This window comes from Polistes fuscatus, unplaced genomic scaffold (genome assembly GCF_010416935.1).
Source record: "Polistes fuscatus isolate 324 unplaced genomic scaffold, CU_Pfus_HIC Scaffold1, whole genome shotgun sequence".
Taxonomy (NCBI): domain Eukaryota; kingdom Metazoa; phylum Arthropoda; class Insecta; order Hymenoptera; family Vespidae; genus Polistes; species Polistes fuscatus.
The window spans coordinates 19,122,169-19,401,669 of record NW_025112997.1 but is presented as its reverse complement, the minus strand read 5'-3'; the positions used below and the strand labels follow the sequence as shown (position 1 = coordinate 19,401,669).

The 279,501-nt window shown below is 28.9% G+C and overlaps 40 protein-coding genes and 1 long non-coding RNA gene across 88 annotated transcripts in view; 21 read left to right on the top strand and 20 right to left on the bottom strand.

Moving 5' to 3' along the window:
- The window catches only part of LOC122517175 (high mobility group protein DSP1-like), a 21,010-nt gene extending 9,700 nt beyond the window's left edge, over positions 1-11,310 (top strand). Inside the window, exons 2-5 of the mRNA XM_043635595.1 lie at positions 1,732-1,953; positions 8,755-8,915; positions 9,019-9,193; positions 9,355-11,310. Of these exons, the coding sequence (XP_043491530.1) occupies positions 1,732-1,953; positions 8,755-8,915; positions 9,019-9,193; positions 9,355-9,471 (675 nt within the window). The 3' untranslated portion in view covers positions 9,472-11,310. The remainder of the gene's footprint in view (positions 1-1,731; positions 1,954-8,754; positions 8,916-9,018; positions 9,194-9,354) is intronic.
- Positions 11,311-12,576: 1,266 nt separating this feature from the next.
- LOC122517923 (tetraspanin-2A) lies at positions 12,577-13,983 on the bottom strand. Its single transcript, XM_043636548.1, has 5 exons — positions 13,897-13,983; positions 13,426-13,623; positions 13,123-13,299; positions 12,846-13,031; positions 12,577-12,689 (listed from the first exon to the last, which is right to left on the bottom strand). Exons 1-5 carry the CDS (start codon positions 13,981-13,983, stop codon positions 12,612-12,614), a joined length of 726 nt encoding a protein of 241 aa, XP_043492483.1. The 3' UTR covers positions 12,577-12,611.
- A 549-nt stretch (positions 13,984-14,532) lies between these two features.
- On the bottom strand, positions 14,533-18,392 carry LOC122515556 (double-strand break repair protein MRE11). Of its 4 annotated transcripts, none has more exons than XM_043632970.1 (13): positions 18,308-18,392; positions 17,796-17,891; positions 17,490-17,661; positions 17,185-17,321; positions 16,926-17,116; positions 16,656-16,860; positions 16,150-16,416; positions 15,978-16,059; positions 15,761-15,905; positions 15,519-15,682; positions 15,276-15,402; positions 14,833-15,174; positions 14,533-14,642 (listed from the first exon to the last, which is right to left on the bottom strand). In XM_043632970.1, exons 2-13 carry the CDS (start codon positions 17,878-17,880, stop codon positions 14,550-14,552), a joined length of 2,010 nt encoding a protein of 669 aa, XP_043488905.1. In that variant the 5' UTR covers positions 17,881-17,891; positions 18,308-18,392; the 3' UTR covers positions 14,533-14,549. The 4 variants fall into 4 exon arrangements, with proteins under 4 accessions (XP_043488905.1, XP_043488911.1, XP_043488895.1 ...); XM_043632976.1 differs by having other exon boundaries at positions 17,796-17,837; positions 18,331-18,387; XM_043632960.1 differs by lacking the exon at positions 18,308-18,392 and adding an exon at positions 18,099-18,232 and having other exon boundaries at positions 17,796-17,837.
- A 7-nt stretch (positions 18,393-18,399) lies between these two features.
- LOC122515542 (zinc finger protein 2 homolog) lies at positions 18,400-23,026 on the top strand. 2 transcript variants are annotated; one of them, XM_043632942.1, is made up of 11 exons: positions 18,400-18,662; positions 19,632-19,864; positions 19,943-20,134; positions 20,226-20,408; positions 20,495-20,823; positions 20,917-21,339; positions 21,417-21,654; positions 21,743-21,883; positions 21,982-22,101; positions 22,192-22,350; positions 22,438-23,026. In XM_043632942.1, exons 2-11 carry the CDS (start codon positions 19,643-19,645, stop codon positions 22,669-22,671), a joined length of 2,241 nt encoding a protein of 746 aa, XP_043488877.1. In that variant the 5' UTR covers positions 18,400-18,662; positions 19,632-19,642; the 3' UTR covers positions 22,672-23,026. The 2 variants fall into 2 exon arrangements, with proteins under 2 accessions (XP_043488877.1, XP_043488886.1); XM_043632951.1 differs by lacking the exon at positions 18,400-18,662 and adding an exon at positions 19,090-19,259.
- A 480-nt stretch (positions 23,027-23,506) lies between these two features.
- LOC122515472 (myotubularin-related protein 10-B) lies at positions 23,507-28,027 on the bottom strand. Its single transcript, XM_043632844.1, has 10 exons — positions 27,624-28,027; positions 27,104-27,298; positions 26,867-27,022; positions 25,988-26,112; positions 25,767-25,919; positions 25,386-25,690; positions 25,136-25,282; positions 24,842-25,014; positions 24,572-24,742; positions 23,507-24,282 (listed from the first exon to the last, which is right to left on the bottom strand). The coding sequence occupies exons 1-10, from the start codon at positions 27,693-27,695 to the stop codon at positions 23,812-23,814; spliced, it is 1,968 nt and encodes a 655-aa protein (XP_043488779.1). The 5' UTR covers positions 27,696-28,027; the 3' UTR covers positions 23,507-23,811.
- Positions 28,028-28,153: 126 nt separating this feature from the next.
- LOC122515461 (DNA repair protein complementing XP-C cells homolog) lies at positions 28,154-31,984 on the bottom strand. Its single transcript, XM_043632838.1, has 5 exons — positions 29,988-31,984; positions 29,703-29,908; positions 29,358-29,622; positions 29,109-29,277; positions 28,154-29,007 (listed from the first exon to the last, which is right to left on the bottom strand). Exons 1-5 carry the CDS (start codon positions 31,776-31,778, stop codon positions 28,628-28,630), a joined length of 2,811 nt encoding a protein of 936 aa, XP_043488773.1. The 5' UTR covers positions 31,779-31,984; the 3' UTR covers positions 28,154-28,627.
- A 2,753-nt stretch (positions 31,985-34,737) lies between these two features.
- LOC122523641 (formin-J) lies at positions 34,738-46,336 on the top strand. The gene is made up of 9 exons (XM_043645542.1): positions 34,738-34,980; positions 41,995-42,078; positions 42,459-42,614; positions 42,682-42,911; positions 43,000-43,164; positions 43,285-43,663; positions 43,805-43,955; positions 44,101-44,734; positions 44,826-46,336. The coding sequence occupies exons 2-9, from the start codon at positions 42,039-42,041 to the stop codon at positions 45,960-45,962; spliced, it is 2,892 nt and encodes a 963-aa protein (XP_043501477.1). The 5' UTR covers positions 34,738-34,980; positions 41,995-42,038; the 3' UTR covers positions 45,963-46,336.
- A 1,171-nt stretch (positions 46,337-47,507) lies between these two features.
- Positions 47,508-49,723, top strand: LOC122523632 (histone chaperone asf1). The gene is made up of 3 exons (XM_043645528.1): positions 47,508-47,668; positions 47,973-48,088; positions 48,161-49,723. The coding sequence occupies exons 1-3, from the start codon at positions 47,560-47,562 to the stop codon at positions 48,530-48,532; spliced, it is 597 nt and encodes a 198-aa protein (XP_043501463.1). The 5' UTR covers positions 47,508-47,559; the 3' UTR covers positions 48,533-49,723.
- Positions 49,724-50,312: 589 nt separating this feature from the next.
- Positions 50,313-60,771, top strand: LOC122523622 (syntaxin-6). 3 transcript variants are annotated; one of them, XM_043645517.1, is made up of 7 exons: positions 50,316-50,697; positions 51,408-51,607; positions 52,002-52,096; positions 52,195-52,254; positions 53,320-53,552; positions 53,650-53,744; positions 60,575-60,771. In XM_043645517.1, the coding sequence occupies exons 1-7, from the start codon at positions 50,663-50,665 to the stop codon at positions 60,616-60,618; spliced, it is 762 nt and encodes a 253-aa protein (XP_043501452.1). In that variant the 5' UTR covers positions 50,316-50,662; the 3' UTR covers positions 60,619-60,771. The 3 variants fall into 3 exon arrangements, with proteins under 3 accessions (XP_043501434.1, XP_043501452.1, XP_043501443.1); XM_043645508.1 differs by lacking the exon at positions 60,575-60,771 and adding an exon at positions 56,576-56,730 and having other exon boundaries at positions 50,319-50,697; XM_043645499.1 differs by lacking the exon at positions 60,575-60,771 and having other exon boundaries at positions 50,313-50,697; positions 53,650-54,024.
- On the bottom strand, positions 58,156-71,152 carry LOC122523612 (laminin subunit gamma-1). Of its 2 annotated transcripts, none has more exons than XM_043645486.1 (26): positions 71,024-71,152; positions 67,752-68,153; positions 65,715-65,973; positions 64,904-65,205; positions 64,597-64,802; positions 64,409-64,512; positions 63,582-63,770; positions 63,218-63,443; positions 62,847-63,103; positions 62,593-62,765; positions 62,373-62,505; positions 62,075-62,299; positions 61,802-61,990; positions 61,522-61,707; positions 61,227-61,429; positions 60,928-61,143; positions 60,569-60,839; positions 60,318-60,496; positions 60,105-60,235; positions 59,895-60,005; positions 59,599-59,797; positions 59,285-59,522; positions 59,002-59,177; positions 58,730-58,912; positions 58,522-58,639; positions 58,156-58,432 (listed from the first exon to the last, which is right to left on the bottom strand). In XM_043645486.1, the coding sequence occupies exons 2-26, from the start codon at positions 67,908-67,910 to the stop codon at positions 58,197-58,199; spliced, it is 4,869 nt and encodes a 1,622-aa protein (XP_043501421.1). In that variant the 5' UTR covers positions 67,911-68,153; positions 71,024-71,152; the 3' UTR covers positions 58,156-58,196. The 2 variants fall into 2 exon arrangements, with proteins under 2 accessions (XP_043501421.1, XP_043501412.1); XM_043645477.1 differs by lacking the exon at positions 71,024-71,152 and adding an exon at positions 69,460-69,920.
- A 13,236-nt stretch (positions 71,153-84,388) lies between these two features.
- Positions 84,389-89,480, bottom strand: LOC122513268 (short-chain dehydrogenase/reductase family 16C member 6-like). The gene is made up of 8 exons (XM_043629543.1): positions 89,292-89,480; positions 86,663-86,822; positions 86,445-86,599; positions 86,181-86,358; positions 85,971-86,100; positions 85,754-85,877; positions 85,254-85,379; positions 84,389-85,170 (listed from the first exon to the last, which is right to left on the bottom strand). The coding sequence occupies exons 2-8, from the start codon at positions 86,801-86,803 to the stop codon at positions 85,104-85,106; spliced, it is 921 nt and encodes a 306-aa protein (XP_043485478.1). The 5' UTR covers positions 86,804-86,822; positions 89,292-89,480; the 3' UTR covers positions 84,389-85,103.
- Positions 89,481-93,879: 4,399 nt separating this feature from the next.
- On the top strand, positions 93,880-97,742 carry LOC122513547 (PMS1 protein homolog 1-like). Of its 3 annotated transcripts, none has more exons than XM_043629959.1 (12): positions 93,880-94,188; positions 94,366-94,486; positions 94,586-94,750; positions 94,823-95,097; positions 95,216-95,335; positions 95,516-95,662; positions 95,748-96,214; positions 96,301-96,589; positions 96,689-96,803; positions 96,910-97,225; positions 97,352-97,493; positions 97,605-97,742. In XM_043629959.1, the coding sequence occupies exons 1-12, from the start codon at positions 94,051-94,053 to the stop codon at positions 97,695-97,697; spliced, it is 2,388 nt and encodes a 795-aa protein (XP_043485894.1). In that variant the 5' UTR covers positions 93,880-94,050; the 3' UTR covers positions 97,698-97,742. The 3 variants fall into 3 exon arrangements, with proteins under 3 accessions (XP_043485894.1, XP_043485887.1, XP_043485902.1); XM_043629952.1 differs by having other exon boundaries at positions 96,298-96,589; XM_043629967.1 differs by lacking the exon at positions 97,605-97,742 and having other exon boundaries at positions 96,298-96,589; positions 97,384-97,471.
- Positions 97,743-98,094: 352 nt separating this feature from the next.
- LOC122526559 (leucine-zipper-like transcriptional regulator 1) lies at positions 98,095-101,249 on the top strand. 3 transcript variants are annotated; one of them, XM_043650065.1, is made up of 10 exons: positions 98,095-98,340; positions 98,444-98,752; positions 98,834-98,948; positions 99,014-99,180; positions 99,262-99,463; positions 99,538-99,897; positions 99,988-100,438; positions 100,507-100,685; positions 100,754-101,033; positions 101,125-101,249. In XM_043650065.1, the coding sequence occupies exons 1-10, from the start codon at positions 98,234-98,236 to the stop codon at positions 101,157-101,159; spliced, it is 2,205 nt and encodes a 734-aa protein (XP_043506000.1). In that variant the 5' UTR covers positions 98,095-98,233; the 3' UTR covers positions 101,160-101,249. The 3 variants fall into 3 exon arrangements, with proteins under 3 accessions (XP_043506000.1, XP_043505994.1, XP_043506008.1); XM_043650059.1 differs by having other exon boundaries at positions 98,096-98,340; positions 100,754-101,038; XM_043650073.1 differs by lacking the exon at positions 98,095-98,340 and having other exon boundaries at positions 98,541-98,632; positions 98,727-98,752; positions 98,989-99,180; positions 100,754-101,038.
- Positions 101,250-101,852: 603 nt separating this feature from the next.
- On the bottom strand, positions 101,853-103,676 carry LOC122526578 (ketohexokinase-like). 2 transcript variants are annotated; one of them, XM_043650094.1, is made up of 5 exons: positions 103,172-103,676; positions 102,972-103,069; positions 102,745-102,899; positions 102,406-102,677; positions 101,853-102,329 (listed from the first exon to the last, which is right to left on the bottom strand). In XM_043650094.1, exons 1-5 carry the CDS (start codon positions 103,279-103,281, stop codon positions 101,990-101,992), a joined length of 975 nt encoding a protein of 324 aa, XP_043506029.1. In that variant the 5' UTR covers positions 103,282-103,676; the 3' UTR covers positions 101,853-101,989. The 2 variants fall into 2 exon arrangements, with proteins under 2 accessions (XP_043506029.1, XP_043506021.1); XM_043650086.1 differs by having other exon boundaries at positions 102,745-103,069; positions 103,172-103,675.
- A 161-nt stretch (positions 103,677-103,837) lies between these two features.
- Positions 103,838-105,269, top strand: LOC122526589 (calcium load-activated calcium channel). Its single transcript, XM_043650104.1, has 4 exons — positions 103,838-104,466; positions 104,591-104,668; positions 104,746-105,065; positions 105,134-105,269. Exons 1-4 carry the CDS (start codon positions 104,406-104,408, stop codon positions 105,224-105,226), a joined length of 552 nt encoding a protein of 183 aa, XP_043506039.1. The 5' UTR covers positions 103,838-104,405; the 3' UTR covers positions 105,227-105,269.
- A 687-nt stretch (positions 105,270-105,956) lies between these two features.
- Positions 105,957-111,706, top strand: LOC122526554 (symplekin). Its single transcript, XM_043650045.1, has 16 exons — positions 105,957-106,291; positions 106,419-106,615; positions 106,750-106,983; positions 107,069-107,355; positions 107,427-107,656; positions 107,737-107,922; positions 108,013-108,458; positions 108,548-108,820; positions 108,919-109,102; positions 109,243-109,484; positions 109,564-109,742; positions 109,834-109,994; positions 110,084-110,219; positions 110,307-110,671; positions 110,756-110,833; positions 110,917-111,706. The coding sequence occupies exons 1-16, from the start codon at positions 106,238-106,240 to the stop codon at positions 111,001-111,003; spliced, it is 3,339 nt and encodes a 1,112-aa protein (XP_043505980.1). The 5' UTR covers positions 105,957-106,237; the 3' UTR covers positions 111,004-111,706.
- Positions 111,707-112,373: 667 nt separating this feature from the next.
- On the bottom strand, positions 112,374-114,749 carry LOC122526525 (17-beta-hydroxysteroid dehydrogenase 13-like). 4 transcript variants are annotated; one of them, XM_043649986.1, is made up of 9 exons: positions 114,625-114,749; positions 114,300-114,422; positions 113,997-114,172; positions 113,729-113,905; positions 113,504-113,653; positions 113,314-113,395; positions 113,063-113,249; positions 112,845-112,970; positions 112,374-112,745 (listed from the first exon to the last, which is right to left on the bottom strand). In XM_043649986.1, the coding sequence occupies exons 3-9, from the start codon at positions 114,138-114,140 to the stop codon at positions 112,679-112,681; spliced, it is 933 nt and encodes a 310-aa protein (XP_043505921.1). In that variant the 5' UTR covers positions 114,141-114,172; positions 114,300-114,422; positions 114,625-114,749; the 3' UTR covers positions 112,374-112,678. The 4 variants fall into 4 exon arrangements, with proteins under 4 accessions (XP_043505921.1, XP_043505941.1, XP_043505947.1 ...); XM_043650006.1 differs by having other exon boundaries at positions 113,063-113,246; XM_043650012.1 differs by having other exon boundaries at positions 113,063-113,228.
- LOC122526544 (enkurin) lies at positions 114,614-116,503 on the top strand. 2 transcript variants are annotated; one of them, XM_043650034.1, is made up of 6 exons: positions 114,614-114,695; positions 114,910-114,968; positions 115,147-115,230; positions 115,403-115,814; positions 115,900-116,046; positions 116,119-116,503. In XM_043650034.1, exons 3-6 carry the CDS (start codon positions 115,148-115,150, stop codon positions 116,302-116,304), a joined length of 828 nt encoding a protein of 275 aa, XP_043505969.1. In that variant the 5' UTR covers positions 114,614-114,695; positions 114,910-114,968; position 115,147; the 3' UTR covers positions 116,305-116,503. The 2 variants fall into 2 exon arrangements, with proteins under 2 accessions (XP_043505969.1, XP_043505960.1); XM_043650025.1 differs by having other exon boundaries at positions 114,910-114,987.
- Positions 116,503-119,335, bottom strand: LOC122526509. The gene is made up of 3 exons (XM_043649952.1): positions 119,081-119,335; positions 117,923-118,862; positions 116,503-117,833 (listed from the first exon to the last, which is right to left on the bottom strand). Exons 1-3 carry the CDS (start codon positions 119,234-119,236, stop codon positions 116,671-116,673), a joined length of 2,259 nt encoding a protein of 752 aa, XP_043505887.1. The 5' UTR covers positions 119,237-119,335; the 3' UTR covers positions 116,503-116,670.
- A 171-nt stretch (positions 119,336-119,506) lies between these two features.
- LOC122526515 (UNC93-like protein MFSD11) lies at positions 119,507-126,160 on the top strand. 2 transcript variants are annotated; one of them, XM_043649974.1, is made up of 3 exons: positions 119,670-119,758; positions 124,286-124,386; positions 124,467-126,160. In XM_043649974.1, the coding sequence occupies exons 2-3, from the start codon at positions 124,314-124,316 to the stop codon at positions 125,576-125,578; spliced, it is 1,185 nt and encodes a 394-aa protein (XP_043505909.1). In that variant the 5' UTR covers positions 119,670-119,758; positions 124,286-124,313; the 3' UTR covers positions 125,579-126,160. The 2 variants fall into 2 exon arrangements, with proteins under 2 accessions (XP_043505900.1, XP_043505909.1); XM_043649965.1 differs by having other exon boundaries at positions 119,507-119,758; positions 124,286-126,160.
- Positions 126,161-126,747: 587 nt separating this feature from the next.
- Positions 126,748-140,431, bottom strand: LOC122517831 (dynein axonemal heavy chain 3). Its single transcript, XM_043636422.1, has 12 exons — positions 139,612-140,431; positions 139,269-139,498; positions 138,892-139,161; positions 138,450-138,812; positions 138,171-138,381; positions 137,864-138,091; positions 133,970-137,794; positions 133,584-133,889; positions 128,449-133,491; positions 128,218-128,375; positions 127,347-128,115; positions 126,748-127,268 (listed from the first exon to the last, which is right to left on the bottom strand). Exons 1-12 carry the CDS (start codon positions 140,152-140,154, stop codon positions 126,972-126,974), a joined length of 12,243 nt encoding a protein of 4,080 aa, XP_043492357.1. The 5' UTR covers positions 140,155-140,431; the 3' UTR covers positions 126,748-126,971.
- A 207-nt stretch (positions 140,432-140,638) lies between these two features.
- On the bottom strand, positions 140,639-143,836 carry LOC122513538 (transmembrane channel-like protein 1). Its single transcript, XM_043629947.1, has 10 exons — positions 143,630-143,836; positions 143,400-143,540; positions 142,978-143,303; positions 142,739-142,890; positions 142,571-142,655; positions 142,336-142,484; positions 141,844-142,231; positions 141,059-141,744; positions 140,866-140,990; positions 140,639-140,791 (listed from the first exon to the last, which is right to left on the bottom strand). Exons 1-10 carry the CDS (start codon positions 143,754-143,756, stop codon positions 140,700-140,702), a joined length of 2,271 nt encoding a protein of 756 aa, XP_043485882.1. The 5' UTR covers positions 143,757-143,836; the 3' UTR covers positions 140,639-140,699.
- Positions 143,837-144,814: 978 nt separating this feature from the next.
- LOC122514242 (leptin receptor gene-related protein) lies at positions 144,815-146,315 on the bottom strand. 3 transcript variants are annotated; one of them, XM_043630953.1, is made up of 5 exons: positions 146,213-146,315; positions 145,411-145,485; positions 145,128-145,326; positions 144,910-145,053; positions 144,815-144,840 (listed from the first exon to the last, which is right to left on the bottom strand). In XM_043630953.1, exons 2-4 carry the CDS (start codon positions 145,449-145,451, stop codon positions 144,940-144,942), a joined length of 354 nt encoding a protein of 117 aa, XP_043486888.1. In that variant the 5' UTR covers positions 145,452-145,485; positions 146,213-146,315; the 3' UTR covers positions 144,815-144,840; positions 144,910-144,939. The 3 variants fall into 3 exon arrangements, with proteins under 3 accessions (XP_043486888.1, XP_043486878.1, XP_043486897.1); XM_043630943.1 differs by having other exon boundaries at positions 145,903-146,291; XM_043630962.1 differs by lacking the exon at positions 146,213-146,315 and adding an exon at positions 145,560-145,659.
- Positions 146,316-146,910: 595 nt separating this feature from the next.
- LOC122514234 (transitional endoplasmic reticulum ATPase TER94) lies at positions 146,911-151,879 on the top strand. Its single transcript, XM_043630929.1, has 13 exons — positions 146,911-147,060; positions 147,848-148,204; positions 148,309-148,501; positions 148,578-148,812; positions 148,913-149,046; positions 149,125-149,373; positions 149,486-149,650; positions 149,725-149,847; positions 149,947-150,159; positions 150,235-150,543; positions 150,625-150,786; positions 150,876-151,030; positions 151,446-151,879. The coding sequence occupies exons 1-13, from the start codon at positions 147,044-147,046 to the stop codon at positions 151,534-151,536; spliced, it is 2,403 nt and encodes an 800-aa protein (XP_043486864.1). The 5' UTR covers positions 146,911-147,043; the 3' UTR covers positions 151,537-151,879.
- Positions 151,880-153,609: 1,730 nt separating this feature from the next.
- On the bottom strand, positions 153,610-163,011 carry LOC122514214 (WD repeat domain phosphoinositide-interacting protein 2). Of its 4 annotated transcripts, none has more exons than XM_043630898.1 (11): positions 162,556-163,010; positions 161,892-161,974; positions 161,569-161,735; positions 161,187-161,381; positions 160,987-161,103; positions 160,739-160,893; positions 160,457-160,633; positions 160,284-160,391; positions 160,098-160,210; positions 158,317-158,373; positions 153,610-155,731 (listed from the first exon to the last, which is right to left on the bottom strand). In XM_043630898.1, the coding sequence occupies exons 1-11, from the start codon at positions 162,690-162,692 to the stop codon at positions 155,631-155,633; spliced, it is 1,410 nt and encodes a 469-aa protein (XP_043486833.1). In that variant the 5' UTR covers positions 162,693-163,010; the 3' UTR covers positions 153,610-155,630. The 4 variants fall into 4 exon arrangements, with proteins under 4 accessions (XP_043486833.1, XP_043486839.1, XP_043486848.1 ...); XM_043630913.1 differs by having other exon boundaries at positions 155,564-155,731; positions 158,310-158,373; positions 162,556-163,011; XM_043630904.1 differs by lacking the exon at positions 158,317-158,373 and having other exon boundaries at positions 162,556-163,006.
- Positions 163,012-164,643: 1,632 nt separating this feature from the next.
- LOC122516425 (monocyte to macrophage differentiation factor 2) lies at positions 164,644-169,208 on the top strand. Of its 5 annotated transcripts, none has more exons than XM_043634234.1 (5): positions 164,644-164,776; positions 165,685-165,809; positions 167,210-167,455; positions 167,545-167,797; positions 167,950-169,208. In XM_043634234.1, the coding sequence occupies exons 2-5, from the start codon at positions 165,736-165,738 to the stop codon at positions 168,199-168,201; spliced, it is 825 nt and encodes a 274-aa protein (XP_043490169.1). In that variant the 5' UTR covers positions 164,644-164,776; positions 165,685-165,735; the 3' UTR covers positions 168,202-169,208. The 5 variants fall into 5 exon arrangements, with proteins under 5 accessions (XP_043490169.1, XP_043490161.1, XP_043490152.1 ...); XM_043634226.1 differs by lacking the exon at positions 164,644-164,776 and adding an exon at positions 165,518-165,603; XM_043634217.1 differs by lacking the exon at positions 164,644-164,776 and adding an exon at positions 165,518-165,619.
- Positions 169,209-169,914: 706 nt separating this feature from the next.
- Positions 169,915-174,574, top strand: LOC122517657 (katanin-interacting protein-like). The gene is made up of 16 exons (XM_043636207.1): positions 169,915-170,009; positions 170,119-170,256; positions 170,338-170,810; positions 170,962-171,222; positions 171,483-171,631; positions 171,728-171,922; positions 171,984-172,121; positions 172,198-172,338; positions 172,418-172,562; positions 172,628-172,893; positions 172,980-173,166; positions 173,383-173,550; positions 173,625-173,764; positions 173,842-173,943; positions 174,036-174,151; positions 174,257-174,574. Exons 1-16 carry the CDS (start codon positions 169,915-169,917, stop codon positions 174,378-174,380), a joined length of 2,838 nt encoding a protein of 945 aa, XP_043492142.1. The 3' UTR covers positions 174,381-174,574.
- Positions 174,575-174,988: 414 nt separating this feature from the next.
- LOC122522927 (cyclin-Q) lies at positions 174,989-177,750 on the top strand. Of its 2 annotated transcripts, XM_043644351.1 has the most exons (7): positions 174,989-175,404; positions 175,862-176,094; positions 176,256-176,389; positions 176,457-176,554; positions 176,716-176,934; positions 177,232-177,462; positions 177,541-177,750. In XM_043644351.1, the coding sequence occupies exons 3-7, from the start codon at positions 176,263-176,265 to the stop codon at positions 177,634-177,636; spliced, it is 771 nt and encodes a 256-aa protein (XP_043500286.1). In that variant the 5' UTR covers positions 174,989-175,404; positions 175,862-176,094; positions 176,256-176,262; the 3' UTR covers positions 177,637-177,750. The 2 variants fall into 2 exon arrangements, with proteins under 2 accessions (XP_043500286.1, XP_043500280.1); XM_043644345.1 differs by lacking the exon at positions 175,862-176,094.
- Positions 177,751-181,260: 3,510 nt separating this feature from the next.
- LOC122522896 (nucleosome-remodeling factor subunit NURF301) lies at positions 181,261-195,934 on the bottom strand. Of its 5 annotated transcripts, none has more exons than XM_043644263.1 (28): positions 195,662-195,934; positions 192,553-193,604; positions 191,852-192,134; positions 191,554-191,762; positions 191,014-191,385; positions 189,714-190,904; positions 189,391-189,581; positions 188,669-189,289; positions 188,338-188,522; positions 187,922-188,252; positions 187,490-187,799; positions 187,270-187,405; positions 186,672-186,943; positions 186,460-186,600; positions 186,257-186,367; positions 185,962-186,170; positions 185,641-185,874; positions 185,269-185,488; positions 184,886-185,185; positions 184,609-184,791; positions 184,309-184,530; positions 183,526-183,805; positions 183,195-183,396; positions 182,850-183,112; positions 182,230-182,397; positions 181,915-182,110; positions 181,714-181,798; positions 181,261-181,612 (listed from the first exon to the last, which is right to left on the bottom strand). In XM_043644263.1, the coding sequence occupies exons 2-28, from the start codon at positions 193,589-193,591 to the stop codon at positions 181,410-181,412; spliced, it is 8,157 nt and encodes a 2,718-aa protein (XP_043500198.1). In that variant the 5' UTR covers positions 193,592-193,604; positions 195,662-195,934; the 3' UTR covers positions 181,261-181,409. The 5 variants fall into 5 exon arrangements, with proteins under 5 accessions (XP_043500198.1, XP_043500208.1, XP_043500233.1 ...); XM_043644273.1 differs by lacking the exon at positions 195,662-195,934 and adding an exon at positions 194,273-194,289; XM_043644298.1 differs by lacking the exon at positions 195,662-195,934 and having other exon boundaries at positions 184,387-184,530; positions 192,553-194,263.
- On the top strand, positions 195,260-197,365 carry LOC122522919 (aminoacyl tRNA synthase complex-interacting multifunctional protein 2). 3 transcript variants are annotated; one of them, XM_043644320.1, is made up of 4 exons: positions 195,260-195,578; positions 196,401-196,547; positions 196,647-196,893; positions 196,979-197,365. In XM_043644320.1, exons 1-4 carry the CDS (start codon positions 195,399-195,401, stop codon positions 197,344-197,346), a joined length of 942 nt encoding a protein of 313 aa, XP_043500255.1. In that variant the 5' UTR covers positions 195,260-195,398; the 3' UTR covers positions 197,347-197,365. The 3 variants fall into 3 exon arrangements, with proteins under 3 accessions (XP_043500255.1, XP_043500245.1, XP_043500265.1); XM_043644310.1 differs by having other exon boundaries at positions 195,260-195,596; XM_043644330.1 differs by lacking the exon at positions 195,260-195,578 and adding an exon at positions 196,103-196,212.
- Positions 197,366-200,772: 3,407 nt separating this feature from the next.
- On the bottom strand, positions 200,773-227,945 carry LOC122514054 (protein sidekick). 4 transcript variants are annotated; one of them, XM_043630697.1, is made up of 34 exons: positions 226,420-227,945; positions 211,623-211,718; positions 211,303-211,482; positions 210,993-211,206; positions 210,750-210,923; positions 210,452-210,660; positions 210,200-210,350; positions 209,986-210,113; positions 209,788-209,898; positions 208,946-209,065; positions 208,714-208,869; positions 208,494-208,620; positions 208,102-208,403; positions 207,846-208,031; positions 207,465-207,770; positions 207,048-207,374; positions 206,759-206,955; positions 206,464-206,673; positions 206,133-206,387; positions 205,814-206,042; positions 205,405-205,707; positions 205,150-205,330; positions 204,853-205,068; positions 204,568-204,764; positions 204,289-204,485; positions 203,978-204,217; positions 203,696-203,893; positions 203,452-203,593; positions 203,087-203,365; positions 202,816-202,836; positions 202,133-202,290; positions 201,570-201,732; positions 201,156-201,484; positions 200,773-201,060 (listed from the first exon to the last, which is right to left on the bottom strand). In XM_043630697.1, exons 1-34 carry the CDS (start codon positions 226,547-226,549, stop codon positions 200,818-200,820), a joined length of 6,675 nt encoding a protein of 2,224 aa, XP_043486632.1. In that variant the 5' UTR covers positions 226,550-227,945; the 3' UTR covers positions 200,773-200,817. The 4 variants fall into 4 exon arrangements, with proteins under 4 accessions (XP_043486632.1, XP_043486641.1, XP_043486645.1 ...); XM_043630706.1 differs by lacking the exon at positions 202,816-202,836; XM_043630710.1 differs by lacking the exon at positions 209,788-209,898.
- LOC122514083 lies at positions 215,318-215,774 on the top strand. The gene is made up of 2 exons (XR_006302934.1): positions 215,318-215,517; positions 215,704-215,774. It is a non-coding gene; the product is annotated as an uncharacterized LOC122514083 (long non-coding RNA).
- A 1,148-nt stretch (positions 227,946-229,093) lies between the features above and the next one.
- LOC122516808 (superoxide dismutase [Cu-Zn]) lies at positions 229,094-230,044 on the top strand. The gene has a single exon (XM_043634961.1). It carries the CDS (start codon positions 229,315-229,317, stop codon positions 229,780-229,782), a length of 468 nt encoding a protein of 155 aa, XP_043490896.1. The 5' UTR covers positions 229,094-229,314; the 3' UTR covers positions 229,783-230,044.
- On the bottom strand, positions 229,992-231,418 carry LOC122516813 (40S ribosomal protein S15Aa). The gene is made up of 4 exons (XM_043634975.1): positions 231,316-231,418; positions 230,736-230,870; positions 230,230-230,395; positions 229,992-230,126 (listed from the first exon to the last, which is right to left on the bottom strand). The coding sequence occupies exons 2-4, from the start codon at positions 230,866-230,868 to the stop codon at positions 230,033-230,035; spliced, it is 393 nt and encodes a 130-aa protein (XP_043490910.1). The 5' UTR covers positions 230,869-230,870; positions 231,316-231,418; the 3' UTR covers positions 229,992-230,032.
- A 324-nt stretch (positions 231,419-231,742) lies between these two features.
- On the top strand, positions 231,743-250,543 carry LOC122516763 (E3 ubiquitin-protein ligase Ubr3). Of its 3 annotated transcripts, none has more exons than XM_043634859.1 (29): positions 231,743-232,708; positions 233,919-234,132; positions 234,291-234,419; positions 234,493-234,776; positions 234,871-235,115; positions 235,201-235,318; positions 235,399-235,578; positions 235,714-235,940; positions 236,264-236,419; positions 243,529-243,710; positions 243,791-243,930; positions 244,005-244,147; positions 244,226-244,392; positions 244,474-244,717; positions 244,809-244,986; positions 245,064-245,249; positions 245,775-245,927; positions 246,398-246,579; positions 246,672-247,092; positions 247,221-247,366; positions 247,470-247,616; positions 247,705-248,013; positions 248,098-248,326; positions 248,439-248,648; positions 248,710-248,987; positions 249,067-249,414; positions 249,506-249,637; positions 249,718-249,857; positions 250,027-250,543. In XM_043634859.1, the coding sequence occupies exons 1-29, from the start codon at positions 232,468-232,470 to the stop codon at positions 250,142-250,144; spliced, it is 5,847 nt and encodes a 1,948-aa protein (XP_043490794.1). In that variant the 5' UTR covers positions 231,743-232,467; the 3' UTR covers positions 250,145-250,543. The 3 variants fall into 3 exon arrangements, with proteins under 3 accessions (XP_043490794.1, XP_043490813.1, XP_043490803.1); XM_043634868.1 differs by having other exon boundaries at positions 231,744-232,708; positions 244,809-244,968; XM_043634878.1 differs by lacking the exon at positions 245,775-245,927.
- On the bottom strand, positions 236,488-243,264 carry LOC122516776. Of its 5 annotated transcripts, none has more exons than XM_043634898.1 (9): positions 240,830-241,094; positions 239,044-239,889; positions 238,725-238,866; positions 238,506-238,646; positions 238,193-238,410; positions 237,903-238,120; positions 237,587-237,819; positions 237,356-237,485; positions 236,488-237,283 (listed from the first exon to the last, which is right to left on the bottom strand). In XM_043634898.1, exons 2-9 carry the CDS (start codon positions 239,554-239,556, stop codon positions 236,950-236,952), a joined length of 1,929 nt encoding a protein of 642 aa, XP_043490833.1. In that variant the 5' UTR covers positions 239,557-239,889; positions 240,830-241,094; the 3' UTR covers positions 236,488-236,949. The 5 variants fall into 5 exon arrangements, with proteins under 5 accessions (XP_043490833.1, XP_043490842.1, XP_043490849.1 ...); XM_043634907.1 differs by having other exon boundaries at positions 239,044-239,640; positions 240,830-241,092; XM_043634914.1 differs by lacking the exon at positions 240,830-241,094 and having other exon boundaries at positions 239,044-239,668; positions 239,760-239,987.
- A 1,377-nt stretch (positions 250,544-251,920) lies between the features above and the next one.
- On the bottom strand, positions 251,921-256,233 carry LOC122516799 (peptidyl-prolyl cis-trans isomerase cyp11). Of its 2 annotated transcripts, none has more exons than XM_043634937.1 (9): positions 255,945-256,233; positions 255,417-255,718; positions 254,995-255,082; positions 254,074-254,103; positions 253,849-253,994; positions 253,638-253,725; positions 253,294-253,546; positions 252,901-252,996; positions 251,921-252,832 (listed from the first exon to the last, which is right to left on the bottom strand). In XM_043634937.1, exons 2-9 carry the CDS (start codon positions 255,697-255,699, stop codon positions 252,134-252,136), a joined length of 1,683 nt encoding a protein of 560 aa, XP_043490872.1. In that variant the 5' UTR covers positions 255,700-255,718; positions 255,945-256,233; the 3' UTR covers positions 251,921-252,133. The 2 variants fall into 2 exon arrangements, with proteins under 2 accessions (XP_043490872.1, XP_043490882.1); XM_043634947.1 differs by having other exon boundaries at positions 255,959-256,233.
- Positions 256,234-257,396: 1,163 nt separating this feature from the next.
- Positions 257,397-259,826, top strand: LOC122516745 (transmembrane and ubiquitin-like domain-containing protein 2). 4 transcript variants are annotated; one of them, XM_043634828.1, is made up of 4 exons: positions 257,397-257,498; positions 258,249-258,572; positions 258,649-258,943; positions 259,031-259,826. In XM_043634828.1, exons 2-4 carry the CDS (start codon positions 258,275-258,277, stop codon positions 259,479-259,481), a joined length of 1,044 nt encoding a protein of 347 aa, XP_043490763.1. In that variant the 5' UTR covers positions 257,397-257,498; positions 258,249-258,274; the 3' UTR covers positions 259,482-259,826. The 4 variants fall into 4 exon arrangements, with proteins under 4 accessions (XP_043490763.1, XP_043490781.1, XP_043490773.1 ...); XM_043634846.1 differs by lacking the exon at positions 257,397-257,498 and adding an exon at positions 257,559-257,744; XM_043634838.1 differs by lacking the exon at positions 257,397-257,498 and adding an exon at positions 257,752-257,848.
- A 1,388-nt stretch (positions 259,827-261,214) lies between these two features.
- On the bottom strand, positions 261,215-265,224 carry LOC122516729 (isoleucine--tRNA ligase, cytoplasmic). Its single transcript, XM_043634786.1, has one exon. It carries the CDS (start codon positions 264,995-264,997, stop codon positions 261,221-261,223), a length of 3,777 nt encoding a protein of 1,258 aa, XP_043490721.1. The 5' UTR covers positions 264,998-265,224; the 3' UTR covers positions 261,215-261,220.
- Positions 265,225-265,517: 293 nt separating this feature from the next.
- LOC122516735 (KH domain-containing, RNA-binding, signal transduction-associated protein 3-like) lies at positions 265,518-271,115 on the top strand. 2 transcript variants are annotated; one of them, XM_043634800.1, is made up of 10 exons: positions 265,518-265,875; positions 265,974-266,095; positions 266,184-266,300; positions 266,425-266,740; positions 266,844-266,964; positions 267,037-267,153; positions 267,990-268,090; positions 268,509-268,605; positions 270,651-270,758; positions 271,018-271,115. In XM_043634800.1, the coding sequence occupies exons 1-9, from the start codon at positions 265,671-265,673 to the stop codon at positions 270,721-270,723; spliced, it is 1,269 nt and encodes a 422-aa protein (XP_043490735.1). In that variant the 5' UTR covers positions 265,518-265,670; the 3' UTR covers positions 270,724-270,758; positions 271,018-271,115. The 2 variants fall into 2 exon arrangements, with proteins under 2 accessions (XP_043490735.1, XP_043490743.1); XM_043634808.1 differs by lacking the exons at positions 268,509-268,605; positions 271,018-271,115 and having other exon boundaries at positions 265,520-265,875; positions 270,651-270,759.
- A 4,918-nt stretch (positions 271,116-276,033) lies between these two features.
- LOC122517578 (transcription factor AP-2-alpha-like) overlaps positions 276,034-279,501 on the bottom strand; it is a 103,440-nt gene continuing 99,972 nt past the window's right edge. Inside the window, exons 6-8 of the mRNA XM_043636088.1 lie at positions 277,485-277,626; positions 277,213-277,384; positions 276,034-276,525 (exon numbers count right to left, since the gene is read on the bottom strand). Coding sequence (XP_043492023.1) covers positions 276,388-276,525; positions 277,213-277,384; positions 277,485-277,626 — 452 coding nt within the window. The 3' untranslated portion in view covers positions 276,034-276,387. The remainder of the gene's footprint in view (positions 276,526-277,212; positions 277,385-277,484; positions 277,627-279,501) is intronic.

The following is a 279,501-nucleotide window of genomic DNA, read 5'->3' as shown; positions in this document are numbered from 1 at the left end:
TCAACTTGAGAATTTTATTTTTCTAGATAAAAAAAAAAAGATATTCTAAAAAAACGTCGTCCATCTTTATTTTTTTAAATTATTTTCTTTATGGTATTTGAAGAGTGGGAGAGGAAATAAACTCTTGAAAATAAATAGGAACCTTTTATATTCTGTTTATATATGACACTGTTAATTAAGTAAAGCATTTTTATTCTAAACAAAATCATTTTCAACGTCAATTTTAATTTTGTTTTAATTTTGAAAAAAAACACTGATGGAGATGAAGATATACGGCACGATATTTCCCGTTATTTCCTATTATTTTTGTTTTCCTTTTTTTGCCATTTACTTTATAAACGGATACATACATATATACACATATATATATATATTTATTTATATTCCTATATGTATTTATTATCAGATGGGAGAAAACTCGTCAGTAAATTATTGCCCGACACATGTATTTTCATCCAAAACATTTTGTTAGTTTCTCACGATGGAAAAGTTATACATATACACACGTCTATTAAACTAAATTCACATATGTATATTTATATATATATATACACACACATATGTGTATGTGTGTATATATATGTATATATAGTACATACGTATATACTATGAACTAAGGAAAAGTTTGAAAGCCTGTTATCATCTCTACCGGCAGCCGTAACACGGAATGAAAACAAATTCCGATGAGATTTACTTTGTTAGGAAAAGAGAGCAAGCAAAAGCAGCAGCAGAGCAGCAGTAGCAGTAGCAGTAGCAGTAGCAGCATCCCTAGGAAGAAAAAGAAGAATACACGCTACGCATACGTTTCTCTTACATATTTCTTCCATTTTCATAGAACCGTTCGTGGAATGCCAAGAAGACAATAATTCATGTCAGTTTTATATTCGAAGAAATATGTTCCAATAATTTCTTACGATTTTGGTAATATATTTATCTTAAATATACGCGTATATGTATGGTATCAATGTGTATGTGTGTGCGTGGATAGAATGTAATTCCCTTTTCGAAATGAGATTTCGTTGTATCATAATTTTCATTTTTGTTCATTTCTTTTTTTTTTTTAGGTCGATTTAGTTTTTCATTCTCTTTATTCTCTCATTCGCTCAACGAAGCACAAAATGTCGCAAACGATTTTTTTTCTTGCCATGAAAAGTTAACTAGTTCGATAAAACGTTTTCATGTTTTCTTATTGCACATTGTAAACATATCTTATATGCATATGTTGCGATTAACTAAGATAACGTAGTACATGTAAGCAACATGAGGTAATCTTGGGTGAGACTACATTCAAACATAACGTATATGCTTATATGTATATAATATTTATATATTTACATTATGTAAAGTGTAAAACCGTTCGATGTTGCTAATGGTTTTCCTCTCTTTATTTTCTTTTCTTTTTTTTTTTTTTTTTTTAATTTGAATTATAATTACATAACAGGTATTAGAAAAAATACCAGTTTCATCGATATGCTAATGTTGTTTCTTTTTTTTCTTTTTCATCTTTCTCTCTTTCTTTTATGTTTTTTTCTTATTATATGAAAACTCGTTACGTAACTTTATTTTTTTTTTCTTTTTTTTTTTTCCTTTCACAAACGATCCTTACGTTCTTCACGTAGTTAATAAGAAAATCGTAAATAAAATATAAATTTAGATATATGGCTGTGTATAAAAGACGTGTAAGTAAAACAATTAAATTAATATAATATTTCATTGATTTGACTTTTGCAGCATCAAATACAGCAGTTACCGCAGCAGAATAATTTGCAACAAAATAACGCTCAAGGTCTGCAACGGGACAACATGCCTAGGGGAAAGGACTCCAAGCCAAGGGGACGAATGACCGCATACGCGTTCTTCGTGCAGACATGTCGACAGGAACACAAGAAGAAACATCCCGAAGAAAAAATCATATTTCGCGAATTTTCAAAGAGATGCGCGAATAGGTGGAAGGTAAGGGGAAAACTTTTTGATTTATATTCTTCTTCATTACTTCATCCCCCCTTTTTTTCAAAAGAGAAACATTAGTAGCAGAAAGCCGTCTATTTTCTTTTTTTTTAATCGTAAAAATTTCTGCTTCCCCTTCCCCCGGAAACTCTGTCACATCATCCCCCTCCCCGCAACCCTAAATCTTCGTTCGTTCCTTTTTCTCTTTATTTTTTCTTTGGATTTAGAGAGAGAGAAAAAACAAATTCACGTAATTTTTCTTTGCATATTATCATCTGGGAGGAGAATTGCTACGTTTTCTGGTCTTGCCCAACGCTATTCAGCAAGAAACCAGTTTTAAATAGATATAAATATGGGATCTCGACCGTGGAGGAATGTTACTCTGGAATTCTTGTTCTCAGCTCCGAGATAGCATTGAGCATTATAGCCGGAATGAGAGAAGTTCAACTTTTAGCATGTTTAAAATACCCCACTAGAGAGATATTGAATTAAACAACATACAGAGTGAAGGACTTTTTTCAACTGATCACCCATGTGTAGTTTTATTCGAGTATATGTATATCGTAATTCGTATGAAACTTTTTTCGAAACGCGTGAATTTTGATATCTCTTTTTTGTTCTCTCTCTCTCTCTCTCTCTTGCTCCCCCCCACCCTATTGTCTTTTGAAATTCCGACGAATGCGTGTACGACCTGGCATTTACAAATTTATTTCTATAGTTACTGGGAAAATTTATACGGTAGCTTTCTTCTTCTTGCACCTTTGTCCATAGTTTTTTTTTTCTTATTTGTTTGTTTCTTTTTTTTTCATAACCCTGGTTTAGTCAAAAGTTCCTAGATGATTTTACAAATCGCTTACATATCCCTCTTTATATATATATATATATATATGTATATAAAATTTAATTTGCTAGACTAATTGCAAGCTTAAACAAATCTCAAAATAAAATAATGAATTTTTTAAATCGTCTAGTAACTTTCTGCTGTCCGACTAGGGACTTTTTATATCTTATTATATTATATTCACGTATTTATTTCATCAATTTACGAACGAGCAATTTGGAATTGGAGATAACGATGATAAATATTTGAAAGGGTTTCTCTTTTAAATTTTTCACGAAGTCACGATAACGAACAAGTTTTTGCTCGTTGAAGAAGAAATTGCTTTCTCTGGTTGGCGTGGCCAAACGCATAACACGCAGGACACACACCACACCCTTTCTTCACCAATTTTTCATGTCGATCCCTTTTTCTTCTTCTTCTTCTTATTATTATTATTCTTTTTCTTTTTCTTTTTCTTTTTCTTCGTACCTGTATTACTGTAACAACCGTTTATTTTCCTGAGAATATTTTTATTGGCTCGGTTAGTTATTACGAAAAGAAAAAAAAGGGTGTACCGTTAGAAAAGTTTTCAACCAAAACCGGAAAATTGCATCAGTTATTGTAAAAACTATTTCTATGTACTATAATTAATAACAATAATGAATGGAATATATTTCGATCGAAAGAACACTTAGGAACAAAGTGTGTCAGCCATTTTGAAAAATTCAATTGTCGTTTGATTAAAGTCATATTTTTGTTCTCAATTCACGTCAGAATTTTTATATAAAAGCAAAAAAGGAAAAAAAAAAGAGAAAATAATCGAACATATCCTGTAGTTAATAAAATTCTTGCATTTAATAAAAGTCAAAACGCATGCGCGCGAATGTAAGCCGTTGAGTTGTGTTGGTGGACGCTTCTTTTTTTTTTCTCTCTTTTTCTTTTTACGGAGAATGTTCTACCTCTCTCTGTCGTTTAGCAATGTAATAAAAAGAAAAAGAAGAAAAAAAAATACGAGCAGGTGAATTTAAACGTGGTCGTACCAGCTTGGTTGATGATGAGCGTAAAGGGACAGCCAACAATTGCGACCACCACCATCGATAACATCGACAAAATTCATCGAATGATACACGAATGAAACGAGGTTAAAGAGAGAAATGGCAAAAACTTCAGCATATATAGAAGGAAAACGCGTTCATCATATTTTATATATGAAGAATAATCGAACTTTACTGTTTTTATTTCATTTTACAAATTTCGAGCCATGAAATATATTCATAGTTGATAAATTGGCAGTGGTAGTAGTAGTAACTCTCTCTCATTTCCTTTTCAATCGAATTTGTGAAGAAGTCGGTTCTATGGAATATTACGCGTGTTCGTTGAATTACAATATATCGAAAATTCGTATTCGTGAGAATAAAATACGCGTATTTAGATTGTTCAAAAGTTTCGTACTTCGATAATTGAAAAATTATACACAATTGTTGTTTTCTTTTTTTCAAGTATAAGTTTCTTTCTCGGATTGTTAAATTGGTATACTTTAAGAAATTTTTTTTTTTTACAAAATTAATCTTTATAAGAATTTCAAAAATTATCCTAGGGACTTTTATAGAACTTTTGTTGGTATATCCTTTATGAAGTTTATATGCATAAAACATGATATATATTGTTACGTTTCACATTTACTTTTATATCTACGTCTGGCACTCACTTAGGTATTTACTGTTGTACATATTTTATCGATTATATGTGTCTTTCGTGAGAATAACTCGAAACATAACTAGTGTTTTACCTTTAAAAATGATTAACCTTGATAGTACTAGGTACTAGTAGTACTATACGTGATGACATTGGTAGCTTCTTTTTTTTCTTTTTCAACTTACTTTTATTAATCTTGACAAAACATTCTTTCAGTTTGCTGGTGTGATGATGTCCGTTTTTTGGATGTTCAAGTATCTTTCATCTTCTTTTTCTTTTCTTTTCTTTTTCCACTTCTACTTCTACTTCTACTTCTTGCAATCAGAAACTTTCTCGTAGAATTCAATAGATATCGAGTATATTCAACAGGTCCCGCTCTACTTAACGCGAAGTTTAAAGAAGTCTTGTAATCGAGATGAGAATTTCTGATAATTCACCTGGAATTTAGTCCTTTATCCAGAATAATAATACTAAAAGAATTTCAGCTTGTCTTCTATCTTATTATTTTTATTTCATTTAATTTTTTTTTTCTTTCCCCTCCTCTCTACAAAAGTATTTTCAAGATAATAGTCTAGTTATATATATCTTATACGACGATTTAAAAACATAGAAAATATTTCTATCCTTTAATCAAATAAATAAATTAACAATATATATATATATATAAATATCGAGAAAATTATTTGATTCGTTGTAATATTTTTAAATATAGGAATCCATCTTGTTTTATTTTTCTTCTTCTTTTCTTAGAAATTATTTTCAAGATAATAGTCAAGTCATAGATTATGTGTTATAAAAAGATTAAAAAATATTATTTTGATGATTGGATTATTTATTTATATATATATATTATAAAAAATGTAATTATTATTTGTATAGTATTTTTAATATGGAAACAAACTTATATCGGATTTCCTTCTTATTGGCCTCTCTTTTTCTTGATTTTCTTTTTTTTTTATTTTTTTCTTCTTTTTTATCCCTCTTTTGGTGCTATCACAACGATGAGGAGATATTTTTATCGGATAAGGGTTGTGCGCTTCGAAAATCGATACACTCGAGCGTGTTCATGAGAGAAGTTGAAGAATCCGAACGATTTTTTTTTTAAATCGGATCATCCCACCATCATCATTTGTATCTTCTTTGTAGATAAATACGTTCGTTATTCTTTCTCTATCTCTTCCGTTATCTTTTTGTTTTCTTTTTTCTTTTTTAAAACATTATTCAGAGATTTTATTGATAGGTGCAAAGGTCATTTAATTATCGAACAGTATTTAAGAGCACACTTCTTCATTCATTCGATTATAAAAATAAAAAGGAAAAGAGAAGAATAAATTAAAAAAAAGATAAAAAAAAATAGAAACATACGAATGTTATTTAGTTAGTTCAATTTTAAAGAGATAACACAATTATTGACTTACAAATTCTAAAGTCGTTAATATTTTATCTTTTTAACGATACTTTAAACGATAACCCAAAAGTTCCTAGGTGATATTAACAATTAATTATTCTTTTATAAGATTTTTTTTTTAAAGAACACTTTAATTGAACTCTTTCTTAGTATCTGAGAAGTATCTTTTTTTATCTGAGAAAATGCCTACAAAATTGTAGAATAAAAATGAATTAATTGTTTTCTTTCTTTTTAAATTACATGTAGAAACTTTTTCCATGTGATATTTTAAGCTTGAAATTTTAGAATTCGAAAAGTATTCCAATAATTAAGAAAAATAAGTAAAATTGATTGTTCAAATTAACGTTTCAAAAAAAAAATACTTTTTTTTGAGAGTACATCAAATTGGATGTACAATCAAATTGATACACGTGATTAAATTATAAAATACTACATTTATATCTTTTTAAATATAGATTTTTTTATCTTGAAAAAAAAACATAGGATTATCTTTCACCGAGTCATTTCATTGAACTATTTATTGAACAAACGATTTTAATAAACGTATAGAGAAAAGAAGATTCAATCTATAAAACATGTCAATGATATCATTGTTAGTATTAGTTGCGATACACACTCGCACTCATACATTTAACAATAATAACATTTATATGTATGTGTAAACCAAATATAACGTTTTAACTGAGTTGTTAAATATTCATAGAAATAATGTTTTTTTTTTTATTCTTATCGAGGAGAGAAGAAACGTAGTTGGTTTAGTGTCATCATTTTTTATATATTTATTTATTTATTTTATTTTCTTTTCTTTTTTTTTTTTTTTTAAATTTATGAGCTTGACGAATGATTTACATTTACATTTATGCTTATAATATAAATGCAAATACGTATGCATGCGTATGTGTATGTGTTGTATACGTGATGATACCATTCAAATCAAAATTCAGATTAGATTTAAAAAAAAGAAAAAGAAAAAAAATTGTATTACGCGCTTTAGTTGATAACGTAAATATAATTTAAGTGCGTTGTACGATTTATATATATATATGAATATTAATAAATATTCGTCTTGGGAGAGTTTCTTAAGAATTAGAATCTCACGAAATGTTCAAAGTTCGAAACGATTGTATGATTTTGAAATCGAGTATTTAACGTTTAGCAATATTCGTATTATCGGATGATTATTATTTGAAAAGAGTTCAGAGAACGTCGTACTACGTAGCCAGAGCGTGTGCTTTTCCTTCGAGGCCTTGCACCCGCAGCGCAGCAGCTGGTGCATCGGTCAGCGCACCCTCGTCGTCGTCTTGGCTTTGCAGATAAAAGTCATCAGGCCTGGCTCACGATGCGCCGATGCCCCGTATCAAATAAAATTTACTATTATTTCTTTATATAGTTTTTACTCGGTATAATATATTAGTCTCAACAATTATTATCTTTTTAAAAATAATAATCCTTTTCTTTTTTCGAATCATTTCTAGAAATTATTCTAATAAGATTATTTTCAATACTTTGAATAAAAAAATTACTTCTATAATTTTAAGACCACTTCTCAATACTCTTATTATTTTTTCTAATGAAATTAACGTGGGTTTTTTTTTTTAAGTAAATGGTAAAAGTATGCGCACAAATTTAACGTGAAAGAAAAGAAATTTATATATGTAGACAAAAAACCCCGAGATAAATTTTCGTCAACAACTTCTTACTCCTTTACAATATCGTGCGCGACAGAAAAGAATTTTTCATCCAAGTTTCGATTATTTTTCGAAAAAAAAAAAGAAAAAAAAATATAGAAAAAAGGTAATAAGATTGAAGAGAGAGAGGAGGAGTGTACGCTGAGAAGAGTTTATAATCGTTTTTGTTCGCCATCTTTTTCTTCCTATCCGAGAAGTACATATATATGCATATATGCATATACGCGTACTTCGTTTTAATGGCCGACGCTTTAATGGCCGCCGTAAAGTACTACGCTAATGAATTAAATTCTATATGATATCTTCTACGATATGTGAATAAATATTGAGAAGAAAAAAAAAATAATAGGTAAAAAAAAACAATTTTTTTTCCTACTTAAAATTTATAACTAATTAAAGAGAGAGAAGGAGAGAGAGAGAAAGAGAATACTGTCTTGTTCTTGTCACGCGCTACGTAATAACATATTTAGTTTCTTTAGTAAAAAGAAGCGGACAAAAAAATACAAAAAAAAAATTAAAAAAAAAAAATAAAAATAAATAAAGTAAAGAAAAGAAAAGTCGGTTCTATATTCTCTTGTGCTTTTTATTTTAAATAATGTAAAAGAGCTCGGCCAGTCGAAAGACCCTTTGGACCGTGGCACGTACCCTACGCTATTCTATCGACCAGCCCTAACGTGTGCCACCTCTTCCGTTTTTTTCCTGCTTCCCTCTCTCCCCCTCTCTCTCTCTCTCTCTTTCTCGTCTCCACCCCTTCTTCGCGTTCTCTTTCTCTTTTACCCTCTCCCACTTTCCCTACTCCTCCCTCGTTCCTCTTACCCCTTCTATATACTTTTCTTTAGCTGAGAACGTTTACTCCCTTTCTTCTTTCATCCCCTACCCTTCAATTCCCCTCTCTTCTACCTCGACAAACGGCTAGTTTTCCTATTTAGCATACACGTATGTATTTCATAATAGAAGGCAAAATTAAATTGGCTTGATTTAATCATAGAAAAAACAACATATTTCTTTCAACTAATGTAGAATTACAATTTTGGATGTATTAGAATCAATTGTATCGACTTAGAGTTTGTCTAAAGAAAAGAAAATGATGATATTGGGGAAATAATAAATGTATTGACACACACAATTTAGATTATTTTTATTTTTTAAGAAACTTGTATGATTTTAGAAAACATGTGTTTACCTATCTTTTACAGACAATGTCAGACAAAGAAAAGAAACGTTTTCACGAAATGGCAGAAAAAGACAAGAAAAGATACGATACGGAGATGCAAAATTATACGCCACCTAAAGGAGAAAAGGGCAGAGGAAGGAAACGTAAACATATTAAAGATCACAATGCACCTAAACGATCACTGTGAGTATTTAAAATCTTATTCATTGCGGGGGGAAGTTGGGGGATTCTCTCAAAGATTGCAACATAAGATTTGATATATCATTCTCTTTCTTGTTCTTTTTAGGTCTGCCTTCTTTTTGTTCTGCAACGATGAACGTGGTAAAGTGAAAATGTTGAATCCTGAATATGGTGTAGGAGATATTGCTAAGGAATTAGGTAAAAAATGGTCGGACGTAGATCCCGAAACCAAATCTAAATATGAGGCTATGGCAGAAGAGGATAAAGCTCGATATGAAAGAGTACGTAAACATATATAGTAGTTACAAGTAAATATGTCCTAGTTTGAAAGAATAATAATTAAAATACGATTGAAGGAAGAAAGGAAGGAGGGCGGGCGTTAGCGTGTGGTGTGACGATGTTAATTTAGAAGTTACTAATTTAAAAAAAATGTTTTTAACAGGAAATGACAGCATACAAAAAGAAAATGAAAGATGGCGTACCAGTGGTTGTAGAAGCACCACCTGCAAATACTGTAAAAAGCGACAGTGAAGAAGAATGGAAGGAAGACGATGAATAGCGGCTGCATGATAAAATGTCATCTATCACCCCGTGTCCTTGATCCTAAAAGCATACCTCACCTACTGTACGTACCATTGACCTTAGCGTGAGTGTACTTACACCACTAGGAGAACAAATAACTAACCATGAGTCCCCAATTATTTACATAATAATTGAAAATACACGCGTTTATAATAATTATTTTAAAACTTGTGTGTATGCGCTATGTGAAAGGAGATCGTATGAATGACATTTGTATTTTAACATATTGATTAGCAACATGTAAAGTGTCATAGCATAGAGAAGTGAAAAAAGATGGTGCCCACTTTCTGTGTGAGATGGAAGGCGCAGGGGCTCAATCATTGTTGACTTTGTCTCCACATCATGTTAAAAGCTAATTTAGTTAGTAACGACAAGAAAAAAAAAAAAATTAAGATTCACTAGCCTCGTTGTTGACAAAAAATCTCTAATGATTTTGTGAAATTTATCAGTTCAGTTCATTTGCTGCCAGAATATAAGAGACTAATATTGTATATCCTTGTACAGAACGTTTCTTTAAATCAAATTTCTCTCAGGTAGGGCATGGGGCTGCTTTGTATGAGTGTAATTGATTTTTATATATGTCAAGAATAGCTGTAAGTAATTAGAATAAGTATACTTAAACACAACGTCGATATCGTACATTCACATCAACGTGTGATAGTTTTCACTAATGGTGGATACTAAAGCCACGTGATTGAGCCTTGTAGTTTATAAGCAATTTGAATCGAGATAAAAACATGTAGTTCACAGCTTTTACAAATCAAAATTAGGACAGTATACTCCGACAGTCGTCCTATAACTTACAGAGAGGGTGCTGCTCGTTGTTGTATGCACAAAAAGTCGAAATTTTATTTGCGTGACCGTGCTGCAACCACCAACACCGCGATTTACCGAGAAGGATTACACAACACAACACAGGATAGAGAAAAAAAATGCCCTAATTTTACTTTGTATAGTGACTTTGATTATATTGTTTTACTATAAAACAAGAAATATGTAAAGATGATTTATGTTTTTTATTCATTTTGATGAGAACTTCGTAAATGGCAGTTGTTTAAGTAGACAAATATTGTAATTTTTATTTTATTTTATTATTATTATTATTCTTTTTTTCCTAACGCGTAGAAGTGGTCCCCCTGCCCTTACCATCGTCATCCTCCCTCTCATATTCATTATGTCAATAAAGGAAATACTTAAATCCTATCCAAACCATTTGAATTCCTTTAATTGTTCGAGAAAGCAAAGTAGGAGGGCGTGTTTTGTACTGCCTTGAGTCATCTGGTGTACTGCAGGCTGTATTATAATAAATTATTGTGGTTTCTTGTAATGTTGAACATTCCTAGAACTTAGTATGTACAGATCCTTATCATTGAAATTAGTGCAAACTATGAAGTGGCACGCAGATGAAATAGGTCTGGTCACTTGTTTTGTGAATTTGTTAACCAGATCAAATAAGCGAAGTGAATATATAAAAAAAAAATACAACTTTAAGAAAAAGAAAGGCTTTCCTACAGTCAGACTGACTTGCACCTTGATTTGGCTCAGCAGTTAGCCATCATTTTTCTCAACATAAAAAAAAAAAAGCTCTTCATCTTCCCCCCTGATACATTGTCATGTAATGAATAATTGTATGATTATATGAACAAAAACCTGTTTTAGAGGGAGCTAGAGGATGAATACTGTAAAATATAAAATTGTAATATTTTAATACTGATTTGCAGATGTGCATAATTTTAACATAGCTGGTTAAAGTGAATTGTACTGATTCAGAGGTATCCATTTGATGGAAATTAATAAAAACAAATATTGAAAATCATGACAGAATTTCTTGTCTTATTACAAAAGAATGATATAATTATAAACAAAAAAAAAAACTAAACTAAACTAAACTAAACTTAAACTGAACTAAAACTATAAACTAAAAAAAAAAAAACAAACAAAAAAAATACACAAAACAAACAAAAAATATGTTTCTTTTGTATATCTCTTAGGGATAAATAAACTTTGCAAAAAAAAGAAAAAAAAACATTGAATCGCTTTTGGTACTGACGCTTAATAACCTAATTATAGTCTATGTAAATCGTTGTACGTGTAAATCATTTATTAAAACTGCGTTTAATGATTACCTAAACGTTTTATGCAAATATAATAAGCGTATAAATCCATTATAGGCGAAAGAAGAAAAAAAGAAAGAAAGAAAGAAAGAAAAACAGTCCGTGTTAAGAAAACTTATTTAAACATATATATTGTATTATAAAGCGAGTAAACCGTCTTTACTCAAAAGCATCGTACATAATTAACGGTATTATTTGGCCATAAAATAATGAATATATATAATAATACTTAATGATACAGTCAATCAAAAAATAAAAAGAAAAAACAAAGAAAAACTTATGAAATAAATAATGCATGAACAGTCTAACGAAATGACGGGCCTTTTTACTTTTCTTATTATACGCTGCTGGATCCACGCTTGAAATAACACATCTTGCATGTGCACTTTTATTTATCAATAATTGGACCAACTGCATTATATAAATACTATGTTTATGAAACATTTATAAAATTATGAACTTCTTTCGTATGGAGAGTAAAGAAACATGACAAAATTCAAATTTTAATTTAATAAACTTTTGAAAATGCTTCTTCGTCCGACTATTGAGAGAGAAAAAAAAATATATATATATATATATTATTTATATAATATTAATTAAAATATATTTCAGATAAAAAAAAAATATATAACTCTATAATATATAAGATACATATATTAACGCAATGAAAAATGGAATACTTTGAAAATTTTTTCTCTCGTTCTTTTTTTGTTCTTTCTCATCATTTTCGCGCGCATTAATAATTATTATTGTATCTGTATCCAAATTTTATATAAGAAACTAACATCAGTGGAAAGTACACGCTATCCTTCTATCGACTGTTTCTCGACTATTGAAAAATATAATAACAAAAAATAAAACTAAAAATATAATTTCGCTTGTATAAATTATATTTACCAGAAAAAAAATTAAAGAAAAAAAAAAAAAACAAGAAAATTGTAAGTTTAACGCTCGCGTAATATTTAATAATTAGCACATACAATTTAATTAATTAATTTATTTATTAATGTTTGAATGTGACAGATTCCTCTTCTTTTTTAATAGCACGAATAAGTGTTAAAGTGAGTACCGCCAATATTACCTGTAACAACGAAATATTCGTGTGTAAATTGTAATTACAAAAAAGAAAAAATGCCACTGCTATTTTGTGAAGAAAAATATTTACGATTTATTCTTTTTTAAAATATTATTTTATGTATCATTTGAGATATGTCATTTAATATTCATCAATACTCACATGCAACATGCACAAAGAGAGGGCCAAACCAGCAAGCCACCCTGATCTTGCTTCTAAAAACCAAGAGATTTCTTCAACGCAACCGTGAAAGAAGGCATTTCCGGTAACAGTGTCACGACATTCGTTTGGCAAAGGTTTTAACATTCTCACGTAATCCATCGGACCGTCAGCACCACAGCAACCGACCTATATTAATCCACAAATTTAACATGATCCAAACATTTTATTGTCACGACTAAAAGAAATTTTACACACATTTATCCGAAATTTAACTTACGTTTTCTTGAATCATTTTAAGAATATCAGCTGCCCTGTCATGTTGAGAATTACTGATAAGATGAATCATTGATCTGTATATAATAGGCTGAATTTGGCTATCGTAAGTTGAATAATCAAGAACAACACCAGCACCTGCCAAGCCGCATATGAAGCAAAATAGTTGAAGGCCCACGTGCTGAAAGAAATAAATTTATAAAACAAAGGGGGGAACAAAAATTAGGAAGTATTTAAAATTTAATTTACTACAGAAAGAGATAACAAGAAGAGATGAATAATTGTTTTTTAATAAATTTTAACTTACAGCGAAGAGACCCAGAATGTGTTCCATCAAAGCTGCGCCACAGCCTATGAAAGCAATGATTATTACGAATACGGACGTTGCCATTAATACGTAAATGCCAATGTAAAATTCGTACATGTCCAAGAACGTTATCCAATCTTGAAACACTGGCTCAAACCTTAGCCATAAACATAAGCCGAACATCGCACTTCCAAAAATCTACAGATAACAAAAAATTTCATTAATATCATCTTACATGCTTTTAATTTGTAATACTCGATCAATCTCTTGTTAGAATATTAACAAATATCTTTTTACTATATCATATTTTAATTAATGTTTTAATGTGACTCTACTCTAACAGTATGTATAATATTATTTACATACTACAATACATTTTCCAATGAAAGTTATATTAATTAATATGATATTTCTTATATTAAATATTGCACGACGTTATATCAAAATCTCGTGTTTCATAATGTTACCTACCCACATAACGGTGTTCAAGCAAAATATCGTAAACTTAATACATTGAATTTGCTGTTCCAGCTGAGGGGTAGAATTTTTCACCACCATTTTGTACAATTTGTTATTACAATTATTGATATCACGCGTAAACAATACACCGTGCACTATTGTTAGAAAATCTAGAAGACTTCGTGAGAGATATCAGATGAAATCAACTGAAACTTGCATAGCTTCTCAATGACATACGTGAGACATCTTTATCGCTAACAAATATAAGATAAGTGGATAAGCACGTCCTAGATAAAACGCCCAAGTTACGTTACGAATCTGATATGATTCACTCCCTTCATGAAAAAAAGAAATATAAATAAAAGATGATATACATCGTAAAATGGAAAAACTGATAATCTATATTTCCTAAAAGAAAATAATCGTAAAACCTTACTCGTGAAAAATATATCTATTTAAAAATAAGTTGTAAATATATTTCATTATCTTACAATAGTTAAAAAAATACGCAACAATTTTTGTTATCAAAAATTTCATTGATAATAAATTAATACATAAAACAATTATTATTTTAATCGACTGATAATAATTAAAAATTAGAAAAACATAAATATCATTACTGCATAACACAGTGACGAAATACAGGTACACATATAAATGGCTTTTTAATCTGAATCATCTAGAAATACATTTGTCACATTCAATCGACTATATTGACTTGAGGATGCAGTATTTTGTCGACTTCTTGTTGACTGCATCTGTATGAGAACAAAAAAAATCATATAATAAAACCTTATTCGCAATGCAAGTATTCATACAGTAGAAGCATACTTGTAAACGAAATAACCACATTAGAAGCGTTAATTGTATTAATTTTTCTACATGCATTTAATTGAAATCTCGTTACAAAAAAAAGGTTTCAATATTTATGAATATATTAGACCTGACCTGTTCTGATTGTTTCCGTTTGTTAGGTACAATGTCAGAATTCTTCGAAGTAAAGAATTCTTTTACACTTTTGTTCATCGAATTAGTTTTTGAACCTCTAGAACTTCTTCCAGTAGTACCTCGGCTACTCGCTCTTCCTCTTGCACTAGTAGTTTTTTTTCCTTTAGCTTTACTTGCAACACTCTTGCTTCTTTCATTGTCATGCATTTCATCATTGCTATCATTGATAACGATCTCATCAATATCATCATTGTCATCATTACTATCATTACTATCATTATTATCAGCTTGCGTTCTTTTTTGAGTTCTTTTAGATGATCTGCTTTGCAGGAAATTAATTACCTGTACGAATAAAGTTCATTAAAAAATAAAAAAAAAAGAGACGAAAATTTACAATAATATTTGCTTATTGCAAATATTAATAATAAATAATATCGACTAACATCTTGACATTCTTCGTTTTCCTTTTGGTTTCTCTCATCTCTATATTCCTTTAATTTACCTATAATTTCTTCAGGAGTTTTTAAATTGCATTTCTTCAAGTAGTCTTTATTCTTACTTATTTGGTTTCTAAAATGTGTCAATGAGTGAGTGTGTGTGTGTGTGTGTGTGCATTAAGAAATTTGGATTATTTTTTGTATCAAAAAAAATAAATAAAATCGATCATGTTATATTAAATATCTTACTGTATCACATCTTGTATAGCATCTTCATCAGCTTTTATAATATACTGACTTAACGTTTCATTCAATCCGCCAACAGATAAGACTGTTAACAAATTTCTGTTTTCCTCTGAATTAAAGTACTCTTTAATAGTTCCTTGAACACTTTGTGTCCAACCAGTTTCTTCCTATTAAGAAAATAACAACAAATATTAAAAGACATTAAATATGTCATATTTTTATTAAGTCACATATTTTTGTATTACGTCTTCAAACTGAAATTTCTCCGCTACATCATCCAGCGAAGAATTAAGAAATTCATCTCTGCTTGACTTAGAGTTATCGGAAATCTTACGAAATAAAATCATACTCATTGGATTGAGTACTTCATCGCAATACTTTTGGCCGAGTCTACAAAATATTTCTTTAGTACCTGGGATCTCATAATTATTTAAATATTATTATAATTTATTAAAAATATACCCAGTGGTTTCGAATAAATCATTTTCGTCTTTATAAAATATTCGTAAACGAACTAAGGGTTCTTTCGGTTGCTTAGGATGACCTGCAATGATATAATATTCAATATAAGATTATTAATATTACAATATTTTTCTATAACAAACATTTGTAATATATATTTGAAAAAAATTACCTGTATATTGTGTTAACACCTTAGGTAAAATTTTATGTTCTATATATTCATCTACATAGGTAATAATAATATTTGGATTTGCACAGTCTGCATTTCTCCTTTCTTCTATTTCCGGATTTTTATATAAATTTATAGTATCTAATACAAAAGGTCTTACAGTATTTAGTTTTAGTTTTTTTATTTTGAAACGTAACTTATTTATAGATAATAGTCCGACATGTTTTGGTACTGTTTCATTCTGACATAATGATGTTGCTATAGAACTACCTGTATAATTATTATCAATGTTAAATAATATAGAAGTGTAAAAAAGCATAGTCATTTAAATAATTTATCTTAAAATATTAACTGTTACATCAACCACCTGTACTATGATTTAATGTACAGAGCTGTATGAAATATTCGGTGCTGCAGTTTCTTATGTTTCGGTCATTAAGTGTATCACGAGTCTCATACATTGTTATAGTACAAGAGATTATGTAAATAGCATTAAATAAATGTTATACCTGGCTGAGATATCAAATATGGAACACCTGCAACCGATTCTGGTTCGATACGACACTCGTGCTCATGTCCCCATATAATTAAATTAAGAAACCGTGGTAATTTATTTTCAGGGACAAAATCATTTAATGAATGCTGTACACGATTTTGATGTAAAACAAGAATATTGAAACATTCTGGAATTTCTTCTACTTCCTTCAATACAAGCTGTAAATATTAATACAATATTAATTAATAATAAATTATATATTTTAGAAATAAGGTAAACATACCTTATTATTTTTTATAAGTCTATGCAATCTTTGATCGTTGACAAAACCCATACCATACAAACTAATGTGTGTACTACCTTTTTTTAATACTATAGGTTCGATAGTTAATTTGTCAACACTCATCCATTTTCCAAAATAATTAACAAGCCCTGTTACCGATAATATATCCATAGAACCAACGCTACTAAAATCTGGAAAATTTATTGTAAAATTATTTTTTATTCAATTTCAATTGGATCTTTTTTTTTTTATTTCTTACTTGGATCATCGTGGTTGCCATGAATTGTGAATATTGGCATGTTAACATTCATGTTTGGGTCTTCATAATTAACGCTTTTATAACGACAATGTTCAAAAACTTTACTGGGATCTGTTAAAAATTCCATTTTGACGTCTCTGTTAAATTATAAAAAATATATTTACTTTAATTCAGAATTTTAAAAGCTCTTGTTTGTATAACATTTTCTTCTTATTTTGATTTATAGAATACGATGGTAAAATTTTTTGAAAAGTAACTGGGGCATCCTGTTTATAATTTAATTTATTTTAATATTGTATACAAACCCTGATCCGTAACAATATTTTCTTAATAAATCCATACATTCAACCATAGCTGTTTGGGAGGGTTTAGTGTCATGGAAAAGATCTCCTCCAAGGAGTATAAAATCAACTTGATATTTTTTACCATATTGAAGTATTTCTTCAAATGTTGTAAAACTATCGTTTAGTGGTTGACCTGTGTAACCAAATACACATAAATATATTTTTAAAAAGTCACACAATTTAATAAAAAAGAAAAATTAATATAATTCTTTTTACACAAATATATTTCTTTGTTAATAAATAAAAACAATATACTTTAAGACGCACCTTTATTTCTTTCATGTTGATAGCCAAGATGAATGTCAGTAGCTATCAAAATACGAAATGTATCATCAGGGTTAGCTTTTGTCATTTTAAATACACCTGGGATGTCAAGATTATTGTAAGTAATCAATTTCTAACAAATTATTCAATTGTTAACGAATATCAACAGAGTCAGCTAAGATCAAAGAAATTCGTATATTCTAAGAAACGACATCTGACGCGAGCGAAGGTATTTAACTAATCGTGATCTTCATTAATTATCTATATCCATACATAGTATAAATTTCCACAATTAAATTTTCTTACTTATAATTGTAATAAAATATGAATTCGGTGTTGTGACGACAAATTTAAAAAACGATAGGTATTCTGGGTAATTTAACCGCCAATAAGAAAATTGTATTAAACGCATATATAAGTGTATATGATTTGTACGTATTATTTAATACACATTCAAATACATATAGTAATACACAAAGAAAATATCTATATAAATATATCTTATATAAAAATACCTAAAGATTACTTGAGTGTGCACCTTGCATTTAACCAATGTCGTGTTATAGAAACTCGCCTTAAATCGCTTCAGTTTCTTAGGACAATATGGCGGTTATGCTTCTTATGGTCAGTGTAGAAGGCATTTGACGTAGTATCGTCGAATTTCTAGATTCATAATTATTGCAGGACGCTTCGCAATAAGAAAAATCCATTAGAATATTAAAAAAGTGTTTAAAAATAACGTTAGGATTTCAATATGGATCTTCTTCGCACCCTGACCACCATGAAGAAGATATAAATGGTGTTGGCATTAAAAACTCTGCGTTATTGTGTTCGCTACCAATCGTTTGGAACGAGAAACGAAAATTTCAAGTCAGTGCTGGCAACTTTTTACTTCATTTTCTCTCCATTAACAAGAAATTCATGAAACAAATTTTGTTTTGTAGTCTGTAATAATATTGTTAGGGTTATTGGGTCTTACCAGTTACTTATAAATGTGCGCAATGCGGTACGATTGTTGATCACATGTCGAAGGCATCGATTAACGATTCAAAGCATTGTTCATTAATAAATTAATAGTAATTAATAATATCATGATAACGAGAAATAATAAGCGATATTTTAAAATGTATTTTTATTTCTTAATATCGTTCATCGCTTATAATTATAATGGAAAAAAAAATGTTGCTTTGCTTCAACGATATTTATCGTATTTTTATAATATTAAGATTGTAGATAGATAATAATTTTCTAGAAATTTACGAGATATTCCATATGTGTAGTTCAATAGACTACAACATCATTAATATTTTTTTTAAATATACTTATATTTCTTACATTCCAATGAAGATAAATCTATCTGATTCACATGTACTTGGCTACAATTTTCAAATATGTATTTTAATAATACTTTTCACACATAAAATTTGAAAGATATAAGAAATAAAATATCTGCAGAATATGTATCATGTAAGAACAAATGGATACTTGCAGTTTTTGCTTAACCCCTTGAGTGCTATAGACACAACTATACGTTTATCGACATAAATGCAAGGAATGCGATTTCAGTTTGCATATCGATAATTGTTTTGAGTCTTTTCGCACCAAAATTATGTTCAAAAGAAACTTTCTTTTTTTATTTTATATAGGAAAATAATTTATTGTTAGCTATGCCTAGTATAACCGATCAACAGAACTTATACTAGAAATAAAGTATTTCATTCTTCGATTCGATTCACTTCGATTAAGAATATTCAGTATTCAAAGGGTTAAAGAATAGATATTATTTCATTGATTTTTTATTTTTATATTAACAACCCGATGCAATTGATCTTTTTTTAGTTATAAGAAAGATGACGGCTGATTATGAGAAGGATATTACCCATTGCTTAATATGCAATAATAAAGTTGGAGTTTCAACTAGAAGCAGTATACGCATATTTAATGATACTTCCGTTACTGCTTCCGATAAGCCTCTTGTCGATACTATTTGTACAGTTTTAGAAGTAAATATTAATGAAGAAACAGCGCATTCATTGGTTATATGTAAAAAATGTTATAAATTATTTAATGAGGTAAATATTTTAATTTCTTTCTATTAGTAATTTATGAATTTTAATACAATATATTACAACTATCAATTGTGCTTTCAGATCGATGAATTAGAAAATAGACTATTGGAGATAAAGCATGAATTATTTAATAATTATCAAAAAACTATTACTAAAATAACAGACTTACCAAAAAATGATGAGGAATATAACGATCATGATTATATAAATAATCTAGAAGGTGAAACTATGGAAGTTGAATTAAAAGACGATGAGATTTCTAATCAATTAAATGTATACATGTTATTTTCTATTAAGAATATCTTTTACGATAAATAATTATTCGAACGATCATAATATATATTAACGAATGATTTGTTTTTAGTACAAAGAAAATGAAAGGGATTTTGAAGTAGTCGAAGAGATAATGGAAGAAAGTAATGAAATGGAAGAATCTGAAAACATATTTGTTGGCGTAGAAGCCATACTTGATACGACCAATGAACAAGAACAGAAAAGCTTAAAAAAATCTAAATCTAATGAAAAAGACGAAACTTCTCAGGAGCAGGTATTTTATATCGTATAGATGCAAATTTTCTCTCTCATAAATAATAATTATCGTCTAATAATAAATATATAAAATATTATTTTCAGTTAGTCATTAGAGAAGGGGTTCTTTATACTTGTTTACTATGTTCAGACGAGGATGAAAAAGTAGTTGCTGATTCAAAAACTATTGTAATGCATATGAGAAATATCCATGAAACACGTTTATATATTTGCGATGTATGCGGAGATGACTTTAGAAAAAGAAATCTACTATCCCTTCACCTAGATGAACACGTTGCAAAGGAGGAAGGTGATTTTCAATGTGAAGTATGTAACAGAATCTTTGGTAATTTACGATTATTTAGAATCCACAAGAGAATTCATTATCCGCAAGTAAAATCGTGGTCTTGCGAAACTTGTGGTAAAAAATACAGGTATGTTATATCATTTGAAACAATTTGCTAATATTTATATTTCTTTATAATTTTATGAATAAAAATAAGTATCAGAGTATGTGTGATTCGTAGTTCCAGAAATCTTTTGGAAGAGCATATGAATACACATACTGGAGCACGCCCACATGTTTGTGAGACTTGTAACAAAAATTTTGCATCCAAGTATACGTACAAAGCTCACGTTAAAACACATCAGATAAGACCACGGCCATATAGGTGCTCGCAATGTAATAAAACATTTTTGAGCCAACAAAATTTGAATCAACACGAAAGAACTCACAATGGTGTTAAAGAGCATGTTTGTGTTCAATGTGGTAAGGCATTTGGTTCGCCGCATAACTTAGAAGTACATAATATTGTTCATACCGGATATAAACCATATATATGCAGAGAATGTGGGAAGGCATTTGCTAGGAAAGCAGAAATAAGAGATCATGAACGCACTCATACAGGAGAGAAGCCTTATCAGTGTGAATTTTGTGGAGCTACTTTTAGGTAAGAATATTATTGTGTCGTTCGTCATTTATATTTTATATATAAAATCAAAAATCTAAATAAACAATATTTTTTAGTCAAAGATCCAATCTGCAATCTCATAAACGTGCTACGCATTACAATGACAAAAGATACAAATGCATCGATTGCGATAAAGGATTTAAGAGAAGAAGACTTCTTGATTATCACATAAAAGCAGCCCATACAGGTGAAAGACCATATAAATGCGATGTATGCACAGCAACTTTTGTTTATCCTGAACATTTCAAAAAACATATGCGCATTCATACTGGCGAAAAACCATATTTATGTGAAGTACGTTATTATTGATTTTATTATTATTATTATATTCAAAGTAATTATCTTATATATTATTTTTGAGAAAATTTACATTGTTTTTTAGGTATGTGGAAAAGCATTCAATAGTAGAGATAATAGAAACGCACATAGATTCATACATAGTGACAAAAAGCCTTATGAATGTTTAGTTTGCGGTACAGGCTTTATGAGAAAGCCTTTGTTGTATGCTCATATGCAAGCTCAGGTATACAGTCTGATTATTTATTAATAAAGAAAAATGAAATATTGCTAAATTTATATTTTTAACATTTACAATTTAACTAATATATTATTATATAATAGGGACACTTAAACGATACAATTGTTGTTAATCAACCACGCTTAACCACGGAAGATGATCAAATAATAACAATTCCAGAAAATAATGCAGAATTGTTAATGGACGACTGCCCAAATAATCAGGTAATTATTTATTCTCTCTATTTTTATACTTATTTTTATTTATTTTATAAGTCATGTAATTATTAATAAATAACTTGAAATAATATTTAGCTGGAAGAGACTGCGTTATATGTCACTGAATTAAAAGACCACGTTATCATACAACATCAGGATGATAATCAAATATACAATGAAGAAAGTGTTTTAAATATACCTGTCGAAGAGAATGTTGTAGGAGAAGTAGTTGATCAAATAACGGTAGATGAACAGGTAATATTATATTATATTACAATAATGCATACGTTATGTATATTTTATGACATAAATTTGAAATGTCTGTTTCTTTTTTTTTAATAGATTCACTTCACTGAAGGAGATTCTATAGAAGATAAGAACGAAGAAACAAATCAAGTTGAAGAAGTATACACTTACAACGACAGTGAAGAAGGAGAAACAATTGTTCCCCATCCTGCTGAATATAAAGAAATTGTGGAAGAGAAAAAACATTCTGTAAGATTGGTTCAGATAAAATTTCCATCGTCAGTATCCGAAGAAGGTAGAAGTTGGCTGAGCTTAGTACAAAATACATAAAAAATTAATTTAATTATTGCTTAGCATAATAATTAACTGATCAGCATTAAATATGTACTTCTAGGATTATATTGAATCCGTACATAATTGATGTACTTTTATCAGATAAATGAATATCTTTTATTTTATACTTAAATATAATAATATTAAATAGGTTATCTCACTTATAAACATGATCTACTTCGCTAATAATAATGTATGGTAATAATGTATTTATAGAAATGCGTCTAATCAAAGACAATTTCAATTAGATTGTAAGTGCATGGAATGTGTTATTTGTTCAATCATTGATGATTTTGTAACACCAAGTAATAATTGTATAAGTGATAAGAAATATACAATATAAGTAAAACTACTTTTAGCATGTTCAAACTTATATCATAAACTTATGAAAAACAAAAAGGTATATAAAATATTTGTGCTTTTTTTACGGCTCTATGTTTTTTGGTCGTATATCTTTCACAAAATTATATCATGTATATAATAACAAAAGATACTAAATTTATATCAAATAAAGTAAGTCGTCTAACTATAATTAAATATTTTCTATTACATTTTCTGATACGAAGTTTTGGAAAGCCTGTCATTTTTTGGTAACGATAATATTTATTTTACGTTAGACGTTTTATTTGATATATAATATAATAGAGACTATTTACCGCAAATATCAGTTCCACTTATCTTGGATTCGAATGTAAAATTCCTTTTAATCCTTGTTTCATAAGTTTATATTTTCAAATTTTGTAATTGTTATAATTAACTCTATTATTCTTCAATAAAGAAAAATTCAAGAAAAAACAAAACAAAAATGATAGAAATTAATAAATATTCAATATATTATCTTTCGTTCAAATTTTAATTTTTATATTACTAACAAACAAATTTGATACTCTTACGATCGTTCCAATAAAAACAGCTACACAATGTTGTTGTTGTTGTTGTTGGTGTTGTTGTTATTATGTACATAAAAATTATAATTAATATTTTCAAGACACTTATTTCTAAATCTTTATAATATATTTAATAACATATTTTTTAACAAGACACTGTACAATTGACTATAAAAGGTACGGTATAAATCTGTAAAACTAATTTATACCTAAGTTAAGGTAAATATATATATATATACATTGCAAACAGTCAATCAGGTACAGTTATCAGGGATTGAGCATCCAATAAACTTTCAGTTGCAAGTATTGTACTATTTATGATAGGGGTACTAACGGTATTCCCAGAACTTTTACTACTAAATGGATAAAAGCTGTCGATATTCATTTGAAGTAAATAACTACTTAACTTATCAATTGGCGATTCACAACTCCTATCTAATCTTAATCTTAATTGATTTATATCGTTTTGAAGTAATCTAGTATAAAGATCTATGTGACTTCTACCACCATTGTGAATAACAAGCGGGGGTATCCAACGGAAATAACATTGGCTCCAAAGTTCTAAATTCGAGATACAGTACAATGGTTTAACGGTCATCCTTTCCGTCAATGTTTTTTCATAAGCGTTAAATAAAGGATTAGAAAATAATAAGATATCTTGATCATTAAATTGTTCTCTCCAATCCCAAACACTACGTAATATAAGCGGTGTATTTGGATCCTAAAAGTACGTCATTAAAATATTATTACATACATTCAATTTTAATAATAATCTAAGAAGAATCTAATTTAATATACTGATTTGCTAAACTATAACTCTAACTATATTATTAGTTATAGTGGGTGTCCTGTAACCTGGTGATACAAACAAGCAAGGGATAATTCTACACGAAAAACTAAATTGAAAATATAAAATACAATTTGTTCATATAAGGCTTCATTTTGGAGAAAAATAAATTTGTATTGCTAGTTGCAGAACACCCTGTGTATTTTAAATATTAAAGTATTACCGTAGCTGCCGTCATACGATCTTTTTCACAATTAAAAATAAAAGTATCAAATATAGATACGTGAGCTGCATCCCACAACGTTGTCAAATATGTTTCAGTAAATTCGAATTCTGCTGGGAATTGTTGACAAAGTTGCCAAACGCAGTCAAGAAAAAGTAGAAATAATGGAGACTATAAATATCAAACAAATCGATTAGATTAAAAAGTAATTGTAGATAAACACGAATATATAATTGTTATGTATAATATGTTAAATAAATATTTCTATACCTTTTCAGTGTTTGGTTTCATCATATGTCCTAAACGATCACAAAAAGGATGTCCACTGGCGACCCATTCTTTTTGTATCAGAGATTGAAATCCAACGATCGTTTGAAAATATGGATCAAATAATAATTGTATTAAACTTGATACAACACAACATAAATCTCTAGCTTCTCCTTCTAAAAATATATAATAATATTTTACTTCTTAACAAAACAACTTAGAATGACATTGTTTTGGTAATGAAACTTATGATAAATGCAAATAGCAAGTAACATTGATCTCTCATTTCATATATACCTTGTAAAACTACCGAAAATCCTGACTTAAGACTTGTACAAGCTAAAATTGTTTTTTCTAGACAGTATGATACATACTTAAGCCATTTTGTACTTTCCAATAACGAATAGAAATTATTATCTTGTATCCAAAGTTGTCTAATATTTTCTGAAAGTAAATAAATCAATTATGAATATTGTTCAATTAAAGTCATATTTCTTTAAAAAATCATTATAAAAAATTGTGTTGCGAATAATGCAGTAATGCTAACCTGGAGAACACAAACTGGAAAATTTGGAGAAACTTACAGCTATTGATTTAACACTAATATCTTTACTTAGATCGATTAAAAGGGGTGGCATTTTACAAGGATGACTTTTCCTAACATTTTCTAACATTATGTTTTCCTGTATCCTTTCGTTAATTGTTGGTAATAATTCAGGCATTTTGACTAATGCTGCGCCATGTTGATTGGACCATGCCCAAACTGGTAATCGATTGCCTTGAAAGTATTTTGCAGCGTCTGTTAGCTGACTATTTGTTAAAGACGCTGGTACAATGATATACTGTGGTAAACTGCGTAAACAATTATACTCAATAAGATGAATATATATATGAATTTTAAATTATTATTTAATTAATATTAACCAACCTGGAACACAACTGATATTTTTTATTAACCGTTGATAATCTCCATCCTTTGCTTGCTTTTTCGCTAATTAATATACGTTCAAATTCATTCTGCCAATCGGATATATTACTAAATAATCTTATACCTTTATCAAGACTACTGTAGTATGGTTCGCTAAAATTAAACAATACTTTTCATATAAATTGTATAAATAAAAGTTGACGATAAAAAGTAATACTAACGTGTAATCGTATGCAAATAACAAATGATGTCTGCTAGGAAATGCATGATGTAATAAGGCATTTAAAATATTTTTTCCATCCCCGAGAGGTGAAAATTTAAAGGAAAATGACCATGTCCTCAAATTCTGAAAAGAACACAATAAATATTTCTAATGTATTATATTTAACGATATAAAAAACATTAATTAAGATTAAAAAAACTTGTATCAAATTAGTCTATATAGTGTATTAAAATTATTATTATTATTATAAAATTTAATTTTTGTTTGTATCTAAATGTTTTTTAAAAATAAATTTGCGGCATACCGGCCATATGCGTTCTACTTGAAAACTTCATGTGTCATACACGAGGAAATTATCACGCAACCAGATACTTTAAAGGTATCCAAATTAAAGTTATTTTAGTTAAATATCCCTGTTTGCTATGACAGTAAGCTAATGACAGTAGAAGTCACATAATTATTTTAAAAATATATAGGCCAATGATGAGTAAGAATAGACAGGAGTTGTTAATTGCCATGACTTTTAACAATATTCTAACATAAAGTGCAAATTGGAATAGATATGGCTAGTATGCCCAAGTTTTTTAACACATTGAATACCAAACCTTGCATTGTTTGTCTACAATAAAACAGATACTAACCCTCTAAATAAATTTTTAACAGAGTCACTATTGATCTGATTTTTTGCAAATTTTTGTCTATGTTTTATTAGAAATTAAACAAATACAGAAATAAATAAACAATGACAGATATAACATATCATGTATACTTGTATGACATGTTTACTTGGAATAAAAAATCAATCTTGCAATAATGCAGGGTCGATGTTCAATGTGTTAACTCTTTCAAAAGATATTATATTGACAAAAACGTTTACCTTACAAGTAATAAATATCGCTTTTACTTTGGACGGTACTATACTTCCTGGAAGAAGTTTTTTCTTTTTATCACCAGCTATTAAGTAAATTTCGTCGATATTTGTCAGGCATGTATCCGTATACCCATACAAATGATTTTGTTGATGATAGTTATCCTATTAATTACAAAATTATTTATACATTAAAAATATAATCATTTGAACTTAATAAGCGAGATAATATATAATAGAGATTACCTCTCCATTAGGATCATCGCTTGTAATAAAAGAGAGCTTGAAATTAGTAATAGAAAGTACACCGGAAGTTCCTTGTTTTAAATCACCAACCGGTGAAAACATTAAAACGTTTTGCGCTTTAGCAACAAGAGCTTCTCCTCGTAAAAGTTTTAAATTATTTTCAATTAATGAATTACGCTGACTAGATTCTATTTGCTATATGGATAAAAAAATAAATGATCAATTTTTTTTTATATTACTCTCATCATATTAAATAAGTTTAATTAATGTGTAATAACTTTAAACAACTTTTTACACAATTCATCTATATTTAAATTATATATTGTAGATAACCAAAATTAAAAAGTAAACATACAAATCTGCATTGGTATGTACACAAATATAATTTTTATGTATGACAGATTTTATAATTAAAAAATGTATACACACAAAAATATTGCTAAATTATAAATTGAATCATATTAATTTTTCATATAATATTTTGTATTGCATAAGTAAAAAAACAAACGAAAAATAATACCTGCATTTCAAGTTCTTCGAATCCCACATAACTTACAAAATTGTTACAACTTTTACTTTCCATGATTGACATTTAAAAATGATGTCGATTTAGAAAAGGAAGGTCAGTTTTGGAAACACGAATTTCTAAGTGTTTCTATTAATCCTTTATTTCATTCTTCTCAATTTTAATAGCGTTCCATTGTATATATTTCATGTGTTTATTTATTGTGAACCACAATTATGTATTTCGATTTTAGATGCAAAAAACAACATGAGACAACACAAACATAATGTATATATCATAATATATGCTAAGTTTCTAAAGTTTTATAGCATAGATCAAATATATTTTAGATAAATCATTGATAAAATAATATTTATTAGTACGTGTTACCACTAGATGGCAGAATTGTCGACTGTTGACAAAAAATTCCACCAGAGGGAAATATTTTTTTAAATATACAAAATTAAAGTTTTAGTTTTATTCAAATTTATAAATCAATTAAAATTAAGGTTAAGTTATATTATTTATGAATGAAACAAATCATATATGCCTAATCATATATAGTCTTTATAACATATTGCTTACACTTGTTGATTACAATATCTTGGAAATTTTCTTCTTAATATAAATCGTATGTACGTAATGGTTTTTTTAAAATACTGTTTTCATAATCGAATTGTGATAAACGTGCTGATGAACAATCCTTTATATATGGTTTATTTACATTATAGTTTTAACTAACGTATGATATATGAAATAGAAAATTCTTTTTATAATGAGATATTGTAAATGAGATATTGTTTGATTCATTGAATATATTATTTTACATATAAGTATGCTTTCAATTATGCATGTATAAAAATATAAATACGGAATTTTTTATATTGTACACAATTCTTTAACAAACAAGAAAATGTAAGAAGAAAGAAGAAATAATATGATCGAACAAAATTTGAAAATATATTCACGGTATAATATTATTGATAAACAAGCTATTTATCATAATTACGAAAAAAATCTTACACAATTTTTCGACGTTTCGCATCGGTTGTTTTTTGTTTCGTACGTTTATTCGTGATCGTTGTCGTAGTCATAGTTGTAGTTAAAGGTTTCGTTTCTTTTTGAAATTCATATTTTTCAGCTAATTTTTGTTTAATGCGCATACCGTCAATCAATCTTTTCCAGTTGCCATAAATTCTTTTGAAATGTTTCTCGCGAGCACGTTTCCTTGCCTCGATTTGTTCTGATTCCCATGCTTCTCTTAAAGTATCCTCGTATTCTGTACAAACAACGAAACCTTCGAACGCTGGCAAAGCTCCCATAGTTCCAAATTTAAAACCGATAACTGCAGGCGCACAATCAATATTCAATTTTCGTGCAATTCGATTTAATCCTGGAACTTTATAGAAATTTATTTATTATTTTAATAAATAAATCTTTAATAATAATCTTATGATTATTTATAATATATTATTTTAATAATGATAATATATCACTTACGATCAATGTATACGGTTCCTTTTGGAAGCATAGATTTTTGAAACAAATCTACATTTCCATATTCATTTCTAGGAACAATCCCGTCCTTAGCTTCTGGTGGAACATACTCAGTAGTCTGCCATTCGCCAAATAATTCTAAGAGTCTATCTGCTAATTTTGCTCCTGAAAGCTGTATACATAATTATTATAACATTTAATCGGTTCATATTTTGTTTTAATTTATAATTTGTTTATCTTTAATTAATATACCTTGTCATATTTTGGAAGAGCTTTAACAACTTTATAAGCTTCTTGCTTCGGTTTAACAACTCGTGCTTTTCTTAACCATGTTTCTCTAGAAGAAAGTACATGTACACAATGACGAGAATAGATTGCTTCGCCGTTGGGTAAATAACCTAATGGCACGCAATCAGAAGGATACAATGCTTCGTATTTAAGTAAATGTCTAGTTAGTACATAATGTGGATGATTTTTACAATCGCTAATTGTCTTAGGTAAAGGTTGTTCTAATTCCCTGTAATAGAAAAGAATCAAATAATTTATTTAATTTTTAAGTATATTATTAATATACTTAAAATAAAAAAATATACATACATTCGCTCTAATAATTTATCTTCTGCTTCTGATATAGCTGACTTTTTTTCTTTCCAAGGATGTAACGTATCGCTGAACCAATTTTCATCAATACGTTGTTTACGTGTAACGGTAAGCCAATGAGGACAGTAACGTCTTGTAACATCTCTCATGGTTCCATTGATGTTCCAAGCGATAACATATAATACAGGTTTGGAAGCTGCTTTCTTAATTAAAAAATAATTCATCATTATTTATTTTGTAATATTGATTGTAAAGTATAGGTGTATTTATATATTTACTTACATATAATTCATCCACGCAGTGTACTTTTTCATCTATTATATTTACACTAATCCAATTTTCTTCCGACTCCAAATATACTTCAAGCCAGAAATTTCTATAATTCTTGGTACTGTTAACATCATTTACTTCATCATCTGATGACAATAGCTTACTTTCTTTTTTTATAGATGATCTTTTTACATCGTTTTTAGTTTTAGAAATAGTCTGTTTTTTTGGACGAGCAAATTCTTCTTCAGAATCATCATCTTTGGAAGAACTTTCATCCATTTCTTCAAAAGAATCTTCTTCTACAGCTTTGCTCTTTTGTTTGCTTCTTGTAGAGCGCATAGTAGTAATCTTCTCTTTCTTTGTCGATTTAGAATCTACAGGATTATCCTCATTTGATAATTTCATTTGTTTTCGAGATCTTAATTGTCTGGATATAGTATTGCTTATTGTTTTATCAGAATCCATTAATTTTTCAGTTTCATTTTGTTTAGCATTAGATTTTTTTGTTTGTTCAACATTACTTTTATTATTTATAGTTTCGTTACTACTATGAGTACTTGTACTCATTTTATTCTTAATACTTTTGCTTCGTGTTGTTCTTTCGCTTAGAACTTCAGCAGCCCTTTTCCTTGCTTCCAATTGAGCATTTTTCCTGGCAGTCTCGCTATTCTCTGGGATTATTTTATTTTCCGTGGATGTTTCCTTTTCTGTCTTTTTACCTCTCTTCGTTTTAGTATTTTTTTCCGTCTTAATTTTCTCTTCCTTTTTGATAGGTTTACCAGAATCCTTGTTATCTATGTCTTTTTTTTCTTTTGGTTTAGAAGTAAACAATTGACTTCGTTGTAATTTTAATGGTGGCGGTTGAAGAGATATAATCAAACGACAATTTAATCCTATTGCCCTGAGCATTGCTATACATAAGAATATTAATTCTTTATAATTAAAAACTTCTTTCTCCTTTAATCTTTTCAACAACATATCTTTCGTTATACTTTCATCTTTTCCTTCTTTTCCCTTGAATACAAATTTCCTTTTAAACCATATGACAAATTTTTCTATATATTTCAAATCAGACCTATTTTTAGGTAAATTTTCAGTTGGAATAAGGGACAACGATGCAGACATTATTTCTGCATCGTTAATCACTTTATTCACATGGAACCCATGCGCAAACCAACAAAGTATTCCTACTTTGTGTATCAATACTTGATTAGCCCTTAACCGCTGATTAATCCGATTTTCAATAATTGTATTTAAATCTGGACCATTCCTCTTTTTTTTTAATATTACAGCAGTACCAGGTAACGTTATATTTACTCCTTCTTTTGGAGTAGTATAATTAGTAGAACCAGCTACATCATTTAATTTTTCATCTTCGCTGTTATCTTCGTTACCATCCGATTCAAATGTTTTACCTTCTCCTTCAAACAAAAGGTCATGCACGTGTTGAGAGAGATGATTTTTCTCATCCTCAGAGCGTATAACTTTCGTTTTCTTTTGCTTTGTTGATACATCAATGGTAGTTTCATTTTTGTCAGAATTTTGTTCACTTTGCGAACAAATAGCTTGGGTGTTTTCCAAATTTTTTAATACCTGGCTAAATAGTTCAACAGAATTGGTATCATTGACGTTGCTAAATTCATCGCTATCGTCGGAATTTTCACAATTGCCGGCTTTGCGTAATGTTACGTTAGCCTTTTTCCCTTTCTTATTAAAAAAACCCGAATCCAAATCAATTTCCTTCGGAGATACAAAAAACTCACTTTCACTTTCCGAACTATTATCGTCTGTTTGATTACTCATCTTGGATAAAGTAAATTGTAAATATCAACATATCATCCTACTTAAATACTAAAAACACGACAAAGAAAATATACATAAACAACACATGAGTTTTCGATTGATTCTAGACGAGCATACACGATCTCTCTAACTATAGTTCTTCACGAAAGATAAAGGAATTTAGGAACAATATAATTACGATGATATAAATGTGTATTACGTATACTTTTTATTTTTATTTTTATCTTATAAACATAGATTATTAAACTCTTATATAAGTACAAACAAATTTATTAAATAGTATTAATGAATAAAATTTAAATTAGACGCCATTTCTTAGCTTTGATACACTTGATGTTCATTGGTCGATCACACTTTTAGTGTCAGCGTCATCTATGTTGAATTTTGCGCGAAATTTGAAAGTTTTATCAATTTTCTTGGAAATTCAATAATCAAAATGGCGAGATCGAATAAGGATAATAATTGTTTTTATAACAATTATATAAAATTTATATAAATATTTAATTAAGTTTCAGATTAAATTTAGAAATACTACGAATATTTATGAAAAATATATACATCAAAACGATTAACATTAAATATAATATAAAAAGATACAAAAATAGATTTTTATGTTTTTTAAAGTTAAACAAACACTGATTAATTACCACGCGTATTTATTTATATATTTCTTTTAATTTCTGTTACACATTATTAATCTATATTATAATTAATAATCATTGATATCTGTATATTTAGAAATCTTAGAAATATCTCAGATATTTAAGATAGAGATGAGGTAATCGGGAGAATCGATAAAAAAATTTCTTTCAATTTATAATTCTTTTTTAAGTATGACATTCGAAAATATTATATAATTATACATTTATATGTGTGTATATACATATACACATTCATACGCATATTCGTCAGGAATGAAGTCATTGTTTGATTTATATATTTCTAATCGCGTAGAGAAATGGAAGATTTTTGTAAAAGGTCGTTTGATAAAACGGATATTAATTTGTGTGCGAATATTTGTTATTCGGTTAAAAGATATAATCAATTTTTTACATTGCAGAAAAAAAGTAATGTCGGCCTATAAAGTATGAAAGTCAGTGAAAACATTATTGGGAATAATGACATATAAAATCGATAGTAATCAACAATGGTATCGTAAAGGAAAATATTGATAAAAAAATTCATGGCTCATGCATTAAATCGATTTTTTATTTAACAATTATTTATATATACAATTTCTAGTTGGATTAAAAAGTTTGATACCTAGAAGAAACAATTTTCTTTCGCTTTTAAGTTTACTTTTATTTAAAAAAAAAAAATAAAATAATTTTGTTTGTCAATGCTCAAATAAGGAGTTCGTATATATGGTGTCTTGTATATGAACAAATTTGATTCTACGTTTTCGACTTATTGTTAGTTTTTCACGTTGAATTGTCCCTTACTCGTTTGTACCACCAATTACAGGACACCTTGTATATTATGTAAAAAAAACCTATCATATATATACATGAAAGTTAGCGGTAAGAATTGTCAGTATGAATGTACAATGTAGTTGTATTCAAGGATTTATACGTTTCAAGAAGAAGACAAGTTAGGACTTACGAAATAATAGTACTTTCAGGAACAAAGCACAACAGGAGGAAGATCGTGCTAGATAAAATCTCATCTTTTTCCACTAACAATCATGCCTAGATATGGTAAACCAATTTGTGCGTTGGAGAAACAATTGATATGAGAGAAGAGAAGCTAATTACTGTCATGGTCGCAATATGATACTTTGAACATAAGCATGGATGGATAGTATAGTATACACCTACATATATACACGTACATACATAACATAAATCAATGATTATGGATAATAGATAAAATAAAAAAAAATAAAAAGAAAAACCGATTAATTCAAGAGAAATCCTTGACCAATTAGAATATCATTCATATTAATTCATATATTCTTAAGATTCCGTATTCTTATATTCCATTTCGGTATCCCTGTTTCCTCCGATCTCGTTTAACTCTCTCTTAGACGTTTTCTTTCTCCACACACTTTCCGCTAACTCTTGTCGCTCCTTGTATTTTCACTTTTACCAGAGCTCCTTCGAGCCTCCTTATTCAGCGCAATAGATTGATTAAATGGGAACTAGTAAAAGTTAAATTACGAAATGTGATAAAGACACGAACGGTGGTTCCCTTCCGATTTTATTTTAACGAGATTACTTTAATTAACCTTCTAGTCGTTAAAACAACAACAACAAAAAATTTACACTTTTAATGATTTTAATTGTAACATTTAAAAAAAAATAATAGATATGAAATTTCATCCGAATAATTACTTAACCTTGGACAAAGATGGGAGTGTTTAATATTTCATAACAATAAGTTATTAAACGAGTCAACCATTGGTACAAATTCTACGATTATACGATGTGCTTTCTCTCTGTTCAATTTTTTCCCGAGTTACAAGTTGAGAAAGTCATGCGACGGAAGAGTTATAATTATCCATCCCCGGAGAAAAATATGCCGATTTAGCCAATCCCATGATGCGCATCTATGGTATTGGCAAATCTAACATAAGATCTATCAATTTCTCGTGTATCTTTTTAAAAACGATTACCTACATCTTTCTAACGATCACCTTGTTTCGCATTAAAGAAAAACGCATGATTATCTGATAATCATACAGGAACAAAACTGTGGGAACAATGCAACCCTTTCGAAGAAGAACATGTAAATGTGAATAAACAATTCGTATAGAAATATTTTCTTTCGAAAAATCAAAGTAAATAGATTATATTTTGCTACGACAGATAGAGAAATAGAGGAATAATTTTATAGGTGAAACAAGCTGTATATGTTTATCCGTTTCTCGTTGGAAATACTGGACCAATACGGGAGACGCTGTAAAACCGTTGTCGTCGTAGTCGTACGATCACCGTTCGCCGTTTCTGTTAGGCTGCATGAAGTGAAAGCCCATGATCGGGGCTGGAGTAGAATGTAAAGAAGCCGGCGGGGTTAGCGAAGAGAGGGAAACCGCTTTACCATCCAGTCACTCCAAGGCGAGCTCTAAAGAATGTCGAGTGTTGTGAATCGCGACAACATCGAATTATAGTTGTGAGTTTACTCAGACTCGAATTCGTCTCACGCTACTACCACTACTACAACCACCACCCTGAGAGATAGATCCTACGCCAACAAACGTTGGGTATGTAACTGCACATAACATTAGATTTGATCTTTATTTATCATTAACATATTAATCATTTTTCACATTTATTAACCCGCCAAAAATGTATTCGAATTTTATATTTTTTATTACAGAGTCATTGATCGTTTATTTTATTTCTTTGATATCGATGTGATTGATATATGATACAAAAAATATTTAATTAACAAAAATAATTTACCTTTTTTTAATTTTTCTTCTTTTTCTTTCCTTTTTTTTTTAATCATCGTCATAAATATTTGCATATTTTTTCTAATTCTTTTACAGATACATACGCGCACAGATATACATACACACATATATGTGCAATTCGTGCAAAGTATCCGAATTTTTGACGGTTTATAATAACGATGACGAATGATGTATCTCTATACATATACGATATCATCACATTTGTTCATACAAGGATTTGACTTTATGTCCTTTAATTAGAAATTCAGTTGACGAAAAAAAAACAAAAACCCACCGCAATGTGTCTTACAATGGTAAAGAATTAAACTCATTGGTATTCGGCGAAAAAATCTTGACATGCGTTTAGAATATTTAATCGTGATTACGCTTTGTTTCGAGTCTTGCGTTACTTCAGAATCATCCGACTAACGATAATAAATAACAAATATTTAATAAAAAAAAAAACAACACTTTCGCGCTTGGTCCAGACCCATCGTAATTTGTTTTTTCTCGGGGCCCTATTTTCGTCCCACTGACCCCGTTTTCTTATTTTTCTTTCTCTTTTGACCAAAAAAAAAAAACTAAAAATTTATCATACACACGCGATGATCCATGATCTCTCACAAACTTTCGATTCGTGCTTGTTACAAAACAATAATAGTAAAAAAAAAAAAATAAGACATGAAATATTTCAAGCACGTAGAAAACGTAGAAAAGAAACCTCTCTCTCTCTCTTTCTCTTTCTCTTCATTACATTTCATATTCAATGACGTATGTACGTACATTTTTTCTCGGCTATTTTGAAAGAAACGGGGTTGGTGGTAGTGTTGTACCTTACAAAGTGACACACCTAACTCACGTCTTTTAAATAGTGATCGGTTATGCACGTGACCATTGAGAATAACGTGCGAACGAAAGGATCTTATGAAAGTGACGTTTTCTTGCAATCATATTATATTCGATCGTTCGATTTAGTTAAATCTTTTTCTTTTCTTTTTTATTTTTTTTTTTTCGAAAACGCAACGAAAGAATCTTTAGAATGATCTTTAATCCCATTGAAATAGTTTTGAGTTGTTCGAAAGTTAGCTCTTTGAATTAGCATTTTTATTAGTATGAAAGTAGTAAGGTATGATATAGAAATAATATTAAAAAAATTCAGAATACGGATCTTCGAGTATAGAAATATGTCTGTCTGTTGTATTATTCATTATCGATTTTTCACGATTGATAAATTTACACGGACAAAAAGATTACGATAAACTAAAGATTAGATAGGACTCAAAAATTGATTTTCAACGATTTTGTCTTCTCCAATATTATCGGGTTCAATGGACATATAATAAAAGCACGTTGCATGGGACCGGTCACGTATTCGGAATATGCGGAAATTTTCCGATAAAGGAGTATCAAACGATGCACATTACTTTCACACTCGAAAAGTTGTCGACCCTGAGGGATAGGAGTGTGTTAGTCTCCATGAATAATAATAATAATAATAATAATAATAAAAAAAAGAAAAGATAAAAAACCTTACAAAGTTTCATTATCGACCTATCGTTCTTATTTTTCTCTCCTTTTTTCTTACCTTCGAGGATATCAAGTTTGAATACTCGTAGTGTGTGATCCTTAAAAACTCGAAAGGATCCTTTAAAGTTTAGTTTGTCTTTTTGAAATACTTTCGTTTCGTTTCTTTTCAATTTATTTTTATCTCCCCTTTGAAATGTTTGAATATAACATTGTCTTTGTTATATTTGAATTTATTCAAATCAAATCTAGAAAGTAAATAAAATTATACAAATATAATTTCGTTATTCCCTTTTTTTTTTATTGTTGTTACTTAAGGTGTGCAATTTCATTCCTCTAACTGTATCGGAGAAAGTGAATCATCCGCATTTACCGTACCGAGAGTTTGACTCTCTATAATCTTAAGTATCATCTGAAACCGGATATAATACTTCGATATCTATTCAATTATTTTAATAGGATCATTGCTAATTCTGTAAATGGGTTAATAATTTATGCAGGTATACTAAATAGACACGTTAGGAATAGTAGTTTATCCTATTAAAATATAAGTTAAGAAGAATGTATTCTTATCTATGAGAATTATTATTCATTCCAATTTGAATATCGTGAACATTAGAATAACTAATTCGGTTATTGGTCCGTTTTCATTGGTATTATATCACATAAATATACTTACACGCATACATAACCTAGATAATTAGTTGTATCTTCTATCACGTTACAGGGAATCATCATCATCATCATCATCACCCATCTTCTTGCCAATTGTATTCTTCATTCACACAGCTTTCTATTCTCATAGTCTCTTCTTAATACTTAAAATATATCACGGAGAAAAATATTTACAGTAAGTTCTTATATAAGAATTTATTTTCTCATTAGTATCCACTAAATTCTGACTGAGCCAATTTGACTCACATTACAAAAATTTCTTTACCGTATATATATATATATATATAACTTAAATATTATTCTTTAAAAACATATATGTTGGTTTTTAGTTAATTAAATATACGTAAATATTAATTCCTCCCCTTTACTCAATCCTCCATAAAAACAATGTTTCTAAGTCATTAGAAAAATAATGAACAAAATATCCGTAAATCTAGCGTTAATTGTCTAGCATTGAGATCTATCCAATTTGTTAAGAATTTTTGATAGAAAAGTATTTCATTAATTCGCGTTGTTTAAAACCTATTTTATCTAATATTCGTTAATGTTTCACAACGAAGCTTAACTTAATATACTTCCGACTATCTAATTCTACTAGGAAGTAAACGTACATTTTCAATCACCGTTGAATTTGAAGTTGAGATTAGGATCTCACATCCGCGTAGCAGAACGGCCGATAAAATCCAAGGGAAAGTGCATCTCCTTGTATCGACGCCTATGTGTTCATACATACATACATATATATATATGTATGTGCGTGTGTACGTGTGTATTTATATATAAATAAGAGACTTACAATATACACACCCGTTATACACTTATTCAATAATCTTAGATTGTTCATCGTTACGATTAAACCATCGACTTAACCCATTTTACATTACACACTCGATGAGCCCGTTAAAAACTACGCAACTAGGAGAAACCGAGCATTTTTCTACGTAAATGAAGTCAGTATTACGAAACTAACGGTTGCCCCAAAAAATTATTTCTTTTTCTAGATATCCGTTCACTTTCATAAAATTAATTAATCCTTTTTTTTTTTCTTATTTCAATTACCTTTTTATATACTTATATATATATATATATCACAAGATAATTAAATTCTCTCATAATTCGATTAAGTTCAAAAGTTGAGTCATCAAGTTCAAAATGATAAATTCAAGAAAAATGTTACCTATTAGGATGGTAAGATATTTATTCGATAGAATAACATTCGTCTTATAACGTGTCACAGTTTGATTTCCTGTTAAAGTAAAGGAAGGAATAGAAGAAAATATATACAGGGAAAAAAAGGTTTAATTATATTCGTTTCTTTCTGCACCAACGAGTTTTCCATTGCTGTTTTTTCAGCTTCCAATACTTACATTAGAGCAAGTCCATTTGGTGGTGGTCTATAACTATCGCTATTGCTAAATCAACATTCCTCGACATGAACGTTCATTCGTTCTCTTCTAGCACACTGTTAAAAGTTCCTCACGTGCGAGCATTCGCATCCAACAACGTTCGCGTTCTTAGCCGGTAAATAAAGTAAGGAAACCGGCAAACAAGATACCCGATTCCATCATGGCAATCCCGTTTTACAGAGAGATATCGTGCGTTAGACCGTGCGAAGTTACGTTCACTATAATCCTATACTACTGCAATACTCTTATATATCCACCTGTGATCGTAGAAAAGTATTTAGTGCACTTTTGCGTGTATTGTATGTGTGTGTGTGTGTGTGTGTTTCTTTATCTCTCTTTCTCTTTCTTTTTTTTTTATAACACATTGAAACTTTTCTATAATACATTATTGAACGACTGACTCTAAACCTCGCTTTCGAGGAATGTGATCCTAACCTGATAACATGTTAGTACATTACCTTTTTAAGTTACGCTTCAATGAATTTGAAATCATTGCAATGATAATATTTAGATGTATTTATATATGTGTGTGTGTGTGTGTGTATATATAATTATATGTATAGGTTTCTTATGCAGATGGTTCATCCTGTTTAGCAGGTTTACCAAACAACATTTCTTCAAAGTTATCCGAGTTATCCTGATATCAAGGACACCTTTGGTACTTGATTCTTTCATTTTCTCTTCAAATATATAGATCATGATTGTTATATATCATCAGATAAAGTGATTTCATACGTGAAGATGTTTTTTAATATCTTTGTTAATTTGAAGCTCAAATTAATATGAATTTATTTAGGTATTACTTCTTAAAATGTTTCTTTTTCTTTAAATGATTATCTTTTATGATATTTTATTGATTGTTAGTTGTGAATATAGGTGTCTGAAAGAAAAGCCTATGTTACATATATCAAAATTGTTTGCCCTTTTTTTCAGGTACTCATTCTTACATACAATGCATTTTGTTTTTTGTTTGCATGTAAAAATTATTTATTAGTAAGAACGAGTAAGAAAAACTTGTAGAAAGAATTAATAATAATGGTATTTGAAATCATTAGATTTTTTTGTCCTTTCTCAATTGATTGATCTTGATTGATCTTGATTGATAGATTTTACATAAATGAATGATCTTGTTGTATAGTTAAGGATTGAGAATGCATATATATATATGCAGAAATTCTTTTAACTCTTGTGTTTCTAATGTTTCTTCTTCCATCGTAAATACTTACATATGTAAGTATTATCGTGATTTTTCTCACGAGTAGTCTTGCCTTTCGTGGGATACATGTATATATTTATATATACATATATATTGTGTATTTTATATACCTACCAATGCAATCTCAGTATTGCGAGACGATGCTTGCGCGATGGTATTTGCGCGATGATAATTGTACGATGATAATTGTGTTATGGGATTCACACGACCCGGTAATATGCGTGGATGAAAACTTTTGATATTCGTTATTTTTATTTTTTTGTGTTTTTATTTAATTTACATCTTATCCACACGATCTTTCTTATATTCCCTGACTCGATAAACGCTTTGATCTTATATTACACTAGTATTACTATTGTTATGTTATGGTTCGGTAATTTTACGTGATTACGTTACAATATATGTTATTATAGTTAGATAAATTAGTTGCGAGATTGCTATTATTATTATAGGATTTATTTTAAATCGTAAAATTGACTTTTTAATGTATATATGATTTTTTTTTTAAATAATATTTGAGAAATAAAATTAAATATATTATGGTAGTATTGAGAGTATAAATTCAAGCAGAAACACGTTATCATTATTTGGTTTAACACTGATACGTTGTTTTGTAATTGACTTTCTAATATTATATATATTATATGTGTGATTTTTTATTTGTTAAATGTTATACTTAGGAAATACGAATATTATATTAGTATTAAATATATATTTAAATAGAAAATTAATGACCATAGTTTGTGGTATTTATTTTAATTTACTTTTAAATAGTACGTAACACTTTTTAATATTTCTTTTTTTAATTTCTTTTTTTTAGAAATACTTAAGAAACAGATATCATCATAGTTTAGTTTAATGTTAATATTTTGTAACTTTTTGATTAGATGTATTCCAAGATTAACAACTTATTTACATTTTAAAGTAATTACAAATAATATTGCATACATATATATAATCGTTGAAAAACATTAATATAGTATATATAATAATAAATAATTAGACAAAATATTGCAAATATCTCTTATTATACAATTTAAAATGGATATAAAAATAATTATATTATCATTATGATTATTATTATTATTATTATTTAACCTAGAAAGAAACTGGTATCGAACGTTAATTTTCTCAACTGTCTACTTTTCTTTCCTAACATAAAAATCTGAATATATATCTCTCGCTACTTTTCACTTTACCTTGCGGTTCTCCTCGTGCACGCGACAAATCCTACCTGCACGTGACTTCAACTCAAAACTCGAACAGCCGGAATGAATGAAGCAATACTTCTGTATAATTATGGATTATGGGCTTTAAGTTCAGGGTTTCTCTAGTATTTCGATATTTAATCGTGGAATCTTCGAAATTTATTCATTCCTCGATGTCAATGAACTTAAACTCGTAGATATATTTTTAGTATACATCGGAATTTCCAAGAATTTTAGATTTACGATGATACAACTATTTTTTTCGATCGCAAATTCATGATTTTTCCAATTATTTTTATAAAACCTGTAACGATTCGAAAAAATCAACGAGGAAATAACTTTGTATTTTTTTAAATTACTTCGATGAACAAAATAATTTCTTTCAAATCTACGAATATTATCATAATTAAATTTATATTAGATAGAATTATTCATAGACTTTTATTTTTCTTTTTTTTTTTAAGATTATTGATTTAATAACAACCAACGTAATTCGCATCCCGTTACGCGTTAGATCGTGCTTGAATATTAATTATAGGCTTTTGTTAGAAGGTGAGCTATCACAGACTCGTGGATAAATTTAAATAGCAATGAGAAACGAGAAAATTCCATTCTCACCGTTATACGATCATTTTCGTCGACTTTCAAGGTTAAAAAAAAGTTTTACTAAACGGAAAGAAGTTTTTTCCTTTCTTATCGGATTTCAATGATGAATTTCGTAAGAACGGAAATAGAACAAGTTTCAATGACTCTGTGATGATTTAAACGAGCATAATAAATCCTTGTGTTTCAGATTTGCCGATTAACATATTTAGACGGATGACGTAAACCAAAACAATGAAGCTGAGACACCTGATATCCATAATATTCACTTACGGTAAGTATAATTAATTGTTTTTCTTTTTTCTTATTCTTACAAAAACATATTTTAATTGATCATTAGTTTAACCCTGACCGAGATGTAATTTCAAATCGAATAGAAAAATTTTATTTCCTGAATAGTTCTGTTAGTGAGATGTTATTGTTTAAATTAACATAAATTATCGTCAAAGAAATCAAAGAAAAACTTCAACGGGATGAAAGTTTATCATTTTGAGATATTTTTTATTAAGAGATCAGATTTGTTTTTTGTGTGTTTTGGGATTAATTTATATTAAATATATAATTTCAAATCATTTTTATATTAATTTATATAATTATTATTTAAATTATGGACAAATATTTTAATACAAGTTTTCTTTATTCGTTCGCATCCAGTTGTTGTCTATTCGGGACAAATTTATAGCGTTAATTCGGCGGATCCTGCGGTTGGAAAGGTTGATTTTACGACACAGACGGTTTACGGATTCTTGGATTTTACTACAACGATCGGAAATACAGTTATGGTGTTCAGTCCTCAAAGTTCACCACCAGGTTAATATAATACGATAGATATATTAATATTGACTTTATTTTATTATAATTATTGATTGTTTTATAGAAGGAGAAAAACCAAAAAGTAGTAGTGGGCCTGCGATACAAACGAAACCTATCGAGAAAAAACCCATTCCAGATATTCAACCGAGTAAAACCCATAAACCAAGCAATCAAGGAGGAGAAACAAAAAAGCAGGGACAGAAAAATTCGAAAGTCGTAGTGAATTCAGTGGTAGAGCAAAACGTTATCAATCCAACCGAAGATAAACAGAAACAAGTGGTTAAAAGCCAAGTGGTAATTAACAATTTTCAAACGAAATTTCAACGTATAAAATATCCACGAGAGAATCCCCTCCAAAAAGAAATATAATATTAAATTATAGACCTCGCATTCTTCTGTGAAAGCCACTACGGTGAATCCCGTAACTTCTTCTATCGTTCAAGTCAAGTCAAAGGAAGAATTTCCAGGTGTAAAAAATAATCTTGCTGAACCTGAATACGATTACTTATCGAAACAGCCAACTGAAGTCATCGATGAAACGTACAAGGTATATAACTTATCTTTATTAACATATTTCTATGATTTGCCAATCCTTGACAATTAATCCTACGAGCTGTTATTACACACACACACACACACACACGTATATAATATCCATGCATTTCAGTTGATCAATCTGAAACCTACGAGTAAAATTGCATCGAAACCAAGATCAGCGACGCGAAGGGAAAAAGAGAATCCAACTGGTTTGGTAACAAAACTCGGTGGTACAATTGTTAAAGACGGATTGACGACGGTTCACGAAACTAGCGTAATTGGCACGTACATAAATGGAAAGTACGCTCAAGTTTTACAAAGTTCTTCGCGCATTATCGTCGGGACATCCTCGAATTTGGAGGGCAAAATACGACCGTCGAATACTCTCAGAATATTAAAGACGATCGGTCCGCAACACGGAAAGTTAAAGCCGCAGTTGGAGCCTACGCCGACAAGTCAGCAAGAAGAATCGTCCTTGCCATTGGAAATTCTATTCAGCGCACCGGCAGGTTGTTTATCTCCTTTACGAGCATATAAATTAATGTTGGAAGCGTTCGCTTGACTGGGGACTAGTTAAAAAAGAAAAAAAAAGAAAAAAGAAAAAAAAAAGAAATAATAAAATAAAATTTTTGTTGTTTTTCTCATATCAGGTTCTTCCGTACGAACAACACGAAGACATTCGACCGCAAATACTAACCGTCCGAAATATCGTAGTAAAACTTTGGAAGATTATGATAATGCTGAGGTCCAAGCTAGGGCATCTACGAAACAACGTCCTACCACCCCTCGGCCAAATTACAAGTATATAAATAAATTATACGCGACGACACTGATCGTTAGAGAATAGTTAAATTTCTTTTGTAAATGTCACGTTACGTAGATCATCCCAATCATTGGGAAACTCTTGAAACCTTTCTCTTCAATTCACGTTTATTTCATATTATAGAAATCGTGTCCAGAATGAAGGGAAGTCATCAACCACGACACAAGAACCACAAACGACTCGTCGTCGTACCAGCTTCAGACCAAGTAATCAGTCAAATTCTTCCTCGAGGCAAACTAATAAACAGAAGAATCAACAATCACAGCAGCAACAGTTACAGCAGCAGCAACAACAACAACAACAACAGCAGACTACATCAACGAGTTCTTTGCCTAAATTAAAACTTCCAAGAACTCAGGGTCGATGGTCTTATAAAACTACTCCTAAACCAAGAATCGCGATTCGCAAACAAGTAGACGATGATGATCAACGTGTATCAACCGAAACGGTTATATCTGAACAGGGATTAACATCGGGCGATGATAAAGCAACAACTACTTCCGTTGGAGTTGTTACAACAACAACGACTACAGCTACAACGTCTAATGGCCAAAGAAAAATTCCAGAAAATTCATTATCCAACGAGGAACTCGATCCAAGCGAATCGGAAGATGTGCCTAACGTTAGCGTTCACGATCAAATACACGCGGATCAAACTTTACCGATAGAAACTCTTAACGTTGAGATTTCAACAGCCGCCAATCTCAACGACGTTTATTTTGAAATAGCTACGATTAAATCTCCTTACACGTTCCAGGTAAGCTTGATTTAATTAAAAGTAAATGATGATTTAATTATATGACACAATATACAAAAATTATCGTTCAAATCATCCTCTTTTATTCTAGGTGGGAACTTTACGAAACACGCGTTACATAACAGTTACGTCTACAATGAAGAAGTCGTTTGCAGTTCCTGAACCTACGAGTACTTTACCAATGACGGAACCTCTGACTGAGAACATCTTGGCAAACACAGGAGCTGCTTACGAAACTACTCTACCACTTGATTCCTCCGTAGCTACTCTTCCAGCGATATCCTTAGATCCTGGTCAAGTAACACCACCTTTAGAAACGCTTACGGAAACATTTTCGACGACTCAGACTCTCCTAAAAACTCATTTGTTACCGGTGATACACGATGGAAATACCACGAAATTGACTCTCGTTCAAACCTACAACATAGCTCGATCGGTTACCGCTATCAAAACTCTACCACCGATGGAAATTTATCAATTTATTCCTAGCAAGACATTGAACGAATTTAACTCGAAATTGGAGGAGGCTGGAAGCGAGCTTCACTTGGAATTAGATTTCGGTGACGAAGACAGGGACGACGAAGATATTCCTAAAAGAATCGTAGCACCTAGCAGCGACGTATACTCCGAATTAGATCTCTTCAGATCGGCAACACCAACAAAGGTAAAATCCGACTCACATAGTACGAATTCCGTCGAGCCACAACTTTCTTTCGAACAAGCTCAGCAACTTGCTTTGCTCAAATATTTCGGTCAACCACAGCAACAAGTAATCACGACTTCGAGACCTGTCGTAGTGTTAGAAACCGTTTACGAATCTCACGTAATACCGATAGTTAATAATGGCAACACGCATTACTCGACTTTATCCAGACCAGTAGCTACCGTACCAAGGACATCCTACGAATACTCGACATCTACCATTCCACCTGTTCTTCCACCTCCAATACCTCAAGTACCTCTCTTCCCACAACAGCAACAACCCCAATTTACAGTGACAAGTGCGCCACTCGTCACGCAAACTTTAGTGACAGTGTCCGACTCAAGAGTGCTCAAACTAATGTTCGGAGCAAAAACGGCGTACACAACATTATTTTCCACTAAAGTAGTACCGACAGAACTTACAACCTACGTGACGAGTACCATACCCTTACAGCCAACTATTCCAGCTTTCCCTGGATATTATCCTCCACCAGTTGGCTATCCTCCTTTCCCTTATGTGGGTTAATAATCTTTTGATTTATTCTATGGAATTGCTAAGAGGAAGCTTAAGTTACACTTTGGTTGCGTAGATGTATGCTAAAATTAACTTTTATAGTACCCATCTACATGACTTTTTTCAAACAGCATACATCTACTACCTCAGACAAAGGTGCTATTAAATATCAGCTTCCTACAAAAATTATACGAGTCACAAACGAGTTACAATTGCTCTAGATCCAACATCTCATATTTAATACAAAAAAGATCGCTTCATTGTTCGCTCAAATTGTTTAATGAAAAACAATCCATGTTCATATCGTCAATTTAATTATCCATCAAACGTAACTATGACATATCGAATATTTTTATTTATATATTCGATCAAAAAAAATTGAATCATAATTGGAAAAAAAAGAGTAAGAGAGAGTTGATCCTGAGGAAAAAATTAACCAGATCATAGATAAATATCTTGTAAATCAGTACAAAAACGAAGATATGACTTAATGGACATATTCTTCTTACGATATCAGGTATTAAGAAAAATCATATGTACAATTATAATAATTTAATTGTACACATTCTTATATACAATTAAACACGCGTATATAATTTTGTATGTCCCGTTGATACAAAAAGAAATTTGTGTAAATAAGTTATTTTAAATATATTTTATCTCTCCGTGTATTATTATTATTATTATTATTATTATTATTATTATTATTATTTTATGTATGTACGTATTACGAATTTTGTAAATAAAGTATAAAAATCACTTACGATTTTTCTTTTGATGTTATTTCGTTTTTAATGAAAACTTCCATTAATAATATTTTCCAATAATTGAAATGATCACGTGAAAGAAGTTTGTAATAAAAATGTTAGGGGAAATTTAAGATCGTTCCTTCAAATGATATTTCAACAGCCAATGTAAATCTTCGACGCTCTACTACGTACGACAAAAATGATCCAGGATTGGTCGGCATCTACGGCATTCTATAATATTCAATATAAGACATATTCTTTCACTAAAAGATATTTTTGAAGAAAATAAAACAACGATGACATTTTGTAATACATAAAAAAAATCAAAATTTCACATATAATTCATGGAATAAATATATATTTGTTAAGATATATTATTTCTTCTTTACTTTTTATAATTACGTTTTACATGCATTGTATTTATCTTGTGCTTGCAAGATAAAGATACAGGAAAGATAAAAACAGTTATTCACAGGGGGATCATATTGACGAATCAAGAAGAATTTGAAAAAAGATCAACGATCGGCCAAGAAACTTCGAAAAAAAAAATTGTTTCTCATTTATTTCTATTTTTCTTTTTATTATCGCAGGAAGACAAAATTATATTATATCATTAATTCCAAGTGTTATTTAATTACCGGAAGTTTTCTTCGTTTTATTTCCCGCCAAAGTCCACCAAAGGCTATGTGTGAATATTGTTTATAGTTTCATGTGCGGTTTTACTATTTCATTAGAAACTAAGGTGAAATTAATTGCGTTGTTGAGAAGGAGAGATTCGACGATATTATTAATTGTTGATCAAACGAACATAATCGATAAGATAAACTTTGCTTTGTTAATATTTTTACGAAAATTTTACGATGGCAAAGGTACAGCTTGCAAATGTTGCGGTTCTCGACAATCCTTCACCGTTTCTAAATCCTTTTCAATTCGAAGTAACCTTTGAATGTATCGAAGATTTGAAAGAAGGTATTATTTATATTATATTTAACTTATTTACATCTTCTATATCATCTATGATAATCGATTATTTTACGTAAATACGTCTTAAATCTATGCATTTTTGTAAACGATAGGTTAGCTTCTTCATTTTGGTAATATTTTTCTCAATAATAATATTCAATTCTATATTTAACATTCAAGTAAATACAATGTTTCATTCGATTATTGTATCAATATCTTATCGCTTAATATTTTTGTTTTTACAATCTATGAATTTTAATTTAATATTTGACATTTGGAAATAAATTTGATATGAATAATATCATTGTAGATTTGGAATGGAAAATGATCTACGTTGGCAGCGCAGAGTCAGAGGAGTTCGATCAAGTTTTAGATACCATATACGTTGGACCAATTCCAGAAGGACGACATATGTTTGTCTTTCAAGTAAATATCTTATGTCGATGTTGTATTATTTCTACTATTATTCTACTAATTATTAATTTATTTTTTCTTCAGGCTGATCCTCCTGATGTCAGTAGAATTCCTGTGAATGATGCATTAGGTGTTACCGTAGTACTCTTAACATGCTCTTACAGAGGCCATGAATTTGTGCGTGTTGGTTATTTCATAAACAACGAGTATATGGATCCTGAACTGAGAGAAAATCCTCCTCCGCAACCACAGTTTGACAAAGTGCAAAGAAATATCTTGGGTGATAAGCCGCGTGTTACAAGATTTAAAATTAATTGGGATGACGGTGCTAGTTCTACAGAAAATAGTGTGCCAGAAGGTATGGAAGCACCTAACCTGGAAGAAACCTCCCAAGATGCCCCAACATCTACAATGGGTTTCACAGAAAATCCACAAAATAGCATGGAAGTGATGTAATCATATTTTTATCTACTAATAAGAAAGATAATTCAATTGTCGCTCCGACTTACTTAAATATCTGAGTGCTACCTGAGAAAAAAGAAAAAAAAAACAGAAAAAAAAAGAAAACAATAACAACAAAGCTCTTTCACATATTTAAATAATTTAAGGAAACAAGCAAAATACTTTTTTTGAAACACCAGTTAATATCAAAAGCATACTTATGAGATGCTAGATGATATTATGTAAAAAAATGCAGTAGTATCTTAAATCATTGATAGTATATGCTTGTATCTCATTCAATTGTTAAATAATTGCTCAATTCAAGGTTTGGTTTTCATAGATCTGTCTAATCTTTTGTGCAAAATTAGATATTAATGATTTGTTCAAAATAATTTTATTTTAATCTATATAGTATTTTGTGAAATTAGAAAAATAGATTTAATCTCACTTAATTTTAACAAGTCGATTAAACGTTCGAAAATTTAAATGAGGAGAGAAAAAGAAAAACAATGGTGTATATTATAAGATAGAAGTTATTTTCCAAATAAAAGGGTAAAAAATGAAAAAAAAAAAATAGTTTGTTAGAATGTATGATGTAACATCGGATATCTAAGAATCAATGTAATATTTATTTAAAACACAAATTTATTATCTTCAATAGTACGCTTTAGCAAATCATTGTTTTTCATGAATGTACTTCTATGCGATGTACTGTTAATGCGTTGACTGCCATACAAGTCTATGTTTTACCATAGACACATCACAATTCTAAGATAAGATATAAACAATATGGTAACACTAGTTGCAGATGTGATCCTCGTGGGCTCATTGATGCAACAAATCCTGGTCACAGGTGACTGATATAGTCAATGTGTTAATATTAATAACATAGAAGTTCATAGTACTTCATCATTTGATTTTAATATAAAACAGAATGCGAGATTTTCAACAAAACATTGAAATCTTTATAGAAAATGTAAACTGCTAACATTTATTAAATAATAATATAAAGTTTGTATAAAAAATTGCACAAATTTTTAGATTTAGCTGATGTATCGTTGGAAATATTTGCAGCTTTATTTACATCATATTAACTGTGAAATCCGATGCTACGCTAGCTTGATAGGATATTAAAACTTCTATTTTACTAGTGTATATATTATGAAAAGTTGATGAAAAAAATACATAAAAAGTTTTCTACTTGAACAATGCCGTTCATTCTATTTACCTACAATTATAAACGTTGTTGAAAATAATTTGTCATACGAAATAAAATTTGTAAATCAATCTTAGTCTATATCACGTATAAAATATATTTTTGTAATAGACAAATGGTCGGCAAGTTTGATTTGAGTGAAAACGATTAGACCTAGATGCTACGCATCTGCGCAGTTTAGGGTCTTAGATCACATCAAAGGTTCTAAGAACTAGCAAGAAGAATTAGAATTTGTATAGTTTAACATCAAAATTATTTTAATTTAGAGAATTAATATTTAAATAAATTGTAATGTTTACACAATGACCTTAGTGAAAAATTAGAAAAAATTAATTTTATGATCTACTTTTGATACCGATTACTTATATTAAAAGAACAAAATCGTAAGATGAATATTTGTTAATGCTTTTACTTGTGTATTGTCATAATTACCGGTACTTCTTTATAACAATAGTATTGCTCTTAAAATCTTGGAGTGTAGATCGTATTAGTTTAGTGTTTCGTCGCGTGGTGTCGCATGGTCGATCGTGTACATAAATGTGAATCGTGCGTTATATGTTGCAATACGAAATCAATATTAAACCGAGTTTTAGAGAGAGAGACGTGAGAGTTGCGCACGACATTAAAATCGAATAAATAGTCGTCTGCAGTAGCAGCCGAAGTGGACGTCTGCTGCAGACGTGATAACAGACGAGTATAATATCAGAAAGTGTCCCGACGATCGACGTCGTCGTCGTCGTTGTCATACATTTTTTTTTGCTTCTCCCTCCTTTTAATTCCACCCCTTATCGTAACGTCGTTCGAGTTTACGTGTAAAGTTGGCTCGGAAGTTTTAGAATTTCCACCGATGATCGTCAAATCACGGACGGGGATTTCTGAAGGAGCCGTGTGGCGGCGAACAAAGCCGCCCTTACAAATTTAAAGAAGGAATGACGCTGGAGAATCCTTTTTTTGTCGTCAAAGAGTAAGTTTCATTTACAATTAAATGTCGTTGTTCGATATTTACGATTAAAAAAAAAAAAAAAGAAAAAGAAAACATTAGCAAAGTATGGCGCTCAGATTTGACAGCTACATGCAAATATAGAATATACCCCGTTCTTTTGTTTTAAGAAGAAACAATCGGATTATTTGAATATTCATTTTTCAAGATTAATCTCTTATCTCCGTTAAAAATAATTATTTTATCGGTATATATATATATATATTAATATACAGTTTCAAATAGCATGCAAATTTTAGATATTCTTGTTAACGTTTGCAAGAAAATGTGATGTTGTTTCTCGGTAAATAGCTGCGATGTTTCACGGACCGTGACCACACGCTTAATGATTATGTACAATCGTGTTATTTGGAAACGTTGCTTTCAATACGATGTCAACAATCGATGACATCGATTACATACAAGTGTTTTTATGTTTGATTTATACTCAATAAAGAAAAAAATTAGTATTTACAACTAAGAAACGATAATTCATAAAACATTGATCAATTTTTCGAATAAATTCAAATCGATTCGTAAGAGAATCGAATTATCGTTGTTAACAAAATTCGATAAAGTAATGAAAGATGAAATATTTCAGTTTTACGTTACGAAAGATTAATAATCTAAAGATAATTTTTGTATTATCGATTCATATAAAACAAAAAAAGAATCCACGGTTTAATTTATTTCAGCGAGGTTTGCAAGGCTCTAAATAAGAATCGAGGTTTATACGGCCGCTGGACGGAATTACAAAATGTCGTTACCAGTCCTACAATAAACGCTGGAGGGGGAATCCCGATTTCGCGCGAAGAATTGGATTGGACGACGACAGAGTTGCGAAAAGCTCTACGCTCAATTGAGTGGGATCTCGATGATCTAGAAGACACTATTTATATCCTTTAATTACTAACACAAACACGCGCAATCGACATTATTTATATTGTTATTTTTCTTTATTTATTTTAAAAGTTAGCAAAAGCAAATTCTAAAAATTGATTTAATACAAAAAAGTAATTACTATTATTTATTTAAGTATTAATATTATTTACTTTTTTTACAAGAAAGATTTTAAAAAGAAATGTTTTTATTAACAAAAACTTAATTAAAATGTTTTATTTATATGAGAAGATATATATTTTTAATATTAAAATCTATGTTTTTCATTTGACTCGTGCATTCGAAGATTATATTTAAATTTTCTTTATCGGTATGATCGATAAGACTGGGTATAAGTTTTGAATTACAATACAAGATTTTTATGATCTTTAACATATATAAATTTATACGTATAGTAGAGAAAAATCCAACGAAATTTAAGATCGATAATAAGGAATTAAGCGTTCAACGAAGTTTTATCGAACAAACGCGTGAAGAAGTGAAGGTAAAATTAAAAAATAACAAAATAAAGTTACTCTCTTCGAAATCTCTACACAAGTATGATGAAAGATGAAACACATTTGCCTTTTCTTTTTGTTATAGATTATGAAAGATAAGATGAATTTAAGTAGGGGCAGAGACCGTGATAGTACGGCCAGACAGGTACGTGTAATAATTCTTCAATCTATTGGATTTTAAAATCACAGTTATTTTCTTTCTTTTTTTCGATAAAACATAATTGAGAATTATATTTTCATTAGTTTCATAAATATAGCTGTTTTGATTAGATATCCTATCAACGACGAAAAGATTATCAGCTTATCTTTATTGGAAAATGCAATTTTATAAATCGCGACTTAATATTGATGAAAATTATTTTTTATTCTTTGTATACATATTTTTAAATATTTTTTATATTTTATCATAAAAATAACAAAAACAACGTATTATATCGGGCTATTCAAAAAGTAGCATTAAAAATTTTCAATAAAAAATACTAGTATTTTTATTTATTATTAATTACTAAATTAGATAATTTTTGTTATTTCTTCCATTCGTAAATTTAAATATAATTTAGGTTATATAATTTATTTATAATTATTTTATAACAGAAAAGTGAAAGAAAAGTAAAATTAAATTTCCATATCATTTTGAATAAATTCTATTATTTGAAATGCACCAATCAGTGATTAGATCATACCGCGTATTTTGTTCGAACTTCCTATGAAATATAGTTAGATTATAATTGTTGTGATTGGTTCCACGATGTTCCTATATGTTACTATTTCACTATTACCTGAATCAGCTGTGATCAATACAAATAACTGTGCATGAAACGATGACATGTGTCAATTTTATAAATTTATCGTTTTGTATTAAGATTAAGAACTAATCGTTAGGAAATATGATGAGTTTATGCGTATAATAAATAATTAATAATAAATAATTAATAATAAGTAATTAATAATAAAAAACAACAAAATTAAATCCATTTACATATTTTTTTAAGAATTAAATAAGAATAGTGTTATATTGTTATAAAACTTAATTAATTTTAATATCAATCGGGTAAAATAATTTGAAGTATATGTATTATGAGTTACGATAACGAAAAAATGGTTTACACGGTAAATGATATTTCATATTTGTATAAAAGTGTATATTTTTTGTTTCTGATTTTAAAACAATAAATACACAACAATAATAATATTTTCATTAATCTTTCAGCCCCTTTTGGATAACAGTCCCGCTCGTGTTCCCGTCAATCATGCTTCGACTAAATATAGTAAGCTTGAAAATGAGACTGATAGTCCGAACAGACAATTTCTTGGGGATACGCTACAGCAACAAAATGACACGATGAGACAACAAGATGAACAATTAGAAATAATTGGTGAAAGTATTGGTACGCTCAAAACGGTGTCCAAACAAATCAATTCGGAATTAGATGAACAAGCGATGTAAGCTTACAAATATAATTTTATATAATTGTTATACAATTATTTAGTTTTAATGACTCTATTATTAATGTTAATAAATGGTTTATATGAATTACAGTATGCTGGATGAATTTGGTAATGAATTAGAAACAACAGGCTTTAAGTTAGATGCGACAATGAAGAAAATGGCTAAAGTTCTCCACATGACTAACGGTAATTATAATAATTACATACCTGCCCCTACCACAGCCACATCTACTGTATCCGATCTTACCTCTAAACCTTCTTCTTTATCTTCTTTATCAACTACAATAACCAACTGCTTCTTATGTGCTGGAGATTAGATGTTTATCATTATTATTATTATTATTATTATTATTATAATACCATAATTATTCAGTAGAAAAATGGAAATATTTTTTTTCCATGAGTAACAATTATTTCAATCAGAAATCATAGCTGAAAGTATTCAAAAGTAAATGCTGAAAAATTATGGAATTTTTCTTATCGAATAGAACTGACCAATGATGATGTTATGATTTTTTACAACATTCTGATATCTCTATTGCATATTATTATTATTATTATTATTATTATTATTATTATTAATCATAAAATAAGAAAACACCATTTTGATATTATTTTAAACAAAGTGAAATATTTATCTATTTTTGCACTCTCTTTTTAAGATTTATCTGGTTTAATATTTGCATTAGTAAGCAAGCAAGCTTTTATTAATTTCAACATTATTCTTTTTTAATTTGATATTATTTTCAATGTATAGTATTGTATGCTCAATATCCTCTGTTTGGTGTTAAATAGTAACTATATCGTGATTGTTATATTATACATACAAGATACAGGATATTAATATACCTATAATACTCATATTAATATGATTTTTAAAAAATAAGTCAATAATGTAGAGAAAATGACTTGAGGCGGTTAATTTATATTGCAATTTCTCGGATATAATGAATTTTCTTTTATATTATATTATTGTTGTTAAAAAATATGAAACGTAGAGTTAGATATTCGTATTAGGGAAGAGTATCTATTTTTTTTCTTTGAATTTATTAAGTTCCTATATAAAAATAAATAAATATATATATATACACACAGAGTGTTTCGAAATATTCAGGTATAATTTTAGGGATAGTTTCAGTACACTAAAATAAGAAAAAAGTTCATATAATTATATACTCGAGTGTATAAATTTTTGATTCTTATTTTAGTGTATCGAAAGCATTCCTGAAATTATCCTCATATATTTAGAAATGACAAATAATGTTAAAAAGAAGATGAAAACCAAATGATATGTATTTATGAAGTCTTATAATTGCAACAATTTATTTTTGCAAAGTAAATGTACTAAATGACTATTAAATACAGTCATCAAGTATTTGAAGCTAATGATAATGTAAGAAAACAAGATAAAGAGAAGGTATAATAAATTAGCGTGTAATTTGCTTAATTGTCCAGGTGAATACACACAGGTTTTAGAGAGGTTTAATATTATTTAACCGTTTTGTAATACTTGGCCAAATTTATAGTTTTACATTTTAAAAAAGGACCACTTATATGTACTTGGAAATGATACTTTTTCTGTAGATATAGATTAAAAAGAAATATACATAACTATACATATGAGAAAACTAAAGTAATAGTTATATATATATATATTAAAGTGCAATAAAGCATTACACGATGTGTGTTAAAAAAAAAAACTATAAGCAGTAACAATAAATCTAAATATCGTTGACGTAATATTTAATAAGAAGAATAATATATGTAGGTAAATTTAAAAAAAAAAAAAAGGATATAGTTGATATTTTGTTGAATTAAAGATGAATAAAAACAATACCAATTGCCAAAAATATAAAAGCATATATTGTCGAGCAGAAGTTAAAAATAGAAACGGGGGTAAGCGGAAATGCTTACGTACCTGATAAAAAGATTTAATACAAGAAACAAAATGACGCATAGCAATTAGATAAATTTTCTATAATATTTCGATATTGGAAATACCTCAGACACTTGTACTTCCAATCTACACAATGTGATATCAGTGTGCTAAGTGATTTAAAGTTCAAGTCTATTTAAAGGAAGGTTTCGGTGGGTATTAAAATATTGAATGTGTTTGTCTCTCTCTATCTTAGCATAAAATAAAATGAAATATGTACATACATACATTTCTAATCTGTTCAATGAAATTATACTTAGAAAATAGAATGAAATATTTGCATGTATGTATGATGATTGAGATTGATTGTTTCTTTAAAATACAATACATTGTTAACGAGTGTCGGAAATTTTAAAAATTAACAAAATATTTGTCCCTTTAGGACAAAATTAAAGATACGATATGTGTATAGATCATTTTAGGAAAGAACAACAAAATAATAGAAATATTATAATCTTATGAGACTTCATATCAAAATAAAATAGTATTTCAGTATGTAAAACTAGTTAAAAATAATAGACTTATGAAAGGGGAAAAAAAAACAAAAAAAAAAAAAATAAAATTTAGAAATATACTTAAATATATTATTTAATATATACATTGATGTTAAAATACCATCAATATTTTTCCTTATCCACGAATATATATATACACGTTCAAGTATAATATTGAACTTGTATCCAAACAATTGATTATTCGATTTTTCTTGTTGAAAGATTTCATTGATTCGAAGTATTAATATTTTATTTAAATAATGACACTTATTATTATTCCTAATATTAAATATTTCAAATATTTATTAAAGTGAAATCTTTCAATAAAACATTTTCTTTATTATCTTTCTTTTCCATTTGTCTCGAAATTAATATACTGAAATCAATATTTTTAAAATTAGTTTTGATGCATGTGTGAAAATTAAATGTTTATGTACACAATGTATTTGAAGAAGGGCCAAATATAAAATTAAATTTTGCTTTTACTCGTATTCGAGATTTTTATTGCCACTGCTATTTAAAAAAAAAATCATGTTTAGATGTATTCATATAAGTGACGCATGTGATGTTACTTTCGTTTGTTTTAGATCGGAGACAATGGCTGGCCATTGCAGTGTTGAGCGCTATATTGGTATTAATAATCTTTTTGTTCATAATAACATGAATTTCTTAGTTTTATATTTCCTGTACAAACGATTGGTTCTTCTTCATAGGATTCAATATAGATTAGAATTAAAAAGAATTTCATTTTTTTTATTTTCTTGTTTTCTTTTTGTTTCTCCTTTTTGTTGCATATATTTTTAACAAGTATATTTTATGATGATATATACATATATATATATATATATTACATATATATAAAAAATAAAAGCATACTTACATTAGAGACATACACAACAATTTTTCAAAGTTTCCTTCCCTCAGAATTTTAATGGTGAATTTGTTTTTAATTTTTTAATTTTTTTCTTTTTTTTTTATTATTATCGAAATGCAATAACAAACGGATATAATTGATAAATTAAAATGTTCTTTATTCAGATTTTAGATTTTCATTGTTACGTTAATTAATATTATATATATTTATGTACTAATTGGCAATTATATAAAATTTCTTTTACTATATACTACTTTTTTTTTTATATATTGAAAAAATAAGTTGTATATAGTTATGATATGTATATTCAATTTTGAAAATTATATATTATTATATCGATGGTGTGCTTTTGTTTAAAAATAAAATAAAATAAAACGTAATGCCAAATTCATAACAAAAAGAAAATTAATATAAGAAAATATTCGATAACGATAGATTAAACTCAGTATAAATTTCGATTTAACATCTTAGCATTTAATTTTCCTAATAATTTGAGATAAATTTTATAATGTAAGACTACGAATAGATTATACTTTGTATATAAAATTGATAACGATTTATGTTAATGTATATAATGAAGTTATATAAAATTAAAAAAGATTTGAAGATCCTAGTTGGACATATTGTATAAACTATAAAGAAATCTTTGGTGTAATGTTTATTATTGCAATCATTTGCTTGCTTTTAGCGATAGCAAATATGTATTAAAAAATAATAATAAAAAGAAGTAATGAAAAAGCTTTGTCTTAAAAAAAAAAAATAATCGCATATTAAATAAAATGATATACAACTTTAATAGCTTGTAGATATCATAAGTGTGCAATATATTAAAAGTATTATGCGTTGTCACATAATATTATATGACATTTCACATTGAACCTATTTTTTTATTCATTATGCTACACTTATGTGAATTTAATTAAGGCACCTTTTTGACGTATATGAAAGCTTGAAAGTTGTTCGCTTAGAGAACATCTAAACAATACGATAACTCCTTATCGTATATATTCCTCAGAACAGGATTTCTCAAAGTGTAGGTTTGTGACTCTGTACGGGGGGTTTGCGCAACAAAATTTGAAAGTTGTAGAAATTTGAGCAGAATTAAAAAATTACTTCCCTCAGAATTGCAATTATTAAAAATTAATTCAAAACCATTTTGGCAATACTAAATACATAGTATGTCTGTGAGTTTATGATAGTATAGAATATTTATTCAGCTAAAAAAGGTCGTCGTCAAGTGGAAAAGTTTGAGAAATCCTGTTGTAGAATAATAAAATTCAGGAATTGTTTGTATACTCAAATAGTGCCTCTTCGAGTATATATTACATACTTACTTATGGCTCTAAACGTACACGTTTGTAACAATTTGTAGGCAAAGCTTTTCTTATGTCATCAATATTTTCAACTTCTATTCTTAATCTACTGACTTCGTCTTCATAATTTTTAACCCATTGGGTTTGTGTAATCTTTGCGTCAGTTAATAACTTAATTCTCTGATCTAAATTAGCAGCTTTTATTTCTTTCTCCGCCGCTGCTAAACGTTCTTCCAAATTATTTAAACTATTATCATCTGTGTAAGAAAGTTTTTTTTATTAATTATTAAAGTTCGTATATTATAAAAAGGATATATTTAAAAAATTATAACTTATGCACACTGACCTATTTCAGGAAGATCTTGAAGCTCTTTCATGATTTCGGCTATGTCTGACAATGCTTTGTCGACGTACGTTGAAGTTAAACCTACTTTGTTTTTGGCTTGTCCAACTTTGTGATTAGCCTAAACAAAATAATTTTATATTTATTTATATATAATATTATTTATTTACTATTCAATTTATATAATATATATAATTATTTTAATTGTTACCTCTGTAGTAATATTCGAATCTTTTCCAATTTGAATTTCATAATTTTTCATTAGAGAATCTGTAGTATTAACTCTGAGATGTAATGTTTCTGCTTCTTTGCCTAAACGCAATGCATCTAATTTAATTGCATTTGCTTGTGTTCTAATATTGTCAGCATTTTCGCTTGCTTTTTCTGCATACGTCTAAGATAAAACGACATAAACCAAAGAAATAAATTTCATTTTCCCATTTGTTGTGGGAATATCATAAAAATGATTAATTCTAAGTTTACCTGTGCATTTTGTGCTTTTTGGTGCGCTTTTATCGCATTATTTTCAGACCCTTTTAATACATCCTCAAGTTGGTTTATTTTTTCTATCGCAACTTTAATCATTTTCTCAATTTCTTCAGTGCTCTTCAATGCATCTTGAGCTTTTATACGTTCGCGTTGCACCTCGTCGTCAAATTCTAAATAAAATAGTTAGTTTTTATAATTGATTTAATGTTTTATGATATAATGTTTTATATTTAACCCTATTTGATGTAAAATATAATCAAGAGTTATGATATTTTACCTCCTAATTTTTTTAAAGTCTCTTGCGCTTCTTTTAACGTTTGATCACCACGTTCAACAGCGTCATTTGCCTTTTCGTTAGCACCGTCCAATTCTGCTAGTAATTCTGCGGTAGCTGCTTGTTGATCTTGTGCTTTATCTAACAATTGTTCGCTCTTTCGTACTTTGTCAGTCATTTCTTTAATATAATCTTCATTTTGTTGTAATATTAATTGCGCTTCTTCTTTTAACCGTAATCCCTGTTAAAAAATAAGACAATAAAATTGATATGCAAATTTTAATACAACGAATAAATAAATAAAGGAAAATACTTACTTCTTTGTTAACATTATCAACTTGTTGTTGAAGCGAATCAACGTCAACGGAAGGAATAGAAGAATATAACACAGATAAATCTAATGCTTCCGAAGAAACTGCGGATGCTTTATCCCTTGCAACTGCTGTAAGATTCTTTACTTCGTTCATACGATCTTCCAACATATCTAATTTGTTTTCTAATTCTCTTAAAACATCCCTGATATATAATAGAAAATTAGAATTTCGTATTACTTTCATCATTCAACGTTTTGTATTTATGAAATATAAAAAGAAATTTAAGAAACAATACATACGTCATGTTGGAATTTTTAGCTATCGCTTTTTTGGCAAGATTATAAGCTTCCAAGGATGTATTTCGAGCTTGCTCGGCCAGCATATGAATTTTCTTAGCTTCGTTGGTATTACTGTATAAAAATTAATATCACTAATATTATTAATCATCTATATTATGCATAGATTGTTCTTTTTACATAGATATGAAATGAAAGAAATGTTCTACATACAAATCGGCTAGCATACGTGCTTCGTGTGCAATGTCTGTCATTTGTTGATTTTGTTGACCAACTTGATCGGCACGTAATTTAGCTTCTGTTAACGCCGTTGCTCCGTCTGTAGCTAAATAATCTTCTGCTTCCTATTATTATTATTAATATATATATATATGTTTAATACAAATTTATTTATAATATTGAAGTAAGAATATTTCTTTAACTTACAGTTAACTGATCATGTATTTTATCTAATACTATCTCCGCTGTATTAACATTTGTCGATCCTTCAATAGCAGTCTTATACGTTTCAGCAACTGTTAAATTAACTGCTTGCGAAATAAGACCTATTTCAGTCAATTGGCTATGCAATTCATCTAGTTGCTCGGAGAGTGTTTTATTTCCACCTTAAATATCAAAATTTAAGTATTGTTGCGAGAAGATAATATATTTATATAGATTTATAAATTGCTATTTACTTCCAGATTCTTGTTTGGCGATATTCAACAAATTCTTCACTTTGTTCTGAACATTTTTCAATTCATTTTCAAATTCTGAATCTTTTATGACGGTCGGGCTACTATTAATCTTTTTAAGGGTATTCTCTAATTCCGATAAACGTTGTCTATGTCTATCGACAGCAGATTTAACTAGATTATAACAATCAGGACAATCGATGCAACCATTTTGTCTGTTGTATTTATTTTCCTTACACCGATCGCAACGTCTTCCTTCTACGTTTGTAAGGCACTGTGATAAAAATAAAAAATATACATATGATTAATTAAAATAAAAAAGGATTGTTATAAATAAAATTTATATATAATTGTAAACTTACGGGACATTGTCCACTGGCATCACATTGAAGATCTTGTGATCCAATTCTGTCGCAATCGCAAGGTTTACAGCCTTCCCTGCTAAAACCAAACTGATATGGTAAACAAGTATCGCAACGTTGGCCAGTTATTCCAGGTCTACATTGGCATTGACCACTAACAGCATTACAAGTCCGATTATAAGATCCCTCTGAATCGCAATTGCAAGGTGTACATCCCTAAAATATTTATATGAACATGACCTAAACTATTTCATAATTTTATGCATGTCGTTTATCATTTTATTTAATTATGCATTTACCTCGCCACTCAATATATGATAATATCCGTCCTCGCATTTATCACAATTACGTCCCATTACATGAGGCTTACAGAGACAATGACCCACAAGTTGATCGCAAGGAGCAACTCTTCCATCTTCGAGTTCAACTGTACCTGGTGGATAACACTGACACAATTTGCATCCATCTTCTCTATTATCAGACAAAGCATCTCCATAATAACCTGATGGAATGATTTATTAATGCTCATGAAAAAGGTCATAATTAATTATCAAAATATTGTAAAATTTGTTACAAATTATTTTGTTAATATACCCGAAAGACATTCTTCGCAATGGAAGCCAGCAGTGTTATTGACACACTTCAAACATTCTCCAGTTTCATGATTACAATTTCTTACTGCATTTAAATCAATGTTATTATTACATTCACAAGGTCGACAAGCTATTCCTTTCTCGGGATTACCAAAGTAACCATCTGAACAAGTTTCACATCTTGGCCCTAAAAATAAAATTCAAAATAACATCTCGTAACTTTGATATACGAAGTAAATGTGCGCGTGTGATAATATAATAACAGAAAAATATTTCTTCACCTGTTCTTCCTATTGGACATTCAGAACAAATCGGATCGGGATTATTACCAAGAAGAATGCAAGGACCGTTATCAGGACACGGGCATGGCTTGCAATCGTTGGGAGTGCCTTTTAAGGGATACCCATAATATCCACGACTACACAACTCACAATTACTTCCAGCAGTATTATGTGTACAAATACATTCACCTGTTATATATTAAACCAAAAGATATATAAATAATTTGATAGATATACACCAAGTTCAATTCATATTACACAATATCTACTAACCCGTTTCGGCTTCGCAAATATCTGCATGCCCGTTACAATTACATGGAACGCAAAGAGCGAATGGACCACCGTTTGGTGGGTCATGATGAAAACCGGGTGCGCAAGATTCGCAAAATTGACCTACGTAACCGTGAGGACAATTACAGTGTTCAACCCAATCAGCAGATTCGCCGGCAGCACCGCGAAGTGCGGTTTCCAACTTAACGTCGTCGAGGAAACCTCTACCTAATACACGATAAATATGATTTAAAAATAATTCTTTGAAAGATATTTCTTATTACCGAAAACAAAACTTTACCTTGATGCGTGTAAGTTCCACGTATCTTTATAGCGGTCAAGTTGGAGAGAATTGACATGAACGCTTTGGCAGATAATCTTGGTTGCCAGCCATACTCGCTGTGCTCGTGTAATCTAAATCTATATTCTTGTGCCTATACAAAATATTAATTACATTAAATCCATTAAATCCTTATTCGTAAGAATACGAATTAATTTAAAACATTGTCAGTTTTCTTTACCGTAACTGTTGGCATACGATTTTTTTGACCGAATATCGGTTGCGTTATTTGTTCACCATTTCCACCTTCTAATATTACGTCGTGTGCAGTTGGGGCAGGGCCTGCCTCTCCTATCCTTAAAGAGAACGATAAATCTTGATTGTACGACGCTCTTTGATCTCCGAGAAATCTGTCTGTAAATGATAACAAAATAAATCAATAATCCTTATCTTCTATTTCAAAAAGACTCCATTGAAAATAGATAGACAAATTACCAGGTGCAATGAAGTAAACATTGTCACGATCTAACGCAGTTGCGTAAATCGTTTGTGTTAAAGGATCATAATGAACGGGTATTGGGTTTCCTGCTACGATAGCTGACCAACGTTCGTTTCCTCTGACAAACATACTCTCAATAACGACTTTCGAGTAACCAGCAGCAGGCATACATATGGACGAATGACCATAACAGAAACACGGAGTACAACCAAATTCATTTTCCAGAGCTAGATTAAAGAAACCTGGTCGACACCTGTTTAACAACGTACAATCAATAATTTTAACGAATGAGATACATCTATCAAAGATATCATCATAATAAAAATGAAACAGTAATAAATAATTTTTTTTAAACAATAATACTAACTCTCGACAACGTTTTCCTTCGACATTTTCTTTGCATATGCAAACTCCAGTAGATGGATCACAGTTAGGTGTATTTGCTTGCGAACCTGGTACATTACATTCGCAAGATGTACAACCAAGGGATCCAAAATTGTAAAAATTGACGGCACAACGATCGCACTTATCGCCTGTTACACCTGGCTTGCATTGACATTTACCTTCGCTGTTGCATTGTAAACTTCTCGAACCTAAATCAATTGCAATTTTATTTTTAATTTGATTTACCGTTATATAATCATTGTTACTGTTTACAACACACATTTTGTTTTTAATTTTATATATTGAAATTTTTATTTATTTAAAAATAATTATATCAATTTTTTTACCGATTTCGTTGCAGTTGCAAGCTATGCAGTAATTATCTTCCGGACGTTGATAAAAATTTTCCCGACATCTTTCGCAGTTAGCACCGTCTCGGTTAGCTCTGCAGTCTAAACAATGACCGCCGTGACCTGTTGCCTTATACAACTCTTTGTCGAAATAACACCTCTCGGAATATTGGTTACAGTTGCAAGCTAAAATCAACACACGTAAAATGAAGTCAGGTTATTTGAATCTTTTATAAATTTAATTAAGAATCTTACTGTACACCGGGTACCACGAAAATATTCCATCCCAACGTGATGCCATACACACCGTTAAAGTGTTTATTATCAATACCACCGATACTATAATCACCTTCATCGTTAATATAATTTTTGAATGTATTTATTTTCAAACCATTTGTTCTTCCAGTTTGTTCATTTTTATAGAATGAAATGTTAACGATAAAAAACAATTAAATAAAACAAAGAAATGCAAGAAAGCAAATATCTTTCAGTGAATATTACGACGTATCGTATAATACTGAATCTTAACTGAACAGGAAGAAACTACATTATATGCTCTTACACTGTGCACAATATCCCCCACTTGAATGCACCTAACAGACGTAAAAGGTAAAGTCAGTTGTGTAATGTCAAGCCGATCGTGAAGGTATATACGTTGTTCTTTCTCTCGAGAATTCAACTAGAAGAAACATACGATCTTCTTTTCACCTTTCTATTATTTTCATTAAACTCATGCTCGTTTATCTCTACACGATAATAAATTATAAAATAAATTATAAATGTATATATATATATTAAAAAATAGTAATATCAAAAATGCTTACGTTTACATTCGTGAGCATCAGTGGTCGTGGCACGACCCCAAGGTGCATCGTTATAAAATGGTAAACATTCGTTACAATCTGGACCAGCGGTGTAATGCTCGCATCTAGAAATATAATGATATTTAACAAAACGTTCGTTTGAAAGTAATTCGAATGAAATTTGAAGATCTATTTATAATTGGCATTACCTACAAACTCTTCGCGTTCTACCATCAACGCTTGTACTGTTAACACATTGTCCAGCATGACCATTGCAAGCACAACGTGCACCAACTGCAACATCGGCAATCGCATAATAATAAGATTTTAAAACTTGATCATCACCAAACATCTCATCACCGAACGTGTTTAATCTATCCAAGATGATTCTTATATCAGTTGCTTGTACCCATTCCTAATAAAATGAACATTTTCAAAATTATTTTGCATTTCTTCTTTTTTTTTTGTTAATTTATACATGAATATTTATCTACTGTAAATTTAATATTGTTCTACCTGTAATGCTGGATTGGTTTCAAAATAATATGCCGAGGGACGTCCTTCCAAAGTAGAAAAAGCTACTGTCCCTTTCGATAAGGGCGAAATGTCCGAATACTCGGACGTACAAAGTACTCTCGTGTCGTCACCGCGTACAGTTTCTTTAGAATCTGGAAGTTCGTAAGTGTCTCTGCAGGTAGCCGAATAATACTGATATGGCTGCCAAGGTGAGTTTTCGTTTTTCCTTTTATGTATACCCCAACTTTCTGGACGTGGTGATTCAAACAGTACTCTAACGTATGTTATATCGAACGTTTTACCTTCAAATTCAAAAATGAGAATCATTATTTATATTATAATATAAGGCTCCATTTAAAACAAATAAAATAATACATATAAATACATAAATAATATTTATAATAATCGTACGGACAATTTTAATTTTTTTTTTTATAAAGTCTTATATATTAAAAATGCAATTAAAAAAAAAAAGAAATAAACAAATGTAAAAATAGTAATTGTTTGAAAAATTAAATGGACAATTTAAATATTTGTTATAATTTTTAATATCATATGTGTGCAATTCAATACTAAGAGAATCGAAATGTAGAACCCTACAAAATACTTCATACAACATCCGTTATTTTACAGATTCCACCCACGCAAAAGAGACGCTATTTCCTTGTACGATCAACTCTTCCATACCTCTAAAGTATTTTCTAACAACGTTTAAAAATTGTAATGATTTATTATATTATAAATGCTTTCATTGAGAGGAAACTTTGAATCAAATAAAATGATGTATAAAATAATGAAATAATAATGATACCTAATGGTAGAGTCAAGACAACTTGATTGGGATATTCGATGCCCTCGAACATGGTCTCCGATTGCCACCAAGTTGCATTATCGTTATTATCGTGATCGGTAAGAAAAGAAGCTGGATGATCACCGTATCGACAAATCTCGCAATAGTGCCTTTGAATTCCAGTTTGCTTGCAAAATTCAGTTGGTGTTTCCTCTCCGCACGTGTTCGTTACATCCATTTGCACGTTAAATGCAGCGTTTTCGAAGGGTGGTATACATCTCTATAAAAACATAAACAAAACAAAACAAAAAAAATAAATTTAAACAAAAGGAATACAAAAATTCGATAACAATTTTCCTTACCAACAAAAATATTCATCAGAAAAATGTTCCAAATAATAATTTCATTCGATGGTTTTTTTTTTTTTTTTTTTTTTTTTTCATTGAGATTGATTAAAAAGAAGAAGAAAAACAAAAATGGTCGCCGTAGTGCGAGTTTCAAAATTGTTAATCGTTATAAGTGACATAAAAATATTCTAAATGAAGAATAAAATAATTAATTAGCTTTCAAGACACTTACAAAAATAAAAATTGGACATAATTTGTTTTTGATTTTTCGTAAGAATTAATGAAACAATAAAAGAAAAAAAACCTAAAATAGTCGGACGTAGAAGTTTCAAAAAGATTGTATTAACCATCGCACGAAACATAAAATATCTTTCGTAATTTTTGTAGAAATAGATAAAAATGATAAAAAAATAAAAATATTTTTCATTCAAATATAGCATTTGTACAGCATAGAGAGTTTTATGATTTTCATTCATGTTTCTCTTATCTTAACATTATCAATTAGAGAAATTCGCATGAACCGATTGATCTCTCGTTGAAGAGGGAAGATTGAAAAATCATATATGATTATTTATCTCGTTTCTTTTTTTTCCTTCTTAAATATTTGCTCATCAAATTTATTATATATTCAACAAACAAACAAACAAAAAGAAAGAAGAATGAAATAAAGAGTATGGTTGAAAGTCACGTATCTATCGCACATTATCATTCTTTTATGTTATCTCAAAAAGTTCGTTTAACTTCGGACCTTTCTATGATAACCCGTCGTTCCAATTCCCTTTTAGGAAGAAGCGTTACATGTAATCTTAATAATCACGAATAACTAGCAACTATTTTTTCATCCTTCAACCGAATTAATTTTAATATTAATATATTTCATTCCTTATATACGATAATACGAAGATCAAGATCGCATTAGAGTCATTGACCACGAATAAATATATACTTCGAAACGAGATTAGAACAAGTTACTCTAATATTATTAGATATTTTTCTATTAAATTTTTAATTTAAAAAAGAACAAAAATGATAATAAAAATCAATACACGCGCAAACAATAAAAGAGATGATAATAATAAATGAAAAGAGTCAATTCGAATCATTTTTTTTCTCGTGAAATACACACACATACACATACCATAAAAATATGATCTTGTAACCGTATGTGAAACACATGGCTTTTACCATGTGTTCACCCTGTGACCCGACGCAACAGAGATTCGAAGAAATGAAGAGAGCTCGGATTTAGGTTTTCACAAACGTCTTCTTGTTTGTTCATTTTCTCTTCTTATTTGTTCATTTTTATTTTTTTTTTCTGTATATATATATATATATATATATATATATATATACACTATATAATTGATAATAAATAGCTTAAACGTGAATGCAAATAATGTAGAAAAATAAAAAGAGTGTCCCAAAAGTTGCCTTACAAAATGGAAAAATTAGAAATATTAATTTGCAAATATTTAAAATTGCAGTATTACAGATCCATAATTTTTGTTAGCAATTCTAACTAAAAATGTATATCACGAAAAATAAAAAAAAAAAAGAAAGATATTATAATTTTATTAATAGGCCATAATCACATATTGGCTTGATTTTATCTGTGATTTTTCCTTCCTCTCGTTCGGTGAAGCGATTTTTGTAACACCCTGCGTAAATATAAAAGAAACAAAAAAAAATTTAATGGTCTCATTAAACTAACCTGTGGTTTCCCTTCAGGATCATAACATTTATCTTCGTCACGATTGGTCGGTGGCCACCGGGTATACAATTCGTCGGATGGATCAGGATCAGCCAATACCACGAAGCACGTGGTGCCAATGAATAAAACAAAATTCAAAAAACTTCCGTACATTTTCATTCCCTTTTTTTCAAATCTTCAAAATATTCCTTCAGTCCTTTTTGTTTTTTTTTAATTCGTCTGTAGTCGATCACAGGATAGCACAGATGCACCAAAATACGAATCGCGATGTTTTACGCACCATTAAAACTGTTGATCATTATTTCGATTCACTTCAAAATTAATTTTTTCTTTATTTTCGAAGATTAGAGTAGTTGAATGATGTCACCGATCGGATCCATGAGGATCGATGATTTCTTTTTCCTATTTACAAAAAAGAATAAGAAAAAGAAAAACAAAATGAATGATCGTTTGTCAAATTTCTAATTTGAAAAAAAGCGCGCGAAAGTAGATTATTTTTTGAATTATATTTCTATCTATGAACAAACGGATAATCGATCGAATACAATTTAAATGTTATTTTCTATTTATCATTATGTATATTAATTTTTACGAACTTTTGATCTACGATAATATAAATATATTGAAATATTTTCCTTGTTTTTAATTTTAAATGAAAATACACGAATGCGAGAAAATCTCTAAAGGGGAAAGCACGCGCGAATGTAAAACAACTCGAGATAACGAATGCTAGCTATTCAAGCAGAAATCTGAAGAACGTCTGAAGTTTTATGTTAGTTACTAAACTAACGTCAACCAGGTATTATCAAGTAATTGTAACAAATATTAGAATACAACTGAACGTCTGAAAATAAGACGAAAATAAAACTATCTCACCATTAGTACAATCTCAATAAAATCATTTGAATGAAGATACGTAAAGAATTATAAAACATTTCTACGATCTTGTAAAAAAAAAGGTCCCCTTTGTTTCGTCGTAACTTGAATGCAATCGAAAAGAAGAAACAAAAAGGGGAAAAGAAAATATAAAATAAAATAGAAATAGAAAACTGGTCCGTTATCTCTCTTACGACTATTCTTACAAAAAGTTTTCATAGGATCTGTCCACGCCTACGAGAGGGAAACATATCTTCACCGAGCTTGGTTGAAAATAAAAATAACAAAAGTTTCGTATATGAATTTATCTTGTAAAGAAACGAGTCGGTATATATCTACAAGAAAAAAAAGAAAAAACAAATAAATAAAATTAAAAATAAGAAAAAAAGTAAAAAAAAAAAAAAAAGAAGTGTCAAATCAACTCTGAGTAGATCACGATCGTATGTTACGTAGGGGAGGGGGGGGTTATTTGTTAGTGCATCTTGAAACTACAAGGAGTACAGTGATCCTGAAAGTGCAATGGTAAGAAAGGAGATTAAGAAGAAGAAAGATAGAAAGAGTAAGAGAGAGAAAGAGAGAAAGAGAGAGAGAGAGACAGACAGACAGACAGAGAGAGAGAGAGACAGAATACGAATAGGACTCTTAACAGCACCGTGTTATGTTAAGTGAAAGGAAAGAGAAAGAGAGAAAGAGATACATATACATATAGGGAAAAAGAGACAGAGATATAAAGACAGAGAGGTTTTTTCAAAATATCATATAACACTAGTAGAAACGATTGGTAATATCTACGTTCCAAAATTAAGAAAAGAAACGAATCGTCTTTTCTAACCTCTTCGTACTAACGAAGTCCCAAAAATGTAGAAGTAGAACGTTGTCCCTTTCTTCACTGTACAAGTCTGCGAACAAAACTGAAATGTAGAAGAAACAAGAAGTGTAACTGCCGCGTCCGATGCTGGAGCCGCACTGTCGAACATCGTTGCTCTCTTTCTCTTTCCCCTTTTTCTATCTCTCTTTCTCTTTCCCTCTTTCTTTCTTTCTTTCTCTCTCTCTCTTTCTTTCTTTGGTTCTAGTAGTAGCGCATGCGCTCTTTCATATGGTAATAAAAAAAAACCATATAAACCTTCTGGATAGATTCTATAGCAAGCAATGTTTTATAATACAGAATATTTCTATTATTTTAATTAAAGAAAAAAAAGAAATATTTTCTTTTTATGTACAAACTGGCCGTCAATAGTCGCCTTATCGATACTACGAGATTATTAATTTTTCTTTTTTGTCAGATATTCGGAGTACCGGCATCGCCGGTCCATTCTTTTTTTTACACTGTACAATGATAAATCAAATATTGTAATTTTATTAGCAAAGCAATGTAAGATTTGTATTTTATTCTTTTCTCTATAAAGAGATTTTTATGACACCCTGTATATATAATCCATGACATCATATGCAATCTTTTTTTTTCAAGAGTAGAAATATTTTATAAATAATTGAGCAACGTTCGAGTAAAAAATTGTTGTGTATTTAATGCAAGTGCAAAAGTTATCAAATTGATTTAATATAAACTAATATATGATTTAGTAATTAATTTTGCGAATACATATTCTCCACATTTATTTGTACATATGATTTCTGAATATGCTTACACACGGTAATAATAATCGTTATCTAACGCGAACGGAAATACGAAGAAGATTAAACAGAGAATGATGACTTCTTCTCACGTATTTTCCACTATTTCAAATGAGTTCTAATTGTCTCTCTTTCTCTCTTAATATTTTTCTTTTAAATATTTTGATAAATAACTAAGTTTTTATATATAGCGTGCTATTTGAATAATGTAAAATAATGTTCGTTTATTTGTATCATTATTTATGTATTAGTAAATCAGATTTTATATATGAATGTTACTATTTTTATAAAAAAAATAATTATCATGGATGTTGAAAGTCGGATGTTTCAGCAGATATATTTTTACCCGGAAATGTTAAATGATACCATAATTCCAATCTATAATATTTTTCATATCATGTATTTAAAAATGTATCATGTATTAATAAAATTATAGTACTTATATATACATACACATATTAATATAACTTAATCAATTTTTCTATTTTACAAAACTATGAAGTTATCAAAATTATTAAAATCAAGCAACGTTTAATTAATAATAAATGCACAATTTATTTTTCTTTTTAGTATTCCATAAAACAAAATAATTTCATTATAAAAATAATTAATGAAAACCTAATAGAATTATATAGTAATTTAAAAGAAAAATAATGTTTCATTATTTTCATTTGAAAACCTAACCTAAGAAAAATTTGGAAAATTTCATATCAGAATTTAACTTTTATCCCATTCGAAAGCTTTGATTTTGTTTATGATTATACTTTTCGGATAATTCTGCTTTCACGAAAAAATATTGAATTGTGTTTTAATATTACTGCACATCAATTAACAATCAAACATCAACGCTCCAGATTTATATGCACATCAATTGAAAGGCCACAATGAGTACACTGTTGGTTATAAGCAATTTTGATTGGTCAAATCTGGAACGTGTTTCATTGGCCAAGATGAACATGCGATTCCTTCTCTCGTTGACAAACAGCTGTAAAGTAAGGTCCATGATGCAAACTAATAAAAAATACTTTTATAAGCAGGTATTTAAAAAATTGTTTAAACACTATCTCTACGCTCGAACTTTTATCTTTAAAATAAAATTTTATTCGTAAAAATCGGTCAAGAATTACGGTTGGATTCATTATTCGCAGAAAACATAATTTTCGATATTTATTTGTTAAAAGTCGGTTTTGTATGGTGGCGCCCTTTGCGGTGAAGAGAAGAGGTTCTTAGCCCGTCATCATTTAAATTAAAAAATTTCAAATATATTTCCATTTGCATTACATTGCATTAATATAATCTAAATAAAATAAAATATATAAGCGTGTATATGTGTACGTATGTGTACACAAGCTATCCATACTGTATGCACACATATAAAGTAATTATAATGAATCGAAATATTATATACATTATTTTAATAAAAAACAAATACTCGGTAAAAAAATTCTCTGTGCAAAAATAACTTGAAATAAAAATTTAAATATCGTTACAACTTTATATTTCTTATTCCTATTTAAAATTAAGCGGTCTTTAGCTGGATTTCACTTGCCATGGAATGTATAGCATATAAAATATGTTAAACATTACATGGAAAGTAAAATACCATTGCCCGGGTCTAACCACGAGGAGGTAACCGCTTCTGAAGACCCACGAGGGATGTGCATCCTGAAGATGTCCCCATCCGAATTAAATTGAAACCAAAGAAAATGATCACCCCGAGAACGTTTTTTAATGAGCCCCACTCTTAGGCCCCACCCTAAGAATTACACCTAAGAAACTTTACAATGATTATCGATAAAGAAGAGAAAAGTGTGAATACAGAACGACGAAATGAAAACGAGGAGTGCATTTAAATAGAATTTAAGTAACATCGATGATTTTACTGAAAAGAATACATTTTAATATAATTTCAATATATGCATATACGGAGATTACAAGTTACGAATATTTTATATTCAATAATTTTCAATCTACCTAAAATATAGTAAAATAAAAATAAATAAACATAATTTATGGTGCATACCTATAAAATAAAGAAAAGAAAGTGCATTAAAAACAATTATCATACATGTACAATGCTAAGGGGAAAAAAATAAACGGATTAAAACACTTCAGTTACTTTTAAAAATAATTATTTGATATTACCGTCTACCATAACTTAATCCTGCAACGAAACATTAAAAAGAATTAGAATGAAGGGGAAAGATTAGATTTGTAAGGTGGCACTTTTCTATTTTGGACTTATCTATGGTACCTGTAAAAATAATAACAGTACATGAACAATAATTTTCTCACGTGTGCGATGCAATACGAAGGTAATTAACATATTAAAATACTATCGTTTATCATAACTCGGTCCTCTTTTGGTCCATTTCCCTCTTTTCTTGGACAACATTTTGCATCATAGTTCATCCTGCCAACAAAATAATAATAAAAATATAGAAGAAGGAAAAAAGTTAGACTTCCACTATTACGAAGAACCTAGAAGAAGTACAAAAAGAAAGAAATAGGGAAGGGGTGATTGTTGGTGGGTGAAATTTTAGGCAAGAACATAATTTCTCCCAATCATTGGAGGTAGAAGAACCTGAAAAAGAAAAAGAAAAGATTATTTTAGGTCTGTTAAGATGCAATGAATGCATCGAAGGCATGTTCCTTTTTTAGATCAAAATCCAATACTTACAAATGCATTAGAATTAATCATATCCTGAAACAAATTAAAATGAAAATTAATTAAATATATAATATAATAATTGAATAAATCTTAATACCTAAAACAATAAAAGAGACATTAAAAAACATTATAAGATAATTAGTTTCTACGAATGAAATGAAGAATGAAAAGTGGGGAAATTGTGTGTGTAATAGGAAATTAGAAAATGATATGATATTGGAGCGGGAATTCGGGAATGGTATTGTACTCTATCATGATTTTAAAGTATTTTCTATCTTTTAAATGAAATATCATTTATAAAATCAAATTTTCTTAATACTCGATTTATTTTAAGGAAAAATTATGTTTGGTTTTGGTGGGTGGCATGGCAAATCCAACGATGGTCACCTGTAACAAAAAGAAAACTATTTTAATTATTACCATTCTTAATAACCATTATAAATTATTGACGAGCAAAACAAAAAATAAAACAATAAAAATATCAAATGACCAACGAGCTATTTTCAAAAATTCAACCATGCTGTTGAATTTGAAAATAACTCATTAAGTCTGTAGTTGCCCTCTTGAGCCACAATTAAGTGGGGGCCTCTTCGGCTTTTAGCCTCTTCTTTCTTCAAGCCTACTGTCGGACATTCCCTACGTGCGAGCATGAAAAGAATCTTTGACCAAAAACGTCAATCGTTCCAAAAAGTATTCGCATAATTTGGCATATTACAACGATTAATGATATAGAATTAGAATCGTCCCTGATTCTATATAATAAAAAAACCTAACCGACCCTAACACAACCCTGAAAAAAAATGTGATTAGTAAAACATCCTGAGCTTTTTACATTGAAAATAATTATTACCTTTTGGTCGAGAGATATCTCATCGCCGAAAGGAATATTATTAACTATGTAAAGTATCGATTCTATTCTAATACCAAACCGTTATAATATGCCAAATTATGGTCGTACAATTTAGAAACGACTTAAGACATTTTCACCCAATTACTCTCAACTGCTTATAACACTAATATAAATGAAATACATTTCACATTACAATATATATGAAATAATTCCATTTATTTTCTTTCATACATCTTTGCAAATAATTCCGATGTTCGTTAGGGGGTGACTCTATTTATTAATTATTACAAAATGCATTCGCGTTTCCCGTTAGCTATCCTAGCTCGTGGACAATCAACGAACTTAAAAGTTCATCGACTGTGCACATATTACACGAGCACATTTAATCGAATGTCCGAGCAGTTAATTATGCTAATCGATGACCTAATAACACTTCGCACTTTTACTATCGAGTAATATAATCGAATTGAAATAAAAATAATACTAAAAATGCAATGCATTTCTTTGCAATATTTTTATTTAATTTATTCTTTATATTGAATTATATGAAACATTTCAAAGACTAAATCGCGATAGTGCGAAGTGCTAGTTATAATACTTAAAACTAAGTATCAATTCATCAAAGGTTTTGCGGATTTGATTTCGACTCTATCTCGTTCGAGATAGAATCGAAATAGAAATGAATTTCTTAAATGGTTGCAAATCCCTTTGAATCATGATACATACATATTACAGAATTGTCACAAAAAAGATTTACAAGTCAAGCAAGATAGAATAAAAAGATAGAATTTTGTGACAATTCCGTATAAAACCCGGAGGTGGGGACTCGCACTGAAAAGTGCAAGTATGCCACGTGCCATTCCGGGGTCCTACCTACTTATAATTAAAGTTTCACATTCGCTCAAAAAAATACACATGCATACCCACCCACACACTCCACGGTTCTCACACATACCACCAGGGTGCAAAAGCCTAAACTAGAGAGCATGCCCCGGGGCACCTCCGACACCCTAGTTCAAACGCGTTTTCTAAATTTATGGGAGTACGTACCAATTGCTGTAATCGTCTGTCAAGGCTAGTGATTATTGCATAAATGACTAATGCAAAAATACAAGTATAAACTAGTATATATTGCATACTAGTTATATACGAGTATATCATAGTTTCCGCAAATAAATGCGGTAACTCTACTATGCAAAACGATTGTTAAAAAAAAAAATTTCGTATCGTACGCGTGACTCTACAAGTTATTTTTATTCAATAACTTTAAAAAATAATAAGCGCGGTATTACGTATCGCGAAACGATGTACAATGCACATTCCTAACCGCAACACATGTGCAATGTACACCGTGCAATCACTAGCACAATGACAGACGCCAAATGGGGGGGAAAAACTTAAAACTAAACCCATACTAACCGTTTCTCACCCATACGTGTAACACCTGGGCACACGCATAATGAGAACGCAGAAAGTATAGGGGGGAGAAACGGGGATTAGTAATTAATTGCTGAAAATCCTAATCTAAGATTTGATTATTATATAAAAATGTTCTCTCATTAATCTAAGCGGGCTATGACTCTACAAGTCATTTATAATGACTTTTAAAAAGATTTTAAGAATTTAAAAAAAATAATAAAAATCTCGGACGACTCTTTCGTTAAATGGCTGTTCTAATGAAAGAACTGGGCTTTGAGCCACCATATAACAGCCAGAGTCTATCCGTCGCGAATGGGTTTGTCTTCTTGCTCATTTTTTGATTATATCGAAAAATAAAATCGCGATTAAATAAACTAAGTACGAAGCAATGCATGTAAGACATTTATTACATGCTTTATTGGACGAAATCGAGTAAATTAATACTCGATTTCACCACTACTAAACGCGAACGAAACACGTAATAAAAAAGAAAAGTGCATTAATTAATTGCACTGTTAATTAAATGAATTTAACCGATGAGACAAGAAGACCTATCCTGAACTAATAATATAACATACAATAAAATATACAATTTTCATGAGCAATTTCAAAGAAGGATTAATCCTTTTTTGGAATCACTCATGTGCTCGTCAATAATTTTTTGGAATAATTACAACCAGTAACTCGTGCCGATTGGGACCTTTCATCCTCGGCATGATTGAGCACCGGAGGGACTTTAAATTTTAACTCACGACCTGCTAAATGTTATATTACATATATGTGACATTTTAAAATAAAATGACGCATGTATGCAATATGAACAATTAGCATTAGAAGTTCTGCGGTGGCTCCAAAACACTCCTACTTCGTAGCAAATGGTCCAGCTGCATCCCTCGTCCATCAGATCCATCGGAGAATTCCTTGATGCACTTTTCCTCGCACTCCCGTGACTCTAATATCGCGGTAAACGAATATAAGAAACTATAAAAGAGTTTCTTATCGCGAAACCGAAATTTTTCTTATGCGGCGTACAACACTGACTCTACATACGCGTTTGATTAGAATTTAATTTACGCCCGGTCACTGACTCTACTTCGCGATTAAAATGTTACTTTAATTATTCGTACAAACACTGACTCTACAATCTAATTCAAAGACTGCATTGCACGCAGTCAATGCAAGCACAAAAATTTCACTCCCGATACACGGTCACTTCACTGATGCACTTCACTGACTCTACTTCGCGAACAGTCTGTACGACTGTTTTAAAAGTAAAAAACTGTAACTTTTTACGAACAAATTCTAATGCAATTAACTGCATTGCTCGCAGTTAATTGAATATATAAATCTCAAAAATTACGCGAACGCGAACGTGAACACGAACGCGAAACGCGACCGAATTTATTATTAACGAGCGAACGTGCTTCTAATCCGTGATTTTAATTATATTAAAACGATCAAACACTCCCGTTACATTGCTTCGCGCACGAATTGCAATGATGTTCTGAAACAGAAAATAAAAAAGAACGATTAATATCGTCATCGTAATGAAAAACTATTGAAAATTTATCATAGAAAATGTTTCATAGAAAAATATACTTACTTCTAATCTTCATTGATGAATGCACGATGGGTCTCCTACCCTTAGGGTGATGATGACCGAATGCACTGACTCTACTCCGCGATCAAAATTGTATTTTAATTATTCGAACAAACACTGACTCTAATTTTTTGCAACTGCATTGCGCGCAGTTCAAAAATAAAACACCAACACTTGCTTACCTTTCTGTAAAGAGAGAAAATAAGAAAACTATTAGTATCATTGTTACCATTTAAAAATTACAAGTAATTATTAAAGAAATGTTTAATAGAAAAATGAATTTACCTTCTATCTTGATTGATGAATGCCCGATGGGTGTCCTACCCTTAAGATGACGATGCCGTAGACGGTTCCAACGAAAATCAGAAACTTACGTGTTTCTTATCGCGACCACGACACTGATTCTAATTTTTACAACTGCATTGCACGCAGTTCAAACACTAACACAAACACTTAGCCTTCTGGAAAAAGAAAAAGAAAAAACAAAACGATTAGAATCATTGTTATCGTTTAAAAATCACAAGTAATTATTAAAGAAATATTTAATAGAAAAATTAATTTACCTTTTATCTTCAATGATGAATGCCTGATGGGTCTCCTACCCTTAGGATGACGATGGCACACGTATAAACCGAATAAAAGAAACTATCGGAGTTTCTTTACCCGAAAAATTTCCGATTTTTGTTTAACGATGCAAACACTCGAGTACCTCATTGCCTACGCGCTCGATTGCAATGATGTTCTGAAACAGAAAATGAAAAAGAACGATTAATATCTTCGTCGTAATCGAAAACTATTGAAAATTTATCATAGAAAATGTTTCATAGAAAAATTATACTTACTTTTAATCTTCAGTGATGAATGCCCGATGGGTCTCCTACCCTTAGGATGACGATGGGTAGACGGTAACGAAAATAAAAAACTATAAAAAAGTTTTTTATCGCGAACGCGACCGAGACGTGCTTTACCGACCGCACTGCACGTCAAAAACGTCTGAAAGAATGCACAAGATTAGTGTTCCTAGAAAATAAATCGAGTATTTTAATGTGGGATATAATATGAAGGTAGTATTAAAGGGAAAACAATGTAATGAATTGTAATATGATATTAATTAGGAAAATGAAAGAAACTAATTATCATTATAATGTTAATGGTAAGCGGTCTTTAGCTGGATTTTACTTGCAATGGAATGTTTAACATATAAAATATGTTAAACATTATACTGAAAGTAAAATACCATTGCCCAGGTCTAACCACGAGGAGGTAACCGCTTCTGAAGACCCGGGATGTGCATCCTGAAGATGTCCTCATCCGAATTGAATTGAAACCAAAGAAAATGATTACCCCGAGAATGTTTTTTAATGAGCCTCATTCTTAGGCCCCACCCTAAGAGTTTTATTCGGAAAATCCTTACAATAATTATCGAAAATGAAGAGAAAAGTTTGAAAACTGAATAAGAAGATGAAAACGAGGAGTGCATCTGAATAAAATTCAAGTAACATCAATGATTTTATTAAAAATCAATACAGTTTAGTATAATTTCAATATATGCACATACGGAAATTACAAGCTACGAATATTTTATATTTAATAATTTTCAATCTAAAATATAGTATAATAAAAATAAATGTATATAATTTTTGATTGATCCATGGCATCTGTAAAATAAAGAAAATATATTAAAAATAACTATTATACATGTGCAATGCTACAAGAAAAACAATAAATGGATTAAAATACTTCACTTACTTGAGAAATAATTATTTTATAATACCGTTTACCATTACTCTGTCCGCTTCCGATCATCTTCTAATCCACTTTCCCCTCCTCTTGGACGGAATGGTTATATGAAACAATAAACTGATTAAAAACATTCATTTACTTATAGAAATAATTATTTTTACTACCATTTACCATAACTTAGTCCATTTTTGGTCATCTTCTAATCCTGTTCCCCTTCCTCTTGGACGGAATGGTTATCTGAAACAATAAACGAATTAAAAAAGTTCATTTATTTATAAAAATAATTATATTCTATTACCATTTACCATAACTGAGTCCTCCTAAGGTTCGTTTCCTTCTTCTCTTGGACGGAATTTGGCATCATAGTTCATCCTGCAAAGAAAATATTAAAAGGAATAGGAAAAGGATAGGGAAAAGTAGAACTTTTAAGGTGGAACTTTCACGATTTTTGTTTTAAGTGGTTTCCCCCCGATCGGACTAGTCCACTGACTCTAATTTTTTTACGAGAAACCTAGGCTTCACGCGACGATCGACCATTACTCTAACAGCAGACGGTTGAGGCCTGACTAACGGATAGTGACCGAATCGCCAACGCGTGTCGCTTCGGTCCCTATGCTAAATGCATACTTTATGCATATCAAATCGCGAATAAAAAAACAACGCATCTTAATATTATATATTACGAGGGACCTAGGCTTCACAAGTCGACCGACCATAGTGCCAACGGCAGGACCGGTGAGGCCTGACTAACGGATAGCGACCGAATCGACTAAGTGTCGCTTCGGTCCCCATGCTAAATGCATATTTTATGCATATCAAATCGCGAATAAAAAACAAATCTAAAAGTTGTTCCACCTCAAAAGTTAAGTAAACTCACTTGAATGCATGCTAATTCACGTGAACATACTTAATATGAAGGAAAAGAAAGAAAGTGAAAGAAATAGGGAAGGTATGATGGTTGGTGGGGGAAATAGAAGGTAAGGACTACCTGTAAAAATGTAAGAATTATTAAAGAAACATTATAAAGTAATTAGTTTCTGTATATTAAATGGATAGGAGGAACTAAGGAAAGGGGTAAAAGAATATGGTATTAATTGGGAAGTTAAAAGAAACTAATTACAATTATAATGTTTAAAGTAAGCGGTCTTTGGCTAGATTTTACTTGCAATGGAATGCATAACATATAAAATATGTTAAACATTATACTGAAAGTAAAATACCATTGCCCAGGTCTAACCACGAGGAGGTAACCGCTTCTGAAGACCCGGGATGTGCATCCTGAAGATGTCCTCATCCGAATTAAATTGAAACCAAAGAAAATGAAATGAAAATGATCACCCCGTGAATGATTTTAAATGAGTCCAACTCTTATGCCCCACCCTAAGAGTTTTATTCGGAAAATCTTTACTATTACTATCGATAATGAAGAGAAAAATGGAAAACCAAATAAAAAAATGATAAAAGAGAAGTAAAACATGAATGGAATCGAAGTAACATGGAACCTGTGAATAAATAAAATACATTAAATATAAATGTTACACGCGTATAATGTGCTAAGGGGAGAAGAATAAATAGATTAAAATTATACATGTAATTATACATTTAATTATAATTTAATTATACAAATAATTATCTTACACTATCCTTTATTATAACTAAGTCTTCGTGCTGTCCTGGTTTGGTCCTCGTGCTGTCCTGGTATGGTCCTCGTGCTGTCCTGGTGTGGTCTTCCTCCTATGTAACCTGCAACAAAAAAAGCAAAGGGATGGGAAGAAGTTGAAAAGTATGCTTTTTAAAGTGAAACTTTTTACGTTTTTTTTTTAAGTGGTATCCCACCGGTTGGACTAATCCACTGACTCTAATCTATATTACGAGGAACTTACGCTGCACGTACAGTTTGCCCACCGGTACTATATTTACTGCAAGCTTGAGGAACTGAATCCCTGGGCCCGTCTTACTAATAGCGCTGGTAGACATCCCTTCTAATGCAGTTTCAGTTCCTATGCTACGTGCACATCTATGCTTGCAAAGTCGCGAGTTAAAAAAAGCAAAGTAAAATAAAAAAAAAATAAAAAAAAAAAAGGATTGGGAGTTTCACTTTAAAAAGCTGAGGGAAGGACATGATTCTATCCTTGGGAGAAAGATAGAATCAAGGCTCGCGTGGGCAGGGTCGCATCCCTGAAGTAAATTCCTTCTTAACAAATGGCGCCCTTTGCGAAGAAGAAATCCACCCGCTACCCATTCAATTGTTTCTAAAAAAATAATAAAATTTTAATAAACGTTTGATATTAAATTTTATGTAACAATGATTGAAAAACAATCTAAGTATTAGGAGAAGTTTATAATTATGTTATAATGCAAGAACGCAACCAAGCTGAAGATACAGTCATCTAAAATCATAAAAATAAATTCGTATTAAAATTATTTTTTATTCAAAATACGGTAATGGGAGAGTATGTAATATTTAAAATAATGTATTAGTGTAATTACAAATTAATTCTAATAAATAGAAATAAAAATTATATAAAGTTCTGATTTTAACATTATTTCAATTTTTATGTAATTATTTAAACAATGTACATTTGTTGTAATTTTCTTGCACAGTGATGACTTCGGAGGGGAGGGGTAAAATTTTCATCTATTAAAACATAAAATCGAAATTAATTAATATTCAAAGTACGTCAAAAGTTAGGTAATGTTTAAATAAATATATATGCGTTTAAACAATCTTAATTATAATAAATATTCATTAAAATATTAAGATAATTGTTAATTAATCGATGCAAGCGTCTATTGTTGTCTAAAAGCTCGGAGTATATGTTCTGTGATCCCTCCTCCTCGAAATCCACCGTTGATCTGAGTCATTATCCTTTGTTAAAGTTCTTTTGGTGAAAGTTGTTTACAAGACCTTCCGAACGTTGAGCATGTGTATAAAAAGAGTAATAAACCTATTTAATAAAATTTAAGATTAAATCGTTATGATTTTCTTATTTTTATCTATTTTATGTAATTATTTTAATGCTTCTGCGCACTGATGACTTCGAGGGTAAAATTCTGCTGTAACATAAAGAGAGTGCATTAGTGCATTATAATAATTGTTAATTAATCGATGCAAGCGTCTATTGTTGTCTAAAATCTCGAAGTATATGTTCTGCGATCCCTCCTCCTCGAAATCCACCGTTGATCCGAGTCATTATCCTTTGTTAAAGTTCTTTTGGTGAAAGTTGTTTACAAGACCTTTCGAACATTGAGCATGTGTAAAAAGAGTAATAAACCTATTTAATAAAATTTAAGATTAAATCGTTATGATTTTCTTATTTTTATCTATTTTATGTAATTATTTTAATGCTTCTGCGCACTGATGACTTCGAGGGTAAAATTCTGCTGTAACATAAAGAGAGTGCATTAGTGCATTATAATAATTGTTAATTAATCGATGCAAGCGTCTATTGTTGATTAAATACTCGTAGTATATGTTCTGTGATCCCTCCTCCTCGAAATCCACCGTTGATCTGAGTCATTATCCTCTGTTAAAGTTTTTTTGGTGAAAGTTGTTTATGTGACTTTCCGAAAGTTGCGCATGTGTATAAAAGAAAATCAATAAAATTAATCAATAAAATTTAATATTATAAAGCTCTCATTTTAATATTCTTTTATTTTTTGTATAATTGTTTAAACTAATGTACATTTGTTATTACGTTCTTGCGCAGTGATGACTTCGAGGAGGTGGGGTAAAATTTTCATCTATTAAAACATAAAATCGAAATTAATTGATACTTAAAGAACGTCAAAAGTTAGGTAATATTAAAATAAATATATATGCGTTTAAACAATCTTAATTATAATAAGAATTCATTAAAATATTAAAATAATTGTTAATTAATCGATGCAAGCGTCTATTGTTGCTTAAAAACTCGGAGTATATGTTCTGTGATCCCTCCTCCTCGAAATCCGTCGTTAAACTGAGTAGTTGTCATCTATAAAATTTGTTTTATTAAATTTTATTTATATGACTTTCCTAACGTTGCGCATGTGTTTAAAGAAATTATTTCATCTAATGAAGAGTATTTAAGATTGTAACGCTCTTATTTTAGCATTTTTAAATTTTTTTATTATTGTTTTAACAAAGGTATATTTATTTTAATGTTCCTGCGCATTGATGACTTCGAGGAGATGAGGTAAAATTTGCATCTAATAAAATGTCAGATTGAAATTATTTAATATTTAAAGTATGTTAATAATTATTTAATATGTATACAAATGTATATACTACTAAACCATCTAAAATAAAAGAAAAGTTCATTAGAGTATTAAAATAATTGTTTATTAATCGATAGAAGTGTCTATTGTTGCTTAAAAGCCCGGACTATAAGATCTATGTACCGTCCTCTTTGAAATTCTCCTTCTGACTGGCACGTTGTTGTCTATAAAAGTACTTTTATTGAATGTTGTTTATATGACTTTCCAAATAAGGTAATTCTATTTGTTACGAATATTATTTTCGTTATAGATATAAAGACTTCGGAAAAGAATATAAACAACATTAGATAAAAAAGCTTTCATAACTGACTACTTGTCAGCTTAACGGAAGATTTTGAAGTGGATAATAAATAATCGGATTATCGGATATATTATATAATAAATAAATTTATTATATAAATATTTTTTATATGATTTTATATAAATATTTATTATATAAATAAATTTATTATATAATATATAAATCGGATTTCTCCTCTAGACTAGAATAAACATTTATTTTAATTAATTAACTATTATTTTAATAATATAATACACTCTATTTATATTTCAGATTGTTTAAAAGTATATACATTTGCATAAACATTACATAGTTATCCATATACTTTGAATATTAAACAATTTCGATTTCTTATTTTGTTATATGAAAATTTTAGCCTCGAAGTCATCACTGCGCAAAAGTGTTAAAAGAATTACATAAAAATGAAAAAAATACTAAAATCAGATCGTTTTAATCTTAAAGTTTATTGATAAGATGAATTATTCCTTTTATACACATGCGCAACATTCGAAAAGTCATATAAACAATATTTAATAAAAGTATTTTCACAGAATGCAATGATCCATTTCAACGATAAATTTCGAAGAGGATGGTACATAGATCTTATACTCCGAGCTTTTAGACAACAATAGACACTTCTATCGATTAATTAACAATTATTTTAATATTCCAATACACTCTACTTATATTACAGGAAAATTTTACCCTCGGAATCATCACTGCGCAGGAACTTCAAAATAATTACATAAAAATGAAGATATTTTAAATTCATTTCTGTAGGCACACACATGTTTTTGTACACTATAAATTAAAAATAATTATTCAATATTCTATTAACATATAACTATACTATATATAATATTAACAAATATATCATATACTATCATATACTATATATATATATATCAAAGAATACTGATTTTTTTTTTATATAATTGTACCGCCATCTTGTTAAGTGCCTACTATCGCCCTCTTGTGGTCCTAGTGGTAACTATGATGAATCTGGTGGATAAAAAAAAGAGGATTTGTGAGCTTCTATTATTTATACTTCTGTATTCTTTTGTAAGGAGATCGGACGTATTTTGAATATTGCCAATATTCACGTTTATATATGAAATCTAGAAATAAATTGTGATCTTTTATTTTACTTTTATTTATTATTTTTTTTACATTTATTATTTTATCGATTGATTTATTTATTCCAAATGTTTCTATTTATTGTAATTATAACTAATTTCTTAATTAACAAATCTTTTATCATATAATACATAATATATAATTGTAAAAATTTCATAAAAATTAATTATAGCAAATAAAATAGTGCACAGCGTTTATTTTGTTTTATTCATTAGCAAATATTAAATACGTATTAAACACATATATCAAGATAGTCATAATTCGAAAACAATTTCACCCTGGCACGTCATAAATTTACTATTAATAAATAATGGTTATATCTAACTTACGTTAAGAGTATAAAACTCTCTGTTATTTAAAATATTAAAATTACAAATAATTATAATACGTAGACTTTCGTTCATAACAATTACATCGTTCAAAATCATTCAATTGATAGATTCATGTCTCATATAAAGAAATTACAGGTAACTCCCGAAAAACAAGGTACTTAAGAAACACGAGTTTCAAAAAACACGGATACCTTTTCCCGAATTACACAGTTTCAAACTACACAATTTTCGAGTCATTCTTTTGAAAAAAAAACATAAAATATAAATTAATATAAATTTAAGATAAAACACACATTTTTTCCAAACCAATTAAAAAATTAATTTGAATTATGTAATACAAGATTTTTTAGAAGTATTTACCAATATTAATTCAAACAATAGAAATGTTTAGTTTTATATGTAATAAAATAAAATTTAACACGAACCCATTAATCGTGTTGTTCGGGGGTTACCTGTATACATATATAGTTATATACAACAAATATTACATCGAATTTATGTATATAACTTAATAACATATGAAAAATAATTATTATAATTATTAACAACTCATTACATTGCTTCTACACCAGTATCAAAAAAGTCTTTTACATAGCTTGATGATTTTTCAGGAAAAAGTCTATAATAAAAAAGAAAATAATAATGATTTAAATAATTCTTCAGATTTGTGCATTTTTATTAGATATTTACGATATTATTTACCTAACTATTGCGTTCATTCCGAGCAAGTATCTAGGAATGGATATGTTTAACCAGTTCATTCTTTGTGCTCTGACTATTAGATCAGCAACCTTTTTCGGTGAAAGCATCGCCAAGAAGTTCTTGAACCTGCAAAATTGAATAATTAATAAAATACATATAAAATCTAAAGTATCCAAAAAAACAATGAAATTCATTAAACGATTATTTATGCAGGATATCCTGTAACTAGTGGACCTTTTTACAAAATAACTTTTTATAATTATTTAATATATATTATTTAATATATTTTATATAATTATTTTATAATTATTTACTATTCAAAATTAAATAATAACATTTATCGCATATATAGGATTATTATAACATACCACCTTGAGTCCAACAATCCAATCTGCGTGCGAATATAACAAGACGTAAATTTGACAATTTAATGTAAATATTATAATATGATATATAATTTTTTTTTTGTTAAATAATTATTATTTATTAAAGTTTCTTACTTTATCTTTGGCTTCTTACACAGACCAGTGTCCACTATGTATGGATAAATAGTTGTAAAGTTTATATTAGAGGTTTTTCCTTTGGAATGTTCACGAAGTTCTTCGCTAAGAGCTTCCATAAAACCTAAATGAAATAAAAAAATTAAAAAAAAAAATAATTAATTGCTATATGAATAATTCATTACATTTAAATATGTCCAGTTTATCTGATTGTTACCTCTAACTGCAAATTTGGATGCGCAATAGGGTACCAAATTAGACAATCCGACCATTCCAGCCATCGAAGAAAGTGCGACTATGTGACCGTGATTGTTTTCTATCATGCTAGGCAAGAAAGCCTGCAATACCTGATGAAATAAATTCATTAATATAATTTACGTACATTTCGAATAAATGTTTCAGATCGATCGATAAATCAATAACGTACCCAAAAGTGAGCCAATACATTGACGTCAAATACATTTCGAATTTCTTCCGGCGTGTAATCCAAAAACGAGTGGCATGGCATTATACCAGCATTGTTAATTAATATCGTAACATTTCCAACTTCTTCTTTGACCTTTTCGGCGACTTTTAATACTTCCTCTCTCTTCGTGACATCGCATCTGCAGAAACGAGCAACAAAAAAACAAAATATGTGTGTGTGTGATTTATTTAATAATTCTATTTGAATTAAAAACAAATAACATACTTATAACCATAAGCAGATGTACCGCCTATTTTTTTAATTTCCGTCACAGTCTCTTCGTTAAATTCTTGATTTAAATCCCAGCATACCACCGTAGCACCTAAAGAAGCATATTTTAAAGCAAGTTCTTTTCCAATTCCGTGACCAGCACCAGTAACCTATTAAAAAACAAAATATTTGTCTATTATGTTAATTTAATGTTCTAAATTTATTATACTTACCAAAACAATTTCACCTTTAACATCTTTTTCTTTCATAGGTACGAGCAATTTATATATAGCTTCACCAATACAATAAAACATTTTTAAAAATGTCCAAAGTAAATTAACGACTACTATTGAACCTGTGTATACTTGATCCATATCTGCTTGTAATAACGATCTAAAAATGAACAAATAATTTATCAAATAATGTGATTTTAATAATATTAGAAATACATTTAATTTATAATATGCACACACCAATAGTAATTTTATATTGTCTTTGACAATTGTGTAATCGTAATTATACAATTAATTATATACAATTAAACATATCAAAACAACCAAGTAAAATAAAAATCAAAGATTCTTGATAAATAAATTACATTTTGATAAAACTGATTTTATCGCAAATCTTGTTTATATAATTGATCTTTGATGAATGTTGATTAACCAAAAGATTAATTTTATTGAATTTTATATACGATACGAAATATATATCTTGATCTTTGGTAAATCTAATAAAAATCAAATCAAATAGAAGAATAAAATAAATAAATAATTCATGTTATGATTATTATGAATCATTTCTCTTGTAAATTATTATATAATATTTTATTTTTTTATTTTCCAAGAATATGATTTAAGGAAATATATGAAAATATATGAAAATATATGAAAATATATTCTGATATTTCAGAAAAAATATATGAGATCAGATGGCGGTATTGTTAATCATTACGACTAAGAAAAAATGACTAAGGAAATACATTAAATTGATGTAAGAATATTTTAAAAACTATTTTTTTCTTTATAATTATCAAGGTGTACTAGGAGAGGAATTATTTAAATTACTAGTTTACGAGGAGGAAATACATTGAAGGAAATACATTGAAAGAAATACATTGAAATTACACTAAGGAAATACATTGAATTGATGTAAGAATATTTAAAAAAAAATTTTTTTTTTGTAATTATCAAGGTGTACTAGGAGAGGAATTATTTTAATTACTTGTTTGCAACCTACATTCATTCTTCTTACTACAATATTAACAAAAAAGATAGAATCGCTAATGTGAGATTGATTTCCATATTTCATATAACTCAGTTTATTTTCTATCACACTGAAAACTTGGTCTTTGTACACATTGGATTAAAAAGGAATAAAATTACACCTTGAAAGTATACGTACAATTTCACTTTTTGCGAAATACTACAAGTATTTATTTTACTTATTCTCTTATTTCGTATGTACGACATATTATGGGAAAACGAACAATTCGATTCGCGAGTACGTAAACTTTTAATAATATTATAATTTATTATTTTATATATTATATTTTTTTTATATATTATATTTTTTTTTATATATTATATTTTTATATTTATTAATATTATAATTTATAATATTATAATTATTTAATAATATTTTAATTTGTTCACATTATAGATTTTTTATTGTTACTAATTTGAATGGTAACGAATTATTTTCTTAAATACATATCTTTTTCTCACACAAGTGACAGTAATGATTAGTAACGAGACAAAAGTAAAGATTAATAGAAAAGATAATGAAGAAAATAAGTAATGTAACATAAATAATTGCGCAATTTAATAATGTCCTTGGTTCATTAGTCTATAATCTAACGTAATGTATAAACAGTGTAAAATAACATGTATGATCTAACTAATTAAAGCATTGATACACTATTATTGTTTGAAATGTAAATTAAAAGCACAAATAATAGGCGTGTAATTAATATCATTAAACACGATTGTTCATTATTTTTTTCTTCGAAGTACTAACGATCGAAACCAAAAATTACATAAAAAAATTTACAACGAAAGAATCGATCGATATAAAGAAAAAAATCAAAACAAAAAAAGTGCGATAAAAAAGCTAAAATATTCTTATCGAAGGAATCGCAATTTTGTATCTGTGTTAATATTGATAATATTAGTTGATTTACGTAACATTATCTACGTTTATCTACGTTTATCTACGTTAAATTGATAAATAAAAATTATACTTTACCATATTATATTTAATTCAATGCAGAATAATTAGAAAACTATGAAGAACTTGCTCGTTATATGTTTGATATTTCTCTTTCTAACGTATTTCTAAATGATACAAATTACAAAAAAAAAGAAAAAAGTACACAGATCAAATCGAATTAAATCGAAAGAAAAAAGAAAGGATAACAGAGTTTCGTTAAAAAATTGAATACAAATAATATCAAAATTGAATACAATTAAAATCATCTTATACATAAATCTCTTAAAGATGCTTATTATTACTCGTGTTATTTAAACTTTGATTATCGTTAAAGATTAACAAACAAAATAAAGATTAAAATAATTTGGATTTCCGTTCGAATAATAATCGAAAATTTCTAATTAACAAAAGTTTTATTTTGTTTACACTCAGTACGCGCGCGTGTGCGTGCGTGCGTGCGAGTGTGTGCGTGCGTGCGTGTGTGTGCGTGTGTGTGCGTGCGTGTGCGTGCGTGTGCGTGTGTGTGCGTGTGGTAGTACTCGATGATGTCTCCAACCGTAAAAAACACAATAAAAAAAGAAAAAAAGAATGCGTATGAGAAAAGCCTCCCTCAAAAAAGAAAAAAAAAAATCAATCCTATTTCGAACTCACCTGATTATTTGAAATTTTTCTAATACGCTGGGAACGTTGTTGTTGATCAATAAATCGTCGAGGAAAGAAAGAGAAACGATACGGAAAAGTTTTGAAGAAATCGTTAAACCGATGCCGTTCACGTTCAAACCGCTACTAAACTGACTGCGTCTGGCTATACTACTTCTTCGATCACTATGAAAGCTACGATCTCATATTTTAAGGCTTTTATCAAGAATACTTCTCTCTCTCTCTGTCTCTCTCTCTCCCTTTCTCTCTCTCTTCTCCCTTCTACTTCTATTTCCCTCTTTTTCTTTCTCTTCTTTATACAATAGTATACTGTAGCAAGTAGAAACACGTACTATATATACATTTAAGAACATAAATATATCATATATCATGGGGGATTTATTCTTCGTTTGTTCTCTCAAATGTTTTTTTCTATCCGTATCCGTATCTTTATAATATATTTTTGAATTTTATTCAAATTATCATACGTATATATTATATATAAATTATATTTATATTATTATATTATTATATTATATATAATATATATATATTATATAATAAAATAGAAACGTGTTATTAATATTTAATCTTATTTTATCTAAAAAATATATTCATTATATATTCATATATTCATTATATCTAAAAACGTGTTCATTCGTTTTATATATGCGTGCATGCATATGTATAATATTAAATAATGTATATTTATCAGGTATTTAACAATTGACTTTCGTTTTTAACGGAATAACAAATTAGTACGATTAATTCGTATGAATATATTAAAACCTTTTGTTAGGAATAATTATTTTGAGAGAACATTTAATTTTTTTTTTTCTTTTTTGTTTTGAAAGAAATAGATTTATAGCCGTATATTTATATATATATATATATATATATATACACCATTCGTATTCTTTTACTGTAATGTCGAGTATATAACCCTTTCCATCATACACCGATAACCCATGTCTAACATGTAATTTATATTAAATTATAGATGCTCATTGTTATCACTTCCGTGTATGAATATTCTTGTATCTTGAGAACAAAAATTGTCTTGTTTTTTGGAACGATGATAATAATAATAATTTAAATCCCGTTAATTTGAATATCTCCAAATCATAGGAAAAGAATGAATATAAAATTAGAAAAAAAAGAAAAAAAATGTATCTTATTAGATTGAATTAATAAATTTCGTGGTATGCATAACGCAATAATGCATTCGCAAACGCAATTGAAAAATAAGCAGATTTGGATTACACGTGAGACGGACAATGGCGTAACAATATGATATTTTTAAATTGACTAACTTAGTCAGGAAAAAAGATAGAAAAAGAAAAACGATTATCTAAGTTCAAAGACCGGGTCAAAGAAGAAAATATTCATTTGTACAAATTTATGTTCTAATCAGTATTCTGATTTTAGATAATATTGTATGTGTATATTTAATGTATTAGATGGATATTGTATGGTTCATCTTACCTCGAAAATTTTCTATTCAAAAGCAAAAATAGCGAAATTATTTTAATAAGAATACCTGAAAGAGAGAAAACTCTGATAGTATTATCGATATTGTAATAATAGAAATGAATTTTTGTTATCTGACTAGATTTTAATCTACTAACAAAAAATATCTACTAAATATATCTTCAAAATAAAATTGACTAATATTATCGGCTACAAAATAATAAAAATTAAATATTTAATCACGTTTTACATAGAAATAAAAATAAACATGATATATCTGTAATATCATTACAAAATGGATTTAAAATATAATTACACTTTTACATATTTCAAATGTATTTAACGACGAAAGTAAAAAAGTGATAAATGGTTAACATAAGATATAAAAAATATTGCAAAAACAATGTAATTGAAAAGATCGTTGCTATGATAAAGCAGATATTGTTTCCAAAAAATAATTAATTACGAATTTTGCTCTTCATAAGAAAAAATAAGAGAATTTTGGTTTTACGGATTTTTACACACACGCGCGCACACACACACAGACACATATTACACGTAAATATACGATGCTTACGATGCACAATACATATACGTATAATATTTCTTCTTTCATAAGGTGCGTGACAGAAAAAGTTATACAATTCACACATACACATGCATACTTCATTACGTATGTATAAAGATTACACAATCACTTTCGTTCGAAACGTGCGATTAGATGCAGGATTCCTCTCTTCCTGCACCCACTGCAAAATGTTCTTTTCTCCGTTGCATACGGGATGCATCTCGTTTCGTTATTCAACTCTCGTAACTTCATTTCGGAACTAGCTCACGCCTCGACTGTGATTGTTGACTCGCGATCATTCGCTTAATCAAAAGAAAGTGGTCGTTTCTTTTGCTTCTTTCATTCTTTCTTTCTTTCTTTCTTTTTTTTTTTTTTTATCAACATTAAAAATATATTTTTATCATCACACATTATTTATTATTTCTACCTTATATAAATAACACGTTTCACTCTGCGTGACTAAAAAAATAAATCATTTTTCAAATGCCAATTCGAATTGGATAAAAAATCCGTGGAAAAAAAACGACAAAATTATCTTGGCAGGATTATAACGCGATATTATTCAAAATATAATTATTATTTTTGATCATTTTTTTCATTTGAATCTGTTAATCAAAGATTATTGACGTATTCGTTTGTCACGAACGTTCTATATACGTAATTCAGGGTTAAATTGGATAATACAATTAAATTATCTTATTTTATTTTTCTTTGTACTTTAAAAACAAATTTTATTAACTTATTGAATATGATCTATCAATTAAATTTTAATTTTTTTACTTTAACTATTCATCGTTTGTAAATTAATATATTATTTATTTGAAGTATGTGTAATTCCGCTTTTTCTTATATTTAAAAATTTCAGGATTTAACTAATTATTTCACAAAATAAAATATAACATTATTGACAAATACGACGTACTTCGAGTTTTAACTTTACCATTTTTCAATTTATAAATGTGAAATTAATTAAATAGATAAAATTATTATCGTAAAAACAAATTGTAAATTAATACGAGGAAAAATATATAATATATATTAGAAATATTGAAAATAAATTTCAAATGATTGTATCTGTATATTAACACGAATACTTGTATAGCATATAAAATCATTATTTAATAGTAGCAATTAGCATAATTATTTAGCAGGAGTAATCAGCATAATTAAAGAATATATCATAGAGAAAAAAATAAGAATAAAAAAAGGGAACATTAATAAAAACAATGTATATGTATAAACTTCTAATCATAAAAACAACTTATATAACATACCGACAAAACGAATCTAATTTTTGTTGATCTTTTTTAAATATATCCGGTTACTGGATTAGTGAACGAGTAGAATCAAACCTGATTCAAGACAGGATGTATTTATACTTGCAATGTACATGTCTACATATACTTCGTAAAAATGTTTTATGATAGTGATAAAATATATGAATAAGAAAGATAAAACCATTTGAATATCAATTATTTGAACATTTTTTTTATCTCATTGTAGAAACTATCAAATTCGTTTGAATTTCAAATTATTTATCTGCTTAAATGAGATATCTAATTGAATTGATACCAATCGCATAACAAAGAATTTGTGACGTTATTGTATGAACTATGATGATCCATAAGTACAATACAATTTATTTATAAAAAGGTCGATAACACTCGATATATACGCGGACAATATGCACATTGTAAAACTCACATGAGTATAGCAATGCATTGGATTTACTGTCACTTTGATTTTTGATTTTTGATCAAAAAAATTATTGATTTATTTTATACGTGATTCTATTCTTACATACGTTTAATACTTACTAATTTATCTTTTTTTTTTTATTTTGTTATAATACTTTCATAGAATTTCTTCTATAAATTTAACAATCCAAAAACGAAATTATTCTAAATACATTAAAATAAAGTTTCTGTAAAAGTATTCATATATCGTATATAAGAAAGAAATTTAACAATAAGATAAATTATAAATGGGGAGAGAAATAAAAAAAAGATAAGAAAAGTTATAACTAGTAATAACTATTCCATTGACCATTTCCAAGTGGTTTCTAAAAATAATAAAATCGATATTCAGATACGTAGGGTTCACGAACCCTCGTCTATAGCGATAACAGAAACTTCGACCTTTTGAACCTTTAATTCTCTACAAATGAAAAAACTTTACTTTGAAATAAAATATAACTATCTTAATTATTTGTAGTGAAATTTGCTAGTGAATTTTTGTATCCGAAATTTGTCCGTATAATTTTGACATCACGTGTATATTACTGTAAAAATTATATATATTGCATATAAATATGTTTTTTTCTTTTTTCATTCTTAATAATATTTCAAATTATAAATGACTAGTCTGTCCTCCCGCCAAAATGTTTGAAATCTCGTCATTGCCATCCATAACGATCTAAAATCCCCAAAAATTCATGAAATATTTCAATACGGTCATTGTTATCCAATTTTGTAGAGAAATAGGTTAAACGATGAACAAAAAAGTCTTATTTATTGTTTTTGTTTTTCATATTCAAAAATGAATATTTTATATTAATATTAAAGGATTATTTTAATTAATTATTTTAAAAACTATTTATTTGTATACTTTGAAAAAAATATCCGAATACTCATCCTCAACTTTATTTTGGATATAACTTTCATCTTTGTTTATTCCATTGGATTCCATGACAACATTTTAAATTAATAAAGCGGGAAAATAGGCCGACCAAAAATGTCAATTACAAGTTTGGATGAAAATACAATAAGACTTGTAACAACTACACAAGTTATAACATCTGTATACAGCGTTGTTAAAGAATTAGTAGAGAATGCGTTTGATGCAAATGCAAAAAACATTGAAATTAATCTCGTAAGTATTTAAAATTCACTTATATACTGTTTTTCTTGTTATATATACATATACACTTTATGTTATTTTTCATTTATATAATAGTGGATTGAAAAGTTTTGTGTAAATTCATTCAAACAAATCAGTTTGAATATATTTATTTCAATTACATGTTATAATATTTGTGATTGTTATTAGATTGATAATGGTACATCGATGATAGAAGTTAAAGATGATGGTGATGGGATTTCAAATGTAAATGCTTCATTTATGGCTTTACCATCCAGTACTTCAAAGATATCGTGTTTTGAAGATTTGGGTAATACTTGTTATTATTATATTAAAGCTTAATTGTTATTTTATATGATTTACATTATTAATATATAATAACATCACATTTGTTATCTTATTTATATAGGTATGTTAAAAACTTATGGATTTCGAGGTGAAGCACTAAACGCATTATGTAAAATGAGCGATGTTGTAATTATGACAAAAACAGAAAATGATGAGGTAGGCAGATTGTATAATATGGATAACGATGGAAATATTATAGCAACTGAATTATATCCAAGGCCCAAAGGTACACAAGGTTAATAATATAATAAGCAAGTAAATCATTATACTTACTTTATATAATTTGTTTTTACATTAGGTACTACGGTTCAAGTTAAACAAATGTTTAAACAATTACCTGTAAGGAGAAAATTAATTACTGACAAGAGAAAAGCGAATCAAAATATTAAATTAATAGAAACATTGCTTAAAAGCTTTGGAATATGTAATTTTACTGTGAGAATTAGTTATAGAGTAAACAATAATATCGTATTTATGAAACCAAACTTAGATAATATCATAGAAGCAGCACAATATGTACTTGGGAGGAGAATAATGTCTAAAATGAAATGGATTACTCATGAAGATACTGAGGTATATATAATAACATTATTTTATGTTAAAAAACAAAAAAGGAAATGTATATCATAGTCAATCACTCTTGAAATATTATAAATAATATTTAATAAAACTTTTATTTGCACTATTTCAGGCTACAATAAAATTAATGATTCCTGATAGAGAACTAGATGATATAAATGAAATTTGTGAAACTACTCATCGTTACATCTTTATCAATAATCGTCCTATTAAATATAAAGATATTGAAAAGGTTTGATTTTAATTTTATAAGAATTAATATTATAAACTTTGATAGATATTTTACATTTAATATTTTTCACTTTTACACATTATTTTCTCTAAAATATAATATTATTTAATGATAATGTATTGTATTGAAAAAAAAACAAGCATTTAATAACAAAATGTTATATTTTATTTTTGTTATTAGGTAGTGAATGATACGATCTCAGAATATTTTAGCAACAAACTGTCAGTAAAAAAGAAACTAATATTTCTTGTGTATATTTTGATAGATCCGGTAGATGTTGATGTTAATTTAGAACCTAACAAAGATACAGTACTTTTAAAAAATCAGGTATATATTATCCAATTACAAATTACATGGAAAATACAAAAATTATGATAATATATTAAAAACAAACAATATATATATATTCTAGCAAATAATTCTTGATATTATAAGCAAACTGGTAATAAATTTTTATGGTATACAAAGTGAAGAACTGAAAAGAAAAAATCCTCCTGAAATAAGTAATTATGATGGAGATTCGTCGATAAATAATACAAATAATTCAGAAACAGAATTGCCAGTATGTAAAAAACGCAAAATTTTACCTAATACGGATGAAGAAGAAATGAAAAAATCTACAAACGGAGAATCAATTAAAAAACAAATTAATAATAATACGACTGAATTATTGAACTCGGAAATTATTAAAGACAACTCCAACTGTAAAAATACGACAAATGATTTAATAAGTACAGATAATCGATTTAATATTTCTGAGGATGAATTAAAAGCTATTGCAAATTATTTAGACACTACGACAAATTCGCATAACTCAAGTAAACGTAACAGTACAGATATCAATTGTACAAATAATAACGACCTTAAACATGATAATGCGTTAGTATTAATAGAACATAAAAGATAGTTTTTAAAAAGACATATACTTTAGAACGAAATTCAAATATTACTTTTAATTTCAGTAGCAATCCAGAATATACCAATGATTCATTACTCCGTGATTTGAATTCAACTGATGAAAAAGTTAATAATCAAGAGACTATAAATACATTAGATAATCAAGTTGATGTTATAGATGAAAGCATTAGTCAATTGCCTGTAGTAGACCTTGGTGAAGATTTTGAGATTGATCTTATATTAAATGAAGGAAATAGCATAAATCCACATATAGATAAGGTGCATGATGAAAAAAATAATGAAAAAGAGGAGCATTCATTAAAAATGTGGAGTAAAGGACATGTAGAAGGTTTAAAGGTATGTTTGTTAGTTATTTTTTCTTTTTTTTAATTCAATGAAAAATAAATATATATATATATCATTTTATAATAAATATATTTTTGTTTACATTAATAGGGTGGTACAGATGTAAAACCATTTAACGATTGTACAAACTATGTATCATTAAGTAATGATTCTTCTATTATGGAGACAACATTTACAAAATTTGCAAAAGACATAAGATCAGAAAGTAAATATATTGCACAGTTTTTCTTTTTCGTATCATTAATATAAATTGTATTTGTAATTTATATATATTAGAAAAAATAATTATAATTATTATTACTTGTTTGTAGTAATGAAAGAAAATCCTAAACTATCAACGGTAGAAGTTGCTCGTAAAATAACAGATATTTGGAAACATTTACCCTCCCAAGAACATGGTTATTATCAAGATCTTGCTCGCGAAGAAAGATTAAATAAAGAGAAGGCCAGAAAAGATGAACTTAAAAAGAAACTTGATGAAGAATCCAAGAAAAATAAAAAACGACTTTTACGTATGCTTGAAAATATGAAAAACTCAAATACACAAAAATCAGAAAATCTTGCGATGAGAACTACAGTACCTTGGAATATGAATATAGACAATGTCAGAAAAAGTTTTAAAAAAAGGTAAATTATAAGTATGAAAAATTATAATCATTAAATTGAATAACATTTTCATATTACAGAGACAAATTTATTATAAAATAGGTATTTTTATCTTCAGAAAAATATTAAAATACTTTTATCTTTTAGATGTGATTATAATAACTTTCTTTACGTAATAGGATCAATTAATGTAAATTTATGGATCATTCAAAATAGTGCACAACTTTGGTTATTAGATATTTCTCAAATTTTAAAAGGATTAAATGTCACTGATCTTACCATTGATAAGGTAATTTCTTAATTGTATATCATTACTATGTTATTTACTCAGATATAATGAATTTATTTATTTAACTTTTATTCATAATCAAAAATATTATTGACGTAAGTAAACTTACAGATACAATCTGAAGATGTTGAAAAACTTTTTAAACAATGGATTTTAGAAAAAAAAGACATGTCTATGATATATCCAATATATACTTTGACATGAAATAAAGAATTGTCAAACAAGTATTTATATGTATATATTTATGTACATTTAACAAAGATTTGATATAAGTATTTATTACATTAAGGTATTATGTATTTGGATAAAATATAAAATATTTTACAAAAAATATAAAAACTAAATTAAATTTATTAATTTCTTTTTTTATCTATATTCTTATGCAAAATATATTACAGATAAAATATTCTTACTGATATTATAATTAAGTATTATTAAAACTATTGATTATTACGATATGGTTTATTTTGAAAATGGTGCTAGTCCATTTTCTGTTGTTTCGAGAAAATTAAAGGTTTGCATATTGGTCAATTCAAAAATATTCATTAATTATGTCAAGTCTGAACTTCTGAACACTATCGCCGCCCTCGTGGAGAATTATCGTACTAGGTATTTCTTTATTTTCAACAACACAAATTCGACGAAAACGCGTATCTCGATCGTCCTCCTTGTATATAGCTTCGTTTTTATAGGTTAAGTATGGTGTTGATTTCATAAGTTTAATATTTTGAAAAATTAATATGGATAATGTGACAACTGCTGAATGTTTGACACTTGATTTTGGACCTTTTGAAACTGTACATCGTTGGCAATGTATGCCTGAATGTGATGAATTTGTTGGCGCTAGGTAAATTCATTTTCAATCACTTATTATTTGCATTAAAATATCATTTAAAAAGTAATGTTAATTAAATCTAAAATACTATATACACAAATGTTTTATTTGACAGGCGTAGCAAACATACAGTTGTGGCATACAAAGATGCCATTTATGTGTTTGGTGGTGATAATGGTTCAAGAATGTTAAATGATCTGTTACGCTTTGATGTAAAAGAAAAATCATGGGGTCGTTCATTTGCTACAGGAACTCCACCAGCACCGCGTTATCATCACTCAGCAGTAATACATGATACTTCGATGTTTGTATTTGGTGGTTATACCGGTGATATACATTCAAATTCAAATCTTACTAATAAAAATGATCTTTTTGAATATCGTTTTTTAACCGGGCAGTGGACAGAATGGAAATTTATTGGAGTGTATGTTATTATAATGTTAATCAATAATTGCATTTAATAGCATCATTCTTAAATTTGATCAAAACATTTGCCATCGTGTAGAACACCCGTTGCAAGATCTGCGCATGGTGCTGCTGTATATGACAATAAACTGTGGATTTTTGCTGGATATGATGGAAATGCGCGGCTTAATGACATGTGGACAATATCCTTATTGGTAAGATTTATAATTTGAATATGTTTAGTAGTTCCACAAGCTTGAAAGATGTGTATTTTTTGCAGCCTGGTGATACACGTATTTGGGAAAAAGTAGCTCAATCTGGAGATTGTCCTCCAACTTGTTGCAACTTTCCTGTTGCTGTAGCTCGTGAATCGATGTTTGTATTTAGTGGACAAAGTGGAGCTAAAATTACCAATAGTCTTTTTCAATTTCAATTCAGAGATAGGCGGTAAATATATGTTTAAAATTTGTTAACATTGACATAATATAAAATCTAATATTTTATATTTGACTATTCGATTTTTATTAGTTGGACTCGTATATCAACAGAACACATACTTCGTGGTGCACCTCCACCACCTCCACGTAGATATGGTCACACAATGGTAAGCTTTGACAGACATCTCTATGTTTTTGGTGGAGCAGCTGATTCAACTTTACCAAATGATCTTCACTGTTACGATTTGGACACACAGACTTGGAGTATAGTATTACCCTCTGCTGACAGTCAGGTTTGTTTAAAAATTATTTTATAAAATTTTGTTTTATATTTACTGTTATATCACAATTATTATTACTATTAAAGATACCATCTGGTCGTCTTTTTCACGCTGCAGCAGTAATTGGAGAAGCCATGTTTATATTTGGTGGTACAGTTGATAACAATGTACGTTCAGGAGAAACGTACAGATTTCAATTTTCTTCGTACCCTAAGTGCACCCTTCATGATGATTTTGGAAGACTGTTAAATTCTCGTTTATTCTGTGATGTAGAATTTGTAGTAGGTGAAGGTGAAACAAAAATACCTGCACACATAGCTATGGTTGCGGCTCGTTCTCAATTTTTAAGAGCACGTATTAGACAAGCACATGAAAAAAGAGAAAAACATTTGGAAGAAGTTTTAGGTTCTGCGGATGTACCAGTTAAAGATTTACCTTTATTAGAGGTATTTTTTAAATATGTTTATATCTATTATTTAAAAGATCTGATTTTTTATTTGTATCAGACACTATACAATAAGAAGTTATGTTCGTAGGTAAAATTAAAAGATGCTGTTCCAGAAGCTTTTGAAATGGTATTAAATTATATCTACACGGATCGTATCGATCCTACGAAAAGATTCGAAGATACATCAAATAGTCGATTTGATGATCCTTTAAGCAATGGCATCGTTCTTCTTATGATGGATGTTTATCGCCTTGCAGTTCAATTTAATATGAAACGTTTAGAACAATTATGTGTACATTATTTAGAAGCAACCATAAGTCATGCTAATGTTTTAGAAGCATTACACAATGCTGCACATTTGAAATTATATTTCATTAAAGAATTTTGTCTTAGTTTTATTGTTAAAGAAAGTAATTATAATCAAATCGTTATGAGTCAAGAATTTGAGACATTGGATCAACCATTGATGGTTGAAATTATTAGAAAACGACAAGTTCCACAAGTGAGAAATATTTTCAAACAATATGAATCCGAAACAGGTATGTTTTTTCTTTTTTTCTTTAATTAATTTCAAATATGTTTCAATATTAATTGAATTTTATACCAGGAACAACCTTAGAACAAGATATGGAGGCATTTTTAATAAGTATTGGTAAAGAATTCTGTGATATTATTTTGATGTTGGATGGTGTCCACATACCAGCACATAAAGCTGTTCTCGCAGCACGATGCAGTTATTTTGAAGGCATGTTTCGTTCCTTCATGCCTGAAAATAATATTGTTAATGTGGGTAACAAATTTATTATTAAATTCAAATAAAATAATGAATTTTTGATATTAATCATTTATTACAGATACAAATTGGCGAGATGATTCCATCAGCAGAATCATTTGCTTCTTTAATGAGATATATATATTATGCGGATGTTTCAATGCCTCCTGAAGATTCATTGTATTTATTTACAGCTCCAGTTTTTTACGGTTTTACAAATAATCGTTTACAAGCATTTTGTAAACAAAATTTAGAAATGAATGTTACTTTTGAAAATGTTATACAAATTTTAGAAGCTGCAGATAGAATGCAGGCTAGTGACATAAAGAAATATGCATTAAATCTTATAGTGCATCATTACAGTAAGGTATAATTTTATAATATACATTTTTTTTTAAATTAATACTATTATTACAAAAATTCTATTACCCAGAATATTATTTATATTATAAGGTTGCAAGGCTACCAAGATTGAAGCAACTAAGTAAAGAGTTATTGCTGGATATAATAGAAGCATTGGCAGATAAACACAGTGAAGCAAGAACTTGTCAAGATATGACAAATGATTGCTAATAAATGTAAGCTTTAAATCAATTTTTATTTGATTTATATATATATATTTATTTATTTTCAACCATAGAGAGAGAGAGAGAGAGAGAGATTAACCAGTTAATAATAAACAATGATATATCAGATTTTTTGTTTATTATTTCCAGAATACTAATTAACACATTTTATATATAATTTATGCAACAATTATATGTTAGTATTTTATCAGTAATCTTATTAATTTAAACGAAATCATCATCTATTTCAACAACACATAATTTGTATACACCACATATATATATGTATATTTATACCATTATAAAAAATTATATCTTTATATTATTATAAAAAATGTACATATTTATAAAAATTTATTAATGTTTACATATTATTATAAACTTATTTACAAATAAAATCCTCATATTTGATCATATTATATTTCCACAATATTTATTACTATAATAACAGTTATGATAAAATATTTTATATCAATATGATAGAATCTGAGAGAACGTCATAATATATTCTGGGTCCTTGGTGTTTCCGTTCTCTCTCAGATCTAATATCACAGATCTCTGTATTACATATTAAATATAAAATATTAATTATAAAAATGCTCAATACGTGACACATTCATATCTTAAATTTATTTTATTAAAATATCGTATCACAAATATTAGTTTGGCCAATAAGTCAGTGCATTTTTTTTAACTAAACGGTAAAAACCGAACCGTATAAAATTAATATCTGCATGTTTTTTTTTACAAATTTATTTGTAGTCAGTAAGTCCATCGTAACCTTTCATTCCTATTTTGGCACCAGCTACATGACAACCATAAATTATAGCTGCCTGTAGAACATTTGGATCATTAAATTTGGCGAAGCTAAGGTTTGAAGTTTCAATGGGATTATTCAAAGAGTCATTTTCTTCATTTTCAGCAGAAATTTTTACTTTGTTTAAATAATGTATAACTGCTGCATTAAACGTATCCCCAGCGCCAAGACTGTCTACTATTATTTCTGGCGGAAAAGCTGGAGATTTTACTATAGTTCCATCCGGGGCACGTGCCATTGCACCTCTATCACCCCAAGCACAAATAAGAATTGTCCTAAAAAAGTATCGTAACAAAAAAATATACTTTGTTTCATATAATTCTATAAATCTATATTTTATTTATTTTTTACCCTGGTCTAGCTCTTGCACCGATATTTTCCAATATTTCATCCATATTATCACATCCTCTGCTTTGTGCAAAATCTTTTGATATAAATACTATATTAGCATATGGTAATAAAAGTAATAACTCACGTAGAGGATTCTCTAACTCTAAACTAACAGTAATTCCCGTAAATTGTTTATTTATTATTTTGTCAGCTTGCTTATTCATGCATTTTATAAATTTATTATATTTTTCTATAGTTTCCATCATAGCTAAAACTTGTGTTATATTCCTGCCCTGAATACATGGAAATAATGATTAAAACTGTTCATTTAAAAATATTAATCAAATGTTATGTCCCTACTTCAAAATGGATCCAACTGCAATTCTTTAACTTCAGACATCCAAAGTTTTCTAATGTTATTTCTGGTAGATCAGGATTATAATGTAAAATTGTACGAGTTCCAGTACTTAAGCTTAATATAATTGTTGATATAGGACATCTGTGACCTTCAACCTCTGGGCAATTAGAAAAGTCAATATTATATTTTTTCATGTCATTTTTTAAAAAATCAATATGCTCTTCTTTACTTAATACTCCTAAAAATTCACATGAACTTCCTAACAAAGAAAGGACAGTGCATGTATTTGACGAATTTCCACCTCTTTGCCATTTATAATCAACAGACCTAAACATTTGTATTCAATAAGTAAGTATTAGATTACCGAATAAATATTGTATTGTTATAAATTAATAAAACAAACAAAAAAATATATATATATATATATACCTATGATCAGAATCTTCAGGAGGATAAAATGTACATGTTTGTATTATGTCAAGACAAGTTAATCCAATACATATAATTTTTTGATTTTTTAAATTCTTTGAATAAGCCATATTGATAACTTTGTAATAAAAATTTGAAATAATATACTTAGTTATAATGCAAACTTAAAATAAAATAATAAAAATGTAAATACACAATCCCCCATCAAATAACCTAAGTCTGATAAACAGCTAAAACTTCTTATTTATTAAATCCTTCCGAATATACGTATAATCTGTGTACTTGCAATTAGATAAATGACAAGGCATGATGTTTTGTGTATAAATGAATATAATTTTTTTTTATTTATCAGAATATGTTAGAATAAATATCATGTACATAATTCTGCCTGACCTTTTGTAACAATAGTTTATCAACTAATGATAAACATGTTTAATAGGTATATTTGAAAAGGCAGGTTTCTCCTAACATGCTTTTAGTTAGTTTTTTACCCGCATCCATCGCTGAAGTCTCATATATCTCGAGTTATATTGAATGAGTAATCTAAATGTACGATAATATTTAGTACATATAAAGAATCTTAGGTTTTTAAAATTATATTTCTTAAATAAGACATTTTTACAATATTATATAGTTAAGCTCGATTATAAATAAATACACGTTAATATTCTATTTAGGTCAATACATATTCGTGGATAGATTCATTCTAAAACGGCAGAAAATATTGTTACTTATGTGATTGGACAATTAAATGATATAGTCTTTAGTTTATTGGCTGTTAATTATCTCAAGTATCTAGAATTTTAATAGAATGAAGTATTAAAAACAATTTCATTGGTTGTCGTATGAAGAGGAAAATCTCTACGATTTTATATGATTATGTTATTCGTTAAAAATAATAAGTTATTACTTATTTTGAATCTTAATTTTATATTATGCTCTTATTTTAAGTGAATAAGTATAATATACTTTCTTTTTGTACAATTAAAGAAACAAATCAATTCGATCACACAAGCTAGTTTATTTTAGGACCATCTGATACTTCCAAAAATTTTTTCCGGTATATTGCTGATAACTAAAATCATGCATACCATACATATGTATTACATATGTGTGCAGAAATAATATCATCTCATTCAGTGTTGTTTCCGTAAAAAACAATAATTTTAATTTCATTGTATTGAATCATTTGTAGAAATTATTTGAGTCAGAAAATTTATTTATATATAATAAAATGTGGGCAGACACTATCTTAATTGTTTTCATTAGTGTATGTACAGCATTACTGGGTGAAGGTAAGTTTGAACCATATTTAGAATGAATTAAACTTTTTTTCTATATATTTTAAAAAATAAATTTACTTGGTGTTGTGTTATGATTTTTGTTATTATAATATTATCTTTACTTTTATATTTTCAGGACTGACATGGTTGATGGTTTACAGAACTGAAAAATATCAGAAATTAAAAGCAGAAGTAGAGAAACAGAGTAAAAAATGTAAAATGACAAATTTTATAATATAATGAAAGTATATAATTTTGTATATTATCATATAAATTTTATTTTATATTTAGTGGAAAAAAGAAAAGAAGCGCATGGTGATTCACTGGACAAACAACAAAAAAAGAAAATAGAACGCGAAGAAGAAAGGCTTAAGAATAATAATAGAGATCTATCGCTTGTCAAAATGAAATCTATGTTTGCAATTGGATTCGCATTTACTGCCCTTTTAAGTATGTTTAACAGTATATTTGATGGCAGAGTAGTAGCAAAATTGCCATTTGTACCAATAAGTTGGATACAAGGTTTATCGCATAGAAATTTACCAGGCGATGATTATACAGAGTGTTCTTTTATATTTCTATATATACTTTGTACTATGAGCATTAGACAGGTACGTACAAACAATTATACGAGTAAATCTGTCATATCAATTATATATAATAATAATTTTATTTACAGAATATTCAAAAGATGCTTGGTTTTGCTCCTTCAAGAACGGCTAGTAAACAAAGTGGTAGTATCTTCGGGCCACCACCTCAACAATTTAAATAATTTTAATTATAAACAAATAAATAAATGTGTACATTTCATTGATTATTAGATTTTTCAAACTATTTAAGCGCATTAAAATAATAAATTCTAAAATAATAATAATTAGAGTAATTAAACTTTAAATTATAAATTGTAAGCGAATAATATTTACACAGAAGTTCTTATCATACTATAAAAACTAAGTTAGTAAATCGTTAATTACAAAATAATCAGGAAAATATGATTGATTATCTAATATGATTAAGAGATGGAATGTATAAAAAAGCAAAATATCAGGTATTTTATATTTAATTATTTATCGATATTTACAAGATCTTTCTAATTGTATTTAATATTAATAAAAAATTGTTTATGATCATTGCAATATTATATTATAAATATATTTAAATGTACATATAATAAAAATCAAATAATTTAATGATCTAATAGTAAATTAATGTTTTTAATCTTATTGTAGTTCAGAATGGACATAATCAGTAATTAAATAAAGTTCAATTATATATAGGATTACTTTCTATATAGAATCTTATACAAGATTACTTTTTAAGTGAATAATATGTGTTTATACTATTTATTATGTTTATCGTTAATTTCATCATTTTCAATACGAAATTTTAATTTAAAATTTCGATGGCTATTGGCTATCTTTTGCCGCTTGTTTGGTTATATCCAATCACTATCAATGTGTTTCTAATTTCTCTACTAATAGTAAGAACTCCGTATAATTTTCAAAATGGCGGAAGAAGTGAATTTTTAGTAGAGTATTAAGAATACGTTGTTGTTTATTTATCATAAATATATGATAAAATATATATAAATCACGTTATAATATATAACGAAGATTCATCTTTTTGTATATATATATAAAAAAATGTTTTATTTTTAAACAATATAGTCTGTATGAGATTAGTGGCCTTATGTGTATTTTTTATGTAATATTGGAAGATTATTTCTTTACATTAATATTTTAATAAAAATACATTTTTTATTTTCGTATTATTTACAAGTAAGATGGATCCACGAATACACAGAAGATCAGAGCAGGAAAAAGGGCCGGGTGATTTGGTTAGTAATATAACCTCACTTTTTAATATGACATTAATTACATATATACATGTATAATTGTATACATTGCCATTTGATGTTGTGTAAATTTTTATAAATTTTTATTGTAAAATTTATTCATTTTCAGGTTGTTGAATGGTTAAATGAAGCTTCTACGTGCCTTGATGTAGATGTAAAAGTTTCTAATTTATGTAAAGTCCAAGAAATTTTATGTAATAAGGAACTTCAATTACTTCCATTGTATTTGGATGAAACTATGCAATTTTCTTTAGACAGAGCTGCTGAAGTGAGAAAGACAATTACAGGGTTTATTGAAGAAGCAGGGTAATTATCATTAATATTATTTTATAATATTTTACTAGATATATAATATATTTTTACCAAATTAATTTCATAATATATATCTAAGTAACGTATATGTCTATATATCTAACGCAAATACTTAATATAAATTTTAGTGTAAAACAACCAGAAACAATACCACGAATAGTTCCAGTACTATTAAGACTTGTCTCAGATAAAGCACCGGTAGTAGCTAAAAGAGCTCTTCGAGCTAGTGGAAGAATTCTTAGAGCAGCTTTAAAATGGATCTCTTATGCTGCTGTTGTAACATTAGAAATGGAAATGGCATGGTCTCAACTATGTTGTCTAAAAGTTCAAATTATTAATATGATAGATAGTGACAATGATGGGTAAGTAATCTATACAAATCAAAGTAAAATTTATAAATCAAACAAACAGATTGCTAAAATTATTATTAAAAACATTACATTACAGTATTAGAACACAAGCAGTTAAATTTTTAGAGGGAGTTGTTTTGATTCAAACCTATCCAGATTCTGATGCCCCAAAAAAACCAGATGATTTCTCTCTTGAAGATATTCCATTGACATTAAAGATAGTTCGCAGAAGGAAATTAGAAGAAGAAGCAAACCATGTTATGGATTTACTTATTAAATTTCATGGATCCCCACATGTCAGTAGTGTCAATTTAATGACATGTATGGGTTCTTTGGCCTTAATTGCTAAAACTAGACCACAATTTATGTCTAGTGTAATTCAAGGTACTTTAATGCATTGATTTAATGAAATAACAAAAATATAAACATAAATTAAATTAGGTATTTTTTATCAGCTTTACAGAAGTTACAACATGATTTACCTCCAACCTTGTCCGATTCTCAAGTAACAAGCGTACAAAAGCAATTGAAACTTACTCTACTTGGATTAATGAAACATCCATCTGGTATAGAATTTGCTTCAACTATTGCTAAGTTATTAGCTCAGCTTGGTGCCAAAGAACAGGAAATTATCAAAGCTTATCCTAAGCCAGAAGATGTCAGGCGCATTAAAAAACGTCAACAAGTAAATTACATTTTAATTGAATGTATAATAAATTAATTTAAATATAACATTTAAACATTTTCTTATTGTTATTTTACTAGGAAGCAGCAGTTGCAATTGCTGTTAAGCGTGCAAAAGTAGATACTTCTTTAATACCTGAAGAAACTGAAGTGGTAGCAAATCCAGTTTTAGTACCAAAATTACCCGAGTTAATTGAACTCTCTGAAAGTTTTATAGCGGAAAGATTAAGTGTAGAAATAGCCACAGAATTAGTAATGGACAGTATGGTATGTACATTTTTCTTTTTTGTAACAAAATACATTATAATGCATTCTATATAAAATCATTGAAATATTCTAATGTATTGAATATTATAGGCATGGGTTCCAGATACTATGACGACCATTTTTCAAAGAGAATATCAGCCAACTTCAACAACTGATATAAATGTACAATGTCAAACAATTGCAAGACTTTTAGCTGCACAAATTAAACAAGCTAAGGCAAAGAAAAGTAAGAAAGATGCCAAAGATGAAGACGCTGTGATGGAAGATTTGATAAAAAATCCAACCATTAGTGTGGCTGAAGCAAAACGAGAACGAAAACGTGAAAAAGATAGAGAGAAAGAAAAAGAGGCGAAGGCATCATTAGAGGCACATGAAAAATCGTTAGCCAAAGCACGGAATCGTTTGAAATCTTTAAAATTATCAGAAGTTACAAAACCGCTTAGTAAAGAGGGAAAAGAAACGATGTTGTTAATGGCAGTTAACAGAATTCTACTTGCAGAGAAAGTTGCAGTTCTTGGTGGTGTTTCTGCTGTAAGGTATAATGACTAATGATATTAATATGAATTAATATTAAGAAAAAAATTAAATGATATTAATTTATTTAAGTAATTACTTAATATTATAGGTCAAAAATCTTAACAACTTTAGCAGCAACCTTTAATCCATATATTAAAGAAGCAGTACTTCATTATATTACGGATGATATGAGAAATCGCTTAGATTTAGCTTTAGGTTGGTTGTACGAGGAATATGCCTTATTGCAAGGTTTTCAAAGACGAACAACCTTAAGTACGAAGCCACAAGAAGCTCCACACCAAGCCTACAATTTCTTGTTATGTACTTTAGTTTCTGCAATAGATTTGGTTCAAGGCAAGGATCGTGATACTTTATTGTATAGGTAATAGTCTTTACTCATCATATGCTAATTTTATTATATGTAATACTATATTTTTTTTTATATTAAAATCAAATATAATCATGTGTATTTTTCTATAGATTGTATTTAGAAGCACCTTTAATTACGGAAGATGCAGTAGAGGCTTTGAAGATGGTTTCATCAGACGAAACAAAAGGTCTTGCACCATTGCAACTTTTAAAAGAAATGGTTATCAGAAGACCTACTAAACAATTAGTTTTTCTGAATGTCCTCTTATGTCATACAGGACATGAAAACAATGCGGTATATTGTTTTTGTGATTATATTACTATAAAATGTACAATTACTAACTGATTTATTTCTTAAAATTATATTATATATTTGATAAATATATTTAAAATAATTATATTTTAAAATTATGATTTTATTTTTTGTTTTAACAGATAAGAGAAGCAGCAATACAGTTGGTTTGTCAATTATATGCCCGACCTGAATTAAGCAAACTTATAGAAGAATATGCAGTTCTTTATTTAGGCTTTTTACGTTTGCAAACTCCTCCTGAAATAGTTTTTGGTCAAGATAGAGGAAGACCTCAAACAGAAAATCAATGGACAGAATCTACTACCAGAGCTTGTTTAGGATTATATCTGGCTTTATTAAGCGAACATCAAGATCTTATTCATGAGTTAGTATTCCTTCATATGAGTTCTCTTAAATATTTATGCAAAATCAAAAAATAAAATATGTAATATATCTTCTATTAGATTAGCAAGAGTGTACACATCAATGGGAGCAGATGTAAAACGCATGGTTCTCAGATTAGTTGAAGGACCTGTAAGATCATTAGGAATGGGTAGTCCACAATTACTTGCACTTGTTGAAAATTGTCCGAAAGGAGCAGAAACTTTGGTCACCAGAATTATACATATTCTTACAGAAAAATGTAAGTGAATTGAAAGTTTGATTTATACAATATGATTTATAACATTTAAATTTTCCTGATTTATAACCGTAATATATTATTTTATATGTAGCTATACCAAGCGCAGAATTAGTAGCAAAAGTAAGAGAATTATATCAGACAAGAGTATCAGATGTAAGATTTCTTATACCTGTTTTAAATGGTTTAACCAAAAAAGAAGTTATTGCTGCTCTTCCTAAATTAATAAAATTAAACCCTATTGTCGTTAAAGAGGTAAATATATTTTTCTCAAAGTTAATTAATCAATAATTTTGAATCAATGCTAAAATATTAAATGTATACAATTTATCTGTATTTGATAGGTATTTAATAGACTTCTAGGCACACATAACAATGATAGTGGTGTGCTACATACATCTCCGATTACGCCTGCAGAATTATTGATAGCTTTGCACAATATCGATCCTAGCAAAGCAGAACTGAAGACTATAATAAAAGGTATATTATTTTATGAATTCATTATATTAATTAGAATAATTTATATTTTCTTCTTTATTTAACCATATAAATTATACTAATTTACAGCAACCTCCTTATGTTTTGCGGAAAATCAAGTTTACACGCAAGAAACTGTTGCCGTCGTAATACAACATTTAATGGAAATGACACCTTTACCTACGTTATTAATGCGTACGGTTATACAAAGCTTAGCCCTTTATCCTAGACTTAGTGGTTTTGTTATGAATATACTTCAGCGTTTGATAGTTAAACAAGTATGGAAACAACCTAAAGTTTGGGAAGGTTTCGTTAAATGCTGCGAACGTACAAAGCCACAAAGTTTTGCAGTTATTTTACAGTTACCATCAACACAATTGCTTGAAGCATTAAAAATGGCTCCAAATTTAAGAGCACCTTTGCTATCTCATGTTGAAGCATTTACTGAAAATCAGGTAATTTTTACTAATTTACATCTAGTGCTAATAGTTCTCTTTTATATATATTACTATTGCTTATTAACTATATATTTATTACAGAAAGCACACATTCCACAATCCATAATGGATATTATACAAGGGAAATCATCTTGTGAAATGCATGATGAATTCGATATTGTAAATATATTTTTATATTATATAATTTTATTTATTAAAAATAATTATTATAATAATTATATTAAATTTTGTAATTTGCACAGGCACCTCCTGGTGATTTTCCAGGTGAACAAAAACCAGAAACAACAGAAACAGATTTATCAGAACCAGCTCCCCCTGGTCTAGACTAGCATAAATTTATTTCAATTTCAGAATCTGAAATATCTTCATTAAAATGTCTTAATTTTAATGAATTCTCATTATGAATCATAATTTATTTTCATCATAAAATATTTTAGTTATGGTATCCTATTTTATAATATAATATTAATATTCTTTTATTATCAGGCAGAATTGTTTCATAATTGACAGTAAAAAAATTTGTCTGTATATATTATATATATAAAACACAACAAACAAACAAAATGCACTTCATTTGTACCCATAATATTGTGCTATGTTGGTTAATATTTTATGTCACAGAATATATTTTATATTTTATGAAATTCTTCATATTTATCAGATCGTAAAATGAATGAATGTACAGTAGATGATCGGTTAACGAACATAATTCATGCCAAAAAGATGTTTGTTACCCAATCATCAATTTAATATAGATTTTTATGTGAATTTGATTAATTAGATTTAAAGACCTAACAAAATAAATATAAGATTATACACATAATTTTTTACAACGTTTATTTATATGTAATAATAATCATACATATGTACACATTACATTTGAATGAGCCGCCCGGATAACTTCAAGAATATCTAATTTTTCATTCTAAAATGTTTTTAATGTTATTGTTGAAGAGAAATGGCATGCTTCAAAACACCAATAAAACCAAAGAGTAGCTAATTAGTCAAATAATAAATAGAAAACTAATCAAATGAGTTTTTATCGTGATTAATCTTTCTTTTAAATGTTTTCTGAAAGAATAATATTTTATTAAATTTTTCGATATATATATATATATATATATATATATATATATAAAGATTATCTATGAATATTAATTATTAAATAATTTGTATAATCGGGAATATAATTTTATTATTTAAATAAAAATATATATTTATTTAAACGAAGGATATTTTATAATTAATTTAAAATCAGCTGTTTAGAGTAAACATTACTCTTAAATTCACAGTGGGGTGATAGTCTCCTTAATACAGCTAGCTAGAATAACTTTGAAAGATTTAGTATTATTTTTGAACTCGACGAATAAACATCGAAGCTCTCTTCTTTCGTGTAAATACAATTTACAAATTCATAATTTCGATTAATTAAAATTACTTTAGACAATATTCTTCATTTGTGTACTATATTAAACTGACATTTAAAAAATAATTGATTTGTTTAAACATTAGATCGCGTATAATAAATGATTATTGTAAAAGAATCTTAATTCAATATATTGATTCGCGTAAATATTGAAGTTTTAAATAGTACAATTTTTCAACAACTATTTCAAATTTTGTTTTGTCTCTAGGAAATACATTTTTTAGAATATCGATACAGGAGGTCAATCTAATCATTTGATTTATCACACATAAATGAGAGAGTATTGAATATATTTTACAAAACGTACATTGTATTTAAGAATTAAACCAAATTCTGGCTGAGGTTGTTTCATTTTTATACAAGGCATGAGCTTGATAACAAATATCAAGTTTAAGATTATTAAGATTGATCATCCTAATCTAATGTTTTGTCTAAATGATTATAAATTGTACCAAATATTCATGATATATGTAAATTTAAAAAAATAGAATAATAAAATACATCTAAATTTGTTTTGATTAATAATAAAAAGTAAATGTGCCATGGTTGGTTGGGACAATATAGAAATTATTTTTCTATTATCCAAAATCAACTCCAGTATCTAGTAAGTCTCTTAACATGAAAGAAACTTTCTTTGGCAACATTCTATAAATAAAAACAAAAAATATTTAATATTAAAATTTGATCATATGACATTAAATAGTACATATAAAAATATATAATGAATATTCTCAGAAGTGTTACCTGAGTGCAAGTCCAATGTATAACAGGTACCCTGGTATACTAAATTCTGTATAATTTCTACGAACACCATTTAAAATTTTTTTAGCTGCTTCTGAAGCAACCATTGTTCCAAAATAACTAGGTATCCTTTAATAAAACGAAAATAAAATTATCTATCTTTTAAAATCTATCCCAATATTGGGATGTTAAAACAATGTAAAATTAACAAAAAATCATACCTAAATCGAATATCTTTTACTAAATCTGCTCCAACAACAAATGGGTATATATGAACTAGAGTAATAATAATATTACTATTAGAATGTCTTAATTCTGTATGTAAAGATTCTGCTAGACCATGAATTGCAAATTGTGCAGCAGATAAAGGAATACATCCTTTACCACCTGTAATACCAGAGAATCCTGCTACAAAAAACAATTTATTACATAAATTTGTATACGAATTGTAAAAATAATTTGTCTGTAATACCAGAAAGTCCTGCTACAGAAGATAACGCTACAATGTGTCCTCTCTCTGCTCGTTTCATACTTGGCAACACTGACTCCAATAACTAAAATGTAAATTATATAATTTTTTAATTATATTATATGTAATAATTTAGCTTGGAGAAAATAATTTCTATGTATGCGATGAATTAAATATAGCTATTATTATTTACCCAAAAATGACTGAGAACTGAAATGTCAATGGTTTGTCTTATTTTTGGTGGATCTCGTATTAATGCATGTGGACTAGGAAAACCACAACAATGAAACAGCATTGTGATTTCACCCATTTCTGAGATAATTTTGGTTACCGTACCAGTTACCTACAAAAGTATACATATTATAAAACCCATAGTGTATCTATAAATGCGTTATTATACGCAGCAAATAATATGTACTTGATCTTCATTCGTCACATCACAAATATATGATTTTGCATTGCCCGATAATTGTATAGCACGTTGTACAGTCGCCTTACAATTTTCAGCATTGATATCCACACAAGCGACAGTCACACCTAATTGACTTAATTGAATAGCTATTTCTTTGCCTACTCCTCTTCCAGCTCCAACAACCTAAATTATAAAATACAATATTAATAAAATATTTGAAATAATTATGTGAATAACAGATATTTTGAGATATATATTTTATAAATATTACTACCATTGCTATTTCTCCATTAAGACTTTTTAACGATGGTGGTCTAATAGTTCGATATAAAGAAACTAAAATTGTAAACCATATCCCAAGTGATAGCGTTATAAGATCTAACGCAAGAATAAACAGTGAATATAATCTGATGAACATTTTTGTTGTTCTGCAATTTTCTATACCCTTTTCTGTAAATATAAAATTTTAATTTTACTAAATAACTTTTTATACTAGTAATTATAATTTAGTATTAAATGTAATATATATAATGTGTAAACTAAATTAAAATTATATTCGTTGGATTAAACATCATACCTTATAAAAAAATACTGAATTAAAATTTACTCTGATAAGATATCAGCTCACAAATCGACTTTTAGCTACTGCATCGTAATTATTTAAGTTTGAAATTTTTCCATTCGTGTCATACATAACCTACTAACATTAAGATAAGTAAAATTAATTATTGTTATGATAAATTATTGTGCTTGCTGTACATATACAATTCTTAATACACATATGAATACACATAATAATAATTGATATCATTTACAATAATATATGTTAAAAATACAAATAAATATAATATAATTAAATAGCATATAGATTATTTTATTGTTAGTTATTCATTAGAATATACCTTTGTATATAATATGTACGTTATATATGAACACTGGCAATATAATGATAAATATTATCTGATAGTAACAAGTAAGTCTTTATTAGTATTATGTATTAACCAACAAACATGAATCGTTACATTTGTAATACTTATTTACATATAAATTTATTTAAATTAATATTCTATTTAATAATTTAGTATTATCCTAATTATTATAAATGTAATGTATCCGTCTTGTTGTAAAGAAATTTAATTAAAAAAGAAAGCTTTTTTGTATAATAATTTTAAATATATTTTTTTCAGAATCAAAAATGGCGCGGAAACGTGTTCAAATTCAAAAATGATTTGATCAACAACCTTGGGTAACTAAGCAACGAAACAGTTTGTATAATAAATAATTTTTTCTACTCGTTTTACTATATCATCTCATGATTGATTTTTAATATTAGAAGTGATGTACCTTATATTAATATAATTTTCGAAATATTACTCACAAGTTTCTGTATATTGTATAATTGTATATTGTTTCTTTTTTACAAGAATGGTATCCGTAGAATCAGAAAAAGATGAAGTAATTACAGACCTGATTCCTGGTCCTCCGATAGAATATGAAAAACGACAGAGGTAACATTATAAAAATATTATGTTAATATTAAATTAAAACTATAAAAAAGATACTCCTTTTTTTTTCTTTTGAAAACTTTTCATCATTTACTTTTTTACTTTTTTCATCTTAGATTGTATCATGTATTTTTAATGTATCGGTTTTAGAACGATGCTTTTATTTTCTTTCAAGGTATATTTCTAAATATAATGAACCTATAAAAAGAGAAATTAAAAAAGAAAAATATGCACACCGTACATTTGGTTTACCACAAGTACCATTAAAATTACCATCTCAATATTTGAAGAAAAGAAGTCGGAAAGAATATTGCAAAACAGATGTAAAACATATACATATTCGTAATCCAGAATATCAACGAAAGTTACCATCGTGGGTGCCAGTGAAAATGAAAATAAAAGAGAAATGTGGAGAGTTGCCTGTTGATCCTGTTAAATTAGGTCGTATTAATTTTAAAAAACAGAATATTATTGATGTAAAGAAATCTCAAGCTTTTATTCCTAAAGAACGATATGTAGATACACGTTACGGAGATACTCATGATTTAAAATCTAGTGGATTGTATCCAATTTATATACATAGGAAGGTATTTTGTTTCTATAAGCATGTAATACGTAAATAATTAACAATTATTTTTATTTTTTATTATTAAAATTTATTCATTTATATAGGGATTTGGAAAAGTTCCAAAAAGTGTAAAGAAAATAAGATGTGAAGTAGTTGATAAGGAGTTAAGAGAAGATAAATCAAGTGATCATTGTATCGATGAACCTAAATACCATTGTATCTCAGAAGAAGAAAGAAAAGAACTTTTAGATGTATGGATGTATCAAAATTATTGATATTATAAATATATATTTATATTAATAATTATCTTTTTATTTTAATAGGGGATGAAAAGAAGATGGGACGAAATGATGAAACAATTTCAATCTTTACCATTTATAATTGATACTCCGCCAAAAGTGCAAAGAAAGGCAAAACTGGAACATGAATTACAGCAACTTGAGAAAGATATTACAATTCTTGAAAGACATTCTTACATATGTGTTACTAATGATAATGAAAATGAATGAAAAGAAAGCAAAACAGTACATTAATAAGTATTCAAAAATAAGTATGCGAAAGGCTACATCATTGATCATATTTTTAACTAGCTGAGAAATATTTAATATATACATTTTTTCTAAATTTTGTAATAAGCAAAGTATGCAAAATAATAATTATTAGTCAAAAAGAGAACGGACAAAATATACAAGTATTACTAAATATAAATGTTTTTTATTTTATTAATATTATTATTACATAATAGTGAATAGCATTGATAAAACAAATGTACAATCACTAAAATCGTGTCTGTAAAAAAGTGGTGGGTTGTGTTGAAAAAGTATTTACAATATATATAATTATTATACAATAATATACAAATTATTGTATAATAATCAAATCATGTCCCAATTTTCATTAGTACTAGCAGTTTCATCTTTATCATAATTAGCTATCGAAGAAGATTCTCCCTCAATTTGCTGTTCTTCTGTATATGATGAGTTTTCAAACATTTCAGGATCTTGGTTTTCTGATAATTCTAATAAGGGTATTGGAGGTTTTGATAAATTTCTTGCATATAATACCGAATCTTGTGTATCTAGAAAACGGCCATCATATAAAGCAGGTATATTACAAACCAGACATAGTACTTCTTCATATTCTTGGTCTAAGCAGGGATGATACTCTTTCCCACATATTCGGCAAATTCGAAATTGAAGTAATGGAATTTGAAGAAGGGTTAAAGCACACCTAGATAATATATGTCCTCTTGGACATTGTGTAGTTTTCCAAGGTATTTCAGTAAACATTTCTCCGCATAGATTACATGATTCCACTTTTAATTTAAAATGAGATGTTTTATTTAATGCTTCTCGTGCATGTTTTGTTGTAATTGTTTCTTCTTCTCCCTCTTCACCAGCGAGATAAATTTCCAAATACATTCTTAGCAGATTTATAGACGTTTTCTGATCATTTGACAAATGTGTTTTACTTACTAAACGATCGATATATGCACATGCACAACGAATAAAAATTAGTGATTGAATTTCTGCTATTTCTTCTTCATATTCGATTTCTTGAACTATCTTTTTCTTTGTTAATACTTCAGTCATAAGTGACAGCCACATTGATATTTTTAATTCATATAATGGAATGGATTCTAAATTTTTTGGTACTTTAGGTAACACACTCGTTGGATCTAAAACTTTAGCAGCTTTGAGTCTGATTAATTCGAGACAATCCCAAGGTAAGTTCGAATTCTTATTGCTATAATTTTGTATTATATTCATTGGATCCCATTCTTTTCCATCTAAGGATAATATATATAATATACTTGGTTCTTTATTTACTAAGTGATCAAATATACTATTAGGACTAGTTACAGTAATTAACATGCTATGATTAGGAGAACAAGCAAGACCTAAATATTGAACACGAGCACGAGATAATTTATAATTTATTGGAATATTTTTTAAGTTATTGTCTTGCGTATCAAACATATACATTATGCCATTTTGTGTAGTAATTAAAACACGTTCAGCAGCAATAACAGTGATTCCTAAAAGTAATAATTTACGATTTTTAATTAACTTAAATTTTAATTTTTATTCTATTTTAAAATATATTTAATTATATATGTATATATACCTGAGATTGAAAATCCTTCTATTTGTAAGTAATGTTTAGACATTAATTTACCCGTGTTAGTCAAGCCAAACAGTAGGATAAAGAAAGTTTTACAAGCAATAAATTGCATTCCATTTTCATTTTGCGAAACCATAAGTAAAGATTTGACTACGATATGATCTGAATAATTATAATATTTTTCTACTCCTGTATTCTCTAAACATTTATTATCACCATTATACAGAAGACCTTGGATTTGGCCATTACAACATCCAATAATAATTAAGTATGTGTTTGGTTTTATAGTACACCATAATAATACATTTATTTTTGTGTTCATATTTAAATGTACTTTAGATATTATGGTTGGTGTTACATTCTCAGTAGAGTGAGTTACTTGATCAATTTTCCAAATCACTATATCCGAACTACGAAAAGCAGTTACAAAGTATGCATAATAAGTATTTTCTAATTTAAATAGTTCGCTCCATGTCGTTGCACAAGCTTGCAGTCGTCTAAGATTTTCTTGTATGCTTATAAAACGTGATTCTTCCTTTTCACATTTATTAAAATTAGATTTAATACTATCTTCAATCGTTTGTAACCATATAGATGAAATATTACATAAGGAATACCAATTTCTTACATTATATATTTTATGTAAAAGTTCAACAGCACCGACAGAAGTTACTATTGCAAGCATAGACTTCCTAGGATGAATTAAATTTTCTGGCGACCACGATACATCAATTATCTTTGGTAATACATCGGTTGCATCATTGATTTTAGGTACCAAAGCAGCTTCTATTAAGAGCGAATATATTTCTCTGCGTTTTATATTCCATGTCAAGGAATTTATTTCATTAATAAATGCGTACGCAGGCAAATAATCAGAAGCATATATAAAAGACCATGAAAATGTAGCATTTGGTTGATGATCCTTCAGAGTAGGTACTAATTCCTAAAAATATGGATTAAATCAATGAAACTTCAAAGTATATTTTTATTTCATTTAATGCACATGCATTAAAATTATTAGATATCTATTCTAAACATTTTCAATAATATTATAAATTCAAATGAATACATTCAGAATAGAACCATATACATATATATATATATTTATTTTATATTTGTCTCTATATATTATTACATATTTGTTATTAATTTTATACTTACTAATACATGAACACCTTCTTCTGTAATAACAGATATAAAGTTATTCGGTGTCCATTGAACTGCAAATAATGTAGTAACCAATGGAGCAAATGGTATATTACAAATTTCTTCTACTGACATCACATTACTGTATTGTTTTTCATGCAATATAGACATATGTAAAAATTCAACGAATAACTTTGATATAGAAATATACTGATTAAAAGATTCTATTAGACTATTATTATACTATTCTATTAGAATTTGTATTAGACATATGAAGTGGTATCAATATATCGTTTAATGAATAGTCACGTGATATTTTATCGACAGTGGCGGTGATTGGATAAACGAGTTAACGACAACTTCAGACATATCTTCATCCTTTTCCATATATATAGCAGGAAGCAAAACAAGTATGTTGTATTGTGAAACGTCACGGCATAATTTTCACTTCATTCATGCCGTGACCATCTGTGCATCGTGCAGTTTTCGTTTCGGTGTAACTTGATTGTTCCAAACGCGAACACGAAACGTGAAATTAAAGATTTAGAATAATTAAAATTTTATCGACAAAATAAAGTTATATTTTAATTATCAACAATCATGGCAATTGATAAAGGTTTCATAAATGTTATAGTACTAAGTTTTGGTTTCATGATGGTGTTTACGGCCTTTCAAACTATGAGTAACATCGAGGTGAGTTTACCACGTGACCGTAATACTTGTGGCATTTCGATTTTCTATCGCGCGCTATTGCGTCGTTGTTCTTACGTTGAGTTTTATAATTAAACATTACCATTGATCAAATATATATTCTTATGTTTAAATAAGATTATTTCGCGGTATTTAATAGCAATCAACAATTTTTAATATCATTTTTTAATATTTTTATCTTATCCGTTTATATATTATATTTATCACTAAAGACGCGACAGATTTTAATTAAACAACGTTGTTCTATATTCAAAGGATCACGAAACGTTAAAGTCACAACGAATAATTTATTTGCATGCGACTGAAATATCGAAACACCTGTTGAACATTACGGAACGAAGGAATAATTATTACGAAATTATATTCTGTCATAGTCGTAATGTATTTAAGTCAATAAAATAATAATAAATAAATAAATTTTTTTTCATAAATCTCAATTCTTTTTCTTATTATTCATATGAAAGTATAAGAAGAAAATGTTAAATATAAGTTATACGATATATTCAACATTTTACGTGAAAAGTCTATGTTAAAAAATAAAATTCTTTCGTATTGATGCAATTTTGTACTTTGTCTTTTTTTTTTATTATCAGTTAGAAAAGAATATTATCTATTTCTAGTTGTTAGAATTATATTTTACAGTTGTATGTATATGTGTTTATTTTGTATATAAAGTATTAATCTTAACAAGGCACTTGTGTACTTTTAAAGTTTTTCACTTTGACAGAGAACCTGTTATGATATTTTTTCTTTTTCAATATTATTATATTTTACAATCGATGATTAATTATCGGCTCTTCAAGTTTCAATTTTATTGTTTTATTTGAGAGTATATTTTGTAATTTTTTTGCAAGCTTTTATAACAAATGAGAAAAACAAAAATTGATATCGTTTATCTAGCGATCTAAAAAAAACAATTGATTAGAGTCTTAACACAATAGTACATTCGATTCAAAATATTTCGAGAGAGAAAAGTATTTTTTTGGAATATACTATAATTTTACATTTTTATATATTTCTTTTTTTATATTTTATATTACAAATTATTCTATGTCGTATTCCCAGTTAAAAGTTTCGTCCAAACAACTGCCACTCCAACACCGAATGTGTTTTAATAATAATAACATAGTGTAGAGTCACGAATTTTTATGAATTATGTGATTACCATTCTTGCGGTTCTATAACTTCGTTATGTTCCGAGACAAGATAACTTTCTAACGTGAAATCGTTGTTGGTAAAAGTTTGAACAAATTTTCACTATTAGCATAGTTTTACGAATACGTCCTGTTAATTTTCTAATAATTTAATAATGTAAAAAACTATGAGAAATATTTTTGCAATTATGTTTGAATACTTTCTGTTATTGTATATATATACACAATTATTAAAAAAATTTATAAACTTTTGTTTGAACATATATTATATCAATTTAATAAAATTATCGGTTATTTTTTAATTTAATTGCAATTGCATCATTGAAACGTTTCTATTCGTTGAAATTCCAGATTTGATCTTCGTGTAATTCTGTGAATCTTGCAAATTTATTTACACTACGTTTTACACTTCGTGGTGATGTTCTCTAGTCTTTACAGACTGAAGTTTGAATATAAAATGATCGTCAATTTACCAAGATCATATTATAATGTACTATAAATGCACTATAAATGCATCCAGACACATTTTCAATTCACTTACATAAACGTATATGTAGTAGTATTGTATTGTCAGTTGTATCGGTAAAAAGATCGAAAATGTCACTGTGCAGATAATTATTTTTATTATTATTTTTTTTTTTTGATTAGAGATTTAATTCGTTTTACACATGTGCAATAATTTTCTCTGCTAATAATAAAACATGCTATTTAATATTTTAAAACAAGAAGAAATTGTTTAAATGTATTATTAATAATATTAATTTTTATAATAAACTATTTCTATTAAAAACTTATTTATTTGTTTAAATTATATACGAAACATTTTACGTGACATAAAATGTAGTTAATTACTAATATATTTTGTTCTCTTTTTTCGGATTTATTATCAATCAAATTTAATCTTTATTTTCTATTTCTATTTTTTTAAATAGAAAATGCGGCCAATGTGCGTTAAAGATATTTTCATATCGAGAATGCAATTATTGGTATATTCTTAACCGGTTTATGTTATTAGAACGTTATCGTTATATTAGAAGACTATGTAAAAATATATTATCAATAGAAAAATAATCTAACAATATGCGATTGTTCTATTTATAGAAAAAAAGTAGGTTAATCCTATTACTGAAGAATACAATTTTCAAAATTTTTCTATTTCATTATCGTTCGGAAATTATCAATTGTTTGTTGTAACGTACGAGATTGTATATTAATAATAATTCATTGTAAAATAAATAGAAGTGATGTGTGAAAATTACACTTTCAGAAATTAGAACAATTTGAATAAATAATATTAAAAAAAAAAAAAACAAGAAACAAAATAATAATGAATTATATTTTCTTACGATGTATATTTAAATATTTAAAATAACGTTCAGTTATTTCTCTTATTGTTAAATGAGACTAGTTTATTTTTTATATCGTAACATCGGTGATCTATTATTTGCAATAAAACTCAATTTTACAATTAACTTCTGTGAAATATCATTTATCTAAGATGTTATTAAACAAGTTATCGAAAAGTTAGGTGAAAAAATGGGATTTTAAAAGATAAAATAAGATAAAATGAGGCGAGTGCTTCAGATATCAAGTATCACTTCAATATATTCTTTTGAGAACTTAACAAATGTTTGAATTGTTTGAATTTTATATTTAAACGTTTTTACGTCGCGTTTTTTGTACGCTATTCGAACAGTATTATCTCTATCGAAATAATTATATGTGACTGACTAAATTTTTACTTTAATGGTTGTTAAAATTGTACATAAAATTTTAGTAATATATACCAATCTTAATTGTAGCTTTTATATTGTGTCTCGTAAATATCCTATTAACACGTTTTCAAGTGATTAACATATCTCAACATTTAATTTTTCTAATAATTATATTTTCTTCGTATAAGAGAAAGAATTCGTGTATTCGTTGTTTAAATAATTCTTGTTTATACGATCTATATAATATAATAGTACAATATTAAGTGTGTACACATATGTTCGTTTAAAAACACGTGTTTTTTTATACGTCAGTGAACAAAAAAACTTATTAATTCATTTATCTTATTTTACGACACAAAATCGTATATTTTTATTAGATATTAAATTAATCCAATCAGTTATCGTGGTTACTATCTTTTTCAAATTGATCTTTTTTATATTTTTCTTTTTCTAATATCTACAATTAAAAAATATTACTTTAGAAATGTGTTGGAAAATTGTTTTTTTTAAGTTGAAATAATTATCGAGTTTGTAAATTTTATTTTTAAATTTGTATATTTTATTTACATTTGTAAATTTATTTAAATTTGTTAATTTTATTTTTTAGTTTGTATTCTTTTTTCTTTCAATCTATGATATATAGTTATTAATCGAATATAAATGGCTATATGTATATATATATATTATTCTTAACGAAATTAATTTATATTGATATTATTTTATCAAAGTTAACATATATATGTATTTATTTATCTGTAGATAGTGATATGTTTATAGCGGGGGATTTAGATGCACACGTTGAAAACGTTGATAGATTACTTCCTCATGGGCAAAATTATCGTAGATTCTTTACGAACACAATTTTCATTCGTATTTAATATATGAAATACAACAGAAGAATAACAAAATAAATATAACAAAATTTAATATATATAAATAACTTTCAATAATAAAACTTCTCTATCGTAATTAATATGACGTATCTTATACGTGATTCGATATAGAATAAAATCAATCGGTTTGAACGATTTTATTGTTATCTGATATCAGTACACATTGTGAATATACGATGATCTATGAAACTTGGATATATTAAACCATTTTAATGCTGACGCGTTCTTTCTGTTTTTCGTCGAAAAGGCAGAACGCGACACCGGTATCGGTATACAGGGTCTTTCATCTAACACCTAAAATATTTTGTTTATTTCGTACAATAGAAAAAAAATTCAGAAGAAAAAAATATTTCATTCGAAGGCGCCGATATCGTGAAAGGCTGCATTTTTTGTCAAGGTCATTTTATTCGAGATATCAAGTCATCGTATTTTTTTTTTTTCAATGGGACTGCATATTTATATTAAAATATTCTTATAGTTTATAAAAAAAACGAATAAAAAAAAATATATATATATATAAGTAATTATCATACTTTCACCTTTGGTATTGATATTTCAAGAATTAGGACAAATCGAAGATGGTCTTGAGTAATTTCAATTGTTTTCATTAAAAGCCTTAGAGTATAGAGGACTGTCAAACACGATTAGAATGTAAATAATGCATATACATATATACATATTATAATATATATATATTATCTGAAAGATTATCTGTTACCAATTAAAATATTTTTGTTTTGTTCGCAGCAAACTGTCCTAGCGAGTATAAGAAAGGATGATCCTAGTTTCAACGCTGATGCATATACCAGTCTGGCGATTTTGTATGCTGTTTTCGCTATTTGCAACTGGTTAGCACCATCATACATATCATTGACGGGTCCTAGAGTCGCCATAGTAACCGGTTGTTGCTGTTACGTTCTCTTCATAGCGTCCTTTTTATGGCCACATCCGGCTTTTCTCTATACTGTATCAGCTATTCTCGGAGCTGGTGCAGCTTTTATATGGACAGGACATGGACAATATCTTACGGAAAATAGCGACAATGAAACAATGTCGAGGAATGCCGGTTTGTTTTGGGCAATATTTCAATCATCTCTCTTCATCGGCAACCTATTCGTTTATTTTATGTTTACAAACGAACATATAGAACAATCTGTACGACAAACCGTATTCATCGTACTAATTGGTTTAGCAGTTTTTGGTACGATTATTTTATCATTGTTAAGAAAAGTACCACAGAGATATGCTCTGGGAGAAGCCGAAGGAGTATCCAGCGCTGACAAAGAACTTCATATACCCGAGCCAGCGAAAGAGAAACCTCTTTTAGCAGCTTGGTATGCTTTGAGAGACGCATTTTCTCTTTTCGTTACACCAAGGATGATTTTTCTATCCTTCACATTCATTTATACGGGTCTACAGTTGACTTTCTTTTCCGGTGTATATGCTACTAGTATAGGTTTCACCAAAGCTATGGGTGAGTCACGTAAAAGATTGATCGGTTTATCGGGTATATTTGTAGGAATTGGCGAAGTTACTGGAGGTACCTTGTTCGGTATTTTCGCATCTAAAGTATCAAATATTTGCAGTGGTTCGCCCGTTGTTATCATTGGCTGTATTACTCATCTATTTGCTTTTATCAGTATATTTTTAAATTTACCTAATTCAGCATCCTTCATTGATACGGATGAGAAAGGATATATAGAACCCTCTTCTATTCTTGCTATGGCAGGAAGCCTTGCGTTGGGTTTTGGCGATGCTTGCTTCAACACTCAGGTTTATTCCTTACTCGGAGTTTTGTTCGCAATAGAAAGTGCATCTGCATTTGCTCTATTTAAATTTTGTCAATCGGTAGCTGCAGCAGTCAGCTTTGCTTACAGTAGCAAAATTGGTTTACATCTTCAATTATTTATATTGCTAGTTTCTATTATTATCGGAACAACTACGTTCGTTATAGTCGAACGAAAAGCGCGAAATTGTCTAAACGAGAATCAACCTGACATCGATCCAGCGATTGTCGAAGGACAAAGTATAGATGATTGAAGAAATTATTTTTATAGAAAATATTCGAGATCGATCGGTGCAATTTTAAATGATCGTTTTATCACGATCGAATTATTATATATGCGATATTCTTATGATCACTTTTTTTAATCAGAATAGAAAAAAAAATATCGAAATTAATACGAATTTTGACAATAATCGTTTTATTATAGTTATGAATCAACAATGGCTGTGTCGATGAAGACGTTACATTTGTAAATACGTGAGTTTTTCTTATCATTCTCTTTTATTTTGTCAGTTGATTCTTGTACTATAAATAATAAAATTTAATAGGGAAAATATGTGAAAAGTAATTTACGCACACACACACACACATGTATATGTATGCATTATAACATACACATTAGGTATAATTAATGATTCGAAAAATTGAATTTTTTTTAATAAAATCGTAATTTATAAATTTTTACATAAATTAGAAATAAGTTTGAATGTTATTAAAGTAATAATATCAATTGTTACTAATAGAAAATGGTAAATGTTCCATATGTAAATTTTTAATCCGATTAAGTTAATATAATTTTCTACAAATATATAAAAAGACTGCAACAGTGGGATCGTAATTTATATATATATATATTTATAAACTTTCAAGAAATATTCCGATTATATTTTTTATCAGGAGAAGTCGAAGGAAATTATTCAAATTTAATTTTTTTTGTAGAAAATATTTGTACGTTCGATTATGAATCTGATGTAGACAAACTTTTCAAATATTTTTATTGAACATTCATAGGATTTTTATAGGATAATAATCAAATTATGATCCGTCCAAAGTGTTGAATCAATAATGGTAAAAATACACACACACACACACAAATGCACATTTATTCTTCTCCGGGCAGAAAATGAAAGCAAGTTCCAACAATGATTTAAATGTGTAAATTACATCTTTAATTTAACAATTGATTACCATTCGTCAACCAATAGTGCGTGTGTCTTCCTCTACTGATTCAATTTGTTAGACGGATTATATAGATCCAAGGTACTGTATTGTACATAATCAAAGAAACAATTTTAACTTCATTGTTGTTATACTTGATTTATGGAAGAATGAATACATAGTTATGTTTAAATTGTTTCATTCTATATATTCTATATATTTTATATATATACATATATTGTATTGTATGAAAACATAAATTTGAAATAAGATGAAATATGTCAAGTTGTTGTAGATAAATATATGTATTTATAATTAAATCGTGTTATGAAAGTACACGAAAATTACACATTTGGTTGAAATTATTTTCCAAGGAATACAATATTTATATTGATTCATATTGTGTTTCCCATATATTTTATATACCCAGTATTAAAATACTTTGACCATATTTAGGATAAAACTAATTATTTTCAGACTAAATATATTTTAATCATCCAGCTGACAAAGACTGGCTACACCTCTATTTATCCAATGCGATTCATCGATCAATGTCGGAAGAAAAATATACATAACAAAGTTTGAAGAATGTCCTGTTGTTGCTAAGACACCACGTCGCGCGCTCGTTTTATAAATGGGACAATGATAAACCGATGGAAACGAAAGTTCGGATTTTAGAGTTGGTTTCAACCAAATTATAGGCAAAGAATCAAACATAACTTTAGGTCTTGATTCATCTAACGAACCCGTCTCTCTGTTCCACCTTGCACCTTCTAGAAAAAGACCCTAAAAATAAGATCAAAATTGAATGACAATGATAAAGAAAAGAGAAATTTCCTGATAAGACGACATACGTAAACGTACTCTTATATAAACACCACTAGACGGTGAACTATCAACCGTTGTTTCAAATTTCGTAACGTCAAAATCAAACTCTATCAGATCGATAGGTATCTTATGTTTGCGAGCATAATTTTGTAAAACCCCGGTAAGGAATGACTGAGTAAAGAAAAAACCGGAGATCCAAAATATAACTGGTGCGTCATTATCAATCCAATCTTGTAAAAATTGTATTCTTGCTAATAGATCATTAACATAACTTCCTAATGGTTTCAACGAAGGATACGATTTTCTATCCCACGCAGAAGGTACTTTACCGATATTCATACAAGTAAATACCTCTTCTAATTCTGGTGACATCAATACTTGACCTTTTATGGCTTTTTGTACATTTATCAACGTACTCTTTATAACACTTGTTAACTGATTAAATTTAATTAGTTCCTGTCGTAAAACGGTATTCATACTGTTCATATACAACACGGGATATTTTTCCGCAACTTCTTCCATATCAAATTGTGCTGGCATTTTCGATAATATATCAGCAGCGAGATTATACACCATTTCATCAACATCTCGTTCAGCAGTTACTCCACTTATTTGTGGTTGCGTCAAGAGAGCATCCTCAAGTAATTGCATCGATTCTTGGTTATCTTTTGTAATATCTGCATTATCGTGCAGACCATATACCTCAGGTGCTTGATTAATAGGTAAATGTCTTATGTAATCGATACAACCTTCGTAATCGGTGTTTTTAGGTAAGTGGTAAATTCCACTCGGAGAGAAGGAATATCTACAATAAAATAAGTTAGTAAAAGGTTCACGATTTTGATAAATAAATTGTGTTAAAAAAAAAAAGAACAAAATAATATTCGACGCATAGAGACATATTTACTGTCTATTTGTAACGACTTCTGGATTATAGAAATTTTTTAATAATGAATTAAGCAAACGTCTATCCTTATCATCCGTTACTCGTCCTCCGTAATTGCATTCTCCTGTTAAATACAGAAGCGCATCGAATGGTATATCCTCGTAATCATTTAAAAACAGCTGAAAAAAATCTAAGTAGGTTAAAATTAAAAGTTTATATAATAAGATTTAAAAAATACAATATGTTTTTCACCTGCAATTGTAAAATGCTAATGCGTAAATCGGATTCATTAAATTCGTAAGGAATATTCCATCCTAATGGTCCAAAGTTTCGTCTTTCTTGAACTACGGCATGAAAGAAACACAAGGAAAACAAAAGGCTTCTCCATTCCAATATTTTAGAACAGCTATGAAAAAATTTCGTGTCAGAAATAGGATCATTCAAATAACTGCGCAATAAATTATTCTTCAAGCCCTTGGGTGGTTCGTTTGTTATTTTAACGCCATTCTGTAAGATGGAAACAGGAAATGCTGCGGATGGATAACTCGTAAGCCACAATCGAAATTTGGGGTGCGTATTTTCTGGTGTAATGATTTCGTCACAAATTCTATCCAATTCCTTCATCCAGGAGACAGCGAGATGGCAATTCTGTAAAATGACCCATTCACCGGTTTGGATGCTCTGTTGAATCATATTGGTTGCTATCGGACCTTGGCCTTGACCTAATGATATGGTCATTAGATCTTTTTTCGACAAACCATTATCCTCGGCGAATTTAATTAAACCTGCCATCGGATCAGAACCCGGGGAAAGTATAAAAATCAAAGGTGTGATATTAGTTGAGTCGTTGTATGATCCTTGAAGATCGAATGGTGGGGGCTCAACGAAAGATTGATTCATATTTTCTATTATAAATTTTTGAATAGATGCTACAATCTTGTCAGGCCTGATACATCGAATAATAATAAGTTTCTCAAAATTTCGAGCATCTAAGTGTTCGAATGGTGTCGGTAATTTTTCTTTTTCTGGATTCGATAAATCGTAGCAATTTTTCCACATTGAAGTGTATTGTTTTAAAGACATTTTAAAATTTTCCATACCGGGTAAAGCGCTTGCTTGCACCACTTCTGACCAGGATTTATCAGAAAGCCAGGATGGTGCTGGATTTGGATAAGGATTGTCCAATACAATTCCTCCTGTTAATAAAAACGTCCATAAATCTTCGTTTAATTTTCCTTCGGCACGCATAAGACCAACGCAGAGTATCAATGAGAACATCAATTTATGATTCTCAAAGAGGGAACGACATACGTTTCTGTAGATATTCGCTGTAAAGTGAGAATTGAGATTTTTCATTCGTACATTTAAAGTAATCGATTTTTCGCTGTTGGTTATCGACATGATATAAAGATGAATAAACCATGACAATGAATATTGATACATAGGATCGACATTGCCTAATTCGGAAATACAAAAGAAAAGTACTGAGCCATGCTTTGAAACTGGTTTGTAACCATCACGAGCCTGATCGATTTCAACTGCCGTTTTAGCAGCTGCATTTTGTTTAGCTTCGATATCTTCCGACAAAACTTTCGAAGTCGAAAGTATTTTTATAGCTGTTTCATCTTCCAATATATTTCCTTCCGAAGTCGACAAGACTTCCAATATTTTGTCTTCTATCTCCTTTAATATACGTCGATTGTTTGCACCTTCGACAATCAATTGATTCTTTTTTTCCTCGAGAATCGGTAATTCCCGTGCGACGACTATTCCTAAAAGTTGATCCTCCAAACCTTGAGGTGTAATCATAAAATTTAATAATGTTACTTTTACTACTATTTCTGGTAGATAATGGGGATTACGTAAACGAGTTGTGATGTAGAAACGAAAATTCGAGTTATACTCGAGAACATTTTCCCCAAATTTAATGTAAGATATGCCTCTTTGTTTATAAACATTTTTCATTAACACTGGCTCTAATATCGCATCTATCTCTTCAAGAATATTTTCCAACAAAACCGGCGTACCGAATTGCAACGCAGTTTCTACGACACGGACGTAATTAGGATCGGTTAGTTTTATAACAGATAATTTGTTTTGTTTTTCCATATTTTTAACCCATTTATTAGCTTGATTTTGTGGATCTATCATGAGAGGCCATTGATCAGCATTCATTACGATTATGGCATTTTCTATAGAAAAATTATCCGCAGGTAATCCATGAATCGTCCATGCTCTGATCTTCACTGGTTCACCAAGGATGTCTATCAAATTAAAATGCTTTCCACATGGAATATTTGCTTTTGTGCATGATGCGTGCCATTTACTTATAAGATCATTTCTATACTCTATAGTAAAGGCACCCAAGTAAGCGACAACACCGGAAGACAACAATACATCTCCGATAACGCTTTGGAGACTGGCACCAAGTGCCATCGCTGTTTCGTTCCATCGAGTTTTTTCTCCACTTAAACCACCCAATAATTTTTCAGCTCTATCCAATTTCTGAGTACAATGATCGATCTGATCTTCAAGTTTCTTTTTCTCTCTCATACATTCCGCAAATTCATCGTTAAGGGATTGCAATTTTTGCGTAACTTCTTGCAGAAGTGCTCTCTTAGCATTTAACATTTCCATTTGTATTGCTAATTCAGCCTCGGCCTCGGCTAACATTGCTCTTTTCGGTGCTACAACTTTGATAACGCGATCGTAAACTTCCATGGCACGTACCCATCTGCAAAGACCTTCGCAAGCAGTAGATACTTTTTTAATAACTTCAGGTTGAAAACTTCTGTCGTTTATAAATTTATCACGAATTATTTTCATGTACGCGGGAGGTATGTTATCCTTGTCGAAATTTTTCAAACTATCAAGAAATCTCATATCACCTAGCATTCTAATGGAAGCTGGCCAATAATCTTCAACAGTTCTACCGGTTTTGGGATCTTGCACCTTTTCAGGTTTAACACCTTTCAATACACAAACAGCCTCCATAACTAATCTGACACCAGCTGGTGGACTCTTCATGGATTTGACGATAGTAATATCTGCTGGTTTCAATGTATTTAATGCTGCCAGAGCCGCTTCTAATGCAGGCGTAGCTTCAGCTAGATCACTCTCGCAATCATCTTTAATAGCTTGAGCAGCAGCAGCAGCTTCGTTAGCCGATGCTTCATCTGCAGCTACTATTTCTTTTCTAGCTTCTACGTTGATGGTATCCTGTTCGATTCTTATCATCAGTTTATCACTCAACTGTGATTGCGCCACTAATTTCGGTTGCAACATTTTTAATTCCTCTTGCATGACAGCCACTTGTCCTGCCGCGAAATCCAACTTTTCTAATCCAGTAACGTATCGACTTTCTTGGTTTGTAATTTGATTGACTTTCTCTTCGTAAAGTCTATAGAGAGACGATATTAGTTGTAGAAAACTCGTAGGAGTTACGTAATACCTTCTATGATGATTTTTATAATAATCCTCGCTCGCGGCGGAAACACTCGTGTGAAATTCTTGACAAATGTGAACACACTTCTCTCGTAATTCAGAATCAATGTTCAAATTTTGTAATGACGTTCTGGCTACCTTTTCAAGACCATCCTGTGTCCACAAAGTGTACCAATCTATGGTACAACAATTGATTAAAGAAGGAAACATCCTAGTTCGATTTCTAAATGAATCACCGATCGGTGACATGGTGAGTACTATGTGAAGATTTTTCTTTATTCTTTCGATGAAAAGATTGTAAAGCGTCAATGGCGTAGTCTCTACTTTCTTACCACCCGTTTCTCGTGCTACGTTCATCATCTTTTCCAAAATCACAGCCATCTCTTCGATACCATATAAATTCGGTACATCGCCGGTATTAAGAAGTATATTTATATCTTCAACGAAGGATTCATCTGTTATTTGATTATCTGCGAATAGAAATACCGTAGGTTTTCCATCACATCCAATGCGTAATAAAAGTTGTCTCAAGTCATCTTGCCATTCGGTATATCCGTAAGTTCTAGACATTTCAATTTGATAGAACATATACTCGGACATACTAGTCGCTAATTTTGTACAAGACTGTCTACCCGAGCCACCAATTCCAACGAGCATAGCATGGCCATTGTCTTGTAATAGTACTCGAGAAATACGAGAAACATGTTCTATAGCAAATCTAAAAAGAACTAAAGACATCGGTGATCTCGATGTCATATTGTATTCGTTCAAATAATAATCCATTTTCTCTTGCAAATCTTCCAAATTCGTTACTTCGTCGTAAATCTTGGGATCGGCATCAGGTTCCATGTAATTGCCGAAAAATAAATCACGAATATGAGTACTATTAATGATTTTTTCGTCCTCTTTTAAAAAACTGGCAAGAACTTTTTCTAATGGTTGACGCAAGTGTTCATAACATGTATGTTTTACCATGGTGAAAAGCATTTCACGATCATCGTCATCGACAAGCCTGTCATGAAAAACTCTATATACCTCGTGTATCCATAATCTAATAAGTTTATCGGGATCTTTCATTCTAACTGCTGGTACCAATAATATACCTCCGATCACGCGACTGAAATCTCGCAAATTAAAGGTGTAATGACTTTTAGCCGGTGTAGGTAAAAACCTTTGGATAGCAGTTAGAAATATATCCATAGTAGCGTTAACAACCATTTTTCCTAATCGAGAAACTTCCGGTACGAAACCTTTAGAGAAATGCCATTCGAGAATTGAGGTGAAAATTTTACTCAATGTAGCCTCTTCGAAAAATTCTATACCAATTATATGCATGTGACGAGTAAGTCGATGCGTAACAACGTTGGAACCACCTCCCGGTGGTAACATAGCTGCGATTAATAAAATATCTACTAAATATAATATACTCGTTTCCTTTGGATCGAACCAATAACCGTGATCTATGAACTGACGTAATAGTTCAATAGGTGGTTGTGCTCCGTATGTTTCTTTTTGTGGCATACTCAAGTCATCCACAAAGAGCACACATTTTTTACCCATCGCTGGCCCATAAACTCCTTTTCTTCTTCGATCTAATTTAGACATCACAATTTCCTGAGTTTGTGAAGCGCTCGTACGAGCGCTAAAATTTATAACATTTTCGATGTATTGTTCTCGTGGTAATTCTTCTAAATAATTAAGAATTATCGCTGATTTGCCAGTACCAGTTGGTCCTACAAACAATATCGGTACATTCTTGTGTACCAAATTTTTGATAAAGAATCGTTGCATAGAAACTTGAGTAGTTTGAATAATGAGCTGGCTTGCTTTGGCATTTGCTGGTAAAGGTACCTGCAAATAAGTAAATATTTTTTATATTTTTTTTCTTTTGAAAACACAAGAGGAAAAAAGTAAAAGAAAAGTAGAGGAAAGTATTTTCATACTTGTGCCATAGTATCCATCCATGATATCCAACATCCATTATTTTTCTTATCATACACCCAATCGTAAACAGTATCTCTGTCGGGAAATAATTGTTGTTTCGTCAACTTAAATGCCTTAGGCCTTGGATATTTATCTATATTACCGAGTAATAGTTTCCGAAAATAAGAATCGAATATTTTCCTGCTATTGCCAGTTAATGTTGGACAAATACCCCAAATAATGCAGAATAATAGTACACATTGTAGCCACACTGTACTAACTTGAGTCTCTTCTTCTAGCATTATAGTCAAGAGCCTTGTTAGCGACTAATAACCATAATATTGTGATAATATATATTTAACTTTACACTTTTAACATCAATAATGTAACTGTATATTATAATTACCAAAAACATATGAAGTTCTGACGTATCGATGAATGTCGTGCAGTTATATTTAACGAACGTTAAAACTGGTTCGATCAACCATTCGATTATTTCTACGATAAGCTCGAATTGCTCTGAGAGTAATTTTTCTTTGAGATATTTTTTGTAAGATTCAAAAAATGGCATCCAACCAAGCTGAGAAGGTTCCATGTAAATCATTCCGCACCTGCTAACAGTGGCTGGCGATGCATGTTCTAGATCGGCTGGCTCGAATATCATGTTCATTTTGTTGGACATTTGAATAATTTCACCGGACATTAAACAAAGCTTTTTATTATCGTCCAATACTGTGTTCATACTTTCGATCCATATCGCATCCACTGGCCCATCGAAGACAATCCATTTTCGTTCCAGGGACAAAGATTGTGCAAACTCACGAAAAGTATTAGCCAGTACACCATCATTCCATTCATGAGATACCGGATCGAAGCTACCATACAATTGATCAATTGTAATAGCTTTTGGATTGATTATCCTATAAATTGTTTTAAATTCTCTCATAGTGGCTCTTCTTGTTCCAGCAAGATCACCCAATGATTCTGCTAATGTCTGATATGCTTGAGTTTTACCTCCTAATGCATTTCCAACGATCATTAATCCATGACGTACTAATATCATTTCGTAAATTTGTATGATTTTCTCTATGTACCAAGAAGTAGCTTGAAGATTTTTTTTCTCTAAACTAATTTTGAGACGATCTATAAGTTCTCCACGATCAGGTTGAGGCAAGGTAATACCTGGAAATAGATCGGTATATATTCCATTGAATAAAGGTACATCTTGAGCTAAAAATTTTGGAAGATTAACGTCTACGATCGCTCGTAGAACTATGACGGACTCGTTCCGTGTTGGATGTTTCAATTTCAGATTGCCAGCAGCAATAAGAACAGTTTTTACTGCTCGCATACCGTAATCGTAATGATTTTGTGAACTCAATTGTTCCGAACACAACTTATATGTATGAACTATTTTCTCAGCAAGATTCTTAGCATCGGTAAAACCATAAGAATAAAGAGTAATTTCTCCAATCATAGCGTAATCTGGTACCATCATGGCAACGGTTCGAAATAGCACCTTCAAATTGTCCGGAAGTTCTTGACGTCCAGCGTAACCAGGATTCATCGTAATGATAACGTAACAAGTAGGATTTAATTTAATTTCGGTACCCTCGCATATGAACTTTTCTAATTTCATACTTATCGCCATCTGTATGGACAAGATCTGTTGAGCAATAACAGAAAGAACCTCGAGTTCTATACGATTAAATTCATCGAAGCATGCCCAAGCACCAGACTGTGCTATGCCCTTGAAAAATTTCCCCATTGCTTTGTAATCGAGACCTTCGGAACAATTGAAAACTACGCATTGCTTGGCCACTGCTTTAGCCAAATCTTTTGCAGTTTCAGTTTTTCCTGTTCCAGCTGGACCTTCCGGTGATCCACCTAAGTTTAATTTCAATGCACCCATAAGCGTTCTGTAGCAACGATCCGTCAAAGGTGTAATTACTAAACGTGATGTATTTCCAAGATACTCGAAGGCATATTGAACTTCAGTCGTAACCATCGCAACTGTGATGCTGTTGTTGATCCAATAATAACGCAGTTGTGATATCCAGTTAAAATCCATTACGTTTTTAACATTTTCTTGAACGAGCAAACTGACTATGTCTCTCGCATGTACATCGATCACGATCAAAACATTTAAAGTTATCCTAGCACCTGGATCCAATTTGCCTCGAACAAGAGCTACGGTATTTTCTATTTGATAGCCGCATTTTTTCAAATAATCCGACGTTGATTCGTCTTCGAATGATTCACATACTTCGCTGGTCCAGTGAATCTGACTGCAGCAAATAATTATTTGACCTGGCCAGGAAAGTATCCATTCTTCGCGCACGCTTTCGAAATATGAAATTATACTCTCCTCTGCTATATCACGAAGAGAAGCGATCATTAGTTCCTCTACTTGGCACAACCATCTTTCAACCATGCCTTTTGCATCGGCAGGATAAATCTTTCCACTCAATGGTATATATTCTTCCTCGCGCGATAACATTCCAATTATTTCTTCATCTTTAGTGAAACGTAACTTGCTTATACCTTCGAAACATTTTTTCAAATGTGGCTGTACTCTTTGCGGATCCTTCGTCTCCGAAAGTATTTCCAATAACTCGTCGTTGGACAAGAAGAAAAATCTTGGAAAGAACAAACGTTTCTTTTCCAGATACTCGTTTAAACCTTTTTGTATTTCTTCCAATAAAGTATTGCAAAGCTTAAATTCTTGCAACATATTCGGCATAGCAGTGGCATCGATAACCCTTTTATTGTTCGTCACATATATCATAATGTTACGCCAAATTTTGTCAATTCGTCGGAAATTTTTGGCCTCTGTAGGCATTTGACGCATGATATCCTCGCTACTAAATATCGGTTCGAGATACATCCAAGTAGCTTGACACATCAACCATTGATCGATAATGTCCTGCATCATGATTAATTTGTCCTCCCAAGCTTGCATATCTTCTTCGAAAGCTTTCACAAAAGCTGAACCTCTCATTGTCTGAACTTTCAATATATGATCATCCAACAACACTTGTATATCGTCTACCGCCGTCAATATGTTTACACCAGTATCCCGATACAATGTTAATTCAAAGTAAATCTCAGCCCATTCGCTTTTCATCTTTTGCAGGTTTCTCAACAATGCGTGTTCTTTAATAGCAGCCGACGAAATTTCTTCAAGTTTCTCAATGTGAACGGATAAACCGTGTTCAATCATATCGGAAAGGCAACTGGTATCCGTGGGTTCTATAGATACTTTAACAATTTGACTGATTTGTTCCCAATGTCGAGCTTCTAAGCCAGGAGTACAAACCGTTTGAAGAACTGGAATAAATTGTTTAAATTTTTCAACTTTGGCACGTACCATTTCAGCGACTCGTCTCGCACCGGGAATATCACTGAGCACCCGTGACAATTTGTAAAGTGTTCTCCAAATCTCTTCGACTTCGTCGCGAATCTCGTCGGCGTCAAGTCCAACGAAAGGCCCGTAAAACCATTTTTCGTAATTCTTATGAAAGTTCAACGCTATGTGCCATAATTTATCAAAGATATCTACAATTGATGACATAGCAGGTATCATCATGTACGGACTTAATTCCATATCGAGGAGTGTTTCTTCTTCATTGATCTCTTCCGCTTCTTTTCTTATATCCGCCATATTATTTGACAATTGCTCTACCTCTTCGGTTGTTTGTTCCATTTCTTCAATAGTTAATACAGGCGGATCCTTTCTTTTGAATTGTTCGATTGCTGTTTGCATAGCATTTATGTTTTTCTCAAAATTATCTCGTCTATTTCGTAATACACCCTCAAGAAATTCTTTCCTCATGTTCAACCTGGTTGTCGCTAAATCCATTACAATTTCCATTTCTTTCGGCCACGTTATAGTACGTGAATTCAATTGAATATCTTCATCGGTCAATGGTTGATGATCAAAAAGAAATAATGTCAAATCCGCGGAATGTGCCAATCGACTCCTCAAATTGAACATCGTTGAATCTCGACTTTCGCAAAGATAATTATAAAGCTCGACAACTTCCTGCGTAGTTTCTGGCATCTTTGAAATATTTTCTGCTATTTCATCAAAGATAGAACACAGTTCACGATTATTCGATCTTAATTCATTCGCAAAAAAATCACAAATTTGTGAACGTAATTCATGAAGTATTTGTCGCATGGTATCGTTTACAATGGTACAATCAATTTCAATCATATTCAGTGGTATCTAAATGGAAAAAAAAATAATTATTTAAATAATACCATTAGAAAAAATTCCATTTTATTGTTAATATACCTTGCATTGAAATACAGATATTTCTTTGCTTAAATTGTCGTAAAAGTCGATCTTTTGCTCGAACTCTCTCAAAAATGGAAATGGTTCAATATTAAAGAAATCATTTAAATTCTTCTGTGCTGTTCCATCTATTATATATAATAATTCTTCATAACGTTTAAGATATTCTTGCGGGCCAGCGATGTGTGCACCAACCGTATCTAATGTATCGGTAATTAACAACAATACCTGCATACATGAATGTAAATATATATATATTGCACTTACATGAATATTCTATTAATTTGTTTCATGTAATTAATATCACCTCGTCTTCATATCGTGATATTGAGAACAGAAAACCTTTTTGATCCAATTCAGGAAATAAAATCACTTCGATTTTGGGTAAAATCATAGCAACATTGAGAACTTTATCGAAACATTTCGAAACGATGGTATGTATATCAAAAATACTTGGTTTACAATACAAATTCGTTGTTCCAATTTCCACTTCTACATTCACTGTTATGAAAGGAGGTCTAAAATGTAAATTATATCGCATTACCTATTAATTAAACTATAAATTTACGAACGAGATTGTGCTTACTTAATAAACATCAAATCCTTATAATCCCCTTCGAAATAATTTCCTGTTCTATATTGCATAAGAAAATTTCTAAAATGTCGTATAGTTTTCATTATCATAATTCTTAATTGTCTTGACAATAAAGAATTAACGGCTCGAAAATATTTTTCAATTAGACTCGTTGATGCGTGTTGCCCTTTTTCAAAAAGTCCCGACCACGCGTACTTTTTCTCGAAAAAAATATCTGCTACATCGGCCAACCATTTATTTGTCAGCATATTAACAGCATTTTCGCACAATTCATTTACTTTTGGTTCAATTTCCGTGGCTGCCACTGGGAACGTTCCTAAGTCTTGAATTTGAAAAATCGTTGTGTTATGGTATCTGAGAAAAATGATGATACCCTTGCAATAATAAAATTCATGAATATTTAATAATATTTATATATACTTAAAAAACTAACTTAGAAAACCATAAATCCCGAATATCTCTCAATATCTCGTTCGTTATGAAAAGATTATATTCCATAAAATGATCAGATAAAATTTTATATTGATGCCACGGTACTGGAGCATGAATAATTAAAACAGGATACTCCATGGGCATTGTTTCTATAAGCAAACGTTTTCTTTCTTCCGAATCTAAAAGAATATAATCAACTATGGAGTAACGAAGACTCTTCTTGTAATCATCGATTATTTCCCCTTCTAATTTTTGAATGATTCCGTCAAAACTGAAAGAAAATTTGTTAAAATAAGACGGAAAACGAGCCACACCCATTGTTAATTATAAAAGTAATTAACAATAGAAAAACAATTGTAATAAACAATAGAGATTTACTCTTCGCGTTTTCGTAATCTACCAACGAGTAATTTTTTGGCATTTTCGATATTATTATAATCATATGGTTCTAAATGATAATCGGCAATGCACTCGTTTCTTAAGTAAAAAAGTCTTTGAATATCTTCGTCTCGTATTTTTTGATTTTGCTCTCTTTCAACCTGAATCATCAATTCTTCTAATTGATCTTCGATTGATCTTGGCATCTCTGCTTCCTTCCTTCGTACAATCTGTAATGTCCATTGTTACTTCCATTGTAAATATTAATTATTATAATAGATTTAGTAGTAAATAGCGTAAAGAAACAATTATTTATTGTTAATAATATATGAAACATGCATACTTCTTCCTCAAGAATGATTTTCTTCAATTTATCTTTTCTTTTTTTCATTAATAATTCTCTATTCTGAATATTTTGATTAGCCTCTTTCTCAGCTTTTCTATGTAACCATGTACCATCTGCCAAATCTTTCAAATTAATAATATTATCTGAAAAAAATTGTCCTTCTTCATCATCCTTTCCTGTTCTTTTTCGTCGCCTCTCTTCTTTGTAGAATTCAACGTATTCGCGTGGTGGCATCCTTAACTTATTTTCAACTCCAAATGGTAAACATTTTGATGGTTTTTCTTTCTTTGTTAAAGTAGTAACACGATACTGTGCTGAAGTAGGAGTATATATACTTCCTATTCCTTCACTTGGTTTTGTATAGGAAAACCAATATTTGTATGGTACTGCTTTCGTCCATGATTGATCTTCTAATAGTTTTGGATATTTAGCATATTCTAATGCATTAGTTACTTCTGTTGTCGAGTTTGCACAATCTTCCACTACTGGCATCCATGGTATATTTGGAAGTATGTTACAAACAAATCTTTTATCCGTCATTTTTTATCTATTCATTATAAAAAAGTAACTTAATGTTAACTTTACATTCAAACGCTAGCTAAGACAAATTTTTCATAAAAAGTAAGATACGGTTTTATAAAACAATTATACAAATTTATGTTAATAAACAATTAAATGTTTCATTCAAATTTATAATTATGATACCTCACAATGTTATAATCTGTGAACTTCGGAATAATCGAACACTCGTGTTTACGATGTAACCATAGTGACAATATTATAGTAAGTTAATGAAGAAGTATATTTATTTGTAATAATAGGCAAAATTTCAAAAAGAATACATTATTATTATATATGAATTATAAAATAAATATATTACGTATTTGTTTACAATAAAATATTACATTTAATTTCAATAATACTTTATATTACAATTTTTGTTCTTATCAAACTATTCAAAAATGAAATATTCGTATACGATCAAAACATATACAAATATTATTACTTAAAACTAATATAAATATCTGTAATACTTTTAAAAATACAGTCATTTGGCACGTAATAAAAATAATACTCCATGGTATCTAGTCTTTCTCATTTGATAAAGTAGAATTTTTTGTTTCATTGGTGACATAACTCCTGGAATATCTCAAATGAGTTCGTCTATAAATTTTACCTAGTGTAAAAATATTATATTTGCAATTAGTAAATTTGTAAATATTCTTTCTTTTATTATATATTATTATTTACCTGCATTAGTAATCTTAGCAAAAAGAAATTGCTTATCTCGTGCATGTAACATAAGCATATCTTGTAAAATTACCAACATTTCCTTATTTGCTTGTGCTTTAGCTCTAAGCCAGTAGACTCCAACACTGTAATATAAAAGAAATCATTTAAGAAATAATTTACAAAAGTAAATTTATAAATAAAATAATTATACCTCATTGCAATTAATATTGCTGCTCCAATTGAGGGTCTTGAAAGTTCACTTATCAGTATCCAAAAACCACTATCCCTTTTTAGCTCAAGAACACCATCAACTACATACTCCCAAGTATAATTGTGTCCTCTAAAAGGCCCACATTCATCACTTCGTACATTTGTGATAATATATCCTATCATAATTAATATACTAATTATACCAATGAATGAAAGTGCTAAAAAGAGAGTCTGGGTTTGTGCTGCTCTCCAAGGTCTTGAAGGTGGTTCACAATAATTTAATAAGCTATGCTTTTTTGCATAGAATGTTAATATCATTTTTATAATGATTATCAAAGACAACAATGGGCTAAAATAGCAACCTAGCCAAAAAAGCATTTGATTATAAATAAGATTTAATGTACTATGGGCAATATCAAATTTTGTTCTTCCAATTCCTTTCCAAACTGTTACATATATAACAGAGCGCACTGTTTCAATCATATATAAAATAAAAATTGAGATAATAAAATCTATAAATATAAGTCGATATATTTCTTTTCCCAATTCTGTTTGCCAACATCCATCTGTGCTATGTATTAGCCAAAAAGCAAGAAGAGTGCTGATTATCACTGCAGCTAATGCATGAATTCTAATCACAGTTACATACACTTCAATGCGTTTACTGCTATGTCTTTCCACTTTTGCCTGGAATAAAAAACAATATTATTTAACTTTCTCTACTTATAATTAATTTTTTTATATTATTAAATTTATATTGATATAAAAGTATAATTATATACTCACTAAGAAAGAGATAATTATTGAGAATATATTCATAATAATTGTAATAACCACAGGTACAATCATTACTGATGCATTTGATTTATCCATTTCATGTTTAGTTAATAATACCCATAGTACTGCACTAGTTCCACATATCATACAAAGAGTTATTATAGAAATAATTATACGTACAAATATAATATACAATTTCATAAAACGATTTTCTTGTGAATGCTTTTTTGTTTCAGCTAAAAGTTCTTTTAACTCTCTACAAATAGATGTAGATTGTAAATTTGCTGCTTTTGTAGAGGATATAGCAAAATCCCATCCACAAAATACTTTGTTACAATATAAATACTGTACTTTCTCACGAATTTCAATATAGCGTTTCCTATAAGATAATACTACCCTGTAACAAATAATGTAATTATATAAAAAAATAAATTAAATAGACAAAATATTTTATGTATGTATAAAAAGTGATATTCAGTCGCCATAAGAAATAATACTTACTTAACAGAAAGTATAATAAACGTACATATATAAGCACAAAGTAATGTAATAAAATAAGCAGAAGGAATACTGTATGTACTGCTAAACATTTTTTCTACTGTATAATTACTATAAAATCCATAGTACATAATTGTATTTTCGAAAAATCCCTGTAATATATGCAAATAATATTTTGATTATTAATAATGAGAAACTAATTTTTTTTTATTAGTTAATAATAGATCAATAATCTTACACTGCCTGTTACAAAATCCAAAGCGTTAAAAGATGAAGGTAAATATACTTGATCCAAGGATTGTGGAAGAACAATAAACATAATGCTACAAATATAAGAAACTTATATAAAATTTAAAAAAAAATATAACTATTAAATGAACAAAATATAAATATATATGAAAAATACCTCATGAGGGCAAACATAATATTTAAAAGAATTAGCCATCTTAAAAACTTGAAATAAACAGCTACTCCGCTTCCAAACTGACCTTCTATTGATTTTATTGTATGGTACCAAAGTTCCATAGTCTGTCCAATATCTTGAATTATCATATGCACCTATATATATACAAAAAATTTGTTTTACAATTAAGAAATAAATTTCTCAACGCATGCCTAAATAATTATTATATAATAATGTGAAACCTTTCGAAAAGCAAAACTGATTTTATATTTGAGCCTTTTGCAGTAACCAATAGATATCTTTTTTGATCTCTGTTGCACCGTTGTGTGTAATTTAGACTTTACTAATCTTCTTATAGTTAAACACTGCGGCATAGATTTTAAAATATCCATTCTAAGTTGTTCGGCAGTCAAATCATTTTGCATGAGTCGATTGCTGCTTTGCAAACGAGTTGCAATAGTTTCCGCATGGTCCTGAAATGATATTTGTGTGTTTCTTCTTATATGACAAGTTGCATATGGAATTACAGAATCCAAATCCGTCAGAATGTCATTTTCATTAGGAAGTGCTATAATCATATAATTATATTAATTAGAATGATACAGTTTTCTCTCGTGCAGTTTGTTCTAGTTTATTGTTATTATGCATATATATATTTCTTTACATGACAATCCTGATGATCTTTGTTGTACACTATCCTGTTCATCATTATCTTGTTCATCTAAACAGGCGTCTAATTCCATAATATCCATCATTAGAATATCATCATTATTTACACTTGAATTTATATTGCTTAATTCATGTGCTAAAACAATTAGGTATATTTTTTAATTAAATAAAGTTATTGATAATTTTCAGGAAATGTATTATTTATATATATTTGTGAAAACTTACATTCTGCCATTTTAATAATAAATTTGTCTAACAAGTCTTCTTTAAAAACATTGATATTGGTTATGGTTATAAGATAAGTGTCAGATAAGAGCTTTATCCATTGTGGTACATACGCGGAATGAATCATTTCAGGGACGAATAATGATATTTTATACGCAATCAAAGTTTAATCTTTAGTAATATTTTTAGTTTTCATGTTATATCTATATATTATACATTTTTTAATTATAGACCTCTCATATGTTAATTTTATTTTATACTTATTAGGGTTATTTTTATATTTTTACCTATTTATTGTCCAAAAATAAGTTTTTTTTTAAATATGGATTTTCGAAAATAATACATTTTTTTATTAACAAACATTTCATATCTTTATGTTTAATTATTAATTTCTAACGTCAAAATTATTTTATTTTATATGTAACTATCAAATTAAATTTCGATAACTCGTTTGATACATTATTATTGATTAAATTTTTGCGTATTATGCATAACAATATAATAAATACTATTATAATGTTCATTTTTTGTTTTCACAAAATACAACTTTTGTCTACATAAAAATATTATTTTTTTCCAAATATAACTATTACATATTTTCTTGATAAAATTAATGAGTTAACTTTTTTTAATATGTCAGAAATACTATTTTGAGATTAATTCATCTAAATTTTTGGTATCAAACGCACTTTCAGAAATGGATTGATTAGAACATGTAGAAATGAAAAATGATATTTAATTAATTACATTTTTACTTCGGCAAATGTTATTTTTATAGGATATCAGAAAAAATAACAACAAATAATAAACTTTAATTTTATTATTATTATTATAATAATTATGAAGAACTTATTCTTATATTAAATAAAAAATAACTTTTATATATATTTTTATATATATATACTTCATATATCTTTGCATTGTTACATTTGTTGATAATTCTATCAATAAAAAGATATATGATTCTTATGATAATTTATAATTTGATCATCAAGCAGTATTATACCAACATGTTCTCTAATATTAGTGCATTAATATCATACTAGTTGATGAAAGATCAGTATCAACTATGTTGTAATAAAATCGATTTTTGTATGTTATGTAAATAGTGTACAATAAGTTTATATTGATTTAGTATTAACACATAGCTGTCAGTCAGGATGCTGTTTGCTTTTTCTTTCTTTCTTTTTCTCAATGATTTTATAGAAAACCTATAAATTTATATAAATCATAGAATAATAAACAGATATATTAATAAAATTAATTGTTAATATATTTACCTTGTTTTGTAAGTACAATAAAGTGTCACTTCACCACATATTATAGTCTACATCATCTTGTTCGAAAGTTACAAAAAATCCAACTAAAGTCAAGTAAACAATAACATTTCCAGCTAAAGTTAAATAGCAAGCACCCGGTTGTATCTGCAAGAATAAATTTCAAAATATGAAACTGGTAAAAATGAAACAATGGAAGAAAAACAATCATAAAAACTTACAACTGGATTTCCATCAGGTGCTCGTGCCAATACAATAGGAAGAGCAAAGGATGATACAACAAATCCTATTGTAATAAATATAGCCAACTCTAAACACGGATTACTACTACTTGGTGAATCTTCTGAATAACGGCGTGCAATTATTGTTGGAATTGGTGCTAGTACATAGAATAAGACCACAAAAAATGGCCACCATACTCTGAAATGAAAAAAAGACATGTTTATAATAAATATTATTGCATGTATAAAAAATATAGTATTAAAAATGATATAAAAAACATACTCATATTGTGGTAATGCACAACCAAGGATAACTAATGTCATTCCAATAGAGCCCGAGAATGCAAGAAGAACCAATCTGTAATGTATTTTATTTCAAGTAATCAATAACAAAAAGAAAGTATTTTCATGTTCATAGAAAAAGGCACTTACGCTGTTGAATGGTAATTGGGGGCAACAGATTACATAACATGAAACAGAAAATAATACAATTTTATATAAATGTTAATCTGATATGTCTATATATATATGTTTGAATATATACTTTCTATATTAAAATATGACTATACTTTTGTCTCGATATATGATTATACTATTGTCTCGTTTTATATATATATACATTTGTATAGATAAGGGAATAGTATTATTCTGCTAATAAGCTAATTAGCTTGTAAATAGCTAGAATGATATAAAATGTATATTCATTATTTCTGACTTTAAATCAAAACAAAGTTATGAGTTACAGAAATGTCGAGACAAAGCTTTCTCTCCTCACTTTTTAATATCATGTTGAAAACGACGAAGTTGACTACAATAATGACGAATTAAATAGCATAAATCTGATACACTTTCGATTTACATTGAAATAACAGATCAATAGATAAATAATGAAGTTTAAAGCTAAAGCTCTTAAGTGTGTATATACAAATATTTGACAGTAACAATTAAAGTAAGAAGGTTATGTTTCGATATTTCATTTTGTGTTTCACAGTTTTTAAAGAAACTTCGTCCCGTTGATGCCATTTCTTCGAAATTTCACTAAGTGAAAAATCGCATATCAGACGATCAAGAACATGCCGAATAACCTTTTATTCCGGCCATTGCAGATCAATTTGATAAGTGTGTATATTTATCGAACTCTCACTTCATACATGTATACATATAACTATATGACGTAATTTATTTAAAGTCTAACACACTGGGTTGATAGCAAATTTCAAATTTAATGTAAATGAATTTGGCTTAAGTTCGAATATATCTTTTCATTGGTCGAATAGAAAATGATGATAAAGATATTATTTCGCGAAAATAATTTGCAAAAAATTATGCAAGTATATTTTTATATAATGATGACACGCAATATTCTAAGTTTCCATAAGTCGATAGATATATGTTTGCCTAAAGATTTCTATTCAACGAATCAAATACAAATATTTAACATTTCGTAATTATGAAAAGTCATATAATATAATCGATCATTTATCTTAATCATATATTTCAAAATGATCTGATTCGTGTAACAATAAATTATTGAAATAAATCAACATTTCATTCGCGCGTAGTAGATTTAAATAGAAATTTATGACGAAATGCATCCAATGATTTTTTTGTTCTTAGTTAAATAAAGATTTTCAATTAGAGATAGTAGAAATAATACTTGTAAATAATTAATTGGAGGATTAAGTAAGCGCGAATAGTATTAACCAATCATCAATATTGAACAACAAATAAGACAATCTATCTATGCGCACGCGCCTTAATTCGCGAATTTGATATTAGACCGCTCAAGCAAGCCATGACAGTTTCGAATGTGGGGTGATCATTGGACTGGGTGATACTGTTGCCGAGTAGCAATTTCTAAAGATCGAATTGTGACCGTTGAGTATACATTTTTCTTTCGTTAAATCAAACGTACAATGGGTGATACAAAAGGGTAAGTTAAATTATAATTATATATAGGATCTGTTTCATTACCTAGGATTATTTTCGTCATTTTTATCGGTGTTTTCTTCGTTTAAGTATAAGACACGTAGGTGATTGTGCGTCTGTCGGTCTCAATTTTACGTTGTCATCATGTCGTCGTAAGGCTATATTTTCCGATATACAGATATTTTCTTTTTTCATGACTGCTAGATTCCACCTGAACAAAAATCGATCTTTTTTTTTTTAATCCATTTCATGTCAGTATTATTATTCTATATGATGCAAATGCTTCTTATCATTGGAGCAATCATGGCAGAATGATGGCAGCTAAACATGACAAAGGGTTTTTTTTTCTTTTTATAAAAGTCAATCGAATCTAAAAATTATTTGATGTATACAATTTAATATTTCATTTAAATTGCGTTTTTATATAAGAACGAAATAAATTATTTTCATGAAAAAATAGGATGTTTGACCTCTTTTTTTTTTTTTAATAATAATGCGATCTATATAGATTATACTAATGAATGTATATTTTAATCATATATATCAAATATTGTTACGTTGTATATTAAATTAATTAATGTTGAGTAATAAAACAAAATAATTTATAATTTATGATTTATACAGTGTACATATATTTCATTATTTATCATTAAGTACCATTGTTATGACTCACTCCTTTTTATTCAAATCATACAACTTCAAATTTTAAATTAATCGTGAAATGTTAGCTCATCAAATAATAATAATAATAATAACAATAATAATAATAATATATCTTATTATTTTTACAGAGAAGACTTGGCGACAGCAATCCTTCGTAAGAAGGATAAGCCTAACAGATTAATTGTAGACGAAGCAACTGCAGATGATAATTCTGTAGTTGCCCTTTCCCAAGCAAAAATGGATGAATTACTATTGTTCCGTGGGGATACTGTATTGTTAAGAGGAAAAAGACGCAAAGAAACAGTTTGCATTGTTCTTTCAGATGATACTTGCCCAGATGAAAAGATTCGTATGAATCGTGTGGTCAGAAATAATTTACGAGTTCGTTTATGTGACGTTGTATCTGTTCATGCTTGTCCTGAAGTAAAATATGGTAAACGAATTCATATATTACCAATGGATGATACTGTAGATGGACTTGCAGGGTAAATTAGTTTATATAAATTATATATAATTTGATGAAGCGCGCGCGCGCTATTAAAAATTATTAATACTTACTATTTTATTCAATAATAATCATTGTTTTTAGAAACTTATTTGAAGTTTATTTGAAACCATACTTTTTGGAAGCATATCGTCCACTTCATAAGGATGATAATTTTATTGTTCGTGGTGGTATGCGAGCAGTCGAATTTAAAGTAGTTGAAACTGATCCAGGTCCATTCTGTATAGTTGCACCAGATACTGTAATTCACTGTGAAGGTGATCCTATAAAAAGAGAGGTTAATATCAGATTAATAATTGTTAATATCAATTATTAAACGAATATATTACATTTATATATAATTGTTTTTATAGGAGGAAGAAGAAGCGATTAATGCAGTAGGTTACGATGATATAGGTGGTGTGCGTAAGCAATTGGCGCAAATCAAAGAAATGGTAGAATTACCGTTACGACATCCATCTCTGTTTAAAGCTATTGGAGTAAAGCCTCCTCGTGGAATTTTGCTTTATGGTCCACCTGGTACTGGTAAAACACTTATTGCACGTGCAGTTGCAAATGAAACTGGAGCTTTCTTCTTCCTTATAAATGGTATGTGTATTTCAAAGAAAAAAGTTTGTAAATATTTTGATTTAAAATTTAATCAAAATATTAAAAACATCAAAGGAATATTAATATTTTATATTATTAGGTCCTGAGATTATGAGTAAACTTGCTGGTGAATCGGAAAGTAACTTGAGAAAGGCATTTGAAGAAGCAGAGAAAAATTCTCCAGCGATTATCTTTATTGATGAGCTAGATGCAATAGCTCCTAAAAGAGAGAAGGTCTTTATATTAATTGATTAGTATTTTTATTTTATTAGTATAATACGTAATACAACATCTTCTGTATATTTTATGTAGACTCATGGTGAGGTCGAGAGACGTATAGTCTCACAGCTATTAACTTTGATGGATGGTATGAAGCAAAGCTCACACGTCATTGTAATGGCAGCTACTAATAGACCAAACAGTATTGACGGAGCTCTTCGCCGATTTGGGCGTTTTGATAGAGAAATCGATATTGGTATACCAGACGCAACAGGACGTTTGGAAATTCTAAGAATTCATACAAAAAATATGAAACTCGCAGATGATGTAGACTTGGAAGAGGTAAATATAGAATCATCATCGAGTATGATGTAAAAAGAATATAGAGAGATACATTGGTTTCAATTAAATGTATATTTAAAAAAAAAAATAATAATTTCTTACAATATTTTAGATCGCTGCAGAATCTCATGGACATGTTGGTGCTGATTTAGCTTCATTATGTTCTGAAGCTGCTTTACAACAAATTCGTGAAAAAATGGATCTCATTGACTTAGAAGATGACCATATTGACGCAGAAGTATTATCATCTCTTGCCGTTACTATGGAAAACTTTAAGGTAATAAATCTAACTTTCCCTTAATATAAATATCGTTTATTTGTTTTAATTTTATTATTAATTTTTCATTTTAGTATGCAATGAGTAAAAGCAGTCCCAGTGCATTACGTGAAACAATTGTCGAAGTACCAACTGTTACATGGGATGACATTGGAGGTTTACAAAACGTTAAAATGGAATTGCAAGAATTGGTACAGGTAAGATAATAACAATACATTTTTGATAATGAAGTATGGTATATATATATAAACGAATATAAAATAATTTTTATTAATATTACATTTTGTGATTCATAGTACCCAGTTGAGCATCCTGATAAGTTTTTGAAATTCGGTATGCAACCTTCAAGGGGAGTATTATTCTATGGACCTCCAGGTTGTGGTAAAACTTTGTTAGCCAAAGCAATTGCCAATGAATGTCAGGCAAATTTCATTTCAGTCAAAGGTCCAGAATTATTAACTATGTGGTTTGGTGAATCGGAAGCTAATGTTAGAGATGTTTTTGATAAAGTAAGTTCAACTTAATTAATACATACATATAAAGAGAATATAATGCACAAATAATCATTGATTTATTATTTAAAGGCAAGATCAGCTGCACCTTGTGTATTATTCTTCGATGAACTTGATTCTATTGCAAAATCTCGCGGAGGTACAGTTGGTGACGCCGGTGGAGCAGCTGATCGTGTGATAAACCAAATTTTAACTGAAATGGATGGAATGGGAGCAAAGAAAAATGTTTTCATTATTGGAGCAACTAATCGTCCTGATATTATTGATCCAGCTATTCTACGACCTGGTAGATTAGATCAACTCATTTATATACCATTACCAGATGAGAAGTCTCGTGAAGCAATATTCAGGGCCAATTTACGAAAATCACCTGTTGCTAAAGTAAGTATCGATAATTTATATAATATAATCATAATTTGTATATTTTGTTGTATTAGATTAATAGAAATAAAAATATTCTAGGACGTAGAATTGAGTTATATAGCCAAAGTAACTCATGGATTTTCCGGAGCAGATTTAACAGAAATTTGTCAACGTGCGTGTAAACTTGCCATTAGACAATGTATTGAAACTGAAATTAGTCGAGAGAAAGATCGCGCGAATAATCCATCTGCATCAATGGATGTAAGTTTTATATTTAACTAGTATATATATATATTGTTTTTTTTTTTAAATATTGATTATAAATTCTTACTCGTTTATACTATTCATAGATGGAGGAAGATGATCCTGTGCCAGAAATTACTAGAGCACATTTTGAAGAAGCGATGAGGTTTGCAAGACGTTCTGTTTCTGATAACGACATTCGAAAATATGAAATGTTTGCACAAACCCTTCAACAATCTCGAGGATTTGGAACGAATTTCAGGTATGTTTTTATAATAATAAATAATATTTGAAAAAGTCTTGTGCATATAATAGTTTCAAAATTGTATAAATGTAGATATATATTGAATAATATCTATTATGTGTACACGTACTCTTAAAATATTTCTAAGTTTTGTACTTTTACGTATCATATTCAGATACATCAATTTATGCTAATATATTGCAGCAATTGTTTTTCGTATTATATATTGGCTAAAAATATTAATTATAAATTGATATTTTTTATTTTTTAACTAAATTATATAAAGAAACATATATATATATTATTAGTTATCTAAATATACAGACAGTATAAGAAATATTGCAAGCAGAAAAAAATCTAAACTGTAATATATATACGTAGTTTATATGTCTTTATGAATATTGAATGAATAATACTTAATTTATGTTTATAGATTTCCACAAAATGCCGCTGGTGGTAGTCAAGATACAGCACAAGGTGATCAAACCTTCCAGGATGATGGAGATGATGATCTTTATAGCTAAGTCTTCATTTCTTTCCATCTCAGTGCAGTGAGCATACGACAAAAGGGCCTGTCTGTTGCTATACATTTTGCACAGAAGTGATTCAATGAAATTTAAATAACTCAAAACTAAATAAAATAATTGAATGACTGACATTTTTTATGCAAAGTGTACGATTATATGTGTGTAGACAGGGTCTGTACCTTGATTTATATAAAATAAGAATTACTTTAATGTCGTATCTTAATTTTCAATTATTTACCAATATATAATTAAAATGTTTAGATATGATTTAGTCATATGGTATACAATTCTATAATATTATATTTCATGAATAAACTTCGAATAAAGAACAATAATAAAAGAAACTCTTAATTAATATACAAGTGTCACATTCAAGTAACATGGTATTCAAATTGCACAATCAGAGCATGTGATTACCGTTAATATTTTTAAATCATGTATGGCGAATGCACGGACTACACAAACTGCCCTTATAAATATTTCATCCATTTTGCGTAATAAATGTACGCATACAAATTTCGCATGGTTTATAACTTTCTATATAATTATATAAGTGATGATCTATGTTCATGGAAAGAGTATACAGTAGAATTGATTATATTTAACTATTCAAAGATAGACCCTTTTGCTGCATAATCACTGTATCCTCCAAATACGTTTTGTTATACTCGCTCGAAGGATATAGTATCATAAAAGTTTATGCTATGTCAATGAAATTGTTGTATAACTGGTGATTATATTAATGAATTTACGAATGTTTTTCAGTAGTAAATTTATCTATAAATTTCAAAAGAATTTTTTTTATCCTTTTTATAGTAAAATGGATGGTTTTTATTATCTTTATTTTGTTATAATAAATATCTTTAAATTATATTAAGTGATATTAATAATTTGCATCAATATAACAGAGTGGACCACGAAAATGTATCCAGAGTCTGCAGTATACTTAGTATAAATACAGAAACCAAATGCGTACTTGCTTGCGTTTGTCTTCTTTTATGTGCACGTTATTCCGCAAAGAAAAGAATATCTCAATTACACATGCAAACGGAGGCGGATTATTTTTTCATGGCCTACTCTGTATAATCACGTATATACTTTACAATCTGAGGTCCACAATAAACCGATACACTCTTTTGTTCTAATATATTAAAAGTATAATATATGTATAAAAATATTTATTTAGATACGTTTTTTTTGGGAACTTTCTTATTATAAAAATACTGATATATAAAAAATTGTTAAAATTAAAACACAGATATTTTTTATCATAAAAGTTATGATTTTCCCATTATTAAATATCACTGGTATTAATTTTTGCATATGTTTCTAGCAAAGAACATAAAAAGTATTTTCAAACAGTTAACGATAACTTTTTATCTTTAATTGAAAAACATCAAGCCTCAGTATAATTGGTACTTAAGAGTAAAAATATATTTTGATTATTTCTATGCGATGAAATCAATTGTATGTGTGTGTGTGTGTAGAGATGGCATTTTAAATATATTATTTAAGAACATTTTCTTTCATTAGACAAACTTTTACTAATTAATTTTTTAGTATTTTTTTCAGCTTAAGTATAGAATTAATGTTTATCTATAACTCTGGATCAGTGGTTTCGAAAGTACACCCACGATATAAAATTATCCGCGATTTTGAATTCATATAGAGATAATTTACATTTTTACGAACAAAATAAATAACATTTATCATATTATAATCAAAAATTGTTTAGTTAAAAAAATATTAAATTTTATATGTAATATACATATGTAGAATGAAAGATGTAGTGTGTAGTAAAAATTAACTATTGTCATAAATAAAGAACGATTATGTTATAAAATTAGTATAAATTTTTTCCTTGTGTCTAATTATTTTTTTTATTTCTTTGTTATAAATATTTTCAAAATATAAAAATGAAATATTTTGCTAACAGGTATTAAGAGATAAATAAATTTCATAAAAATAACATATAATCTGTTATCAATTTATATTAAATTGAATAAAAAATATTAATCGGCATGATAATAAAAGAAAATTTGAACAAGGAAAGGTAAAGATTTGTCCACATTATCAATTAAAATCACATATATTAATAAGAAATATTAAAGGTAATATCCTGAACGCTTAAGCTTTAACATGAATATATGTACATCAGATATTAATATGCTAATATATATATATATTTATATATATATTTTTTATTTATTTTTATAAAAGTATAACTATTCTCTAAACAAGAGTCGTTAGTATAAAATAGCGAAAGTCACGTCATTGAAATACAATTTAATGGATAATTGTACCAAATGTTTTTCATTATAAAAGAAAGCTTATTACTGATATAATTTGGAAGTTACATAGTTCTCAAAATCATCATACGCAAAAAATTATTATGAAAAAATACATACAAAGGTGCTTTCTTCTAATATTATACAAACAGACAATTTATATTTACCAATATAAGTATTAATTTAAATGAAATTATAAGTTGGCACCAATTATGAGTAGTAAAGTTATTTATAATATAAAAGTAGAGTTCTCATAAGAATAAATTCAAAATCTAAAGATCATCTACACAATCCCTACATAATTATACATAAATAAATCATAAACTTATTTTATAGCAACCATATTGCATTGCCCAAAGCAATGGGCAGATATTTAAACAAAAATAAAATATGAAAGAACTTAAATGAGTTAATGGTTACATAAATAAAACTTACAATATAATGTACATCTTTGTTCCATATTAAGGGATAAACGATATTACATCAGAAAATGGTAAAAACAAGATATAAGATTATTTTATAAACAAATGTATTTCTGTTTTTCAAAAAATCTAATTATCACATACATCCTGTCTCCGAATTTGTCTTCAAAAGACAAATTAATATGGATACAGATTAATGTTTCTTACACATAAGCTGTATAACTCTATGTTTCAATTTTTTTTAACACGGAGAGAACTCCATCTTGTACATAGAAATATAAATTTCTCTGGAATTCTAAAAAAATGCTATGGAAAGTCTAAAATTTTTATCAAACATTTATAAAGTGGATCATTCCTACATTATTTCACATGTTCATTGAAAGTGTTATGATTTTTCTTTAAAAATTCGAAATTATCTAAAAATTTATTTAAGATAAGTCATATTTATAAAATTTTGCAAGTATAATTTTGTTGATGCTTCTATTAAAAAACAAAAGCTTCAATCGTTGATCATAAGACACGAATAATAATATTAAAACTAAAAATGCAGCAATCCAAGAAAATACATGAGTAATGTTTACTTATAAACACAGCAGAATATTACATAGACAATGAATGACTAAGGACCAATAGAATCGATTTTTGGTAAAATATAATAGCATTCCCATAACTTTATTACTGATTCCCAAGAGAGCTATGTAAAAAAGATAAATTTTATTTTCAAAATAGATCAACTTAATAAATTGTAAATATATTCTTATTAATTAATTATATTAATAATAATATAATTTTTATTTTATATTTATTATATATATATATTTTAATTTCGGATTGATATTTGCAAATAAATTGCACTTATTCTTATACCTTATTTTAACACGAACGTTTATATTTGGTAAAAATAGTTTATCATCTAAATATTATTTCATGTAAATTTACGAAAACATTCTTACCAAATACTGATGATAGTACTTACATATATTTTTTTCAAAATTTTATAATTAACAAACTCAATTGGGATATCTATATTTTCTATATAACTACTTACATGCTTTCTAATAATAAATTGTAAAAAGATATCGCGTAAATTTTTAGTTTGGTGATGCGGTAATATTACCGAGAGAGTTACGTTGGTATGCATTATTAAGAACAAATAGTTGATCATGTGAAAAGATTTATACTTCTGTCAATTCCCTTACGTATTAAACGTGCAACATTCTTGGTAATGTCATCTAATTCTTGATCTTATTGAAACTGAAGTGTGAAACATGCCCTTCAATTCTGAACAATTGGCATACCAATATGCTCTCCACGTTTTACAATCACCATTATATATCCTAAATCTTGACATAACTTCCATGATATGCCTTAATTATTTTCTTCAAACAGGAGGAAATTCTGTGTCATCATCCAATCTGAATGGTCCTCTACTTTTGGGTGGACTTTCGGCTGCTGCTATCATCTCATAATATTTCTCTGATTCTACAAACCGACGTATATATAAATTATAGTTCTTTATTAATTTGTATCAAGCGGATGTAACGATAAAGATGTGTATTTTGAACAATTAGAATTCAATGGTACGTGATATATTAATGCATATAGACATTTTTTAAGGTGATTTCACTTTGACATCATACAATAAACCCATTTGCTTGCTACTAGTGTTTTAACAGTCATAATCATAATATATTTATATACAACACAACAATTGATCATTATTTTCATATTTATATAAATATGTATGCATATATATATACACATATACTGGGTATTCAAAATAAAGGGTTACGAGTTTTTATCTCAAAAAGACGGTATTTTTGAGAAAAATTGTTCAGATTACAATTACCTGTTTTCAAAGGGGGAATCTTACGTTATTTATTTTTTTCTACTTTCTTAAAGATTTCAAGATTGTTTTAAAGTAAACTTTGTTTTTTTAAAAATAAGAACCCAATAGCTCTTCACACAAGCAGAGTATAAAAAATAAAAAATGTTTATTTTTAGCGAATATATTAACTTTTTAGCATTTTCTGTGTACTACTGTGTACAAAACATAAAGTTTGTAATTAGTGTTTTTATTATTTTCTACTTCTTCTCATGCGAATGTGTGGTGCATGCATGTGTATGTGTATATTAGTGTGAGCATAAACATTAGAGTAAGTAAATAAATAATTCTAAAAAATTTAACGATTACAGTCGCTTGAAAAATTTAAACATTTATTATCTCTTCTACTTTGCAAGATATTTTGTTAAATATCTCAGAAAATGAAGGAGAATAAAAAGATATTTCAAATAAACATTACTTCTTTTTTTAATATAGTATATTATCATTATAACGAATATCTTGAAATCTTTCATTAAATAAGAAACAATAAAAAAAAAAAAAAAAAAAAAAATGCCATAATATTTTTACATTGAAATCAGATAATTCTTTTATGAATAATTTTTCTCAACAACACTGTTTCCCAGATAAAACTTTAATGAACACCAAGTACATATTGTATATAAATGCAATTAAATAATCTCAATGACCACTGTAGATATCATATTATTGGTAAAACAGTAATTAGTAGTGATTTTAAAAATATACACTCTAAAAATCTATAATTTTGAGAACTCATGATAATTAATAAAAGTTGACAGAAAAATAAATGTTTTGCTACAAGAACTCCTATAAATATCGAAAATGAAAATTATTCAAATTTATTTAGATACGTTTTGAATTTTGCAATGAATTTATAAAATAATATGGAGAAATATATAGAATTATAAAGAATTATATAGAATTGTAACTTAAAATTATATATATTTTCTTCTAAAATTATTATTTTATATGCAAAATTATTCATAAATCATTAAATGTGCTATTAAACTCAGCTAAAATATAAAAAAATTGTTTGAAAAATTAGGATATAAATTTAGATTTTTATTGATTTTGAAAAAAAGATACACAATACTAACTTTAATGTAGTAAATATTTCATACAAAAATTCCTGATATTCATCTTCAATTATGCATGCATTAATTTTGCATTAAATTAAATATCAACTCTTTCCTATCGAAGTTAAAGATAATTCCGGCAAAACCATGTACAGTTAAGGTCGTATGTTGGAATAATCCCAGTAACAATATTACTATCATAATTATGTGTCAGGATAATACTGACAAGGCCCTTTTCCGTTACAGTCTTATACCAGGAGAATTCCAACAAGACCCATTTCTATTAAGGACGTGACAGTATAATCCAGATAAGGCACTAAGCCTAAGGCAAAGTATTAACAATAAAGTTCAGACTTTCAATCTGTAGGATTAAGATTTTCAGACAATAACTAATGGACCATACGTCATCTGTATTTCTGTTTAACGGAATACCTATGTCTATAACTATCAAGGCAGGAAAGAGTTAATACACCATTACGAATATAATATATAATAAGTCATAAAACATATATTATAAATTATAAAAAGTAATCTAATTTCCACACTTTTTGACATAACTGCAGAAGTCACCATTTTCATTTATATTCTATGTAATATTCAGCAAGATTAAAATAGATCAAATTTAGCTTTCGTTCAAAAATTTGCAGTTATATTATTATTATTTATACCTGATAATATTCCCTGCGTTACAAACATGTATGTTTACACAATCAATTTACATCTTTTTGTTAATACTAGCAATATATTATTCAAACAATTAATATTTAAATTATTTGTAATATCATTACATTAAAATCTGGCAAGAAGTACCTTGTTTTTCCGCAGATGTAAATTATAGTGTTCATATGCATATTCATAAAATAGAAAGCTTTCTATAAGGAACTATTTTTTGTTTAATACAATTCTGGCGTTGATATGTACAATATTAGAAACCTAATACCCAACTAATATATGAGCACTATTGTTATTTTGCATTGCTTTTTTTCTTTCACTGCATGTGTAAATGCAGATGTTTACAGTGAGGCAATGGAACAAAGAGTGAAGGCGAATGATTGGTGCGTATAGAGCAAATATGAGCAAAAAAAATAAATAAAAACAATGGGCAGTATAGAGGACATACCAGTTACCTGACATGGAGTCTGGCGAACGACCACGTAACGCACCCGCGTAGCTATTTATGCAGGCTTCAGTGGATAATAAAAAGAAAAAAATTGCGTCAAGTAAGGTCAACTGTCGGGGCTCCCCTTTAGCCCCTGAAGAAATTGCCTGGTAATTTAATTCTGAGGGGCTAGAAGCGAGAAAAAGGAAATAAAAAGCAAATAAAGGCATTCTCTATGCGCACACACGCATGATCTGTTCTTTCAATTCAAGTTACCTTCAAAATAAATTCATTAAATTATATGCTTTCCGCATAAAACTGTTCCTACCTATATACAAACATATATCTGTATACTTATTATTATTTAGGTAAAGATCAAAGATCTAATGTAAGTATATACTTGGACAAATATAAAACTAAATACTTAAATTTTTGTTGAATTCATTATATGAATTAAAATATATATATGTTACCGTTATTTTGTAAAATCTGTTAATTCATGAAATAAATATACCGATCAAGTAAAGTATGAAATAAAGTAGAACTACATACTTCAACTAGATAATATATGAATTCGCAAGAGACAAATACGTAAAGTATGAAATTGAGATTAGATTTGTCTTTCAGTTTGTATTCATACAATCTTTATAATTATCTATTTTTATCTCTTCTTGTATTTTGCAAAAAATGTTCTGTTAGTCGCGCTGTTCTATTAACTTTGAATATACCATGTTCAAACATATCAAGGAGTTGTAGTTCATAAAAATTGAAAGCTTTACCAGTCAGTGCTATTAGTGCGCGTATATCAGTGAAATACAAGAAGCTTCGACACATAATGGAATCATGACATAATAACTAAACACCTATCATTATTTCATATAATATCTAGTTATTTCAAAAAACAATTAATTAAAATGTATAATGAAATTCTTTTTTACTCTCCCTCAAAAATCGACTTATTTCATAAATGAACTGAATTAGATACTTTAATAGTAACATATATATATATATATTATATAATTATATATATATATTATAATTTATATAATATTATATATAAATTATATAGACAAAAAATCAGATAATATAGTTGGATGATAAAGCCCTATTTTTCAGTCTTATAAAAATATAAATTATACAAAATAATTGTTTATCACAAAAAAAGATGTATATATTCATTAATCCTTTTCAGACAGTTTTAATAAACTGTTATTTCATAAAACGCTTAACTGAAATTACTTCGTTAAAGGGTAAAATAGGGTTTTATAATCTTTCAATTTAATAAAAGCTTATATATGTAATACTCAACTTAAAAAAAATAATGCTTCACTATAAAGTTTTACTCTCTACATTTACCAATTTCGTGATATTTATAGTAATATAAATGACTTATTGAACCAAAAAACCTTTGATGTTACCAAAAAAAAACTGTCAAAAGATTTCAGATGTGTCTCTGACTGTGATTATGAGTCCATGAGCGCATACGTATTTAATATACATTTAGAGTATCAATAATTGGATTTGTTAGTATACTAATAAATGCAAAACTTTTTACTTCAGTTTATCATCAAGCTTTAAAAGATATTCTTAAAATCATATATGTAGAAATATTGATATATGATTGTCATGTTAGTTTTGTACTTATTATGAGTAAAATGTTTTGCTATAAAATAAAAGTTTTGATCTATTTAATTTCATTTCATTTGATTATTAATCTTATTATAATTAATATATCTTTATCGTCAACTCGCTCCCACTAATTTGAAGAAAATAAGTAATACAAATATCGAATAGGTGTAAACATCATACCTGAATTTTGTACTGTTTGTACAGATGCTGTAGCTGTTGCTTGTGCTTCTCCAGAGGCAGAACCAGTTGAAGAAACAGCGGCAGAATCTACTTCATCTTGCCTACCATCTAATCTACAATATTGAAATATTATGTTATAAACATATTTTATCTTAAAATTTAGCCGCCTATTCTATTATTACAAACCTATGTTGTTTTAAAAGCATACAATTTCCTCCCTCTGTTACATTGAAATTGTATACATACAAATAACCATCGGCACTAGCCACTAGTAGCTTTGGTACCTTCTGTGTCCTAAAAGAAAAAAAAATGTACGTAAAAAAGAAAAATGCAGGAGTACAATTTATATTCAAACTTACACAGTAATGGCACAAATATTTTTTAAACCCTGAAATGGTAAATGAACGCTTGCAAATGCACGTCCTTGATTAAAGACATCTGTTACTTGAGAAGGTAAATAGTTAGCTGATGCGGATACTGCTTTTGTCAAATAACCCATCCAGCTTTGTGATTCTTCAGCTTGAGCTTGTCGCGGTCTACACAAAATCATTATGCATAAATGCATATTGATATTTACATAGAAAATATTTCATATTACAATAAAAAATGTAATGAAACATTATTATAAATGATATACATACACTTCCTTTGGTTCTTCTAATTTAAAAATGTGTACAGTTTCCGTATTGCTAGAGCAACAAAGAAACATAGAATCCGAACTAAAGGCCAGACTGCTAATAGATACACATCTTTTAACTCCTCGACGAAATTCAAATAATTTGGTTCCATCATTTACCTATCAAAACCATAACCGTTTCTTTATAAATTAATTTTATATATTTAATAAAAAACATGCATATATATTTATCAAAATCACAACTAAACATACATGAAAGACTCTAATTACAGTCCCTTTCTCAGAGGCGGTAGCAACTTTAGTGCCATTGGGACTGAATGCAAGAGCTGCGAGGGGACTATCATGTGCAGGTATCATTGTTTTAGCTTGCTGTAAATAAAAATATTAAATTTATAGATTTTCTACAATACATCTTTAAAAGAAATTTGAAATATATATGTAAAAATATTTACAAGATTAATAGCATCAAATATCTGAACTTCTCCAATTGTATTTGAACCTGGATAGGCTAAATAACAATTGTCACTGCTTATTGAGAGCGTACAAAGTCCTGCAAGATTTGGTGGTGTATCACGTATCGTATGTAATACTTTCATGTCTCTTATATTATGAATGTACAACGATTCTTCTAAACATACTACCAATCTCTGTAAAAAGTAATAATAATAATTTTACTAAATATAATAATTAAAAAACAAATTCTAGAAGAAATGATAATCCTTAAGCTTTACGTTACATGTATACTTTTGAACAAGCAAGTTTGATGCTAATTTATTCTTTTATATATATGTATAAATAAATACAAATCTTTGTTACTGAAACTTTGTAACATACCGCTCTATTAAGCTTCACAGCTAAGATGGTATTTGAATAACTGTAGTTACAAATTTCTGTTCCTTTCCTGAAGTGACATACTTTAAGTTTACGGGGGGATGATAAACTAACAACTGCAACAAGACTGCTGCTGAATAATCTTTCAACAATGCAAATGTCCTCTGTATCTGAAATAAACATATGTTACAAAATAAAAACATTAGAGTTAGTATAAAATATATTTAATATTTTTAACTAAATATCAAAAATATGTATATACATATTTAATGACCAAATAAAGATTTATATAACAATAAGAAAATTATTTAATAATAAACTATTACCATTTTCATATATTTTCTCAAGATGATCGAAAGAACTGAGAGAAAAAAGTTTGTAACCTGTCTTCGATCCCACTGCTAATGATCTGTAAATAAATTAAGATAATATGTAGAGATAGATAAATAAATATTCCTATTACGAATCTACAAAAATAAATTACTCATTACGATAATTAATTACGATAAAAAACTATATAAACATGAAAATAAATAAACATTAGACTCTTCTTTGTGATGACAGATCGAAGAGGAAGAAGTATTCAAAAACAAAATGAAGTACTCACATAAAGATTTGATTGCTTTTTTAGTAGCGCATAATACGCAATAAAATAAGAGCACAAAGATAACTGGTTAAAACGCAGGAATCAGCGAAAGGAAGAATGGAGTGATGCAATTAATGAAAACAACGCGAATAACGACGAAGCATAGAAAAAGCACGAACGAAAAACCTCGATTGTCATGAACGATGACGCCATGCGCGCGACGGAGGGAAAAACCATATCACACGTTTTATACGTGTAAGAAACTTAGATATTCTCCCCGCCTATATCCCACATGAATATTCTCCCACCCTTATAGAAAGGAGAACAAGGTTAGGAAACAAAGAATGGATATCGTAGTTTTCATCGAACTCGTTCGATCCTCTAAAAAGCGTAATAACACTTACGTGCAGTCTTGATTAAAATTAACAAAAAATACACCACTCGGAGGATCGGCAGTCTGATTTGTGAGGTTCATTAGTCCAGTTATCCCGTATTTAAATCCTTGCGTTAATACATCCACGTTACGCGCGAGATTTTGCATAAATCGCACGTATGATGCTCGTACGAATGTTCCTCTCCGTCTGCTTACTATCCTTGATTCGTTTTTCTGCCTCCCTCACGTTTTCGCTCTCTCTCTTCTCGCTTTCTCTCCTTCCCACTCCTCTCCTCTTCCTCCCCTTTCACTCTCACTCTCAACTCACTGCTTCTTTCTCTTCTACAAACACACACGCACGCGCGCGTTTATGTTATGGGGACCAACGACCAACTAGTTCGACTTCGAATGATTCCTACAAGTGACTGTACCTGCTATTCCATATTGAACAGCTGACGCTTACAGCTGAATTTGTGAAATGAAGGAACATATGAATCGCTGTTCCACGTTCCGTATATTCCGCGTTACCATAGCAATAGATACGCGCGACTCATCATCAGCTGTCAATAGCCTGCCTAGCTATGAAATACTATTACGTTTTTTTAACTGCTATTGTTATGTTTATTATTTACTATCAATTTTCATTCAGCAAACAATATTTTATTTTTGTATTATAATCATAATATTTATTTTTAGCAAAATAAGTTTTTATAAATAATAATAATATTTCAAATACAGTTGAATTCTTTTAATAGTTTATAAAAATGTATATCGAAACATGATTTTATAAAAAGATACTGTATAGATGTATTTTATGTATATGAATATATATATATATATATATAAAATAATTAAAATTGAATAAAAATATTTGTATACGTTTAATTTATACGTTTAATTTATATGTTTAATCATTTAAATTTTTTACGAAACGGGTTTATTACCATCGTGAATTGGTAGAGAATTTGTCTATTAGTAAAAAATTTTTGACGATCGTATTTATACATATTCAACAAATCCAAATGAACTACAGTACTTTCAGTGGCAAATAAATATCGAGTATTTCAATTAATGCTAAATTCTTTAACCTCTTCAATACTATCGTTGACCTCAATCGGCAGCTAGCAAATAAATAATACAACCGATTGCTGATTTTAGTCGACTTCAACATAATTACACAAAATCGATTTTTCACATTAATTATATATTTCAATATAAAATATACTTGTCTATCAAATTTAAAACCAAGAAATCTTTTTTCTTTTGTTTATTATGATAAACATTTCAAATTGTAAGTATTTCTAACATTGTATTAAAAAACAAAAATTAAATGAAAGTACACCGCGCCATATTTGCTTTCGCCCGTCAATAATACTACGCAAGACAAGTGCCGTACCGAAAAGGTTAACAAATATTTATTCTTTATTTTATCTTAAACTAAAGAGAGATAGAAATTTTATAATCTTTTTTATAAGGTAAATTAATCGTAATTTTTAAGATTTTCAAATTTAAAAAAAATCGATCTATAAGAAGATTCAATCGTTTACTAAATGTATCGATTGATAAAATTATCGATATATTTATAAAATATAAGTTTTCTTGTAAATATGATCTGTAACTATTTTCAAGGTCTAATATGAGTTGCGTCAAATGAACTATTATACTGGCTAATGAAATACTCCATTATATCTTCTGTTATTTAAATTTAATCGATAATATAAATCGAGATATTACTTTAATTTAATTATATATTTTAAACTTTTGTAGGCTGTTTCAACATAATATATTAAATGATATTAAATTAAAAACTTTGTTATACATTCTTTAAGCATTATTAGAATATTTATATGTACATTATAAATGTGCATAAATAAAAGGCATATACGAAATATGCAATAATTATATTTGGCTTTATGTGGGATGATGATATTCGTATCTTTTCTCAAGGTCATTCAATTAACAATAGCATTGGATGAGAAACCAAATGCGTTAATGCATTATAACTTAATATTGTATTAATTAATAATAACTATTGTATTACTATAAATGTAACGATTAACCTAATAATAATAAATAATTTAAGAATTTCTTTTATGCATTTCTGTTCTATAAAATGTGTATGCTATACGTTCATGTTTCGAGAGGAAATCGTCATTCAGAATAGAGCACGTGATCGAGTAAGAATAATTATATTGTGAACGTCAATTGGTCATGTCTAAGCAAATAAATCTACCGACATGAATTGCTACAAAGTAATACAATAATTACGAGTAACATTAGAATATTTTTTTCAATATATAACAATTGTCATACAAATTGTAACAATCATATTGTTTAAGATTATATTTAATTTTTAATTCATAAATTCTCCCATTACTAACAAATTATTCGATTGCATAACCGTTAACGCATATTAAATATTCACATAAATTCATATTTTTTTTTTCAAGTATTAGTTCGTATTTCGCGCGTGTAATGCAAATTTGAAAATTGACTTTTTGTCAAATGTTTTTTTTTTTTATACGAGAGGTATTTATTTTACAAATCATGCTTAAATAAGAAAAATTATACATGTATATTTATAAGTTCATTATACGTGCATATCCTACTTCATACATATTGATTATTTTGCTTAAATGTTTTATATAATCGAAAGAATGAAAAAAATAAAAGAAATTCAACCGATAAGCTCGTTAATGATTATACATTTATTAAATTATCGAATATTTCTTTGTTTCAAATAGTTGGTAATAGTTTATAATACGATTATAAAACGAAAATATTATTAAGGGTATTATTTTGATACTTTTTAATATGTATTAGGTTTCAGTTCTCTGTGGTCGTGTAAACCCGAGATCGTCGCGAAAAAGAACACATACTTATATTCGTAACACGTTTTGCTACACAACACATTTACTTTTTCCCACTATATTTCTCCCTTTTATCCTTTCGTCAAGCATTATAACAGCTGGACAGCAATTGATTACGTTAGTTACTCGGCGACAGCTGAGCTTGCTACTGCTTGTTGTTTTAGTTCTTGTTGCTTTAACATATAAATCACAGTAACATTTTGTAAAATGTATTAATCTAATAATGTACGACCAAACGGCAATATGAAAGAAAATATATATATTTAGCTTTATTAATACTATTTGCATAGATATTTAAACGGTTTAAACGTGCGGAGTAAAGTCCAACATCACACAACGCAATGGATAAATCCTACATACATCAGATCGTCACAGAACCTATAAAAAATCTTCTCCGATTACATCGTATAAAAGAGTAAGATGTTAATTATTTAAAAAAATGGATTTCATTATATTTAGAGTTTTTGATCGATCGTGTATGGCAATTATTATTTTGTTCGTTTTTCTCTCGCTCTCTCTTTTTCTTTTCTCTTTTACTTTCTCTACTTTTACTACTTTCTTTTGTCTTTTATTATATTTATGTCCGCTTTTATTGTACTCTTTTTTTATTCATAATTATTTTTTCAATGCTGCTTTGTTTTATTGGCAAATTAAAGATCCCTTTAGCGAGTAGTATTGTCTTTGGAGAAATTAAAATAGTTACAATTGTAAGAAAAAAATTAATGTCAGTATTTTAAAAAAAAATGTAAAATGTAAAATATAGATATTTATAAATAAATAGACAGTAATAAGTAATAAATGGCAAATAGTTTTAATTAAACCTTGCTTTAAGTTAACTACTGATTGGTTTATATTAAATAATATCGATCTTTTTAAGATTTATAACAACTTTAATCAACATTATTGAATTAAATTTATGTAAGATATTGTCATTGATATTAATATTATAAATAAATATAATATATTTCAAAAACTATTAAAGAAAGTAACATTGAAACTGATCAATTGAATAATACATCAATTTTTTACTTATATATAGCACGTTACGTATTATATGAAAATAATTTATAATATTTTAAGATAGGCCATGCTTTACTAATATAATTAATTTAAGTTATTCAAATTACTAATGTAAGTATTTCACAATGCATTATTTTTATCTTATAAGTAGATATTCATTTTATATTTATTTTTCTTATTCTTGTTTGCCTATTTTTTCTGTTTCTTATCTAGTAACGCTAACATATGCATGTATAGGGTAATTTGAAGTAACTGAGTGGAATGCAGTTACACTGCTTATAAATAAATAGAACATCAATATCACAAAAATGGTGTTCTACAGAATAATACAGAAATCTAAGGTATTTGGGCATACAACAATAAAGGCTCATCAGCATGTTGGAGAGTATGGAAATATATTCCTTTAAGACATAGATAATAAGTATGTACTATATTTTATTATAAACGATGTATGACCACAGGATATGAATGTTCATAATAAGCTCTTTAAATATTTAAAAATGAACAAATATCACACTCACACACACATATACACAAACACATATCATGTGGTTGTATGAGCTTTCCCATTTGCTTGAGTTATTTTATTAATAGTAACGTAAAATGATTTTAAAAAATTAGTGATTTTGCTATACTCTCTAAGTATAACTCCAAAGGTCTTATGATGTAACATTTAATGGTCTTCTTTTTTCTTATGTAAGAACATTGATGTGTTTCATTATACAATAATCTTCAAGCCATACTTTTATTTATGTAACTATTTAATGCATAAAAGTGAAATTTGATTTATTATAGAATAAAATGGATGAATTCACGAGCATGTACAAACCAGGCATATAATCCTACTGCCATAGAACATGTGGCTAATGTGGCAACCCATGGAATTTGGATAGTCCCTTCTATAATCTGCAGTTTAGAACTTTTTCGACGTTCTATAACATGGACACAGCTTATTTCTGCGTGCGTTTATGGAACTTCACTGATTCTTGTTTTTGTAGTATCCACATTTTTTCATAGTGTCCATTACTGTAATCATAACAGGTAATAATGAATTATACTTTTTATGAATATATTTAATGAATTATACTACTATCATATATTTATATCTTTTATTGTGGTTTATATTTCAGACAATTAAAAGACGCATTGCATCGCTGTGATCGTGCCATGATTTATATTTTTATAGCTGCTAGTTACTTTCCATGGTTAAATGTAGATCATTTCCCAGGTGATAAACTACTTTTTACAATGAGGTATGCTGTTTGGATTATGGCAATGTTAGGAATCCTTTATCAACAAATTTTCCATGAGCGTTATAAAATGCTTGAAACCATTATGTACTTGGTCATAGGTATTGGTCCAAGTGTAGCAATTATTAATGTTGTAAGTTAGAACTAAAACATAATAATTAAGTGTAAATATAACAGAATTTTTTTTTAAATATATCATATAAAATAATTAATTGTTGGATTGTTTTATATACATCTTTATCTTACTATTTTCATATAATTATAAAATATTTTTAATTATTGCAGAATGACTACTACAACATAACTGAATTAAAAACTGGAGGATTTATCTATATTTTGGGTTTAATATTTTTTAAATCAGATGGCAGAATACCTTGTGCACATGCAATTTGGCATCTTTTTGTAGCTGCTGCTGCTGGATTTCATTATTATGCAATTTTAAATCATGTATTTCCTGCAATAGGTTCAACGGTCTCAATCGATCTACCAAATGTGCCACCATTACCCCATATAGTACAATCTCATCTAGAGATTTAGATTGAGATATAATATTTTTCCTATATATTAACAGTTTTGCAAAAAAGATATTGAAATATTCAATGAAAACTCAGTAAAGACTGTATTTGGTTCCAATCTTCCATATAAACAAAGTTTTTATAGAAAAATTTGTTATATATGAGTAGAAACTTTAGAATTCCAATCTTTTTATCACTATAACAAATTTTTATCATAAATTACTACAGCCATTACAAAAGTATGCAAAATGTAAATATAAGACTAGTGTAAAGTTATAGTAAAACAGTATTTGAAATATGAGTACCGAAAAATAGGTATTGTTTATAGTGTACGTTTGATCTATTTAATATTGAGAACATATTTTTGATTTAATTGTTGACTATTATTTTATATAGCTTACCGTATGCATACTGATGATTGTAATTTTCATATATTTATAATTAATATAGTTTAATATATATAATCATATAGAAAAAGATTGATTTTATAATAATAACAAGTTTCGATGACATAAAAAGCCAAAGATAGGCTTTTCAACCGATTTTTGAAAATAGAATGAACAATATGTAAGATTATATAAATTATCACTATTATCAATAGTGACAACTGTTAGAAACAATACAATCCTATTTAAGTATAGTTTTCCTTTTTGACTATCTAATGTGCCAAAATTAATCTTGTCACTTTCTTAATACTAAATTTCTCCAGTAAATAACTTTATAATGCTATAGAGCATTAATGTAAAATTATAAATATAGATACAAGATTATATATAGTCTATTAAAAATTTGTTTATTATATAAATTATTTAATATTTTAGTTGATTAAATGTTATCATAATTACCATGCTTTATTAGAGAAATTTTGTTTTCTAAAATATTGTTTATATAATTTAAACAATATACATATTTATACATATTTATGTACATAATACGTATATTAATATTGTGAAATAATGAAAGAAAAAAACGAGTGTCTAAATATGTGGTGATAATACTATTTATTAAAAGAAAAAGAGTACAAAACAATTACTAATTGAATATTAAATCTTTCACTACATACTTTGACTGCATATAATATGCAGTGAACCAAGTATGTAAATACGAGTATGTAAAATGTGTAATATTAATGTTATTATTAATATGATTTTATATTGATAAAATGGTAATTATGTGAAATAAAAATATTGTAAAATACAAACTATGCATTTTATTTAAATGAATAAATAAAATAACATTTAAATGAACCATCATTCATTTCTTTATAAAAATAATAAATAATAAGCATTAAGATTATACTTATAATATGTGTTAATATAACTCTAAGAGCCATCTATCCTTTAAGGTCAATGATACCCAACAGTAACTATGGTAACAATACCAAACAAATTGATAACAGAGTTTATGACAAATAAGAATTTTTTTTATACACTTAGCAAATCTATAGACAATTCCAATAATAATTAAAACTAATACGATGCATATAATATAATGTAGAATATAACAAATTATTTATACAATTGTTTATTATAATATGTAACATTTACAACGTTTTTTATTTTACTTTTTTGGCATTATGTGTATAAAATAATATTGCTAATCTAATTCGTGAAATTGAAAATACAATGAACATTATGATCTGTGGATATAGTGAAATTTTAGTATCAATTTATAAATAAATGATTTATATTAAATATAACGTGGCAAATTTTGTAGAAAAAAAATAAATTGTAAAATGGAGCAAAGTGATAGTAATATTACAGGAAACAACAAACTTTTATCTACTAATATATTGAAAAAGCTACCATCATGGTTGGTAGAAATGACTGAGTATGTAATTGATAAAATAATTGTATATTATTTTAATTTCTGAAAAAAAAAACTTATATTTTTAGCAGATCATATATAAATATTTGATTAAAATTGTTTAATTTAATAGGAATGTTAAGAAATTAAACGTGACTGATGATTATAAGACATTGCAAATAGAAAAACATTCAATACATAAAGAACATACATTTGAGCAAACTCCTTTAGAAGATAAAACATCTGTTTTGAAGAAAGATATTGATAATTTGTAAGTCAGATTTAGTATAATAATTTTCAATGTATGTGTATATATAGAAATATTTATTCAATCTTTTAATAAATAATCTAGATACGGGCAATCTTACAAACCATTTTTTACAATTAACAATATAAAAGATGTTGATGGTGAAATTTTACTGCAATCGTGCACTAGTAAATCACTTCCCAATTCTCCCAATCATACAGAGATAAATATCAAGCATACTTCCACTCGTGCTCTTTCTGCTGTTGTTGATTCAAATGATCAAAATTCTATTGAAAAAGATTTTAGTGCACTTGATGAATATATGGAGAAAAGAAAAATTGATAATTACTATGACAAAATCAAATCTACAAGATTTAAAAACAGTAGAAAATATAACTGTGAACTGCAGACTCTTGATGATTTTGAGAAGCAAAATAATGAATATTTTCAATCAGATATATCGAAAAAAGAATATAAGATGGACAATCAGTTGTTAACACAACAAGGATATAAAACTTATTCTAAACACAGAAATAATGCCATTAGAAAACAAGATTCTACAAATAATTTACCAAGTGGTATGTTTCTATAGTATTTTAAATATCAAAATTCAATATTTTGAGATAATATGTCTGTGTATAAATGTGTGTAATTATCACTAATTGATCTTCAAATCATTAATTTATTTAGAAATCATGAAATAATTAATTTCTTTATAAATTATAATAGGAATCATTAAGAGAAGATTAGATTATTTGTCTGGATTAGCACCAGAAGGAACTACAACAAATGAAATAAGAACAAACCCAAATTCAACATATCATAGTGATGTAAAAATTAGTGAACCAGCAAGAAAGAATCACCATAAAGTGATTTCTTCAGAAGAAATTGGCCAGAATAATAGTAATATATTGGAACAAAAATCTACAAATAGAAGTTTGCCTAATTGTAAATCTAGTTTTCAACAAAATGAGAAACATTCAATTCAAGGTAGGTTATTATAAAGAAATTAATTTGTATGTAATAGTTTGCACTATTGATATTTTAAATAAACTCAGATATAAAAAAGTCCTATAGTTTGGTTTTTATGTTTTTCATCATGGTACATAACTCGCAGTTTGAACTTCATGAAACTCTTAGTGATCTTTTAACTTGTTTATTGTCAAGATTACAGATCAGGTCAGTGTACAAATTCATATTTATTATAAATAATTTGGACTATATTGTGGTATTATTTGGTTCTGTCATAGATAGTTGCAGAAATTTTATTGTACCTGATCTTCCTTGTGGTCAACAATTAATCATTGATATTCTCAGTACTTGGGGAGACAAACATTATGTAGGTCTCAATGGAATTGAGATTTTTTCGGATACAGGTCAACTTGTATCCATAAATAAGGTAAACAATTTGTGTTATTGATATAAAGATTTAATAGAATATATATATATCTAATGTGATTATACTTAATATTAATTATACAATTTTTTTTATAAGATATCAGAAGATCCATCAATTATAAACCAATTACCAGAACATAATGATTCTCGTATATATAATAATCTTATTAATGGAGTGAATAGAACAAGAGATGATGCTAATTTGTGGCTTATCCCATTTACAGAAGGAAATCATCATTACATTCATATGATTTTTCAAGATATTGTAACAATTGCTATGATTAGAATATGGGTAAGTTTTGTCAAATATATTATTTTAATGAAATTTTCATTTTACTATTCATTATTTTTAGAATTATAATAAATCTAGAATACATTCATATAGAGGAGTTAAGGATATCACAATTACATTGGATAATACACTTATTTTTTATGGAGAAATTGCTAGAGCATCTGGGGACTTACAAGGCGATATTAATTCTTTTGGGGATGTAAGATATTTGAACATATGTGTTTTTTTGATACGTTAGAAATTATTTCTATAAAATATCTTATTTGTGTTTACAGACAATTTTGTTTACGACTGATGAAAATATTTTAGAAATGGTATCGATAAATGATGAGATGTTTACATTTACTAATGATGATATTCTTAATTATGCGGGAAAAGAAAAAGATAGACCAGCAACAGTAACAACTGCTTCAAATGTAAATAATATTGAATTATTATATTGTTACACATGGATTATAAACACACACTTGGGAATTTTATATTATTATATTGTAGATAACATTTGAAAGACGTAAGAGTGACTGTTCAGTTGGAAATCGTTCAAATTTATCTAGTGGCAGTGAATATAATGCACTGTCCCTTTCCTGTAAGGAAATTCAACTAATTATTCTTTCAAATTGGGGTGCTGCTGGAACAGTAGGTAAATATTTCACATATCTTAATTAATTGATAATAGTTATATTTACATTATTTAATTACGTATAGGTCTTAATGGAATAGAATTCATTGGAGATCAAAATGTGATTTTGCCAACAATTAATGTTAACTTAAAATGCAATTTAGATAATACAAATCTTTTAAAATTGATTAACGGGTACAATATAACAACTGATAAAGATCATATGTGGTTAATTAATTATATAAATGAAAATGAAGAAATTACTATAACAATTACATTTGACAAGGAGGTATACATCACTGGTATGAGATTCTGGAATTATAACGCATCTCTGGAGTTGTCTTATTGTGGTGTAAGCATATTTTATAATAATAAAATAAAACAATTAACATAGTTAGTGCCTACAAGTATTTGGTATATAACAATTATTCAATGTAGGTAAAAAATTTATTTATTAAATTGGATGGAAAACCAATATTCGAAGAAGATTGTGATAGTTTTTTATTGAGAAGAGCTCCTGGAAATTGTCATTATCATTTTGCACAAGAAATAAGTTTTATTTGCCATTCTGACAATGAGCCAACATTATCAAAGTTCAATACGTCTTCAATTTTGCCCCAAAAAGGTAATAACATGAAAAAGTTTACGTATAATATCTATTAAAATATTATACATGGTGTTTTGTAATTGATAGTGCAAGTAAGCAGAGAGTGGTTCTACATGAAAAACTAACAATAAATCGAAAATCTAAACGAACATTTTTTCATATAGGGACACACTCTATATATAATATATCATTAAATAAATATATATAATACGTTATTAATTTTTTATATTAAAGAGATAGATACTATTCCATTTAATATGGATTATGAAGTACCATCAATGCCACAGGGTTTTATATATCAAGTAATGATATTTTCAAGTTGGGGTGATTCTTATTATGTGGGTCTCAATGGCATTGAATTGTTTGATATTAATGGTCATCAAATCAAATTAAATAAAAATAGTAAGTATATAAAAGAAAAATAATTAATATTTTTCATTGTGTCTCATTTGATAATATTGACCAATATTATTTAGATATAGCAGCTTATCCAGAAAGTGTAAATATATTAGAAGGAATTGATAATGATGTAAGAACACCAGATAAATTGATAGATGGTATGAATGATAATAACGATGGTCAACATTCATGGTTAGCTCCAATTTTACCTGGAGAAGTAAGTAATACTAATACTATTTCTATCTCAAAATATAAAAATCATTGACAATTATATTAACCTTGTGATATTTTTAGACAAATCGTATTTATATCATATTTTCTTATCCTACAACTGTGAGTGCTATAAAAATATGGAATTATGGAAAAACTAAATCAAGAAAAATAAAAGAATTTGCAGTAAGCAAACATTGAGTTATAAATTTTATATAAAAGACAAAGAAAAATATTTCTATTAAAAATATAATGATAAATATATTTATCTTCTTTAGATATTAGTGGATGATATATTAATTTATAATGGAAAGCTAAGTGAAAATAATGTACATGAAATGGTACAATTTTCTAATAGCAATAGTACAAACAATATTGAGTCATCTTTAACTAGGTAAATATCGTTTCAAAAATATACAATTAATATAAAATCAAATGTTATCATATTTAAAGATATTTTGTAAAAAAATTACCATAAATATTATCAATGCATTTTCAGCTTGGAACAAGGAAGATATACAGTAGATTTACAAAGAGCTACTTTTGGTATAAATTCTCTACCTGATCCAAATCTTAGACCTTATACGTCTTTGATACAAATGAAAAAGAAATCTCATTCTTAAAGAATTATTATAATATATATAATATATAATTTTAAATTAAATTTACACAGAGATCATTCGAAATAATACTTTATTTATAATTTAACAATACGAGGTGATCTAACATAGTACAAATTGAAGGTAAATATTATGAACTTTAAAATTTATTAAGATTCTCTTTTATCTTTTGATTCAATTAAATATTCATGGAGATATTTTTTACACTTGAATAAAAATTATAACCAAAAAACGACATTTAAAAACAAATTCAATTATTTTTCATGGATCTATTATACCTGAATTCCCGCTTACATCTTGAAAGTGACGACACCAGAACTGAGAGAGATAGAAAATGGAGAGGTTATATTTTATCTCTCTTTGCGTGAATTAATTGCGCAATAAGACACGTATCGTATGTACCCAGAGAACAGAAAACGTAGACTATAGGACTCTCTCTGACCATAACCTCTCTGAGGCTGATGCAAATACTATTGACGGCTGCGCATGCAAGACAAATTCTGCGCGCGCAACAAGACAAATTCTGCGCACGCAACAAGACAAATTTTGCGCGCGCAACAAGATAAACTGTGCGCAAACTCGACGCAACAAGAGATATAAAAGAGCCCCTCCATTTTTCCTTTGTCTCAGTTCTGCTTATTTACTAGTTTCTTTATTATTAAAATTGACATCATAAATTTTGTTAAATTTGGATAATTTTTTTTCTGAAAAGGTAAAATACGATTGGTTACTTTTAATCTGTAAGAAGTTTGTCCAATTAATAATATTTTGTAACTATAATTTTATATTACTAGCGCTAGTAATAAAAATTAAGAACCAAATTCAATGGATGCAGTCTCTTCTTATCTAATCATATTATTAATGAAAGTTTATAGAGGTGGTAAAAATTGTGTTGCTTATTTCTGTCGCAGATAATAAACGTATTTCATATATAATTTATAATTAATTTAATTATTTTATTTTACGAAAGTAATTGTTGTTTTATTACAATGAATCCTACGGAACCAACAAGTACTGAAACGCTAAGGTATATATTTATTTTTTAGATTTTTAGCAAAATAATTAACAAATTTTGTATTAACCTGTAAATAATACATTGACTTTAAATCATTTGCAAGTTGATTTTTATTATACTTATATAATACAATAGAACTGATTACTCAACAAACTTATATAAAACCTCTATTATGGGTTAGAAAGAATCTGAAATTTGCCGGTTATCTTATTGCTAAATTATTTATTGTCCAGTATTAACACATTGTTGATGGGAAGTGTGAATCCACTTCTATTTTCTAAATATTGAAAATATGAGTTGTATTTTTAAAGCATAAAGATAGAAGGCAAAAATTTATATCTTGTATGCACCAAATTACATTTGGTACGCACTACATTACATTTGGTACGCACCAAATTAAATTTGTACGAAACCATTATTGTGTGAATAATAAACGTTAAATTAATATGGCTTTATGTTTACTCTATAGACCATCAATTCAGTTTAGAACAATTAATTAAAAATGAAGCGTCAATCTAAAAAATATTCTGAAGAATATTTCACAGATTTTCATATGTATTAAGCGACGTTGAAAATGATAATATAACTGACAGTACTTTTGATAGTGATTATAAAAGATTTTGTTTAATAGAAAGCATTTTCATTGCTCTCATTAGATGAATTCATATTTAACTTATTTTCTGAAAATGTGTGGGAGCTGAGGTAAGATCCATTTCAGTATACCGTCAACAATGTGTGCTTACTTTTACTATTGATATATTTTTCTCTTACAAAAATAAAATCCAATATAAATTTTACATAAGATTTTATATTTTATTTAATATATTTTATGAGAAATTATAATATGCGTATTAAATTTGTAGTTCAAAGATGAAGGATGTAATAGATGTATTAGCAATGCAACGAGAGAAAAGGAATACGTTGCAGAAAAGTATTACTATCGATTATACTAAAGCTAATGACAATTTTGCAGTTTCAAGATTCATATTTGAATGTGGTAAGTTTATATACTATACTTAGTATATTATATTTTTGAAAATATTTTAAATGAAATCTGCTTATAGGTTTGAAATTAGAGGTTCATTTTCTAACAATTGCAACAGCGGCAACTTTATATCATAGGTTTATGAAAGAAGCTACCGCCCAAGGATATGATAATTATGTAAGCTATTTAATTAGACACATAGTAGTAAGAAATAAAAATAAAATATAAAATAATATTATATATATATATATAGTATTATATATATATATATATTATATTTATATATATATATAAAGTAAATATATATCTATTCGCTAATAAAATTGTATTTTCTACAGTTAATAGCAGCCACTTGCTTATATTTGGCAGGAAAAGCAAAAGATGATAATTTAAAAATAAGAGATGTGATGAATGTATCATATAGCACACTTCACAGAGGTTCACAACCACTGGAATTAGGAGACCAGTATTGGAGTATGAGAGATGCTATTGTGCAAGCTGAACTTCTCATCATGCGTATGTTGAAGTTTCAAGTAAGCCCAGTGCATCCACACAAAGTAAGTATTTTTTTGTCTAATTATATTACTTTTATCTGAAGAATGTCCCAAAAGTCACTTTATCAAATTGGAAAATATTGCATTTATTATATACTAAAGTCTTTATGTGTGTACGATGTTTTCGTTTTTCTTTTCTCGTTAAAGTTAAAAATGTTAAACAAAATTTTTAGAACACTTTGTTTATTGGGAATATTTATGAATTAATATTTCTTAAAATTGTAACTTAAATCATAGGATATGTTTGAAAACTAATAATGAATCATATCGCTTTTACGATTGTATTTTTGTTTTTTTCAGTACATGTTGCACTATTTGAGATCTTTGCAAGCTTGGTTTGGAGAAGAAGAATGGTCAAAATATCCAGTAGCTAAAACCAGTATGGCTCTATTACAAGATTTTCATCATTCCCCTGCTATACTTGATTATCCACCACATTTAATAGCAATAGCATGTATCAATCTTGCTTTACAAATTTATGGTGTAGTTGTTCCATTAATGGATGAATGTGATCAACAACCTTGGTTTAATGTAAGTATTAACAAAACTCTCTTTTAAGTAACTAACATTAATTTTACAATAATAAATAACAATAATTTAACATTACAGGTTTTCTGTAAAGATTTGACAAGAGATAAACTTTGGGAAATAATGGAAAAAGTCATGGCTGCATATGATGAAGAACCCGAAACAAGAGATAATTGATATCTTAAAGAGATTTTTTTATCCTTAATAATATCGCATAATGTGAAAAATAACAAGTACATAATCTTTTCGACATGTTAGTGATAAAAATATAATAAATATGTTTGTATAAAATGAAGTTATGTCAAAGTAAATAAATTAAAAATGCATTTATAAAGCATTACTTGAAAGAAACAATATTAATGACACTGACATCATCATCATCATCATCAGCCTATACTGTCCACTGCTGGACAAAAGCCTCTCTCATATTGAGAGGTTTTTAGCCTTAATCTTCCTGGCTGGCTAAAGACGTGTTGGAAGATGGTGTAAGGATGGTGTGTTAGGGAAATTTATAGGTTTAGACAAGGATACTGGATGGGACAATGGATTCCCCCGTATGGTCTTGGGAGATAATCCAAGGCTTGCGTAGGCAGGGTCGCATCCCTGAAGTAGTTCTATCCTCCACCGGGATCGTGTAGGAGTACCTACCCGCTACCTTTATTTCTTAAAAAAAAAAAAAAAAAAAAAAAAAAAAAAATTTCTTATAGTACTTTGTTGTATATCTTCCATTTTTGGACAACATTCTGATAATAATGTTTTATTGTAAAAATTCAAATGCATATACTATCATAAAAATATGTTTCATACATTGTATAAAAACACTACAAAAACTCTATAGATTACACAAGCATAATAATATTTTAATGACATGTATGCATTAATACCTTATGACGTATTATATGTTCTCTTGTTTTCGATTAATAATCAACAAATGAATAATAATCTTGTAAAAATATACAAAATTCTTAATTTTTGATAAACATATTAAGATTCCAATAAAATATTTACCATACTATTATTAATAATAGTATAGGAATAATAATACTAATGAATAAAAAATTGAAGATCGATTATTTTTTACTTTCGCGATTAATTTAGTACAATAAAAGTGTGTAAATGTACATTAGTACATATTGCAATTTTAAGAAAAATAAATTTTGTGATGTGTTCATTATCATATTACACCGCCATTATAATACATATATAAGTATACTTTTTATAATATCAAGAATATGCATTTTAAAACATATATATTATAATATGCTATTATTCTACTCCATTAATTCATTAGTACCAATGTCTCATTTATTTTAAATGTGCCTTTAAACTATCTATGATTATTCAAAGCATCTAAGCATTTTATATCAATGTAGTAAAATAGTAATAACATATTTTTGTTATGTTTCGTCAAATCACTGTCATCCAGCAGTTTATTATTTTGAAACAATTACAAATTAAAAAAGATAAGCTAATATATAAGACTTACATGTTCCTAATTGATATCTTAATGTAATAAAAACAACAAAGTTTATAATTAAAATTAGTACAAATATTTATTATAAACTATGTAATATTAGGTTTAGAAGAATGTAATTATCTAGTCACACTTTGTTGCTTTCTCTTTAATGGAAATAAACACCTTGTTACATGATATATAAGCAGAAAGTGAAATAGTGCATCATACAATATAAACTAGCAGCTCAGTTTTCACCTGGTTTGTACACTAGTTCAGTAGCACGTGCATTCAATGGTACTATTATTTCAATGAGACAAATAATTTACAAAGCTTTAATATCTCATATTATAACGTACCTGTTAAAAAAAAGAACTGAGTATGTGTAAATAATCTTCATGTACTTATTTATATTTATGTATATATAATGACGCAAGGCTTTAAAACTGTACATGTGAAGAATACATATAATTAATATTAGAATACAAAATATTCTTGATTAATGAAATGCGTGTTGTTGACTGATTAAAATGAATTAGTGTAGCTACTGAAGTGTATAAACCTGGAAACTGAAACCTAATCTATACATTTCGTAATTATAATCAAAAATTGAAGGTAAAAAACAGATCAATGCCAGGTCTTGCGATTTTGAATTAAAAATACTGTACAAGCTTTATCCTGGCAAAAATGTACAACCTGTTTTGAGTAATTTTTGCTTTCACGTTAAATAAACAATTAAGAATCAATAAGGCATGCCAGATGATATTTGTAATCTCATTGATTTTAGGAAATATTATAAATGTCCATATTATAAAGTATATGCATGAAGTATATTTTTAAATTTTATTCTCATAATTAAAAGTGCATGGAGAAATTTTTTATCCAAACAATTATTTAAAACTATAAAGTTACAGAAATTCTTTTCTTCACAAACTCCAGTTTAAATATTCGATATTTACTTTCATTCTTGTTGTTTACACAATCATACTTTAGAAGCTTTATAACTTCTTTAATTTATTCAGTATATTTGTATATTTATGTATATATTTATATTGTTTGTTCATGTTATGCCCATGAAACATTTTTATTGCCAACTACTATACTTTGACAAATTATTTTTTTCAGAATACGAAACCAAATATAATGATTTCTTCGCAGATATTTAGTAAATTTCAATTATTTTTAATAGCTATATAATATAAACAATATTTGTATTGAAAACACAGCTTTCCATTTTTAGACTGATTCTAGTATTGAGTGCTACCAAACAAAAGCTCTTTTGTTTTTCATAGATATTTTTACTTGCATATATACAAAGCAGATATCTGCTTACTTCTTATAATCTAACATTATATCTGTAGCTTATAAACAATTTCATAGAAAATTTATGTGATTAAAACAATGTAATAATAATTACTTGCGAGTACAATAAACAAATTTGTACAATTTATTATGCGCGTTCTAATTAGTCTTACAGCTATACGACACAGAACGCTTATATGAATGAACTATATCAATCATGAAATAGTGATTAGACCATTACTATGTCAATGAAATCTGTTCAATGGTCCTTAATGACTAAATTTTCTTCGTTTGACAAAACATGTTATATTAGTTTACTATAAAGTTGTTGATCATAATTCTAAATGTGAGAAGTGGCACCGATTTTATATTATATCTGCAATTATTATGTAGCATGCATAATTACATATACATGCATTTAATACATGACATGTATATATATATATATTTATATAATATATATATATATAAATAATATCAGCTGTACTTTATGAATTTTGAACCACAACTTATAATTATAAAAGAAAATATAAGTAATAAAATATTGTAAATCATCAAAAATATCAATAAACGTTCATCTAACATGTTTGCTCTACATTTCAAATTCACTTTTATAAATCAACCTATTCTAATCATAATATTTTGTAATAAACATTTACATTCTAATTTTATTATACAGAATCTTCCAAAATAGATAGATAAAGAATAAGATATTTTTATAATAATTAAATATTGAATGAATTAGTTTTGTCATATTTTAGGTATTATAAATATTCAGTAACGATTCAATTGACCGATACCAATGAAATAGACTCATTACACATATATTATTTAGACCATTTCAACAGTAATTATGTTACATCATAATTATAGATATTTTATATTCTTCTGTGAACAAGGCAGTTCATTATATATATCACCGGCGATTCATTACCAGTTTGGAATAGTTACAAGAAATAGGAAATTATAAATTCTAGTCCAAAACCCATTGCACAGAATAAGTTTGAAAGAGTTCAGTTGTTAAAGGAAAAAAAAAATCACACAAGTCTAATAAATATATCCTACTTTTATATACTTATCTCTACCTTGAGTTTTTATCTCTACATGTACTGGTACAGATCGTTCTTATTACACTGCACTATTAAACTGCCAATTTTGCACTTCCATTCGTTTATATAGTTACAGTTTTGATTGTTTATTTTCCTTCTGAGAACTTTTCCCTTAAACTTTTTATTTTGTGTACAAAATATGTTTCTAATGACTCTGCACACTTGAAAAACGGGGACTCTTTTGGATTGTAATATCGACAATTGTCAAATATTTTGGTCATATCTCCAATAAATTCACTTAGTTTTTTGTAGGATCTATCATTTATTCTTAATTCTATTGTTTGTAAATCTGAAAACAATGTATACGTACAAATAATACATATAACATATATATATACACATGTATAAAAATTTGATAAATACTTATTTTTGAAAAATACAAATACATACCCATAGGTTCCTTTATGACTTTATAATAATCTGGAGCTTCATTTGGATCTACTGGTTCCATAAAAGGCCATGCACTTTTATGGGCCTAATTATAAATTCAAAAATAAATTTTTGTTAAAAAGAAACTTCCATTTCAAAATAGATATATATAGAAAAAAACATAAGAGCATTATACGATTTAAATCGATAAAGTGTGTATACCTGTATCTGTTTAATTAATTTTTTCAGTAAATCCAAATCCTTAGCATTGAGATTTTTCATATTTGCAAAATTCACAGAAGAATTACGTTGACAATTAGGACATACATATTCATCAATATTGTCTGCCTCTGATTGAAGAATACCGACGCATCTTCCATGGAACCAGTCTTGACATTTATCGCAGCAAATGTAAAACCTATTTTTTGATTTTATATATGAATATTTTATAGAAAATTAATAAGAATGATAACAACAATTTAAAACTTCTTTAATTTCTTGTTAATTTTCAATAATCTTAAAAAGGTTATTACTTACTGAGATTCATCGTAAGGCTGCTTACATAAGCAGTATAATTCTTGTGTATCTCGTGCATGTCTACATTCTGTACAAACAAATTCGGAAAGAGATTTGCTCATTTCTTCAGTAATACCAACACAGTCTCCATGGAACCAATTATTACACAGGTCACATCCCACATAGAACCTTATTTAATAAATTAATTAATTAAATTTTGTATGATTATATATATATATATAATAATTATATTATTATATATATTATATATGTAGGATTCGTGAAAAAATTGGGCCGTTGGACTGACTGGACCGGGACTCGAACCCGGATCTTCCGCTTTCCGGGCGACTGCTCTTAACCATTGAGCTATCCAGGGCCCACCGTCCAATCTCCTCACGAATGCCTATTTAAGTGTTTGGCTTGGAGGTGCTTGCATCCCACATATATATATATATATATATACATTATATATCAATATTATATATCAATTTAATATATATTATTATATATAATTATATATATAATATATATGTAATTATACAAATATAATTATACAATATATATAACAGCAAACAAATGCGAAGATGCACACAGGTAATTACATATAGCAAGTACACACACGTAGTACTTAGTGTGCTTACTTTGTTTCATCATAAGGTGTCCTACAGAGACAGTATAATTTTTCTTTTTTAATTCGACTTGGAGTTGTAGTAGATGAAGCACTAGGTAATGCATTGCTATTTGCTTGTGCCTTATGTTTTCTTGGTCTTCCACCTCGATTTGGTGGGCTAACCTGTTGTGCTATTTGAGCATTAGCTTTACGTTTTGCACTTCCTACTTTAACTTCATCTTGTTTATGTCTTTCTGCTTTTGTTCTTGTTGCTAATTCTACTGATAGGTCCTTCTGAAATTATAGTTTGTATAATGATATTGGGAATATGATATACATATATTTTTTAATATAAATTAATAAAATTAGCAAATACCTGAATATCTATTTGTAATTCTTTTTCAAGTAATGCTCTTTTTTTAAGTATATCTTTTTTCAGAAGTTCTTTATGTCGAAACAATAAAACTTGCATTCGTGACTGAGCTTGTTTCCTTTTTTGTTCTTGATAGTCTTTTAATTTTACAAATCGATTTTTAGGTGTAGATTCATTGTCTATTAGTTCAGTCGACTTCTGTATTCTATCATTGGACACAAAATGAATAGATGATAATTTAGATAACAATACTAGATATTATTGTGATTGTTTGTAATATTGTACAATTTTAGGATATCATATAAAAAAATGTCATATTAATTACTCCGCTTACTTCGAGATTTCACGATTCTCTTGTTTTATTGCTGACTTTTTTTTGGGAGTTTCTGCCCAATCAGTATCGATTTCAGTTGTTAACTGTATATTTGAAGTAGTGGTTACTGATGGAATGTTGGAGGGTGCAGGTCTTTTGCGAGATAGTGCACGCGGAGTTTGATTGTTAGCTGCTGAGCTTGCTGCTCCTTTGATTATATTCTCGTGATGTTTACTTAACCGATTTAACTTTTCTTCTATTTCTGGATGAAGATTTTCCGCTTTCAATACAGATTTGATTGCTAGAAAAAAATAACAGATTGACACTTGTTTTTATGCCTGAACATTGTTGACTAGTCATGAATCAATTTCTATTTTTATGCCCAAATGTTGTTTAGTGATAACGAGTTAATACGGGTTTGCACTTTATTAAAAATTAAAAATTTCATCAATTTTTGTGGATAATATAAGATATACAAATTTTTTTAGTTGTGTTTGTTTTATTATTAAAAATTTTAGATTTCAACAAATTACAAAAATTATTAAAAATTGTGTAGAAAATATGTAAAATTTTTATTTTAGTTCATTATGCATAAATAAAATATATTAACGTTTATTTAGATTGTTTCACTTTCATATGTAAGAAGTATAAAAATCATATTAAAAAGTAATAGTCTGTATGATATGAAATAAATTCTACCTGAAACTACCAGTCAACAATGTGTTAAACTTAAATTATATCAATATGATTGCATAAATACTAAATACTAAGTTTCTTTTTAACGATTAAATGTATAGTACATACTTTGGTGTACAAATTCTGGCGTAAGAACAAATTTTTCATCTTTAGCTACATTTTGCAGAGATTCTGATGAGTCCTCACCATTATCATTTCTTTTTGGAGGTTCTTCAGTAACAATGTTATTGGCACGATCAACCTGTTGAACAACCACTTTTGGCTTTTCAGGAGTACTTGGTACTGATGCCTGTTGAAGTTCTGGTATAGACTCTATATCAGTTTGAGGCTCTAAAACGTAAATGTAAGTACTCTAACAACTACTGTAACATATCTTTGTGACATATGTAAAAAGAAGAAATGTCGCACCTGTTGCTGGTGGTGGGGAATCAGTTGAATGTTGTACTTGTTGTTTTGATGTAGGAACAGTAGGCGTACTTGCTGCCGTGGATGTTTGAGATGTTTGTACATGTTGACTTCCTGGTGCAGGTTGAATAGCTAAATAAATTTTTGTAGAACCTAAGACAACTTGCATTCCTTCAGTTGCTTGAGCTATATATTACAAAAGAGTATTAAAATATTTATTTCTGTATACTATTTTAAAAATGTTTTTATGGTGTTATTTTTACAAATATATTAAAAATACCTTTACGTAATTGATTTTTTACTTGCTCTTGCACTATTGCAAGTTGCTGTGGCGTAAAATCTGCTCCCGTCAATCCTTGCAAAAGTATTTTTGGCCCTTGTGTTGTCGGCATTACCTGAGCTGTAATACATTTTATCACTGTACCTGGTGGTTGATTTTCTAACAAAGAAGCTTCTATGCTTCCAGATGTTGGAGTGTTAGGATTAGCAGTAGATGTAGTCAATTTGCTAGAAGTAATATTTGCACTTGTTTCAGGTGTTTGTGCTACTGTTGATGTTATTCTTTGAGTAGCTTGCAATGCTGGAATTGTAAAAATACATAATAAATAACATAATTTCATAATTTTATTTGATAAAAAATAATATAGATAAAAAGGAAGCTACCTTGTTTGTTTGATGAAACCGTATTTTTTACTACCATATTACTATTTGATGGATTTAACTGTACAATTTGATTTCCTGTTGGTGTACTACGAATTACAACTTGATGTCCACCGAGTGTTGTTAATTGTGCTTTTCCGGATGCAAGTTGTTGAGCCAAATTAGCATTATTAGTGACTACTATCTGATTTCCACTTAGAATTTGATTACCCGGAGATATTACCTGCACATTAATTCAAACATTACTAAAAAGAAAAGCTAAGTAATTTATATATAATAAATGAATGATGTATTGAAGAAAAAAAAACAAGAAATTATTTGATATTTTAATAATTTTATGTGAAATTAAAGAAAAAAAAGAAAACACATATAGACCTGCGTTCCCTGTACAATTTGACCAGTATTGGCAACAACTATTGCATTCTTTGCAGATTGTGTAGAAGCAACATTTGCTAATGCTACAGCAGAGGATTTTCCACCTTTTTGTACTACTTGTGATTGTTGTGATGTTGATCCTTGTGACGGAATAATTGCAACTTTAACTGGACTATTTTTATTAGATGCACTTGATGTAGAAACTTTAGCTGCATTAGCTGTTACAGATTTAGCCTATAATCAAATTTTTACAAATAATTAATAACTTTAGGTAATTTGTTGTAGCGATCTGTTAATTTAAAAAAATAGAAGAACAAATACCTGTATAGTTGATGTACTTGAAGTAGTACCCGTAGTATGTGTGACAGTAGAAGTAATAGCTTGTGCTGTATTCAATACATGCAATTTTCCATCTGGCATCTGTACTAATTGTTGACCAGGCATTAACCCGCGAACTTGTAATTTACCATCAGGTCCTCTTAAAATTTGTACCCTTTGTTGTATGTGCTGTACAGTACCTGTAGGTGTTCCTAAAATGATGTATAGAAAAAAATATTAATAAATTATAAAATCTGCATATTAATAAAATTAAATATATTTAAAAAGAATTTCTTACCTGCTGAACCAGCTTTAATTAAAGACTGCTGTTGATTTCCTGATTGGATTTGAGATGCCTTTGGTAAAATACTTGTAGGCCCAGAAACAACCTTTGTTGTTCCATCGGCAGCTGAATATTTAATAAAAATATAGTGACAATTATTATAATATTATTATTGCTATACATAAAAATAAAAGATATAAATTTTATAAATTAATTACATTTTGCCATATAAATACGTCTTGTTCCGATAAAGGCTTTATTTTGAGTAGGTGTCGTTAGAAGTGAAGTTAATTGGGATTTACTTCCACTGTTTGGATTTGCTGGTATTGCAACTTTAGAAATTAATTTAACTGAACCATCTGTAAAAACAAATCAAATATTTTAAACACTATTTATCAATTATAACTATCAAATCATAGTATAATATTACCAAGGGCGGAGTTAGATGTAACTTTAACAAGTTGTGTGTTCGAGGAAGCGGAGTTAGCTGGATTTTTAAGAGTTTCTAAAGCTCTTTTCTGTTGATGAGCAGCTCTTTGCATACGCAACTGTTGTTCCATTTTTTCTTTAATTTCTTCGGGAGTAGCTTTACCACTAACAAGTTGATCAGAATTGGATCCAGAATTTCTGTTTTGACCACCAACAGATTGTGGCACACCCGAACGACTCCTAGTAATAATCTGGGCATTAGCCTTCTCTAACCTGAAGAGATACACACCAAGCGAAGTGTTAGTACAAGGTGGTGTTAGGCAAGGAAAGGTAATTTTTGATATAATATTCGATTCCTTCTATCTCAATAATATTGCATGCTTTTCACCTGACTATACAAAAAAAGCTATTTTATGACAAGCAAGCTAAGACATAAAAACATAGTAGTATAGTAGTATAGTAAATAAGATATAATAAATGTTTTAACCAAATAAAAGTTAGTAATTTAAAAATAAAAGCAATTATTCTACACCACAAAAGCAGTATTGCATTCCAAATTTCATTATAACATACAAATTATCATAAAATATATTGCTAACCTATCACCATATTGTTTGATTTCCCATAGTTCCAATTTATCTTCATCAACCCATTCTTCTGTTACTTGTGGTTCAGTGTTTTGCGGTGATTCTGGTCGTTTTCTCTTTCTTAGTCCACTTCTTATAGATGTTACTTCTTTTAAATAAAAAATAAAATAAAATCAAATCAAATCAAATCAAATAAAATAGGACAAGTAATATAAAACTCATTTATAAATACCTCTAATTTGTTTTGGAATTTCTAAAGGTATAACAACTTTTCGACGCAAATATTGTGTTCTGTCTAAAAATTGTCCAACATGACGATGCTTTAAGATCTCTAATGACATAATTTCAGTATCTGTTGTAATTTGATGTTTTCCATCTATAGATAATGGTTTTGCCGCCATATCATCCCAACGTAAACATGCCCATAAGATTCTTAGTTGAAGTGCAGCTGCAGCTAAAGATTTTAAACCAACTGTTCGATATAACCAGCATGTCTTAAATAATGGTCTGGGGCAAGGATATGGCCAAACTGATAGGTTTGCCTAAAATTTAAAATAAATAACATATTAGATATATTATAAATATTAACATAAAAAAATAATGTGTAATTTAATTCTATAGATAATATATAGAAATCATCAAACACACACGTGCACCCACTCACCTTAGCCATGTGATGAAAACCCTGAACTGATGTTCGCCCACCAACTCTGGCTAATTTTCGTAATTCATGTTGTGGAAGAAGTAAAATACTTCGACGTTTATTTTTCGTACAAAATGTCGAACATAAAGGATATTTTACTGGTGTTCGTTTTTTTCTTCTATCAGCCAAAGAAATTGCAACTTTTTTTAAATAAACTTTTCCTTCTGCTGAACTGGCAGTATATATTCTTTCAGTTCCATCAGCATTTAGTTCTTTAACTATTGTACTTCGTTGTACTGTTCTTCCTCTTTTGTTAATAATCGTTGTTTTGGACACTACATTATTTACATTACTGAAAAAATTACATGTGATTATTATTTAAGATTTATAATTTCATGACACACGTAAGATATATAAAAAAAGACCTTCTATAATACCTAGTTTTAGTTTCCGATGACAATGTAGTTGTATTATGAGAAGAAATGTTTTCCTGCATATTTTGTACACTACTATCAACCGTTTTAGTAGTTTGTTGAGTAGTAGTTACCGCAGCTGTTGTCACATTACTTTTGGTTGTAATTGAAGTTTCCTTTTTATTTAAATTAGAATCACTATCTAATCCCTATAAATAATTATTTTTATTATATTTTATACTATTAAAATGATTCTCTTATCTTGCTAAGTAATACAAATTATTTTATAATAAATCTTTAAAAGAAGTTAATTCATTAATAAAGTATTTTACATAAATCAAATAATAATACATACTTTATGTTCTAATTTTATTTTTTTAGCACTAGGCGCTGATCCGTCTTTGAAGTTTGATAATTTATTTATATGTACATTTGTTGTTTGAAATTCTTCAGTACAGTGAGTTGCCGAAGCAACAGCAGATTCCAAATCTCTTCTGATTGCATCCTTAGCCTCATCATTTCCATCAAGCTTGTTTTGTGAAAATTGAGATGGTATTTGACTATTGTTCAAGACACTTGCCTTTCGTAATAATACTACAAGCTCGCGTTTTAATCTTGTTTTCTGAAGGCAAATCGGAGAATAACACGTAGACATTAGACTTTGTGCTGTAATTGCTATTTTTCCTGGTGTAATTGCCACATTGCAATATTGCGAATAACAACGTCCATTCTTCTCAAGTTTTACAATGTTTGAATATTGTCCTCTAACTTGTTGAATACGTTTTCCTATTGCACTAAACATTTCTTTTGCAGCTGATGACATTGTTTTATTGGATTGTTTACCAGACAGTATGTACTGTAAAGAACCATCTCCACCATCGGTATCACTTTCATCATTATTTTCAATATCGATATCAGTATCACCATCTGCTATTTTATGACTTCCTGTTTGAGCTATAGGTTCCTTTATTTTCTCCTGTGTAAAAAAGAAATATATTTATTTTACTTGCATCATATATACGATGTTAACAAGTATTGCGTTAAAAAAAAAATAAACAACGTAAAAGATATACTAACAGATTGTAGTAATCTTCTCTCTTCTAGTAATTTTAAATGTGTTCTACGTGCAAGAAAGTCATCAATTCTAGTTTTCTTCCCAATTTTTGGATAATGAAGTTTCCCAGGTGTAGTTAATGCCTTTGTTATGTCAATTTCTTCAAATTCTTTAATTGGTGTAAAAACTTTCTCAATTTTCATACCAGCTAAAACTAGAAACAAAATATATATATTTATAATTATGTAATATTTATATATATATATATATATATATATATAACAAGAAATAAAATATATATGAATAACAAATAATACATTATTCGATATTTATATAATATACTTACAGGATATGTTCATTTTAGTTTCTTTTTTAATTGCTGGTTGTTCTGTTTTAGAAACTGCTACTGGTCCATTTTTATCCACTTCTTGTTTAATTTCTACCTTTTCTTCAGTTTTAATACTTTCTACCTTAATTTCTTGTTTAACCTTTTTTGTACCAGTATCAGTAGGTAATTCATCATTATTTGTTTCTTTCTTGACACTTATTTTATCTATATTAATTTTTTCATCCGGATTTGAACAATATTCATTAATTAAAAATTCATAAGTTGGAGGATCCAAGGCTAATATTTTTATTCCTTCTTGATCTCTAATTTGCACCATAATTTTTTGTGGTCCTGTTCTTAAACCTAACTTTCTCATGTCGCTAAATCTATATCGTCGACTTGCTGACACCCACAACCAACCTCCTTGTCCATGAACTCTATATTCCTCCCCCTTTTGTTTCCATACTTGATGCTTTAAGCCTAATGTATATTTAACAAAATTAAATGATCTATTTCGTTCTTCTTCGTCTTCTTTCTCTTTCTTTTCCTTTTTATCTAGACGTTTTTTTTCTTCTCGTTCAAGTGCAGTTACCCTTTGCAATTTTACATGTCCAAGTTGGTCATGCCAAACATTAGCAAATACAACTGCTTTTATACATGCTTGTAATACAATAAGTGCTCGTGCAAAATCTCTTGGAAGTACGCAAGAACCTATTGCAGAAGTCCATGGTTTACGTAAAAGTGGCCAGTTGGTATGCATAAACGGAGCTTGTATACTGCTTTCAAGTTGAAGAATAGTTTGTCGAAGGGTATTAACTAGAAGAGCACGAGTTCCTGTCAAGCTTCCAACCCATTTAAATTCTGAAGCTTGGGTAAGAGAAAATTTATGTGACAAGTGACGTTTTTTATCGCGTTCTTCATTTCGTTGAAGTTTATTTAGAGCAACAGGATTAGTGCTGTACTGGTTAACATATGATTTAAAATTATTGTCCATTCCCAATTTAAAGAGATGTGTACCGGAAGCAATCTGATGTGCTTTTTGTCTAGTCAATCTAGTATTATCTCCTTCTTCTTTCAAACTCTTATCGAACTTTTCAAGCTCTTCTTTAGACATTGAAACTGTACTTCGTCGTTTTAAATCATCCATATTAAAAGTACGAGGTTGTAAAGAACCTGTTTTTGATCTTGTAACTATAGTATGTTTTTTACCTAGAGAAAATAAATTCCATTATATACATAACTATATATTTTGCATAAACTTTTTTTTATAAAAAAAAAAGAAAAAGAAAAAAATAAGTTAATTTGTCAGATAACATACCATCTTTACCTATTTTGGGAGCATTTTCTTCTCCTTCTGCTGTTTCTTCTTCCATTTCTTCAGATGATGATACAGTATTAGGTTTCCCAGTGTTGTTTGCCACATTGGTATTTAAGGTACTAGATACATTACTAGTAGCCCCATCGACTTCAACGTTTTCAGCTATCACTTCTGGTACTTGTGTAGTCCCTCGCTCTTCTGTTTTCCCTTTATCTTGTTCTGTTGTTGCTGCTAAACGTTCTTCTAAAGAATCAGACCCTTCATGTATCCTGCGTACCATATCTTCAGCTTCTTGCCTTTGCTTTTCTTTCTTTTCTTCTTCTTCTTTTTCCTGTTTTTCTTGGCGCTCTTTTTGCAGTTTTAATATAAGGCCTATATTGTTATTATAATGAATATAATATATATTCTATATATATATAATATATAATATATATATATTTTTTTTATGTTTTTCAAAATATGTTATACATGTCAATTGCATTATTAATATTATACAAATGATTATAGATTCACATAAAGAGCTTAATATATAATACTTACTATTTTCTATTTCCAAGTATGATTTTTTGGTACCCTTGAATTGATTAGTAATTGATTCTGTAAGTTCCATTTGACGTACAATTTCATCCTTATAATCTGATAATTCACGGTACAATGCAACTTCCATTTCATTACGATCTAAACAGTGCATTAATTCTTGCAATTGTAATGGTGTGCTATAATACCAAACTTCTCCACTTTCACTTTCTCTATAAAATTGAAATACAGTCATAATGTAAATAATAATATAAAATAAAATATAATTTACAATTATATGAGAAAAAGAAAAATTTCTTACATAAAAACTCTTCTTGTAAGAAACCAATATTTTCTCCCATGTCTATCAAAACCTAAATGTTCTTGTCTACATAAGGACCCATTTTTTTCAACATCAGGAATACAATCAGCAACTCCTGTAACTTTGTGAGTTTTACAGGTACTGCATTGCCAATCATCTGTAGGAACGTCAACTAACGGAGGCTCAACACATTCTAAATGAAAAACAGCTGGACAAGTTTCACAGCATAATAAGTCTCCAAGACGGTGACATACTCTACAATGGTCATCATAATGCATATTTCCTAGAAGAAATTAAATTATACTTTTTCTACGTCTATTATACGAAATTGTTGTCGTATATAGATAACACAAAAAATTCAGATATCTTAAGAATGGAATATGAAAATATCAACTATTTATACAAAATTTAAATTCTTTCAACGTATTGTTATATCAAACTGAGATATAAACATTGATAATTATTTACCAATTTATACATTTTTAATTTTCATTACTAGAAGTAAAAAAAAAAACAATAATTATAAAATATTAATTAAAAATTATTTTGAAGTATCAGCATGGTCACAATAAGTGCTATCCTGCTGAGTAAAACAATATAATTGTATATTATTATAAGTAATATATCTTGCTAAATTCAATTCTTATTATATAACATAAAATGTAACATTACTATAATATTTAACATATTGCTTATCATACCTTCACTCAATAAATCTTCTCTAACTGGATTCGTTATTATGAATTGATCTGTTAAGAATTGCAAGACTTTGATTCTGTTTTCAATAGATGTAAAAGGATATTCAGAAGTAGTTAGAATTTGCAGGACATTTTGATCAAAGCTTTTATCACTTTCAACATATGATCTTAAAACTTCTGGCCAAGTCATTGAGTCGACAAAATATAAGCTCACATTGACAGAATCTTTTTGATCTAATGGACCAAAATGTGTTTGTTGTGAATCTTCTTCTCGAAGTAGCGCTTTGATTAGCATAATATGAATCTCAGCTAATAAATTAGTTTGATCTTGACACATTAGGGCTGCACAAAAGTCTTCAAATCTGAACGAAGAAAGACGCACTAATGAACGGAAATGTCTTAAAACCTCATAAATGGAAAGAGATGGCATTACAAGTCCCTTAGGAACCAATAGGTCATCTGAAGATTTTGGTGGGGTCAGAGGAGGAAGTTCTCTGTTCTGTAGCCATAATGGTTCTGGACTCGGTGGTCGTTGTTGACTCAAAAGAGTTTTGCGTGGTGTACCACTTGTCGTACTATAACTAGAGAGAGAAAAATCACTATCGCTTGATGGATCAGGTTCTTCTATACTCTCAGAAGATTCTATGTCGCTTTGAAGAGGATCATCTTCAACGTCACTCTTCTCACTGGATTCATCACCAAAATCAGATCCATAGTGATATTCAGAGTCATTGTAATCCACATTTGGATTGTAACCTCGGCGTTGATATGCACCTGAACTAGAATGACCACCTTTACGTGAGTGTCTATCCTTTGTAACACGAGTTTTTCGATTTCGTGTGCTACGTCTGTTTTCTTCACATTCAATTGGTGAAGAAGGTCTTGATACTGTTGGTGTAGTCGGTTGTGAATTTTGCGTTTCTAAGTTCTTGTTTTGCAAATACTTTGGCTTCTTCATAAGGTGATATTGAAACTTTTTGGGCCTTTCCATGACCACCGACTTTGGTGGCCGGCCCCGTCTCTTGGAACCTCTCCCCGTCATTGTCTGTCACCCACTGCCAAAAAAATGGCACTTACTTAACACGTGTTTTGTGAAAAGGCGCGCTTGTAAACAAATACAAATAACACCGCAACAACGAAATGGAACCCATGTTTGTACTCTGATCTTTGCGCCATTTTTCGGCTACGGTCACGTGACCAAACACAATTTTTTCATTATTAACGTCCCGTTGGAATCTCGTAAATCTACCTCTCGATATCACTGGTCGACAACTACCGCTTCTTGCTTTTAATAAAAAAGATTTACCAGCAATAACGACAAAACGAAGTACGGAATAACTCGCTGACGCGGAATGTAAGGGGAATTTACAACACCGCCTTTTCTAAGAGAGCGCTTCTCCAATTGGTTCGTCAAATCGCCGCCATGTTAGTTCCCGAAACGCATTTGCTGCTAATACAGCCAAAATCTAAACAAAAACTCGCCGTTTTTCTCTTTACGAAAGATCCTAACGTAGTGCACGAAATTCTAAGAAAGGCCGATCAGTTAAAACTCAATTAAACATAAGATTTTCTCCTTTTTTCGTATTAACGTAAAACGTACGCAAGATCCAATCTCTTGCTCCGTAACTACAAAGGATTGTATTGAATCAACCATAGGTGGCGTCATGGGCGTTTAAAAAAAAACGCGATTCTAACCGCACTTCCGACGAACCGTTGTCCTCACCTTTATTCAATATGAAATCATGATTACACATTCGTCAAAATTATATGTCAATCACTATTAATTAATTTTCTTTTAACACTTTTGATAAAAGAATGACTGATTATACACAAGAAACAATCGGACCCGTGAAAGATCTGCAAATCTAACCTTAGTTTGATAAAAGCTTCGACAGAGGACACCACTTTGACCAAATCAATGACCGCTTTAAAAAATATATACTTAAATATAATGTCTAATTATAAACAATGTAAATTATTATTTTTCTAATGCATAAAATTCATGATGATACTTTGTACAATAGATCAATCCAAACATTATTCTTTTACGCATATTAAAACAAGTATCACAATCACGCCATCTGTATAAAAGAAAATTCAATGGCAAGAAATCACGAAGTTTGAATATATTTTATTCTAATATAACTTTAATTTTTTAAATAAATCAACTATTAAACAAACATTATCTGCCGTATTTAAAATACTAATAAAATAAATTACTATAATATCTACACATTTGATTCTAGTAGTCAAGCATAGTACGACGGAAAATACGAAGTAAAACATTGAATATATGATAGTACATATTTCTTACTCTACACTCAGAGAAGATACGATTTTAATACGAAAATATTAATAAAATTTGCGACAATCAATTTATAGCGAAGTTTGATCAACGACTTAATCAACTTCGATATTAAAGAACTTTGAATAAATATGTAAAAATAAAATCTTCAACTTTTATGGACTATTAATCCAAGAACTAGTTTCTGTAATAAATTATTAGTATAAAATATTATACGACATTTAAATGTTAAGAATTTTTTTCTCTCTCTCTTACTTTCCTTTTTGTTTTCTTTTTAAAGAGGTATAATTAAAAAAAGGCAAAATGTTTTTAATGAAGCTACAACAACGCCATCTATGCTTGAAAATGTCTGTATAACGGATGTAGTAAAATTTGACATAAGGAGTGTAAGGGGAGGGGAGGGGAAGAAAGATGGAAAGAGAAATAGAAGCAGACAGAAACAGTCAATAAAAATGGCTGCCTAACAAGTTCGATAAATACGAAGGGAGAACAAAGTGCGAACAATTTGACGAACACGTGTAACGTGACTTTTTTTATATTCAATATGAGACTGACTGAAAGAAGCGGCGAAACAACGATGTATTCAATGAAACCGATCATTTCCTTGCCCATAATGACACGTTCTACGAACAGAATATACGAGATGAAAAATATTCACGGAGAATGCGGAAAAGGCAACCATACGGAAACAGGGATCAAGATCGTTGCTGATGTTACAGAGCAGGTTATCGAGTTTTTAAAGGTTTCCATCTTTTTCTAGTATCCATTATCGACATAAAGTGACATTAAATAACAAACTGAATTTACCATTTTACTCACACGGCGACCGGCCATGGCACAAATTAATGTTTCTTCTTTCTTCAACCTATCGTGCATGACTCCTCCCAAAATTTCCACAAGTACTGATCACGATCGACCGAGAATATGGTTCTCGAAGCTTGATCGATGTTTGCCCCTCCAATATTTCGTAAAACAGGACTCTAATACGAGTGTCTACCGTGAAAAATAACTCTGCTTCTGATAATAGTGAAATAAAGTGACAATTATAATAGAAGAATAGCAAGCTTACTAAATTAGAACTGTACTAAAAGCTACAAAAGTACAGTTGTATAACCAAAGATACATAAGAACTAAGAAATGAAACTATATAAATATCAACATAGAAAAATATTAATATAGAATGACATTGAAGTGAAAGATTTAAAAAATTAAAAGGCTATTTCATTAAAAACAATCATTATAATCGTATAAATAAAATTATTATAGTACAAAGCTTTAAAATCTTTTTGAAGTATAGTTGAATACAAAATATATCTTATAGTAAAGATAATATGCAGAGAAGTATAATTGGTATAACAGTATGTTTACTTTTTAAGTATTTTTATTCAAATCTGAATCATCACTATACATTGTTTAAAAATCTAGGTTAATATTATTTTATGATTCTCAATATACATCAAAATTCTTGATTACAGCATCTCATAGTTATACTTAAATAATAGAATTAAATATATGCACATGTTTTAAATATCATATTTATTTGCAGAATCCATTACCAGAATACGCTTTATTAGAAGCTAGGCAAGAAAAAATTTTAGCTCAATTAGCAGAGCTTAAGAAACAGGTATCTTCCCTTTGCAATTTTTTAAAACATACAGATCATGTTAAGATGCCAGCAGAATGCAGTGAGAAGGTGAATAATTATTGATTCTTATAACTTTATATGTTTTTTTTTTTAAATAACGATGACTCTTAAGACAGATTATTTAATATTTTATCAAAATATTAACAGAAAAGTAATGTGCTTTCGAATGTATGTCATAAATCTGAATCAATCACCGTTAATTTAATTATAAATGCAAATCCAAAGAAGCCACCATACTCCATAGTAGCACTTCCAAAAGTTTGGAAGGATACAAATATCAAATTGCAATTATATACTCATTCAAGTGTTATTGGAGATGTACCTGAGTTATATATCTGTGATATAAATTCAACTAAGCCAAATTTAATTAATTTGTGTCTTATATGGAAAGAAGGTAAATTAAATATTAATAATGTTAAAAAATGCATAATTTTGTGGACTCAACTAACATGCATATTCTTATTATATTTCTTTTACAGTTGAGGAATTTGAATTTGTCTCAGGATTATACAATTATTCTTTATTCGGCGAAGTTAATTTTTTAAGATACTTAAGCAGGTTATTTCATACACATAATTATGAAAATTGTCTAGATCCTGTACAAGCAAACGAATTTGACACTATACTTGATTATTGTTATTGTCTACAAATAGAAAAATCATCAAAGAAACAGCAAATAATACTTCAATATATTACCAAAACGTTAGGAACAAATGAATGGTTTGGCATAAAAGAACCAAACATTATTGATATTGCTGTATGGTCTGTAATTAAACAAATTTCTGTACAAAATTTACCATCGAATCTTAAAAAATGGATTAATGCTTGTGACAAAATATTTAAATAAATGCATCATTTGTACAATATATAATATGAATTATTTAAATTACATTTAGCATTTCATTCATGTTCTTCAATACTCTTTTTTGTATATTATATTGCTATTGTAAATATATAATTTGTATACCTTATGTATTTAAATTATGAGATAAAAATAGAAGTAAATATTTATATCAGAAATTTTCTTAAATTTGTGTAATCTTTTAATAAAATATAAAAGACCTTTTAAATAGATTAATTATAAAGTCGAGATAAAATTGTAAAAAAACTACATAGTTTATTGGCAGTACTTAAAATTTTTTTCTATTTTAATACTTTTTAATTAATCTTATTTTAATATAGTATAATAGAGTTTTAATATTATAAAAGTATAAAAATTGTGTTATTAGGAATTTGGAAATAAGAAAGAAAAAAAATCTTTGCTTCCAAGAGTTTATAAATAAAGTACATATTAATAGATGGAATATAATGCATTGTACAAAAAGATGAAAAAGGTACTTAAAAATATTTATGATTAAGTTATTAATATTATTATTATAGATAATACTGCTTTATCTAGTCCTTCCAAAATCTTATTTGCGCATTTTATACATGAATCACTATATTTAATAGGCACAATAATCATATGAAATAAACATCAAAATTTGCTCCTTTTTATTATAAATAAACTTTTTGTTTTGAATACTCCAATAAAAAGAGAGTAAATGTGAACAGATAAATTTTCAAAACATGAAAATACTAATCTTATTTTAAAAACATTTAATTAATCAACCTACTGACCAGCAGACTTCTATATACTATTCAAACTTTTATTATCTTTTAATTTTTTCTAAATTTTAGATTAATGATTTTATCAAGTGCATTATTAAATGCAACAATTTTATATTGCCATAGTGTATTTTATTCTCAAATTTATATGTTTATCTTTCTTATTTCCATTCTTATTTTTGTAATATAACATAAGAGACACATAATGGCATAATTACATAATGGCTGTTGATCTTAGCTATGTATAAGCTATAATATTTGCAACTTAATTATAATAAATGCTCTTTCTTATATGCGCATCCTAGCATTTCAACTCATCGTTTTATATAATTGAATTGCTAACTTTTCATATATTTATATTAAACATTTTTTATTAAATTTTTAGCTTTATTAATAAAACCTAAATTACATATTTTCTAGTCTGAAATGATAAAATATACAGAAGAAGAAATTTATTTTGGTATGAACATAAGTACGAATTATTTTTACGATTCTGGTTGTAATAATCTCAAAATGACAGAAGTTACGATCCGTAAAACGGAAATATAAGAAAAACTAGCAAAAATTTATAAAGTGATACCAGATGTATTTGTTTTTGGATTTTTAATACACTTTGGTGGAGATAAATCTACCGGATTTGCTCTTTAACTTATAATACTTTAGACTTCGCAAAAAAGTTCAAATCAAAACATAAGTTAGCAAGGCACGGTCTTTACGAGAAACAAAAGCTGATCCGAAAACAACGTAAAGAACATATAAAAACATTGAAGAAAGTTCGGGGTACTATGAAAAGTAAAGTTGGAGCAGTTTCCAAGTAAATCCACTACTACACATCATGAAGGCCACAATACCGGTAACATCGTCATAAAAAATTTTTATAATTCATTTGGACATCATTAACATGATAATTATGATAAAATTTGAGAAATAAAACTGTGCTCTTCTTGATGAAAAAAATCATTTCTTAAATTTTCATAAATACGAATTATTTTTTAATATTTATAAAACGAAGAATTGAAATAAATAATTATTTATATAACACTTTAAAAATGTTAATTTGGACTATTTTAATCATAAAAATATTCGGATTCTTTAGATCAATATAAAGCATAAAACTTAATTCTTACATGTAATACATATTAATTTCCCTTTCAAGTAAGTTATATATGTACAAATCACTACCTCACATATATATATAGATTTATGTTTTTAAATTTATAAATCTGAATCATTTATCAGAGATATTTTAATGAATACAAATAATCGTACATTAGTGTTCATTATAAATGGCATCTGATATTTGGGAAACACGGTATGATAATATGAGGCAGTAGTATGTATCACATGTTGATTTCTGATTTTATATGCTCCACTTCTAGATTCCACTTTTAGATTCTTTGTAATAATTTATAATTTTATCAATAATGTATAACAGTGGATTGCTAATACAATATTATTTATAATAATTAAATTCTTAATTACAAGTTAAAATCCCAGATGAGTCACCGAAAAAACAATAATATATATTTTAACCGAATAAAAAATATTAATAAGGAATAAAAAAGTCTTTTTATCATTACATTACTTATGTAAAGCATTATACATATTTTGTTTGTGTATATATATATATATATATATTTGCTAATAGCATAGCAATGAAATTTTTAAAGTAAAAAAAGCTATATAAAAATGATTGTATAATAAAAGTTTTAAGAATTATCATATTAATTCTAATGATGTTTCTTTTACTAATAATACTGATTTAAAAACAAGAGTACGTTACATATATTTTAATTATCACCTGGAATTTTAATCTTATTTATTTTTGTCAGCATCGTGCACGTATATTTGCCTAAAAAATGTTATAAAACATGGAATTTTTATGAAATAGTTCTACCCTGTCATTGATATATTCTTTCTACATTATATTTGTAGTTAGAAAGTCGTATTTTGAAATATGACGATAATAATGATATTTAATATAAATAGTAAGAAATGATATGATGGACGATATTATAAAATTGCATGTATTTCCGAGTGAATACTTTGCTTATTTATATCTACGAAAAAATTCATTAAGAAGTGGAAAAATGTTGTAAATATGTAATAGACTAAACATTTCAGACATTAATACAAAATTCATACTATTTTCTCATTCACAACCAATGCCAAAGCATAACAATTATTCTTTATCTTGCATCTCATATACTCTTATAAACATAGATCTTAGAATATTACTAAAAATTATTTTACATGTTTTCATTGTCCTTGAAATAAGTTAGGAATGATAGTATAAAATAAAAGATACATATTCATTATGTATACTTACAAATCTGTATGATATACTACACAGTATTATCGAATGAAAATTATAATATATTTGTATATGAGAAACAATATTGCTTTAAATGATAAATAATGTGTATATATATGAGCGCGCGCGTGTATCAATATATCACAATACGAGGATGTCAAAAGCTTTAAAGTTGAAGTTATAAACTCTACAACTTTTGCATGCGTAGAAACACTTCCGTAAATCCGTGTTTTCATATAAGTCTTTAACTCTATATAGAAAGAAGACATTACTCTAAAGTCATGTTTTAGATAATGCCATTTAAAAAATCATGCTTTAGATATTGTCATGTTAAGGAGGAGACACCTTAAATGTATTTAATACTTGTTTAATTTTAATTATTGCATTTTGATCAGATCATACGAATGATGAAAAACCGGGCAGTGGAGCTCTTGATCGAGCCATATTATTCATAATAATTTGTCCACCATTTAAACTAACAACTGCACTACCTTCAGGTTCAGAATCAGTATATGAAGAATAATTCCTTACTGGCTTTTGACGTTTCCAAGATTGTCTTAACGAATCATTTACATTTGCATAATGATTCACAAAGGAATGTGGATCTGACTGTACACTTTCGTTCTCACTCTCAGAACCCTGGAATACGTATACAATATAATTATGAATGGATATATAAATATAAAAAGTAATTAAAAATGATGAATAAATTATTATTAAATGACAAATAATACCTGAGAATCTGTAGAGCTGATTTCTGAAGGTTTTTCCGTGACACTACTATCATCAGGATTTTCATCATAGCCTTTAAGACTTTCTTCGTCGCTATGATAAGTGACTGAAGCAGGTGAAGGTCTAGGTGGAGATTTACCTAACATTGTAGGAGGAGGTGGATGAGCAGATTTTCGTGCTAATGTATTTCTTTTACTTAAAGTCCCACAAGTGTTTCCTCCACTTAAGCCACTAACACCACCCTGCCGAGATCGATATAACTCTAAATCTGATTCTTGTCTATCATCAGTATCCATAGCCATGGACTCTTCAAGAGTTTTTTGCGCTTCTTCTAAAGATTATATACAATTACATTGCTATAGCATTTTGGTAAAATTAATATAATATTTATAATAATATTTACTCTATTAACTTACGTTTATATTTGTAACTTTTACTCTTCACGCATAAAACTGCTATGACCATAATTATAATAATGATTGATGTTGCAGCTAATGTTACCATAAACCAGGTTTGCCTGTAGAATGGTTTATGTTGTAAATAAGCATATTCCAGGTATAATTTGGAAGGTGTCAATATCTACATAAAAAGTAAATTTAAAAACATTAATTAATAAAGTCTATATAACAAAAATGTTAAAAAAAGCATAGCCCGCTCAGCATCAAAATCAGAAAGATATCTTAATGTTAACATTATAACAATATCTTTTAGAGCTCAGTCAAAAGATATCATTTAAATGACTTTTTTCTGAAGTCAGATTATTGAGATCCAAACGCTATCAATAAGATAAAAAAAATACGATTGGTATCGTTAGTATATAATCAACGCTTTGCAGTTGACCAAACTCCCGCGAGATTCAAGAAAAAACCTACTTATTTTTGGATATCAGGTTTTAGAGTTCTTACCGACATCAGAAAACGGTGCATAAGAGATCTTTATGTTAACTTTGTGCTGAGCGGATATTAAACAAATCACATACTGTTTCTGTAGAATACACTGGATAACTAATGCCATATCGATTATAAGATATTACTCTGAACAAATACGAAGTAGATGGAAGTAGATTTTGATAGGACACTGTGTATTCCGTTAAAGGTCCGTTGCTGCTGCGGACTATAGTTTGCCAACGTGTGTCATCTATATATCAAAACAAAAAATTAAATCTATTTTTATATAATAGATTTTTTAATAAATTTCAATCCAACAAAATATTAAATTAATTGAAATAAATATAAATGTAAATGTATAAATATTCACAAAGTAATTAAAAAAGTTAGAATAAATATTTATATTACATATGAACAATATAAGGATGAAATATGTATTTCTACTAATAAATGGGAAATATTAAAATCAACTTAGAATTATATCTCTTACTAAGCACATTTTTATAAATGTCTAATAGGATATTTTTTGAACAATGTCATGCCGGAACATGATCATGCATTTTGTTAAATATTTATATATTAGAGATTAATAGACTCAAAAGTAATCAAAATATTTACAAGAAACATATTTTAGTAATACCTATATTTACACATCAAATCTAGTATATGTATTTATTAAAAAAGTAACTATTCTTTTTTCTACTAATGTACATGTTAATTAAAAAGTCTAATATAACGATTGATTTTCAGCAAATACACGTGCAGTGACACTTACAATGCTGCCACTCTTCCATTGCTGTATTATTACAAAAAAATCAGAGTTAGTACATATTTGAAAGATAAATAAAAATATAATAGTCGATAAAATGTTTTTATGGATAACGTATAAGTTCAAGTAATGTTCTGTACTTTTTTTCTCTGAATTTTATAAATTATAAAATGATAATTAAGATATAGATAATTTATTAATTCCTTTTTACTATTCTTTTTGAAGTAAAAAGTTGAAGTTATAATAAAGTATTACGAATGAGGAAGATTGCTTTTACCTTTACGCCTCGTTTCAATGTAATATCCTAAAATGGGCCCTTTTCCAGATGCTCCATTTGTCCATTGCAATTCCACACTTGAAACAGTTTTAATAACAGCAAGATTACTGGGTACCATTGGAGAACCATCTTGTGGTCCAGTGGTAACATTACCACATATTGGAGGTCCAAAGTCAATAGTTTGTGCTCGAACCATGAAAGTATACATAACTTCTTCTTCTAACGATTGAATGAGTAAACTAGTTTCCGTTACTTTTTGCTTAACTTGTTTACTAAAACCTTTAATAATATATCGATAATTTAGTACAAAAATATTCATATTTTAAATCTTCATAATGTGATATAAGAACCTAAAAAAAACCTACGATCATTTTGTTCTGCCGTTTCATAAGTTACTACGTAACCAATTATTTCACCATTTCGCATTTTTGGAGATTCCCAAGATACACGTAAACTTGTCATTGTAATTTCAGAGAATTGTAAGTTGTTTGGTGGTCCTGGTATATCCTAGAAATAATTGCATAATTTTTATATATATATATGAAGTATATAATAATTATTTATATATAATAATAAAATTATGTTAAATAAATATTTGACATTACATACTTGTTTTGTTCTCACAGTAATCGCTGGGGATCGCGGACCATCACCAGCAGGATTAAATGCTAATACTTGTATACGATATTCTGTATATTTATCAAGGAAAACTAAGCTGTGAGTTAATGAGGATGCTGGTACAACTTCTATTTCTTCTTCTTGTTTTTTTTCTAATTTTTGCGGTGAATCAGTTACCAAATAAAATATCTATTTTCAATAAATTAAAACATTTAGTGTTACTTTATATAAATAAATAAAAATAATTACATAGATAACACTGCAACAACTTACCTTGTATCCAAGCAGATCTCCATTCTGCATATTGGCTTGTGGAGGTTTCCAACGTAATAAAACTTCTGTAGAAGAAATAGATTCAGGTTGAACATGTTGAGGTACTCCAGTGGGTACTGCTTCACCTACATATACAGTAACTGGAGGACTTGGAGGACCTTCACCCTCAGAATTAAATGGTAGCACTATAATTTCATAATATCTATCTTCTGTTAAGTCACTTAATATCATTTTTGTTTCCTAAAATAAAATAAATGCATAAATTTATATATCTATATAATTCAAAAAAATAAAACAAAAAGTTAACATACCTTGATTCCTAAAATATCTTCTTTTGGAGTTGCTTGAAGAGCTATTGGAAAATCGGATACTGGTTGATAAACTACACGATAACCACCTGTTTTGTGATCACCACTCCAATATATTTCATCAATAGTATTCCAATATACTTCTACACTTGATGTTGTGATAGGTACAACTTTCAATCCAGTTACACCTCGTGAAGGAGCTATATAAAAATTGTATAAATGATATCTAACTGACTACAGTATTACATAATGAATATATTGATTACTATGCTTTACACATACCTGCGGGTAATGTTTGTACTGGAACTGATTCTGTACTCCAATCTGAGGGTCCTATATCGTTAGTTGCTTGTATACGAAATTGATATAATGTAAACGGTTTTAAATTATTTGCGGTGTACGATGTTAAAGATGGATCTACTCTTTCGGGAATCGTTTGAAATGGTCCAGAATTTTCCGATTGTTGAACCGTATAGTATCTATTATATATATGTATATATATATATATGTATATTCTTAATTTTTCTTATGTGATTCTATACCTAATACTTTAAATAATCAATATACCTTAGAGGAGCAAAACCATCACGACCTGGTGTCCAACTAAATGTTATCTGACGACTTTGTATTTGTGATTTACTTATTTGAGGCACTGATGGAGGTTGAGGTCGTTCTCTGTTATTTGTTGTAAAAACAAGAGCATATGCTGTTTTACCCCATCCAAGTCGTGTCTGCGCTGTTACGGAAAACATATAGTATTTTTCTGGTTCAAGACTAGTAGCTCTGTAAAAATAAAACGAGATATTTAAAAAATTACTAATAATATTTATATTTATTTATATTACACATTATTAATGATTATACCTGAAGGTTCTATCAGAAGCTGGAAATTCTTTTGAAAATTGATGATCTAGACTGTTATTAAGGTGAAACATGACTTTATACGCAAGGATTTCTCCATTCGGATCATCTGGAGTGTCCCATATAATGCGTGCTGTACTAAAACTCACGTCAGGAAAAGATACGTTTGACGGTGGTCCAGGAGCTAAAATAAAATTCTGATGAAAGGATTTTGCATGCAAAAAAACAAATGTATAACTTAAAATAATGTTTTCATACCATCTTCAAAAGTTTGAACTCGTACCGGTGGCATACTTAAAGTACCATCACCTAATCTTGTATAAGCCAATACTTGCACGTGATATTGTACAAATTTTCGTAATTCTGTTAAAGTTGTTGTGAATGTTGTATTACTTGGAATATTTTTATATTGAAACGCTGATCTAGAGTTGGCTCCATAATAAACCTTAAAACCTTCTATTAATCCATTTTGATGTTCTGCAGGTACATCACCCCATTTAACAAGTATAGTTGTAGAAGAAGTAGCATTTGCTTCTACATGAACTGGACCAGAGGAAGGAACTAAACAAAAATTATACATATTATTATTTTTTTATTTTTAATAATAATTTCAACAATATTAAAAATGATATAATAAATATAAAATATTAAATTTACACAAATTTACCTGATTCGCGAGTTCTTTCAATGGCTTTAGGGCTTAAAGGAGAAGATCCAACATCATTAAATGCTTGCATCACTATTTCATAAAGTGCATAACCTTTCATATTTTCTAGAATATAAGAATTTGCAGTATGATCTTCTATAGTAATATTTTTTGATATGTTCGTTCGAAGTTCTGTATAAGTGATATTATAACCACGTGGATTTCCATACCACTCAACTTGTTGTAAAGGCTATATAAAAGTACACCAAAATTATTATATTATATTAACACACTTCTTCCTATGAAATTTATTATTATTGATTAATTTACACGAACTTACAATCCACCTAACACGTAATTCTGTAGCACTCATTGCTCGGACTGTAACATTCTTTGGAGGATGAGAAGGTGGTGCTTGGATAGTTTGAAATTCTTTTGTTGGTTCTGATGGACGCGAAGGACCGACAACATTATTAGCAATTAAACGAAGTTTATATTGCATAAAAGGTATTAAACCACCAACTGAGATTGTACTAGCATCAGGGTCGGAAACTTCGTATATATTGTACCATGTTGAATTTCGTGTCGTTTGTGCCTAAACAAATATCAAAACGATTCTTCTCTTTAGCAATTCTGAATAAATTATAATCTTAAAATCATTCAAAACTTACTTGTACTGTCCATTTTGTTATAGATGAGTTTCCATCAAAACCTGGAGTAAATTGTAATACCACAGAAAATGCATCAATATTAGATAAAGCTAATTTAGTTGGGGGTTCAGGCAAAACAGGCTCTACACCAGATTGTATAATAGCAACTTTAGATTTGCCAGGTCCTATTGAAGTCCAAGCAATAACTTCAAATTTGTAATGAGTCAGGGCCTATGTAAAAAGAATTAAATATAATATTTTATGACACATGCATGAAATTAAACTAATACAATTGTAACTTCTTGAAAATAATTACTTGTAAATGCTCTACTTTTGTTGATTGAGTATCTGCAGTGAAATTCTCAGTTTTGAGAGATTCTGGTAAGTCCTTGATCATATATTTTAATTGATAGCACGTGAGTATGCCATTTATCTCTTTCGGAGGATCCCATTTCACAGTAAGTGCGCGATCGCTTATGTCATCAAATTGTAAATTTTCTACTTCTTCAGGTACTTTAAAAAGAAAAACAACATGAATCAAATAATGTAATAAATAAAATTGTTAAACCAAAAACATAAAATAGTGGTAAATATAAATTATTTACCATCTTCACATGTGCGAACTTCAATAGGGGAGCTTTTTTCACCGTCTCCAGGATCAGTGAAACATAACACAGTTATATTATACAAAGTATATTTCTTTAAACCTACGAAAGTAGCACTTTGTTCAGCAAGAGGATCAAGTAAACTTGGTGGTACAGTCATTACTTTGTATTCGTTTATTTCTGACGAACTGTTTCCCATCCAAGCTTGCAATTTGTAACCTTGATTTATTCCATTAATTTTTTGAGGATTTGGAGGTTTCCACCAAACTTTTACTGCAGTCGAATTAATTGCTTTTGCCCTAACGTTAGTAGGTGGAGCTTCAGGTACTAAAGTGTGAAATTTATATTTTGTATAAATTATTTTTATATATTTTTTATTATATAAACCAATAATATAGAATTACTAATTTACGTTACCTCCTTCCTTTGTCTTTATTTTTAATTCTTCTGTAAAAACGCCTACACCTTTGTCATTATATGCTGCAATTTGCACTATATAATCTTTCCATGTTATTAAATCGCTTATTAAATAATTTCTTTGAGCTTCATTGGTAATATTTTGAACAGTCCACGGGCTGTCATTGTATCTATACAACCTATATCTCAGTAAATACCCTAAAATATGACCATTACGAAATTCTTCGAGCGGTGGTTGCCATTGCGTAATTATTTCTGATGATGATCTGGCAGATCCAACAAAACCTATAGGTGGCCCAGAAGGAGCTGTAAAATTATTACATGATAATTATACAAAATATATTATAAACCTTAAAAATGTAAAATATATATAATATTTACGTTCTTGTGGAAGAATAACAACATTGCTTGGATCCGAAGGTGGTCCTTCACCGACACTATTTTCTGCACTCACGCGAAATTGATATGCTGCAGCTGCTTTCAAATTATTTAACAATATCCATCGATTTTGAGCAGAGACGTTGTCTCGTTCAACGATCCAGTTTAATAGAGGATCAGGTATAGGACCTAAAATATATGTTTAAACATTTTTTATTGATATTATAATTGTTTCTTCATTATATTGTACGAAACTTACCCAATTCAGGAACTTCACGACGTTCTACTTTAAATTTCTTTATAGGACTGTTTCCATCGAACCCTGGCACCCACGTAACATTTATTGTACGAGGTGAAATTCTTTCTACTCGATCAGCCATAACATTTATAGGAGCAAATGGTATTTCTATTACACTAAGCCTTGCAGAACGTGTTTCATTACCACCCGGCGAAACAACAGAACACGTATATTCTCCTACGTCAGAAGCACGTACGGCAATAATTTCTAATGTCCCATCATGACGCATTTTTATTCTTTGACTAGCTTGCGTATTTATCACTCTAAAATCAAATATTACATTAATACTGGTATTTAAGAAAATATAATATCTTTAATGTAAGACTACATATAATATTATAAAAAATACTTACTGTGCATTATGAAACCATGCAATGTCATACAAAACACTAGGATCGTTTGAAATTTGACATTGTAATTCAGCAGTGTGGCCAAGAAGAACAGAAGTATCAACTGGAGGTTTAATAATTTGCGTTCGAACTATCACATAGAAAAATTAAATGAAATATACAATATAATAGATGATCTTTTTAAAAGCCTCATAATGCTGTATATAATTGTTTATAAATTTACCAAGAACAGTGATATATGCTGATCCATTTACAGAGCCAGCTTCATTTGCCCGAATACAAGTGTATTTACCAGCATCATTTAGTTTTACAGCTGCAATTAAAAGATCACCATTTTCTAAAACTTGTACTCTTCCAGCAATTTCAACAGGTATTGTATCTGAAAAAACAATATAGAAATTAAGCAGAAAATTGATTATAATAATAACGATGTAATTATTGCAGATTTTAATTACCATTATAAATCCATGTAGAATTAGGTACTGGTGCTGCAATAGCATTGCAAGTTAATATTACATCCTTTCCATCTAACACAGTTAAATTTTGTGGACCATTTTCCATAATTGGTCCAGATGCTGTAAATAAAAATATTCATGTGATTTATGTTATTTTATTTATTTCAAACATACCATGCAGTTCAGAAAGCAACTCCGAACTACAGAATATAAAAAAAAAGCCTTTCAATACCCATACCTTATCAATTATAAATTAGTATAATACATATAACTCAGAAATCATTTTATTTGAGAGAGGATTAAACTTTTATTCAAATCTATAGATGAAACGATATACTATTTAATAAACTAAATAGGTTAAAAAAAACTCAAAATATAAAAATAAACATAAACCTATATTAAAACGTGCACCTTCATACAAACCTTCTAATTGTGCTATTAAATGTGCTTTTAATGCAGGAAGTGAATAAAAATGTGCAAACATACAAAACAAATATATTTCTCTGTTCTCGAAATGAAAATACTCTATTTTAATTAAATACGATCCAGAGCAAGCTATGTTTAACATATATTAAACTATGTTTAAATGCAATAAAAATATAAGATATGATCAACAACTTATATCTCTTTTAAACTGAAATCTATAACAAGCGCAGCTTTTTTAAATATCTAAATAATTTATTATAGTTTTGAAGAACTAAAAAAAATTCGTGCCTTTTAAGAAATTTTGTAACAATATATAAAAATAACATCTAAAGCCTATAATTTGATAATACGCATTCAAATACGTGTTTAAAAAATAAATATAGAAAAACTTGGTGCTAAAAAGACATTTCTCTTACTGGCTAGATATTGAGAGAACTTAAAACGCCGATCAGGTTGGCGAGCTCGGACTACATTGTAGCCAGCTGCCCAACGAATAACTCTGTTTTTCAGATAGCTTCTCAATCCTTCTGTTTCGTAAAAAAAATTATCATTTATATGCATAGTTTGTAGACATAATAAAATGCATAAAAGTAGTTGTTTAAAAAATAGCTTACTTTTAGCTTTCAACCATGTGTAACTAGATGCTTCCCCAGCATCATTTGAAGCAAGACATTGAAACATTCCAGAATCATCCATAGTTAATTTTTTAATCGTAAGCGATCCATCTTCTTCAATTTCATATCTAAAAAAAGATTATTGTTATATTAATATAAAGAAGATCACAAATATAAATCATAAAAATTATTAAATTTGTTATATTAATATTACCTAGAGCCTACTAAATGATTGATAGGTTCAGTGTTAAAAAACCAACTTATTTTTGGAGGTGGAACACCAACAGCATCACAAGATAATGTAACAGTAGAACCATAATCACTCAAAGTTTCCCTCTTCAATTCTGTTATAAATGTTGGTTTTTCTACAATAAATATTATATTTTTAATCAACAATGATATAAATGATTATATATTAAATTAATAATATTAAGTAAATATAAAAAAGAAATTGTATTAATCATACCGTATACAACAACTTTAGCACTCGCATTTACAGTTGAATAACCACCACTTCTTAAATCAACATGACAGGAATATATGCCATTATAAGTTATGTTGGCAGAAATTAATATTAAGGTTCTGTTCCATGAATCATTAAAACTGTATGATATTCTAGAATTCTCAATAGGTATACCATCTTTCGTCCATAACGTTCTTAATTCATGAAGTGATCTATATAGAATATAAATTTTTCTTTCATATATACTATATAACAAAAAACATATTGAATCATCATTTAATATATATATATTTATATATACCTAGCATTTGCTATACAATGTATGTATGAAACATCTTGATCCTTTAATATTTGAGTATCTTGTGGTCGTATTATAATGGTAGGAGCTACTTCAGTATTGGGATCTCCTATAACTTGTAATTTAAAAAATGGACTATTCTCTTCCTTTCCTAGTTGAGTATTAATAGCTCTGGCTCTAGAAAATATTGGAACATAGTAAAGGATAGCAATTTGATTTAGAAAATTGTATTATAGATTTACAAACCTATATAAACCTTGATCTTCTTCAGAAGCATTGAGAATAAGTAGTTTATGATCTGTAGTTGCATATTTTATTCCATATAATAATGAACCATCGGAAGTAAACCATGTTACATCAGGTATTGGATGACTTTCAATTGGTGGTAGCTCTAAAATGGCAGCACTACCTGATTCTACAGTTACTATTCTTTTTGTGAGATCTTCGAATATACCCATATCTGATAATATAAAAGTGATAATACAATTTTACATATTATTTGTTACCCAATACTGTTACTTTATTTTATGAAAGATATATATAAAAAAATACTTACATGCTACTGTAAATGTAATTCGTTCACTAAATATAGATCCTACACTATTTGTAGCAACGCAATGATATACTCCTGCATCTTCTCTGTGTGTACTTTCAATTCGAAAGTAAGGTTCCGAAGTGAGCTCATTGCTTAGGGGTTTACCATTTTTAAACCACTGATACTTTGGTTGTGGGTATCCTGAAAAAGAAAATTAAATTACTATAATGTTATTTATTGAATTCATATATGTAAGTAATTAAATTTTAATTAATACAAATAATAAAAAACACAATTAAGTTATTAAAATAAATTATGTTAAAGTATTTCTATATATTCACCTCTTGCTTGACATTGTAGAAATTTTTTACGATGTTCACTAAGAATATTACCACTACTGGAAGGTTGAGTTGTAAATCGTGGCTCTTGAAGAGGTTCTGCAATAAAAAACAATATATTAAATAATAATACAAAATAGAATAATAAATTATTCAATATGTTATTATAATTATTATTATTAATAAATGTTTATATTAATTAATAAAACTACATACAAATTAAATAACGTATATTTAAATTTGTGGAAAATAGAAAAACGCTTGGATGCATTATTCAACCCTGTTTGAAGTCATTAGACCGTAATAAAGTTGGGGTTCTCACGTGTCAGCTTACATCTATGTGACTTGGCTATTTAACACTTGCTTATCCACATTTTTCCTTTGTCTTTAATCCTTTGAAATAATAATGCAATAGACAAAAATCTGCCTTTTTTTTAATACCAAAGATCATTACGAGAATCGTTATGTAAATCTTTACATAAATACTTGATAGGTTTAGATGATAAATGTACGTATCCTTCGTAACATCTATCATTATAATATTTTTCTGCCCACATAAACACAATTAGTAAAGCAGAACGCTGTTACGCTACAAGGACGCGACGTGATAATATAAATTAATATTCTATCATTTTGAAAATATCCTATCTCTCTTATGTATTTTTATATGTATAAAACTAACAAGAAAATGTTTAGTTCTAACGTATTCATTAAAACTCATATTTCATAGAATTAGATAATACGATACTTATATGTCGTAAAATGTATTTTATTGAGTTATAAAACTTATGAAAATTAACATGTATAATGTGATCATTGATATATTTTTATTTTTCTAACATAGACTTCATAAAAAAAGTAAACATTCGAATAATCATCGGAAATAATCGTTTTATTTATTATTAACTTACACTTGACATCAATTGGTCTTACCACGTTTTACTTAAACTTAAAACACATGCTGATGAGCCACTGAATCCCTATTTTAAGCGATCCAGCTGTCACACTAAAGTGGAATGAGTACATTTAAAGAGGGCAAGTGTAGAATGTCAACGATAAATTTTTACCATCGGCGAGTAATATATCTCTAAAGTATTTTTAAAAAACAAGATTTCATTTAATTAATTAAAAAAAGTTTAAGACGATAAATACAATGTAACGATATGGAAAGTTGACGTAAACCTAAAAAGAAATCAATCGTTTTCTGCAAAACATAAAACAATTTTACCGCATTATTTGCACCCCTGCTTAATTTAATAATTTTTTTTTAATTTAATTTAATTTTAATTTTATACTACACACAAAAAGATTTTTTAATCCGTCCAATCTTTCTAAGACACCTATTTTAATAATTTTATTTTCTGGATAAGATAAAAGCCAATTAAATACTTTTTTTTTATTAAAAAAAATTAAAAACTAATAAGGGAGAGAACTTTTGAAATTTGTTAGAAATATTTTTACGTTTCTAATAATAATATAGAAGAAAGATATGTGGTTGAAATGAAAAGATTAGAATTGTTTCTATTAAAGGTAAAGTGCATACGAAGCCCGAGGTTGATCACCCCCAGACTGCAGGGAGAGAACTATGCACACAAGCGAATGGCGGAAGCTATAGCAGAGACTGCGTTCCGTAAGACGCAATGCGCAACGTTTTGCAGAGGTTCCCCACCGGTTATCGGTCGAGATATCTCGCACGAAGCCGCCCGAATCGAAGTGAAATCCGCAATCGTAACTACCAAATGCAACACAACACACGCCACTGATTACTAACAATTAGTTGCATTTTCTTTTATTACTTTTCATCATTTGCATTCGAATAACGCGCCATATAAGTAACCTTTTTAAATAACCAATAAGAGTCAATTAAACTTGACTCACGTAGTATTAGATATACTTCAGGTAGTTCAATCAAATGATGATATACTCATACAAAATTTATATTATTTTATCTAAGAATTTGATAAATAAATTATCAAAATGAATATTATATAGTATATAAAGAAAAAAAGGTAAATATTATATAATAATATTTATATAATAATTAAATAATAAGTATTATATAACCTATAAAGAAAAAAAGGTAAATGTTGAATAGGAAAAAAACAAAGAAACACAAATTGTTTATTTCCGATCATTTTGAAAAGATTTATTTCAGCGTACTTCTCAGAAATATTCTCGATTTCAATGCCGACCATGAACCTCGTTCGTTTCGCTTTACTATTGGCAACTATCCAAATGTCTTTCGGTAACGCGTCTCAACTGCCACCGATATTCCTTCTTCTTTCACAGTGCATACATGCACTAAATGTTCTATGACTGCAACGATACAAGCTCACGATTGAGCATCGTCTCGTTTTTAATCACATTCAAGTACATTACACCGAAGTCCAATGCCAATCCGGATCATAACAACATTCTCAAACCAGTTTTGTGATAGCCATAATCGTACGGGTGTCACACATGAAATGTCTGAGAGTCCTTATCGTGTTATGTCATTTATCAGTATACCTACCTTACTACTTTCATTCTAGCCTATGCACAAAATGTTTGAAATAATAAATGTTAGAATCCTGACAGGAACAACTGAAGAAAACAGAACTATCTTTTAAACAATCTTTACCATGCTCGACACAATGTCTCTATTGTTTCTTACAGTTAACGTCCATCCAAGCTGCTAATTTCATTCGCGAAATATAACGGAGTTTAGAAACTCAACAACAACAACCTGACGAGAATAGCGAAATATTTTCTATCACGTTGAAAGCGTGAATGGAAAATTAACGTGATATACGTCAACCATTTTATATGACACGAATTGATAATTACTTATTTTCCTTTCCAAGTAAAAAGAAAGAATGTTAATTAAAATAAGAAAAAATTGGGAAGAATCCAAGTTTGTGAGAGTTTTTCTAGTGCGAGTAAAGCTTCGAAGGATCGATGACTCAGCGTTGGATGCTTGTATAGAAAAGGGAGGAGGAGGAGGAGGAGGAGGATGAGGAGAAGGAGGGAGAGTCAATTCAGCTTCTTTTTTAGAGGGTTTGTTTTGAAATAACCGCCCATAGACTCGCCCAGCAATGAAGTGCACTTATATACATACGTCAATGCAGTCAGAAAAAGAGCGGTGCATATGGTGGTACCGAGAAACGCGTTCGAATTAGCACGAGCCACGTGTTTGTCCAGGATCGTCGCACGGTTTACTACCGGTTCAACATAAAAAGAAAAAAAAAAGACTAGCATTGAGTTAGGATAATCCCTCGTATTCTATTGAGCATGAACAATGCGGTAAGAATGCGGCAGATTTAAATGACCGCTCACTGTTAATCCTTAGTTGAAAAATATGAAAGAAATTCACCCATCATATTCTTTGCAAATCTGAACACCACGTGTCTCGCGTAAACGAGTTTACGAAATTATAGAAAAGAAAATAATTGTCTTAACGATATTTCTATGGGACAATCTGTTTCCAAAAGAGTCATTTACAAAAATACAAAAATATAAGTAAATACGTATTTACTAAATTACATGCTGGAAAACATGTGCCGTATATTTTTGAGCAGTATAATTTCTACCTATTATTATCGTTAGTTTCTTTTTTTTTACAGGTCACTTTCCTATCGCATGATTATTGCGAATGAATCAAAAATTTCTTACGATTTTCTGTCAGCAATTTATAAGATTTTCTGTGCTTTCGAAAGTTAAGAAAAGAGGGCACGAATGCACGCAAACGTTCCGTAATAATATAATGTAATCAAAGGAGTTAAGAAAATTGACTTAAAACAAACTATGTTCACGCGATAAGTTCAGTTAGACCAATTCTCTTGAGGTTGTGAATTATGTTATGCATGGGCAAATAAATCGCATATATAAGAAGAAACCTGAAGATTGTCAGCACGAGATGGTAAATAATTCTAAAAACAAAACTCTCTTTTATGATCCAAATACTTTCATCGATAAAAATGTTTTTGTTGATTTTTATAATAAAATACAGTACTCATCTATAAAGAACAATATCTAGTAATTTATGCATAGTATTTCTGACATTTAAATATATCATCCTACATTGTTAAAAATTCTACTTTTATAGACGACACTTGCCATTGTAAAACCTACAATGTAAGGAACATAAAATCCGTATAAACGCTATAACATAATCCATTTCCTATTGGAACAAGACTATACTTTATCAAACTGTCTAACAAACCATGAAGAACTTTGTCTCTTATCCAGCTAATAATTCACATTAAGGGTTGGATGCAACATTGAAAAATAAAATTTTCAAAAGTAAAGAAGGGAAGATAAAATACACACGAACAAAATAAATAAATAAATAAATAAATAAAGTAAACAAAAAAAAAACAAAAAGAAGCGAGAAAAATCTGCACCTCTTTCTGTCGGTTCTCTTGCCCTTTTTCTATCTCTCTTCTTCTTCCCTTCATTTGTAGACACTTCGAGTTCAGTGAACAATCGACTAGAAACGAGGCAGCTGTCAGTCCATGTGCCTCAGCGTGATATGTAAATGGGACGTAAATTCGTAAGCATGACGAACAGGGTAAGCAGCCCTTTAGAGGGAAACCTCTTTGGTTAGGGCAGATGCTACGCGCTATTATTTTTACGTCGATGTCACGGATACGTCTACATTTTACGCCAATCAGGTATATTTTGCAATTGGTATTTGTACAATTAAGGAAAAAACGTGACGATTGTATTCGAATATCAGTAATAATATGTTCATAAATATTTCGACATAATACAATTGCATTATTCATAACATCTCAAAATACGTATATTAATGTGTACATTCTAAAAAAAAAAAAAAAATTCGCCAAATTATTTAGAACATCGGTTTAAAACTTTCAAGTTTTCCCAATGATAAATGAAAACGAGAACAAATGTTACGAGTTATAACGTGCGCAACTAGTTTATATCATTAAATCAATAATATAACCAGAGTTTCTACGGAACGGTTATTGTACCGTACTAGAATGAGCATGTTAAAGAAAGTAACAGTAATATACTTCGATTGAAAAATTGTAAAATAATATGAAATATTATTGATAGATCAAAAGATGATCAATTTATATTATACAACAAAGAAACTGTTGAAGAAAACGTTAAGAGGCCTTATAAAAGCATATGCATATTATGTATGTATGTATGTATGTATGCGTGTATATAACGCAAGAGCAGCTTGAAAGCGGACAACGAAGCGCTCTTAAAGTCTGTAAAAGAAAGATTATGTCTCCCGACGCGTTATGTTACGACCTTGAGCAAATTCTGCCTCGTCAAAGAAGTTTCTTAAAGCGATAATGAACGTTGCAGGAAGATGTCGATTAAATAATTAAAAAAAGTAAAATAATCTTTCGAAGAGACTCGTCTATTATGATTGAAATTAGATTTCTTTTTCTTCTTTTTTTTGTTGATTTATAATATCTTATGTATCGGAAGAACAATGTGATACCAGAGCAATATCTTTCCTGCCTGCTTGGCTTGCCTGACTGCCAAAGAAGAAGAAGAAGAAAAAGAAGAAGAAGAAGAAGAACTTGAGAGACCGGATGACTCGTTGGGTTAGGTTGTGTCTTCTAGATTGTACAGAACTTAAAGCAGTAAACGGCAGTTTCTCAGGACTTCTCCTACTTTTCTCCATTCCCAACGAAGATACGAACCCCAATCGTTTCTCCCTTAGTCTCCCCCGTGCTATCGAGCAACCAGAAATTTCCTTCATTTTTTCTCAGTTTCTTTCTTTGACCTTCTCTTTGCACGTCACCTTCGCGAACTTTGTTCACGACACGATCGTGCCTCGTATTCTACACTCTTCCCCTCTCTTTTTTTTCTTTCCCTCTTTCTCGACCATCATCATTGCCACTTCCTCCACCTTTTCCTCTTTTTTCTTTTTTCCTTCAGCAATGCTCGAGCAAAGTAAGTACGTACTCGTGTACCTTGAAAGGATAACTATTATAACAGAAATTGAACCATAGCAAATTTAAGACACTTAACTTAAATATTTGCGATACTAATTTCAAAATAAAAAGATAGAGAGTAAGGGGGGATAATTGTTTCGATTTATTTCAAGATCATCGTTTTTTTCTTTCAGAAGATTTTATTAACACTGAACTTACCGGATACACTTCATGTATACTTATTCCTACAGTGAGTGGTCAAATAACTGTTTTAACAAAAAACAACATATATCTTAATATAGAATAAGATTTTAACCAATTGAATAGTTAATAATATACTTTCTTTTATTTAGGAATGAATAATGTAGGTTTAGTCGATTATCCGATTAACAAATTACTATTAAACTTTTATTATTTAGTGACGCAACCCTGACGCATTTGTTCGTTCGAAAAACTCTCCCAATAAATTCGAGGCTTCAGTTGTTTAACAAATCGAGAGGCCTGGGATTCGAACCCAGGATCTTTCGCATACCGAAAGAACGCTCTACCACTTGAGCCACGAAGACCTGTAAATTACTATAACTTACGATACAAAATAAACAGATAACAAAGGGATTATACTTTGTCGGTTAAAATTTGATTCGACATTTACGATAACGTATCGTTCGTAAATCATACACGTGTAAAAATTGTGTCCTGTAAAAATTATAATATAAAAGTTATGTGTTTGTGTTGTATAAATATGATGTAGTTATAAAAATATATTTATAATAAAATATAACAAAATTCATATATAAAACGGACAAGAATATTCCGTTTTTATTGTCCTTTCCTGTTCGTGCTCAAGAAACCGAGAATTTCCGTTATTGATAGAGACCTTGAGCGTAAAAGAGAACATTGTGCAATGACCGACCGTCTACGTGCGTTAGTCCATTCACTTGTAGTACATATTTTCACTTTTCACTGTAACGCACTGAAGATGATCACAGCCGTAACGAAGAATACATAATACAATCGAATTTCATTTAGAAATGGAAGAAAAAGTTTCAACTTAACAAATTTCTCGATTGTTTACCAAAACAAAAAATATTATATTTATCTTCAACGGAACAAATTTCTTATATTAGCAATGATGATTACATTAACGTTAAATCTACTACGCGTAATCGGAATGATCGCATCCTGTAATTTGTAAAAAAAAAAAAAATGCGATAAAAACGCATAAAATGTACATTATTCATTTGTAAATAAAAGAAAATATTTTGTTCATTATCCAATTGGTTAAAATCTTATTCTATATGAAGATATATGTATTTTTTAAAGTGGTCATTTGACCCCTCACGATAGGAATAGATGAAGTGTAGATAGGTTTAGTATTAATGCATTTTAGAAAACTTTTTTTGACATTATCTATTGTATTAACATTATACTCACTGTACGTTACACATCTAAAACATTCGTTTTTGTTTTTTTAATTATCAACGAGTAGTTTAAAAATGTATAAAATTGAAGATTATACAAAATATTCTTTCATATCTTTCGTCTAGAGTTAAATTGAGACAATGATTTCATCCAATCATTATTCTCGATATATAAATTACATATCTGTTTAATGATTACGCGGGTCAAAGCCTTATTTAACGAGCAGAAACTCTCATAGAACAAGATTGAAAAGAGATCTCTCGTCTCTCTTACGTATTTTATTTGGGACATCGTATCTCATTGTCACTTTCCTTCTCAACTTTCATACATTGACGTCACATAATGTTTTATAATACAAAAGCGAAGAAACAGGTGTAAACAATTTCGACATTTTTTTTGCAAGAAAAACAAATCAAAAGACGTATAATCAATTTCTTTTTTATATTACACATATATGCAAGTGAAATGTTAAATTATTCAATTATTCAAATTGAAAATATTGAAAATTTCAAATATTCGCTTTTTTTTTGTGTGTTATTCCTATTTAAAATATTTCATACGCGCATCATCTTTGATGATGCATCAAAAGGCAATTTATTTCGAAGAATTTGAAAATGTCAAATGCCTTGTCGTAAATTAAAAAGCGATCGAGACATTCGTCTCTTTGTTCAACGAGAATCTGCAACAGGCCTAAACGATTTTAAACCATAGCAATACAAGTTGATAATCCAATTTATTCGACTATCAGAACACGTAAAGTCTCAGATCTTGAAGGGATTCCATTGAAACGAGTCACCCTGTGAGAAACTCGTCACTCTTATATATGAGGTTTTAGTCACGTTAAAAATATTCCAGACTCGTTGATTTCTAAAATTAAAAAAAGCATATCATCAAATTCCATATCCAAAAAGTGCAATTTATTAAAGTTGAGAAATATTGAGCCTCATAAAAAAAAGTATATATAATACATACATTGAAACAAGTTGCAACCAGGAAAATGAAAATTTCTATAGTCTCTTTTTTCAAGATGATATAATTAAACTATCTTAACATATAAGATACTTTATAAGAAATGACGAGATCATATAATTAATATTTCTAACTCACGATAAGAAAAAAATTATAATAAATATTATTTATAATTATTTTTATAATATTATAACTATTTTATTATTTTATTATTTTATATTTATAATATTATTATTTAATTATTTTATTATTTCATATTTATAATATTATTATATTTTATATATAATTATTTATAATATTAATAAAACAAATTAACGAAAGATAACGTAATTAAAAAGAAATCATTGTCCCTAATAGTTTTTGTATCGTTACAAAAAGAGGAAAGGTAGAAAAAAGAAGGGAAGAAAATATATCTACACATAAACGTGTATACATTTTATCTCGTCGGTCGTTTTTAATTCTTCCTCGAAATGAAAAGAAGAAGCATCGTTGTCTCCATAGTTTCATAGAACGATCCTCGAGGCTCCGTAGTCCGTAGTACAGAGGCCTTTTACTCGTCGTACTCTTAGGTGCGTCTCTAAAAGCACGCATGTATACAGATGAATGCACACAAACGCGTACTCTTCCATAGGGGGAGAGGAAGAATAAAACCGAAAAGGAGGAGAAGTGGAAGAAGACGAGAAAGCCTTGCCGGGGGCGGTCAGTGGCCTCTGCACCGACTACCATGAGACTCGAAACCGGCATTGCCCCACTCACTCCTCCTCCTCCTCCTCATCCTCCTTCTCCACCTTCTTCTCCTCCTCATCCTCCTCCTTCTCTTCAAGGAGTTCCATTGGGAATAATAATGGGAATTATGGTAAATGCCTCATCTTTAACTAACCCTAACCTGCTCTTTTAATTTGTCTTATTGATAAGCAATACCTCGTTCGATGATAAGAACCGATGATATTTTCCTTTTCATTTGTTCATCCTGAAATTCTCGAAGGAATAACACAAAGTTTTTTTCAGGAACGAACGAAAGTTCAAGAGGGTGTGCGATGCCCTTAAAAAGTAAGCCCTTTCTTATCCGCTTATGCACTTATTTGTCACACTAAAAAGAGAAGTTTTTCAGCATGGACTGGTAATCGGTTTGACCAGTGAACTTCGAGCTAATGAAAGACAATGTCAAAAGATTTTGCGAGATATTTGATTTTACTTTTACAATATACACGGTTTTTTTCGTATTAATATCATTTCGTCAATTGAATTGTCTCGATTATAAACAATAATATTATTGTAACATCAAAATAATAATTATTACCCCTTCGCACTCGAGCGGCGCCGATACGGCGCCCGGCCAATATTTCAAGTGTCAACTCAACCATAACTAATTACAGAGTGTAGTATTTATCAAAGTTTGTTTTTTTGTTCGACATATAAATGAATAAACTGATGATATTTTATTATTTCTATACGCTTATTTGTTTATAAATGTTTTTAAAGTACCTGTAAAATGTCTACTTAATTTGGCCGAAATCGTCTCGAGTTGCTGGTTCGAGCAAGCGAAAAAAGGCCTCGAGTGCAAACGGGTTAATTCAAATTCAAACCTCGGAAAATATAACGTTGTCTTCTCATTCATATTTTGAAAGATTATTTTGATGTCCTAGATATTATTTTACTTCGAGAAAGTAGGTTGGGCGTCTCGCGTTAAAATCCAACCCCCCCTTGAATGCATACCAAAGATGTTGACACGCGTGTCTCTTGTCAAAATGATAATAAAACTAGTGTGTGTACTTATGTAGTTATACTTCTTTGGCGTATCAAAACGAATATAACCTCAATAACCTTAAAAATAACTTCAAAAAAAAAGAAAAATAATAATAATAATATATATAAGAAAGAATAAAAAAATATAAAAATATAGATATCAGTCCACACTAAATATAAGGGAGATATATCGAATTATTTTATGCGTCAACGGCCATGGCGTGGTGGTAGCACTAGTTCCCGCTTCAATCATTTAAGTCAAGCAGCGCTAAGTATGATTAGTACTTGGATGGGTGACCTGCTTGAGAAAAAAAAAAGAGGAAGAAGAGAAAAGAAAAGACGACTTTCACGCCGTAAATTTGAAATCACTTTGCCCGCGCATCGTTAAATATCGACAAACTTCGTGGTGTCGTTTTTACAGACGCTCGGAAAAAAATCACTCCCATCACATTTTCCCAAACGCGCCAAAAGAAGTATAAACTCAAAAAAAAAGAAAGAAAGAAGGAAAGCAAAAAACCAAAGGAAAAGAAAAAAAATTGGAAGGGAAGAAGAAGGTGGCGTGGTCGGTGTTATTAAATGCCACGAGGAGAGGAAGACGGTGATAACGAAGAGGATAGGAGTTGAGAAATAAAAGGCGTGGATGAGAGAGAAGATCGGAGAAGTACGGGGGGATGAGTGCATCCGGTCTCGTGCAGAAGGAGCATTCAGACACGTACTTACATACATACCTACTTTGACTTCAACTATAAGAGCAGCAGCACACGGCTTGAACGACGGTTGTCGTCGTCGTCGTTCGAGAACAGAGAGTGAAAGAAGACAGAGGGATGAGACAGTGATAAAAAAAGAAAAGAAAAAAAAAAGAAAGAAGAAAGATCGCGTACATCATCGATGAATTTTTCAAGTAGGCCAAAATTGCCAACGTTGCAACGGTTCTTTTATCTTTCTATTTCTCTCTCTCTCTCTCTCTCTCTCTCTTTCTCGTGTGCTTATAGTAAATTGCACTTTTTACAGGTTTCATCAATTTAATCTTATTTCTTTATTTTTATTATACCCATATACATTGTACGATATATTATGCTAAATCGTGATAAACAAAATACAATACCAACGGTAATTATTTTTACGGTACTTTCATACTAGAAATCATGGATGATAATAATAATCGGTGAGAAGATTACTAAAGGTATATTGTTTTGATTGAATCGTTGTAGAAGGTATTTAGAGTAGTACCGTGAAGAAAAATTATTATGAATTATGAGTTTCGCATAAGAGAACAATCAACGGTTGAACGTGTTGTTAGTATCTGCTGAGATCCACGGTAGTAGCATCTCGTTCGACAGGAAGCAGAAGAGAATTCTCGTATTTCCAGGTCGATGCGGTCGCCATGATGTATCTGCAGGCTGACGCACGTAAAAAGGGCGGTAGGTACGAAGAGGTTCGGGTAAGGCTGCACGTGTAAAAGGTTGCTGCCCGGTAGTATAGGTGTATATAATGCCACGAAAGGTATCTATCACTGACGTCAGCTCAACCAAGGCACAATAGAAGACAAGGGCCTTTGCCAGGTCCTTGAGCTAGCAGGTCCCCCTACCCAATATCCCCCTCTTCAGGTATTGCCCTCTCCGTTCCTCAATCTCCTCCTCCACTACCATTTTCTATAGCATTCTTCTCGTTTTACCAGGTATCCACCACCTTCCTCTACACGTTACTGTCGTCTTATGGCTTCGTCCGATGATTCCTCAGAACGTCAAATTAGATCTAAACTTATGTTAGATCCGGATAGAACCTTAACCCTGACACGTGTCTTAATATCAGTCCAGCACGTGACCCGGATTATCACCCTTCATAAATATTGCTTGATAACAGAATACTATCTCTATTAAGAGTTTTATTAGTGTAAATTGATTTTTGTTAAGGATATGAAAAAGGTAACTTGATTCGAATGCGCAATTAATATTATCCTAAATAAATGTTTGCATTGGCCGAATTCATTTTATCATACACTAATGTACTTAACAAAACAATTTTTCTATGCAACACCTAACGTGTAAAAATAATAATAATTATAATTGCTATATTTAATAATATACTTAGAACATGAAAATGAATGATTTATCGAGTCTAACATCCGAATCAATACTGATTTATTTTTCATTTTGCTTTTTTTCTTTTTAACAACTGCATGCTTGTTAAATTGTGAACAGATGCTCGCGTGCTCACGCCATGGTTTGACGATTTACCTTTGCCAATTACTATTCGATGCATTCTCTTTTACCCTTGTAGATATTATGACTGTACACCGACCTGGAAAATATGAGAATTCTCGACTTCCTGCGATACGAATCCTCGTGCATACCTTTGAATAAAAACTACCATAACATGTAAAATAGAATTCTCTCATTAAACATGATCGAAACGATACTTTGATTAGGTAACTCAAAAATGATTAATATCGCAGGGACTATCAAACAGTTAAACTTCAAACGAATTCACAATGCACAAAGGGTGGAAACGATCTTATAAACTTCTTAAAAAACTGCATCCGCCAGTATGTAGTCAAAAAAAGAAATTATGTGTAACTCAAACACATAAGTTTGATTTAATGTATTCCATTCGTCGTTTTAACTAAATCATGGTACGAGTTTATATAAATTTTTTTTTGCATGCAATGGTTGCTGGCGACCTAGTCACAGGTGAATGATCGACAATGCACAATAGTTTTTACTCGCATAGGGTGAGCGCGTTTCTGTGTATTCATCTCGATTAGGTGACGGTGAGATGCACGCTATTGCACGTGCACCCGTTGCACCTTTTACAATCACATATGCACGTACGCACAAAGCTTCAACCTATTGTATGATACGCACATGTTCTATCCCATAGATATCGGGGAACCATATCAGAAACAACAAAACCTTTACATTATTGAAACATCTGCTCGTTGCAAGAGTTCTCGCTCTCGAGCAATTGATCTAATTTTTTCTTCTTTTTCGGTAACGTGCGTTCTTCGTTTATTGCATGTTGGATGTATGAAGTATGATAAAAGTTGATAGAGATAAAACGTTGGACAGAATTGATAAAACGTTGCTGATAAAATGATAAACCTCGAAACCATCCGACAGAAGAGCTAAACACCTTTTCGTTTCCTATATTATATATATATATATTTTTATTTCAAATATAACTTTTAAACAAATAAATAAGATAAAATCACGAAACTATAAATTTTAAATACGATATTGTACTAATTATCGATTAACTATCAATAATTTTAATAGTTTAATATTCACAACGATTATGCGAATAGAAAAGTTCGTTGCACTAATCTCGATATTTGAATAAGTCCATGGTCTCTTTTTAATGTATTCTCCATGGATTATGAAATATGAAAGATATGCATAGAAAGAAGAGGAAGATAACAGACTCTTGGCATAATTAAGAGAGATACATCGAAATTAGGTCATTAATCCCTGAGATAGATTGATAATTAATACGACGAAGGAATATTTAAAAATAAAAACAATTGCACGCTTGCAATTGCTATAGTTTTTTTCCAGCCGTTAAAACGTATCATCTCGACGATCGTTCAATTTCTTTTGGCACGAGGCTAAATTTCCATCGGCACGTGCTCCAGTATCCTTTGTAATCGAGACAAGAGGTCAACGGATTAACTTCGTTCGTACAATTGGCCGGACAAACGTCGGTAATAAATCTTAATTAAGGTAACACCCACGCGACGACACTCAACGTGCATTATAAATGCAGATTTTCCCAGATTTTTTGTATCCCCCAATCGACAAGTTTCAACATTATGAGCATGAAAGCGCCATATTCTTATGTAAATTACCACCTAGTCCTCGTTCCAAGCGTTAAAGGGGTCAAATTTATGCAATCGATATTGAAACCCTCAAATTGGTTTCGTAATAATAAGGGAACAAGGGTTTCCCCTAACGCCACACAAAAATTCCACGTATTTTTCTCCGTTTCGTTCCCCCCCCAACCTTTTTTCCCCTTCTTCGCCATCTTTTTTCCCGAAACTACAAAAAGCGTTTACCTGAAAGTTGGCTTGGTGCCCGGAAAAAGACGATTTGCAGTCGGGCAGTTTTTCCTCTCGTCTAACGTTTATATTAACATGAATTCGACATGACTCTAGGTAAAGAGGAAAACATATATATATGTACCACATAAACGCATACGAGTATATATATTATGTGCATATAAAGTTACGTTTGAGAGTACATATATCTTTCGGACAGGACTCGTCTTTGTCTGCTATACAAGAACAAATTTCCAACTTTTTAAAGTATGAAAGTATATAAATATATATATATAATACACATAGATATTTACACATCCTACTTTCATGCCATTCACATGACGCAGCATGCTTATACAACGTTGGCACGCAGCAACGATACTAATTACCATCGACTGGTTTACCGATTACCGGATATCTAACAATAATTAACGTAAAACAAATTCGTAAGGATGTGTTACTTTAACAATAATACTAATTATGTCATTAGAAAGATACACAATATTTTATCGGTATACAATTAAATAATATCTCGAAAAATCATTGCGTAGAATAATTCTGTAATTACGTTTTAATTATTCGAACGATAACAACATTTTTTGTTGTCATTAAATCGTAATTTGAATTGTAATAAAAAGAACGGCGAGAAAGTGCAGTGGAGTAGGGGGAGGGGCTGGGGGCAGGGGGAGAAATTTGAAAAATGACAAAAGCATTAAAAGGCGCGAAAACTCACCTGTAGCGCAGGCGCTGCTGGTGATCCATGCGAGGCATACAGCGGTAAAGAGAAATTTTCGTATCCTGGCGTCGGATATATCCGACGGATATCCCGAAAATCTACTCTTCCAAAATACCTTCATTCTCATATCTATGAATGATCCGAAAAATTGTTGGCGATGACGGTGTCCACTAACAGCACCGTACGTCGCACCCAACTTCTCCTTGCCACTTTTTCGATATTATTGGGTACGCCTTGAATTTTGTCGTGAAATTCGTTGAAATTTACGCGACAACAAGAAGCACTAAATTAACGCCCACGTACGCGCACTCTTTCTCATCGTTTTCTCGCATTTTCAAATTCATAATGTTCGCCTATTCGAGACACTACGGATATAGTCCTTTTTTCTTTTTTTTCTTACAAACGCTCGAGGACGCGCACGTTCCTGGAGCGAGAGAGACAGAGAGAAAGAGAGAGAGAGAGAGAAAGAAAGAGATAGAGAAAAAGAAAGAGAAAGAAAAAGAGGTATATTATGTACACCTGTTAACGGATAGCATTCCTCCTTTCGCTCGTAGTACGATACGCATCAACACAATATATACGCCTCGATAAAGGAAGCGTCTCACTTTATTCTCACTCTCGCCCTCTTGTCCGTGAAACTCTTCTCTCGCATCGGAGAAATTGTTAACTATTTCGATCGAACGAGAGCGTCGGCTGCATTTTTATGGTTTCCCGTTGATCTTAGATTCTATCGGGTCGTCAGGAGTGCCGCCTTCCGTTCTTCCATCTTCGTCCTCGAAAATCCGAACACGTGAATCCTCACAAATGAAAGCTGTTCAATTTGAATTTCCTTCGTAGAGTCAAACTAGAAAAATCTTGTACCTTTGTAAACAGGTTTGCGCGCCCACTATTCATATAAATATATTATATTTATCATAGACGCTAATATATATTTATTAAAAATCTTTTCGATCGATATATTTCCTTCGGGATCGTTAAACGTTCTCAAAAACACTCATACACAATTTTTTGTAATTAAAATGATATAACAATTTGATGATAAATTTTTCACAATTGATTGTTAACAAATGTGTGTGTCTCTCTCTCTTTTTCTTCTCGTTATTTTATACACTTCCTTCCTCGCAAATATTTGTTCGCGAGGGTGCCAGGTAGTACAGCCCTAATGGTCACATTCACCTGGTAACACCTGGCAACGTCGTTTTATACTCCGGTCACATTTATTAACAATTTTCATGAACACGAGTATCTCTGGAAGAACATAAAAAATAATAAACAACCTAAGAGACCTTGGTGTTCAATAAAAATGTTAGTCGACGCGTAGATCGCAATGGTTCACAAGGTAGATTCGAATTATAAAGTTTTGTTGACTGTCCGGCGACGGCTCTGTTCACGCGCAGAAGTGTAAAGTTGAAATCACGATCACGCGCACCACCGCTATATCTATTCTGTGTCAACGATATACACGCTTATGTACCGACGACGAAGTTCCACCAATCGCTTGCCGGTGCGCAATGATACGCTCCGAAACGTTCGATCATCATACTCGTAGTGCCATCTGATAATCCATATCAACACTACTATGAAAACTGATTTTTAAGCTGCATTCACAATATAAAAGTGTAGGATAAAAAGTTTCGAACCTCGACATAAAAGAATCGTACTACTTTTTTTTTTTATTAAAAAGTAAGTTTGACCAAAAAATCATTGTTTCTATGTAGAGGCTCAAAACTTTTTAACTCATCCACGAATGTTCAATCGCAAAATGAATTTCCGTTCTTTCCGACCAATTAACGCTCGGAACAATTTGTGACCGTTGATTCCGATGGAAACATGATCAAATATCAATTATAATCAATCTTTGAATTATATTTAAAATAGTATAATTATTATAGTATTTAATTTGGTTTTTTACATGTAAATTATTTTCCTAACATATTATTAAATGTACTCGTAAAGATAATCGTTTAATTCTGTACATGATAAAACGAAAATGTGATATAATAATCTATGGATATTTATGCGTATATAACGATACAATCCTTTGGAACGTTACGTAATTTATTTGCAAGTGAGGTCAATAATTGACATTGCTAATCGAATATTAAACAGTTAAAATGAATAATAAACACGTACCATAGATAAAAAAAATCAAATTTTACAATTTTAATCAAAAAAAGTAATGAAATACGTTAAGAAATAAAATGTATCCCCATCAAAAATATACGTCCTCTATAATATTTTATATTAGATATTCTAGAAATGTCTATTCATGTTCTTGTTACTAGAAGATAGCATAAGAACTCTACAAGATCAGCGTAATATATTCAATGATGATGCTCTGATTACCCTTCGGGAAGGGACCTGTTTCTTACAAAAAAAATATCAGTGCCGTAGTAATGAACAATAAAAGTAGGTTCTTATGATAAATCAAGATAGTAGGAATAAATGTGAAATCTTTGTTATCGAGATATTTCTTAACTTGCTTATTAACTATTGATTTTTAAATGTTTTTTATAAGAAGCTTATCAAAATTGCTTCGAAGAGCACGTATACAATATCTTTTTATTACAAAAAGAAATGTCGCGTGTAAACACTGGATAGATAATTTTTTCATGTGTGTACGATACTGAGAAAATTCGCACGATATATTCAGTACGATTTTACGTTTGCGCGAAGTTACTGCGCATAGGCGAGCAATACGTAATGCGTTGAAACCGACACACGAACACAACCGTTTATCATTATCATCGCGTAACATTCCGTTGTCAGCTCAAATCGCAATAACTCGATAGTCGTGATTCAGCATTATAAGAAAAGGGATCTTTGCGTTACAAAAAAATACGTTTAACGTAATAGTTTTTATTTTATTAACTAAATAAACCAACTACAAACATGCCGGTTAAAGCAGTTTGTGTACTTCAAGGCGAATCCGTTAAGGGAACCTTATATTTTGAACAAGCTAATGAATCGCAACCGGTAAAAGTAACCGGAGAAGTTTCTGGACTTCAAAAAGGATTGCACGGATTTCACGTACACGAATTTGGAGACAATACTAACGGCTGCACGAGCGCTGGTCCTCATTTCAATCCTCATGGAAAAGACCATGGTGGTCCGAGTGATGCTGTACGTCATGTTGGAGATTTAGGAAATGTTGAAGCTGATACCAATGGTATTGCCAAGGTCAACATAACTGATAAAATTATACAACTTCAAGGAGAACATAACATAATTGGCAGAACCCTTGTGGTTCACGGCGATCCTGATGACCTTGGTAAAGGTGGACATGAATTGTCAAAAACTACTGGAAATGCAGGAGCTCGTCTCGCATGTGGTGTCATCGGCATTACAAAATCTGCTTAATTTTATTATATTAAACTTACATTATAATATTATATTGTATGACTTATAGGGATTTGAATAGTTAAATATATCAAATATACTTATAACTATACATAAGGTCTCTAATCCATTTCTGAATAAAATTCTTTATAAAAAGAACAAATAATTACTATTAATATGACCAGGAAAATAAATAAAATGTTATTAAAAAGAACATGTAATAGCCAACATTAGTGTTTTAAGAAATTTTATTTACTTAAATAAACAAAAATTAGAAGAAAAATCCAAGAATTTTTCCTCCCAGATGTTTCCTCCTTGCTTCTTCATGATCCATGATACCACCACTGGTTGTTAATACGACATATCTATAAAAAAAATGTATTTCATAGATTTATTATAAACAACAACCAATGCTAAGTTTTTGACATATCATTCATAATTAAAAAAATAGAAGTTTCATAAATTTACCCAAACTGTCTAGATGGCAAAAGATTATTGGTCCACTTTTCTATATCGTTAATTGGTACATCAAATCTTGGGGATATAACTCCGCATTTATTTAATCTTCCAGTAAGGTTTACAACTACTTTTCCGCTACGATGATCATCGACTATTTCAAATTCTCCTATGTACCCTGTAAAATAATATTAAAATAAACATAAATATCTCTATTATACCTGCCAAACCAATTAATTCCACAAGAGAAAAAGTAAAAAAAATTGATAAAGATAACAAATATATTATAATATCATTTATTATTTACGGATAATAACAATCGTTACTGTATACCCATGTTAAATCTAATTACAAAAGAAATTTATTTTTAATATAAAAAGTTAAGCATTAATCTGATGCTTCAGGATTAAAAGTATGCAAAATTCTCAAAGTGGAAATTATTGCTTTGGCTTATAATGGATCAAATATTAATCATATTTGAAGTAAATCACAATAATTTGACAATATATTTTACTCACCATGCTTCATCATAACCCCTAAAAATTTGATAATTACTTTGGAGCAAGGACGCAGTAAAACTTGCCTTTTACCACGTTTTTCTGCATTGTTAATTGATTTTAGAGCATCGCTCAAAACATTCATTCGCACCATGGCTGTAAATACGCAAATATCAAAAATTAATATTATAAAACTCAAAATCTTGTTTGTTTTGAAAAACTATAACTTAGTTTCCCACCACAGTGGGTCCTAACCTATAACCCGTCAATACAAACCTACTTAGATAAATTATTACATACAAAAACACACAAAAGAAAATAATATTAATTATAAAATATATATAAGATATATTTTATAAGAATTTATAAATATACACTAAATTTTTTATATATACATTTAATTTATGATATATTTTAAATATATAAAAGAATTTTTAAGAGATATGTTAGTATCCCTTTCAGTAGCAGTGGTCACTTTAAAAATTAACATCGTGTAAGCATTATATAAAACATAAAATAATTGCAATAAGTTAAAAAAATTATTTATTACGATAAATTAAACCAATATTTTTAGTGGATGTAATCCAAAATGTGAGATTACCTGCGATTTGTAAATTATTTTACACAGCACATACACGTTTCGTGACACACGAAAGAAAGAGAACCTTCTCAAATTTTCAGAGTAGCCATTCTAACGATGTACTTTCCCCTACTTAAGTATCTAGTAATTTTATTTTATATTTTTACTTCCAATTAATAAAACCAATACAATTATAAACAGTTACATTTATTATACACTATTTTTTTATAATTGTGTATTACAATTGTTAACAAATTATTCGTAAAGAGTTTATAAAAAAACATGATAATCAATTTATATTCTCAACTTATATTCAATCTTTTTAATCTTTTTTTTTTGAGGACAAGAGGAGCGATTAAAGAAGAACATATAAAATATTTATTATAAGAAATTTATTAATAATTTAAAGAATAATATAAAATATATAATTATACTGTACCGAATATTTACGATTGGTATCTGATATCAACCAATCACGATATAGTATTTTGTCAGTGTATACATGAAAATCTTGAAGAACTACATCCGGCAATTCTTTAAATCCAATCACTTATCGTTATTAATTCTGAGTACATGACAACAATATATATCTGTCGGTAAAGTAGGGAAATTCACGATCGAACTACTGAAGATTGCTGAACAATTCTATGACGAACAAACTACGGTTAACTGGATGAGCGATCGGTGATTGAGTGCTTCTCTCAGCTTCTTTCCTTCCGCAATTGCGGATTTGTCTCAATTTGTCGTCTATAACTGATATTAAAACATCATACGCTACTTGATACGATAGATTTGCGAATCGAAAACGGGACAGAATCCGTGACAATAGTGCACGTTAAAGAGTTACCTGATATTTTCGTCATGCTGTCAGAATTGGCAAAGGAGACAGAATTGACGGGAGATTCTTGTTGATATGGAGGTTGCCGAGAATTTACTGATCCGTGGTTCGCCTCTCCTTGGAAGGTTTCCCGGAAGTTTTCGCATCAAAAGGTCATCGGGAAGCGCAAACTTCCCCACGAGGATTGACGGTACTATTGGTACCGTAGAATTATAAGAAACGTAGTCATCTCTCAATCGTTGAACTGGCACATTGTATACTTTAGTGATCTTTGAATGCCAAAACAACTCATTTAGTTATTCTTTCTTGCTTTGTCAAGAAATATTCATTACGAAATGGCATCAACCTCCAGTGCTTCGGCACAGGTGTTGATGAATAAAGGAAAACGTGGTGCTGCTGCATATATTCATGCAGAATGTAGCAATCCAACCATCGATGCAGCAGGTCCACCACATCTGAATGAACTCTTGGATATTCTCTTGAATCCCAGTAAACCTATTGATGACTGGGAAACTATCGACTGGTGTAAATGGCTAATGGCAGGTGGCCGTACACCAGATGAATATGCAAATACAGGTCAGAGAGACGCCTATTTTATATTACTAATCCTTATATTTTCAATATATCATTATAAGCATATGTTCAATGATGCAATATTAATTGAATTAAATTAAATATTAAAGTGATTTTTATGATGTCGTTTAGTGCATATATTTCATATCAAAATATATAATATAAATTTAGTATATAGAGAATAACTAATATATATTATCCATTTTCATATATTACTCATATTAGATTCATGTAATTTGATAACTTTTAGAAGATAGTTCTTTATACTTCATGCCACTCGACTTTATTCATTTGTTATAAATTTACTAACATTTGCGTATTTGGCATCCATAGAAACTTTCTGTGAATGTATATATATAACTTACATATATACGATACTTGTATATATAGTATTTTTACTAACAATATTACAATAAGTATAGGTATATATGAATTTTATCATATCTACAATATCTAATTTGAACTATTACTTACTTGTTTAGGATTTTAATTCTTCATTTGTTTAACTTTGTTCCACGAGACATAAATATAATTTTGAATCTATTTATAAGTAACATTTTTAAAGTAAAAAATTTTTCAGTGGAAATATATTATTATTATTATTTGTAATAATAATAACAAAATTGAAATTCTTGTAATGTATGAAAATTTATTAAATAATTTTTTAAGTATATGTGCAAGAGGTGTTTTAGAATAAGTGGTAAATATTTTAGCGATAACTTCTAACACATATAAACAATAAAAAAGGTCAAACATATATCTACTTTGACTTTTTTTTTTTTCAAGTAATAAGGAATTTTATTTTAAACATATTCTTCTTTTGCTTTGATAAGAGATGTTCAAAATTACTTCTTTGCATCTGAATACAAGTTTGCAGACATGTTATCAATGACTATTCTATTCTCTCCGTACGTTTAGATGTTAATTCAATTTGCTGGAAACTTTATTTAATTCTTTTACGAAGAGTTCCAATACTATAGATGGTTATTTTATATTTTAAAAATAACCCTACAGGTTAAAGTTGAAAAACAAATCTAATATGATATTTATTCATATAAATGTTTTTTATCATTTTAAACTTCTAAAGCTTTCCTTAAAATATTTCCTACTTATTCTAGAACACCCTTATGTTTATGTATATGTGTATATGTATATATATATATATATATTTTACTGTGAGATATTGAAATTCAAAAATATCATTGTATTTCAGTACGAACTTATGACAATGCTACAACATGTGGATTAGTGTGGACTCCAAATTTCGTGGCATATCGTTGTCGTACTTGTGGAATATCACCCTGTATGTCTCTGTGTACTGAGTGCTTCAAAAAAGGAAATCATCATCGTCACGATTTTAACATGTTTCTTAGTCAAGCTGGTGGTGCATGCGATTGTGGTGATGCATCTGTCATGAAAGAGACTGGGTATGTTATTATTAAGATTAAATATTTATAAATATTTAATTGTTCTTAAATAAAGCTATTTAATATGTTTTAAAGCAATAAGTAATTGTTTGAAAAATGTTTACAAATAGAACATTTTTTAAATACAAATAATAATACTTCGGGATTCTTATTTACAGTTTCTGTGATAAGCATGGACCAAAAGCTGCTGTTAATAAATCTGCTGCACCTTCAGATTTAATGTGTGTTGCAGAAGCAATGATGCCCAGAATTATTTTGCGTCTTATTCAACATTTAAGAGAAAATTGGTAAGTCAATTTTATGCCAAATATTTGTTTCAATAAATTATTAGAATATAATAAATTCAATTTTTGTTTTTAGTAAAGTGGGAGTTCACAATGTACGAGAATATACAGATTACAGAGCTCCTATACAAGATGCAGATGTTTATTTAACTATGCTTCTTGATTTAAACAACATGGGTGCATTAATGAGGCATGTTATGACAACAGCACTCACTAATCCACAAAAATATAGAGGTCTTATGGATCCTTCTATTTTTACTGGTCAATCAGAGTATGGTAGTTATTGTCAAGATAGCAACAAAATATACAAAGATGCTGTTAAATCTTTGCCAAATCCAGAACCACCTGATGAATACAAAGGTATATTATAAAAATCGTTGATAGATGACCTATGTATTTTTTTTTAATTATTATTAAAATCTGATAGAATCAAATATCAATTCTAAATTTGCAGAATGTGCCTCTTTACAAGAACATTTAGAACATACAACTTTTTTGGAAGAATTAATGTTTTGGACTGTCGCCTATGAATTTCCACAAAAATTAGTATGCTTATTACTAAATATGTTACCTGAACCTGATTATAAAGAAGCTTTAACCCGCGCATTCGTTCTGCACTATAGTAGAATTTCTATGATGTTAGAACGTTCTGCAGATCCTGATACTCTTAGCAACAGGGTTGTGCATGTTAGCGTACAGGTAATTGTTATTAATTATATTTTTGTATCCTTTCATTCAATTAATTTATAACTATTATATATAAACTGGTTTATTATTTATTTAGTTATTTAGTAACGAAGGCCTTGCATTGAGGATGGTTGACCAATTAAAATTATTACATGTAATGGTTATTAGTTTGAAATATATGATGAGTAAAATATTAATTCAAAATACATTACATGGTACGTATTTTATATAATTATTTGACACATTGTTAAATTAAATAAATTTATTTCAATTATTATTTATTTATATATTGCAGATCCAGATAAAAATTTTCATTATGTTGTCGATTGTGCACGACAAGTAATGAAAGAACATTGCTACTGGCCTCTTGTGTCAGATTTAAATAATGTTCTTTCTCACAAACCTGTTGCTGTAAGATTTATGAGTGATGACACACTTCTAGAAATGTGGTTTGACTTTCTTTCTATGTTTCAAGGTATTAATAATATATTTAATTATCTACTATATATTTTTTTAAAGCAGAAAGAATTTGTATTCTGTTTATTATATTTGTAAAATAGAAAATTATTTTACTGAAAATGAAAGTAACTTTGTAACATGCATATTCTAGGAATGAACGTTAATCAAAGAGAATTAAGTCAACATGTTGAATTTGAACCCAACACGTATTATGCAGCATTCAGTGCTGAATTGGAAGCTAGTGCTTATCCAATGTGGGCATTAGTTTCACATCTGCGTGGACCTGAAAGTGCAACTCTTAGTAGAAGAGTTCTTACGTTTTGTCTCATCGCTTTACAAGATTGGTTAGATGGAGTAAATTATACTCATCCAAATGTGGTAATGATATTTTTAAATTACTTTTTAAATTGATTTTATCCATAATACATTAATTGTTGTCCTGAACTTTCTTTATTTTTATTATCAAAGTGTAAAATGTACATTTGCAACACAAATGTTCAGCAATTTTTTGATCATTCTAGCGAAAGAGTTAAATTTAATATATAATTCAATTTGATTGATCTGAATATATATATCTACGTTTAAATTCGATTAAAAATTCAAATAGGATTACATTTCATTAAATGTAATTGTATTACATATCAAAATAAACAATTGCTTTTAATTTTAAAATATTAAATACATTTAATTTCTTGTTTCAGAGTGATAGTCTACAAGTGTCATTTCACCTTCCACTTCATAGATACTTTGCAGTATTCATGTGCCAAGCAGTTAGACAACAAGGCGTAACACTTCAGGATTTATTACCACCCAATGATATGCTTCATCTTCTCATGATGCATCCATTACGAGTTCAGGTAAGTTGATTGTTGTAATATTCTAATAAAAATAACTTTTATATAACTATAAATAATATAGAATTGAGAAATGGTATTAGTATTTATTTTACAAAAGTAACATCTGTTATAAATAACACATTATTTTATACATGAATGAATATTCAACATATAGAACACATTACTATTCTTTTTATTATTCATTTTATTGTTATTTATTTTGTTCGTTTTCTTCACAAAGTTGTATACAGATAAAATGAATAATTTCATTTCTATAACACATTAGAAGAGTATTCAAGACAAAAAAAATTGGTATAATAGTATAAAAAATTATTTACAATGATTTTATTCAATACACTACTTCGTTAATTTGCAAGTAAATTAATTCATTGTAATTATTATTGCAATTAAATTCATATAAATTCTATTTATACGAATTGATACTATGAAAGAAAAATAACACTGGCATTAAATTACGCTTACTATTAATCTGGAATAACATTAATTATTTAGTAAAATTTTAATATATATCATTTGAATATTACTAAAGTTCATACTGCAGTTATCTCATTATATTTTTCAATAACTGGTGGTGGTGGTGGCAAATCAGTATGTAGATGTGGAGCAAAATTGTACGTTATCAATTTTAAACTAAGAAATCCTCCAGAACCTGGTCTACCCTTATGAAAAATCCCAGCGCCTGATATAGGTACTGGTGGTATTGGCTCTACTGGTTGAATATCTAAAAATGGTACAGTACTCTGTGCAGCATCTTTCTCGCGATCACTAGGACCAAAGTTTAGATACTGATTTTCTCCTGAATCAGAGACATGTTGTAACTCTGATCGAATTGGAATATCTGGATTCTTGAGTTTTAATTCTTTCCTGAAATGACGTGAAGTATAAGTAGATATTTGTTGCATTAAGTATCATATCTAAAAAAAAAATCTAATTTACCTGTCAGTATTATCATTACTTATCCAATAACTTTTTTCTGATGGTTGTATTAATTTGCCAGTTGTGAAGTTGAATGGAGTTACCATTATTTCCAAATTTAACCGGGTACCAATCATACGTAATTTAATACCTATAAACGTTTATAAAATAAATAATTAAAGATAGAAATATATAGCGCACTTTAAAGAGAGATATTTAAGTTTTTTTTTTTTTTTTTTTTATAGAATATACCTGTTAAAAGATGGTTTTCAGGAGATTTTAAATCGTCTAAATCGATCGCTCGTTTTTCCCATACTATAGTATGATAATCGACTCCGTTATCAACATCAGAATCGTAAACAGTATAATTATCTACTGGCTTCCATGTCGTTGATTCTATAAATCCTTGTGGAAGTAGTTTTCCTTCTTGAATTTGTATATGTATTATTTTGTTAAATTTGGTAAATTTGATTCCTGTTATTACTCTAAAATTATTAATATATTCAATTAGTATTCGTTTGTTATATACACACAATATTTATATTAAAATAAGAAATAAAATTATTACTTGTTATTGTTAATATCCGCAATAACTGGACGTAGATTAAAATATCGATTTGAGCTAGAGTTGTGATCGTCGCAATAGCAAAAACAATAACTGCAATGCCAAAATAGCCAACGCCACCAGCTATCAACTTTAGTGAGAGACTTTTGGCAAGTCTGTTTTTGTCCAAATACTTTGCCATTTTCATATTCTATGTAGTCATATCGTCTTGAACTGTCTTTCTATTTAATCATAAAAAGAAAATTAATATATATCGGATAAATACTTTGAAGAAAATTAACGAATGTACATACCGAAGGACAGATCCACATATCAGAATCAATATATTCACAATTTACAAGTTTTCCGCTACACATTCGTTGTTGTGCACAGAACTGATTGTCGTAACATCCATGAACTTTTGCATATCCATAATAAGCACAGTTTTCTCTACACGTAGTGGCACTATTCAAATCAACTTCATTGACAATATATCCTTGAAACAATTGGTTTAGTTCGACATATGTCCTATCTGGAAATAAAATAACGAATAATCAATAAGTTTGTTTATATCAATTTAAAGTATTATTATAATTTCTATTACATTAATATAATCATTGGATATACCTCGCTGATATGTGATCGGATCACATCTCCAAAAATCTTGAGGAGCAAAAGCCACTGCAGTTTTTACTGCCCTTAATGTTTCCGAAGTTCTCGTAGCATATTGTTGCTTTAATGATTCCATTTCTTCGCTAAAATTTGAACCTGAAATATAACGATTAAAAAATATATTTTTGAAATATGAATTATTAAATATTAAGTAAATGTCATAATCACACATACCGTTCATATATAATCGTAAAAGCATGTAAGAAAATTGAATCATTGTATATCCTTTAATCTCTGTAATTGCAATAGTATTGTACAAATGGAATAATAATTGTTGCGGAGATTGTTGTTCGCTACAGAATTGAGATGAGGATTCCTGCAAATATAAAGAAACAAAGATTAATATTACAAAAAACAAGCTTATAGTAATGTGAAGTGTTCAGTACACTTAAATAGATTTTAAAATAAACAATTTTTTTAGAAATAGTTTATATAGAAATTTAGATTTTCTTTTAAAAATGTTTCCTATCATAATTTCTATTAATCACGCTACCTGATAAGCTGAAATGAATAATTTTTGATTCACAATATAATCAGCTATACGCTGTAATGCTTTAGGTATTGATGCATTAGGATCGTTTAAAATAATATTTGCAAAATTTGTGAGTTGTGTTGTAAGAATTGTTGAATTTTGATCGACAATTTCACGTTGCATTTGCCTAAATATCATATATAATCCATCTATGCCTGCTAATTCTTGTTCTGTTCTTGCCCAAATCCATGAAGAACTCAAAGAATTCAAATGAGTCGGAGAATTATTTGGAAATAGTTGTTCAATGTGGTTACAGAATTGTTTATAAAATTGAATAATATATAAATATACATCAGCATCTTTAGATAAAGACCATTTGGGATTATTCAATTCTTTCTTCAATATTACTTCTTGTTCAAGCAATTCTTGTCTCAATTTGTCGACTAATGAGATACCATTTTTACTATCACATTTTATTGTCCACATTCCAAACAAGAAAAGCAAACACACGAATGATTTAAACGGTATCGTCATTTTGTCTTTTTCTTCTTCTTCTTATTTCTCTTGTGGCTTCTTCTTTGGCTTTTGCTTTCAACGTGCCCACGATTCGCAAGTAATCTTTTAGCAATATAATGATTTCAAAAATCTTACATAAAAATGTTCAATTAAAGAATATTTTCTAAATCGCGGAAAACTTTCAAGGCTCATAAATACCGTTATTAGTATTACATACATACATTAAAGAAAAATAAAGGTTACTCTGCTTGATGATTATACTGAAAATTCTATGTCTGCGATGATCGATATTTCAGATTTCTTTCCGTGACGTTTTACTTCTTCTTTTTAACGTAGAATTAAACCAGACATCTAATTGAGAAATTTAATGCATTTACAAGTTTGCAACTACGAGTTCATAATTCTCATTTCAAATGAAATGAAATGAAAAGAGAAGAAAAGAATCCTTATAAAAACACGATAATAAATCTTTCAAGAATGCATATATATATATATATATATACACATTTATTTACGTAATTAACTGTTACTAGGTTACAAGAAGGTTCAAAGTTGAGATCGTTATAAAAAGGAAAAAAAAACAAAAATTATAACAAATATTATATTTACACCAATACTTTCTTTACGTTAAAATTATTTACGTTCAACAAATGTGTTGATTTAATAATCGATTTATTAAATGGGAAAGAGGGTAATCGTAAATATAACCAATAAAAATATCTTTTCAAACTTAAAGATTCTTCTTCTTCGTGAATGATCCGGATTATATAATTACGATTGATTTATTTTATATTGTTCACATCTATGTTGCAACGCTTTGATAAAAAAGTATTTCAAAACAAATTATTCGTAAATAATGTTAAATTAAATTACGAGTAACAAGGATTAATAGTGTGTAACCTTTTATAAAATTTCATCGAAAAAACAATTAGTAACATATTTTAATCGTATTGAATAATATTGTCACTTTATATTACAAAGAGACAAAGATTTTTACTCGTGTGTTTCGCATGGCTTACAAGTTACGTGTAAAGCGTTTATAAAACACGGACAAGAAACGTGAGAACGTCAGCATTTCTTTTGTCTCTATATTTATAGAAATTGTTGTCTTCTAAGTTCGTAAAGGAACATATTTTGACGTCAGTGATCGTTTTATTGCGCATTTATTGAATGTACTTTTTTTCTTTTATTTCTTTTTTTTAAGCTGAAGAAACTTCACGGTCGAACCTTGAAAATAATAAACGAGACGCGATCTTGCAACAATTTATAAAACTATTTTTCTAAATCTTACTTCCTGTTTTTTTTTTTTTTTACAAAACTTTATTTAATACCACATCGAATCTATTAACTACTTTAACGCGTTTAATCGTTATTTAAACGTAAACACATTTTTTTATGGGAGATTCGTGAAATTTTATAGAACGAACAATACACAATTTTAGATATACACTATGTCTCTCTCCAAACGTTCCAACTAAACTGAGAGGATTTCTCATTTGTTTCTCACCGTTTCACTGTACCCCCACCCCCACCCCACATCACTATTTCTCGAGTAAGTAATGTTATTATGCATCCTGCGCATGTCCCCTCCCCCCACTCCTCCTCACTCTTGATACCGTTCTCTTTCTCCTCTTATTCGTTGAATGACTGACTGACTGACTTACTACATTGGAATGATACAACACGAGATAAAAATTGTCTCCTTTCAGATAATATATACCCAATTGAAATATATTGATTTATTATAATTCTACTTATAATTTGAAATCGACATTCCATTATTAACTCGTAAGATTTTTGAACAAATTTCAAAGGTCGAAATGATTTCTTTGATTTTATTTCTGTTTATTTTAAAACAGTGAGAAGAGAAGAAAGGTTTTGTTACTTTGGAATGATGACTCACTTTTTTCTTTCTTCTAAATTCTTTCATATCGATTATTATTATTTCTTTTTTTTCTTTTTTGGTCACATTTAAAAAGGGTGGTTTCCATTTTGAATAGTTTTATAGAATATTAATTTGGTTTTGTATATACGTTTATTCATAAACTTATGTCATTTCCGACAGGAAATGTTATATAAATTAGTTTTCTTTGTATGATTTTTTTTTTTTATCCTTAATTATCAACGTAATATCGTGGATCATTTTCAAGTTCAACAAAAAATATTTATTGTTTAAACCAATTGTGCAATGTTTGAATATGTAAAGAGAAAACAAAACAAAAAAAAAAACACGTTGAATGATTATAAAATAAGCAAATCGATTATTTATTATTCGTTACTCATATGAAAGTATTTTTTTATATTCTCGTAAAGTAAATATATATATACACACGTATATAAATGCTTTGATATGTACCTATGGGGTTCGATCAATTTATCAATTGATAACCGGTCTGCATTACATTCTTTAACATATTATATATCATTATGACTCAAGAGTATTATATACGTAATACGACCAGAGATTATTAAAGAGATTAAACTTCCTGTTTAAAAAATATTCAATATAAAATCAAAATCTTACATAACTCTTGTATGACAATAATTAAATCATTTCTTCATTATACAAATATACATTTTAAATTTCAAAATGTTGAGAGAAAGTTTGTTGGTTTCGTAGATAAAATAATCTGAATCAACAAACATTCTTTACTTTGATAATATGCATGTCATTTTCTTTACATTAACAGTTCAATGTGAGTATTTTGAAATTTATATATATATTATTATAGGTGCGTAACTTTGTTTCCGGCGTTTTTAACGTTTAAATAAAATTGATATATATATTATATATAATTATATATAATATATATATTAATATTCGTTATTGAAAATTACCTGAAAGAAACATGCGCTATTTCTTGTTGACTTACCTTCATTTGATTCGAAAAAGCGATGATAATACTTCTATTGAATAGTTGCGATTGACTTGGAACTATTAAACGATGAAGTGTTTTTAATACATCTGAAAGTGCACCTAAATCAGACGAAACACTGGCCTTAGCAAAGTTTTCTAGCGTAAATCTCTCGTATGCTTCGGGGGTGGTAGCATATTTGATAAACACATCATAAAGGTCATTGATCTGACCAACGTAGTGATCGAATTCACGAAAATCATTTTCCATAGATAATTTCTTCGGTAAATTAATCATCAATTGTTCTAATACTTTTTCCGTTTTAGCCTGCGTCATTTCCTGATAAACGTCAAGTTTATGCGATACATCGCGAATACGATTCTTTAATATCTTCTCTTGTCTGCTTATAAATGGAAATATGTCTTCAGTATTACCATTACCACCGGGTACATTGTCTATAATTTCTAAAATTTTAAATAACTCCATTACAGTTTCTTGACCAAATCTAAGAATATCCCCCACATTAGCGAAGGTGAAATCACTAATGCTATTGTTTGGTTGAACATGGAAGGATATTAGTATGATTAAAATCATTGAAAACACTTTTCCGCTCCATTTTATCGTCATTTTTTTAACGGTTCTTTGTAATAATCTTATTCGAAGCTTTTGTCTTCTCTTTTTTAAGAAAGGCTCTTCTTTGAGATCTTTCAACTTTAAACCGATATAATGTTATGCACTTTTAAAAATTAATTAATGCATTAATGCAAAATTGCATGAACGTTTTCAAATATGAAAGATGAAAAGAAGAAATAGGAACATATTTCACATCGTCGTTCACGTTGAAAAGACAGTCGTGAACTGATGTGCTGCGATCTCGCGTGTGATTCAGCTTCTTAAACTTCTTCTGATTGGTCGATATATCGGAAATGATGTATGAGGGTTTATTCAAGAAATTCAAAGTTTTATATATATGTCAGTTAACGGTATCTTTTGTTAACATTGTAACAATTAATTATAATTCCCAAAACGATAATTGTAAACATTATTAAAGTTTTGAACAAAAATGTTTGTTAATTGTCAATTGAAATGATTTATAACAATTAGTTATCAAATAAGAATCATATATATTTTTTAGGTGGCATTTTCTGAAATTTTAAATGGGCTATGGGTACGCAATGGACTTCAAATAAAAGGACAAGCTATGACATATATACAATGCAATTTTTGCAATTCGATGGTTGATGCTGATTTGTATTTATTGCAAATTTGTGCAACTAGATTACAGCCAGATGTTTTTCTAAAAACTGTCGTTGAAAAGTAATATAATTTTTCTTTTTAAATTTATAATTATTTTTGTATAAATATATTATGTTATATGATATTTGTTATTTACATAGATTCCACGTACGAGAATGGATGAGTTTGAGTCTATATCATGCACCTCAAAATGAATATTTAGAAGGTGAACATGATACTCTTATGCTAGAAAGCTGTTTAACATTTTTGGCAATTCTAGTTAATGTACGAACGAATCTAGGTAAGTATATATTATTATTATTAAATATGTATAGTACTTTTACAATATTATTATTATTTGTGAATTATCCCTAGGTTTGTCTGATCCTGAAATGTCCTGTCTCGAAATGGTTACTTTACTATGTATGGGAGATAAAACTCATAGTCAGTTAATGGAATTGATGCCAGAACGATGTGGTACTACACAGAACAGAGATTTTGAATCAGTTTTAGCTGAAGTATGTCTTTGTTACTTTTATACACTTTGTAATATACTGTCTCTTTTTTTTTTGTATTTCTATGTAATTATTTTATAGGTAGCACAATATCGAGCTCCAAATCTTGAAGCTAGTGGATTTATGCAACAGGGTATGTATGGCCCTAAACCACGAGTCTGGGATGAATTATTCGACCCATTACATGTTTTACTAAGGGCTGTTCATCGAAGAGATTTTCAAATATCTATGGATCGTTTTACTGAATAGTAAGCTTAGAAATTTATTAATAAAATAACAACATTTATATATATATACATATATTGATAATCTGATATTGTATTGTTTAGTGTAAAGCAATCAGGTAAATTAAAGAATAATGCAACACCATGGCCACCTTTTCGACATCCTGCACCAGTTTCATCAGACTATGATGATCCACGTCTTGTCCTACGTACCAGAGTATTTCATGCTATGATATTTATAATATTATATAAGGCTGTGAATGGACATAATATATCAGAGCATGTTATGGCATTGGCTATTTATCTTCTAGAAATGGCAGTTGTTACTGCAGAATTACCTGATAAGTCCGTAAGTAACATTCATTTTTAAAATGATTTTTTTTATTTTAATATTTATATGAAAAACTAATTACTTAATTTTATTTCAATTGATTATTTAGAACAATCCCTTATGTCAATATATGGGCGCTAGTTCAATGCGTACAATTAAAGATATGGATTTAGCAGGCTGGTATGAAAACGATAATTTATCAGAAAATCTGAGGACTGTGATACCTCAAATAACTCTAGTCCAAGAACCAGAACCAAATAGTTCAGACAGTAAGAATAACTTTCCCGGTATAAATTTTTAGATTATATAATTATTAGTTTTATAATAGTATAAAATATATGTAATATTTACTTACGCACTTCAGGTGAATTTGAATGGGAAATTCAAGGTGAAGCAACTGAAGTCAGTACTACTTTAATGTTAAATGATGGATCTGAGGAAGGTTCATTGGAAGTATTGGCTTTACCGTCAGTAGAAACGATCAACGATAATAATGATTTATCAACCAATGTAAATGTTGGTTCTCTTCCAGCTTTGCCGCCAGCAAGTGGTAAGTCTTTATTTGTACTTCTGAGATGATAGAGAATGGAATTTTAAGAAATAATTTAATAAGTACATTCCATTTGTAATACACATTTGAAACATTTAAATTTGGCTTTAGTACCTAGATGTATTATAGCATTCAACTTATTACATTATGGGAGAGATTGACGATATGGATGAATGTGAACATTCAATTTGACCTTCCAATATTCTAACCAGACAACCAAATATTCCTTTCACAACTGCGTTTAATTGTAGATATATTTTATTAAGTTTTCTTAAAGTATAATATATTTTTATATTTTATATCAATAATAGATTTTATTATGGATTATACTTATACATTAAATTTATAATTTTATATGAAAAATTAAAAACACAGTATATATTTAAAAATAGCAAAAAAACTATAAAATATAATTACTTTGATGTAACATCAGATAAATTGGAGTAGTAAAAGAAATAGTTTAGAAACGTTACTTATTTTAGGAAATAGTTAAAATTGGCATACTTTTATTTTTTTATATTTTAGTCGACTTTGACATGGCAATTATACCTGAAGATGGAATCGTTGCCATACAACATGGTAATACCGAAGGTGATTTAATGCCTCTACAAAGAGCTTTACCACCATCCACTGAAGAATCCATGGCCCTTGCCCTTGAATCACCTCCTTCACCAAACAGTATGTTGTTTTTTTAATTGTATCCACTCTATCACAGTTTTATCCTTACTCTATAATAATTTATAATTCAATAGAGAGAGAAAGAGAGAGAGAAAGAGAGAAAATTATTACCTTTTATTTTTGAATAATTATAGAAAATCCTGTTTAACACTTTATTGTCCACTCAGAAATAGCATAGAATTTAGCATTTCATAAATATCTCTGAACAGAATCGGAGAGTCAAGTTTTTTTTTAACAAAATTTCTAATATTGTTTGAAAATATATAATCTGTAAAAATCCAGTATTACACGTTCAATTATTAATTACCAACAAATTCATTTATACTTGTAATTTTTAGATAATCAGCAATATCTCCAATAATTAAAATTTATTATAATTAAACAAATATAGAATATAAATATTATATATAATTGGCTCTTTTTATAAATTTCGTGCAATTAAAAATAATATTTTGTTTAATTATAACTAGATATAGTTGATGGGCAGCCTGCATTACCACCTGTACCTCAACGTCCTGCTGTTATGGCTGGTAACGAAATAATCAGTGCACAAACGATGTATTCACGACTTAATACTACTGGAGCAACAACGACAGATATTGTTCCATCAACATCAAACATGCTTAAGCATAACAAGAGAAGAGAACCTCAAGTAAGTGTCACCTCCATACTGATAATGTAAGAAAATTAAATATATCTTATTATTCTTTTATTGTATTTGATATTAATGTAATTTTTTACTAGGTGAGGCCGCAAACTGTAAAAGTAGGAGAAAGTATAATTTCACTGCTTTTAAAATTACATTCTCAGTTATCAGGAATACCAGATAGTTATAATCCTGATCAAAATGTAACTGTAGATAGTGAAGCAAGTAGTAGCACGGCTACACCAGCGAAAGAAGAAGAATCGAGAATTGGCGATGGCCCATTCTTTATTTCACAACTTCTTAAAAAAATAGCAAATTTAGATCCCATGTGTAGAGATACAATTATAGAAAGTAGAAATAAATTATGGCCACGCAAGCAAGATTGCGAGGATGAACAACGCGAAAGAGAACATCGAGAAAGAGAAGAAAGGCGTAAAAGAGCAAAAGAAAGGCAACAAAAACTTATGGCAGAATTTGCCAATAAACAAAAACAATTTATGGAAAAAGCAATGAAAACAGGTAAGATTTATCTTCTATAAACGTAAAGAAAGAATATTTTGTTGTAATTATTATTCATAAAATGTCATGGCATCAAATTTTACTATAATTTTATTTGTTGCTTTATTTAATTAATATTAAATATATAGATGAAGCAACTGAATCAGGAATGGATTGGGATCAAGAGGATGATACAACAAAATTAACTAGGCAAAAGGAATATGATTGTGTGATATGTAATCAAACTACTTCAAGTAGTGAAGATAAACCTATGGGTCTAGTTGTATTAGTACAGGTAATGTATGATATAAAAGGGTTCTTTATTAAATCTTTCACACTATTGAATGTATATATAATATGAAAGGATTTTAAAAAATTTATTAATAATTTCATTGTAGGCGACTAGTGTTATTGGCCATGGAAGAGAAGAATCGGACAGACTTACTTTGCCTACATCTGATGAAGATCCACCTATACCAAAAGGTGGCACACGTGGTGCTCATTTTAACCGTAGAATAGATGAATTAAGTGGACATTTTGATACGGTAAGTCATTTATTCTTGACGCGCATACATTTAAAAACTATACAAATATTGTGATTTAATTAATATAAATTTAATTTATATATTACAGTTTTCATGGTTACTATCTGTTAATTTGGGTTGGGAAGGAGGTGTTCATGTACAGACATGTGGTCATCACTTACATTTAGATTGTTTAAAATCTTATTTACAATCATTACAAAGTCAACAAAGACAACCAAGTCTAGCAGTTGATACTGGCGAATACCTTTGCCCGCTTTGTCGACAATTAGCTAACTCTGTACTGCCATTATCGCCGCAATTAGGAGAGTGTGCAGCTGTTGTACGATCTTATCAAGCCTCTCCATCAGTTATACTTTCAGAATTAAATAATCTTTTAAAAGAGATACAACGAAATCCAGTAAATGTTATTTTAATATAAATTTCTTTTTTATATAATTTTTCCATATATTTAATATCTTTAATAATTATTTCATAATTTTAGGTCTCATCAAATTTAGCTGTAGCAATGGGAAAAGCCATGGAAGATATGACAAGTTGCACATACTTAAAATATAAGCAAAAGAACTGTTCTCCTAGTCACCAAAGCTTGTTCCTTTTTGTAACTTCTATAGCAAGAACTAATTTTGAGGTTGAACTTGTACAGCGTGGTGGATCGTTACATGTTCCTTCGCCTAATTCTATACCCTTAATACCAAAACGTGACTGTATTGGTATGATTGTTTGATAATATTCATCATTTTTTAATGACAACTTCATGCGAAAGTTTAATACAATTACTTGTTATTTCGAATTTTTCTCAATAATCGTTAATTTTAATTGCAGTTGCACTCCTTCACGTTCTTGCGATGCATGCAAAAGTACTAACAACATGGCCAGTACATCATACTTGGCAGCAGTTATCAGGCATACCTGCAGAGCCTTCTGCACCACTTGCATTAACACCACATGAAAGAGAAGTTCCATTGTTACTCAGAGATCCAACTGCCCTTCTCATACAATTTATATTACTACTGCCGCTGCACTTGGATCAAGGTAAGTTTCGTAAAATCATATTGTATTACCCTTGATCTTATATATATATATTAATTTTCAGCTTATTTTTCGAGCGTTGTAAAAGTTGTATACAACTTGCTGTACTATCAAGTCATAGTGCAGATAAGCTGTGGTTTTTCACAAGCAAAAAGAAATGCAATTTTAAGAAGAGCCCAGTGTGGCGAATGTAGTGCTACTTCTTTGGAGATTATATTATGCAGAGTAATTGAATATTTTAGTGACAGTGACCTTTATCGTACAGACGAAGCTTCTCATAAACCATCAACTTCATCTTCTGTGTCTTATACCGGAGTCAAAACATATTTTATTGAACGACGGGTAATTTTCTGAAATTATTCAAAAATAATATATTTGAATTTGTGGGTCTTATTATTTATATTTTCCTTGGCTCTTTCAGATACAATCTTTATGCTTACCATTTTTAAGAGTGGCAGCCTTACTTCGTTATCATCTATATGAACAACCACTGCCCTTTGTTAGGACACGCCAAACAGAATTTGTCAAATTAGTGTATTATTTAGAATTAGTGACAGAAGGTATGGGTTGGGATAGTTTCAATTCAACAGTGGCACTAAATTGGCAAGATATAGATGCAAGTGTTGCTGTTCCTCGTTTCTGGTGCGATCAGTTATTAGCTTTTGTTAATAGAAGTAGTGCAGCTAAAAATTTAATAAAGGAACAGCATATATCTTGGCAAATACCAAAACTGCTTAATCTTCCAAGAGAATACGAAAAAATTTTTACGGTAAATAAATAATAACATACATTTATAATATGATGTATTAATATTTTTTGTTATTGGGGATGCATAAATTAATATTTTTTTCATTTTTCAGTATTATCACGAACGGCAATGTCGTCAATGTCATTCAGTTCCTCAGGAAATTAGTATTTGTTTATTATGTGGTGCTATTGTTTGTCTGAAGCAGAACTGTTGTAAACAAATGAATGTATGCGAAGCTGTTCAGGTATATTTCTTTTTAAATTTATAACTATATAATATTTGATATGATTTTTTAAATATATGTATTTAAATATTTATTTATAGCATTCAATTGACTGTGGCGGCGGAACTGGTATATATTTAGTAGTAACATCAACTTATATTATTGTAATTAGAGGTCGAAGAGCTTGTCCATGGGGATCTTTATATCTTGATGCGTTTGCAGAAGAAGACAGAGATCTAAAGTAAGTATTAGGGTAGATTATTTTAATAATTGTCATAACGTAAAGTTAAATTACTCTCATTTATAGATTATAATTAACACTTACAAATAGAGAGAGAGAGAGAGAGAGAGAAAGAAAGAGATGTTTATTTGACAAGTTAATATAATGCAATATATTCTTATTCTTCTAGACGAGGTAAACCTTTGTATCTTAGCCAAGATAGGTATCGACTATTGGAACAGCAATGGCTAGCTCACAGATTTGATCATACGAAAAAAACGTGGGTCTGGCATCGTGATTCTCTGTGACCTTCCGTAGTACTTGAATGCTCATAAATTTGAAATGAAGCGAAGACTCATGTAACTTGTTTATTATTACGTAATCTCTCGTTAACGATAACAGCGCTTAAAGGATAAACAGGTTGTTCAAATACTTTACGAATATTATATTTATTATGATGCAATTGATAAGTAGGCATGACAATGAATGAAAGTATTATCCTTCAATGGAAACTGAACTAAATTGTCTATAGTCACAATTCTTGAATAATTATATCGAAGACGTATGTTTGAAATCGAACATTGTTGTATATTTTATTTAAATACATATAAATATTGCGTCTTAATAAGAGGAGAGTACTTATCTAGCATCTAATGTTTGTACTTTATAGAAGATGAGAATAATAAAATTTTAAGTGACAATAGCAATTTAGAAAGGAAGATAAATATTAAAATTTGTCCGAATAATTATTTGTGCAAACAAATTATGAAACGTGTAATTCACAAGACTTATATTTGCATCTTCTTGGTTATAATATTCATAGATAAATTTATTACATTATATTTTTCTAAATGCAATTCATATTTTTTGAATTATATTATTGAAATCTGGATCTGTCTGACAATTTGTATTCGTTTATAAAATTATAACAAATATAAATCACTCAATATGTCCAAATGAATGAAAAATAAGAAATAATACATTCTGAAGTATAGTGTTATAATTATGATAAAATTATAAAAATTAATGTCTTTTTTTATATATTATTTTTATAATTATTTGCGTTATAATTGGTACTGTCAAAATATATGATTTTATATTGGATATGCGACAAAATAATTTGATAATTTAAATATAATTTCTATGGTTGAAGGTATAGTATAACTTGTTTAAGAAAATTGATATATTTAAAAAGTTTCTCTTATTAATTTTGTATCTTGAAGATTTACTGAGAAATGTTGTTGTTTATTCACTTATTAATTTAATATTGTGTCTTATATCGGATTGTTAAGAATTGTTTAATTTTTATTATATAATAAAAGAATTTAATCATAATTTATAATTGAATAGGTTTTTTGTTTAATTGTAAGATGCAGGAAAGAGATAATGTAACAATGAATAACGATTACTATAAATATTTGTTTGCGCAATAATAATTTGCTTAATATTAATGATTTAATGGAAATTATGTGTAACGTAAAATTTAAATTATAATTAGAAATATATTAAAATATGTCTGAAGAGGAATATTATAAGAATGATACCTTTACATAAAACTTAGCGATCAGTGTGTGTATACGGTATTTTTACGATAGCAAGAATCATAGCAAGGAGATGACAACATATATAAATATATAAATGATTTGCTGATTAAAGTGCTGCATAGTGCTACTACTATACGAATCGCTTCTTTTACAATAGATATTCTTAATCTGTAAATATGTAATAATTATAGGATATTACATATTGCATTATTAGTCAATGCTCAAAATCAGATGATCTGTACATAATTAATAATTATTTTTAGGAATCTCTCTGCTTATAAGAATATGCAATAAAGCATTATAAAAAAAAAAAGTTGAAAATTTATTAGTAATGGCAATTATGAATCATGTTTAATGTATGAATACAAATGATTCTATTAAAAATATTAACATTTATTATTTTATCCTTTCAAACGGTTTTCTCACAACGTTTATAACATAACGAAAGAGAATAATGTTTTATTAATTTAATTTATAATAACAACAACAAATGAAATAAGTGTCAAAGTGAGGATTTTAAATAAATACACAAAAACCTAGTAACTTGCCAAAAAATAGTACTTATTTTTATTATGTAATTTACCAAGATCCAGACGAAAAAAATGTGCATGACTCTTATTACAAATACAGAATTAAGAAAACATTATAATATAAGATTTATTTTTATGAAGAGGTATATAGCTCTCCCCCTCGTACTATTATTTTGTATTCGTTTTTGAGCCAGTGTGAAAAGAGATTAAAAAGAAAAATGATTTATTCTTTAGTATGCTGACTACTGGAACTGCTTGAACGTGAATGTCGTTTAAATTTTGGTTGATCCACAGAATCAGAAACATTCTGATTTTTCTTTGGTTTATCTCTATTAAAATAAGATGTATTTCCATCTGTGTCATGTTGTGCATTAGACGTACCTCTTCTGTAATCATTACGTCTATCATAATATCTATAATTATCTCTGCCAAATCTGTTAGTTCTGTATGAATCACGTCTACGAGGAGAATAATTTCTCCTGCTTCTTCTATCGCGACTAGATCTACGATCATAATCTCTATCTCTTGATCTTTGACGACCTCTTGATCTAGATCGTCTACTACCGCGCCTCTTGCTTCTATCTCTTGAATCGTATCTATCGAACCGACTAGTTTCATGTTTCACAGATTTTTCATTTTTACGTTTCGTATCTAGTTTATCGGTCGATGTCAAATCATTAATATCCACATTTTTATTTACATTATCCTCGTTTTCTTGGACACTTTCATTCGTAGCGTTCTTTTCTTCCACTTGATCATTTTCTTTATTTTCTAAATGTTCGGGTATACACGCGCTACTTTCAAATTTTTCCATTAAGTAATTATCATTATCAACTCGTTCTTCAAACTTATCTGTTTTATCGCCTTCAGGTTTGCCGCCGCCTCCTTCTTCTTCCTTTTTTAATCGTTCCTTTTCCATTTTCTTAAATAAAATTTGATTAAATGTAATAATTAATCTTTTATTAAATGTCACAGTTTGCGTAGACATACCTGAAATTCGTGTAATTTGATCGTACGATTTTGTGCTTGTTTCCAATGTGGTGGAGTTACACTTCTGGAGCGACTTCGCGAAGGAGTGTGATAACGCTGAAATTTGTGAAAATTATATGTAACAATTTATGAATTATTAATTTGTTTAATTTAATGTTTATGATGGAATTGGCATTAAGTCCTTTTATACAAATATTCAATCATTTGAAAAGCGAATACTTTGTTCCTTTTTACAAATTCACCCATTCATCTGTATAACTATAAACATCGAAGAAGAAAGCATAGATCGTTTTCCTAATTTATAGATTAGTAGCATAAAACAGATTATTAGAAAGAATGGCACGAGGTGAATTATTGTAAAATATTTTTAGGCTTAAAGTTAGGGATACCTACAAATACACCACGCCCTTTAAATACACGTCCAGTTTTTCTACGTAATCTTATGCGTTCCCTGCCAAAATGTTGTCGAAATTCTTTTTGATTAGCATTGTTGGTAGGTCCAGCTCTGTATAAAAATTTATTTGCAGGAACCTCGGGTATCTCGTCGGGATCGATTTTTGTAACAGATACAAGTGGATGAGGCTTATCATTTTCGTCTTCGTTTGAATTATGGATTTCGCCATCTTCTGATTTAGCTCTTTTCTTACTAAAGCGTAAACATATAATGATACACAAAATATAGAAGAATTATTTAAGTTACAATAATAAAGAGAATTAATACGCGAATTTTTCTATACCTCTTTTTGCTTTTCTTTTTCTTGCTTTTCTCTACATGAGAATCAGAATCTGATTCCGAAGAGCTACGCTTTGATTCATGTTTTTTTCCTGCAAGAAAAAATGTACATTATTAATTTATTAAAAGATTATTATAATAAAAATTCGTTATTATCTTCTTCTATACATAAAAATAATACATTTGGAAATTTGATAAAAATTTATATTACTGACCTTTACTTTTAGTTTTCAATACTAATTCTCCACAGTTCACAACCTTAGCATCCTGTAATGGACGGGACATACGATCAACCGGTAATCCCTCAATGTGCATAACAACTTCCTGGCCAGACACTACTTCTCCAAAAACGACGTGGACACTGTTAATTTAATGAAAAGTTCATTAAAAATCCATACAGTATAATAATTTTGTAATCATTTCTTTTGTTATTTACTTACTTGTCGAGGTGAGGCGCTGGTTGTGTTGTACTACAACAACAAAATATGATTAAGGTGATGAGAGATGAACAGAAAGAGCCAGCGTTCAGTGGTCATTGTGTTGTAGTAGTGGTGTGCAGACCCTTCCCTCATGACTACACAAAAACATGGCTATAGTTATTCATTCTTTCACATTTAATGTTACCACTATTCTTTTCAAGATTCTCTGCAAGTCCTATGTGTAATAATGAAATGTTTCAAATACCACATTTCTTATTAGAATAATATAAGTAATATGATAAAACTTAAAATTATAAAATATCCATTTTATTCTTATTTGTTTGATATTTTTTTTTTGGCATTACTTTTTATAACTATAACAATTTTCCCAGCTATTTGTATTTAATTTAATTCCCATTGGATCTCTGGTATCACCACCATCAACTAACATAGATGATATTTTTTTTCATTTACTTAAAATATCATAAATTTCCATTGAAATTGTTCCTTAATATTAATAGTAACATGCAAAAACAATCTTAATAGATAAATAACAAGAATACACTATATGTATAAGTGAATTTTTTGGTAACATTTATAGGATTAGAACAATATAGAAAGACATTAAATTTCTTTTTTCAATTATTTCATTGAATTTAGTATACGTCATCGTATAAAAACAACTTTTTTTATATTCGGTAAATTACTACACACAAAGAACAGCTTCACCAACAAACACTGTTAGTAATTGAATAGTTAATTTTCAAATTATTTATGTAATATCTATAATTTATAAATATGAAGTAATTAGATTTACTAACTATACAGAACATATTGTAGTATCTAATAAAGGAATAGTCTACAATACCATTTTGTATGCTATAATGAAATAATCTATTAAGAAAATTACATATACATGCAAATATTAATATTTTTACTTACATAAAAAATTGTGATCCATTTGTATCTTTGCCACGATTAGCCATTGATAATAAAAATGGTTTAACATGCTTCAAAATAAAATTTTCATCTGTAAAAATAATATCATTAATAAAAGGGAGGAAGAGAAAAAGTGAGAGATAAAAATATCTATTTTTAATTAGGAAAAATTGTATAAATTGTCATATCATTCACATCATTCAATGATTATATTAATTGTTGTCATTTAGCGATGTTAAGCCTAATTAATAAGGAAGTTTACTTTAAATATAAAACAAATTCAATATCTATTATATAACACACTAAAATTCTATAATATTCTAAAAGAAGTTATCGTTTTGGCTTGCGAACGGTTCAAATTATTATGTAAAACATGTTGACAAGCGTATAACATTGTATATATTAAATTTCATTAATATTTTTACCTGCAAATGTACCACCATAGATAGATTCTCCTCCAGTACCATTACCTACTACAAAATCACCACCTTGAATCATAAAATCTTTTACAACTCTATGAAATACAATTCCTTTATAATGCAACGGTTTTCCAGTTGTTTGTCCAACTCCCATTTCACCGGTAGATAGGGCACGAAAATTTTCACATGTCATAGGACATACATCCGCAAAGAGTTCAAAAACTATGCGACCCATAGGCAGACCGCCTACTTCTATGTCAAAGAAAACTCTTGGATTGACATTCACCATGATGTTTCTTTTTTCTATCCTAAAAAATACAAATAATATTAATTTAAATTTAAATATCAGTACAAAAATATATACGTTGTTTTAATAAATATTTAATTAAATAAATAAAAGAAATTTATTGTGTTATTTTTTAATAAATAATCAATAATTGTATGTAATATTTAATATATTACAACAATTGCATCATCCAATTATTCATTTATTTCTATTCTAAATATTAACTTAAATCAGAGAAAAACACGTACACCTAAAATTATACCTAAGCGTTAAGCGTTATAAACGTGGCAGACTGTTGAAAAATGGTTGCTAAATAAGTACGGTTATATCAAGAATTAATACGATAAATATCGTCTATATATCTAAACTTAATAAGTTTTTATGATACACTTAGACAATATCACTTATTTATTAATAATACTTCAGAACTACTCGAATTTGTTAAAACGAAACTTCAATGGATCACCATCGAAAGTATGGAGGAATGGAAAGAGGAAATTATAATAGTTTGTACTTCGTGTCGAAAAGAGGATAGTATCACCGAATTATTTTTTCACCGAGAATATTTCACGCAATTGTCATGTAGTTACAGGAGAATAAGACTATAAATCGAAATCCCTGGTGTTCTTAATATTGGCACTATTGTATTGGTTGTGATCTCTACCAATGACGTTGATGGACAAACTGGTACTAGCTCTTATCTTCAATTCAATTTGTTTAGAACTGTGTTAAGGAAAAGTTATTTCTATTCTTTGTTCCACTATTAATTAATAGAAAAGAAATATCTTTGTAAATATCAAAAAATAGCATGACATTTTAAATCTCGCTTTTTTATTCGTAGAATTTATATTTAGTTGCTGCATGAACTGCTTCAATTCGTAATTATCAGGTAATGTTAATGTAATTAAAGGTATGTTACAATTAAAAAATATTGGATAATAATAAAATATAATTTATTACTATCCAATTGTATTAAATTATAATACAAATATTTTCTATATAAGCACTTTTTTAACACATAGTGCAAATTAATATAAAACAATTGAATTATTTATACTTATAAATACAAAATTAAGAAATATGTTGGAGCGTTGAAATTCAACAGTAAATTAATTTATTATCTGTTAAAAATTCATTTTTTATCGTTTATATAAACTTACGCTTGATTAAAGTTCACATTAAAATTCGTTTGTATTCGAAATCATTTAATATTTAACATTTGATATTTTTCAAAATAATCATATTTATAAATAACGACTGTATTGTCCTACGTTGACAAATATTATTTGAAATATAATCTTTCATCCGGTATCAAATTACCAACGATATTTATCCAGATAAAAACAGTTGCTTTTAAAAACGTTACATTATATAATATAATGTATGTATTATTCAAATAAAATATACGTACCATATTATTATTGTTCCTTTAATTAAACTTCGTGGTTTATTAAAAAAAAAAACAAAAAAAAAAGATAATATTATGCAGTAACAAAGTAATTGATTTATATTATTAATATCGGTAATAGAGAAAATAATTTCTCGAATATATTTTTCTAGTAACTTTAGTTAAAACACTACATGTTTTGCACAAATGAAAAGTAAGCTAAGAGATATCGATGCCGCGAGTATATACAGTAAATATATTCGTATACGTATTTTCCTTTCCAATGTCTCTAGTATATTATTTGTTAAATAAGTACCAATCTTCAAATATATAAATTATCAAACATATAAACACATTGTCGAAGATGATTACTTATTTCTTAAAATAATTATTTAAACAGTTTGTAAATAGATACGTAAGTTTACGCTGTTATCCTTATGTTACATACGGCATTTTTTCACAGGTTTATTGTTTTCTCGTATTAATAATGATTAACAATAACAGCCATGAGCTTGTTTGTTAAATAATATAATGTCGCTGCTTGTCATTAGCTACTGCGTCATGCACATATGTTTATGGATGCGATATTTATAGCTTTGTCAACTATATTTTTTTATTGTATTAATTTGGTTATAATTTATTATAAATTAATATAAGAAAGGTATTTTTTCTATTTACTTCGTTAGCATTAAAAACAAACTCTTAAACGAGGATAAAGAAAAGTGTTAATTTAGTAGTACGTAATTTAAAATATTATTATAACGTGTAGGTATTTAAAATTTAAATCAAATTTTCTTCATTTTACTTTTATTTGTTCTCTTTTTAAAGAAAATTTTGATAGAAATTGTTTATTTATTTTTCAATTTTCTATTAATATTTTTCCATATTGCAAAGATTTATAAAAATTCTACGTAGGACATTTAACCTTTAATAGCAATTACATTGCATAAGAAAAGAAAATGACTTGAACTAATGGAAAGTTCGTTTAATTATTTTTATAAATTATTTTAATTATTATAGATATATAAATGCAGCTTTTTGTATTGTATTAAACGCACAATCGTATTCGACTTTTATTTTTTGCTTTAATTTTTTTAATTGCAAATATTTCATAAAATTTTATTATTGATAAATTATAATACTTATGAATTATATTTTTTTATAGGTTTCCTACAGATTAAATTAAACAAAATGTCTTTAATAGAAGGTGTTGGCGATGAAGTTACAGATTTTTTTATTGTTTTGAGTATCATATTGGTGGCTTGGTTTGCATGGTGTTCTACAAATATTGCTGATCAACCAATAATACGCACAGTACTTATATTACAACATCGAACACGCACAAGCATTACAGAACTAAGAGCAAGTCAAAACACCAATACTCTTAATCAATCTCGTAATTTGGAAATATCAGAAGAAGATTCTATAGAAACTAATACTACTGAAAATAATCATTCAGAATCAAGCTGTCCAGAAACATCTGTTACAGGTATTAAATATCATTTATATGCCAGCAATATGTATATTAAATATTTATTATTTAATATTTAATTTATTTCTATTAGATGCTACTACTCCAGCATTACGTAGAGTACCAGAACCTACAACTTCTGAAGAGATTCTCATTGAAACTATGGATTCCTTTAATAATGAAGAGACAATAGCATTAGAAAAACCTAATAAAGAAAGTTCTACAGGTGAATCTAACATAACAGAGTCGGTGTGTACTAGTACAGAATGCCCATCTGACAATTTGTCAACTGCCAATGCTAATGAAATTAGTATAAAACTAAAATTCATAAATGACGATCAGAAAGTTGTGACAGGAAGTCTTAAGGAAATGCTTGGAGACTTCAAAAGGTACATCGTATTTATTTGTAATAATAATAATTATAAGTGAATATGATGAAAAAAGAAATATCTTTGTTTATTCGTTATATTTTTCAGACGACATTTTCAAGTAGAACTTGATTCGCAAAAATTGGTGCGCTTAGTATTTAAAGGTCAAGTGCTTCAACCAGATAGTCAAACACTAGAACGATGTGGTCTTTACAATCATTGTGTAGTTCATTGTTTAGTACATCAACCACGGCCAGCTACAACATCATCACGGCCTCATACATTGGATGATTCATCAATTTATTTTAATACACAGACTTTTCAAGATCTCCCTGCGGGTAATGGAATCAGCTCAGTACATAATGAATGGGATTTAAGCAGGCTCTTAATGAGCATTTTGGCTCTTATTTTGGGTCTTGCTTGGTATTCTCGTTATCATTATGCTCAATTTTTTACTGCAACTGCTACAATTGTATTATATGCACTCACTGCAATATTTACAGTTCCTTTGTTTAGCAATTTTTTTCCTGATCAAGATAGCATTAGAAACATCGAATGAATTGATATTACAACCTTATTATTCAGATAATTGTGCAAACAAATTTTACTGATCATAATTATTATTGATAAGTAACAAGAATGGACTTTCAGCACTCGTATTACTTATTGATTTATGCAGAAACATCATCGGTATAACGAATAAACATATAAAAAAAATGTGATTTTTCTAATAGCTTGCAAGTAACTTTGCTGAAAAAAAAAATAGAATAAAAACTCAAACAAGTGATTAATATATATGTATGATATGTAGTAAGATATGACATCTATATTGAATTATTCATCAGCTTTAATGATTACTGATAATCTCTAAAGAAAAAAAAAACAAAAAAGTCGAACATTTCAATAAATAAAAAATGTTAATTATTTTATGAAGAAGATCGGCAACCAAGAAAATAGAGTATGGTTGTATACAGGTGCTTTATGTTATTATTTCTTTATTTACTGTTATGTATTTATTAATATAATTATTATTTTTAATATACTAATCAGATATATTGGATTATCATTTTTCAAAAAATATTTTTAATTTATAAATACATTTATAGAAAATTATTACAAGCATTTGGCTTGTTTTAATGATCATTAAATGTGTTAATAATAAATGTATTAATATAAATGTATTAATAATACAATTAGAAAAAAAATAAATTATATAAAATATACATATTCTTATTATATGTCACAGTTAAGTATGAGCATTAAAAAAGCATATCTATTAATCTTATGTTGCAGTTATTTCTAATGCGAATATATTTGCAAGTTGAAGTAATCCAAATGCATGTAATAAGACCCTTTATTAGTGAAATAATTAAGATATATTTCATTTTGCTTTTTAAACATGAATCATAATCACATTTCAACTAATATAATAGTACTATTCTTATTATAAAAGAAATAACAAAATTACCATAATCTTGATTTTAACAGTAACTTTTTAGTTATTTCTCACTTTATAAAAATGGAAATGATCTATTTACATATTAAAATATATTACATGGTATATGAAATATCTTCTTTATGTGTTTAATACAGTCAAATATTTTTTCTTTTATGACATATTTTGACTTAATATTGATGCAATTAAAGCGAAGTATGTATAATTGTTTATTGGAAAACATTTATAATAAAAAAATAATACACGATATAATGATTCTATTATAATTTTGTAAACTATTAAAAAATAAAGTTATCAATTATGTAATTATTTCTTATATTATTGGACTGTGTTATTAAAACATAATAAAAATCTATACAACATTTTATACATCTTTTTTAGATTCATGTGCTGTATGAGAAATATGTTGCAAAAAAACATTGAAAAATGTTATTATTCAATATGATACGAACAAAGGTTTATTTATTTCGTAAATTAAAATGTTACGGATTTTAAATCAATTACTCACATATTATTAATGCCTTGTTTATTTATTCATGCTTCCTTATAAAGAAATTATTTTTTTTCTTATCTTACCATGTTTTACAAAGTATTACATAAATAGTTTTGTGAATAGAATAAATACATGATAATGTATGACAATAGATGGTATATAATAATATAGGCAATTATCATTTTTTAATTATTTGAAAAGAATAGAAAAAATATGATGCGAAATGATAATTATATATAAATATAAATAAATTGGTTATAATTTTTTAAATGATAACAATATTTTTTGTTAAATAAATCAAATAGTTGAATAATTTATATCATTTGTACCTTTTCAAGTTATATTATTTTTAAGTAGGATGACTAATATTTATTGTTTTAGTATGTAAATCTAATATTGACGATACATTTGGAAGTGTAAATACATTATTATTTGATTTAAATAAAGCTTGTATATATTGTTTCAATGTAAGCATATTCAATGTAAAGTTTCCCTGAGGATTTTCTAAAAGTATAGTAGCTTTTCTAGTATCATTAATTACATTAATGAAATGACATTTAGGAGCTTTACAGTCAACTATTGAATGACTTACTGGAGAGCCAGTTTTAACTACTTGAATAGTTTTTTTATTTAATGAAGCAATATCTGTATTGTCTGTAAGTAACTTTCCATCAACGTATAGGTCATAAGTTACTCCATAAATTCCAAATATAATATCTATATTTTGTTTTAATTGTTCATACGAAATTAAAGTTGTAGTTCCAACTGTTTCTACTTCTAACAAAATTGTACCTGCAGAATTGATAGCACCAAATCTTGGTTTTATATTAATTAATTCGATATTAGCGTATTTTGAAAATGGTTCGACATCTGTTGTATTATTTTTACATGCGCTTTCTATTTTACTTTTAACAAGTATAAGTTTCATATCTACGCCTTTAACATTTTGCATTTCTTCCAGAATAATATTATTATTATTTGACAATTCAGATATATTTTTTTGAGGAGTTTTAGTTGCACTTTCAATAAACTCTTTATGGCTGAGAATAACTTTAGCTAAATTACTACTCACATCTGGAATTTCATAATAAACAATGGCTTCATCGGATGGCACCAATTGAGCTTTCTTTCTTAATTTCTGTACCCTATTAATTATTTCTCTTGCTACTCCTTCATTTTGCATACTTTCATCGGGTGTAATTCCTAGAAGAATCAATATATTTCCTTCACTGTGGGCCTCATATTGTTTAGAAAGTTCTTCAGCCATCGGACCAGTGAAATTAAACATCAAGCGTAAATCACCCTCGCCAAGCTTATGACCTTGTACTGTAATTTCCTTCGAAGCTACAAATTGTTGTAACTGTTCATCTGACAATTCTTTAATTGCTTGTGTAATTGATTTAAACTCTCCTTTTAAACGGGCACCTAATACTTTATGATCAGGTTCGGCACGTAAAGTTACTCCATATTTTTCTTTATCTGTTGTGGTTATTAATTCTTTTACATTTAATTCTTCAAGTATATATGATCTTAATGAAACAATATCTTTCAAAACATTGCTATCTTGATGGATAACAACAATATTTGGTAAAGGATATTTAACAGGAATAGTTTTTCTATCTCTTACAATTCTGCCTAACTCAATAATAGTTTGCATATAGGATACTGATTTTTCAATACTTTCATCAATTAAATGAATATAAGGATTAGGAATCATTTGATAATGAACACTATCCATATTAGCATTAGAATCAGGTGGAAGCAGTTTTGACAAACGTTGAAACATAAACTCCGTTAAAAATGGAGTGAAAGGTGCATTAATTTTCACCATTGTGTAAAGTACACAATATAAAGTATTTAATGCATTCTGACAATCAATAGTACCACTTTCACCTTTTATTCGCCTTCTGTTCATTCTAACATACCAATTTGTAAGATTATCTATGTATTTAATTAAACGAGGCACTACAGTATATAGTCTATATGCTCGCATTTCTTGTTGAAGAAATTTCAGTAGTGTTTGTGTGAAAGATATTATCCACTTATCCATTATGTTGTTAGAACAATTATTAGATATATCCTTATACACAAATTTAGTTTTTTCCTCTCTTTCAAATCTTTCAATATTTTGCATTAAAAATCTAAATGCATTATACCAAGGAAGAAGCACATCTTTTACTATATCTCTGACACCTTCTTCTTTGAATCTTAAATTTTCTGCTCTAACAACGGGTGAATTGATTAAGTACAATCTGAGAGCATCTGCGCCATACTTGTTAACAACTTCAATCGGATCAGGATAATTCTTCTTACGTTTAGACATCTTTTGTCCGTCAGATGCTAAAATTAAACCACTGGCAACAAGATTTTTGAATGGTGCTATACCAAAAAGTGCAGTAGATATAACAAGAAGGGTATAGAACCAGCCTCGAGTTTGATCAATGCCTTCCGCTATGAAGTCTGCAGGAAAACTTTCTTCAAAGTTCTTTGGATCTTTAAATGGATAATGCATTTGTGCATATGGCATTGAACCAGATTCAAACCAACAATCAAATACTTCTGGTACACGTCGTAATGGTGGATGTCCTGGCCGTGCAGATGGAATAGTCAAATTGTCTATATTTTCTCTATGAATATCAGACACTTTTGTACCAGTTAATTTTTCCAATTCTTCAATACTTCCAATACATACAACTTCTTGACCGTCTTCAGAAATCCATAAAGGTATAGGATTACCCCAATATCTATTTCTACTAATTGCCCAATCTCGAGCATCTCGCAACCAATTTCCAAATCTCTTATCTTTGACGTAATCTGGCACCCAGTGAGTATCAGCGTTGGCTATTAATAATTTGTCTTTTATTGCTTCGACCCTAATAAACCATGATGGTACAGCTTTATAAATTAATGGCGTATCAGATCGCCAACAATATGGATAACTGTGTTTAACTGGAACACTATGAACTAGTCTGTTATTAGCTTGAATATATTTTATAATATCCTTATCCGCATCTTTTACATATTTTCCTTTAAAATCATGAACTGGATCTGTAAAGCAACCGCTACTATCAATAGGACATATAATTTCTTGATCCTTCGTTATAACGCCTGCATTTAAACAACATCTGTAATCATCTTCTCCAAAATAAGGTGCTTGATGTACAATTCCAGTTCCACTTTCTGAAGTAACATAATTATCATTTAATATTACAAAAGCACCTTTTTCTTGTAATCGAGCAAAGTATGGAAAAAGTGGTTGATATTGTTTTCCTTTTAAATCTGATCCTTTTCTTTTTCCGCATATGGTATAAAGATCTTTAGATTTATAAATAAGATTTAAAGAAGATTCTAATAAAATATAAATATTATTAGATTTATTATCCTTAACTTCTATATATTCGAAAGCAGGATTACAACACAATGCCAGATTGCTGGGTAAAGTCCAAGGAGTAGTTGTCCATGCTAGAATAGATACACCCGGTTCATCTTTTAAAGGGAATGCGACTACTACGGATGGATCTACAACATCTTTATAATTTTGTCCAGATTCAAAGTTCGACAGAGGTGTATTGCATGCGGTAGAATATGGCATTACTTTGACACCTTGGTAAACAAATCCTTTGTTGTACAATTCCTTAAAAACCCACCATATAGATTCCATGTACCATGGATACAATGTTTTATAATCATTTTTAAAATCTATCCATCTACCAATTCTACCAACTATTTTCTCCCATTCTGTAGCATATCTCATTACAATACTTCTACATTCCTTATTATAATTTTCTATACCAATTTTAGCAACATCATCTGGACTTTTGATATTCAAAGCTTTATCTATTTCAAATTCAACGGGTAAACCATGTGTATCCCATCCGAATCTCCTTTCAACGTGACGCCCACATTGATGAGCATACCTTGTTATAATATCCTTTATTGTTCCAGCAAGTATATGTCCATAATGAGGTAAACCAGTTGCAAAAGGTGGACCATCATAAAATGAATATTTCGGCTTACCTTTTGACATTTTTAAACTGTTTTGGAATACATCCAATTTCTGCCATAATTCTAAAATAATTTCTTCTTCTTTCGAAAAATTAATTGTTTCTGATAATTTTTCAATCATTTTTAAATGATCTTTTGATACACCTTAAGCCTTTAATTATTCACCGTCTGTTACAAAACGTTATCATGAAATTTCGTAGGGTTATGAACTCATGCATTTAATCGCGTAACATGGAACCGCAAAAGAAATGTAAAACTTATAAATGTACACGGCAGGTAAGATTACGGTACTGTACTCATTAATAGAATTTTCGTAAACAGTGCAACCAAATGAAAAGAATGATCTAAATAGAAACTATCTCTTGATTTGATTGGTTAAATGTCGACGTATCCACATGAACCTTTAGGAAGAAATCTTTCGTTACACCAATAGGCAAATTCATGCGAAAGATTTAATTACGTGTAAAATTTATTTTAAATGCTTAGTAACATTTTTTATGCCCTTTAACAGTAAATTTCGTATATAAGCATATAAGTTAGAAAATGATTGTAGCGTACTATACGAAGAAAAAGTAAAAAATAAGTGTTGGGTTAGAAAGTGCGCAAGCGCGTTATGTCTATACAGAAGTGTGTTGAGTGGTATTGAATGTGTTAAGTTTGATCACCCTGAGACAGCCATTGTGTTATTGTTGTTTTACGCATAAATCTTTTAGAATTCGTGATTATTAATCTCGTCACGTACTGAAAGAAATTCAGAGCATTATTTTATTCTATATTTTCTACGATATAGAATAATGACAGATAGGTCAAGTAATGGAGATTATCAGCACGATCGAGAGGAATCCCCAGAAAATAATTCTAATTTGTCGATGAAAAAAGACCGAGAAGAAAAGGATCATCAAGTTGATAAGGCCGGGGAATATGTACGAGAACTTTTGCAAGAAAAAGTCGAATTGGATTCGCAAAAATGGCCCAATGCAACTCGCTTGATTGATCAAGGTAAGAATTCATTTATTCAAACTGTTTAGAAAAGTATTTCACATAGACAGATTACATAGAAATTAGAGTTTGATAAAACATTTTTTGTTAATTTTTAGAAATACAAAAAACTCAAGCTATTGGAAAGCCATTAAGAGATCCAAAATATGTAGATATTTATCGTGAGAAACCAATACGCATTTCTGTTAAAGTCTTGGTTCCTGTTCGCGAACATCCAAAGGTGGATTATATCGTATCAATATGTTTTGAGCTAGTTAACATTTACAAAATAAATTCTCTATTAACATGTTATTGCATTTTATCTGTAGTTTAATTTTGTCGGAAAACTATTGGGACCAAAGGGAAATTCTATGAAACGTTTACAAGAAGAAACACTGTGCAAGATGGCAGTTTTAGGAAGAGGGTCGATGAAAGATCGACAGAAGGTATACTTGCTTATATCACACTCAAATGACTATATTTGCACTTACTTAAGATATTTTGATAACGATGATACTTATTATTACTGTTTATTGTTAAATAAATTAAAAGCGCAATGATTTATTCCAGGAAGAAGAATGTCGTATGTCCTTGGATCCAAAATATGCTCATCTGTCGGATGACTTACATGTAGAAATAACAGCATTAGCACCACCAGCTGAAGCATATGCTCGTATAGCATTTGCACTTGCAGAGGTTCGCAAGTATTTAATTCCAGATAATAACGACAATATACGGCAAGAACAAATGCGAGAAATGGAACTTAGCATGGCCGATGATTCAACAGTCGCAGAAGACAGAAGACCTTCTATTAGAGGTGTTCCTCCTGCAGCAAGTGGTATTCTTAGACCTACTTCCAGGCCAACGCTGCCAAGATCATCAAGAGGTTTGTTTTTTTAATAAAAGATATTACATTTATATTAACATCTCTTACATCCTTAAAATGGAGAATTACTGTTAACCACAAATTTTGTAAGCTTTTCAATCAGTTTCAGCGCCTGTTCTTCCTCCACCCTCCAATCGTGGACCCATCTCTCGACCAATGCCTGCAAAGACTAAAATTTTTTCAATATTAGACCGTGCACGAGCTGCCATGGATCAGAGTTATGGGTAAATGTTAACATGTACATTATTTCTAATAAATAGTAATGGAAACGTTTAAAAATATATTTCTTTTTAAAGCTATGAGACTCCAACTCCGCCTTTAAATAATCGCGTAGGAACACATGATTATGAATATCATCCATCTTCGACAACAAATACTCGATATGCAGATCGTCATTATACGTCGACTGCAAGGTATGTACAGTTCATGATCAGAACCCGAAGATAATTTTCCAAGCGAAAATTACTTTAGAATCCACTGTGTTCATTTTATCTAACTTAGTTCAGGTATTTTGCTACATACAGCAGTTTATCTTATACTCTCTAGATATGTACAGGGTTAGTCATTTTACAGGTTAGTTATTTTGGAAAAATAAAGTTCTTTATATTCGAGAAAATCAGCTATGAAAGTCCGTCAAATATGCATGAATTTGATAGGCAATAAGAATTGATTGAATAGGTTTTTTTATACTTGGATGTTTTATTTGTATTCATGAACATGAATAGATGAATTGAGACATAAGATTATATTGATGCTTGAAGAAGCGAAGACTTGAAAGATATCAGCGATTCATGCTTCTGTAATCTGTAACGAGCAACATTTTGTTTAAGACAAAGTGGGAAGCAATTACAACAATTTATAATCTAAATAAATAAATGTATTATTTGAATTTAGTATAGTAAGCAATCTATAGGAAGTCACGATATTGTTTGTAAATATGAAAAAACCCATTCGTTGTGTACTTGACAAAATTTCATAGTTGATTTTTTTGAAAACAAAGCCTCGTATAAAATATTGTCATTCTAAATTTTCCATTTACTTTTGTACGAGGAATCAAGTTCTTTCGACTTGTATCGTGATTTTCAGTACTCCTTGCATTTATTCAAAGATTTCTTTTAATGCGATGAATAAATGTGTTTTTATAAAAGAAAGTTTAATAAAAACTATTATCGGTAGTTCCGCGAATAATTTTTCTTTTAAAAAACGATCGATAAAGGTTTTGTTTTTGTTTTGTTTTAATATCATTCAGTGACGACATGTATCCTACTTCGAGATATACTACCTACGAATACGAAGAAGAACCCGTGCCACATACATCACATGATTATTACGAAATGGCAGAGTATCCAGGTAAGAATATATTTCTCACATTAAACTCTCTGATGATGTCTTTATGCTTTTATTTTTTTTTTTTTTATGATGAAGCATCATTTAGGTGATCAGCGTAAAGTTGATGAACTGTGGAAAATACTTATAAAAATAGTAATCGTTGATAATTGCTATAATAAAATTAATGATCGATCCTTATAAAATCACAATTATCAATATACGTATTGGTCAATACGTTAACAATGAAAAATAAATGAAAAGAACTTTAACATCTTAATAAATTGATGAAACGCATAAAGAAAAATTTAAAATTAAAATGTGGATGATCGTGGATAAATGTATAATCAATACCTCTACGGGACATTTTTGTTAAAATAATGAATTCCCGCCCGATAAAACCTATTAATAATTGAAGTACATAAATCCGTAAAATTCGCAGAGGATACAACAAGCCGCGCATGGAAGTCATACAAGACTACAACAACGTCAGGCTCGAGTTCGCGATATCGCAGCGCTCCATACACACGACCTTCCAAGTAAACATCTGCAAAAGTTTTTTAATTTTCTTCTCGAATTAAAATTATTCATCAATTAAGAAATATTATTTTTTTTAACATTATTGTTTCATAGCCCTAAACCATAGACGTGTTATTTTCTTAATATACCCTAATCTATGATATGGCGTATAATTAGAAACCCATAAACGAGCATATACTAGATCGGCTTTTATTTAAACGAAAACATAAAACTTATATCATAAAATTATGATAAGGAAAAATTAAGACTTTGCGTTATATTTTATACGTAATGTACGTTTAGTTATTACAATACAATTTGACTCATTATTTTTTTCTTATTATTTTGTAAATCATGGAAATCATATTAATCTTTCTTATTATTCATCTTACTTTACTTACTTTTTATCTTCTACGTTTATTATTAAAGCCTTATATCATTTTTAGATGAGTATTTCGCGGACAGTGGATAAATAAAAATATATTAATATGATGAAACGTATAATCAAATAATAAAAAAAAAGATTTAAAGTTTTTAATATAACAAGTTACAAAGCGAAAATTCTACTCTTGGCAATACTTAAAAATCACTTTACACAGTATTAATAGTTTATAATTTTTTGCAACAGCATGAATTCTATTTTCAAATTATTTATCAAAGAAATTTAATTTACATTGACAGTAAATGAAATTATTTTAAGATTATTTTAAAAAAACAAAATACAATTAAATTGTATTTATTCCATATCCGTTATTTATGGATTGATTTATAATGATTAATGTTGGCATTAAAAAAAAAGAGATAATGAATTGTTTTATAATATTTAATAAGTAATTCAAAGGTATAATATTAATATTTTCATCGAGCATAGTTAATGCACGAGCATAATGGGAGTTTCGAAAATTTAAGCCGATTTTTTTCTTTGTTATGCGTAAATTGTGAATTTAGTATGACGATTCTTTTATTGGGAGTGCACTAATAGCTTATCGTCATAAAAGGGATAAATATTTAAATAAGTAAAAATAATAGACGGTATACAATATATCGCGAATTTTGCTAATTCTTTTTTAATTTTCTTTTTATTAGACATGCTTGATTTTGTATAAGTGATTCATGAAAGAGGTCAATTATTGATATTGATCAATATTTATGTCCCACACATAAACATATTTTTTTTTTCCACTTATTGAAAAAAAAAACTTTAGATGATTAAAAATTATATTAATTACATATATTTCTAAGTAATACAAATATTTAATTTAAATAAGATAATTATCTACTTAAAATAATATACAGCACCATGATAGTAAATCAATAATTATTGAACGATGAATATGAATAATTATAAAAAAAAAAATAAGTATTCATTCAAAATATATTAAAAAATATAGTATTAAAACAAATTTAAAAATTACGTGATAAGTGTACACGTGGGAAATATAAAACAATAATTTAAGTACATTTAAGTACAAAATTTGAACTATAAATAAGCATGAAAAATTATTGTTTAGAATAAAATTTAAAATAACATAAATAATTAATATATATAAAATATAATGAGTGTGTGCGTGTGCGTGTGTGTGTGTGTAATTTCTAAATATTTTAAAATGAAATATTCATTTCACATATGTAATCGTCATAAACCAGAATACATATATAATATAAAAATAAACAAAAAAAATATATATATAATCTATCTATTTAAAAATGAATACAAGATAATACCCAAATGATTAATTAATACATTTTGTCGTCTTAAAACGTGGATGAAAAATGATTTACAAACCTAATTCGTGTGAAAATTATTAACACCTTGCCAATTATTGTTCAAACTATCATCAAACTATATCGTTAATGAGATAACAATAAATAATCTTTAACTTTCGTATGACCATGTTTCCATTAATCAAAAATATGACCGTATAATTAAAACGTGAATTTAAAACTAAACCATTTTAATAGATGATGATGATGATGATGATGATGATGATGATGGTGGTGATGGAAGATCAATTTTTGACAAATTCGCATATCTCTAATCTCGATTTTAATATATCTCCCTTAGGTGTATGAGAAAATTCGAAATTTCGCGTGGGAACGCGTTCTTCTCGATTGAAATATTTTTGATCCTCCTGTGATTCACGGAGCTGTAGGGTGTCCCGATGAAACAAACGTGAGTATTCAAGTTGCATGCATTTTATCGCTTCAATTCTTTTTCTTCTCTTTTTTTTTTTTTTTTATCTATCAATTTTATATAAATATCGAAATACTAGAAACCTTATAACGATGAACGAATAAATTTTAATGGGAAGATTTATAATATTTTATTGGTAATTTTTTTTTTATTTTATTTTTTTTTTTTAAAGTCTACGTTGTGTTTCATTCCCATTTTGTTATTCGCATGTGACAATTACCAGAGAGACTTTTTACAGGCAAAAAGAAACAGCATCGTTTATTACGTGATGAAGAAAAATTACATCGTTAAAGTGTGTCAGTGTGCATAAAACTAATAAAGACGTTCCTTTTTAAAGTGTATCTTTTAAAAATTAGGTGTTCACGTCCAGCAGGGGAGAGTTTTAAGTCTTCAGAGCAGCATTTGGTGTTGTATTCTTCGATTGTATTTACTTTATTTATTTATTTATATATTTATTTTTTTTTTTCTCTCAAGATAAAATATATATTTTGAAGGATAAAAGACTAAAATCGAATAGAAATATAAGAAAAGAGACACATAGTCTTTTTAAATAGAAATGTGTGCTTTAAGTTTTACCAGTGTGAATTACATTTTTTCGTTCGTATCTTTCGTCCTCGGCCTGCTTTGAAAAAAAAAAAAAAAACAACAAAAACAACAAAAACACACACTCAAGAGGATCTAATCTGAAATCCGACATTTTTAAATTGTTTAGAAACAATATCCTTATTTATTTATCTCACACCAATATACAAAAATGAACTGTATAATCAATATCAGAATATAATATACTACGAAAATTCAAATATATTTAATAAAGATATATCTGAGTATCTTACAAGATTAGAATGATGTATCCAACTTGAAACAAAATCGTTCTGCAACATTCTTTTTCATTTTTCTTGTGTTTTTTTTTTTCCTCATTTCTTTCTTTTTTTTTTCTTTCTTTCTTTTGCGGTTGGCACAGAAATTCTGGTAGAAAATTGTTTTTTTACTCTTTTTTTTTTTCTTCCTTTTTTTTTTTTTTCTCTTTCTACGGCCGTTCTAAAGATTATAAATAAGTATTAATTTATGGAATCTCTTAATCCTAACGAAGTTGCCTAAGGTAATCTCGAGTGAAAATAAAAAAGGGGTGTTACGTCTCCTTTTCCTTTTCTTCTAATCATTTTCTTAATATTTTTTTTCTTCTTTTTTCTTTTCTCGTTATTCCTAACTAATAATCCATTTCGAAGTGGCCCTAAAAATTGGAATGGTGTACTCTCCTCTCATTGATTTTATTCATGATTCACGATCGACGAGTTTTTTTTACGATGATTCTCGAAAATATTCGTATGTACTTCGAGTAACAAATGCCATTATTTTATAATAATCTGTGTATTGCAAGGTATTATACAACGTTAGAGATAAAGATAAAGATAAAGAGAAAAAGAGAGAGAGAGAGTAAGAAAGAGAGTAAGAGAGAGAAAATATTCACTGCATGTTTCTGCATAGAAAAATGTCACGAACAAATATTTCGTTTGTTCGTTAATCGAAGGTATGAACGTTTATTTTCGAAATTCACAGCACAACAATTGTGTTCAATTTTCTTTTTTTCTTAATACGAATCGAAACGCGAATCTGTAATAAAAATCTTTGAGCTCGAATACTTTACAATAAAATTGTTCGAGGATAGAAAGGTTTAGAGCACAAATATCGGCGCCTACGATTCTAATCGAGAGCGCAGAAAAAAGGGGTGAATGATGGTGGTGGTGGTGGTAGTGGTGGTAGTGGTGATGGTAGTGATGGTGATGGTGCTGCTGCTGCTGGTTTTAGGGAATGGTGGTGATGGTTCAGAGGATATCATTTTTCCCTGTTTATTATTATTTACTTTTTGTTTATATCTCTCGCTTACTGTTTCGCGACCACGCTAACACCGGTTTATTTATTTTTTTTTTCTTTCTTTCTTTCTTTCTTTCTTTCTATGAAAAAACATGGAATGTAGAGTAAATCGTTATTTGCTTCTTTTTTTTTTTCTTTTTTTTTTTTTTTTTTTTCTTTTCTTTTTATATCCGCCATTTTTTTTTTTGTTTTGAATCGGTTTGATTGATATCTTAATAATGTACGATTATATCACAAGAAAGATTCGAATACTCTGTACATAAGTCCGTGAAACGCGTTCTTCGCGCCGGAGCCTAATCTTACATTTACATAATTATTACGCCTAAAGATTTAATTACAAAGTTAGATATGTCTCAGGTTCACCTGGTGTTGTACTTCATACAATGTTCTTTTCTTTTTTCTTTACTACTACTTCTTCTTCTTCTTTTTCTTCTTCTTGTTCGCACTTTTATTTATTTTCCCATTTAAATTCTCATCGAGTTTTTTTTTTTTTTCTGTTAATATTTTTTTGTCGACGATATCGATCTTTCATCGTATTATATATATGATACACGTGAAAACGGAGAAAAATCGATTCCGTCTTCTACTAACACACTCCCCTACTTCTTTTTTCTTTTTCTATTCCACATTTCTATTTCATATTCTTTTTTTTTATTTTATTTTATTTTATTTTATTTTATTTTACTTTATTTTTTCTATTCGTTCGACTTTTTTTCGCTTTAACGCTTATATAAATCGACATTATTAATCGTTAATTGGCACATTTCAAATGGCAACTTTTGTCTTTATATATTGGCACGATAATCGTTTATTTATTTATTTATTTATTTCTTTTTTTTTTTCATTTTTTCTATTTTTCTTTCTTTTTCTATTATCCTCCCCTTCGTTTCTTTTTTTCTCTTCGATATTATTTTCCTTCCTTTCCTTTCCTATTCTTCTTTCCTTCCTCCAATCCTTAACTTCGTTCTTTAGTTTTACATTTAAAGAATAAAATTCATGTCGTTTATATCACGACGAACACGAGTACGTGACTTTTACGAACGCGGAATTGTGTGTTTCAGGCTCGATGAAGATACACAAAATAATATAACGATATAACGATTATAAATTAATATTCCTTATAGCCTCAGACGGTTCTCACAATCAGATGTGATTCGTGTATATTTGTATCGCATATTATGTTTATTATAAATTTCGCATTTCCTCCATCACGATATTGTTTATTCAAATAAACATTTATTATTGTTTAGTTAAAAGAAATGAATGTTAACCCTTTCGATACGAGCGTCGGATATATCCGGCATCCATGTGCCGGACCATGTGTGTACGAGCACCGGCGTATTGTTCAACGTTGTTTATTTTTTTTTGTTTTTTTTATATTAAGCATAGTTCTTATTCAACGCTTAGAAAAATTATTTAACGCTCGAACGAAAAGGGTTAATAAAAATGTATAAAAGAAAAAGAAAAAAAAATCCTGGTTGTAGAAGATACCAGAAAAAAGGGGCGTACACACACATACATACATACATACATACATATATATATATTTTATTGTAATTAGATCGATTGCGTTAGGTAATTAACGATTTATATAGATCGAAAGAAACCTAACCCTACGTGTACCCATACTCAGAGAAAGAAACAAGATCGCTTAAGAGGAATGCGAAAAGCTCAGGTATATATATACCTGCATACGATCGATCTTTAAGGGATTGCACGTAGACAGAGGAATGAGATTGTTCGTTGCAAAAAACTGCATTCTTCTATTTACTCCGGCGTTAAGGCTAACGCGCGCATCTATCGATCCGCAAGTTCAAGTTACGACAAAAAAAGAGAGTTAGAGAGAGTTAGAGAGAGAGAGAAAGAGAGAGAGAGAAGGACATACATAGCTTTTATACTTTTCCTTCTACGATCTGTTCGTTCTTTCTCTTTTCTTCTTCTTTTTCTTTTCTAACCAATAAGAACAATTCTACTTTTTTATTTTTAATTTTTATATTTTTTTGTTTAAACAGACGAGAAGGAGGAGAAACGCCATTGGTCGTTTCGAACGAAACAAAATTAAAAATAAAAAAAAAGAAAAATTATTTATTATCTTATTTATTATTTTATTTATTCTTTTATTTTCTTCCTATGTGGTGGTCGCCATATATTGCGAAATATTTTTCGACGAGCTTTTCTGTCTCCTATGCAACCCTCGCTCCCCCTCCCCTTTCCCTCCCCCTACCTTTCTCCCCTACGCCGTTGTTGTCAAGTATTTGTAAATATACAAGTCGTAATTATACTTTAATAGGATTTTTAACGCGAAAGACCGGCGCGCGAGATTAATATTTAAAATATAATATGGATTGCACTTTGGATGTCTGATAAATATCACAAAGAGTCTCTGCTCTGTAAGAGTAGCATCAATAAAATAATATTAATTATAATAATAATAATTATAATAATAATAATAATAATAATAATAATAATAATAATAATAATAATATTATAATAATAATAATAATAGTCGTCCGCTCGATAACGAACGTTTTCCTATAAATGTTTCTTCTTCCTTTATCTACCCCCTCCTCCTCCTCCTCCCCCTCACCTTCCTTATCTTTCTTTTTTATGTTTTTTACATGGCCCGCTACCCGTACGAATGATTGAAATTCTTGAGCTAACTCGCGAGAGGAACTTGCGAATCGTTAGGGATGAATTTTAATTTCGATCACCTCTGTGTAACACATATATATATACGTATATGTATTCGTGTTTATTATTTTCATTTTTTCCTTTTTTTTAAGTAAGTATCAATATCATTGTTTCTTATATCGTTATAGATGTTAAACAAAATTTATTCTCACACGAAAACGTTGTCTGGATTAGAAGGGAAAAATATATACATATGAAAAAGAAAAGTAGATTTTTGAGTGTTTTTTTTTCCATAGAAATGTAATATACCTCGTGTATCATTTAAACGTGATTATATTTAAATTGATATTAATTAAATATCAGATAAAACAGAAAAAGATTTAAAATTTTTCATCAGACTTTTTTCTCCCTTCGAATCGAACAACAAGGTATCGTAGGAAACATTTGATTTGCTTTGTTCGACGAGAGTCTATAAGAAATATAATTGCCTGTATATATTTAAACCACGTTTATAATGTATATTATATACGCGCTATTATTTCCCACGTTCGTCAACGAATCCGGATAGATGAGAGATTCGCAAAAGTCAATTCGAAAAGAAAAAAAAAAAAAAAGAAAAAAGAACGATATTCGATCGTGATTGCACTGTTTTTTCTCCTTTTCTTCCACTCCTTCTCTCCTTCGGTATTATTCCTCCTTACTTTTCCTTCTTCTAAATTTCCTCCAATCCTTTTCCCCCTCTCCTGTCTTGAAAATCCTTATCGATTTTTTCTCTCTTATTTTCATGTGTCTCATCCATGCATGATGGGTTTTGTTTTTAGAGTTTTTAGTTTAGTTTTCCGTAATTTCTCCGACCAGCCAACCTCAGTGAACAACACGCGCACCACCCACCACACGCGTTCCAATTTATTCCGCGTTTAAACAATTCTCGCGTTAATATGTTGCGTGTATGCGTGCGTGCGTGCGTGTGTGTGTGTGTCTAGAGTGGTCCACTGTCAGCTTCTCTATCACATGTGGATAGGGAAAGATTGAGCTCTCAATTGTATGGCCAGGAATGCCTTATAGACGTGACCACGTTAGAGGTAGGCGGGTCTTCCGGGCGTCACTTCTTCATGTCGTTCATTAACGAACTGTCCTTGCTTTTATTCGTGTCGAGATTCGATTGTTGACTGCTTGTCACGCCGCTACCGTTCCCTGGATACATCTTCTCGAGATGATTCAGAGACTCGCTTAGGAACTTCTGCAATGATCAATCATATCCGTCAAATGTTAGAGATAAATACTTTTCATCGAAATATTTTGACAAATATATATATGTAGGATAATACTAAAAACGTAACAATTGATAAATAAATTCAAATTAATAACTGACTTTATATATACATGTAGGATTCGTGAAAAAAATTAGGCCGTTGGAACTGACTGGACCGGGACTCGAACCCGGATCTTCCGCTTTCCGGGCGACTGCACTTTACCATTGAGCTATCCAGAGTCCACCGTCCAATCTTTTCACGAATGACTATTTAAGTATTTGGCTTGGAGGTATTCGCATCCCACATATATATATATAAAATAACGCATTCATTGTTATTATGTATAATGTAATTATTACGCATTATTATTATATATAACATATTAGTATACTATTATTTATGTAATAAGTTTAACCCTTTCGTTACTAGCGCCGACTATAGTCGGCATCCATGAGACGACAAATATTTACAAGATTCTACATTATCTGTATAGTATTTTTTGATTATATTGATTCGTATTGAATGAATTCTATTGAAAGTATATTTTCATGGAACGTGTGATATATTCTGTATAGGTGAAAATAATTTGAAGATTATCGACTACCGTAACGAAAGGATTAATAATAAACTGGGTAAAATAAATGTACAGGTAAATATGATATAAATATATTTACCTGTATCGCCGTGAGTGCGGCAACGATCGCTGGACTACCAAATCCGTGCGATATGAGGGAGAAGTGCGTTAGATGTCTTTGTATACTCGGATCGAGTATGTGTTGTGGTCGCGTGTTACAGAGTGGTGACCTGTCCTGATTTAGAAGATCCATCAGCTCTTTGGTGATTTGTCTGGGAATGAATGAATTCGCGAAACAATTAATCATTCGTTCGAAATCTAAATTGTTTAATGCGATAAATAAATTTCATAGAAAATAATAATATGACTTACTTGGTGGCATGAAGAAGTTCTTTTCTCCTGTAGGAATCTTGCGGTTCGCAGTGCTGTCGACTGAGGTATTCTGCGACCTGTTTCGCAGGGAACTCGGTTTCGCAAACGTAACCAAAATCTCTGGCAAGGTGAATTGCTTCTCCTAGAAACCACGAATGCATACAATTTATTATTATTATTGTTCTTTTTGATTATTTCGACAATATATCAGATTATTATGGAACAGAGATTTCTCTCCAATTTTTCTTACAATGGAATACTTTGATTCAAAAATAAATATATAGGTATTAAAATAATTAAAAGAAATATTCATGTGTTTTTTTTGGTTGGTTTAAATTGTGTAATTATGTAAAAGAAAATAATAAACTGGTTTATTAATTTTTCCATCGTAACGTAATTTGAAAAATGTTCCTATAGAGAAAACATAAGATTATTTTTGATATTTGCTGATAATCAAATAATCAGTTATGGGGGAGAGGGGAGAGAGAGAGGGGGAAAAGATATTTATATCGATGTCGTCGGGTTTTGTATCAATCGAAGTTGGTATTACAAGGATCGAGACGAGATTTTACAGATGCGTGTTCCAGATAGGTGAGAGCGAGTTAAAAAGGAGAACGAGCAAATAACCTGACCGACAAATATATACTAAGCAAGTTTCCGTTTGATAACTTCACTTTAATGAACGCGCATCATCATCACACACATCACACACATCACACAACGATGAAAGTTATTCCAACGGGTTCGATATAATCAGAAAGATATGCGTCCATTAACGTACTAAGAACCTGAAAGAACAGTCATTTTTTGTTGTCGAATGTTATTATAACACGATTTTCGATATTGTAGATTAATACGGATTAAACTACAATATATTTAAATATAAGGACGATGGTGTAATGACTTTAATTAAGAACTGGTCGTCATGGTTATTTACGATTATACGTGATAATTAAAGATAACTCAATGAAATCGTAAGAGCCTGTAATATTCGATTAATTTCATTAATTGTTTTATCAATTAAAACGAAGAATATTATTATCGTGTTGTTTATTAATCGATCACGAGAGAGAGATTACATCGACTATGTATTTCTTACAAATATTATTTTCTTCTCGTTTTTTCATCGTTACATTTATCTCTCTCTCTCTCTCTCTCTCGAGACGGGAAAGATTTATCTTTTACCAGAAAGAATGAAAAAAAAAGAAATAAACAAAAAAACGTACGAACTTTCTCAGAAATTTTTCCAATTAAATTCTTGACGGCAACACACACACGCGCACACACACATATACATAACACAGAGATAACGAGGAACGGAAAGAGAACACTTTGCGTTCATTTCTCGCGGGAATGTTTTAGCGAAATTTTTTGATTCGATCTTTCTTTCTTTTTTTTTTTTCTTTTCAAATGATATCGAGAGAACGAGACGAAAATTGATTGTACGTCGGACAGGGGTAGGGTTAAAGAACTTGACAATAAAGTAACGGTATAAGTACTTATATATATAAGTACATATATATGTATGTGTATGTATGTGTATGTATGTGTATGTGTGTACATAATCCGAGAAGTATTACGTCATCGTTTCTCTTTGCCGGTTAACCGATTGGACAACGAATTTACGCGTGAATCAGGTAGGTTTATGTATGTATGTATGTATGTGTGTATTTGGATTGGTATATGTATGTACGTTGTATACCAGGTGAATCAGGTTGGAGAGATAGGTGTTACTTACACATCTGCCGTTTCGAGAGAATTCCCACACTTTCGCCTCACTCGGCAGCCCCTTCGACTTCTTATTCTCGAAGACACGATCGAGACGAGAGTGGATGTGTGTCTGGCTTTTACGGTTCTTTTTTATATATATATATATATATGTATAGATAATATATATTTCCCTTTACTCATTTCGAATAGGATTTAACTATGAAAATGATTTTAATGCCAACGTCAAAGATACTCGAGTGTACTGTGAGTGATAATATTTATGAAATTTTTTAAAAGATCGTATTAG

What these genes read in the sequence shown, in the direction of transcription:
- LOC122514054 (XM_043630697.1), bottom strand. Translation starts at nt 226,549, where the DNA reads ATGAGAATGAAGGTATTTTGGAAGAGTAGATTTTCGGGATATCCGTCG. An exon ending in AATAAAGACAAAGGAAGGAG is followed by an intron (nt 207,375 to 207,464) that starts GTAACGTAAATT and finishes TTCACACTTTAG; the next exon opens with TACCTGAAGCTCCACCTACT. An exon ending in TAACAAAATGGACAGTACAA is followed by an intron (nt 206,388 to 206,463) that starts GTAAGTTTTGAA and finishes ATATTTGTTTAG; the next exon opens with GCACAAACGACACGAAATTC.
- LOC122517657 (XM_043636207.1), top strand. Translation starts at nt 169,915, where the DNA reads ATGGAGCAAAGTGATAGTAATATTACAGGAAACAACAAACTTTTATCT. An exon ending in TTGCTATGATTAGAATATGG is followed by an intron (nt 171,923 to 171,983) that starts GTAAGTTTTGTC and finishes CATTATTTTTAG; the next exon opens with AATTATAATAAATCTAGAAT. An exon ending in TGGAGTTGTCTTATTGTGGT is followed by an intron (nt 172,894 to 172,979) that starts GTAAGCATATTT and finishes TATTCAATGTAG; the next exon opens with GTAAAAAATTTATTTATTAA.
- LOC122514242 (XM_043630953.1), bottom strand. Translation starts at nt 145,451, where the DNA reads ATGACATTAGTTATCCTTGGTTGTGCATTACCACAATATGA. An exon ending in TGTGCATTACCACAATATGA is followed by an intron (nt 145,327 to 145,410) that starts GTATGTTTTTTA and finishes TTTTCATTTCAG; the next exon opens with AGTATGGTGGCCATTTTTTG. An exon ending in CACCTGATGGAAATCCAGTT is followed by an intron (nt 145,054 to 145,127) that starts GTAAGTTTTTAT and finishes TTATTCTTGCAG; the next exon opens with ATACAACCGGGTGCTTGCTA.
- LOC122513268 (XM_043629543.1), bottom strand. Translation starts at nt 86,803, where the DNA reads ATGGATCAAGTATACACAGGTTCAATAGTAGTCGTTAATTTACTTTGG. An exon ending in ACATCTGCTTATGGTTATAA is followed by an intron (nt 86,359 to 86,444) that starts GTATGTTATTTG and finishes TCGTTTCTGCAG; the next exon opens with ATGCGATGTCACGAAGAGAG. An exon ending in ATCCAAATTTGCAGTTAGAG is followed by an intron (nt 85,878 to 85,970) that starts GTAACAATCAGA and finishes TATTTCATTTAG; the next exon opens with GTTTTATGGAAGCTCTTAGC.
- LOC122516776 (XM_043634891.1), bottom strand. Translation starts at nt 243,020, where the DNA reads ATGACGATAAAATGGAGCGGAAAAGTGTTTTCAATGATTTTAATCATA. An exon ending in TTTACGATTATATATGAACG is followed by an intron (nt 238,647 to 238,724) that starts GTATGTGTGATT and finishes GTTATATTTCAG; the next exon opens with GTTCAAATTTTAGCGAAGAA. An exon ending in TGAAAACCATCTTTTAACAG is followed by an intron (nt 237,486 to 237,586) that starts GTATATTCTATA and finishes AAACGTTTATAG; the next exon opens with GTATTAAATTACGTATGATT.
- LOC122517923 (XM_043636548.1), bottom strand. Translation starts at nt 13,983, where the DNA reads ATGGTGGTGAAAAATTCTACCCCTCAGCTGGAACAGCAAATTCAATGT. An exon ending in TTAAAATGATTCAAGAAAAC is followed by an intron (nt 13,032 to 13,122) that starts GTAAGTTAAATT and finishes GGATTAATATAG; the next exon opens with GTCGGTTGCTGTGGTGCTGA. An exon ending in TCTCTTTGTGCATGTTGCAT is followed by an intron (nt 12,690 to 12,845) that starts GTGAGTATTGAT and finishes TCGTTGTTACAG; the next exon opens with GTAATATTGGCGGTACTCAC.
- LOC122522919 (XM_043644310.1), top strand. Translation starts at nt 195,399, where the DNA reads ATGAGACTGACTGAAAGAAGCGGCGAAACAACGATGTATTCAATGAAA. An exon ending in AGGTTATCGAGTTTTTAAAG is followed by an intron (nt 195,597 to 196,400) that starts GTTTCCATCTTT and finishes ATTTATTTGCAG; the next exon opens with AATCCATTACCAGAATACGC. An exon ending in CAGCAGAATGCAGTGAGAAG is followed by an intron (nt 196,548 to 196,646) that starts GTGAATAATTAT and finishes AAATATTAACAG; the next exon opens with AAAAGTAATGTGCTTTCGAA.
- LOC122516425 (XM_043634234.1), top strand. Translation starts at nt 165,736, where the DNA reads ATGGATAAATCCTACATACATCAGATCGTCACAGAACCTATAAAAAAT. An exon ending in CGATTACATCGTATAAAAGA is followed by an intron (nt 165,810 to 167,209) that starts GTAAGATGTTAA and finishes GATTTATTATAG; the next exon opens with AATAAAATGGATGAATTCAC. An exon ending in CATTACTGTAATCATAACAG is followed by an intron (nt 167,456 to 167,544) that starts GTAATAATGAAT and finishes TTTATATTTCAG; the next exon opens with ACAATTAAAAGACGCATTGC.
- LOC122516729 (XM_043634786.1), bottom strand. Translation starts at nt 264,997, where the DNA reads ATGATTGAAAAATTATCAGAAACAATTAATTTTTCGAAAGAAGAAGAA.
- LOC122526578 (XM_043650086.1), bottom strand. Translation starts at nt 103,281, where the DNA reads ATGGCTTATTCAAAGAATTTAAAAAATCAAAAAATTATATGTATTGGA. An exon ending in GCAGTTGGATCCATTTTGAA is followed by an intron (nt 102,678 to 102,744) that starts GTAGGGACATAA and finishes CCATGTATTCAG; the next exon opens with GGCAGGAATATAACACAAGT. An exon ending in GGTGCAAGAGCTAGACCAGG is followed by an intron (nt 102,330 to 102,405) that starts GTAAAAAATAAA and finishes ATACTTTTTTAG; the next exon opens with GACAATTCTTATTTGTGCTT.
- LOC122516799 (XM_043634937.1), bottom strand. Translation starts at nt 255,699, where the DNA reads ATGGTGAATGTCAATCCAAGAGTTTTCTTTGACATAGAAGTAGGCGGT. An exon ending in CCAGCGCCTCACCTCGACAA is followed by an intron (nt 253,995 to 254,073) that starts GTAAGTAAATAA and finishes TTAAATTAACAG; the next exon opens with TGTCCACGTCGTTTTTGGAG. An exon ending in ATTGAAAACTAAAAGTAAAG is followed by an intron (nt 253,726 to 253,848) that starts GTCAGTAATATA and finishes TTTTTCTTGCAG; the next exon opens with GAAAAAAACATGAATCAAAG.
- LOC122526525 (XM_043649986.1), bottom strand. Translation starts at nt 114,140, where the DNA reads ATGTTCATCAGATTATATTCACTGTTTATTCTTGCGTTAGATCTTATA. An exon ending in ATGTGACGAATGAAGATCAA is followed by an intron (nt 113,654 to 113,728) that starts GTACATATTATT and finishes ATACTTTTGTAG; the next exon opens with GTAACTGGTACGGTAACCAA. An exon ending in TACATTGGACTTGCACTCAG is followed by an intron (nt 112,746 to 112,844) that starts GTAACACTTCTG and finishes TTTTATTTATAG; the next exon opens with AATGTTGCCAAAGAAAGTTT.
- LOC122517831 (XM_043636422.1), bottom strand. Translation starts at nt 140,154, where the DNA reads ATGACGGATAAAAGATTTGTTTGTAACATACTTCCAAATATACCATGG. An exon ending in GAAGTCGTTACAAATAGACA is followed by an intron (nt 128,116 to 128,217) that starts GTAAATATGTCT and finishes ATTTTATTGTAG; the next exon opens with ATATTCCTTCTCTCCGAGTG. An exon ending in CTAGTGGTGTTTATATAAGA is followed by an intron (nt 127,269 to 127,346) that starts GTACGTTTACGT and finishes TCTTATTTTTAG; the next exon opens with GGTCTTTTTCTAGAAGGTGC.
- LOC122514214 (XM_043630898.1), bottom strand. Translation starts at nt 162,692, where the DNA reads ATGCAAAATCTCGCGCGTAACGTGGATGTATTAACGCAAGGATTTAAA. An exon ending in ATGCTTTTAAAACAACATAG is followed by an intron (nt 160,211 to 160,283) that starts GTTTGTAATAAT and finishes TCAATATTGTAG; the next exon opens with ATTAGATGGTAGGCAAGATG. An exon ending in ACAAACAGTACAAAATTCAG is followed by an intron (nt 158,374 to 160,097) that starts GTATGATGTTTA and finishes TATCCACTGAAG; the next exon opens with CCTGCATAAATAGCTACGCG.
- LOC122516745 (XM_043634819.1), top strand. An exon ending in TCCAGAAACATCTGTTACAG is followed by an intron (nt 258,573 to 258,648) that starts GTATTAAATATC and finishes TATTTCTATTAG; the next exon opens with ATGCTACTACTCCAGCATTA. An exon ending in ATGCTTGGAGACTTCAAAAG is followed by an intron (nt 258,944 to 259,030) that starts GTACATCGTATT and finishes TATATTTTTCAG; the next exon opens with ACGACATTTTCAAGTAGAAC.
- LOC122526554 (XM_043650045.1), top strand. Translation starts at nt 106,238, where the DNA reads ATGGATCCACGAATACACAGAAGATCAGAGCAGGAAAAAGGGCCGGGT. An exon ending in AATTAGTAATGGACAGTATG is followed by an intron (nt 107,923 to 108,012) that starts GTATGTACATTT and finishes TGAATATTATAG; the next exon opens with GCATGGGTTCCAGATACTAT. An exon ending in TGCATGATGAATTCGATATT is followed by an intron (nt 110,834 to 110,916) that starts GTAAATATATTT and finishes TAATTTGCACAG; the next exon opens with GCACCTCCTGGTGATTTTCC.
- LOC122515542 (XM_043632942.1), top strand. Translation starts at nt 19,643, where the DNA reads ATGACGGCTGATTATGAGAAGGATATTACCCATTGCTTAATATGCAAT. An exon ending in TTTTGTGGAGCTACTTTTAG is followed by an intron (nt 21,340 to 21,416) that starts GTAAGAATATTA and finishes AATATTTTTTAG; the next exon opens with TCAAAGATCCAATCTGCAAT. An exon ending in AAAAACCATATTTATGTGAA is followed by an intron (nt 21,655 to 21,742) that starts GTACGTTATTAT and finishes ATTGTTTTTTAG; the next exon opens with GTATGTGGAAAAGCATTCAA.
- LOC122522927 (XM_043644345.1), top strand. Translation starts at nt 175,367, where the DNA reads ATGAATCCTACGGAACCAACAAGTACTGAAACGCTAAG. An exon ending in AAGATTCATATTTGAATGTG is followed by an intron (nt 176,390 to 176,456) that starts GTAAGTTTATAT and finishes ATCTGCTTATAG; the next exon opens with GTTTGAAATTAGAGGTTCAT. An exon ending in GCCCAGTGCATCCACACAAA is followed by an intron (nt 176,935 to 177,231) that starts GTAAGTATTTTT and finishes TGTTTTTTTCAG; the next exon opens with TACATGTTGCACTATTTGAG.
- LOC122514234 (XM_043630929.1), top strand. An exon ending in TTACTATGGAAAACTTTAAG is followed by an intron (nt 149,651 to 149,724) that starts GTAATAAATCTA and finishes TTTTCATTTTAG; the next exon opens with TATGCAATGAGTAAAAGCAG. An exon ending in GGATTTGGAACGAATTTCAG is followed by an intron (nt 151,031 to 151,445) that starts GTATGTTTTTAT and finishes TTATGTTTATAG; the next exon opens with ATTTCCACAAAATGCCGCTG.
- LOC122523622 (XM_043645499.1), top strand. Translation starts at nt 50,663, where the DNA reads ATGACGCTGGAGAATCCTTTTTTTGTCGTCAAAGA. An exon ending in CCTTTTTTTGTCGTCAAAGA is followed by an intron (nt 50,698 to 51,407) that starts GTAAGTTTCATT and finishes AATTTATTTCAG; the next exon opens with CGAGGTTTGCAAGGCTCTAA. An exon ending in GAATTAGATGAACAAGCGAT is followed by an intron (nt 53,553 to 53,649) that starts GTAAGCTTACAA and finishes TATGAATTACAG; the next exon opens with TATGCTGGATGAATTTGGTA.
- LOC122526515 (XM_043649965.1), top strand. Translation starts at nt 119,666, where the DNA reads ATGGCAATTGATAAAGGTTTCATAAATGTTATAGTACTAAGTTTTGGT. An exon ending in AAACTATGAGTAACATCGAG is followed by an intron (nt 119,759 to 124,285) that starts GTGAGTTTACCA and finishes TTTTGTTCGCAG; the next exon opens with CAAACTGTCCTAGCGAGTAT.
- LOC122513538 (XM_043629947.1), bottom strand. Translation starts at nt 143,756, where the DNA reads ATGATTCATTCCGCGTATGTACCACAATGGATAAAGCTCTTATCTGAC. An exon ending in TGGATTTTGTAACAGGCAGT is followed by an intron (nt 142,485 to 142,570) that starts GTAAGATTATTG and finishes CATATATTACAG; the next exon opens with GGATTTTTCGAAAATACAAT. An exon ending in CAATAATTATCTCTTTCTTA is followed by an intron (nt 141,745 to 141,843) that starts GTGAGTATATAA and finishes TTTTTATTCCAG; the next exon opens with GCAAAAGTGGAAAGACATAG.
- LOC122523612 (XM_043645486.1), bottom strand. Translation starts at nt 67,910, where the DNA reads ATGAAAATGTACGGAAGTTTTTTGAATTTTGTTTTATTCATTGGCACC. An exon ending in ATGCCAGTGGACAATGTCCC is followed by an intron (nt 60,840 to 60,927) that starts GTAAGTTTACAA and finishes TTTTTATCACAG; the next exon opens with TGCCTTACAAACGTAGAAGG. An exon ending in GACTTTAAAAAAATTAGGAG is followed by an intron (nt 59,178 to 59,284) that starts GTAAAATATCAT and finishes TATTTTATTTAG; the next exon opens with AATTTGACGACGAGGTGCAA.
- LOC122513547 (XM_043629952.1), top strand. Translation starts at nt 94,051, where the DNA reads ATGTCAATTACAAGTTTGGATGAAAATACAATAAGACTTGTAACAACT. An exon ending in CAGTACTTTTAAAAAATCAG is followed by an intron (nt 95,663 to 95,747) that starts GTATATATTATC and finishes TATATATTCTAG; the next exon opens with CAAATAATTCTTGATATTAT. An exon ending in AAAAGACATAAGATCAGAAA is followed by an intron (nt 96,804 to 96,909) that starts GTAAATATATTG and finishes ACTTGTTTGTAG; the next exon opens with TAATGAAAGAAAATCCTAAA.
- LOC122516735 (XM_043634800.1), top strand. Translation starts at nt 265,671, where the DNA reads ATGACAGATAGGTCAAGTAATGGAGATTATCAGCACGATCGAGAGGAA. An exon ending in CGATGAAAGATCGACAGAAG is followed by an intron (nt 266,301 to 266,424) that starts GTATACTTGCTT and finishes GATTTATTCCAG; the next exon opens with GAAGAAGAATGTCGTATGTC. An exon ending in GCCATGGATCAGAGTTATGG is followed by an intron (nt 266,965 to 267,036) that starts GTAAATGTTAAC and finishes TTCTTTTTAAAG; the next exon opens with CTATGAGACTCCAACTCCGC.
- LOC122516813 (XM_043634975.1), bottom strand. Translation starts at nt 230,868, where the DNA reads ATGGTGCGAATGAATGTTTTGAGCGATGCTCTAAAATCAATTAACAAT. An exon ending in AGGGGTTATGATGAAGCATG is followed by an intron (nt 230,396 to 230,735) that starts GTGAGTAAAATA and finishes ATTATTTTACAG; the next exon opens with GGTACATAGGAGAATTTGAA. An exon ending in TTGCCATCTAGACAGTTTGG is followed by an intron (nt 230,127 to 230,229) that starts GTAAATTTATGA and finishes TTTTTTTTATAG; the next exon opens with ATATGTCGTATTAACAACCA.
- LOC122522896 (XM_043644263.1), bottom strand. Translation starts at nt 193,591, where the DNA reads ATGACGGGGAGAGGTTCCAAGAGACGGGGCCGGCCACCAAAGTCGGTG. An exon ending in TCATCGGAAACTAAAACTAG is followed by an intron (nt 188,253 to 188,337) that starts GTATTATAGAAG and finishes TAATTTTTTCAG; the next exon opens with TAATGTAAATAATGTAGTGT. An exon ending in AGTCATAAAGGAACCTATGG is followed by an intron (nt 181,613 to 181,713) that starts GTATGTATTTGT and finishes CATTGTTTTCAG; the next exon opens with ATTTACAAACAATAGAATTA.
- LOC122515556 (XM_043632960.1), bottom strand. Translation starts at nt 18,204, where the DNA reads ATGCGTTTAATACAATTTTCTTATTGGCGGTTAAATTACCCAGAATAC. An exon ending in ATATTTTATTACAATTATAA is followed by an intron (nt 17,838 to 18,098) that starts GTAAGAAAATTT and finishes GTATTTTGATAG; the next exon opens with CTACTGACATTCATCTTGGC. An exon ending in ATATTTGATATCTCAGCCAG is followed by an intron (nt 16,417 to 16,655) that starts GTATAACATTTA and finishes ATAATTATACAG; the next exon opens with GTAGTTCTATAGCAACATCA.
- LOC122523641 (XM_043645542.1), top strand. Translation starts at nt 42,039, where the DNA reads ATGAAGCTGAGACACCTGATATCCATAATATTCACTTACG. An exon ending in AAGTGGTTAAAAGCCAAGTG is followed by an intron (nt 42,912 to 42,999) that starts GTAATTAACAAT and finishes ATTAAATTATAG; the next exon opens with ACCTCGCATTCTTCTGTGAA. An exon ending in TCATCGATGAAACGTACAAG is followed by an intron (nt 43,165 to 43,284) that starts GTATATAACTTA and finishes CATGCATTTCAG; the next exon opens with TTGATCAATCTGAAACCTAC.
- LOC122516763 (XM_043634859.1), top strand. Translation starts at nt 232,468, where the DNA reads ATGGCATCAACCTCCAGTGCTTCGGCACAGGTGTTGATGAATAAAGGA. An exon ending in TCTGTCATGAAAGAGACTGG is followed by an intron (nt 234,133 to 234,290) that starts GTATGTTATTAT and finishes TCTTATTTACAG; the next exon opens with TTTCTGTGATAAGCATGGAC. An exon ending in ATTATACTCATCCAAATGTG is followed by an intron (nt 235,941 to 236,263) that starts GTAATGATATTT and finishes TTCTTGTTTCAG; the next exon opens with AGTGATAGTCTACAAGTGTC.
- LOC122526544 (XM_043650034.1), top strand. Translation starts at nt 115,148, where the DNA reads ATGGTATCCGTAGAATCAGAAAAAGATGAAGTAATTACAGACCTGATT. An exon ending in GAATATGAAAAACGACAGAG is followed by an intron (nt 115,231 to 115,402) that starts GTAACATTATAA and finishes TTTTCTTTCAAG; the next exon opens with GTATATTTCTAAATATAATG. An exon ending in CAATTTATATACATAGGAAG is followed by an intron (nt 115,815 to 115,899) that starts GTATTTTGTTTC and finishes TCATTTATATAG; the next exon opens with GGATTTGGAAAAGTTCCAAA.
- LOC122526589 (XM_043650104.1), top strand. Translation starts at nt 104,406, where the DNA reads ATGTGGGCAGACACTATCTTAATTGTTTTCATTAGTGTATGTACAGCA. An exon ending in TACAGCATTACTGGGTGAAG is followed by an intron (nt 104,467 to 104,590) that starts GTAAGTTTGAAC and finishes TTATATTTTCAG; the next exon opens with GACTGACATGGTTGATGGTT. An exon ending in GTACTATGAGCATTAGACAG is followed by an intron (nt 105,066 to 105,133) that starts GTACGTACAAAC and finishes TTTTATTTACAG; the next exon opens with AATATTCAAAAGATGCTTGG.
- LOC122523632 (XM_043645528.1), top strand. Translation starts at nt 47,560, where the DNA reads ATGGCAAAGGTACAGCTTGCAAATGTTGCGGTTCTCGACAATCCTTCA. An exon ending in TATCGAAGATTTGAAAGAAG is followed by an intron (nt 47,669 to 47,972) that starts GTATTATTTATA and finishes ATATCATTGTAG; the next exon opens with ATTTGGAATGGAAAATGATC. An exon ending in GACATATGTTTGTCTTTCAA is followed by an intron (nt 48,089 to 48,160) that starts GTAAATATCTTA and finishes TTTTTTCTTCAG; the next exon opens with GCTGATCCTCCTGATGTCAG.
- LOC122516808 (XM_043634961.1), top strand. Translation starts at nt 229,315, where the DNA reads ATGCCGGTTAAAGCAGTTTGTGTACTTCAAGGCGAATCCGTTAAGGGA.
- LOC122526509 (XM_043649952.1), bottom strand. Translation starts at nt 119,236, where the DNA reads ATGTCTATATTGCATGAAAAACAATACAGTAATGTGATGTCAGTAGAA. An exon ending in AAGAAGGTGTTCATGTATTA is followed by an intron (nt 118,863 to 119,080) that starts GTAAGTATAAAA and finishes CCATATTTTTAG; the next exon opens with GAATTAGTACCTACTCTGAA. An exon ending in AGAAGGATTTTCAATCTCAG is followed by an intron (nt 117,834 to 117,922) that starts GTATATATACAT and finishes TATTACTTTTAG; the next exon opens with GAATCACTGTTATTGCTGCT.
- LOC122526559 (XM_043650059.1), top strand. Translation starts at nt 98,234, where the DNA reads ATGGATAATGTGACAACTGCTGAATGTTTGACACTTGATTTTGGACCT. An exon ending in TACCCTCTGCTGACAGTCAG is followed by an intron (nt 99,464 to 99,537) that starts GTTTGTTTAAAA and finishes TTACTATTAAAG; the next exon opens with ATACCATCTGGTCGTCTTTT. An exon ending in TAGTGCATCATTACAGTAAG is followed by an intron (nt 101,039 to 101,124) that starts GTATAATTTTAT and finishes TTATATTATAAG; the next exon opens with GTTGCAAGGCTACCAAGATT.
- LOC122515461 (XM_043632838.1), bottom strand. Translation starts at nt 31,778, where the DNA reads ATGAGTAATCAAACAGACGATAATAGTTCGGAAAGTGAAAGTGAGTTT. An exon ending in CTCTTCCAAAATATGACAAG is followed by an intron (nt 29,278 to 29,357) that starts GTATATTAATTA and finishes TTATGTATACAG; the next exon opens with CTTTCAGGAGCAAAATTAGC. An exon ending in AGGAACCGTATACATTGATC is followed by an intron (nt 29,008 to 29,108) that starts GTAAGTGATATA and finishes ATTTCTATAAAG; the next exon opens with TTCCAGGATTAAATCGAATT.
- LOC122515472 (XM_043632844.1), bottom strand. Translation starts at nt 27,695, where the DNA reads ATGTCAATCATGGAAAGTAAAAGTTGTAACAATTTTGTAAGTTATGTG. An exon ending in GCGATGATCCTAATGGAGAG is followed by an intron (nt 27,023 to 27,103) that starts GTAATCTCTATT and finishes TGTAATTAATAG; the next exon opens with GATAACTATCATCAACAAAA. An exon ending in ATCGTATGACGGCAGCTACG is followed by an intron (nt 24,283 to 24,571) that starts GTAATACTTTAA and finishes ACGTACTTTTAG; the next exon opens with GATCCAAATACACCGCTTAT.